This window comes from Acinonyx jubatus, chromosome B1 (assembly GCF_027475565.1).
Source record: "Acinonyx jubatus isolate Ajub_Pintada_27869175 chromosome B1, VMU_Ajub_asm_v1.0, whole genome shotgun sequence".
NCBI lineage: Eukaryota > Metazoa > Chordata > Mammalia > Carnivora > Felidae > Acinonyx > Acinonyx jubatus.
Window position 1 is genome coordinate 29,369,486 of NC_069382.1, and position 288,358 is coordinate 29,657,843.

The 288,358-nt window shown below is 39.2% G+C and overlaps 2 protein-coding genes, 2 long non-coding RNA genes and 1 pseudogene across 20 annotated transcripts in view; 4 read left to right on the forward strand and 1 right to left on the reverse strand.

Annotated features, from left to right (window-relative positions):
* The first annotated feature begins 11,842 nt into the window (after positions 1-11,842).
* LOC106966576 (mitochondrial import inner membrane translocase subunit TIM16-like) lies at positions 11,843-13,256 on the forward strand (annotated as a pseudogene).
* A 1,636-nt stretch (positions 13,257-14,892) lies between these two features.
* On the forward strand, positions 14,893-237,023 carry LOC106966574 (pro-neuregulin-1, membrane-bound isoform). 16 transcript variants are annotated; one of them, XM_053216389.1, is made up of 14 exons: positions 14,893-15,130; positions 62,726-62,903; positions 73,375-73,496; positions 81,716-81,766; positions 84,078-84,128; positions 200,802-200,931; positions 213,830-213,888; positions 220,265-220,288; positions 224,943-225,045; positions 226,775-226,901; positions 229,276-229,406; positions 230,215-230,421; positions 232,681-232,822; positions 233,216-233,355. In XM_053216389.1, exons 1-13 carry the CDS (start codon positions 15,034-15,036, stop codon positions 232,799-232,801), a joined length of 1,401 nt encoding a protein of 466 aa, XP_053072364.1. In that variant the 5' UTR covers positions 14,893-15,033; the 3' UTR covers positions 232,802-232,822; positions 233,216-233,355. The 16 variants fall into 16 exon arrangements, with proteins under 16 accessions (XP_053072364.1, XP_026933139.1, XP_026933145.1 ...); XM_027077338.2 differs by lacking the exon at positions 232,681-232,822 and having other exon boundaries at positions 233,216-237,023; XM_027077344.2 differs by lacking the exons at positions 213,830-213,888; positions 220,265-220,288 and adding an exon at positions 213,157-213,224.
* Positions 108,335-113,332, forward strand: LOC128314365 (uncharacterized). Its single transcript, XM_053216394.1, has one exon. It carries the CDS (start codon positions 113,125-113,127, stop codon positions 113,311-113,313), a length of 189 nt encoding a protein of 62 aa, XP_053072369.1. The 5' UTR covers positions 108,335-113,124; the 3' UTR covers positions 113,314-113,332.
* Positions 237,024-249,870: 12,847 nt separating the features above from the next.
* Positions 249,871-252,488, forward strand: LOC128314217 (uncharacterized). The gene is made up of 3 exons (XR_008295708.1): positions 249,871-250,978; positions 251,613-251,726; positions 252,181-252,488. It is a non-coding gene; the product is annotated as an uncharacterized LOC128314217 (long non-coding RNA).
* A 33,748-nt stretch (positions 252,489-286,236) lies between these two features.
* LOC128314367 (uncharacterized) overlaps positions 286,237-288,358 on the reverse strand; it is a 3,864-nt gene continuing 1,742 nt past the window's right edge. Inside the window, exons 2-3 of one of the 2 annotated variants that reach the window (XR_008295917.1) lie at positions 287,017-287,162; positions 286,237-286,383 (exon numbers count right to left, since the gene is read on the reverse strand). This is a non-coding gene — a long non-coding RNA (uncharacterized LOC128314367). Of the gene's footprint in view, positions 286,910-287,016; positions 287,163-288,358 lie in introns of both variants that reach the window. The other variant, XR_008295916.1, reaches the window with a different exon arrangement.

The following is a 288,358-nucleotide window of genomic DNA, read 5'->3' on the forward strand; positions in this document are numbered from 1 at the left end:
AAGGCCTAAGAGTAATCTTAAAACTCCTAAGTACTTTTGGACTCCAGACCATTTTTGTAAGAAATGTATGCAAACAGAACTGTACTTTTGGCAGTTTGAGTGACTGTGCCTTTGAACAAACAGATGTCATACTCACGAGCACAGCAAGAGGACATTCTCTTTACCAGCCATTTGCCCCTTACCCAGAAACTTGGAGAAGCTTTGCAAACCTATGTGCTCATAACATGGTAAGGTGGGGATGTTCTCTGTGATGACAATGGGAGGCTGGTCTGAATCATTCAGGGTTGGTAATACAAAAACCAAGAAAAATTTAAAGTATTTAAAAATTTTAAAAAACCTATTTGGCCAGATAATAGAGCAAACTCAAACTGGTAAACTTGTCTGCATTTTTACTATATTTCTCAAACCATATTTATATCTCCTCAAATAGGAGTAAATTTTGGAGGATTTAAAAAAAAGTTACTAATCCAAAATTAGTTACAGGCCTTGGATGGGACTCTTGCAAGTGTGGAGCTCTGAAGCTTAAGTTTTATTGGTTTTACCATAATTCCATCTTAGTTCAGATATTTTCAAAACATGGGAAGTGTGATTGAAGACATATGTGTCTAATTAGTATTGGTCCCATCATCACAGAACGGCGACGTTAAAACATTTAGGGATAGCCCATGAGTGGCTTTTATTGATCTGAGGCTCTGCCTTTGGAAATGTGGATGTCTGAATGTATAGACAATTTCACCAACGTACAGTCCAATCCAAATAGTATGGATCTCAATTCCAACATTTCTTTCAGAGTCATGCGCAATTTGTCAAAACTGTCTCGCCCATTCTTTTATTACCCATTTACTTTGCCTATACAGGTCATCTATGGGCTGATTTAAAGCATGTTATATTATTGAGCATGCTCAGATTGTTCTAGGATTTGAAAAGGTTTAGATAATTTTGGTTTCTTGGAATTAGTTAATGCATACCACAACTTTCACAGAAAAACATTTGAGCCAAAATGGCTTTAGGGAAGTGTTGTATGTTTTAATGAGGTTGGGAAAAGGAGATAAATTCATCTAGTCATAGTAACATAGTAAATCTTGCTAAGAGGAATTTCTTCTAAGCAGCAAAGCTATCATTTCATTCCAGATGATTTTGGGAACTTGAAACATTTTACTCTGCTTTCCTGTCTCTGAAAAGAAATTTCCACTTGGGTTATTTGTACATATCAAAAGATAAAAACTTACGGACTAGAGCAAAAACAGCAGAGTTCAACACATTTCTTACCCATGCCAAAAAATTTGCTGCTTCAGGACCATGGACCTTCCTTAGGAACAAGTACACATTTCCCTGATGAATCCTTAGGCTGTGATATATTTTTGAGTTAAATTGTTGTTATTTATAGAAAAGTTCTTTATGTCTGCCATGAACGCACATCGAAGTTTATATAGCATTCATCCCTATGGCAGGTGCTTTATCTTACTGATTATTTTGGCAGAAACATTTACCAAAAATATCCCTGTGAGAAGTAAAAACAAAGCTTCACCCTCTAAAAATAGAAAAAAGCCACAACTCTTTAGGTTCCCCTTGGACCTGTGGATGAGGCTTATAAACCTCCTTGGAGTCCATTTGATGTCTGTGAGTCTGGCTGAAGCTCAGAGGAAGGGTTGGAAACATGAGAGTCTATAAAGACCTAGGACTGCTGAGTCGGTTTCATTCTCTGCTCTCTGTGAACATTTCCAAATTACTTCCCTGCGTGCTTTGTTTTATCCTTTCAAAATCTAAGTTGTATAACCAAAGGAGGTAAAATACAATGTAAGAGGACATTCAGAGCCTGGAAAGCACCTTGCAGGCGTCTTGTCAATCATTCACCTCCTCAGTTTACAGATGAAGGAAGTGAATCAAGACTGGGGGAGTGAAGTGACTCCCTAGATCCATAGAGCTGGGAAGTGACAGAGCTGGGAGAGTCACTGCAGACACCAAACTGTCTTCCTACCTGTCCTCCCTGACCCGTACCTTGCTGTCTGAGACACTATGTACATTAAAATGTCTTTATAACTGCAGGAGCTTTTTATTGCTCTGTAACAAGTAACCCCAATCTTAGCGTCGGAAAACAACACTCGTTTATTAGCTCCCAGTTTTGTTGGCACAACTGGGTCCTCTGCTTGGAGTCTTACAATGCTGAAGTCATGGTATTGACTGGGCTGTGTTCCAACATGGAGCTTAGGTCTTCCTCCAGCCTCAGTCAGGTTGTCGGCAGGATTCAGGTGCTTGTTGTGGTGGTACTGATGTCCCTGTTCTGCTGGCCATCAGCTAAGGATGGCTCTAAGCTCCTACGAGCCACCCTCCATTCTTAGGCAAGTGATCCTCTCGGTGCATGGCAGACACTACTCCAAAGCCTGCAGGGTGATCTTTCTCTTCACAAAAGGCCCAGCCCTTCTTTTAGGGACTCCCCTGATTAGATCAGACCCACCCAGGATAATCTCCCTCTTGATTAGCACTCAAAATCAACTGGTTGGTAACCCAATCATGGAAATGGCATTCCATAATATCAGTAGGTCCCACCCATACTCAAGGGAAGGGCATCGCACAGGATGTATACACCAGTGCCCAGGAATCTTGTAATTAGTATTAGAATTCTGTTTGCCAAAATTGGTAATATTCTACTCATTTAAGAACTAGTTTTCATTTCTGCCTCCTTTCCCCTCTGCTGCCTCCCATTGGGCCACTTCAGAATTACCTTTCCTGTAGAAAATCCAAAAAAGGGATGATGACAGGAGATAAGTTGAGAACAGTGTGGTGAAAACTTCAAATCCATAAAACTATATGTGATTCTTATCGGTTTTATTTATTCTTTGTAGCCTTAAGTGCCAATGGCCCTGGGATAATTCAGAACTGTCTATTCAGTAACTGCCGAAGAGTAAAATAAATTACTCATTCTTTTGGCATAAAGCTCCTTTTAGTAAAGTTGTTTTGGATCCAGAGATGCTTGGGGAAATGGAGGCTGGGTTGGTAGGAGCAGCAGCTGGGAGTCAGGGGACAGTGACAAGTACAGTGCCAACTCGAGGCTAGACACTTGACTCCCATGAGCTCATTTAATCCTTACAACAGTGACCTGTTACAATAGGTATCATAACCCGCATTTTACTGAGAAGCAGACGGCTGTGAAGCAGGATCGGCATTCAGAGGTCTGTCTGAGTCACTGGTGCTTTCTCGAAGACAGGTTTCTCTTTCTCAGGCTTCTGTCCAGGCCCACAGCAGAGACTGTGACCCTCAGAGGCTCTCAGGACATATGGGCAGAGATTGGGGGATAGTAGATGTGGCTGCTGAGTGACAAGCACCTTCTGAGAGGGAGATCAGGCAATCAAAACATACCAACTGTACAAAGGGACTTTTTATTTCTCCCTTCCAGAGTTATAATTAAATTTTCCAGAAATCTCAAAGAACACTATACATAAATAAATTCGTTTTCCTTTAGCAGAGGAATTTACAAATAAGGTATTACTTGATCTTTATAATACCTCATTATGATGGTTAATGAGTAACCAGTGTTGATATTATCACATCAGTTTTTGGGTTTTGTTTTTTTTTTTTTTAATATGGGACATAAGACATTGAGGAGGTAGGCAAGGGACTAAAGTAGATTTAAGTCTATAAAAATGTAGTGATAGAGGCACCTGGGTGTCTCAGTTGGTTAAGCGTCTGACTCTTGATTTCGGCTCAGGTCATGATCTCACAGTTTGTGGGTTCAAGCCCCGCCCTGGGCTCTGTGCTGACAGTGCAGAGTCTGCTTAAGATTCTGTCTCCCTGTCTCTCTGTCCCTCCCCTGCTTTCTCTCTCTCTCTCTCTTCAAATAAATAAAAATAAACGTAAAAAAAAATTTTTAAATATAGTGATAGAAACCAAATAGGCTTGTTCTTGAATCCTGCCAGCTGTAACTTTGGTTGAACAGATCAATTAAGATATAACTAATAGAGAGCTTGGAAAATTTGTGGTTACCTTGTAAAAGGCCAGTTTGCATTTGAGTCAAAAGTTAAATTTGCAAAATTTAAAAAACCCTTCCACTGCTGCTCACTTTGAAGTTGAGTTCAATGTCAATCGTGAAGTCTTTGAGTACATGTATAGTCTACTCATTTTAATATACATATACAAATGTTGAATGTGTACTTTAAAGAGACATAGAGATCATTCCTGAGGCATCATTCCTGCAGATCAGAGACACCTGAAAACAAATCATTATAATAATGTAGGTGCTAAACGGAAGATATTTATGCATAAGGAAGATACAGCCATTGGTTCTATTTGGAGGATCAGGGAAAAATAGACAGAAGAGGTGAGTTTTAACTGGGATCTGGAAAGAAGAGTAGAAGTTTACTAGGCTGAGAAGGACGAGAAACAGAGTTAAAGCCATAGAAATAAGAAAAGGTAAAGCTCACTGTGACCAGAGGCATGGGAGAAGATAGGAGAGAGGTTGAAAATTTATGCAGTACCTCGACTGGGAAGGACCTGGCTGCCCTCTAAAGAGAAGTTTCCACTTCACAGCAGCAAGAATCCAATAAAGATATTACAAAAGGAATGACAAGGTAATAGCTATATTTTAGAGGATTAAGTCTGTTAGCAGGAGGGAGGGTGACTGCGTGTGAGCACAGAAACAGAAGAGGAAGACTTAAGGGGCGCCCGGGTGGCTCCGTTGGTTGAACATCCAACTTCGGCTCAGGTCATGATCTTGAGGTTTGTGAGTTTGAGCTCTGCACAGAGCCTGGAGCCTGCTTTGGATTCTGTGTCTCCCTCTCTCTCCGCTCCTCCCCTGCTTGTGCTCTCTCTTTTAAATAAACCTTAAAAATTTTTAAAAAAAAAACCTAAAATTAAAAAATAGAAAAAAGAAGAGGAAGACTCAGAAAAGTCGAGTGACAGAGTGACAGTGGACCTAGATTCAGGGAGAAGCCAAGGTGGCAGTGATGAGTGTTGAATGCACTGGGGTTGGGTGGAATCAGGGGAGGTAAAGAAGACCGGAGGAGAAAAATGAAGGGCGATGCCTAGTATCTGTTCATAAGCTTCAGCTGTTTTTGTTTTTGTTTTGTTTTTAAGTTGGGGGGAGAGATGGGGGGAGAGAGTTGGGGGGAGAGAGAGATTAATAAATTGTTCAGTTTGAGGTAGTTGGAATACATATACATATACATATACATATACATATACATATACATATATACACACTTTGTGAATTATCAACATTTGAGATGGCCGGCAGTGAATGATGTTTTTATAGGATTAGCATGTATTTAAGAAGAAAATGGTTTTCGATATTGGGCCATGAGCCAGCATTTAAGAGACAGGTAGAAAAAAAGATTTCAGAAAAGACAGAAAGTTCTGCCACTGAGATATTATTCTGAGTCGCAGGAAAAGCTTTCAAGATGACGTGTGCATCAGGATTCCCTAGGCATGAGGGATAAAAAGAGAACACTTCATAGGCCAATTAGGAAGGCTTAGTGAATTTTTGAGCAGTTTCATTAAATTGGTGGTGAGTTGGGGAAGGAGATGGATTCCTTTAGCTGGTAAATGAAAAGGAACTGAGGACGTTTGGTACTAAAAGGAAAGGCCACGTCAAAAGAAAGCCTTCTGTTTTAGTTTCTTTGTTGGAATAGGGAAAGGTAATGTTCATGGAAAAAGAAAACTGGGCAGTTGCGGTGGCCTGGCATTGGAGATGGGCAGGGCAGGTACAGCACTAGGACAAGGGAGGGAAAGAATTGAGAACACTTTAATTAAAGTTTCCTAGGTAAGAGGGAGGAAAGTAAATTAAAAAAAAGTGAGTTGAGAAAGCATGTCCTAAGTTCTTTCCGTTGTGCTTGTGAGAGGGAACTGAGGTTTTAGTATCCACAGTAAACACCCACGGACATAAATCCTACCATATTGCTGGTGCTCAGGGGTCTACTTATTATCATCAAAATAATAGGGAGAGTGGATCTCTACCTCGTTCTATGAGACCATCTTTTAGAAATAGCAACAGAAAAAAAAAAAAAAAAAGATTGTGCAATTCCAAAGCAAGATAAATGTCATCTTTCTCTTCCTACCTACAAAACCAGCACTGGTTTGGGTCAGTCTCAAAGACATGAGTCTCAACTGGACTGACAAAATTTTTTGTGCCACAATATATCTGCTTTATGGGATCTCAGAGATTTCTGTCAACTCGGGGACCAAAAAAAAAAAAAGGGGGGGACTCAAAAATGCTAAACCAAGCATATTCTTAGATTTTCACTTGGATATCTAGGGTTCAGGATACCCCCAGAATTTCTCTGGGCCCCAAAAGAACCCTGCATACTGGATAAGACTGTGGGCAAGATCAGAGTTCCCTGCATCGTTTGAATTAGGTGGTTTCTATCTTGCACCTATGGGAAAGAGTTGGAACATACCCAATCTTTATGATTAAGCAGAAAAGACAACATTTTCCATAAGAATGTAATCTTCTGCATGGTTGGTCACCAGTTATTTTTTGGATGGTCATTTGGTTTCTGTCACATTAGCTAATTGTTTTGCTAAATCATCTTTAAAGATGAGTTGCCTTCTTGAGTTGTTAATACTTGTGAAATTCTTTTCCCAAATGAACGAGAATTGAAAGATATATATACATATATATATTTTTAACACAAACATACACCAAAGTTCCCAAACATATAGTGTGTTGAAAGTGGGTCTGTTGCAAAGTAACTTGAATTCTAGGCCTGGGTCCAGGGGTGGGGAGTACTAAAACATTCCACTGAGAACTTCACTCTTGGCTCTTAACTGAAAACTAGAAATCCCTAGTCAAATCAGATATATGAAGCATCAGGCTCTAACATGAGGAGAAAACGGAAAAAAAAAAAAAAAAGAAGTCTGGGGGGAGATAGGGAGGGAATTCATAAAGATTAATAAGGAGGTTAGAAGAAATTATGTGGGAAAGAAGGAGAAAGAATAATTATGATGTTATTATATTCCTGAGCCAGGTACAGAATTTGTGGGTCATTGTTTCATTTCATACATCCCCCAGTATCATGATGACATTATGAAGTAATCTCCAATATACTATAATCTGTTTTGGAAATGCTTTCCCCCAGGTGTCTCTTATGGGACACACTGAAGGAAGGAGTTGATCTGTTAAATTACTCTTACTGCTCAAATATTTGAAGTACTAATTCATCACTCATGACATTAAATTTATCTTTTAACATCATTGTAAATTTCACAGAGGTGAATCTTTTCACAACAACGAGTAAAGTGTCTCTTGAAAGGAAATTATGTTAACCTTGGAGCGGATCTTACAGGGCAGCTCCTAAAAGACATGATGCATCTGAGTCTCTCTTGGCTGTAGATGAGATGTGCACACAAACTGAATCCCAAGTATGCATGGAGAAATCCCTTTGCATTTGTTGCATGGTTATAGATGCTGGGAAGAGAGCAAAATGTTAGAGGATTAAAACCAGACTCAAAGCTAAGTGTAAGGTAGGTACGGACAGCAACTTGCTGCAAGGACCAAATCGGGTCTTACCATGGGTCTACAAAGTGAAATATAATCTTATGGGGAGAGCAATCTTATATTAGGCCCAGCTAGAAAGGGTTTTTTTTTAACCCTGTTAATAATGCTGTGTGTGCAGGTTTTCATCCATTATCGTTTTGTTAGAACATCCTTGCTAAGATCTAGCTCTTTTATGGGTCTGACACCTCACAAGAATCCAAGCGGGGAAATGGATCCAATAAATGTAATCTACAGGTGAAACTTACAGAGGCAATTTGGGAAAAGAAGCCATCCTTCTTGGGGTTTTACCATTTTACAAAAGTTATCACCTCATCTCCTAAAGTATTGAGATTTTTATTGATTAGTCAAGATTTGTATTTTATGTGTTTGTTCTTGGAAAGGCTTATTTCAATAGAAATTATCCCACAGTGTTATGTCTAGTATCATCATCATCATCATCATATCATTTAAAAATTTGATCAAATAAAGTACACACACACATATATATGTATGTATAGCCTTATCTACATGTGAAAGTAATTCTGTTTATTCTTATTCATCAATTAACAAAATGCATGTAAATTGGCTATGATGAGACAGACATAGAGCTAGAGATATAAAAGAGAACATGAAATTGTCAGTCTTTGCCTTCAAAGAGATTAATATACAGGGAGAACAGATCATTGTTTAAAAAAGTCACAAAAACAATGATATAATAATAGACAAAAAGAAATGTTATGAAGGAGATACAAAAGCGTCTTAGGAGATTAAAACAGTTTTCAAAGGCAGTGGACAGCTTTTCCAAGCAAGTGAAAGCTTTTCCAAGCAAGCTTTTCCAAGGCTGAGAGATAAGTGGGATTAGGCAAAGTGGGTTGGTTGTGGAAAAATTCAGGCATAGGAAACAGCAAGTGCAAAGGCACTGAGGCCAGAAACAATGGCAAGCTTTAGAGGCATGTTGCAAAGAGGTCTCCGTGACTGAAGCAGAGGGAGGGAGGGATGAAGCATAGTGAGAGAGGCTGGAGTCAGGCATGACCTAGCCCTTCAAGGACATTAGATATGATTCTATGAATCTATGGGCTAGATTTGCATTTCCAGAAGACTTCTCTGACTACTGTATTTGACAAAATAAATAGAGGGAGCAAGAGTCCAGGTAGAAAAGCTTTACTATGGTCAAAGCAAAGAAAGGACGAAGGCATGGATTGGGGTGGTACTTACTGAAAAGGGATAAAAAGAGACGGAAGTCAAAAAGACAGCACATGGGAGTGGGTTGGATGCAGAAAGGGCGTCAAAGATGATTGTCAGAGTAGGTGATTAGTAATTGATTGATAGAAAATGGTAATATCAGGACCAGGATATTCATTCTATTCTATGTAAATCCATTCTATGCAAAAGTATTCAGTGCTTACCAGATACAAAACATGGTGCTGGGAATCTAATGGATAGCAATATGAAACAAGTGTACAAAAGGTTATATGATCTCTTTTATATGCTCACATTCAAATACAATGTTTCTCACTAGTGGAAAGAGAAATAAAACTACATACCCACATACATATGTGTACTCACACATGCAGATGTATACACATGGATGTGTGTATATGTGTATGAGTACATATAGGTACATATAAATTTTAGGTACTTGTATCACATGCACACCTGAATTAAGCACTTGTTTCAAGGGGATTGTGGAAGATATACATAAATAATTACTGTGGAGGTAAGGAAGAGAAACCAAAACGTTGCATGAGACTTTGTTCTTAAAAGAAATTAAAATGTTTCAAAAACCATGAAGTCTTCTAGTTCCACCTTATTACAGAAGAGATTTATGACACTGGCCCTATTTACCAAATACAGTCCATAAAAAGAAATTTACGCACTAGTATTCAGCTATATGATCCATTTTAATATATGATGTATTATGGTAATCATGGGCATAATATTATCACTAATAATAATGATAAATAATAACACCAGTAATCATCCATGTATAGTAATTTTAAAAGATCACATAATAAGCAGAACAATGTAAACATAGGTTCTATTTAATGTTGCTTGAAACTTATCTTTTTAGTTTTTATGTTTGTTTTTTCTGGAGGAGATTCTAAACTCACAGTTTTGTTATCAAACTGCTTCTCTTCACAGCAGACAGAATATGATTCATGAGCAATTCTGTCAAGTATTTGCCAAATGTAATGGAGAACACCTTTCCAGTCTCCCCAGGGCATTTTGTGGGTCAGAAGTCCTTTGTTTAACAGACTCAACTTGCATGTTGATTCTAAGAGTCCAACCAAACATACAGGACAATCGCTCATCTGTGAGTTCTTAAGGCTCCTTTCATCTCATTTTCCTCACACGATAGTCTTTGCTTGTTTCAGTTTTGTGTGTATTCCTTTTGATCACTTGTTAATGTCTCCTGTTTATAGGGATTGTACTATCTAATCTCTAAAATAGTATGTAATTGTCATTTAGTGTTACTATAATTGTGCAGAAGGTGGAGTATGTTTGTAATCACTTACTCTTTAAGATTTCTCACGTCCAAGGGTCCTTTACTGTTCTTGTACTTAAATTTATATTTTTAATTTTGTGGGGTTTTTTCCTCTAAAAATAACCCTCAAATTTTATGAGCTTCAGGCCCTGGAAAACTTATCTGGCCTGCTTTTTCATTTGTATTATAATAATTTGCTTTTATGCCTTTCTCATAGTATTTTAACTTCATGAGAGTAGGGGCATTTTTTTTTCTCTACTATCTAACATTTAGTTCAGTAAATGCTTGATGAGTAAATGAATAAGTAATGCACATTTAGTGGTTGTTTTGAAGTTGGCTCTGATGACTGAGATTTTCTTTTGCGTTCATGCATCTTCATTAATGCCAACTTTGTTGCAAAGTGTTTTAAAAAAGTAATTATCTTAAGTTACTTTTAAAAAGTTCAAAGTATTTGCAGAATTCTAAATTAAATTCCCATTACTGTCAGTATCCGTAATATTTTTCAAAAAATGCAATCTATCTTCATATGTTAATGTTCTTTCATTTTATTCATATTTTTTCTTTAAAAAATTTTCTTGGGGTATTTTCCAAATGGGAATTGCTGCGATAAAGGGCATACTTGGCCAGCTTTGTAGATTCTAAGAGTACTTTAAAAGGAAAGCCTTGCCAAAGAAAAATGTTCTGGTACTGGATTGCACTGATTTTAAGCTGTCATTTAATATAAGATCTCCATTTTGTCTTTATTTCTCAAGTTGCTTATTTATAAATTGCCACTCTATTTTTCAGGAGTTGACAAATGTTGACAGATTGACATATGTTACTTGAGAGCTGATATACCCTCTATGATACGTACTCTAAAAGCTAAACAATATATAACAACTTAGGAAAATTATACATACCATGAAGATATGTCACCATTTCTAAATTATATAATTCAGGTTTATATTTTGGTTTTCAAGGAAGCAAAAATACTCTTCTTCCCTTCTCCATCCCTTCTGATCATTTCCAAGGTTTAAAAAAAAGGAGGGGGATGGAAACCTCAAAATCATTGGCCGCTTTCTGACCATAGAGATGAATAATTTAAGGACAATCTCAAACCCTTGAAAAATCTCGTAAGTGTTTTCATTATTAAAGAAATGGACTTTTATTTGGTTATTCTTTTACCTAATCATAAATAATGGAATAAAATAACCCTCGAAAAATTAACATTAAATAATATAAAAGATAAAGACATATTTAAATGATGTATTGGTAGAAAAAAAAATTTGGACTTTGTCATAAATCTTCTGACACTTCAGCTGCATTGACAACTAAAATATGACTCCAGAATCCAAACATAGGCCCAGGAAGCCCTGTCATCCAATTGCCTCTTCATCATCTTTCTTAGATGTTCTTTCAACGTTTATCATTGCAAATTTTGTCCTTTTTTTTCTCTCTCTCTCTCTCTGTCTCTCTAGCACATCAAACCAAAAAAGAACAATGATCGAATGCTCACTTATACCCAACTTCCTGCCTTCACATTCACTCATTCCCCAGGCCTGAGTCTTTCCACAGGAATCATGCTATTACTTGGTGGCCACTATGTTTTATTATAAAGACATGGCAATGTCCTGGTGCCTGGGTGGCTCAGTCCGTTAAGTGTCCGACTTTGGCTCAGGTCACGATCTCATGGTTCGTGGGTTCAAGCCCCGCCTGGGGCTCTGTGCTGACAGCTCAGAACCTGGAGCCTGCTTAGGATTCTGTGTCTCCCTCTCTCTCTCTCTGTGCCTCCCCCGCTGAGCTCTGTCTCTCTCTCTCTCAAAAATAAACAAACAAAAAAAAAGACAATGAAACAAACAAGCAAAAAAAAGACAACAAAATCAGCAATGTCAATGATCTTTTCCGTGGTCCTTCATGCTTAGTTTGGGAAAACTGTCAACTAGTACTATAGATTTGTTTAAATGGAAAATTATCACAAAATTGTAGGTTCTTCCGTTATCCTCACGGAAAAATTACCGTAGTGGGGAATTAATAAGCTGTTTTGAGAAGTAAAACATCTAGATCCAAACCAAATCCATTCCAAAATGAATTCTAGTATTTCTATAGGTATGAGTTGCACTAATGCCTTCCCGTTTTGTTTGGAAAGACCTGAAACTTTTCATCCCAACATACATGTTTGCTTGATATTCCTCAATTCTAAAACAACGATATATTTGATAACATTTATCTATTGTATACCAAGCCTGTAAAGGGTCTCATATCCTGGAGATAAAGTACGCATGCCTAGTGAGGAGTCACGCAGGCGCCCTCGCCCTTGACCTCTGACCTGTCGGCCGCCCTTGAGCCGAGGGCCGCGGGGCCAGGACGCAGCAGTCCACGACCCCGAGGCAGAGCGGCCACCATGGCTAAATACCTGGCCCAGATCATTGTGATGGGGGTGCAGGTAGTGGGCAGGGCCTTTGCCCGAGCCCTGCGGCAGGAGTTTGCAGCCGGGCAGCCGCTGACGCTCGGGGACGTGCTGGACACCAGTCTGCAGCTGCCTCCAACCTGTACGGCCTCAGCCTCCAGGAGGCACAGCAGATTCTCAATGTCTCCAAGCTGAGCACCGAGGAGATCCAGAACTACGAACACGTATTCGAGGTGAACGACAAATCCGTGGGTGGCTGCTTCTACCTGCAGTCCAAGGTGGTCCGAGCCAGGGAGCGCCTGCAGGAGGAGCTCAGAATCCAGGCCCAGGAGGACAGAGAGGAGCGGATGCCCAAAACGTGACCACTCAGCCCGTCCTCCTGCACCCTGCCCACCACCTCTAATTTATAGCTCGGTAATAAATGTCTTTTCGGCAAAAAAAAAAAAAAAAAAAAGGAAAGGGCTCCCCTTTTCTGAATTTTGCTGCTTCCTGCTTGTTGAGCAGTGGCCCCTCCTGGGAAAACAGAGCTATTTCAGGCAACATTCAGATTTCATTTTACATTAGACTCTGTGGAATATTACAGTGCTATTCGGGTGTATTCATAATCTTTTCCCTGATTTTGCTGTTTTTATGGCCTAGTACACTTACATTTGGTGTTTGTTGAAGGGTAATCAGAAGATATTTGGACATCAAAGTTTTTCAAAGTAAATAATGATGGCATTACTGCTAAGGTATCTCTTAACAGTTCTTATTACCCTGCAAATTAAACGAGAATAAAATCATTCTTCTTTTAGGACTATTTAAAATGAATGATTTTGCCCTCCCCTTCCCATATTTCACCTTTATTTAATTGGCAATTACAATATATACCTAAAGGCTGTCTGCAGGTAATGGTTCAGTTAGCACGTGCCCGGGAGAATGGAAAATCAGGAGCAAATCACCTGTAAAGAGGAGGAAGTCCATTTCACACATTGCTGTTCATACTCACCTCTTCCTGACCACAACAGGAGTCTATCCCTGTAAATTAAGTTTCTGAGTTAGCCACGGCTGTCATAGAACTATGAGGACGTGACCTCTACATGGTTCTGGATCATTCCACGGTGTGGATTACCCTGGCCTTTAACTTGTGTCCTTTGCAGCAGGGTGCCCATGTTTTCTGGATTTCACTGCTCTTTAGAATTCTCCACCAGAGGGAGGGCAAGGGAAGAAGGAGTTCATCCGCAGTTCTGAGGAAAGTTTGAATCTGAGAAAGCTAGCGTTAATGTATTAAAGATCTCTAGGACTGTCTTCCCAACTCTACCTCTCCCTACTTGCTGCCCCTCTCAGCAGAACTGAGTGACCCTCAGCTACTATAGTAACTTGTTTGTTGGTCGTCTTTTAACCAGGGTTTGATCAGTTCCTTTGAAAATTAAGTTGGAGTGAGAGATACAGTTTAAGACACCCTCTTTGAAGAGGCTAGATGATTATTATTTATTTTGTGAAAAGCTAAAGACGAGACTTATGACAGGCACGTGGTTACCCACGTGAAGGCGGGGTACACACGCATTCAAGGGGCAGATCCAGGAAGACAGCGCCATCGACCATCTTTAAGGTTCTCGGAGCCCTTCTGTGCACCCGGAACAGCCTCACACTCAGATTCCCTTGCACACAGTTTGTCTTTGCCCTACGCGCGAGTGGGGCTCTCACTGAAGTAAGAAAGGAATGAACTCCACACTCTCATGCGAAAACAACCAAAGTTTCGCTCCTTCCCGATGGCTGCACAGAGCCTTCTTTTGAGGGGCAGGTGTCAGAGTTCCAAACTTTTTTCTCCAACGTCTCTCCGCATTGTTGGGCACGGACCTTCCCTTCGGGGCTGCTTGGCAGCGGAGGAGAGCGAGGAGCCTCTGGGTCCTTTCCTCTGTCTTTGAAGCTCCCGGGGCCACTGGGTTTGGTTCCCGCGAGCGCGGCGGCGCCGGCGCGGGCGACGTCTCCGCGCGGCTTCCAGCGACCCCTGTCGGGGGTTCCAGGCAGCCGCACTGCGCGCCGCCGCCCCCCGCCCGGCCTGGCTCGGGGAGGGAAAAGGGGCTGCGCCCGGGAGCGCCGAGCCCAGGCTCCTCCCGGTGGCGTGTCCGCGCCTCCGGGTGGGGGTGTGGTGGGGAAGAGGGAGGGGGCGAGGCAAGGGGAGGGGGAGAAGGAGGCGCCAGCCTCCAACCTGCGAGCGGGAGGTGGGTGGCTGTGGGGCAATTGAAAAAGAGCCGGCGAGGAGTTTCCCCAAAACTTGTCGGAACTCCGGGCTCGCGCGGAGGTCAGGAGCAGAGCGGCGGCGGCTGCCTGGGCGAAGCGAGCGCGGGGCAGGACGGTGAACGCCTCTCCCTCATCGGGCTGCGAGCGCGCCGGACGGACGCCACCACCGGAGCCGACAGCGGCTGGACCCAGCTCGGCGGGAACCGAGGACTTCCCTGAGCGACACGAACAGCTCCGAGTGCGAGAGCGACCGCCAGCCCCAGGTGGCCCGGACCGCACGCCGCGTCCGCGCCGCTCCCCGCGGGCGACAGGAGACGCCCCCGCGCACCGCGAGTGCCTCAGCCGGGCCACGCGCTCTCCCTCCTCGAGGGACAAACTTTTCCCGAACCCGATCCAAGCCCTCGGACCAAACTTGGGGCGCGTCGCCTTCGCCGGGAGCCGTCCGCGTAGAGCGTGCATTTCTCGGGCGAGATGTCCGAGCGCAAAGAAGGCAGAGGCAAGGGGAAGGGCAAGAAGGACCGAGGCTCCGGCAAGAAGCCCGCGCTCCCAGCGGGCGGCCCGAGCCCAGGTGAGTGCGCAGCACGGCCCGGCTCCGCGATCCTCTTCCTCCTCCTCCTCCGCTGGCGTCGCCTCTCCCTCGCCTGCCCGCGCCCTGCGCTCCTGGCGCCTGGCGCTGCTCCCGCGCGTCCGCGGAACCGGGCGGTTCTCGCCTTCGGTGGGGCCGCCCCTCACCTGGGCGCCCAGCCCCACCCGGACGTCCGCACCCCGCGCGTACGGTTGGGGGCGGCAGCCGCGGCCCGCGCCCTCCGGGGGTCCGGGTCGCGCAGCGCTCCCTGGCACGGCCTTTTCCTAGCGCCCCGCAGCTGAACCCACCCCGGGAGCCGGACCGAAGTGCGGGAACCGAGGCTGGGTGCGCGCTCGTCCGGCGCTAGGAGGGCTTTGCACGGGCCCCGTCTGCCCTCTAGCGAGAAAAGCGGGAACGGGTCTCCACTTGGCGCGCCTGGTTGGGCAGAGCTGGGTGGTCGGGAGAGAGGCCCCGGGAGCTGGAGCGGGTGCGCGGCTGGGTTTGGCCGAGGGGAAGCCCTGTAGGGTCGCGGTGTGTGCGTACGTTCACCCTGATTCAGCCCTGAGATACTGGGACTCAGATCAGTTGAGAGGGATTCCTAGAGGTCAGCGAAGCAGATAAAAATCTAGTCAGTGCCAGGAAGCAGGTCTGCTCCAAATAAGTTCTCAGACTTCCAGCTTACCAGTTCTGGTTTTCAGGACCTCCTTGATAAATATGCTTAATTTATGCTCCCAAGAGGTTCCAAAAAGCAAAAGTTTGTCTAAATGTTTGAACCCAGGTGCCCGCTGGTTATATAATAGGATGAAATGGCAGTCGAGGCTTTCTAGAGACAAATCTTGCTTTTGATCATTAGCACACAGATGTGAATGACAGTTTCACCTTAGATTTCCCAAGGAAGAGCTGATCCTTTAGATATACATTGTCTTGAATAGAGCAAGCATCCCACATAAATACTTGCTTATGAGCGATTGAAGAAGATGCTTAAAAAAGGAGAAGAGAGGGAGACGTATAAGGTCTTTTTTTTTTTTCTGTCTCGTCCATTCCCAATTGTTAATTGATCCAGATTCATTAAGTCACTTAAAGTCACTTAAAGCATCCCCCAGCACTCCTGAAGAATTAATTCAATAGCACTTGGTAATACTGTGGCTGAGAAGATAAGCAGAAATATTTGTTCCTTGTAGGAAGAAAACAAGATTTGCTTAGTCTTCTTATTGGCATCACTGATAGCATTTCAGAACCTGACTTACTGGCAGGGACCTTCGGCAGGTTTTGAGCAAAACAGAAATTGAACAAAGAGTAATTGTTTGGCCACTGACCATTCCTGTGCATGCTTGTATAATAAGATACTGCTGATCAGATTCACCTTAATTACTTCATGAGGGTATATCGAAATTTTGTTTACTTTTACCTTGTGTTTTGGAGACAAGGTCTGAAATGGGGAGCCGAATTAGCAACCTCTATGTGACTTTATCTATTGTCCTTTCAAAAGTCATCATGGTAAATTAAAGAGACCTTAGATGTAGCCAGAACTGTAAAGTTGTAGAGTTATTTGTGGGGGCCTTAGGTCTTTCCCTGTCCTGCCTGTGAACTCTGCCTTCACAAGTTTCTGTGTTCCTCTGTAGGTGGTCTGATGAATTAAACAGGGCATTGGTTTGAAGTGGCATCCCTCTCAGGTAACAGGTTTGCATTTTGTCAAGGGTTTATAGTGGCAGTGCCATAACATAGACATTTCAGATAATCAGGTAGTTCCGTGGGGGGGGGAGATTTAAGAGCAAGCAGGCATTTCTGTGTCCTACAGATCTTATCTACTAGGTAGCAGCTGTGTTGTGACTACTGAAGGTTCTCCCTTGACACAGAGTTCCAGAGCTTCCTCGGTGGCTCTCATTCTGCTTTCCAGTCCACGTTGTGATTCCCTCTAAACCAGATAGATTGGCATCTTTAAGTGACATTCTCCCTATTATCTTCCTGAAAATTGAGGTGAACTTGGCTCGGGTTGGTTTTTAGTATGTTTATCTCCCTTTTCCATCAGGGAGTCGTCATCTTTGGGGAGGAACTTTTTACCTCCTCCAGGGCACCTTGGAGGAGGTAAAAAGTCATATAAATCACATAAACCACTTAAGAATATTGATTCTTCATTCGATTTGAAAAGAATGGTCAACTTGAAACCAGCTCTCTGTAAAAGCACGTGGCATTAATAGTATTGCTTTGAAATCAGCGTTTCTCTCCTTGTCATTTTCCTTACAATGGTGAGTGCCAGTTACATTTCCTTATCTTGGGGGAATAAATAACCTATAGCCGTAATGGTTTGTGGGAGAAACTCACGTGCCTTCCTTAACTTCCTTTGCACTCAAGTTCTCCAGGTGTCCTCAAAAGAACGACTTCTGGTGTCATCACTGTAGTGTTGCCCCTTGACAAGCCAGCCCAGATGAGGACCTACGGACCACACCCATCCGTTAAATAGCTCCTGCATAAGAGTCCGTCAGCCCCACACTTGACCCCTTTCTTAAAGTGGCCACTGCAAGTGCACATGCTACATGACGCACATGAACTGCCCAGCCTCTCTTTGGCTGTTATAACATTACTTCACGACAGTCGGGGGAGATGTAATGCTGAGATAATGGCCTCTCAGCCCCGCTGTGTGCTGTATTATATGCAGAGGCATAAACACATCTGTTGGAGGGAAATTTTCAGGGGAGAAGGGCTTCTTTAACTTTCATATGACATGTGTGACTGATATGTGATACATACATGGCTATGTTTCATAGCATCCACATTTTTATACAATTAACTGAATATTGAATTGCACACTGTTGGGGCTGCAGATGTTCAACAGAATTATCTATTCCATAATAGTGGCTCTAATAGGTCCCAAGCCCTTGGTGTCATTGGTTCCTCTTCTTTGCTCAAAATAAGCAACCTCAGCAAATCCTGGGCTTTGTAACCCAGATCCATGTTGTACCAGGGGCCCTGTAACATCCTGGGCCTCCTAGGTTCTAGACCTCCCATTCCAGCCTCCTCTTATTGATTTAGCCCAACAAACTCTTCCTATTGAAGCACTGGTTACAAACCCAGAGTTTTTGTTTTGCTTTGTTTTGTTTTGCTATCTGGTCTTTGGCTCTGAGCTTCGCTTATGAATCTCCATTGGCTGATATGTTTTTGTTTCATAAAACACCACAATGGATTCTTTTCTCTCTCTCCCTCTCTCTCTCTCTCTCTCTGTCTCTCTCTCTCTGTCTCTCTCTCTCTTTTTCCTTTCAAGTGACCTGAAACAAATCCGTGACCAAGCTAAGCCGAGTTCTAGAACTATTGTGACTCCTCTTAATCTTGGCAGAAGGAAGCATTTGTGAGTACAAGTGGTGGATAAATTGAGAATCTTAGTATACCAAACGGGTAGAAGTGGTCTGTGTGCTCCCTCGATGACATCACCCACGTGTTTCTTGAAGTGGTTCCCCAGGCTGAAGTGCTTGTAAACATTCTTGGATATAAAGTGTGCTGTCACTAACAGGGCACCGTGTGTTTACAGAGCCAGAGGAATGTCCAGCGATGTTTCAACCTGGTTACTTCTGGCCACTTACCTTATGTAATTATTCAAAACACTAAATATCATTGATAAGATGAAATAGGATTTATTTTGAAAAATTATTTTGAAGCAGAAAGAGAGAAACTTGGGATACTATTCTCATATCTGCAAGATGAGAAAGTAATACTGATGAGGAAAAAAATATATATATATAATCAGAAAATATTGAACTAGTATGAGAAAAAGGAATACCTTACTACATGCCAGGCACTGTACTGGATGCTTTTATATTCATTAGAATGTTTTTAATGTTTATTTATTTTTGAGAGACAGAGAGAGACAGAGCACCAGCAGGGGAGGGGCAAAGAGAGAGGGAGACACAAGATCCGAAGCAGGCTCCAGATTCTGAACTGTGAGCACAGAGCCTGACGTGGGGCTTGAACCCACAAACCACGAGATCATGACTTGAGCTGAAGTCGATGCTCAATCGACTGAGCCACCCAGGCACTCTTTATATTATCAATAAGGGAGCTAATATTTATTGAATATCTTAGCATGTTCCAGGCAGTGTAACAGATGCTTTGTGTATTTTGTCACTTGTCCTTTGGGAAGTACAAAAACGCCTCACTGCCAGTCGGCAAAAAGCAGAGTGCCTGGTTCTTAGCTCTTTAGCCAGATTGCCTGGGTCTAAATCCTAGTGTTCCTGCTCCTTAAAGATATCATGAGAAAGTTGCCTAATCTCTCTATGCCTAAGTTTCCTTATTTGTAAAAACTGCATAGTAAAATGTTATTATTATCATGAAGTTATTACGAGGCTTAATGAGATAATTCACGGAGGCATACTGAATATCGCCTAACATGTAGTAAGTGCCCGATACATGATAACTCTGTTCATAAAATTACTTAAGAAGCAAATCGTCCAGGTCTTTACAAAGGTATTTGATATCATTTTCAAAACTTACCTTTTATGGTAAAAAAAAATAATCCCAAACTGGCTTTAGATTAGAATGAGTATAAATATTAGTATCTACTACCTGTATATATAGAGAAAAGTGGATAAATATGTCAAACACCATAGCTGCATATATGTATTATGAAAACGGTCCCGAATTCAGTCTAAATATTGAAAATAGGGTGAGGTGCAACATAATTTTATCTCTGGCAGAAAGACGTTGAGGTTTCAAGCTATGAGAAGATTTTGAAACACGACTCCTTTGCTGGCAACACTTAAGAGATGACTCTCAAACCTCACTTTATTATATAGAATGCATAATCTTCTCTTTGGGGACTAGTACAAATTGCAGCAATTGAAAGGGAAAGAGTGTGTATGAACATTTTCTTTGTTATCTTTTTATCAAATGTAATAGTATATTGCCAGCAAGGAGCCCAGAATTGAGTGCAGGTGTTTCTAAATATAAATAAATGATGAATATAGGAAATCCATACTTCTCACTCTTTGTGCTCTCCCCTCTAGAACCACTAGAATGGTTGTACGTAGTGTTTAAAGTTCTGGGAGTATGACACATACCAAATCTGTATTTTATTAACCTTCTTGGAGTAACAAGCTAAATTTGGCTTTCACAGTCCTGATAGTTTATCGTGTTCTGTTAGGACAGAGGAAAACAAACCGGGTGAGTGATTCTGTTTGCTCAAAGAGACAAATAAATGGACTTCTCATATTTTGGTTAATCCTAGGACTTTCCTCTGCATAAACAGAAAATGCAAAAAAATAAACCAGATAGTTTTGGTTTAAAAACTGATTTATTTTAACCAGAAGACAATAGTGTCTATTGAATATACTATAAGGTACAGAAAATGAAATTTCCCAAAGGCACAAGTGATGTTTTGGATCCACTGTAATGCTTCACATTCTAATTGTGTGGTTGTGTCCTTGTATGAGTTTTAACAGATTCTTTAAAAAGTGAGCTACCAAAATGCCAATAGATGTCAGTGTTTGTTGCTTAAGAAAAGGCAAGGTGTTAGGGGAAAAAACAGAACTTAATTTGCTCTCCATTTTACTAACCTAAGGCTGGCTACTGAGAAGTTTGATAACTATTAGGACCCCCGTATAACCTCGTGTGCTTACCCTTTTTAATGAGAATGCTATATTTTCACATTCCTCTCTTCTAAATATTAAAAGATGCCTCTGCAATAAATTCCTGAAAGAATTCAGAATGTAGGCTGAAAATACACTAATCAGCACATTTTTTTTTCTTTTTTAAAATGAAGACCCAATTGTGTGAGAATGTGGTTACATCTTGTATTTCTTTTGCATTTTCAAATAATAATTATGCATGTGTTGTATATCATCTTGATTAAGATTGAACAAGTACACTTTTGAGTCCAATGCAAGGGAAATCCGTGGACTGCAGATCTGGAAGGCCAGAGATAACCAGAATTTTCTTCTTTGTCCGAGTTACCAGTGTCACTTTCCTGTGGCCTCCAGAGGGTGCTCCAAGAGCATCACACTGCTATTCCCCAAAGAATGACTCCTTTTTAACTTTTCTTAAGTTACTTGCATGTTCTGGGCAATCTATGGGGAAGAGGAGGGTCCTGATTTGATCAGAGTTAGCTGCCTCAACTGGAGTTCATTTCCCAGCTAAACCAAATAGCCTGAATTCACTAAGAATTCTGAATGGGAACATTCTGATACATCATCCTGATGATGACCATGCAGTTGTCACTTGCAAGGGGGTGTCCGTGAAATTAATTTTCACCGGCACTTTTTCCTCAGAGAACCTAATATCTCATAAGCACCTTTTAGTTGCCCTTTAGAGCTATTCCTTTTGAATAAGTTCAGAGCCTTCGAAGAGATTTAGTCACGTTTAAAAGTTGCATTATGTAATTGAACAAAGGATTTTTACTAACACATTTGCTTTCATTTCTTCACACAGTTTCTTCAACCCCTAACTTAAATTGTTTAAGAACCCTACTCTTTTTTTTTTTTTTTTTTTTTGAGTGAGTGAGCAAGCAGGGTAGGGGCAGGGAGAGAGCGCGCGCGCGCGAGAGAGAAAATCCCAAGCAGACTCCAAACTGTCAGTGCAGAGCCCAATGTAGGGCTCAAACTTACGAACCTGTGAGATCATGACGTGAGCCGAAACCAAGAGTCAGACACTTAACCAATTGAGCCACCCAAGCACCCCAAGAACCCTACTTGATAGAGGTACACATTTTTGAAAATGGGTATGAAAGACTCAATCCATTGGACATGGGCTAGTATTGTAATATTGTCACCTCGTCCTTGTCATTTGCTCCTGACTTATTCCACCTGGCATTAGCCATCTTCATTCGTGAGTTGCTCCCATTATATGAGTCCCCTTCTCTTTTTGAAATGCAGTGTAGTTTGCTGTTTCCTAGACAAGAAAGGTATTACTGATGGAAAGTAGCCTTTGCTGCTTCTGTGTCCCAAATCTTTCATGCCACAACTTCATCAGGCAGGCAGCTGGCTCCTTGGGCAGCTGTTGAGTTTTAGTTTCAATGATGTGAGAGTTAGGGAATGCTTTATTGGGTTGAACCACATGAAATAGTCAATTTTGTAGGTCATACATGACTGACTCTAGTCAATGTCCTATGGTTTAATATTTGGAGTCTCTTGAGTACTTTGGCTTTGTGCTTTACATATTATTTTAAATAATATTGTAGGGACAACATCGAGAAAATTCTTATAAGTTTTGGTAATTAAAAGAGGTTAAAAGTAGTATATAAAGGAACCCAGGATAGGATATCATTGAACCAGTGACATTTTCTCCAATAAATGGATCAGGTCATATGATATCCATATAAAACAAATTCAGCATAGAGTGTCAGGGCAAGGAGTATTTCCCCTTGGAGAGAAAAGTGGTGTATTTCTACCACAACATAGAACTTTTATTTTTATTTGACCTTAGAAAACCGTTATCTTGCTTTCTCTTACCCACCATATTTCTGCAGAGATTACAGAGATATGAGAAGGAAATACTGGTGAATGATGAGTAATCCTGGCTTTATTTTATGAGATAATAGGGAAAAAAAATACCTTTGCCCACTTTCACAGTGCTACAGCAACACAAGTTTTCCAGTATGTTAATAACTGTGAAATCTATTGTCAAGTGGAAATGCATCTCATTATGATTGGCCTATATTGCTTTATAAATAAAGTTAAATTTAGATAGAGCTAGGTTTTAAAAAGTGTGTATATTCACGTTTGTGACTGTAAGTCATGTTTGTTATATATAATCTCGTAATTGCAGAGACAAATTGCATTTTTTAAGGTTATGACAGTCTCTTTAGCTATTCCATAGTGAATCTAAAACCAATCTTTAAAAGCAAATGTCTAGATTCCAATTTGGAATGATTTTTTTTCAGAATACATAAATCTTCTAGTGAAATGTTTTAAATACTGAAGGTCTTATATCTAAGGACTCCAGGATTGAAAGCTGAAATTCCTACACATTTTGTGATTTATATTTTATACTTCAAAAATATATTCCAACCTTATGTAAAAAAGTTTTAATATTAATTATGCATAGAAACATGTCTCTATTAATGCCCTAGAGGGTTTTTTTTAAGTTGTTTGTTTATTTTGAGGGAGAGAGCATGAGTGGGGGAGGGACAGAGAGAGAAGGAGAGACATGATCCCAAAAGTAAATTCCCACCATCACCACAGAGCCCAATGAAGGCCTTGGACCCATGAACTGTGAGATCGTGATCTGAGCCAAAGTCGGACACTTAACTGACTGAGCCTCCCAGGTGTCCCTTAATGCCCGAAGATTTTATAACTGAAAGTTTATTTCTTAGCTGTGTAGTATGTCATTTATTTTGGAATTTTTATTCATATATAAAATAATAGGAAATCACACTTACATGTGAGCTGATAAGGAATGCATCCAAAAATCAAAGAAGAAAGAAGTGAGGGACATAGATGTTTAAAAGAAAACAAAATGCTCATGAGAAAGAGAGCTTTCTTTTATGGGGATAAATGTATGTGTTGCTATTTAGTGTTTAGAAATATGTGTTTTGTGAATCAGATGTTCTTTCTGTTCTTTTTTAAAGTTAAAAAAATTTTTAATGTTTTATTTATTTTGGGTGGGGAGAGAGAGAGAGAGGGAGAGAAGGAGAGGGAGGGAGGGAGGGGCAGAGAGAGGGAGACACAGAATCCAAAGAAGGCTCCAGGCTCTGAGCGGTCAGCACAGAGCCCAGTTCGGGACTCAAACCCAGGGACCGTGAGATCGTGACCTGAGCCGAAGTCGGACACTTAACCGTCTGAGCCACCCAAATGCCCCAAATGTTCTTTCTGTTCTTAAGTTTAGCAAGACTTACACAGGTTTCTGATTGTCCCTGAATTTGCCTCTTCTCCCCTGTCTGCATCTTATTCCTTGGACTTTCTGTTGTATTGGAGGACATTTAGAGGAGGAGGAGGGGGTTGGTAACTTGCTCTAATAGTAGTTGATGTAAAGGAGGCTCGAGGATAAGGGAAGTAGGTCATTTTGGACACAGCACGCTGTAGTTTTGTGTCTACAGTGTGAACATTGGTATCATGTTTAACATGGCTTAGTATATGAAAAAGTGTGTATGTGTGTGTACCTTCCCTTCCCCCCCTTCCCTCTCAAACATGGGAAGTGTTCTTTCCAGTTATGAGTTTAAACTATATTAAAGGTTATGGATATTTAAATGAAAGGGTTGTTTTGTGTTCGTTTTGTATATTCACGTAATATGTGAGGATATAGTGAGACTTTTTTGGATGGAGGCGATGCCCTATCCATTTGTAACCTCAGTTAGGGTTGGCCCAGACAAAAACGTGTACCTGTGTAGTCAGCGGTTAAGTGAAGCTCAAGTCAACATTTTAAGTCATCATTTTGATAATTCTGGTATCTTTTCTCCAAACACACTGGAGTGAAGGATGTACAAAGTAGGGACAGCATTTTAGATCTGCACCCGTATATTCCACAGGGGATGAGACGAAACAAAGTCCCCCTAAAAGGGACACTCCTGGGCCCACGCCCTCGTGGACGTGGCCCTACTGCTGCCCCTTCAGCGATCCTCCCTTCCCCGCCCCCCGCACCAGCACTATCCTGACTTGGCCCAGCACTCATGTTGCGTTCTCCAAAAAGTATCTGGCTGTTCGCCTCAAAAGTGAAAATCCTTTTTCTGAGTGTGGCCACTGAGAAGGAAATTGGCTCTGTTTTTTTCCTAATTAGCAGGCCAACTGAGAATTCCTGTATTCTAATACAGTGCGGCTCAGGACACAGCAGCAGGACAATTTGACCGTGAGCAGCACCAAGTGGAAGTTTCTGGGACACCTGAATGTTGGCCTGGCTTAGTGACTGCTGCGTCCCTCCTCCCGTGGCTGAGCGGTGCCGGGTCAGTTCCATCAGAGCCTGGCTGAAAGGGTTGTGTGCTCCGACTGTGCATCTGGGAGCCACGGCCTCCCTGTCACGCATCCCCGGTGGGGACGAAGCTCTTTAGCCTTACTTTGCATGTGTCCCCAGTGTGGAAAATAGTATGTAATTCACGCAGTTGTTCTGAGGAGTAGTGTTGGGTGTTGTGCTCGGTAGAGAGTCAGGACTAAATGATGGGTTTTATAGGGTTTGCATATTAACAAAATCTAGGCATTTTTTTTAGTGTACTTTTCATCTCATGGTATCCTCTTGTTCTGTATGTCCGAATCAATGTCTGAATTTTAAGACCTCAGAAGACAACTTTATAAATACATGCTCTACATCTTTTCCTGGGGTCGTATACACAGAGGTCCCTTGTAAATGATCATGTTGTTGGTAGTACACATCAAGTATTTATTTGGCATAGATTCTGTAGCTTTGGACCATTGGTGAGAGTTAAATGCCAAATGTGCAACACGTTCATAAAAAGATGAGCAGATATTCTTAACCTGAGGTTTAGCTTGAACTTTGACCTACAGACAAACTCATTTTTGGAGAACAGAGTAACACTAGTGATGATATATTTTTAAATTTTTTTATTAAAAAGTTTTGTTTAAATTTTTATTTATTTTTGAGAGAGAGAGAAAGACAGAGTGTGAGTGGGGGAGGAGCAGACAGAGAGGGAGACACAGAATCTGAAGCAGGATCCAGGCTCTGAGCTGTCAGCACGGAGCCTGATGCGGGGCGCGAACCCACAAACCGTGAGATGGTGACCTGAGTTTAGGTTGGACGCCCAACCGACCGAGCCAGCCAGCCGCCCCACTAGTGGTGATATTTTAGTGAATTGGTACAATAATAGGCTATGTGCGCTTGTATTTTAAATATTACACACGCTCTTATTATTTTAAAGTATATAGCAATTAATTCTTTAGAGGTAATGTTCTCATACCTTATCTCCTGTGTCTTCATGGTCAAGGGTAACTTGTATTGCACATAGTGCCTAGTAGAGTACTTTACATATGAATTTATAGAATAAATGAGTGAGAATCATCTTCTGTATACGTTTACTATTTTGTTTCCTGAGCTGAAGGATAGATAATTGTATTTATAAATTGATTTAATTGGAGCACATTGTGTTGTAAGCTATATTAAGTTTATTATCTCACAAAATTTTTCATTTGTCTATTGAGTAGACATTACTTTGTATGTAGGTATCACAACTTGCTTTTATATTCTTTTGGTATTTTCTCTCTTCTCTGCCAACAGAGTGACAGTATTTGTGCCAAGCACACTATTTCACTATTTAAAATGATAGTATTCCCGAATTCTCCACTTTAAGTTATTTTTAAATAAATAAAAACAGGGAGCCTACTGTGAAACCCAAGAAACGGTAGATTTTTATAAACAGTTATAACAGCAGTAATATTGAAAATTATTGTCATCTGTTTCTGAGAAAAATATTGAAGGCTGGTGTACTGTCCCAGAAGGATTGGTTCAAATACAGAAAATAGATTGTGATTATAATTCGTTTTAGTGAGGTCACCTTGCTATATACTTGAAGTCTTCCCTGGGGGTGGGGGGTGGGAGGGAACTGCTCATGCATTATCCATTTTGGGAAAGAGTTATATATACAGGAATTATGGAAATGAGCTGGTGGGTTTGTCAAGAGGAAACCAATTATTTGAATGCTGAGTTGAATGGGAAATGAAATACATAATTTTCCATATATTAAATTGAATAGAAATGGGAGATGTATGTCTTAAGGATTGTGTTTTGTTTTTGTCATTTTTTACATGCCGACTATATTGTATGTTCTCAGTTGCCCTTAACCTGAAAGAAAGGTTACTTTGTAAGGTAAAGATATGTCTCAGTGCTTCCCTCCACTGTATGTTAGGTTTACTCCATCCTACCTCTGGAAATTGTGACAAAAAGGCAGGACACAGCCAACCTCAGTTTTGCCCTGAGTGCACCAGTATGGGAATAACACTCCCGGGAGCCAGAAGGGTAGTAGCGATTGTCCTACAGGGACATGATCTAGACATACCAGTTGGGAGAACTTCTAGGCGCCTGTGCCTCTGACATCATTGGATTCCACGAGAGAGGCAGCCGCAGAAGATCTGAATGCCCTTTTTGTCATTTTAGATACGTGATTTTACAAAGTTACTGCTGACCTTAACACAGATGCCCTTTTGGGATTTGTTTCTGTGAAACTTATCAGCAGCTGGATGGCATAGCTCCTGAATAATGCTGTTGCTCTTGAGCAAGATAAGTTACAACTGCATCAGGAGAACAATTTATTCATCCCCAGTGGTGTTACCATTCTCACATTAACTCACAGAGAAAAATAACTCTTTGGAAGATTCACAGTGTTTTGCTTGTATTGGTGTATCAACTCACTATAAAATGTAAAGAATATCTCCTGCTCAGAACTTATAAGAATCTAGTTTTGGGTTATGAACACAGCAGTTCTTTGTTGAGACCCTGGACAAATTAAGTGAATAATGGACATCCTTAGAATTGTCATGTTTCATGGTACGTTTGTAAGTAGAAGCCTATAATCTTTTTTTTTTAATTTTTTAACATTTATTGACTTTTGAGAGACAGAGAGAGACAGAGCATGAGCCAGGGAGGGGCAGAGAGAGAGGGAGACACAAAATCTGAAATAGGCTCCAGGCTCTGCGCTGTCAGCACAGAGCCTGATGCAGGGCTCAAACCCATGAACTGTGAGATCATCACCTGAGCCGAAGTCAGATGCTTAACCGACTGAGCCACCCAGGTGCCCCAGGCCTCTGATCTTTAAGTAGCGATGATGGTTTCATGGGAAAAAAAATCACTCTATTTCTGGTCACCCAAAGAAATAAGAAATGGGAAATGTACATATGGATATACATACCCAAGGTTCTAAGTACTAAATTTGCACATTGCCTAAATATGTGGCTCTGTGCTTTCTATGGGTACAGACCTTCTTTTCATTTGCTTTCAAAAGGTATGAAGTAATTATACTTGAAATTTTCTAGAACTATCTTTTCAATGATCAGGTAGAGTTGCTTTTTATGAGATTGCTTTTATGATTATTAGTCCCATAAATAATATTTCAGGAGTTAGTATAAGTGCCAAGTGATAAAACTGTAAGGATATCAACATGTGTATGTAAATAAATAGGGAACTTTCCACATTCTATCACCATATTTTTTTTATTATAGAAGTTTTTTGTACGTAATTTCAGTTTATCCTGGGTTTTGGTTTTTGCTTGCAGGACAAAGGTCAAACAATCTCGGTTCTACTTGGCGCATTTTATTTTGTCATTACATATATGTATATGTATATATTAAGTTTATTTATTTATTTTGAGAGAGACAGAGAGTGTGAGCAGGGGAGGGGCAGACAGAGAGGAGAGGAAGAATCCCAAGCAGGCTCCGCACTGTCTGCTCAGAGCCCGACGCAGGGCTCACACCCGCTAAACTGCAAGGTCATGACATGAGCCGAAGTCAAGAGTCAGACACTTAACTGACTGAGTCACCCAGGTGCCCCGTGTCATTAATATATTTTAATTTTTAGAAAATAAACCACTGCTTTCACCCAGGAGGTTTTTAATTGAGTGGTCATAGATGCACATCTTAGCATTTTACATCTTTAGACCTTAAACCCCATAAGGTCACATCTGCCTCATGTATTAGCACATCACCGGGGGCCAGCACAGTGCTAGAAGCATAGCTGTTGCTCTTAATTTATACAGTGATTGAATGAATGAGGCAGTATTGCTAATTTGCTTAAAACAATGAGTTGTGGAGTTTATGGGTAGCAGTTTAGTTATTATGTTTCTATCAGTCAGGAAGAAAGTATGAGCGCAAATCAACGGTACCAGTGCTCCATGGATTTATTCCTAAATTGACCATTCATTATTTTTCTGGGTTCAATTTGCACAATCTATTTTAAGGCTCTCAGTAAGGAACAATCAGTGCTTAAATTATTCAGACTAGTGAATAGAAATTAGAGGTTTATTCAGTCTACAGTTCTTGCTAACGTAAAATGTTTTTGTTACCTTTTTCTCTTAAGTACATACAGGCAGTGAGGAAATTAAGTTAGCTGATGCGGTTTAAGGAGTTACTGTTTGTAAATACTGAGACTATTGCCTGGAACCTATTGCTTGCTATGTTAGAGTTTGCTATATAAATAAATAACCATTATTCTGGGGAAGTAATGAAAACAATCTTCAACAATATTAGTACTGCCTAAACAGTCAAATCTTTTAAAAAAAATTTTTTTTATTAGAAAAATTTTTTTAATGTTTTTATTTATTTTTGAGACAGAGACAGAGCATGAGCAGGGGAGAGGAAGAGAGAGAGGGAGACACAGAATCCGAAGCAGGCTCCAGGCTCTGAGCTGTGAGCACAGAGCCCAATGCGGGGCTCGAACTCACAGACCGTGAGATCATGACCTGAGCCGAAGTTGGACGCTCAACAAACTGAGCCACCCAGGCGCCCCAACAGTCAAATCTTAAATACAACTATATTAGTCCTGGGAAGAATCATTGAATGTTAGAACTGAAGAGGTTATTTTATAGATCATCTGCTTGACTTACGTCTTTTTAGATGAGGAAAACACCAAAGGCCAACAGGAGACTCCTCCTGGCATTAGAACCCAGGCATCTGGACGAGGGTAGGGATTTTCATCACTGAAATGCCTTACTTTTAAGTCTAAAATTGGCCTTGTATGTGAATTCAATGGGACTTTTATAGTGTTTTGGGTGTGATTATGCGTCTGGATGAGAAAGAGATCTTTTTGTGGCATCAGATAGCCATTTGGAGTACATCAGTGGTATGATTTTAATTATTTTGAGGGTTGCAGTAAATTTAAATAAGCCAAACCTTTATATCTATTTGTTCCTTGTTACGGTAACTTGTACCCAAGGGGGTTCAATAAATATTGACTGACAAGATGAACAGTAGAGTAATATGGGAGAGGAGGGTAATGGGTGTGTGTGTGTGTGTGTGTGTGTGTGTGTGTGTGTGTGTGTGTGTGTTATCTGTCTCAGTGCTCTGAAACTTTCCTGGCACTGACGCCTTAATGCAAGAGGTTCTAACAAGAATGATCTGTGTGGGCCTTCTGGACATCTTGGTAGAAATGATGAACGTGCAAAAGAGAATTGTGAACACCTTTGTCTTCGCAGCTGCTCTGAGACCAAGTCACTCACTTGCATCTGTGAGCCACTGACCACTAAGCACTGTGACATTTTATCACTAACAACCTGAATTATCTTTGACCCAGAGACCTAGGGGTCAAAGGTCTCTTAGTCCATCACATTTCCGGAGTGGCAGTTCAGTTTGCGTGAGGAAGTTTATTTATATCTATTTATTTAACTTTTTTATTTTTACTTATTTTTTTTTAAGTTTATTTATTTTTGGAGAGAGAGATAGAGACAGAGCATGAGCAAGGGAGGGGCGGAAAGAGAGGGAGACACAGAATCAGAAGCAGGCTCTTCTGAGCTGTCGGCACAGAGCCCGACATGGGACTTGAACCCACGAACCATGAGATCATGACCTGAGCTGAAGTCAGATGCTTAACCGACTGAACCACCCAGGCACCCCTATTTTTTTTTAAAAGACTTTTCTGTTTCTTTTTTTTTTAAGCTTTATTTTTGAGAGAGAGAGAGAGAGAGACAAACAGAGCATGAACAGGAGAGGGGCAGAGAGAGAGGGAGACACAGAATCTGAAGCAGGCTCCAGGCTCTGAGCTGTCAGCACAGAGCCCCATGCGGGGCTCCAACTCATGAACCGTGAGATCATGACCTGAACCGACATTGGATGCTTAACCGACTGAGCCACCCAGGCGCCCCTTATTGAACTTTTCTGGAGTGGAGGAGGGAAGTAGGAAGAATGAGAGGTGTAGTTGTTATTGTTTCACTCTTATAGGATTAGTTTTAGTCCCTTTATTTGTAGGATTAGGGTGACATCCTAAAAGAAAGGAAGATCCCAAAGATTTAACACATGGTGTTTTTTGTACGGGACTAACATGGAATATCCTAAAAGTTCCTGGGAACTGTCATCAAACCAGACCTTTACAGAAAAATGACACCCTACAGGTTGTAGCAGGGAGGAGCTTTGCCTTGAGGAAAATGCAGATCCTTTGAGGGTGGTAGAAACTCATAGTTTGCTGATTCATATTCGCACATTAATGAGGGACTTAAATAGTGGCTCGAAGGAGACTGAAAAGTTCATTTGGAACCCGTCCAGGGAGCTGGGAGGACAGACATGTGCTGATTCCCAGCCAGTCTCGGGTTGAAAAGCTCTTCCGAGTTATAACCAGGAAGTACCCTCGGGCCAGAGCTAGGAGGGCTGGAGGGGAAAGCCTGGCTTCATTGTGTGTGTGTTTGAGCCTATAAAACTGTATAATAAGCAGTCATCTCCTGCGAGGAGGAGGGAAGAAGGCGCACCAATGTGCTGGTGTGGAAACGGCACTGTTCAGGCAGACAGTTAAGAGGAAGGAGTACTAAATTCACATGGTTTGGGCCATCATTGAAAATGGCTGCGCTTGGGGTGCCTGGGTGGCTCAGTTGGTTGAGCGTCCTACTGTTATGTCTTAGCCCAGGTCATGATCTCATGGCTTGTGGGATTCTCTCTCTCTCTCTCTCTCTCTCTCTCTCTCTCTCTCTCTCTCTCTCTTTCCCTCTCTCTCTGCCCGTCCCCCACTTGGCACTATCTCTGTCTCTTTCAAAATAAATAAGTAAACTTAAAAATATATAAATAAAATGTCTGGGCTTTATATCCTTGTCTAATGATTAAGAAGGTAGATTTAGATTAGGTGAAAAAAATTAGATCTGAAAGAAAACTATGATTCAAAGTCTGTATTTTATTAGGTCGGTGGTCTCCACAAGGCTGTCCTGCAAAACACCGTGTAATACTTTCCTGGTACGTTTTTACTCAGAGGCTTTAGAAGCGAATATCTTTTCAAAAATCCTAAGGTATTTGAAAAAATAATAGCCTTGTAAAGTCTAGGCAGGTAACAATTTTTATTTTTTTGTAGCCAACAATTCATCTTCTATAAAATTTTTGATAGCTAAACTAGGAATGTGGTTAATTTGTCTTGCAAACACCAAGATTTGTTTAGGTATGTGATTATTTAGTGAAACTATAGAACATGATAAATGGATATATTTATAAGTTGCTAATACAGAAGTTTTTTATATGAATTCTGAATAGAAACTGGGTATTGGCTATGAATGTGATGTCTCAGATACTCATAATGCACTGGTTCCTTAAAAGCATAGGATACAGTACAGGATTTAACCAGTACTGAGAACCTGAAGTGTGTGAAGCAGTTAAAAAAGAAAGAGGTGCAAAGTAGACACAGCCTTTGAGGAATTCTTGACATACTTGTTTTAAAATATTATAAAATTATCTAATTTTTTCCTGGGGCTTATGTTGTTTCAAATGTAGTTTTGGTTTTTTGCCACTGTTAACTTTAAAAAAAATTTTGTTTATTTTTGAGAGAGAGAGAGAGTGCAAGCAGGGGAGGGGCAGAGAGAGAGGGAGGGAGATACAGAATCTGAAGCAGGCTTCTGACTCTGAGCCATCAGCACAGAGCCCCATGCGGGGCTTGAACCCACAAACCGTGAGACCATGACCTGAGCCGAAGTCAGACGCTTAACCCACTGAGCCACCCAGGCGCTGCTCCATGGTTAACTTCCTATATAAGAGTGTTCCTTTTATTTTCTGTAGGCTCTGTTTATTTTCTAGAGATGCTATCCTACACTAACGTTCTCAGGAGGACTCTTTTTAAAAAAAAATTTTTTTTAATGTTTTTTCATTTTTGAAAGACAGAGCACAAGCAGGGGTGGGGCGGAGAGAGACCGGGGATTGGGACACAGAATCTGAAGCAGGCTCCAGGCTCTGAGCTGTCAGCACAGAGCCCGACGTGGGGCTCGAACTCAACAAACCGCGAGATCATGACCTGAGCCGAAGTCGCATGCTCAACCGACTAAGCCACCCAGGCACCCCTCAGGAGGGCTCTTTTAACCCTGTTGATCATCCTAACAAAGATCATAATACTAAGTTAATTTATCATACTGTATTTTTTCTGTGTTTAAGTCTGAATTTTCATCAAGTTATTAACTGGAAGGATACGTCTTAAATGTCCCAGGACTAAGATTCCCAAGTGTATCTGTTCTCTTGATGAAGCAAGTATGTACTAGAAAAGCAGCAGACTGCTATTTAAGTGATGTGGTTAAGCTGCCACGATTGTTATTGTGAACCTGTGGTAGGTCATTTTGGTTGCCTTTTCAACATCAAAATCACTGAAGCCCAGGTGCAGAAACAGGAAGCACTTTCTGCCATGTCGCAACTGTCATTAAACATTTATTGACAAATAATGTACAGATAAAAATCCTGAGAAGTGCGTGAAAGAAGAACTTTATTTCTCAAAAACTTAACCCTGAAGAAGAAGAAATAGTGAGCAGGCAGGCACCAGGCACTTCATCAGTGGCTTAGAGAGGTATTTAAGTGTATCACCTAGAGCTTCATTTATTACCAGGAAAGGATCAATTCCACTTATTCTTCTCTTTTTCTGTGGCACGGCTCCAGGAAGGTATTCTAATTGATTGGTGGGAAGATTTTAACACAGACAAAACTTCTAAGCCAAGTGCCATTATTTCCAGTACAGTGGCTTTACCACATTATTGGATAATAAAGCTAAAAGCTGCCAAATGTTTCAGAATTATTTTCAGAAATTTGCATGCTCTTTATTCCCATTACCTTGAGAAGGAGTTCAGAGGAAGGGCTTAGTCAGCATGCAATTATAGTATTAGATAAAATATCCAGTTTGCTCTGCAACCAAGATGCAGCTAGCTGTCTGTACTTTCATCAACGGAGAACCCTTGAGATGTTAGTTGTCAGTGTGAGTGCCACACCTTTGAAGATAATCTGCCTTTCTTCTCTGGATCCTTTTAAGACTTAGTCTCTCTCTCTGTCTCCCTCTCTCTCTGTCTCTTTTTCTCTTTTCCAGTTTCACTATGATGTACTCAGGTATGGATTCCTTTTTATCCTGCGCAGGACTCTGTGTTTCCTGAACCCGTATATTTGCTTTCTTCTGGGACATCCTCACCCATATTTTTTCAAAGATGTCCTCGACCCATTTCCTTCCCTCCTGGAACTTTACTTAAAAGTGTGTTGGGGGATGGGGGGGGGGGTGCCTGGGTGGCTCAGTCAGTTGAGCGTCTGACTCCGGGTCAGCTCATGATCTCATGTCTCGTGGGTTCGAGCCCCGCGTCGGACTCTGTGCCGACAGCTCAGAGCCTGGAGCCTGCTTGGGATTCTGTGTCTCTACCTCTTCTGCCCCTCCACTGTTCGTGCTCTGTTTCTCTCTCTCTCTCTCATATATAAATAAACATTAAAAAATTAAAAAAAGAAAAGTATGTTGGAACTTCTCCCTCTCATGACCCAGTTCTGTTCACCTGTCAGAGTTCCCAATGTTTGCCTCCCTCTGCGGCTGTGTCTCTTCTCACGTATCTTCTGCTTCACTCACTGTCTCTTCTGCTGTGGACAGTCTGCCACAAAGACCGCCCACGCAGCTTTTCATTGTAATTCATGTTTTATTTCTAGCTGTTCGATTTGGTCCCTTTTCAGATCTCCTATGCTGTATTTTGTATTTTCCTGGTCCCTAAAGACATTTCAAGTTTGTTATCTATTTCTTTTAGCAGAGTAAGCACACTCGTTTCCTAATTTGTGTGTGATAATTTCCGTACGTGCTGGTTCTCACTCAGTGCCTTGTTCCTTCCTGTGCTCAGTTGTCTCCGACTCTGCTGTTCTGGCTCGGGAAAAATGATCTGTGGCATTTCTCAAGGCATAGGACAAAAGTGCACGCCTGCCTGCCAGAAAAGTTTGTTCCTGCTGGATACCTGGGACCCTACCAAGTTCGTGGCCTGAGTTCCGAGGCCTGTTGCTCTGTTTCCCTGGGCGTCATGAATCTGTCTTTAGATTCAGCTTCTCCCTATAGCTTCACTCAAGGTCAAGGCACTGTCCCTTAGTTCTTTGGGGTTGGAGGAGGGGTAGGTTTTGTCTTGGTAACTGTAGGTATAGCTTTTTTGGGGGGGAGGGTTCTTTATCAGTTTAGCCCCTTGGATTCCCACCTTAGTCTGAAGAGGGGCTACCATAAGATTCTCCACTTTGGGCAGACCCTGGGGCCTTGATTGCCACTGACTTCCTCAGGATAGACAAATATTCTTAAAGAAGATGTGATTGTATTGCCCGGGTATTTGGCTTATATTATTTCTGGGTTCAAGATTTTCCTCAGCATTTGTCCTGAAAGTTCCCTATTTTGTCAAGCTGTTTGAAGATAATGTTTATTATAATTAACTCACCATTTTTAGATGTTTGCAGCAGAGGGTTACTTTGAAACACTTACCCTCTATTACTGGAAGAGAAGTCATTAATCAAGAAGAAACTAAAAACTTTAGGGCAATAATAATGCCTCAACAAGAGATGTGTTGATGTGAAAAGTAGTCAAGTTAGGGATTTTCAGAAGGTAACATTTTGAGGATGAATTGACTGGTTTTGTTTACCTTTAGGCTCTAAGCAGGCTTATATCTGGTTAATTTTTGAGTTAAGGAAATCTCTAAAGAGATGCCTCAAGTGCAGTTAGGAATGGACTTTACGAACTAAAAGGTTAGTGGGTTGATCCTGAAATTTTGAATGAAAGAAGGGATAATGTGACTCAGCATATAATCAGACAAGGTATAGATCTCACTGAATGTAATTGCTGTGGTCACTACCAAGTTAACAAGAGAAGGGGCAAGACTTTGCCAATGCACAGAATCCGATCTAAACAAAAACAAAAACAAAAACAAAAAACCCAGCTTTCTGATACGGTACCCTTAGTATTTAAGAGAAAAGCGACAGAAAGTAGGTGACTTGACCAAGGTCCTGGAGTAAAGGGCAGCCTGGTAGCCCATCATCTGGATGCCATCACATGTCTCCATAGGTTGGGCCTGAAGCTTCACTTCCTGCCTTGCGTGGGACTTAAAACCTTCAGGTGTCCCTCATCCCCTCTACCCGCTCCCCATGATCCGGTTCTATCGCTGTGGTGCTCTGAAGTTACAGTCGCTGCCTCAGGCCATCACCGACGAAAGTGCCCTATAAAGTTCCCAAGGCATGTGCATTGCAGACCAATAGTCAGCAGAAGTAAACACAGGCACTTTGGCTTTTGAATGCCAAGTGAAGAAATTGTTATTCCACTCGAACTGGCAACGTGTGCTCTCACTGCTGCTATTCAAGTTCTAGGCAGAAAGTAGAGGTGACGTTTATGAAGGGAGGGTGGGGAAGGGGAACAGCTGCAGGACGTGGGGAAGTGACTGGATTCTGGTCATTGTATTTGGCAGGTCAAGGGTGAGATTTAGCCTGACGAGCTTTGGACCATACCCTGGGCTGGCGGAGTAGTGTTAAAATCCACTCCAGGTGTTTCCGTTATTCTTAATGCCTAAGTATTATTCAAGCACACAATAATGTGTTTAAGGATATGAAGGGTAAGGAATTGGTCACCAACTGTTCTAGAATCACCTATTATAATAGGGCCTGTTCTCTCCTCACAGTTGCTCCCACATGGTTAAAATGCATCATAAATTTTCAGTGCTTGTTTCAATAACTTAAGTTTCCTCTAAGTGAGCTGTTAACACTTTGGTCTTCAAGAGAATGCTCACTCAAATGAACCTCTTCGAGCTTTTTATGCTTTAGGCTGCAGAATTTGGACTTTGCATTGGCATATCCCATCAGTTCCTAAGTTAAATTTGAGATGAGGAAATTTTAAACCTCTATGCCTATTTTATAAATCTCAAGGGGCGCCTGGGTGGCTCAATCGGTTGAGCCTCCGACTTCGGCTCAGGTCATGATCTCACACCTTGTGAATTCAAGCCCCGCATCAGGCTCTGTGCTGACGGCTTGGAGCCTGGAGCCTGCTTCTGATTCTGTGTCTCTCTCTCTGTCTCTCTGCCCCTAACCACTTGCAATCTGTCTCTGTCTTTCTCAAAAATAAATAAATTTTTATTTATTTAAATAAATTTAAATATTTAAATAAAAAATTTAATATTTAAATATTTAAATTTAAATAAAAATTTAAATATTTAAATAAATTTTAAATAAATAAAATATTTATTTAAATATTTTTATTTAAATAAAAAAATATTTAAATAAAAAAATAAAAATCTCAAGTATTACCAAATGACAGGTGATAGTACTCTGCCATAGAAATATGTCCAAGTACTAAATATAGAAGTTAAAGCACCAGGAGAATTTCATAATGGATGCTTCTGATGGTTGGAATGATGGCTTGGAATTTGCAACTAGGGGGAAAAAAAGATGAAGGGTAATTGATAATGCCATGCAAAATGGGTGTTTCCTTATAACCTCTGGGCTTCCTTATAACCACTGGGTTTTCTTAACCCAGTGCTGTAGAATTTTCCAGGATTATTATTATTATTTTTAATCTCTAATGTCTGGAAGAGTTGGTTGAAGCTTAGTCTACGTATTAACTTCATGTGTGTAGGAAGAAGCCATTCTTAATCCATATAGGGGTTAGGAAGCATTCTTTACCTTATTATTGGAGGGTCGTGGTATCTTTCTTTGGCATGGAATTGCTACATTGCATGGGGAGGTGGTGCAGTCTGGAAATGCCCGTTACTGTACCATCTACCTCTTTCTCATCCATGTCTTGCTTTTGTTTCTCCTTACCCCTGCCCAAACATAAAATCAAGGGAGGAGATACTATGTTAAACTTTGTAATCATCTCTGGAGAATGCCCTTTGGGGGTAGCTTCCAGTATTTTAGAGAATTTTTTTTTCTGGGAATGTGCTTCTGGGCAAAAGCATGACTATAGGCTACAGTGAAATTTGGCAGAGAGTGTACCTTACACAATTGTGCTTATTTAAACCTGTGCCTTATATATAATTAGAGCTCAGTACATATCAAACACGACGATGGATTGCCTGATTGGATACACTACATGGATAAAGCTAGAGTAGTAAAGGGAAGTGACCTCCAGTTCTTCTTGCCCCCTCCCACCCCACGCCAGCCTGTGGACCAAGTCCTTCCTATGGGACTCCAGAAACACCTTAGAATAAGGAGGACCCCTGCTCTCTGCCCTCACCACCTCTATCTTGGCGCTCGCTTGGCTTATGAAAAATTGGTGAAATTTCTCCAGGATTTCCCTTTTTCCCATCCCCTAGTCTAGTTCATTCTCTGCTGCTGGGACAGTTACTGTCTAAAAGTTGAATTGGACCGTGACAGCCCTTTGCTTTAAAAGCATTCTCAACGCCCTTTCCCTACAGATTTTCACCCATTTAAGGTTGGCACATCATGATTGACACCTAGGCATTTTCAGGCTTTTTCCCTGCCACTCTTTCCCTCTAACCACACAGTTGTGCCTTAGCCACATGGATCGCACTGTGCCTTCCAGCAGCATTGTGGGCTCATCGTTCTGTGCCTGTGATCATGTGGTTGCCTCTGCCTGGAATGTTCTTCTTGTATTCTCTGCCTTTCCAGTTCTTCCTTTTTCTTAACATTCAGCGGATGTCCTTCCTCTTCAGCACTTTTCTAGAATTCTGCACAATTATTTACATCTTCCCTTGTGCTTCCATAGTGCTGTCTCCTCTCTAGCCCCCTCATGATCGCTTTTCCCTGAAGTTTTAAACAATGTATTCCCTCATCCCTCGCCTGATGAGATATTTTAGTATCCAAACACAGTATCAGCAATGCACAAAGCTCCCCATAAAAGTTGAAAGCATAGAAGTATGTAAGTACTGGTTACTTTGTGGAACCCATGGCCAATATCTTCCCCTAGACGTTAACCTTGACGGTTATTCATGTAGTCCACTCTATTGCCATTTATAGCCTATTGTTCATATTACAGTAATAAATTCAAAGTAAGGTCGACATAAAGGTCATCTGAAAAGCCCCTCTTCTTCTGCAGAATGCAAGATTTCTCCTGGTAAGGAAATATATGTCAAATAGAATTCTTGGTTTGTCTGTTTGCATCCAAGTTTTGGTCAAAGGAATAGCCTTCAATCTTTAGGCATTATCCTTACTCTTCTGTAGCTTTAGGAGGTTAAGACTAGTCATTATTCTGTTAGTAATCTGATGTATTTTTAGTATCAGTTATTTTTCACAGGTTCCCATCAGCTCTCTGAAATGTTGTCTTATCTCTCTGGGTGTATAAAACCCAGTGCGGTCTCCAGACCAGCAGCAGCATCACCTGGAGACTTGTTGGCAATGTAGATCTTCTGGCCTCACCCCAGACCTCCTGAATCAGAAAGTCTGAGTTGGGGTCTAGGAATCTGTGTTTTAACAAGCCCTTCAGGTGATTCTGATGCTCACCAAAGCTTAAGGATTGCACTTATGGAAACCCTGTCCGATATAAAAGTCTGCATGACTAAGTCAGAAGGGTTTTTGGAAAATAATATCCACGTCTAGAGACTACTATGATTACATAGTTTCAGCGAGTCCAAACAAATAGTCATGTGCAGGCAATTTAGTGCATGTCTTTTTAGTATGGGGAATTAAATTTAAAAAAAAAGAGATGATGAATATGTACCCGAGTAATCCATCCAAGAACAATGTGACACAGAACCAGAGGTGAAAGTTCTTGACAAAGAAAAAAAAGCCAAGCCTTTTTCAGTACCCTATGGAGGCAATAAAATTATATATAAAGACCAAAATGTGCTTTAAGTGTGTATGTGCATATGCGTGCACGTGTGTGCGTGCCTGTGTGTTTCTCGCAGCCCATTTACTTTAGCAACGCTGTAGTTAAAGGAATAGTGAGTGTATCTAGTCAAGACTGCCTCAGTAGAAAACTATAATCTTATTATTTGTTGTACTTCCTGCTATCCCCTTTACAAAAGAAAACCTTTTACTGAACTCTCACCACATTCAATATCTGTCAGAAAAATTGTGTGAAAACTGTTATTATTTCAGGGGAAGCACTTACCTTTCCTTTTCTCGTCTACTCTTTGATACAGTTTTCAGGTTAATGTTTTTATGACTTTCCTTCCTAATTCTTCAGGAAGACAAGCTTGTGTCCAATCACTGATTTATCATAGGAAGTTTGTGCACTGCTTTGTTCAACAAATAATTAGTAAGCACTTAATATGTCCCTTGCATTCTGCTGCCTGCTGGAAATGAACAATGAAAGGAGTAGACATGATTCTTACCCATGCAGAGTATGGGTAAGATATTCTAATGATGCCATGGAGTGCTTTTTAACAAAATTCTTAGTTATACACATAAACTCCAAGAAGGGCAGGTCTTGCCTTTACCCTTTTTTGTGTTTACCCACTACTTGAACTTTATTCAGCTCATCAGAAAAAAACTTAGAAATGTTTAAATAAGTTTATTTTGTTCTACTCTATTAAGCTTTTTAAGATGAATACATCTCAACCAGAATACTTTCAAATATGACAGCATTGCTCATTAAATTTTTCAGTTAACTTAAGAATTAGCTAGGAAGTCCTGGCTATCAGCCCTTGTTTTGAAAGAAAGCTTTCTTTAAGATCACATACATAACTGAATTATTGATGATTTTGGATGCTCTAGTAATCAATGATAAGGTAGTTAGGCTAATATGAATTATGATTACAAGTATTGGTAATGGACAGGAGTGCATATGATTGATACCAATATGCGTTGAGTTCATCATCCCCGGAAAGTTAATCTTTGAACGAAATCTCTGAGAAGGACTTTTGTTATTGCTTATTGCATATGGGAGATGAGAATAGTTTATGAGTGAATGTATGGGCGGTGCATATATAGATGGACGTGTGATCTGTGCCTGGTGAGGTACTGGAAAAACCTGTGGTAGGAAAGTTGGGTCAAGAGGATTGAAGGTAAGAGGTAGGAGTAAACTTGTCATAGCCTTTCTAAATATTTTTATAGATAATAAAATAAAACAATAAAGACAGTGTTCCTAATTAAAGATAAAACAGGGACATCTATTAGTAACAATGGATGCTGGGCTCTATTATTAATTTCTAATTAGCATCCCTTATTCACTAGAGGTATTTTAGGGTCTCTGTTCCTTTGCGGTGTGAGATGCCTATAAATTCATTTTGCTCTGTTCTAAACAATGTGTGTACAAGGAGATTTTCAGCTTCATCCCTCCCTCACTTAAGGTCTGGCCTTGTATCCAAGTTGTCAGGGCCATCATGATTTGATAGCACAGGTGAGGAGGTGTTAACTCTCAGGTTCTGTCTTCAAGGTTTTGACTGTGTCTTCTTCCTGTTTGGGTCCTGCCTCAGTGTCTCCCCACCTTCTCAGTTCAGCCATCGTATACAAGTCTTAGATTCAGTAGAGTTACTCAGAAGGGTTAGGTAGAAATAAATTCTATACTGATACAACTCACAGTTAATAAATAATTATAGGCAGTAATCATATATATCTTTTTAAAGTCACAAATATACTCAGTTAGTTAAGCGTCCAACTCTTCATATGAGTTTGGGTTGTGATCTCGCGGTCCTGAAATTGAACCCCACACCAGGTTTCATGCTACGCGTGGAGGCTGCTTAGGAATCTCTCTCTCCTTCTCTCTCTCTCTGTGCCTGCCCTTCTCACGTGCACACACATGAGTGCGCTCTCTCTCTTAAAATAAACACGTATTTAGAAAAAAATCACAAAAATACATATGGCAATAAAAATAGATACTGAGTTGGAATTCAGTCCAACTATTTGATTCCAAACCCCATGCAATTTTTATATGCAGTTCATTACTAACCCTTTTTCTTTATGTTCATTTTTATTTCTATCATCGGTATATTATTATGTTGCCTGAATTTTAAAATTTGTCTTCTGACATGTTACTCAAAGTATTTCATTCCAATTGACTTCTATAATTCTCATTTCCCCCTTTCAAAGAAATAATTGCGACACATTGTAGAAATATTTACAACACATGTCGCACTTCCTGAGTCTTTCTAAAATCTGTTTTCCTCAACTTCTCGATTTTTTGGTTTTAACATCACTTACCTTTTCTGTACTAATCCCCATTTAAAAAAAAAAAAAAACCTCAGCATAATTTCGTAGACAGTGTAAATGATCGCAGAGCCCTTCCAGGAACAAATTGGACAAAATGTCCATACAGCATAAAGGTACAGAATCAGTTGTCTCCTAATATTGTTACTGTCCAGCTTTGATTCATTCAGCCAAAAATCCATTCTTTCTAAAATAAGAATCCATTGTAATAGTTACAGCCCTGAAGTAGTTCCTGCTTAATCACAATGCATTATTCCTTCTTACATTTACATTACATCTTATCTCACTCATCTTGACTTAGTTGAAAATCATTGACAGCCCATTAGGGGCCTGTCAGCCATCTACCTCTCCTGCATTTGTGCCCAATGCTAAATAAAAGGATAAAGACTCGGGGTGCCTGGGTGGCTCAGTTGGTTAAGCATCCAACTTCGGCTCAGGTCATGATCTCACGGTTCGTGACTTCAAGCCCCGCGTTGGGCTCTGTGCTGACAGCGCGGAGCCTGGAGCCTGCTTTGGATTCTGTGTCTCCCTCTCTCTCTGCCCCTCCCTCTCCCCCACTCTGTCTCTGTCTCTTTCTCAAAAATAAACATTAAAAATATTTTAAAAAGGATAAAAGACTTTATAAATTACTACTCCAGTAATATCAGAATTTGCTCTGTTGGGTGATGCAGTTGTTCAGATACAAAGTGGGTGAGACATCTCATGATTGCGTTTCTGATTTTACATTCTAGAGGCCTCATTTCTTCTTTCTGGTAACTCCGCTTACCCAAGGGGTTTTTAGCAGTCAGGGTTTCGGTGAATCATCCCTTCTCTTTTTCTATGTAGGAAATCATCACCAAATAGAATTAATATACACCAAATATATATATAAAATAATTCAAGTATTCACAAATTCATAGCAAATTTGTTTTCTTACTTTGGGATTGATTTTCTCACCATCCTTTTCTTATACTTTTTGTAATTTACAAGTACCACTTCTAGGCCTATATATTACTTGCAGTTTTTTTTTTTGCCTGAACTAGGTAATGCCAGCATTTATCATAGGCATGTCATGGCATTCTCGATGGGGAGTTACTTGCCTTTTCATTCACAGATAATATTTTGGACATTCCACTCTGTATACTCAGTTCATTCTTGGACCTCAAAATACAGATTCTACCTAAATTGTTCCCATTCTGCAGTCTATCCATGCAAAGCCAGCCAATTCTAATTGCTAGATGAAATCCTGTAGATACCTTATGAAGACTTATTGGTACTCTGTAACAGGAGTCTGCAAACGTTTCTATAAAGAGTCAGTTCTGAAGTCCAGCATGAAAGCATCCATAGACAAGTCGTTAACAAATGAACGTGACTGTGTTCCAATAAAACTTTATGCACAAAAATAGATGGTGGGCAGGATTTGGCGTGAGGGCCGTATTTTGCCTCCCTCTGCTCTACAATATCCCTTGAAGAGTTATTATTTACAGTTATTATTGCTTTAACACTTCTTATTCTAATTTTCCTTAACTGGAATTGCGTATATTCTCGAGCCAGTTCTTTCTTTTTATGAAGAATCTGGATTCTCAGGCGGTTTTCATCAGGCCTTCAAAAGGCCTTTGAGGAACAGAAATGAGCCTACAGATCTAAAGCTAAACGTAGACTAAAGCTAAATAGCAGGTTACAGATCCTTTTCCCGGATCCCCACCCAGGAATACCGCTCCTTCTAACTCCAGCTTCTGACCCTTCGCCATGTTTTCATACTGGTTGTGCCTGCCTCTGTGGCATGAGCATTTGTAACAGGCATTGTCATCGTTCATGAAGAGCCTTCTTTTCTGGCTACTTCCCCCTTTTCTAGGATGCGTGTTTTAGTTCAGTTGATGTTTAATTGCCCTTGTGGTTTGCCTGCTTCTTCTTTCCCCTCTTCCCTACTTTTGCCATTGCTTTATAGTTGACTAGTTTCTAGTTCATTGGCTCTGGTTATTGCCCAATTTCTACTTCAGAATTTCCCTTCCAGGAAGGCTTGGGGATGAGTTGGGGCGGGGGGTAGGGTGGTAGTAAAATTGGGTGAATTTTTTAGTGGACTTGATATAGGTCATAAGTAGATGAGAAATAGATTTGCTCACCTGAATGGATGTTTGCACCATTTTTCCAGAGAAGCAACACTAAAAAAGCTCTAAAATTTCAAAGGAAAGATTTAAGCTGAAGATACTTATATCCACACAGGTATTAATGCTCATGGTTGCCTAGCAGAGAAGTATAAAGTGGGAAAAGATGTAAAGGTAATGTTCTCGTAAAGATTCAGGGGTGACACTAGGTAAGGCTTGGATGCTCTAATGAAGGTGAAAGTAGTTCTGAGGATGAGCTCTTATACCTTTCCTAGTTTACAAGTACCACTTCTAGATCTGGTCATCGAATCTGGGAGCGGACATATACTCATCTTAGGGAAAGCACAAATTTAAAGTTCTTTCTGTTACATAGCTTCAAGGATTAGGCAAAAAATATCTCTAAGCAAACCTCCATATGAACCCTCCCAGCTAAATCTGTTCCTGATTAATACAATATACTTTAAGTCAGTTCCTTGTATGTTATGAAAGGACTGTGCCCTTGCATAGAGAATGGTCTACCTCTCATAACACATAAAGAGGCATGCAGGTCTCTAGTTCAGGAAAACTTTTTTGGAATATCTGATTCTCTTGCTTTCATATTCTTTCCTCTTTTTTTTTCCAAAAAGATATTTTTTAGACCCAGAACTGCCTCCTAGTTAACTATTATTTTAGGTATCAAGGGTTACAATTCAAACCATGTAGGAAACAAAGCACATGCCACCCATTATAACACTTCTCATAAGAATGTAAAAATTCCCGGAGTGCCTGGCTGGCTCAGTTGGAAGAGCACATGACTCGATCTCAGGGTTGTGGTTCCAGCCCCACATTGGGTGTAGCGATTACATACATACTTGAATCATAAATCAAAAGAATCTGTACATTATTTTTGTTTTAACTTTTTTTAAGTTTATTTATTTATTTACTTAGAGAACACAAACTGGAGAGGGGCAGAGAGGAGAGACAGAATCGCAGGCAGGCTCTGCACCATCAGCTCAGAGCCTGACGCGGGGCTCAAACACAAACTGTGAGATCATGACCTGAGCCAAGATCGAGAGTCAGTTGCATAACCAACTGTGCCACCCAGGTGCCCCTACAAATTCTTAATAATTTACATGTGTCTCTTTCTATGAGATTCCAGAGTTTTCCCAGCACTCTGTAAGCATTCAAAAAGTATCAATTTTGGGGGTGCCTGGGTGGCTCAGTTAGTTAAGCATCCAACTTCGGCTCAGGTCATGATCTCACAGTTCGTGAGTTTAAGCCCCGCATCGGACTCTGTGCTGTCAGCACAGAACCTGCTTCAGATCCTTGGTCTCCCTCTCTCTCTGTCCCTCCCCTGCTTGTACTCTCTCTCTTTCTCTCTCTCAAAAATAAAAAATAACACTTTAAAAAAAGGATCTATTTTTACTGGAAAGGCTTAATGGCATGGGCATTAACTTTTTATAAATTCTGAACAACTTTTGGAGAGAATGGCACCCTGAGAGCATTTGTGATATTTCTGAAAATGTTGTGCCCAGACCACCTGTATCAGAATCATCTGGGATGCTTTTTGGAAGAGCACATTTGTAAGCTTGTCTCTTGCCTCTAGTGATTAAGAGTCTTTTGATGAGGTCTGTGACTATTTCATGTTCATTTGGGATAACTTGCCGTGGTGACTTGTATGCACACAAGCTTTGAGAACCTCTGGCTTGGGGCTAGGAGCCTGCAGGACCATTGACAGATCCCTGTTTTATTTGCACATATTTCTGCTGTAGCTCCATGTTTGTACCCCTGAAAAAAAAAAAAGAAAAAACTTATTTAGCAAAATCACACACTAAAAATAACAGGGCTTCTGGGAAAAGTGGTGCAAGGTGAAGAGGAAAACTTACGGAACTGGAAGTAGAGCATCGACAAGAATAGCGTTGGTCCTGCAGCACCTGGGTGGCTCAGTAGGTTAAGTGTCTGACTTTGGCTCAGGTCATGATCTCACAGCTCGTGGGTTCGAGCTCTGCATCAGGTTCTGTGTTGACAGCTCAGAGCCTGGAGCCTGCTTCGGATTCTGTGTCTCTCCCTCTCTCTACCCCTCCCTGCTCATGCCCTGTCTCTCTCTCTCTCTCTCTCTCTCTCTCTCAAAAATAAATAAACGTTAAAAAAAAAAAGAATCATGTTGCTCCTGATGAGAAACTATAGCGCAATGAAGGCTCCAAGAATACTTCTTCTCAACAACTTAGTTATATCTTTATACCCTTAAATCTGAGACCCATACCTGTTTTGCAGACCTTGGTCTTTGAGCATTCTCTTCTGGCAGAGATCAGTATTAACTTATTCATCAACATTTTTTAAGTTTATTTATTTATTTTGAGAGAGAGCACGAGCATGGGACAGGCAGAGAGAGAGTGAGAGAGAGAATCCCAAGCAGGCTCCGCACCATCAGCCCAGAGCCCCACATGGGGCTTGAACCCATGAACCGTGAGATCGTGACCTGAGCCAAAGCCAGACACTTAACCGATTGATCCACCCAGGCACCCCTATTCATCAAATTTTTTTAAAGACTGGCACATGCCATCATTCTAGCACTTCTTACAAAACCAGGGGAATCTTTTTTGCAGCCTTCTCACCTGTATCATCAGTTTTTCCAGATAGCTTAACCTAGTGGAAAAAGTAGCAGTTCTTGAAGCCAGTAAACCAGCCATGACTTTCAGTGAACATCCGTGTAATATCAGCTTTCTTTTCATAAAATCTCCATGTATTACTAAGGCTGTCTCTTTAATCTTGTCCTTCAGAAGAAAACTTGTCCCTTAGTGCTTCAGATCATTAATGTGCTAATATTGTGTCCTTACTTACTCCTACTCATTACATTAACACATACTGTAGCAGAATACTCTAGAAATTTTGCTTCCTCTTTTTTTTTTTTTTTTTTTTTTTTTTGGACACCATCTTGGTAAAATTCTTAAAGTTTGAGTCCTGGCAGGTACTTTCCAATGATTAAATCAAAGGGGTCCACTGCATTGCTGATGAATTTGGTTTTCAGAAAATGCTGACAATACAGTTATTTAGGAATGGCCTTCATGACCTGTCTACAAGCTTGATCTAGGCTAGGTTCTTAAGTGTCATATTTCTGTAGTTTATAACTTATTTCAGGGTGATCTTTCCCCTTTTATAGATAGATCATTACTCAGCAGACTTGCTGCACTGCTTTTGGTCCCATCCCACAGTTTTCCCTTGTGTTGTGTAAGATATTTGAGGTACACCAAAGCCATGCAAGAAATAGCTTCCTTTAGGAACAGAAATTAGGTCATAGAACTAAGACGTAGGATTCCCAAGTGATGGATTTCATCAGACATCAACCCAGAAGTGAATGTAATGTTAATCCCTAACATCTAATTTTGAGGAGTTTGTTTAAATTTTTATTTATTAAATAATATTCCTAAGTGATTATATTTTCTAAAAATCGAGAAGAAAATTATCGCCACCTAAATAGTAAAGTCATTAGAAAAATAATTTATCTTATTTTATTACCTTAACAGTCAAACTTAAACATATTTCTACTAGTGTTTAGGTTTGGGTTTTTGAAAGCCTTGGAAAGTTCTGTAAAAGTCCTGTCTTTTTTTGGTATACTTTTGCCATTGGGATGCTAGTCTTCGTAAAACATGCTTACATATAAAAATTTGGTCAGTGACTCTGCTCTTAAATTCTTAAAACACAGTGTACAAAAAGGAGGAGAAAAGAGTTCCCTGACTCACTTTGGAGTTTAATAGCACTGAAAGATGATCCAATGTCTTCATTTTATGAACAGGGAACAGGGGCCAGAGAGAGAGAATGGTTGATGGGGCCACAACTGGTTGGGGTCAGTCTCTGGAGTTGAGCCAATCTCCGTGCCTTGGGGTCTGTGATTCCTTTGGTGTGGAGCCTTCTCTTAGACCCTGAATACAAGGATATCAAGGGTGAAATAATGCATAGCTACTGTCTCTACTCACCTTGGTGTATCTATTTAAAAAAAAATTTTTTTTTTAGAAGAGAGAGAGAGAGACAGAGTGTGAGCAGGGGAGGGGCAGAGAGAGAGGGAGACATAGAATCCAAAGCAGGCTCCAGGCTCTGAGCTGTCAGTGCAGAGCCCGATGCAGGGCTCGAACTCACGAGCTGTGAGATCATGACCTGAGCCGAAGTTGGCCACTTAACCGACTGAGCCTCTCAGGCATCCCAATGGTGTATCTATTTTTATAAACTAGGTCCTATGTTCCATGTTATGAGATAAAGCTACACAGTTCTTAATATTGGAAAATCAACACAATTGATTTCTCTTTGGGAACGATAATTGTTTTCTACTGCTGGCCGTAACTAATTACCATGAACTGAGTGGCTTAAAACAACACACATTTAGTATCTTAAGAGTTCCATATGGTAGGATTCCAAGACGGGTCGCACTGGCCTAAGTCACGGTGTCGGGAAGGTTGCATTCCCTTCTAGAGGCTCTCAGAGGGAATCCGTTTCCTTGGCTTTTCCAACTTCCAGAGGCTGCCTACTTTCTTTGAATTGGGGCCCCCTTCCTCGGACTTTAAAGCCAGCAACATCACATCTTTGGCCATTCTTTGACTACACCAGGGAAAGATTATCTGCTTTTAAGAGTGAACATGATTACATGGGGTGCACTGAATACTGTGCCATAATCTCCCCATTTCAAGGTCCTTACCTTAATCCCACCTGCAAAGTCTCTTTGGCTATGGAAAGACAGCATAGTCACAGGTTTGAGGGATTAGGATTTAGACCTATTTGTAGGTCATTATTTTGCCCATAACAGAAATGAACATGCTTTCGTTGTTGTCAGCTCTAGGTGGGCAGTAATTTTAAAAACTTTATATTAATTTAGAAAGCTTAATAAACTGCTAAAACTCAACAAGTCATGATATAATAAGAATACCACCTGTATCGTTGCACAGTTGTGTGACACCCAGGGATTAAGTACATTAATTGTCTCCTCTTGTTTTGTTCACCTTGAAGCGCCATGAACCGGGTTCTTTTTAATCTCACTTTACACTTTAGGAGACTGAGGCCTAGAGAATTTTGATAATTTACTAAAGGTTGCACAACCAGCATGTGGCAGAATAGGATTTGAATTCTGGTCTGACTCAGGCTTTTATTTATTTTTTATTTTTTAAGTTTGTTTATTTTAAGAAAGAGAAAACGTGAGTGAGGGAGAGGCAGGGAGAGAGGGAGAGATAGAATCCCAAGCAGCCTCCGTCTGACAGCACAAAGCCCGAGCTGAAATCAAGGGTCAGATGCTTAACTGACTGAGCTACCCGGGCGCCCCTGACTCAGGTCTTTAACAAGTATAGTTCATCATTTATATTTAGTACTAATGTGGTAAAAGTATAACATAATATAATGAAGTATTGAGAATATAATTTATGCAGAGAAAGCCTACCTAATAAATTAATTGCTCTGATAAGAAAAATAATCTGTTACCATGAATGTAACTTTCAAAATGCCGTTTTATCCATTGAGCAAGGGTTGGCTTATTAACATCAGTTGGTTGTATATGGGTTTGGCGATCAATTCTCAAAGTCACAATTTAAATAGAAAAGGCCACAAAGATCACAAAGTTAGAGAATTTATTTCACAAATCATGCTGCTGTCATATTGGTTAATAGGTTCCTCTCTTCCTGCCCCCACCACAGGCTGTAAGCTCCAGGGGGATAGTGATGTTGTTTTTCTTGGTTAGGTCTGTGTCTTGAGTACTTAAAACAGTGGTATGCATTTAACAGACACATTAATATTTGTTGCAAGAATAGAAATCAAGAGAATATTTATTCTCTAAGAGAATAAAGCCAGTTACCTGTAAGAATGAGCCAGGATCTGGATACTATTTGTATTCTGGAAGGTCTTCAGTATATTCTAATGTGTTTGGCTAAAAGGAGACCATACAATTGGTTAATATAATAGGAATAAGAAAACTGATGATGACCCTGATAAAGCCAGTATATTTTTAAACAAACCTTGAGCATCAGAGAAGCTTGTGCATTAAAGAGAAACTCATTTGGTATGGAGTACTTGACTCAAGATTGACTTTATTTTTTAATTAGTTTATCTATTCAGCAAATACTACCAAGTGGGATTCTGGTTACTAGGGTAAAATATGAATTACAAGAAAAAAACCCCTGACTTAAAGGAGTCTTCTGTCTCCTTGGTGAAATAAGCACCTATAAAGATAAAAGTACAGTGTTTTAAAGGGAATCATAATGGTTTTATGGGAGCACAGTAGAAGAGGGACACTTAACTTATTATTCAAAAATAAATAAATTGGGGAAACCATCCTGAGTGTACTTGGGGGGGTGGACATAATTTAGATTTATAGAGGAATTGCAAAGATAGGACAGGGTTCCCATATACCCCTCATCCCGTTTCCCATTCTCTTGGGATATTGGTCAAAACTAAAAATTAATATTGGTATAGTATACTACCAGTATCTAGCTACAGATCTTATACACAGTACACCTTTTTACGCTGAGGTGAGATCATGTATGAAAGTGCTTTGTGAACAGTAGGCCAAGCGCTAGTAGTTCAAAAAATGCTGTCAGACTCTGCCCAGCGTAGGCCACTGATGGTGAAAGTTGCATTCCCTGAAGGCAGCTTTAATAACCTTGCCATGAGCTCTCTTTCTTTTATTTTTATTTTATTTTTAAATTTTTTAAATGTTTACTTATTTTTGAGAGAGAGAGACAGAGCACAAGTAAGGGAGGGGCAGAGAGACAGGGAGACACAGAATCTGAAGCAGGCTCCAGGCTCCAAGCTGTCAGCACAGAGCCCGATGTGGGGCTTGAACTCATGAACCAGGAGATCATGACCTGAGCTCAAGTTGGACACTTAACCGACTGAGCCACCTGGACACCCCAATTTTATTTTAATGCTTATTTATTTTGAGAGAGACAGAACATGCTCTGGTGGGCGAGGGAGAGAGAGAGAGAATCTGATGCAGGCTCCATATCCAATGTGGAGCCCCAGCTGGGGCTCGATCTCATGACCTGAGTCGAAATCAAAAGTCTGATGCTCAGCCTACTGAGCCACCCAGGTGCCCTGAGCTCTCTCTGTTTTAGTTCCATCCATGAACTCTCTCCCTCCATCCTGTGTGAGGCAAAACCCACCTTGCACATGAGGGGCTGAGGCTCACATAGGGCCAAGGAAATGAGTCAGGTTGGAGCCGGAAGCTGGGCTGCCTGCCTCCAAAGCCCACCTTTTCATCCTGTATGCTGCTTCCTGAGTCACTTTCCTGTACAACAGCCCAGAATAAGCATTTTCCAAATCATACTTCTTACTGTGCAAAACTTCATTCCTTTTTTAATTCTAAGGCTACTTGCTTCATGCTTCAAGGGTTTGCCACTCACTGTAGTATTCTGTGACTTTAAAATTTTGATGACTTTAAGGACCCATTGCTTTCCTCCCTTGGCCTTCCTGTAGGAAGTCTTTAGGATTCTATAATGTTGAATCTATTCCTTTGCACTGGCAGCCCTTACCTTTGAACATTATAGTGACCCCTCTTGATAGCTACCAGCTGCCTTTTTTTTTTTTTTTTTTTTGGTCTTAAGGAATGACCAAAGCTATATGCAGTTTGTCAGAGGTTAATTATGTAATTTTGTGCCATCTGCATGCATAGGATCTAATATTTTCTAACTTTTCAGGTGATTTCCAGATAATGGCAATCAAATCAGCACTAATAATGGTGACTTTTTTTTTTTAAGATACAAAGCGTTTTCACTACCATTTTTTTCCACAACCATTTTTAATTAGATTTTCCCAACTGTGTGAAATAGATAAGGCAGATGCTACTCTCTCCCCACGCACCCCCAACTTTCTATGCACAAGATTATTGAAGTTCAGAGTAATCATGTGGTTCCCTAATCCCATAGACCAAATAAGCGCTGGCCCCCGGGTTTGCTGACTCCCCATTCTTATCCTTAATAGAGATTCTCAAACGCTAGAGGGAGAAGTGCAGGATGTTTTGCGTGGAGTTGGGGATTTAAATTCGTAGACTAGAAACTATTAGCAAAGAATCTGATTAGACTTCTTTGTAAATAACAGCAAACGAAAGGCATTTCTAGTGGTTTATCAGTCGTTATGGAGGAAATGAAAGCTATGTGTTGACATGTTAGGTAAAGCTTCATTTAAGTTCCTTTTGTGTAGTGTTTGTGAATCTTTGTGCTGAGAAAACGTGACTGCAATTTAGGAACCAAGGGATTATCTCAGAATGGGTGGGAAGCAGCTCACTTTTATTTTCAAAAGATGGTTTAATGAATTTGTTTTTTATATAAAATAAGGGAAGCTGTGAATCATGTCTTCATGTGTGTGTGCGCACGTGTGTATGTTGTCAGAAACCAGACTACTTTGGCTCTAATCTTACAGTTTGATTTGTGAGGACTGTACAGGAAAGCATCCCAGCCTTGGAGCTCTGCAAGATAGGTGACAAAATGAGATTGCTTTAGATGATCGGTGGTGATGTAACACAGTACAGATTTTCTCACTCCGAACAGTCTGTTTAATTTGACTGTGGTCACTTTCCACCTCTTCAACAAATTCATGACCCTGGGAACCTGAAGATAAGAAAATTGTCTTCCCTGGTCTTTCCTGTGGGGTAGAAGTAAAATGATAAGGATTCAATTGTTAGGTTGTCTGTGGACCTGCTTAAAAATGCAAAGAGCTACTCAAGCTTTAAAGATCCTCGGAAAGTCAAACGTGGGCCCTACGTAAGAATGGATGCAAGACTGGTTATATAAAAACTGTAGTAAACAGAGCAGAGAGAAAATTAACTTTGATCTGGTGGGCCTCAGCGAGTCAGGAAGGTTCCATTCAATCCTGGCATGGACCTTTCAGGGTCATTCAGTTTAATAAGTTTTCTGTGAATAAAAAGGAAAAATTAGAAACCTGTGGTTGCCGGGAAAGTTGACCTGCCTACATAGAAAGAAATAGATTTTCAACATCCTGGAAGGATGCATTTATTTTATGATTAGGGCTGCTAAATTTTTTTCTTCTTCACAGAAGGAATAAATTTGAAATGGCTATGTGAAAAATAGGTCATGGGGAACTAACACTGGTAGATCAGTAAAGGGCTTTGCTCATAAGCGATGCTTTAGGTTTTATGCCCGTATTTTATGCCATACTGGAAAGTTTTCACATAGTTGTCACTGTTTGAAATTAATTCTAATCAAGTGCTAACTCATTTTACCTGGGAATTTTCTCTAGTTTAGAACGTCTATCTACATAAATTCCTTCTTTCAAATGAAAAAGAGAAGTTTAGTGATAACAATTAAATGATTGTAATTTAATTTGAACAAAGAAATAAGGGTTATGAAGATAAATGTTAACACATCAAGGTCATGCTAATGTGCTAAATTTACTTTAGCACGGGAAGAGAGAAACCTCATTCCAGTAAGAAAATAAATAAATACAATATCAGATTTTCAGTAACTAGATATTTCTCCATTTCTCTGTTTTTAAGTGACATGTTGGGGCAGAGTAGGGCAGATACGTATAACAAATGAAGGAAAAAGCCTTGCTTTTTGACAACAGAAAAGATCAAATTTACAAACTGATGTCAAATGAAATTTGCTGCCCATCAGTTAGGTCAAACTGTAATGGATCCATTTTAACCCTGTGTATTGATGGCCTTAGATGAAGCTTGTGGGACCTCTTCTATTATGTCCATTGAGTGAGGTTCTCCTCTAATTGCGGGCAGCATTGGGAACAGCTTTAATTAGGCAGGCCTGGTGAACACTTACCGTAAGCTGCCCGCAACTGTGCTGTGATTTACTCCAGCATCCGTTGTCACGATGTGTTGCCTTGACACCTTGAAAGAACAGCACTAATCTGTTACGAACCTCTTATTGCTGTGTTCTCACACAAGGGCTATTGAGTTTCAGGGAACCTGGGAGTGACACGGAGCACGGTTTACTTTCATGGCATTTGACAGATGACAGTCACACAGTTCAAAAAAAATTGTTCTGGTATGCCAATTTCAAGTGTTCTGTCTGGTTGTATTTCCCCAGAAACCGTCATAGTTGCTTAGAAAATTCAGTACTTTCCGTGTCTACTTTCTGTCGCAGACGCTTTTTGTACTTGGAATATGTGTAGAAATGATTTGTCACGTGCTGCCCTCCCAGATTTAATCAGGAAACTATGGTCACTATTAATATATCCATAAATTAAATTTGACACTTGAACTATGAACATCAACAACATAGCAAATAATTGTCTATCGCCTAGTAATTAAGGGCAGAAACACTGGAGTCAGACTTCTGGGGTCCAGATATGGGTGCTGCAATGCACCAGCTGTGTGACTATGGGAAGTTACTTTACCTCTCTGTTTCTGTTTCCTCGCCTGTAAATTGGGAATAATGATAGTAAAACGTACCTATCTCCTGGAGTTGTTATAAAACTTAGAAGAGTGGACATAAAGTTCTTAGAGCAGAGCCTGGCACATAGTAGGTACTCAACAAGTGTTAGCAGTTATTACTCTAAAGGAGTTTATTGTTGAAAGTACTAAGAAGGCCTTCTTCTTTATTTTAACGTTTATTTATTTATTTTGAGAGAGAGAGAGAGAGAGAGTGGGGGGAGAGTCAGAGAGAGAGAGCAAGAGAGAGCATCCCAAGTAGGCTCCGCACTGTCAGCACAGAGACTGATCTAGGCCTCGGACTCACAAGCTGCAAGATCGTGACCTGAGCTGAAATCAAGAGTTGGATACTCAACAGACTGAACCACCCAGATGCCCCAAAGAGGGCCAGATTCTAAATTCATCTCATAGGCTTTTGGAACATTCTTATGGTAGTTTTATAATTTTATTTTTGGCCCTCAAGTTATGAAATACTGGGCAAAGAACTCACAGAACTGTATAAAGGAGGAAGATTGCTAATTTCAACAAGCATAATATCAATTTTCAGCCTGAAAAATTCTCTTACCTAATAAATCTGCACTTATTTTCCCCTGTAGAATTTTGCAATGTTGTAAATCTCTCACAGACACACGTGGAGAGGTGATCTGGTTTATATAGGTTATTATGAGAAACAGAAAATTACCATAGTAGCTATGATGGAATGGAATAATCAATCCATTTTTAGTCTACTCTCCTCTTCCCCTTTCCTGCCTCCACCTCAAGCTGTGTCGAAGCACCCTGTTGGACAGAAAAGTCCCAGGTCTAAATCCTGGTGTACGTCTTGTTAGCCTTGTGACATCGGGCAATGTCAAGTTCCAGTATAACTCCCTATATCCACACTTGCAAAATGAAACAGTTACCCTCCTTATATGAAATACATACTAGAACTGTTGCAGAGAAATGATAAATGTGGGGATATGTGTTGGCCATCAATGAAAAAGCACACTTAATAGTTAAGGGAGAAAGCTTAGACCTTGTAGATTGGGGTCAATCAGTGAAGACAATCAACTTTGATTGGAAGGTGGAGGAGATAATATTTAAATGTGTGTGCCTTTCTTGCTGAAGTGGATAAACACCTGGCCTCTGGGGAGACTCCTGTATAGGACACTGAGTGTCACAGGAAGGGACATGGTTACAATGACCAGGATCCTCGCTGAGGCAGAGTTCAAGCAGAGAACGCTCAAACAGTGATGATCAGATAAGAGAAATATAGGAGAAAGTGAACATTTCAAAGTAGAGACTACTACTTACTTGATAGTTTTCCAGTTAGATGTAACATTTCCTTTTCCTTGGCATCACATGGCAGAGAACAGAAGAGTCCTAACCCAGTGGAATGCATTCACACAAAAAATAATGTCACGGGGCCCTTCCATTCCAGACAATAAAAAGTCTTTTGAGAAGGTAGATGAGGCCTCTGGAATAACTTTTGGACCTGGGTCTCTACTTTCTCAGCATCTTCTAGATCCTTCATCCTCCTTACCCCTTAGCAAGCACTTGAGGTCCTGCTTGGTGTTAGGCCCCTAAGATCTTGTGTATCTTCTGTCTAATAAATTTAGACATTTGGATGTTTGATTGCAGTGCCAATCCAAATGGACACACACACACGCGTGCACGTGCGCGCACACCTCGATAGCCTAATCCTTTGACTAGGGACTGTGGCCCCCTACTAATAACTACTCTTACCTGTCCTTTCATTTGGTAGGGATAAATTCCTTAGATGGCCCTCTTTCTGTACATGTGCTTTTTTTCAGTGCAGCCTGATGCGTGTGGTACTCAGATGGACAATGTAATTATCACTTTCTGTGATCTTAGCATAAGCAAACATTTTGACGGGGCTGATTGGGGCTCATGCCCTCAAATGGAGCATTTAAAAGAATCATACCATTATCCATCACTTGTGACAGTTAACTGTGAGAGGTGATACTTTGAGCACATCCATGTGGAAAAGTCCCCACCAACGAAACTGATATGCTTGGGAGATCACAGTGAACACTAGTGAGAAGCCAAGTTTGGGGGTGCAGATACCACCATTGTGAATATTAGAAGCAAGATGTTGAAATATGGCCCCCAATTGTATTGTTTCATGCTGTGTAATGACACGCCCCACGCATTTGTGTTGAGGATTATTCAGTGTGCTCAATGGTATTATTTGTAGTGCACGTGCACACCCTTGCACATTTAAGGAGTTGGACACGGACCCTGCTGCAATGGTATTTCTGGAGTCCAGTTATCTTAATTGTAGTTTGAAGCAAAATCCCCAGGTGTTTACTGGGTAGGTTCGGTTTGTGCCAATGATATGGAGTCAGCTTGAGAATGATTTGTAATAAAACCCTGAGTTTTATGGTGACTTCTCACATGAAAGCACCCACGTGTTCTGTCTCATCCTCCAGATATCTTTGCTGAATACACAGGGACAAATAGCAGGCCCATTTTAGCTCCCAGGGGACTCTAGTTAACCAGAGTCAGGAACAGTCTTTCTGAAGGTTGATTCAGCTGGAGCATGGGCCAGTGCGAGCGCGGAGTCCCCATATGCGGCGGCAAATGGTGACCTTCTTGGGTGGTTCTTCCCCTAAGATCACTCAGTGCATCAGTAACAGTGGTTGTAATCCTAGGAGTCATTGCCACCAGAACTTGCTGCCTTTTACACAGCTATATTTACAAATTTTAACCTGATAAGACACACTTTCCCTTCTAAGCTTAAATCTGTGAGCCCAGCTCAGAAGACCAGATGGCAAAGCATAAACTTTATCCACTCTGTGCCTGACCGTAATCTTCTCTGTAAGGTAGTTCAACGAGTGAGAAATATGATCGGGAAAGGAATGTTGGAGGCTTTTGCAGTAAGTTATTCACCTCTAACATGACTACAAAAAAGGGACATCCTTCTACTTCGAGGACTGATTGATGATCCTCGCGTGGCTTTCATTAACTAACAACCAATTTTCACTGTGCGATCTGCACGTGCGTGATGTCAGGCTTTTAAAAGGTGGTGTGTAGGGAAGATTTCTCTGGGATCGCAGCTGAAAGCTCACTGTTATTTGATGATATTTTGCAGGTTTCCTGTTTAATTTGTTCAGTGTGTTGAAGCTGTTCAGATGAACTGCCCGGTTAAACGTGGAGAGGAGTGATAGAAGTTAACTCTGCATTGGCAGCTCCATCCAAAAACAGAAACAGCGGCTTATCTAGTGTCACATTCCCTCAGCGTATCTTGGTTCCGTACATGTGCTAAAATTTGTTTCCCGTTCTAACAATACAGTGCAATATTTGATATAACGGCACTGAACGCATTTTAAAAATACGTGCGCAGTAGATCGAAACAAGAGGATCATTTAGATGAACGGTTCTTTTTACCTATTTCACCTTTAGCATAGATATTCATTCACACGTTAAATTGTTGGAATAAATGAATATATTGCCCTAAATTGTTGTGTGGTCACGATGTAAGATGAAGATTTGGGGATTACCACCACAATTCTTTTCTACGTTGCATGACATATCAAATAAGAAACACAAGTGCAAAAACAGACGGCTTGCATTGAGTTAGAGTCAGAAGAGTGTGTTTGTGATCTTTTAAAAGCCTGTAAAACCCTGAAAGCCAGTAAAAAGAAATGCCTGTAAAGTGTGTGGCATTGCTCTGAGGGTTTTTGAGTTTCTGTTTTTAAAGGCTGTTCTCTTTTGCACTTTACTGTCTGTCTCTGTTGATACATTTCTAAGGGTGTAGATGCATTCATATTAATGTCAAGCAAGTTTGAAATAGATGTTGGCAAAGACTGTCTAGAACTTGCTCTATCATTAGATTGTTTCAGGGTGTGGAACTCCTGCCTGTCCAGAAACACACTGAGAGTGAAATTTTGAACTGTGGCAGACCAAATACAATTAAATCATGTCAGAGATTCTCAGAACACTTACTACATCCAAAGCATTAACTTAGCATTGTTTTGCCTTCAAGCAATTTTTAGTTAACGGACCATTTACTCCTAGCCAGGGACTGAGAGGCAAATAACATGTTTTTTGCCAGTTTTAAAATCCAAGTACATCGTTAAAAAATTGCTCTCCCAGTTTAGAAGTGACCCCTGGCCTTATAAAGTTACATCTGAGTACTAGAAAGTACTTGGTGGAGTAGATTTTTGTTAATGAAATAAACAAGATTATTTCATGTGAGTAAACCATTGACTGGGAAGCATACAGAGTAAAATGTATTCCATTAAAATATAGTTATTATTTTATAATCTAATAAAAGAAAATGTCTTGAAAACTATTTCATTAGGGATAGATGGGAAAAACTGCACAAACCATATGTGCTCAGTATTCGCTTGCATTTTTGTTAGGAGTCTGTGAAATATCCAGGGCTGTTCCATTAGTGTGGTTATGTAAGAAGACAGAGAAGAGTTTATGTTGTTGCCAAGCCTTCAGGACCCTTGAATTTGGGCTCCACCAAGAAATGAGTGAGGAAGTTTGTATGGCACTTATGGGGAAGGTACCCCTGACAAGAGAACACCCATGGACCAAGGATGTGGTTGTGTAGGTGTGTTGATGCTGTACAGGTGTGTTTCTCCATTTATGCTCTGGGGGATTTTGAGTTAACTCCTTGAAAGAGCTCTTCCCTGAAAGGCAAATGTCCTCATGTCCTAGGTTGTTACCCGTGAAGGATACAGAAGGCGCCATTACTGCAAGTAAACTTTGAAGGTTGCAAAGTTAGAATAGCTGGGAACTTCTGCACTTCTGACGTACTTGAAACTGTGTGCAAGAGGGAGGAACTCAGGCTAGTCGATAGAGGTATACCAGAAACCCAAATCATTAAGAAATGTTTATACACAGAGTCAGCTAAAGGAGTGGATATTTCAGCTAAGAAAGACCTTCTAATCTGAAGGTCTCTGCAGCACTACATCACAGATCATCTCTTTTTAAAAAAAAATTTTTTAACGTTTATTTATTTTTGAGACAGAGAGAGACAGAGCATGAATGGGGGAGGGTCAGAGAGAGAGGGAGACACACAATCTGAAACAGGTTCCAGGCTCTGAGCTGTCAGCACAGAGCCCGACGCGGAGCTCCAACTCACGGACTGCGAGATCATGACATGAGTCGAAGTCGGACACTCAACCGACTGAGCCACACAGGCGCCCCACATCACAGATTATCTCTTAAAGACAACAGATGTGTACATCTTTGCACATGAAACCCCAAAAGAAAGGATAAATGTTGACATTCCAGATGAGTGATTGTTTTCCTTGCACCGAAGGACCTAGCAAAATTGGAGCCCCGAAGTCATGGATATGAGGTTGAGCCATCTGAGGATTTCAGGGCTGTCTCACTCACAGAATTTGAATGGAGGATATCATTTTAGGAGATAGACTTGTACATTAAAACTCAAATCTTCCCAAGAATCTCCTTCATGACGGCAAACTTAGCCAAGGCATTGAAACGTAATGAAATCCTGAGCCTTTCACTGAACTGAAGAAAGACCAGGTGAATGAGGCAGGAAAACAAAGAGAAACCAAGATTCCTTTTTTTTTCTTTCTTTGTGAGTGTGTTTATGTGCACATGCAAGTGTGTATTTCCTTACTTGCTGAATCGGTTGAGATTTAGTTGTAGGCATCGTGACATTTCACCCCCAGTTCTTCAGCAGATACCACCTAAGAACAAGGACCTTCTGTGTAACCACAATGCGTGATCACAGAAATTTCATGTTGATACGATATCAGATTTGAATTTCCCAGGTAGTCCCATTACTATCTTTCAGAGTGTTTTCCACGACACGGGATTCAGTGACAGCTCCACATTGCATTTACTTGTCATGTTTTTGAATTTGCATCGGTTCTCATGGTCAGTCTTCTTTTGTCATTCATGATACTGACACTTCTGAAGCCTAGACCACCTGTTTTGCAGAATATCCCTCCATTTTGAATTTGTCTGATTTGTTCTCTCACATTTGAAACCAAGAGATTGATTGATAGACGAACAGGAGGGGAAGAAGAGGTGGGAGAGAGAAAGGGAATGAGAGAAAAGGAAAAAGATGCACATGATTTTATGAAAAATTGTTTAGTCAAACTCAAGAGCATAAAGTCTAGTACATTTCTCTTCCGGCTGTATTGATAAGCAATTGTCTAGAGCTGTGGGGTGAGGGGACCTGGTGCTTATTGGGAGTTAAGGATATCTGGAATATTTCAGTGAAGACATTTTTCTTAAAGGCAAGGGACTAAACCTTGAGAGTCTGGGTGGCATGCCAAGTTAAATGTAAAACTCAGTGAAAACCAAAAAATGTCAAGCCAGTTATTTTAGTTTATACATAAAATAGTGAGACGATTTATTTTTCTTAATACGTGTAAACCAGTTTCTTTGGTGCCATTTAGCTACAGCAGATTTGTTTTTTTTTAACACCCTTCGCTGGGCTTAACAAAAATTGAAGATGCCTTAAAGAGTTAATAAGAACATACAGACACTATTCCAGAGAGATGAGAATTTAGTCTGTCTTTAAAAACCTCCAAAACAGAGATGCATGAACCCCAGCTTAAAAAGGAAGAGTCCTGTAAAACCTGTTTAGAGTAAATCTTATTCTCAAGCTGTCAGAAAATAAGAACCAGACAAAATAATCAGGTATCAAAAGCTAAGAACAGCTGACATGAGTTTTCTACCTTGCCGCTGTGTCTCCACATTAAGTGCCAACTTCTCCACAACATCTCCTAGGCTCCAAATAAATAAAAAGGGGACGTGATTTTTAGGAGCACTGCTAAGAAATCACAGCATTCAAATGGTTTTTGCTATAATTTGTAGGAGCCTTCCTATGCTTATTCCTGACGTTTGATTTACTCGGTTAAGGGCAGAAATGTAGAAAAACAATCAAACCCTGAGTAAGAAGGGAACTTGGTTTCCTGGTTATGTCTAATATGGCTCTGATGGCTGTCCTTGGTGTCCTGGTCACCACACCCAGTGAATCATTATGCCCTGAATCAGGAAGACCAGTCTTATTTGCTGGGGTTTTAAGTTAATACCTGACCTAGAGCAGAAGTGGGCTTCGTAATTGGCTTCTCTGAGACTCAGCGGAAACAGTGTTGAGAGCTCAAATTCTGTGATGTTGATTATTAAGTGAAGCGTGTGCAGAGGAAGGTCCACTCATTATGCTTTTATTTAAAAAAAAACCCCACTTTTATTATGAAAAAAACAGGCCTACTATATTGAATTGTTGCTTGACTTCTACAATGATGGACCAACTTCTTGGGAAATTTGTTTCATTTTTATGCCGATCCATTCCCTGCCACCATTTTATTTTGAAGCAAATCTCAGATAGTATAACATTTTATCCATAAATATTTCTGTAGAGAACAGATACTCTTTTTAGCTGTCTTGCTTAAAATAAGACTGGTATATAGGTGCTTAAGGTATTCTACCAGGTAGTGCACAGCTTAAGTACTTCCAGTCTCTGTTGAGAAGATTTAGAAGAGCTAAAGCCAATCAAACTGACAATTTGATCTGAGTACGGTTGTCATCTGGAATGGTCATTCATTGCGTGGAGGACACCAGCCTGAGGCCCAATAAAAAAAGTGATGTCGCTAAAGAATTTCTTTCTTGAAGAAAGGAACGTCGTTAAGAGATATGAGTTCTCTTTGTTGTTTGGTCACCTCTGATGATAGCATCGTCTAACTCTGACTCTCCAGAAACATTGTAACCGTGGACAAGTCAGTCACTAACCCGTCTCTGAAATTAAACTTCCCCATTTAAAAAAATGGGTATGATGCCTGCTGTACGTATTTACAGAGCCATGATGAAGATTATTTGTGATCTGAGATGTGAACGTACTTTCAAAATAATGGCCTGTATATAGTACACATGAAACTAATATAACACTGTATGTTAACTATACTGGAATTTAAAATAATAATAATATTAGTCATAATGGCCTAGCTGCGTATTCTCCTTTAGCATAGTTTTTTGTCTTTTTGAAATAACCACTGTTCAGGATTTTTAATGGCATCAGAAAAATGTAAAGATTGAGGAATTGACCATTTAGACTATTTTATAGTCTAGGTTCCCCTTGCTCTCCCCTGCCCCAAGTATGTTTTATATTTGGGCATTTTATTTTTCTCCAAGCTGAGATCCATTTTGGTTGACTCATTTTTTCCCCCCTTCTGTCTTTCTCTCTCAGATAGTAAAACATTTGGGAATGGTGTCTTGATCCAGCTCACCTAAAATTAATATGTTTCTCTTTAGAAGATGATCAAAATTTTTTTCCTTCTCTTTTGTTTTTTAGCTTTGCCTCCCCGATTGAAAGAGATGAGAAGCCAGGAGTCTGTTGCAGGCTCTAAACTAGTGCTTCGGTGTGAGACCAGTTCCGAATACTCCTCTCTCAAGTTCAAGTGGTTCAAGAATGGGAACGAATTAAACCGAAAGAACAAACCACAGAACATCAAGATACAAAAAAAGCCAGGGTAAGTATCATGCATATAATAGCAGAGGCAGTGTCTAGCAATTGAATGCTATAAAATATAATAAAAATTATTCTCAGCCCCAAATAAATAAATTTACTATCAAAAAGCATGATCTATAGTAAATGAAAAAGGCTTTTTCATTCTATGGTGGCCAGAAATTGTGTTACTATATAGAAAGGAATTTGAAACTTTGATTCTTGCAGCTTCTGGATGAGGAAAGAAAACGAGTGGGGAGAGAACTGTAGGGCGTGGAGGGGGATGGGAGGGAGAAGGAAGGAAGTAGCTTTAGTGGTAGTGGTAGCTGCTGTAATTGGAATATGTTAGATCTTAAAATTTGACTTCTTAAAAATAAGACGAATGCTGTTGACAGTACAGTGCCTTCTACAATCAATATCCCAACTTTGTGATAAAGCTCAATAAATACCTAGATTTATGGAAAGAGAATGCGGTCACTCGAATTTGAACTATTTTCAAGTTAAGAGGTTAATACATACAGCTATACCTAATAAGTTTTTTTTAAGTTTATTTATTATTTTTGAGAGAGAGAGAGAGTGAGCACGCGTGGGAGAAGGGCAGAGAGAGAGGGAATCCCAAGCAGGCTCCATGCTGTCGGCACAGAGCCCGACTCGGGGCCTGAACCCATGGACCATGAGATTATGACCTGAGCCGAAACCAAGCGTTGGATGCTCAACTGATGAGCCACCCAGGCACCTCCCCCCAATAAGTTTTTTTAACTGACAATTCTGTGAAACTACATCACCCACTGTAGCAGATTAAAACATCAGAGCATCTTAGCAAGAATCTTAAATCATCCCACCTTCCTTGTGGAGGTCCACATTTGGAAAGGCTTCTTGTGATTCCTATAACCTCTTGGAGGGGGGTTTATACCTACTCTAAAACGATGCTCCTTTATTATTCCTATTCTCCTCATTTTTATTTACCTCCTTAGTTAAGAGATTCTCTTCTAACATCAAACTACATTTTGAAATTAAGGAAGAGATAAGTATGTGAGAGTTTTGCTTGCAAATAGTCCTTTAATCAGTGTGATCTGTGTGATAGGACTTCCAAACTCAAAGATCACATTTTCTTTTTTTAATCTTTAAAAAAAAATTTTTTTTGAATGTTTATTTTTGAGAGAGAGAGAGAGAGAGAGACAGATTGCAAGTGGGGAAGGGGCAGAGAGAGAGGGAGAGACAGAACCTGAAGCAGGCTCCAGGCTCTGAGCTGTCAGCACAGAGCCCAATGCGGGGCTTGAACCCACGAATCGTGAGATCGTGACCTGAGCCAAAGTTGGACGCTTAACTGACCGAGCCACCCAGGCGCCCCAAAGATCACATTTTCTTTACTCATGCTTCCGCAGATTCCAGTGACATCCCAGATGTGATACTGGCAGCAACAACAAAAGAGTCTCCTCCTGTACTTTGATTTTCTAGAACACCTACCAAAAAATTGTCACACAGTCATGAAGCAGGAGAAAACAAAGTGATTATAATGGAAATTTAATTTAATCTTCCCAAAGTGTTTAATTGCTCTAATAACCATAATCAGTGAATTTTCCCCCTAGTTTCCATGGCTTTATTAACTACATTGCTTATTCTCCTTATTTAGTGTGTCAGCAGGATCTCTTGACTTGGACAAAAGAGTAGGGATTGCTTTTGCAACAGATGCTTCTCCAAAGATATAAAAACTAACTCTGTAAAGTGACATGGTGTGGTTTTTTTGTTTTTTGGGTTTTTTTTTTTTTTACATAATATTACTTATTGCAACATTCCCATAGGTAGTAGGGGAAGTTGAACTGTACATGGTGACTAATTTTGCATATTAAGAAATTTAGATGGAAAACAAAAATGTTCTGCCTGGCTTTGAGTCATATGAGTAAGAAACTACGCCGGAACACAGATCTGTTCCTTGGGTCCCTTTAATGCCTTACTTCTTCTTTTAAAAATGGAAAGCATACAGGTGTAATAACCTGTGTGCATGTGGGGAGGGGAGGAGGAAGAGCAAGTGAACTGAAAAAAAATAACTATGATGCTTTGACAAGCGTAACAAGAAAAAAAAAACTTTTAGATACTGGATTTTGGAGTCTGCTTTGTTTTTCATCAATTAGACACATTCGTAAGAAACTAAGTTATCTTCACATGCAGGAGAATGTCTCATTTCTTTCCACATGGCTGTCAAATGATATCAGTAATATTTAGGTGCCCACAGAAGGCTTTATGCTGGGAATGGGAGGAAATGGGAGCAGCATGGGGTGTTATCTCTGCACTCAGGGGGGTCACAGATCATATAGGGATTCTGGAGTTCAGCCTTATCTGAAAGCATGGTGGTTTCCGAGGTCATATGCTAAAGCACTCTTAGGGCTGGGGAACTTCAGGATTTTCAAGCAGCCCATCCGTTTGCAAATAGTGACCTTTTAGAAAATTATTATTTATATTAAGGTAAATTCTACTCTAAGTCAAGATTTAATTACGGAAAATACTCCTGATGAATGATCTGGCCCATCATACATACAGTAAAGCCTGGTGCCAAATTGTAGGTTCCTGATACTGAGCTTGGGAAGAGGGAGAGACCCCGAGAGCTATAGGAGTAGCCAGGAAGAGGTGGATTTGTCTGCTGAAGGGAGAGAATCCCCTCTGGCTGGGTGGGTAAGGGTGGGATGGGAAGTTATAGAGAAGGAGCAGAACAGTAGTCAGTAGCAAGTTCTGGGTTTTTGTTTGTTTTGTTTTTAATTTTTTTTAATGTTTATTTATTTTTGAGAGAGACAGAGAGTGTGTGCAGGGGAGGGGCAGAAAGTGGGGGAGAGGCAGACAGCAAAGAGGATCCAAAGTGGACTCTGATGCAGGGCTCAAACTCACGAACCATGAGATCATGACCTGAGCCAAAGTCAGATATTTAACCAACTCAGCCACCCAGGCGTCCCGCAAGTTCTGTTTATAGGACAGTAGAGAGGCCAGTGGGCGAGTCGATGGGAATTCAGTCCTTTATGAGACAAGATGCTGTGTGTCAGACCCTGGGCTAGATGCCAGGTACCCAGACATGGAGGACATGCTCCCTGTTCTTAAGAGGCAGGTGGTCTAGAGGGGAGAGAGTTGCTGAACAGTTAAAATATTCCATCTTAACTTCTACAGTAGCGATAGTCATTGGGTGTCATAGCAAGAAGTGCAAGGGGACCCAGTCAGGGACAGGGGAGGCTTCCAAGAAAGAAGGAGAGGAGGAGGGGAGGGAGAAGAGGTTGAGCGAATAGAACAAAGCATCTTCAGACTGCGAGTATTTAGCCTAAGGATGCCTGGGGAGAAGCAAATGAAGATGAGTAGATAAGGTGAACGTGGTTTTGAAAACAGTATGTATACGTTTAAAGAGGTAATTTGTTGCATGGCTTGGATGACATATAAAAGAGTCATCAGTATTCAGAAAAGCATTTTCATGTTGGCTTCATAGGTCCAGACAGCTAAGAGTACTGTCTACATTTTAATAAAATCCCATTATGCCAGAAAGGCCAATATTCAGAAATTACTTCTTTTAAACAACAGCCTTGCTGGAAAGAATTAAATGGAAGAAAAGGCGTTTTATTCAGGTTGTGTGACTGTAAATTACTCTTGGCAAAACATTTTAACATATTTGATCTTCCAAAAATAAAACACTTTGTGTAAAGTGGGCCATTAGTGTTGTCAACTTTTTTTTAAGGCTAAAGAACCAAACTCAATCTAAATTTAATTAACATTTGCAAGGTGCCCTATTATTTCAACTTGTCCTATATGTATAAGAGAATGGATACAATTTTCAAAAAATGTTTACTTATTTATTGGGGGGAGGGGCAGAGAGAGAGGGAGAGAGAGAATCCCAAACAGGCTCCGTGTTGTCAGCGCAGAGCCCCATGGGGGGCTGGATCCCACAAACTGTCAGATCATGACCTGAACTGAAATCAAGAGTTGGATGCTTAACAGGCTGAGCCACCTAAGCGCCTGAGAATGGATACTATTATTGTTATACCCATTTAAAAAAAAAATGAATGTCCTAAGATGAGGGAAGTTTAGTTTCTTGCTGTATATCCAATGTTAATGAATGCTCAAGCTTGGATTTGAAATAGGTCTGACTCTATGCCTGCTGTCTTTTCAGTTACTGGTGATTTTTCTACATATAGTGAAGCCACAACACAGGGCTGGAGACATGCTTAGGCATTGGGTGATGGTCTTTAATAAAAAAACACTCTAATTTTTCAGTTTCACCTACATATTCAAATTGTTAACGTTTTGCCTTGGTTACTTGGTTACTCAAACTTTATCTTCGGCTTTGATCAACCAAGCAGAGGTGAATTGTAGTGTGAGATTTAGGATTTCATTGGGATTGTCTTTATTTTAAGAAAAATGTTGACTCTTTTCCAATCCTTAGTCTAGGTTTTCTTTTTCACAGAATCTAGATGGTACATTGCAGCCAGAATTTCCCTTTAATCCCTTAGCGTTAGGAAAAGACATCACAGCAATAAGCAATCTCCATTATTTTGTAAAGTCTTATCGCCCTTCTGTCCTGCTCCTACTAATGACATACATTCTTACATGTTCTTTCTACGATTTCGAATTTACATTTGAGGCTGTTTATTTTATTTGGCGAAGCAACGGGTGGAACCAATTTTTAAAAAATGGAAAATGCCCTAGTGTTATGTGTCTGCTTATCCTTTTGTTCTGTTTCCTCTGCCGGGTGGATAGTTTTGGCCAAGAAGACTGGTTAAAGAGCTTGGAGTGTGACAGATTCATATTTGAGGCTGTCAGACCGGCCTCATTGAAATATCTGTTCTACGTTAGCCTCGTGAAAGGCCGACTTCCTGTCATGTGTGTGTGGCACGCTCCTTTGGATGCCCATAGTGTTTCCTCAGCTCTTCTTTTCCACTCTCACGTATTTTACTTTTGTTTAAAATTGGATCTAATTGGTTTGGTCAGATTTCTGCAAAAGTTTTAAAGGAATGCTTTCTTCTGTTGACAATTGTTGCGGGTCTTTGACTGTATAATAGAAAACGTTCACATGCATCCCTTTCTTTTATCAGCTGAACAGTTCTTGCAGATCATTTTAATTTTATATTATAAGGAAATCTCAAATTCCTTGGGTGTAAATGGGAATAGTCAGTGCCCATTTCATAGGGTTTATGTGAGGCATTTGGTGCAGTCCCTAGTACTGTATATGATAGCTGCTTCTCCCTGCTCTGTATCCTTCTCTTTATTGACAGGTCGACAGTGTCTGAAGCTGTGTTGAACACACACACACACACACACACACACACACACACACACAAGCACACTCACGTACTCGCATACACACACACTCACAGAGTTCATATAGGATTCCCTAGAGATCAGAGGAATGGAATTCTATCAACTGATGAGATATTCCCATATGCATTAAAGTTGCCTTGGCCTATAAACTATGGTGGAAGAATCAAGCCAGCTAAGAAAAAGGAGATAGTAGTTATTGGAACCTTGGGTCCATTTTGTCAGTAAGTACTTATTGAGAGAACAGAGTTTGCATTTTGATATTAAAAAAAGATAAATTAATATTTAGAACTTTTGTCTTTAAATCAGTCTGTATTACTTTATTTTTACATAGTATTGTTTTTCTTAATCCAAAAGTAATGTATGCTCATAAGAAGTCTAAATATTGCAGGAATATAGAATGTGACTGTAATAAGAGTTAACACTTATTGGGAGTGCATTTAAACACTTTACATGAGTTAATTCTTTTAATACTTTTAGAAAGTGAAAATCCACTAAAACATCAACCCCTCCCAGATTTCTGGATAACTCGTTGATTAAAGAGCAAAAGGTTCATTTTATGATTGGAAGGGAAGTCACCCTTTTTCCAAGTTAACTTCCTTCCTATGGAGAGCATATGGTAGCCTATTAAAGAGAGTAAAACAAAACTGTTGTAACCATACTTATCAAATCCCCAAATCGTTGCAATATATAATTTTCAAGAAAGGATTATATATTTCTACTGTCTTCCTGCTTCCTGTTCCTTACTCTAGGACCTAAGGATTGAAGACTCTCATAGTTCAATGTATCATTGGAATTCAAAAGGATCTTAATGATCATCTGGATAAATGTTTTTCCCATCATGTCCCTGAAGAATCTTCAGATTGAAAATGGGCTGCCAGCCACTTTGACCTGAACATCTTTGTCTCTTCATGATAGCTTTGAATATAAGGCTCTGTTTTAAGCTTTCACTTTAAAACAGGATTTTTTTTTTCCAAATACTTGAAACCACTGATCTAATTTAATCTTTTCTCTGCATAGAGATATTCTTGACAGGTGGTTATCCAGACTTGAATCTTTCCAAAGAGAAAGACACCCTCCCCATTTTTGAATGTTCAAAAATTCTTCCTTACACTCAAAATATGCCTTCTTTTTCCTGTAAGACATAATTCCACAAGAGCCTCCCCAGATAGTTTTCTTTTCCAGGTGACCATGAAATATATTTAAAAAGCTATCCATATCATGTTCATAGGTGCCTGCCAGTAGGACCTCTGTTTCTTTAACAGAATCTTCTCTAGTGATAAGATTTGTAAGCTGTATTCAACGCTGATCAACCTCTTCTAAAGTCCTCTAGTTATTGATATTTTTCATCAAATGCCACTTCAAAACATAATTAAATATTCTAGATGTGATCCCGCCTGTGAGCAGTGTATTGAGACTTTCATCCAGTTTGATTTATGCTGTTTTAATATTAATATGGCCCAACAGTGTATGTTTCTTTTTTTTTATTTCTTTTTTTAGTGGTTGTTTAAAATGGAATAATGTTAAATTCATGGCTAATTGAAAGCCTTTTTTCTGTATATATTATTGTCAAGGCACATCTCTCCAAGCCTGTATTTTGCTACTGATTTTTGAACTGGAATGTATTTGTTATGTTTGTCTTGATTAAACTGAACCTTGTTCTGGGCCGATTGATGTTCAGTCCTAGAAATCCCAGCGGGTTCTCTATGGAAAGGATACCTTAGCCACATGTCACCCTTGCCTTGGAAATTCATAGCACATATTTGCATAAAAACCACTAAGAGGTACTGTTGTAAAGAAATCTATTTAACTTTGTTCAATGCAGTATTTATTTGAGCATAGAAAATTTTTCTTTTTCTTTTTTTCTTATTCTTTCTCTTTTTCAAGCATAAAATTTATTACATTACTTGGAATAATATTCCAGGAAACACTGTGTAGGTCTATTAGGAAGATTTTTAAGAACTAACCCTTTAAGACAATTTAATTGTGAATTTGATTACCATGTTTCTTATAGTTTGATCCAGTTTGTTAGTAAAAATGTTAATGGCACAGGGCTGAGAAAGAACTCCTCACATATCATTAAGGACTCCTCCTTAACTTACGTAAATAGGAAAGAAGGGGTGTTCTTGGAATCATTGTATCTCAGAGTGTTGTATATTCTTGGGATGTTATTGTGATAATTTAGAATTTAGGGGCTTAACAAGAAAAGTTACCATTTTCTTATTTTATGTTTTAATTTTTTTATTTTAGAGAGAAAGAGATAGGGCACGAGTGGGGAGGAGGGGCAGAGGGAGAGAGAGAGAGACAGAGACAGAGACAGAGAATCTTAAGCACGCTCCATGCTCAGTGCAGAGCTCCACACAGGGCTCCGTCCCATGACACTGGGATCATGACCAGACCTAAAATCAAGAATCGGATGCTAAACCAACTGAGCCATCTAGGCTGTCAGCACAGAGCCCGATGAGGGGCTCAAACCCACAAACCATGAGATCAAGACCTGAGCTGAAGTGGGATGGTTAACCAAATGAGCAACCCAGGTGCCGGGGAATCCACTCTTTCTTCTGTGTTGAAAACCAGGATATTATTCCTCAACCTGACCTTCTTCATGATTTATCTATCAGTTATTGTTAGTGGTTCCATAGTCGTACATGAAAATTCTTTCAGCTAGTTATGTTACTTTGGGCTGAACAAGCTTATTATAGTGTTTATTACATTGTTTCTCACTCTTCTTCATTGGTGTCTGTCATAAAGAAAACTTGGTGTTTATGGACAAAGTTGTATAAATAGCTGATAACTCATTAGCAAAAACACTAGATTTGAATACTCCAAAACCAGGCTTAAAAGTTAGCAGAACTTGATGGGGATAATGTCCTAATATTGTTGTATTTTCATAATTTTACAAGTTGTGATAGTATATTACTAGATCTTAATATCGATTTGCCAAGATACATGCCCTCAGATTGTTCTGTTTTGGTTTACAGGGATATATTTCAGGGAAACTTTTCTGTGGAGAACCTGTGTGATTAATATGTGAATATTGCTGTATAAATGGCCCTTGGTGGTCCTCCCCACTACATGGGTAAACAACGGTGTTATTATATTAGGTCCCCTTCTTATCAACTTTGTTCTGTGACCATTGTATTCAGGAAATGGGAACAGATACGCCATGTGGATGACAAGGATTCCATCTTCAAAAAAGTTTGAGAGTCACTAAATATATTCCCCTCTTGGAGAGTCAGAGTATATTAGCATATTAAAGAGTTGGAGAGTTCCTGTAGGATTAACAAGACAAAAAAGCGCCTGTTTTTGTTTAACTAATGCCATGTTTTCCAAATTTATTTGAATACAGTACACTTTGTTTTGTTTTGTTTTCTCAAGTTTACTTGTTGACATTGTACCAAGTCACAACTAATGTAGCAATTTTTCAGTCCACATGTTGGTTTGACCATTGCTGCCTTGGTCTGGACCTCCTCCCACTGCTGCGCCCTCTTAATATTGCAGCCTCCTTTCCTGCAGCCAACATTAGGAACATTAGGTCTTGGAGAGAGCTTAAGTGGGAGCATCCAAATATTTTCTTCATTTGTTCACACATTCATCCAGTAATGTTTGAGGATACACCAAGGACAAAACAGTGGCATATCGTCATAGAACTTTGAGGATACCCGGAAGTTTAAATTATGGACTCCCCCTCCAAAGCATATGTCCTAGCTTGAAAAATAAGATATACTGAAAGAACTGTGAGGACCAGGAGGTACTCAAGGCCATCAGAATTTAGACGATGAAGAGAGCAGCACCAGCTACGTGATCATGAAAGCTTTGATGAAAGAATTGGCACTTGAGGTGGTCCCTAAAGGTCAGCTTATATCTTGATGGGTACAAATATGGGACCCCCTTTCTAGGAAGAAGAAATGGCACAAGGGAAACACCATGATGGAAGGCCGTAAGGCTTACATATGGGACTGGGTGGGTGGTTCAGTTCAACAGACTGGAGGAGAATCATAGGAATTCAGTTTTCATTAATTAGGACAATTGATCAAATTTGAGTAATAATATTATCTGCCAAGAGAACTAGAAACTTCACTATAAAACTAGGAAGTTGTAACTTATGCGAGCTTTGCATATAATTTTGAGTTGCTGTCTTCTCTCCCTGTTATCATCCCAAGAGCCCAAGCAGTCAGTCTGAGGTGTGACTTTAAAAAGCCTTTAGTGGGGGCACCTGGGTGGCTCAGTCGGTTAAGCCTCCAACTTTGGCTCAGGTCATGATCTTGTGGGCCGTGTGTTCAAGCCCCACGTTGGGCTCTATGCTGACAGCTCAGACCTTGGAGCCCACTTCAGATTCTGTGTCTCCATCTCTCTCTGTCCTTCTCCCACTCACATTCCATCTGTCTCCCTCAAAAATAAATAAAACATTTAAAAAATTAAAAATAAATAAATAAAAAGTCTTTAGTAAACTCAACCAACCCCAGTGGTTCTGAGTTTTTAAATCATGGAGACTGCTTAAATTATTGGCTATATGCAACAGTAAAACACAGACAGATGCAAATTACAATGCTGCCCAGGCTGAAAGAGTGCTGAATATTGATTTATATGCAGTTTTATAAATGTGTGTGCTGTTGTTGTATATTTATTTCAATATTAAAAGTGATTTGTGTCCTTCTATGCTCCTAGCAATGAAAATCTTAAATTCCCTTTCTTTTGTAAGTACTAAATCCTCTTCATTCAAAATTAACATAATTCCTAATGATACTACTGAGAAAAGTGCAGAGGATTTTAATCTATTCTAGCCTTCCTTAAGTGTCTGTCCTTACCAGATTTGCAAATGATTTTACGCTTTTTTAATCTTCCTAGTGGCGGATGACATTTAGATATAGAAAGGAAGAAAATTTACCAATTGGTTTGAAAAAAATATCTGGGGCATGATGTGTTTAGTGGTGGCAGTAGAGGAATAAAAAGAAAAATTAGAGAAGACTTACTTTAAATTACTAATCTGGGTGATAAAATTAAGGTCATGTTCATGGTATAACTTAAATGTGATAATATCTCATTTTTACTCTTGGTCACATCATACATGTATGTATTAGTAAGTTGTGTTGTAACATGGTCCCTGTAGAGGGGGAGTTTGAGAACCCCGAAACTACAGAGAAATAGATTTTGATGGTCACTGTACTTCTGTGAAATATACTTACACCACTTTTGTCCTGATCTTACAGGAAGTCAGAACTTCGCATTAACAAAGCATCACTGGCTGATTCTGGAGAATATATGTGCAGAGTGACCAGCAAATTAGGAAATGATAGTGCCTCTGCCAATATCACCATCGTGGATTCAAATGGTAAGAGATACCTACTACATCCTGTTTCTCAGTCTGTAAGAGGAATAATCGAGATGTGTGGTAAGAGTTGTAATATAAATTTGTATGTTAAATCTTCCTGTGAACAAATAAAAAACATGGAAGGAAAACCATATACTCCAAGTATCTTGTGTGTCTTCCATGAAATTCTTCATTCCCCAATTTCATATAAACCTGAAATACACATAGATTTTATTTTTTTACTTCAATAAGGTCATGCACGGCAGAAACAGAAAGAGGTTATACCTCTTTTTAAATTTGTCAGGGACGGCTGTCAAGTCTTTGGCTCTATCCATAACAGAATATGTACGTGTATATATATGTGTGTGAGTATTTATATACAGAATACATATGTATATGCAGGATATGTATATTACATGCATATGTATGTACATATGAATATTCCAAATGAATATATGTACAGTGTATGTGTGTGTGTGTGTGTGTGTGTGTGTGTGTGTGTGTGTGTGTGCATAGAAGAATACAATCCTGACTCAGTCCTGGATATTTTAATGTTCTCCTGCGTGTTTTTAATACAGCTGGCTCTAGGTAGTAGGAAGTTAGGCCTATCAATTTTTTTTAGGCCTGTTACTTCTGAAAACAGGAGAGACTTAGTGGCAAAGCATTTGCTACCATGTTTAGTCGACTTCTGCTTTGCTGAGAACAGTGCCAGGGAGATTTGTTAAGCAAATGGAGGCCTTGGAGGTAGAAGGTACTGCTTCCCCTCCAGCAGCTTCTCTGAGTGATCTGAAGACGTAAAAGCATCACAGCTGGTGGCTGTCTGCTCATGATACCCCAATACTCCGCAATTTGATGGAGTCACCTCTAGAAGCTGATGAGTTAGCAGGGAGCGTCTCAATCTCTTGAAATAATAAAATGTGACTTCAAAAACCCTTTGGTGCTTCTTTTTCTTTTTGCATTATGGCACTTAACTACTGCCCACACGAGCCCTGTCATCTGTCATAAAGCCAAGCCTAATTACACTGCTCTGCTCTAGGCAGGAGATGAGAGAGAGTGTCCGCTGTGAAGGCCTCGTCTCTTAAAGTGGTAAGGTAAGAATGTGAGGGACGAGTAAAAATAACTCGAGGGTCACCTCCACAGGAGACTGATGTAGTTTGTGTCCGTTGACTTAGTAGGATAGCGAGAGGGAGTAAGATAAAAATATGGGACGGAGTTGGGAAAGTTAATTCCCAGCCTTCTCTGGATTCCCCACTGAACTGCTCTGTCGCAGGGTAATCAGAGTTCATTACTTTAATCTTAAATACCTGCCTCCACAGAGAGTAAAGGACAACAGTGAAAAGTAGTTTCCATTACTATTTTTAGGAGCTGCGTTTATAGTTTAAAATGTAAAAGCCATTTAAAATTTATATGGGTAAATATAGCATCACTTTACTTTTTAATCAGCACAGGTTAAGCAGTAAGCATGCCACTGGCATTATTTTACCCCACATGGAATTTTATAGGATGCTACTTGAAACACAAATTTAAAAACCTATTTCAGTGGCTTATTCTTGTTTTTTTTTTCTTATTGTGCCACGTTTAGTAGCTTGTTCTCAGCTTGTCATTGGCTTGGTTGAACGTGTCTCCTTGTGGTAAATGCTATTGAATTATGATTTTGACACTTGGATTAGATTTGTAGAGCAATGTAGACTATAAATTCCCAGGAAAATACAATTAGAATAAGTGTCACGGTCTCACAGAGTGCTTACAGTACGATTCTATTATTCTGTGTTTTCTGATTTACAGGAGTAAGCAGTGAATTATTTACTGCTATATCATTCCTGGCAAAAGTCCATAGGGATTAGTTTCTTATTAATTTTGGGGTGCCGAATGATAATACAGCTTTTTACATTTCTCTCATAGGAGAGACATCCGACTCATTTTTCCGTATTAATTCCTCCAAGAATTGGCTGCCAATTTGAATATTTAGTATTAACCAATTATAATGTAGAGAAATGAAAGTTGGGATGTTTTTGATAATCAGTTTTTTTTACGTGACAAGAGGAAAGAGAAGTTCACAGAATATTGTAAGGAAGTGATTCTTAAACAGCCAACTAAAATTCATTATAGAATGGGGTCTTACTGGCTTACATAGAGCATCTGAAGGAGAATAAAGAATCTCAATTACAATGCAGGGTGGTCTGTTTTGTTTTCTTTTTTTTTTTTTCTTAGAAGCCTAGAAATAGTTCATCCTTATCCAACCTTCTCATTACATTTTAAAAGGTATGTAGACTTAGCATGTGTCTGAAAACAGATACATTCAGGATCACGAGATATTTGGTAGCAAAGAAGGACACCAAACCAGATTTCTTATATTCCTGGTCTAATATGGCTCACTCTGTACCTGTGTGTTTGTGAATGTTTAAGTAGATTCTTTGGTGTGTGAAGGACAAAAACTGATGGAAGGGTGTGACACATAAAGAACAAGGAGTTCTGTGGGGAAGAACTGGAACTTCATTGTTACTGGGGTTCAAGAAGAAAAGTGAACCCAGGGCATATCTAAAAATTTAAGTGACAAGGGTTTCTGGATCTTCTCTCTAGTATTTCTGCCTTTGATGTGCCTCAGATACTTTCTTGATTCTTCTACTTCTTTTATCTTCTCACCTCTCTTGCTTTCAACTATGCCACTTTATATTCTGAACTCTAACCTGATTGTGATCCCACTTGGTCATTTCTTCATGACTCTTTTTAAGGCATTCTTTCCATTTTAATTCCTATTTTATGATTGCTTTCTTAGTTCCGAAGCAGATTCCCCATTGCAAGTGTCTGATTTGCAGAACTTACTGTGCCAGACCATATGGAAAGACCTAGAGAGCTTACCAATTATCTACCTTCTGGTCAAGTGTCTGCTCTGGGCTCACCACTGGAGAGTGAAATGAAACATGGCTTCCTAGAAACGCCCCTCTCCTCAGAGGCTGTGGACCTGTGTGCTGTTCATCAGAGCCTCTGGGCCAGCAGCCACCATGATAGACGAGACCAATGTGTTCGGCAATATCAGGAGACTCTCTTTTCCTTCTCCCCCTCAGTGGCTTAGTGGCAGCACAACCAAAAAGAAAATAAGTGATCATTCTGATCCTTCAGCCTCTTCTACTGCTCTGCTCTCTGAATTTGCTATATTCAGACCAATTCTGGTTATCAAAGAAGTCTCAGCTCAGGTTGGGAGCTCCCTGGGACTCAGATACGTAACCTTTATGTTGTCACATCCCCGTGTCCTTTGAAATCTGGGCAAACATTGCACATAAACACTCTTTCAGAGAGAAAAAGAGCACTCTACTATGGTTATAAACTGCCACTTGGCTAAACCATCTCTTCCTAAATGTATTTATGTTGACTTGGGCTGAGAGAGTGGAATTCTCAAGAATTTCATTTTCCTTTGGGGCCCTAGAAAAAAAGTTTAAAAAATAAGAGCATGTTGTCAAAATATCATATTATATTGAACTCCCCTTGAGATTTTAATTTATGTTTTCTATAAAATACTAGTAATTTTGTTGATTTTGTGTTGTCTCACTCATCTCTCCCGTATTTAAGTACTTCAGTACATAACTATGGTCTGATAATTTCTACACAGGTTGTCTTGCTGAAAGATCCTGGTTTGCTGCTGTGAACTAATTATCCTAATCTCATCCTATGCAACAGATTCCTTGTGATTTACTGAAATTCCCACATGGGTACCTTCTTGACACTGAGATGTTCAGAATGTATTTTGGCATGAGATTCTAGAGGAGATGGCAGAGGTTTGGGGGAGATCTGCCTGAGACATTGTTTTCTTTTCTCCCCAGAAAAAAAAAGTGAAAAATGTAGCAGGATGACCTTGATATCTGATACTACTTTTAATTCCATTAACACAGCTATATAACTATCAGGAAAAAAAATTGGCTTAGACCATAAAAGTCTTCCATCCAATATTATGAACTTTCTGCAGTGAAAGTCATTGTTTAGATTTGCTTAGATTAGCAACTATGAAATGACAACAAAAACCCAAGAAATTATCCTTGAATTGTTATAAGCTTGAGTGAAATAATGACCATATTTTCACTATTTTCAAGCATTTAGAAAAGAATATATATGTAGCCAATCATTTTGTTAAGCTACGTTTTAGAAATTTATGTTGTCTGCCTTTTCCATTGTCTTTTCAGTCCTATCTTATTTGGAAAAAAGAATTTGCCATACTGTAGACAGACACACACCTGTGCAATCTGCTCATTAATTTTTGGATTTTGTGAGTGTAATAAGTCCATTGAGCTTTCTTGTAAAAAAGAATGTCACAGGGCGCCTGGGTGGCTCAGTCATTTGAGAGTCTGACTCTTGATTTCGGCTCCAGTTGTGGTCTCACAGTTGTGGAATCCAGCCCCACATCTGGCTCCATGCTGAGCGTGGAGCTTGCTTAAGATTCTCTCTCTCTGTCTCTCTCTCACTGCCCCTCTCGCTTGCTCATTTGCGTGTGCTCTCTCTTTCTCTCAAAAAAAAAAAAAAAAAAAAGGACGCCATAGGCAGCCATCATTACATGATGCGTTAGGGTAGATTCCTTTCATTAATTCAAATATGGCAGCTTACAAGGCCACATATACTATGGCTATACAGATTATACACTGCATGTTCATTTTTATTTGTATTTCATTTTGCTTGGTCTTTATGTAGGAAACCTTAATTTCACAATTAATTCTTAGCTGAGGAGCTCCATGAAAACTCCTGGGCATCAGATTAGGGAAGAGAGTAATAGACCTAACTCGTTTTCAAATTAATTAAGTACTGCAGTCTTTAAAAGGTTAATACAAGAGAATATACATACTAATCAATCATATCCTCTACTAGATTTTCTTTTTTTAATCAGGAGAAAAATTATTTGAGTGAGATTCAAGATCCCATAGCAACATTGGGCTCATAGCAATAAATTTGCTGTTTCCTCTGAGATGAACAAAAAATATTATGTCCACAAAATTTGACTAGTACATCAATGGATCCTTTAAAAAATTGGCTCGTGTGGGTAATAGGCTTAGCTTCCCCCTCTCCCAAATTGATGGTGGTGTTGAAAATGTTGTGATATTGGTAAACGAGCTGTAGTTACACTGACAATAATATAAAATGTTTTGTAATTTGTAAAGCAGTCCCCATGTATGTTGTATTATATTGTATTCCCATGAAGGCTAATAAGGAAGAACATCATGGGTGGAATGGAGATATCTTTCCAATGCATAGTATCCATTGTGTCTCTCCAGCATTTATCCCTCTTAAGAGGAAGCTCTCATTACGAGCAGGAATGCAGACACTTGAGGATGTTCCTGAAGTCATCTTCACTAGTGCCAATAAGTGGGCCCATTGTCAATCTGTAAAAAGATGACTTCATCATATTTTTTGTGCACACAATAAGAACCTGTAGTTTTAGAATAACAAAGAGTCACAGCAATGGATATTTAAATACATACAGGCACATCATACATATGTTTGTATATATGTACATGTGTATTTTGCTAAATAGTTATATGCAGTATATTGTGCTCATGGTGAAATCTCAAACAAGTCATGAATACGTAATAATTAGAAAAACTACTTTCCAGAAGGTGTCATTTTTCAAATGCTGCAACGTTTTCTTGAGACCAGATCTGATTTATTCAAAAAGCATTCAAACATTACAAATACACTAATGTTCCTTATGTTTACTTGCCTACACAGCCTAAGTTGCTCAGCTGTGTTCAGTTCCTGATAATTCTAAATCCTCATTAATTTGCACTAATGAAGGGGATGTCCTTTATAAATTAACAAACTTAATATACCAAATTACTGTAGGAAAAATATTTTGCTTAAGTAAATATCAGGAAGATTGCAGGTCTTAAAGTTTTTAAAATTTGTAACTGTAACAATTATTTTCAATCACTTATAACAAAAGATTGTTTTGTAAATCTATTAATTCTACCCGAAACATGCATAAAAATGCTTGCTGAGTGGTTTTAATTAAAAAGATTAATTTTTCTTATTAGCAAGACTCTTTTAGTGTGGAAGTATACAACTTCCTAACTTGCTTTTCCCCCAAGATAATTCAGAAGGTTTTTATTTGGAACCATAATCATTAAAGATATTTTTAAGGTCTCCAGGGTAAATATCTAATTTTAGGAAGGGAGATTATTATTGTTATTATTATTTTTAGAAAGTGAGGTTATTTTAAGTTGTCTCTGTGTAGATAGATTATTGTGGTAACCTCCTGTTCAGGTATTTTTATGTAACATTCAATTAAAAAAGGAAATGTTATGGTTAACCTTTCCTCTAATCTCAGATCTTTCATGCTGGAACTAGAAAAGTACTTCTTTTTTTTCTTGGAAGGTCATAGTGGACAACTACTTGGTTTATCAAAAATAAATTTGAAGAGTCTTGATATTCATGCTGGGTTTGGGATTTCTGCCCAATTCTTGTGACCCTGAGCTTACTACTTTAATCTGGTTGTTGTGTCATTGATGGGTCCCAAAGGACAGAATAAGGAAACATCTCTCCTAACATGGGCACTTGCTTGGAAACATGGATCTTATTCTATGTATTTGTAGAGAAAGATAAATGTTGTGAATCTTTGATTAAAATGTTCCTCTCAGATTCAATTTTCCCCAAAGAAGAATAATTTCATTTTCTGCAGCCTACATCAAGAAAGTTAGTTGTGGCCATATTATATACAGATATGGCCATATTACCAACACGGAATATCCTCTTTAATTCCTGCTGCTTGAAAAAGTCCAAAGGATATCATACACCCTCACATTCTGATTCCTTTCTCTTGATCCCATTTTTCGTGGGCAGAAGAGGCAACGTAGGCTACTTTGGCAGCTTGATAATAATCTCACACCTTGAATGGTCTGTCCTAATGTTTGATTAGAGAGGACCATCCAAACTTATTTTCATGAGAAAGACACTTTTGGTCTCATCAGAGCCACATTTCTGATCTTTATATGTTCATATTTCACCCAGTGCTTATTCTTAAACATCCCTGCTGAATCTCACATGAAATTTCTTTCCCTTCTCATTCCACAAAAACGTTTTATCACTATAGAAGCCTCTGAAGTTGAAGAAATATTGCCACTTAAAATTAATTCCTCTTGCCTCCTGGACTAGTCCCACCATGGAAATTCTAAATGGCCATATTTATATTTAAAGATGATCGCATTGATCAGGAACATTTCTAACTCCATGATTAATAGATTCGAATGTAAAATGATAACATATATGACTTTAGGATTTTAGTAGCTACTAGTAACTTTTGTAATGTATATATATCGCAACAGATTCAACTTGCCTGTTTGTCCTGGTTAGTAAATAGTAAATAGTGAAAGGTCATTAAGTCATTTAACAAGAATTATACAAACAGTGAAGGTTGAACGGTACTCATTATTGCATCACTACATCTCTCCATGCCTTACTGAATATACTAGATCTTGACAACTAAAACCCTTTTCAGAAGGACAGAAAGAGGACAGAATTGGTTAGACAATGTAATCGTCCTTTGTTCCATTATAAAGGCAGTCAACTGAAAGCATGTCAAAGTTTGAACACTCTCATGATTCCCATGATAATGGTGTGTCCAGAAGGATACAGTTTCTTCTTCATTCCCTTGGGCTGAGAGCTGCCTACTTCCTCTGTGCCCTGCCCAGAGTAGCTCAAAGTCTGTCCGATAAGGCGCCCCTCTTGATTACCATTGGGCGCCCCTCTCGATTACCACTGGCAATTTTCTGTAGAGTTTGATACCGGAACTTGATGACTTTCACCAACCCCAGCTAGAAATATCACTTGCTTTTGTTTTTGAACAAAAATGTAATTCTCCAAAGATTCATAACTTAAAAATTCTGACCACAGCTTTGATTCTACATCTTGTTTGTTTGTTTGTTTTTTACTTCTGCTATCTGTCTTCCTTTCTGAGAAGGAGGCTCCTTGCCTTATAGTCTCTATCACAGACCGGTGGGGGCAGAGAATTCTTACATACTCTAGCACGGCTCATCTCGTGCTCTTTGCCCAAGAAAGAAGAACTACTTCTCTGAACAGTCTTTTTTTTTTTTTTCTTTTTTTTTTGCATTTCTCACTTTCAGGGCGGATAGAGCCTGGGTTTTCATCACCCTCTTGCAATACTTTCTTCCTTTACACTCTTTTGGTTTGAAGGCAGGCTGTGGAAGTGGCTCCCGGCCTCCTGATTATACATCATAATATCCTATCACCTTTTCTTTTTGCAGAGATCATCACTGGCATGCCAGCCTCAACTGAAAGAGCATATGTGTCTTCAGGTAAGGAAAATAAGCTCCCCAAATTTTACTAACCAGAACGACAGACATAACTACTGGCTGTGTCTTCTACTAATCAGAACCCTGTCTGCATCCAAATTGCAACTGTTCTTGCTTTCTGCTCCAGTATTTTCTCCAGTTCGTTTTGCCTCTTTGGATTTTACTAAAGGAGGACAGTTTTTGCTGTATTCCTGAAGTTGGGCCTGAAAGGCATGCATGGGAAAAAGAAATGTTTAGATACAACTTAGTGATGTTAGAGCACTAAAGAAGGCATCTGGGTTATACATTCAGTTTATATAATCTTTATAGGTGCTTCTCTTAGCTGCCTCTGTTCTCTTTCATCCATCACAGTTCAATCCTGAAGAATGTGTCCGTGTCTAATCTCTGACCTCTGGGCTCCTAATGATCAGTTGTGGGTCACTGAACTTACAGAAAACACTGTTATAAGCCTGAGTTTTTCAGATGTTTTGCTTTTTTTTTTTTTTGGTTTGTTTTTGTTTGTTTCTTACTTGCCTGTAATATTTGCTGGTAGCAGTTAGAGTCTGAGCAGACATTAGTTACTTATAACCCAATTCTACTACTGTACTAATGCATGTATACTCATAATTCATTGATTTTTCCACTAGCTGTGAATTTAATCTGCTGTGAATTTAATTTTTTTTTCCGTTTTTATTTTCCTTATCCCGCATTATTCTATAGTTAACAGGACCTTGGAGCATTTAAAAATTCACATTTAAGTAGAAGCAAGTTTTTAGAGACCTAGATTCAAAACTCACTTCAGAGGTATAACGATAACATGTTTTGGCATGATACCTCACAGGTTACAAAGATTTTTGCATCTCATTTGGTAATCACAACAGATGTGTGAAACAAGACATTATTTTTCTTCTTTGTACAGTTGAGAAAATTGAAGCATTCGAAATGTTAAGTCCTATATCTCTGTAAGTAGGAGAGCAGACCCTTTCAGCTCAGTATTCGTTCTCATTACCCCATGTTTAATGTTTTGGCATCATTGATTCCCTGCATTATGGCCTGTACCGTGTTGAAACTCTAGGAGGCCATATCATCGAACACAGCCTTTTTTTTTTTTCTAACTTACCTTCACCAGTTCCTCCTCTCCCCTTCAAGCCATTGTTCAGGATCATTAGAGCTAAATTTCTCTCTCTCCTAGACTGCTTTGGCCATGTTTAGGGCATATTTATGTGTTGTTCATAAAGATGTACGTATGTGTGTTGTAGGGTGGGATGATCCTGGAGTCTAAGAAGGTTGTACTTTTCTGAGTAATAGAAAGAAAGAGAGAGAAAGTGAGAGGGAGGAAGGCATGGAGAGAGAGAGGAGGAAACAGAGAGGTAAAAAGAGCAACAAAAAGAGAAAAGTTGTTAAGTTATCTGAATTTTCTTCTCCATCCATTCAGGCATTTCTTTGCTGGAAGGGACTTTGCTATCTGACTCCGGTAGATGCCGTTAGGAAGCTGGGCTTTTCAGTTTATGTGGTGCTTGTCTTGGGAATTTGCAGTGACTGTAACTCTTATTTTCTGATATATGACTTAAATCTTTATGACTTTCTGGCTGCTGAATTTCAATCCCTCTTTGATACTAAGTTGTTCTTCTTTCTGACTAATAAAAACCCTTAGGTCCCATGCTTTTTTCCTGCATGAGTTGTGTTTTATGCTCTATCTGTATTTAAATACCAGTTTTCCTTCCCTTATGCTTGGTACCTAAGAGACTCTTGCTACCATACATCTCCAATGATTGTATATTATGAATTTCTTCAGCATGTGTTGTTTAATCCTAACGTAATTGCTCTAGTGGATCTTGCATGGACTTTATTTAGCACCGTATTTGGTCAGGATGTTTATGCAGACCATGTTGCCTGAGAATACTTTCCCTTTTTTCCCCTCTGCATGAAACTTGACTTTCATTCTTTCTGAATATGGGAATTGTTCTCTTTGATTTCATATTTCTTAAAATCAGAGCCACACTTGAGACAAGGAATTATCCATCTCACTTGTACCAGGGATCTGTTCAGAGTGATGTTTCTAGGAAGTTCATACACCAGTTGGTATGTGGGGTATCCTCACAGGGGGATTGACTCCCATTTTCATCCCTTTCAAAAGAGTCTTTGGACTCTGTGGTCCTCGTTGGTCTTTGAATGTTGTATATATCTTCCTCTGGCTTTGAAACGCTTCAGCTTCTCTGTTGCACTGTTTTCTAGTCCTCTTTTTCTAGACGATCTTTAAGCCTGGCAAAGTTCTGATTTAAGAGTGCAAGCGGCATGACTCAATAAAGCCTCATTTCACTTCTTTGTTTTATAGAGTCTCCCATTAGAATATCAGTATCAACAGAAGGAGCAAATACTTCTTCATGTAAGTATATTTAAATATTCCATTCATTAGTTTTTAACCCAAGACAGTACCTGCTTCTGAAGATCGTGTTCCTGTGTATCCTCTGCCCTTACTGAGGAACAGTCCATCAAGTTCGGGAGCAGGATGGTATTTGCTGTTTGGAAGGGAATGGCCCCTTGCTATGCTTAGGGTGGACTAGATATCTCCTCCCCCTAAGGCACATATGGATATGAGAAGACACAACATATGTGGTAGTTTTATAATGCAGTCTCTTTGAATGTTGAAAAATGACTACAGAGCCTTTGAGGCCTGGTTCTAGGTGAGCAACAGAGAACATCGTTGGTGGTTTTTAATGTGTCTTGATGCCTTGAGCAATTGCCTGAGGTCTGATACCCAGCTGTTTGGGACCTATTCTAAAGCTCCCCAGTTCTCATATAAAGTCTGCTGTGACAGAGTAAGGAAATTATATATAGATGCCCTTAATTCAAATTTGATAGTAAGTGACTAATTATGAGAATGCTTGGAAGCAAGTCCCCAGGCAAGATCTCAGATTGGTTTTCATCTGTTTAATGTGAAATGTGCTTTGTGCTTATGGAGTTCTACAACGGTTAGATTGATTGGTGCTTTGTGCCATGTCAGGGGAACTTAAGAAATTAGCAAGGACTAGTAAAAATAGTTTTGATACTTACGAATTGTGAATGGCATAGAATTAAGTTTTGATATCCAACGGGGGAATTTATCAGACCTTGAAAATAAAGCCTATAATTACAGTCTTTCTCTCCCATATTTTAGCTCTTTATTTAAAGCTATTTCTCAGGTTGATAAGCTCTTCAATAAATAGACGTCCCCAATCATTCCATTCCAGCCCAGGGGGTGTGTTTAAGGAGCAATTTCCTTTGGCTGTCAGCATGGTAGGGACCACTTGCAAGTAGGTCTGTACATTTGGCAACTTTAGTTGTTTTCTCAGGCTGTTGAAATAAATCCAGTTTGAACCTAAAGCCTTTCCCTTTGGGCTGATGGTACCAGAACTGTAATGATATGATGTAAACGTATCTTTTATTGCAAGAAGTATGATGTTTTGACTATATTTTAGCTAGATAAAGCATCATTTAACTAGATTGATAGCAGCAATCTAGGGAGATCAAACAGGAAATAAAATGTTAGAGAGGACTTAAATTGGCTTCTTCTGTATTCTAACAATACTCATTACATAGTCTGAAATGATAATCCCTTCTGGGGAATTTGGGATATTTGTTATTTAATTCTACTTATAAAAAGATTAGTATAATTATATAGATTTTAGCTGACTAGCATTAAGGCATCATGTGGAGCTTTGTTTTAGATTTTTGAGTGCTTATTATACAAGGGCAAATACTGGATTTTTCCTTTTGGCATTTTGTCTGGGAACAGTTTCTCCCTTGCATGATTCATTGAATAAAGTTATTGAAACTCTTGTAATTGGAACCCTCATGCTATCATTAACAGGGCGATGGATGCTATCCTTAAGCATATCCGAGCAGTCTTGGAATAGAAGAAATACTTCTTTGGATTTTCCAGAGCTTTAGGGAACTGAAATGAATCTCTCAGTTCATATTGTATTCATTGCAATACTGTTGAGAGAGAAATAATTTTGAAATCTGACTCTGATCTCCAACTCTCAGCAGAGTTAGTTCCTGTTGTTTGGTAAAGGATTTTGACGAAGAAAGAAGGCTTTGTGTTTTGATATGATGTTAAAATATATCAGTGTGCCATTTTCATGCATCCCTCCTTCCCCGTTCATGCTAGACTCTCAGTAAATGCTGTGGGATTGATTAATGCCCACATTTTTGTTAATCTCATGAGAATATGCTCCATAATTTGAAAATACAACCAATAGTGGCAGGATCCTAAGTCTATTCTTGGTTAGAACGATGAGAGCAGTGTGAGGCATCATCAACTCACCTATGGGCAGCACCCATAGAACCCTGCATTGCAGAAGGCTGTGACGTCAGCATAGCTCCATCTAGTAAAGGCTGAAGGGGAAACTTGAGGAAGCAGTAACGGCAATAAGCGGGACTTAAACATTCAAACGATATCTGTGAGTCGAAGTCCTTGGGAAAGTTCACATGGGTCAGGAATAATCAGTCCTGAAGAATAGGTTTCTTTTCACTTCGTTTCACCCAGAAAGGAGACACCAGTAAATCCCCGGACGTGAAAACTGAACTACGCAATTGGGATGTAATCATGTCTTTGTGGGGCTATGTTCTTTGAACTATTGGCACTTGTGTTTTCTATGTACACTTTAAAAAGCCTTTCTGAAGAGGATGGATTCAGCAAACCTATTATGTGTTACGATGACCTGGTGTGCTTTTGGGGTCAGGCAGCCCTGTTTCTTGTTCATTCTTCAGGTACAAATGTGCACACCTCTGTGGGGAAACATCCCCTTACTGCCAGTCCTGTTGATGAGAGCGTGTCACTGCTGAGTAAATCTTGTGACGGTTCAGCAGTGTCAGTTTACATCCTTGGCCCTGCTCAGCACTCTCCGTCCTTTCTGCTGACTTCTTGCTTTTCTCCAAAGCCTTCCCTGACCATGCCTGCCCTCAAAGTTCTGCTTTTGACGTCTCAAACTCCTATTGGAATAGAAAAAACAAGAAGAAGAAAATAAGAATTGCCCACTTACCTATCTGAAATACTATTGCTAATATTTTAATATATATATTCCTCTAATCAGTGTTTTTCATTCTGACTTTCTATTTATCCACCCTTCCTCTATCTACTTAATGTATAATAAGCGTTTTTTCTCATGCTAGTTATTAAATACCGATCAGAAATATTTTCACATATTTTTTTAAATCTTAAATTTTTAAATATTTTTTGAGCATCGTAACAATAAAGCAGTTGTTCTTGACTGGAGGTTTAAAAGAATTTATTTTTCATTTACAAACACCTTATCATTTATTCCCCCTGTGTATTTATTATTCCTAGCAATTCATAATTACTGGTGAAATATCAAAGTTACAAAGCCTACCCTTTGTAAGGAAAATTTAACTATTTCTTTTTTGAAATTGGGATTGAAATTTGCATTGTGTATTCACTATTTTTAGAGTTACTAATTTATAAAGTTTTCAAGAAGTGTCTTATAATGATCTCCTGGTAAAGATTAACATTATTTTCCTTTACTTTATTTACTTTTTTTTGGTAAATGAGGCATCTGTGACTTGAAACATATTATTTGCTAAACAAGCGTCCTATTACATACACTTACGTGATATTGTGTAAGGAGAAGAATGTGAACAAAATAGTTAGTAGGATGCTCTTGTTCCTCCTTTACGTAGGATCAGCACGAAAGTAAAAGGACTGCTTAGAACAAACCTGAATTATTTTTCTCTGAAGTGCCAGCTGCCCGTGACCCTATGTTGCCTACAATTTTATTGAATGCTATAAAAAAAAAAGTGCAATTGTTATACCAATCACTTTACTGAATTAAGAACCATCCATTCCAATTTAATATATAAATGAGGGAAACAAAAATGAGAAGTCTGATGAATAGTAATTAGAAAAAAATAAAGATAAGTTTCTGGAAAACAGTCTTAAATAGTAGTAAGTGTTTCAAGTAATAATAATAGCATAAATCTATTGAAGACTTTCTGTATACCAGGCACTGTCCTGGGTGATTTGTATGGATGGTAACTCATGATTCTCACAAAACCTTAATCCAGTTTTCAGATGATGATACTGATCTATCTTGTCTGAAGTCCTACAAGCAGAATTCAAACCCAGGCAATACACTAGTCTGCTATGATACATGAGATTTTGTTGCCTCAAAGAAAAAGCCTTTAATATTAAAAGGAATGCAATTCTATGAATGGACTGCAAAGTTATCTTTGACACGAAGTGGATTGGGAGTATGGGTGGTAGCCTAATAAGGTAAATGTATGGCCTGGGACCAGCTGAGCCCCTACGATCTGTATGTCACCCATCAAAGCATGGCAGGCAGTGAGGCGAAATGGAAAGAACACACATCTTGGGTGGACACGTGCTTGTAAGTCTAAATATGAGTGCTGCAATTACGGGGTAATCTTAGGCGAGTTGTTAACCTCCCCGAGACTCAGTTTCAAGGTCTGTATAATCTTGTTTGTCTCAAATCTATATTGGAAGCCTGATGTGGGAAAATTAAGGTGAATCATTTAGCACATCTTTGCTTTTAGGTGGTCTCCCCTCTCTGTGGGAGAGAGCTATACCTGGAAAAGCGATGTGGCTCTAAAAAGAGAATGGTAATTAGACGCAGCCTTACATCTTATTTGAACAATGTAGGATAATATCTTTATTTTTGGAGGAGGAAAGGAGCTAATTATTTGCATTCTAAATGATGATGCTGGAAGTTCTATGCTCGGAAATCACTGTGTCTTTTCAAAATATGATATATTCTCAGCTAAGCCTGCATTTCAAAGGAACTTATCCAGGAAGTCCTCTTTGAAATCTCTGAATGAAATGAAGAATTCAGTCCTTAATTTGGCACCTAAAAGAGCTCACTGAAGGGGAAAATCTCTTTTGTCCGCAGGACATTTTTGTTATAATGAGATACAGCATTTTCACTTGGGGGCAGTGATATGTATTGATCAGATTGGGCCAAGTCCATGGTCCATTGGTGAGATTTACATTCCATCCTCAGCTGGAACTGACTTACCTGCTTTAATGGTGGAGGAAACTGCCTGAACCTTTGCTAAATGATTCTCAGCTGGAAAAATGGCATTTCAATTTCAGATCTTTATTGGTGGCAAATATGAAATCTGTCCTGTCACCGTTGGAGAGCTACTTCCAAGTGAATGCAAATTGTGTTTCCAGGTTTCTAGAAACATGACATTTTCAAGGGTGTGGTGGCTCTGTTGTGGAGAATGACAAACAAATTCCCATGCACCATATAGCAATAAGAGAATAATTTAAAAAGAAAATTGCCCCACTGGTATTACTTCCATCTTTCTAATTGCCTAGGCACTTACAGATTTTTGGGGCAGTGCAGTGTCTTGGCCAAGAGCACCGGCATGTATATATCACAGCCATTCCTATGCTCGGGCAAGTTACTGCCTTCGTGTTCAGTTCATTCATTTTGTAAGTGAATGTGTCTTACTGTTTTTCTTAACGTACCGCCTACAACTGTCCTATCATTCTTCAGTCCTGCCTTTGACCTTTCTAAAGTCATTCATTGTCTCTCACTACATTCCACTACTGGGTGAGATCATCTCAAAACTTTTGATCAAGCTTACAACGAAAATTATAATTAACCTTGTGTATTCAGTTGAAATTAAACTTTTACAGAATTTTCTTTGGAACTATGGAATAAACCATATATGTGTATGTGCTGTGTATATATAAGTAACTGATATTTGCATCATGCTGTATATTTTATAAGGCATATTTTTATATGTTGAGTCATTTATTCACACAAGAACTCTGTGACCTAGATTTCGTCCCATTTGTCAGTTGAGGGGTTGAGGCTCAGACGTTCTGTCTGACATGTCCAAATTCAAAAACTAAGTAGGTGGTATAGCAGAAATTTAAAACTGAATCTTCTGATTGCAAATCCTATGGTCTTTTTTTTTAAAGTTTATTTATTTAAGAGAGAGCATGCACAGCAGGGGGCTGGGGGGGTTAGGGGCAGAGAGAGAGAATCCCAAGCAGGCTCTGTACTGTCAGTTCAGAGCCCAATGCAAGGCTCGAACTCACGAACTGCGAGATCATGACCTGAGCCTGAGTTCAAGAGTAGGATGCTTAACCAGTTGGTTAAGTTACCAGGCACCCCAACAAACCTTATGGTCTTTTAATACAAAGTTTTATGGGATCTATACAGCCAGCTTGAGGGAGGGCCTTCTTAAAAAAAAAAAAAAAAAAAGGCATCAAGATGTAGTTTTTCTGAAGATTCCCGGGATATAATCAACATTTGTTTCAGTTATCCCAAAGCCAGCTTTTATTGAATTAATACACTTCCCACAAACTACAAGGTAATAAAATGGACAGGCGAGCCCTTAGTTAATGGCAATACAATTCAAGGGCTTAATACTATAAAAGGAGGCAAGACTGTTGGTCCACAATTATTACAGTGACTTGCTGTTCAGCTTTGTTACTTTGAGAATGATGTGGTGTATTTCCAAACATGCTATTTTACAGAGATGGGAATAATCTTAGAGCCATTGTGCTAATGGGAGTGTGATCTTCATCAAACAGGCATATCTCCCTCAGCAGCAGTTTTTTTCAGATAGTTGCATTGCCTTATCCCAGGCTAACTACTATTTAATTTATTATGTGATATCTTAAATCCTGAAAATTATTTGTATGGTACCGAAATTCATTAGTAGAAAATTATCAGACTTGTTTCTTTGTATTTTATTCTTTTGGGAGATTTTTACTAAAATAGTCTCATTAACATTAAGAAAATTAGTCAGTCTTTTTGTACATCAGCTGGAAAAGGGAAGGACATCTTTTTCCCCCTGTTTTCAGAGTAGTAAAACTATAGTTAAGTGTTTTTAATCATTAGGGATGGAGCAGTGACATGGATTATACACAAACCAGTTTTAATTTTTTAAATGGCGAAGTAGAGGGAAGAGATTGGAGACAGAGAAGTTTCTAGAAGAAAGCATCTAGAGCAAAGTTAGCAATGTTTAAATAAATTTGGTGTTTTTTTTAATTCTTTATTTTTTTTCAAGTTACCTAGGGATCTGAGAAATAGGAAGATGGGAATAGAAGCCTTTAAATTAGCCCCTGGGTGTTCTAGGAGACAGCTCTCTCCCTGGGGTAGGGGGAGGAATAAGATAGAGGAAGGGATGAGGAACAACATGATAAAGCAGCAGCAAAATACGAAATATGGATCATGATTTAAGAGTGTATTGATTACAAGCTATAGAAATTTAACCCCAGAGGGCTTAATATAAAGAGGGTATGTTGGAGTACATGACTGGTGCATTTTGATCCAGAGCTCCACTGCCATTAATAGAATCTTCTCTCAGCCTTTATGCCTTGCTTCTCTACAAATGGTAGCTTCATTCTCAGTAGGTTTTGTCTGCCTGACAAGGAGAGAACTGCTGGTGTCTCTAAGCCTGTAACCCCTTAGCGCATAATCTAAAAAGAAGAGAAAGTCCACTCCTCATCCACACAGCAAAATTTAAGGAAGAATGTGATTGGCTCTACTTGTGTCATGTGCCTGCTCCTAAAATGGTTACTGTATCCAGGGAGATTAATGACTCAGCCCGGCAGGGGCCAGGTCAGATGTCCACTGCTGTGTGTGTTTGGGTTCCCGAGGCAGATGGGCTCAGCCCCATGGGAACTGCATGGTGTAGGTTCATTACGGGCAGGAGGGTTGTGTACCTAAGGAAGGGCAGGGTGGGCTAGACAGGCGAAACCAGTGCAGTCCTCTATGGCTGATAAGCAGACAACTTTAGAAGAGTCAGGAGATACACATCTCAGAATTTTAAAGGAAAACTAAAAATAAATGTTACTGAACATTGTTTAATTGGGCAGACCAGATTTTTAAAGAAAATTAGAAAACTGAAGACAATTGAAGTATCTTGAAAGACTCTTTAGTAGAACCTGTGAGCTGACTATATGATCATTCTTAAAAATGCCTTCTTTTTTTAAGTCCAGAAACGTATGCTTTTCTGAAGAAGGTAGAAAAGAGTAAAAAAAAAATGAGCTACGGTTTTCACATTAGAATGCATAGGAAGCATTTTTGAAATCTATAAAATGTTCTGACTTTGGAGTGAGAAGCCAAAGTCTATTTGATCCAGATTCTTTTATTAAGAAATCTCTGATTAAGTAGTTTTTGAAAAATTACTAGTTTCTTTCACCAGAGTAATTGCATATTGATTAGTTTCTTTCTTTTTTAACAGTGAGAAAAGGAAAAGAAACATGCTTAGCCTGTTCCATTTAATATTGTACAGAAAACTCAGCAGGTCTTGTTGAAGTGTGACATCACATTTGCTGAAGCTTTATCAGCCTCCTAGACATCACCACTGAAACCTGGAGGAAATAGTGTCTCCGCTAGTTCATCTGTAGGCAAATCCCACTTTTCCCTGCCCTACTCTTATTATAATGCATCTACCATATAAGGTGCTTGAGGATTTAATTCAATTTTTAATAACTTTGTATTCATAGTTCAACTAATTGTCAAAGACTGCTGGAATGGCACTTTTCATTTCATCTCTCAGTCTACCAGAAGTCAGCAAAATCTTAAAAACCAGTTATATGGCCAATGTGGGTTAGAATCTACAGCTGCGCTCATCTCCATTCAAGTCCATGACTATCTCTTACTTAAGAGATTTGGTGTTTAGGTTGAACTTATTCATCACATCTAAGCTATTGTTTTGTTCATTGCTCAGATATTCCATGGTCTCTTCTTCAGCGAATATCAAGCTTTTTAAAAAATGTGATGAGGAGAGATGGCGAGAGGGTGGGAGGGAGACACACACACACACACACACACACACACACACACACACACACACAGATAGGCCGTGTTAAATATTGCAGGACTTTTTTTTTTTGCCATGATAAGAAATTTCCTCCGTATTCCTTTTAATTTTTAAAAGGAATTTTGGGCTATTAATTTCTTCATTTCAATAGTAAAAATTGTAAAATATAGATTGGGATAGGCCAAGTGACAACTAAGGTCAAATAGCAAGTGAGTGGTAAATGTGAAATTAAAATTTGATGGCCCTGTTTTTGCTATTTGAGTCTTAGATCACTGAGGGTTTCTCTCTCTTTGATTAAAATAAGTGAATGGTTAGTAATCTATTTCCCATAGGGCTCCAGCATGGTGCTAGGAACTGTGAAGTGTATTTCTTGAAAGGGGAGAAAGTTGGGGGAGGTGAAGTCAAGATTAGTCCTTGGGCTGAAGTAGTTTGCAGTAAAATGGAAAGGTTAATTGTGGTTAATTGTGCTAATTATGTGTAATGACACATATTCATGATACAAAGCAGAATATGGGAAATAGATTTTTAAATTAAGTTGCTTTTTACATAATATTGCTTAAGATAGAATACACTTACCCATTCTATGGCATGTGACTTAAAAGGAAATATTATTTAGATAATGATTTTTTTTTTACTGTTGTCTCTTTTTTAAGTAGCCAATTATTTCTGCTTCATGTTTAGAGCTCAATAATTTTAACAAGAATCAGAATTCTGAAATTTATCTATTTAAAAAGACAGTATGATTTACCATTAAAAGTAAAAGGCCAAATAAGATTAAGAGGAATCAGAAATTACTTTGCACTAAGTAGTTTTGAAAGCAGTTTGGGAACTTTTAAAGGATTTAGAAACTTAACTGGAAATTTTAGATGAGCATAATCATAGTATGGTAAATTGAATTACTGTTGATTTTCAGAAACTTGCCCATCATACATAGATGGACTTAAAAGATATTCAAAGAGATATTTTTGACTAGGTTACCTGGAAATATATATGGAAAGGTTGAAGTTTCTTGAACAATATTGTTTTCATTAGTTGTCTTTTTTTTTAATTTTTATTTTTTAACATTTATTGAATTGACCTAAAGGTGAAAGAAGTAGTAAGCTAGAAAATGTATGTCTAATTATATTGTAACTGAGTGATAGGTATAGTAAATTAAAATAATAAATTAATTAAAATGATTAAGTATTGAAAACAAAATATTCCTTTATAATGATTCCTCTATTTCTTAAAGTTCATTTATTGAAAGCAGTGATTAATTGACAAGAAGCTTCTGTGTCATCTGATTGAGTTTTCAACTGTAGATTCCCCATGTAGGAATTAATATATATTCAAAAACATAATCTGTAAAAGGAAATATATTAAATCTATTTTATAATATTTTATATAAATGTCATGAATTTTAACTTAGAGATCTAGCTATTTAATCAACCTATAAAAATTCACATCATTCACAAATAATGTAACTTTGAAAACAGATCATTGTTATTTTAATTCTTAGTCTACAAAGATATAATAAAGAAGTTGCAACAACTACTTTTAAAAAGTTGCAAAATCTAACAATCCACCACTGAAGAACTGTTCCCGGCAGAATTTGACACACAGGACATTTTTATGATAAGATGTGATGTGAGGGAATATGAAGAGAAATAGCGTCACACATATCTGAGGGAAAATTATTTAAGTGGCTGTAATAGGTTTGTTTTTGTTTTTTACAAATTTTGTACATTTCCCTTTAGTTGATCCAGATAGAGGTTTTTCCCCTCTGCTATCCTCATTGCAGGTTCTTATTTTCACATCCCTAATACTCCAAAGCAGAAATGCATCTTGTTCAGGCTTGATCCTCAAGTTATCTGCAGAAAAATAAACCATACAAAGAATCCTTGGGTATGTTTTAGAATGAATAGATTATGGGGGCAGCAGAATTGCCGTGTATGTGCAAATGAGACTGTGTGTGAAAGCAAGATAAGCTTTAGGAAGGAAATAGGTGACTCAAGGGCACATAAGGGATTTGTTGGAACCTTTAAAAACATTTTTACAATGCAGGTGAAGGGGACTGAGATTTAAAACTGTTCAGCTTTGTGAAAAAATAAAAATGAAACCTAACATCATTACATGCATACATACAGAAACAAGTATGACTAAAACTTTCTGCTTGTTTTTTTTTTTTAAGTTTCTAGAACATTGGCTGTGACCTTTTATGTACAAAGTGCATGAAGAGTGAGTCTAATAGAAGCTGCTAGTGGAGAGGGTCTTCATGAAGAATAGGACCAGCTCTGCTCTCTCAATAATTGTCAAAACGTCTTAACTCACCTCCCTCCTTTTGTAGCAGTAGTGCAGACTTGGGTATATTTTATTTAAATTGTATCTGAAATTGTAAATATATATATATATTCATATATATTTATATATATGAATATATTTATATATGAATATATGTTTATATATATTCATTCATTTAAATTGTATCTGAAATTGTAAAATATATATATATTCATACATATTTATATATATATGAATATATATATTCATTCATTTAAATTGTATCTGAAATTGTAAATATATATATATATATATACATATATATATATATATATATATATATTTATATTAATTCCTTGTCCAGTCAAGGGAGAAAGCATACTCTTTATTAGTTTATTGATACACAAAGATGTTAGATTGTCTTCCCACCCCCAGGGGTACTCTTCTGATGGTCTCATAGCTCTTGCTTCAAGCAACAAGATTGCTACTAGTTATTGGCACGAAGTGCACATCGGTTCCCAAACTGAAATGTAAGGTCTGGAAGGAAGGGATTTGGGGTTATTTGTGTTTCCATTCCCATAACGTATCACTGTACTGTTTCCCAGAGGTGATTTTTTTAGTTAGATTATTATACTTTTTAAAAGTTGTATGCATATGTAATTATAGGAAGACACCTAAAAAATCATGAAACATATTTAAATATTTAAAAGAATTTTCTTAATGTTTATTTTTGAGAGAGAGAGAAAGAGAGAGAGAGAGAGAGAGAGAGAGAGAGAGAGAGAATGAGCGGGGGAGGGGCAGAGAGAGAGGGAGACACAGAATCTGGAGCAGGCTCCAGGCTCTGAGCTGTCAGCACAGAGCCTGACGCGGGGCTTGAACTCACAAACTGCAAGACCATGACCTGAGCCGAAGTCAGACGCTTAACTGACTGAGCCACCCAGGCACCCCAGATATTTAAATATTTTAAAATCGATGTTTTAAAAAAATAACATTGGCTGAAATAATATTAGAAAATTTTTAACATTTTGAGAAGTATTTAACATTTTGTATGCTTCTATTTCAATTTTTCTGACTTCTGTATCCAGGAAGTTTCTTCATTTTATGACAAGTATTCATTTACGTGGTGGTTTCTAAGAATCTGTTTCCCCTTAGATGGAATTATTATAAATTATCTGAAAATCTACATATTAACTGGTTGGTCGCTGTTCCTCTCTGTGGTGCTGAAGAGTCTTTGGGAATAAGGCATGCCACCATTGCATTAATAAGGTTGATTTTTCTTTTATTATCATTAAAAGTAATGATACTAAAGTAGTAATAATATCTTCTAGTGAGCACCTATCACACATCAGATTCTTTCATTTGAGATCAAATATTTATTAGTCAAGTTATACAATGAAAAACCTAAGAGGCTCAAACAAGTCAGTATTTGTCAAGGTTAGATAAAAAGTAATGGCAGAAGCAAAGTTGCTTTCCAGCCTCTCTGACTCCACATCCTGAGCTCTTTTCACTCACTGACTGTAGTGACTATAGAGGATGAAAGAAAAACCCTCAGAGGGCTCCTCTTGTGAGGGCATGTGATCATTGCAGCTACTTTTGAAAATAGTTGTTTTCCTCTAACCCAGTTACTTGGACCAAATCAGTTCTATGAATCAAGGTTCCTGAGCAAAGTACAGAAATATACGTACACATTTACTATGATAAAAAGCATTCAGACCAGAAAGTTTTAGATAAGAAATCATATTTGTTTGGTACTTGGATAATTTAGAAGGAAATCATAAACCTCGCACACATATTGGGTTGGAGAGACAATGATGAGTACTTTATGGTCGATAAAAAGGGGTGTCCATTAAATATCTGAAACTTAGCATTATAAGAAACAAATAAATAAACACATAGGTGATACATATCCTCAACTACCTCAGCCTTCATTTTGATGGTAATTTTCAGATCAATTTTGAGATGCAGAATAAAAATCATAGCTTTTTGTATAAATTTCAAATTGATATGGAAGGTTATTTGACTTTAACAGTCTTTATAGTAGGTTTTCTTTTTTGTGTTTAGATTGACTTATTTTGTCAGTTTTTAGGGTTTTTTTCCAAGCAAGATGGCATTTTCATCTCCTGCTGCTATTAACATTTAGAGCATGCGGCCTTTTGTTGCAATGTGGTGTAAATTCCAAGTGACTGAGGATGATTAAACAGAAAATGAAACTTGAATGGCAATATCTCAAAATCTACTTAAAGCCATGACAGGTGTCTGTCTGTGGCAATATATCAGTTTTGAACACATGAAAAGTAAGAAATGGTGGCTTTTTCATGGTTGGATTTCTTTTTCTTTGAAATCAAAGAGAGAAAATACCAATTTGTCCTGGATCACTAAAACAGTGAGCTGGATTTCTAAACAACGTGGATAGTACACACAATGAATTACCCCTGAGTCTGCAGTCTGATAGGCATGTGCCATACCTATTTTATACCAGTTGCAATTTTCTCATTTGTACACAGATGCTGAGTAACATTAAAAAAATGTATAACTGTAATTAAAAAGCAAGCACTCAAGAAAGATAAGACACAAAGAATTAATTGCAATTACAACTCTTCTTTCCGCATTGACTGCAAAAGCTTGGTGATCTGAATTGTGCTTCAGCCATAAGCTCAGGACTCCCTCCAACCCCCAAGGCTCTTCTTTAACATTTGTTATTACTTAGCTATTTTATTTGGCAGAGATCCCTCTGTCTCATCTTCTAATGCACTGGCAGGGTTCCTATTGCCAATAGCTTCGAGCCTACTACTGCTAGGATAAGCGGCATAGCCGAACTTTTTAGCCTCTGCATCCTTATAAATAATGCATCCGGTTTCCTGTAACTACATGAACCCTTAGACTTTGATAGGCATGTCTTTGTTAGTCAGGGTAAAAGAGTGGGGAGATGAACAGTAGGGGAAATAGTTGTAGGCAGTTATTATCACTGATTAGAACCTGACGCCATCATAATATGCATTACTCACTAGGTTAATGTTAATGGAATGCTTATGATATTTATAGCAGACATAAACATGATATATAAAAATAATATCTTTGCTGACTAAACTGCATGCTTAATTCAACATGGAAAGTGCTGGTAATGTTCACCTAGGACCTTTTAAAACTCTATTGCCCATAATTAGATCTAATTTACTTATTTTTAAAACCTCTTTTACTTTGCACAGGATCCATTGACTTTTTGGGTGTGTGCACACTTGCTCTTAAGAGCAAGAATGAGATATTGGTTAAAGATAATACATAATCCTTCAGGTAGCTTGACAGTATAACATGTCACTGGATTTAGGATGAAGGAGGAAAAATGCTATGATGATGACTTAATTGCAAAGTAAGTAATATATATCATACTTTGAACTTCAAAGTGTTTATAAACTTATGTTCTCAAAAATTAATGTTTTACTTTGAGCAACAGAGATATTAGTATTTAAAAAAGAGAAATTGTTAGTTTTTCAGTTTTTAAAAGCAAAACTTGTTTAGCGATGTCCTTTAAAATGCACCCTCAGACAATGTTAATGTAGAATAACAAAGTTCCACCCCCATACGTATCCTTTTCCTTGTTGGACATGCTATCATTGAACATTCACCGAGTGATGAATGACTGTTCAGCATTAAAATTATGTCGTATGGATGAAAAAATTCAAGTTGATTTAGATATCGAATGAGAATCAGGTTGCTCTAGAGCCTTGTATATTCTCATGAGAATTAATTGAAACCAGGAAAAATGTTTCTAAGTAGATAAAGGATGTTAATCTTCATTTTATTGTTGGTTTCTTTAATTACCATCAGTTTAAGTCTGAACGGCTCATGTATTTATGAATATGATGACTTATAACTAATAGTGACAATTACTTTGGTCATCTTTAGCTTTTGCCATGTCAGTGATTTTGCAGAGCCTAGGGAGATATCAGAACTAATGTTAGTCAAAATGTTTAGTATTTATTTCTTTGAATCATGTTAAACTTCCTTATTGATTAAACTAGTTTCTACAACCAACCAAGTTTTAAACTAAATCGTCAGATCTTTATCTGTATGTATGTAATATAATTTTTTCTCTTTGGTTTTGAGTATAATTTTTTTCTATTTTGAAATGTCAGGATTTCTGGGTAATTAGAACATTTCCTTACTAGTTCAGAAAATTTGGCCCACCCTATTTTAAAACTGTGCATTGGCATGACTGGTAAATAAGTCTTCAATTCCCCAAAAAGATAATAATAAAATATATTAATATTTTATTCAATGTATGTGTTTTAAAAACACTAAAAACAATCAAGCCAATAACTTTTTAAAAACTCAACCCATCATCAAATAACTACTATAGCCCAGTATGTTTTGATGGGTGTTTTGTTTTGGTAGATACTGAGGGTAGAAATAGATGGATTAAGTTTTTCTGTCTCTAATTGTCCAATAATCCAAAGGCTTCTTGCTTAGGCATGGTGATTTCTGGAATGGATCTCTGGATTCTTCTTTTATCATTAGTCAAAACACTATGGGAAAGAAATACTTTCATAACTCGATCCTGAGTGAAAACAACCTCAGATACTTAGACATGCACGTACAATAAACAGTGTTTCCACAACATGTCTACTGTACATATAGAATCCATGAGAAGGCGTGGACTCTCTCTTCTGAAATATTTGCATTTGTGCCAGACTGAGGTTAGGAAAACTAAGTCCTCCCCTAGAATGTGACACTGTGAAAGCAGGAACCATTGCAATCTCTTTCCTTTATTCTCGTAGTCTTAGGTAGGGCTGGCACATATTAGGCGCTTACCAAATAATTACTGAATGAATGAGTGAATGAATGAAGCTACCAAAGGCAGCAAGGACAAGATGAAGCTAGGATGTATATGGAAAAACTGACAAAAGGCACATTTTTGGACGTTGGGAAAAAAATTGTAAAGCTTGTAGCAGAAGAGGCATTAACTGGAGACCAAATCTTCCCTTTTCACATTAATATGAATAATTTTTACTTGCTGTAATTGCACAATGTTTTCAAATGCTATCTTAATTCTTTAAAAAAGCAATTGAAATAGAGAAATTAAATTTTCCTGCTAAAAGTCCAGGTTTAGGGTGCATCTTCTTCCCTCAGTGATCATGTTTGTATCAGCAGAAATATGCAACAGAGGGGCATCACACTGTTAAGTAGGTTAAAGCTTTTTGATTCATGTACTTATCAGTAACATCATTTAAGTGGGTTGGTCTTACCATGGCCAGAGTTAAGCCACACAGCATGATTAAGTGGACCATCTAATGTTGCAAATTAAATTCTGCTGTTGGAAAAAGATGCCCTGAGCTGAGAAGTAAATACTTGTTGTGTTCTTGTTCTCTTCTCTTCCTCTTTCCTCCCCGAATTTCAGTTTTGCTTGGGTCCAAGGATGGTAGGGCTCAGCAGAGAAGTTATTTCTTCTGTTATTGATGACTTTTTTTAAGTCTTCTTTCATTGGTGCACTTTCCAAATATAATTCTCAAGAGGAGAAAGAAGGATCCTGATAGTAAGGATGATAAATAAGGAAGGACTGGTGTAGATCTACTACTTGCCATGATGTCTGCCTTGCCTTTGTTTCTCATAGTCAGCTTTCTCTGCTATTTTCCATGGAGACTCGGACATTACCACTCTCAAAATTTGAATCATGGCTTCACTCTCGTCAGACAACCCCACTTTCTACTTCAGAGAAGGGTGGAGTGTCTTTTCCCTTCCTGCTTCCACATCTGTAAACTCCAGCACGATGTCTGGGACATAGCCAGCCACTTAGTGAACAGTTTTTGGATGGATGGGCAGATAGATGGCAAGATCAATTAACGTATATCTTTGGTCTTTAGAAATGGTAGCCATTTTGACCATATATGATACAGTGACCTCAAAATCTGAAATCTACTGCTTTTGAAAAGCAGGTCATCCAGAGCTTTTCCATTTTTACATTCCAGACTGTGAAAAGAAGTTGGTTTAAATGCTGATCAGCAAATCTTCTCATCAGTTGCTATATGTTGGCTGAATTACAGTAATATCAGTTCATTTCCAGTTGGACAACTCAAGCATTTAGCTCTGAGTTTTTGACAGCATACAAGTCACTGAACTAATTATTTTTGTACCCATTCGACACAACTTTTTCCCTTGCCAGAGGTTATTTTCAAACCTCTTGTCTCCGGGAGTACAGCTAGCTCTGAGCCAGCAGATGCCGAAAAATGTCTTACCTTCTCATTGTACTTTTTTTTTTAATTTCAGCAATTTCTCTCTGCTATTCATTTGCATCACTACAACCTTAAGTAACTTGGAAAACTGCTTAAATAGTAGCATTTCTCTCAGTAGATTCTTTGGTTTTAAGACTGTGAATGATTATGAATAATTTAACTTTTGATATACTCATGCAGAACTTTTTCACTGGAGTCTTTTTGGGTGAAAGGGAAGAATGGGAGTGGAAATCCAGTTGTACATGGATACCTTTTGGATGCCTTTGGTATAGTCACTGGTAGACTATAGTAGTAAACATTTGGAAGGACATGACAGAGGTAAATATTGGGTCATATCCAGGTATTTTAGCTTGGGGCCAAGGAGATTCAACCAAAGGATAGGTTATTTGTCTCACCTCTAGTGACAGAGTCGTGGCAAAGCCACAGGGAAGAATTTTTGAGAAACACTTCAGAAGATTTATGTTTCATTCGAGAAACCTCTTTAAAAGCCTTTTCTTTCTTATGGGAGGTATGTGGGGGTAGAAACAGCATATGGTTGAAACCCTCTGCACGGCAGTGATATGTAAAAGAAGTACTTTCCTGCTAGGTTAAATTACTCTTGCATGCCTCTTGCTGTCAGTGACATGATTTAGTTAAATACAGATGCTTTTAGAGGGGTTTTGTACTGCATCATAAATATTTAACAGTTTTATAAAATACTGTATGCATAACTGGGTGGAAAATACAGCAGTGGAGAAGCCCAACGTGCACATCAGAGCCCTTGGCCTTATAGTGTCCCCTGACCAGTTGACCGTTGAAAATGATATGCTCAAGATGCAAGTGTCATCAGCAATTAAAGGATTCTGTTTCTATTTTTCCAATAAAATGAAGCTACTGTCTAACCTTTCTGATTGTCAGTAAAGTGAACTTTGTAATTTCCCTCTTCACATTATTCATAGATGTTCCAGTTCCCTAGTGACTGAAGTATGGCATTAGGAAAAATTCCTTCTCAATAAAGAAATGGTGTGGGGGAGGGGTCAAGAAAAGCTCTTAGATTTTCTACAGCAACTAATGGTTTATTTATATAGAGATGCTTCATTGCCATTATCTAATAGTTAAAGTCATATGAATCTTGTATTTCTGATATAATTTTGAAATTCATGGTTTTTTTTAATATATAGTTTTAAGTTCATTTATTTATTTATTCTGAGATAGAGAGAGAGGGTGGACGGGGCAGAGGGAGAGGGAGAGAATCCCAAGCAGGCTCTGCACTGTCAGTCTAAGAGCCCGATGTGGGGCTCAAATTTACCAACTGCGAGACCATGACTTGAGCCAAAACCGAGAGTTAGATGCCCAACCGACTGAGCCACCCAGGCACCCCTGAAATTCATTTTAAAAGTCAGTTCCTTAAAGTGAGAGTGGTAGGGGAACATGGGTGGGAAGGGTGCATGCAGTGGAAGAAGTGAACAAATACAGGTTAATGAATGTGGAATTGGTTGATTCTTTTGTTTTTTGGCATAGACTACAGAGTTTTTGTAATAAAACTTATTACAGGAAATTAAGATGGGTTCTCTGTCATATGTTGTGGCCAGAAATAGTTATGAAAAAAAATCTTTGAAGATATTTTTTCCAGCATTTTATTACAGAATTTCCAAACATACAGAAAAGTTTAATGTATTGTGAACAACTTATGCCCAGTGTCTAGATTTTACAGTTAACATTTGCTGTATTTCCTTTATCAAATGCCCATTTGACCTCTCTACCCACTCTTATTTTTGATGCCTTTTCAAGTAAGTTGCATACCTGCCTGTATTTTATTCTCACATATCCCAGTATTCCTGACATATATGTTTTATTACAGTCTTTAAAAGAATATGTAAGTGATGGATTATGCCAACAATTTATTTTTTCTGTAAATATTTTATTTTATTTTTTAAAACAAACTTAAATTGTATCTATTTATTTATTTATTTATTAAAATAAACTTAAATTTTATTTATTTATTATTTACTTATTTAGTATAATTTATTGTCAAGTTGGCTAACATACAGTGTATACAGTGTGCTCTTGGTTTTGGGGGTAGATTCCCATGATTCATCACTTACATACAGCACCCAGTGCTCATCCCAACAAGTGCCCTCCTCAATGCCCATCACCCATTTTCCCCCTCCCCCACACTCCCCACCCCAAATCAACACTCAGTTTGTTCTCTGTATTTAAGAGTCTCTTATGGTTTGCCTCCCTCCCTCTCTGTTTGTAACTATTGCCAACAAACAGAATTTAGGTTTCTCTGGAATGAGTCATCATATTTGGAGCTGGGATTTTCTAGGTATCATGTTTCAGGATTTAACTCCATTATCAACAGCCTTCTTTTCTCCTCTTCCTGACAGTCATTCCTTCCCTGTCCCAGCCTTCTGATTCTCCAAATTAAAAGAGGACATAACCCTGCCTCGCCGGTTCTCAAATATTGGTAATCTTGGTATCACATATTTTTGAACCATTGCAATAATAGTAGGCTGATCCCTATTTTGACATGACAGTCTCCTTACCTCAAGATAAGCTCCCTTCCACCTGCTGGCTTGTCTCTTCTGTACCTTTCCACGTAAGCATAAAGCTCGGTGTAATGTTTCCATTGTTAAACTAATTTCTTATCTCCAGCCTATCCTCAATGAAAGCTGTTGGGCTCCACAGCACAAAGTCTGTGTGTCCTCTTAGTGTGATAAAATGAGGTTGAGTAAATGAGTCGGAATATAAATATTGGTCTCTGAGATAACTTTCAGAAAGAGAGCCTGAATATTCAGCAGAGTTGTGACCAAAAGTGGTCATGGGAGCATTCAAGAAAAGTAACTTTTTTTTTTAATTTTTGTTAACGTTTATTTATTTTTGAGACAAGAGAGAGACAGAGCATGAACGGGGGAGGGTCAAAGAGAGAGGGAGACACAGAATCTGAAACAGGCTCCAGGCTCTGAGCGGTCAGCACAGACCCGACGCGGGGCTCGAACTCACGGACCGCGAGATCGTGACCTGAGCCGAAGTCGGACGCTTAACCAACTGAGCCACCCAGGCGCCCCAAGAAAAGTAACTTTTAAGTAGAAGCAGTCACAGTGAAGGCTCAAAGTGAGATATTCCTGTAGAGATAATCCATGGCAGTAGTGACAGAACGTCCATTCTACTCTTTCTTTGTATCGTCTTTGACAGTACTTCACTAGAGAGCTTTCCTTTGTAGAAATGAGTTGAAAGGGGAGGAGCATTAGTCCTGAATTTAGTCTTGACTCTGAAATTAATTTTGGTGTGACTCCAGGAAGATGACGATGATGATGATGATGATGATGATTTTTAACTTCCTTGGACCTTTTTTCTTCTGGTAGAAAACAAAATTCATGGGTAAATCCTATTCCGGCTCCAACAATCAGTAAAAGTAAAATTTAGATCTAATTATTCTTGGAATTACAGTTCATCTTGTAGGAAGCCTAAATCCTTTCACTTCATGTAGTTTCTGAAATAGGAAGAAGAAACAAGTCATTCTTAAACAGATCTCGACCTAGCAACATATTGTGTGATTTATGATAGCTGAGTTTGAATTGGAGGTCAAATGACAAGATATTTTTATCTTATGACTGTTAAATTCATATTTTTAAAGTAATAAGAACTATAACAATGCAGAAAAAATGTCCACCCCTTGGACAGAGAAGCAGCAGAAAAATACGAGGCTGGCATTTGATTTTAAATAGGATACTTCTACTCCTATGAGCGTTATAAGGCTTATGACCTTACAACTGTATTGCCAGTTAGGTGGTTCACTCAGAATGCCAAATCAGTTCTGGAAACTACGTATATTTTTATTCCTCCCTTTTTTTCCTTTGGTGCAGCTTTGTATTTTCATTTTGATCAGCAACAAGGAGATAGAACTATGTAGACTCCAAAGAAAATGTATATTCTAAAATGTTTCCTCTGGATGAACTCTTCTCAGATTTTCAAATTTAGACTATATTTAAAAGTAGGACACTTCAGGTAATTCCCTTCCCCCAGGCTTCCTTGATTCCAGGTGTGTTTTGAGGGTTTATTTTGTATAAGGCTTTAAAGATGTTTCCGAGTCTCTTGAGTAGATGGTACTCTCTTATAAGTAATTCATAACTTCCTTCATTTGTGGACCATCTCATGCCCAATGGGTTCTGTCTGAAGCAGAAGATTGAAAAATCAAAGTAACAAATTCCAGAGCATTTGTAGAAATGTTTTGTTGTGCTATACACTGAATTTCTGGATTGATTTGGGGATTATAGAGTCAGCTGACAAGAAACTGAAAAAATAGCTAGTGACTAAGTATGAATCAAGTTTAATTACTTCCATTTTTGAAACTTTACTTTGTATTAAACTAGCATTGATTATCAGAGATGTTTCTTCCTTATGTTTAATTTCTCTTACTGCAATGAAGTATAGCCTTTATTATTTTCTTTAAATAAATTATACATGTCCATACTCATAAAATGCAGATTATCTCTTGTATTTTTGTTACATTTGTCATAAGACTTGTGGATACAACAAACAAAAATTATCTCTTAGCTGTGGTGCTCTGTGATGTGATCTTAACTTATAGGTAGTGAATATTAATGAAACAAAGATATTTGTTCAAGGTAACTAATCCAACATATATAGCTTTAGTAAATATTATGAATGACTGTCCACATAATATCAGAGTAGTCACTATAATTTTCCTTCTTTTTATTACACACACACACACACACACACACACACGAGTACTTTAACATTATTTGCATTTATTCACACAAGTGCGACTCTTATCTGGAGTACCCATGCCTCTAAGATGTTTTCCCACACTTTGTTCATCTCTCTTTAGTAGAGTTTCCATATTGCTGCGTTTATTCAACAACACTTAATGCCTTCTGTGTGCCAGGCATGCTCTAGGAAGTAAGAATATAGTGATAAAAACAGACACAAATACTTGCCCTTGTGGAATTTATATTCAAGTGGTGAGTTCATCACACGTTTCCTAACAAAGCACACTGCATAGAAAATACAGATGATTCAGAATAACTGCCACTTTCCCCACCCCAACCTTTGCTCATATTTCTAGTATATTCTAAAAAGTGGGATGGGATGGAGTTGAACAATGAGAAATAATATTTTAGGTATATAAAATGAGATAGAGTTAGAAGCCCTTGCTCATTTTCTCCTAAAACGTCTTTTGAATTGTAAAGCTCAATGACACGTCAATTTATTATAGCTTTCTTCATGCTTCTGAGTTCCTTGGGATTGCATCATTGACATAAATTCAGAGTTCATAGTTAATTAATAACTGTCAAAGATTTAATGCCATGTGATCTACTGAGATTTTGTAGAAGAAAGGGCAACCTAAACGTACCAAAGTCTCATTATTTTAGTGTAGTCCACTAGTAACACTGGTCAGATAGAACATCATTTCCTTTTAAAATTAAATGTTGGAAAAGTTGAAACCATGATGAGTGTCCAGAGTCTTTTTATTTTTATCTTTTTTACTGAGTTGGAATTCACATAACATAAAACTGACTATTTTAATGTGAGCAATTCATTAGTATTTATCTCAACGTTGTGCAACCATCTCCTCTACTTCCAGAACATGTCCAGTGTAATTTTACAAGAACGGTGACTTGTAAAACTAAAAATAAAATAAACTGTGTTTGTATATGACTAATGATTTTACTTACAGGGAGTGAGAAATTCATAGTCCCTCTCAAAGTAAAGAAAACTTATTATAAGTATCATATTTAATAAAGATAACCTTTCTATATAAAATTTTCACATCCTCATCTTTGAGGCATGTACTATATCTTGAGCTAGGGAGGATCTAAACTCATAAAGAACAAAATATGCCAGAATGATATGATCATCTCATTACAAAACAAGAACGCAGAGGGGTGTCTGTGTGGCTCAGTTGATTAAGCATCTGACTTCAGCTCAGGTCATGATCTCTCAATTCACGGGTTTGAGCCCTGCGTCGGGCTCTGTGCTGACAACTCAAAGTCTACAGCCTGCTTCAAATTCTGTGTGTGTCTCTCTCTGTCCCTCTTCCACTCAAGCTCTCTGTCTCTCTCTCAAAATAAATAAATAAACATTTAAAAAAATGAAAACACAGACCCACAGTCCATATCAAATGTTTGATACAGCATCTCACAAAATAATTCTTAAAATTAAGTTGTCTTCTCTGAGAAAATTTTCACTGGGTGAGAGTAAAGTATAATGAGTCTGCACTCACCTACAAAGTGGGGAGATAATACCTGCCCAGGAAGGTAGAATGAGTTTCATATTTAGCATTTATGAATAAGGTAGAAGAACATCTACATTATATATGTTTGTGTATGTGTATATATATATACATATGTATATATAATACAATAATGTAAAAGAACATCAGATAGTACATGGATTTGGTTTGCCCTCAGAGAACGTTTCTGTTGAGTTGAAGAGAAAAGAATTACAGGAAAAACAGTTAAAATTTAGTTTATTCCCAGCTTTCCATCCACTGAAAGGATCTGTGGTGGTGAAGAGTTAAGTATAGTTGTGGTAATGGAGTTTCCCTAGAATAAGATAAATTCACAAGAGGCATTTTTAGGAACAATCAGAAAAATTTGATAAGGATGTGCCTGTTCTGGACACTCAAAGATCTGAAAAAATGTACAAGAGTTTAGAGGGTAGAATGAAAAAGCTTGCTAGTTTATTAGAGGTGCCATTATCTGTATAATTCAATTTCAATTAAAAATAAAACCAAACAAAATTATGTACTGAATGGAAGCCAGATAGTGAGAGACCTGGTCTTCAAAGAAATTGAATTCTTTAGTCCTATATACATGACATAGTTAAATAATAGAACAGACTGTGAAGATGTGCCCCAGTAGGTGGTACAGATAAGGAAGTGCTGGGTCCATGACGTGGAAGCATGGAAGGCTCTGTGGAGTAGCTGCAGCCACTTGGCGAGTGACTTTGAAATGAGTGGGAAGAGGCTGACAGATGCATTTGAGTGCTTTGTCCTCTCATGGAAAGAAGTGAGTTTTAAAGGTCACCTTTGGAACATGAAGCTTTCTTATGAAAACTGTGATTTCAGGGGTACCTGAATAGCTCAGTCAGTTAGGTATCCAACTTCAGCTCAGGTCACGATCTTGCGGTTCCTGAGTTCAAGCCCCGTGTCAGGCTCTGTGCTGACAGCTGGGAGCCTGGAGCCTGCTTCAGATTTCTGTGTGTCTCCCTCTCTCTCTGCCCCTCCTCCACTCATGTGCCTGCACTCACTCTCTCTCTCTCTCTCTCTCTCTCTCTCTCTCAAAAATAAACATTTAAAAATTTTTTTTAAAATGTGATTTCATAATTCATTAGCAAATACATAAATCATTATGTTTTATCTGTAGTCCTCTCCGGTGACTGTAATTTGGAGATACCACAAAGTAAACTCTACTTTTTTAGCCCTAAAATTTAGGAGCAAGAATAAGCTTTTTCAGAGATAGAAAGAGTCAAAATACAGGGGAAAAAAAAAACTGTAAAAGAGAGAATAAGTTTGGGTTATATGGTCAAAAACGAACTGGCATTTGCCATCCTCTTTCATCTGCTGGAGCTGAGCTAAATACTTCTGATAATAAAATAACTAAAATAAATGCTGCACCCAATAACCTAGCTTGAATTGAAGTAGCAGAGGAATTTGAATACATTTGATGATATAATAGGATTTTTTTTCTTCATTGAAGCAAGCTTAGACAGAAGCTGGAATAGTGTGAAAATGGATCAGAAATACAAGTGTATTTTGATATTGTTCTGCCAAATCCCGTTCTGTATTACTGTCCCCTCCTGACCCAGGTCGACTTACTAACATTTACTTCCTTATCTTCTGCGGTGGATTAATAATGGCTGCAAGTTCTTTGTCACTGTCCCCAGTCAAGACCTATTTCCCCAGTTCTTGAATGTCAGCTGGTGCTGTGACGGCTTAACCAGTAGGATGCAATGGAAATGACCCATGCAGCCTCCACATTCAAGGCTCAGGAGGGCTGGCGGCTTGGGCTTCTTCCCTCTTGGGATGCTTCTGCTCAGAACCCAGCCATGCTGTGAGAAGCCCAAGCTTCACAGAGAGGCCACATGTTGGTGCACCCTTCCACAGTCCCTGCCGAGCTCCCAGCTGACACCTGGCATCGACTCCCCGTCACGTGAGTGCCATCCTCAGTGTTTCAGCTCAGTTGTATCCTAGCTGATTGCAGCCCCGGCTGACATCAAATGCAGCAGAAGAACCACTCAGCCGAACCCAGTCAACCCGCAGACTAGGGAGACAGAATACAGCAGTGATTGCTTTAAGCTATTTCAGGGCAATTTGTTTCACAGAAGCATATAATTGAAAAGCTTTCCAGAGAAAATTCCGGAACTGAGACTGTGGAAGATCTCCTTCAATTGAAATTATAAATAGGTAGCATTTAATTAGCCTATGCTTTTTGTTTGTTTGTTTTGTTTATTTTGAGACAGAAATTGAAAGAGTGCAGGAGGGAAGGAGAGAGAGAATCCCAAGCAGGCTCGCAGTGACAGCACAGAGCCTGATGCAGGGCTCAAACTCACAAACCACAAGATCATGCATGACCTGAGCTGAAACCGAGAGTTGGCTGTTTCACCGAGTAAGCCACCCAGGCACCCCTAAATAGCCTATGCTTAATCCTTACAAGTTCTGGATATCACTAGGCAAAATTTCGGAAAGCTCTTATGTTGGAAACTAGGCACCTGTAAGTTTGTTTACAAACCACATTAAGGTACTGAGCCTTTTTCATTATTACACTTTCTGGTCCGTTTATTCTCCCATTGAAGTGATGGGTAAGCAATACATATTGAGATGCATTATTGTGATTAAAAAGAAAAGTGGTATTTTTCAGCAGAAACAGCATGAGTCAGACTTTTGTTCAAATCTTGGCCCTATCACTTAATAGCTTTACGTCCGTGGCTAAGTTACCTAAGCTGCCTGAGTAGTTCTCTATTTCGAAGATGATACGTACTGTACGGGATTAGTGAAGACAAGAAATAATATATGTTAAGAACCTAGCTCAGTGCCTGGCACAAAGGCAGAGCTCCTTAAATGTAGCTGTTGTTGTGATGAAGGAGGTGGTAATGTGGTTTTTGAAAGGTAGCAAAAATCTGCTCTTTTTCATTTTTTTAAGGGGATGCAGAGATGTGGGTGTTCCTGGGCTTTATTGGGGTAGAGTCTAGAGGGTTAACGCGACATATCCTTGCAATTCTTCCTACAGACAGGCATGTTTCATCCAAAGGAAATTTCGATCCCTTACCCATCCATAGCACCCTTTCTCACTTCTTTATTTCCATAGGGGATTTGGTTAAGGGATAAGGGCAACTTTTGGTTCCTACTCTCAAGGGGAGAACTCATGAAGAATTCTCTCTCTCTTTTTTTTTTTTCTTTATGTCCTCAACCCCCTTTCCTCAATTACATTCACCTTCTGATTTGGTGGGAAAGAACTCTACAGGATGCTGGCGTTGTGCAAGCTGATCTTAGCTTTGAGGTGCCACAGGGCTCATGGAATACATCTCCAGGGAGGACACGTACACATCCACAGATTTGAATAGCCCCGGGGAAAAGGCAGCTGTGGCAGCCCACAGGATTTTGTTTCTGCTGTTTTGTTCTAGCCTTTGTGTGATACGTTGTTTTCCTTTCTAAGGGTCTTTAAGATGACAATTAGAGCAGCGCCCAGTAATTTCTTTGTCGGCGGAATATGTTTGTTCTCGGTGATTAAGGTGAAGTGGGTAGTTGTTATTGGTGTAAGCTGAGGACCACTTTTCTTCACTCTGGGTTACCATTCTTGGCATCTTCTCTTACCTGCCTGGCTTGGGCTGCTGGAACCCCATTTTTAATTTTGAAACTGAGATGATAATTGTGAATGAAGTGCCAATGTATTATATTGGAGTGTGGTATTGGTTTGGGGCAAAAGTGAGGAGTTAGGTACCGTGTATTTAAACGGGGTAATCTCTAAAGTAATTACAAATTACCCTAATTTAGTGTAAACACTTACTTGCTTATATCGGTTCTGAACATTCACGTGAATGTTGACAATCAAAATGTGAATACCTCTCAGTGTGAATACTGTAAAGGCTTCCCCATAGATTTTCCATGATATGAAATATCATGTCCGTTGCTAAAATCTTTCAGAAAACTCTCACTGCTTTAAAATCAAATGGCCAAAGCCAGAAAGTTAGGCACAGGATCTTACTTTAACTATTCTTGTTTTAAAATATTGGTTACTGGTATATAAGTGCAGGTTATGTGGAGGATAAGTCATTTTGCCCATCAGCTTGTCACAGTCATAATCGCAGTTAGGCCAATTGGTTCAGGCTTTTGTCGTTGTTGTTAGTTATAGTACTGCAAACACGTTTTGAGAGTTAATATCCTTTAAATCACTTATAATTATGGACCGATTTTATTTTGATGTGATAATAGTCTTCTCGCTTGCCCACTTAAAGCTTAAAACTATTTCAAAGCGGTGGAGATTGTGTTATACAAAATTTAATGTGCTTAAAGCAGAATTTCTCAGGACTTGAGCTCTAAATTTATTGCTGCTGGGACTCATATGATGGCTATGTAGTATAGATTTAGAGAGAGCTTTTAAGACGCCCATTGACATAGGTGAGCAGAATGGTTCCTTGGAAACCATTTGGGTGTCCAGTCATGGTAAAGCATGGACTAAGGGCTCAGATGCATACAGTGCAAGAACAGGAGGGAGGTTCAGGGAACCCCGTGCTGTCTGTTAAAGACGGCATTTCTTCCAGTCTTTTAACGGCTGCTGTTTTAAAAGGGGGGCAAAAGCAGCATTGAAACTATCTGTAAGGTAAAGCTACTGAGACCTAACCCAAAGGCATGCTCTTATGGAAAACTCTTCTTAATACTTGCAGTGTGGTTCTAGCGGAGGACATGTGGTATATATTACGGCTCCTGGGGAATTCAGACCTCTGCAGTGTGGAGTCACCGTGAAGGCTAATTTCAAAACAAAGTGGTAGCCTTTTGCTCCCTTCATAGCGCTATTTACCAGTGTTTCTTATTAGCTTGACATTAGTCTAGGACTGCTGTGGGTGGAAAGAGGAAACGGAAATTCAAATGGGACCGGAGTGGGGATCCATGAACTCCTCTCCCCTTCCCTCCCACCCCTCCTTCAGCATAGGCTCAGCACTTTACCCTGGGCATTGCAGTCTTACACAATCTTCGCCAAAAGGGCTGAAGGCAGAGCTGTCCAAGGTTCGAAAAAAACACGTTCTGACTGTTGGTTGAAAATCAGGTAATAACAGTCCTCTTGGTGAACAAAACTTATTAGAGGGCAGGGGAAGGAATGCTATCTCTCAGCGGCAGGCAAGGAGAAATTGCTGTTGAAAAGCTTACCTCTCTAGGGAGGAATCAGATATCAGACTTTGCCAAGCCTCAGGTCCAACCCATAAGGTCCCACCTACATCCCCCGCCCCATCCCAGCTTTGTTAGATTGCTAGCATCGATCGCTGGCTTTTTCTGACCCCACAGTGGGTGAAGGAAAGAGAGCCGGCAAGACCAGAAGCAAGCAAGGTGGGGGTGGAAAACTGGGGCTGCTTTTGTGGAGAGAAAAAGAGAAAGGGAAGAAAAGGGGTGGGGGCCATGGGGACTGAGCTTAACTGGTGCCTGCCTGCTTCTCTTTGATTTGATGGCCTTTATTCCTTCTAATTGGATAAAATAGGAAGTCACTGGCAGTCCTGCGTCGCTGGGTATACTGATTTTACTCAGACCAGCCAGCAGCTCTGGAGTGCGGACAGAGGGAGGAGGGAGGAAAAAGAGAGAGACAGAGAGACAGAACGTCTTTGGATGAGGAGGGGAAAGGAAGAGAAAGAGACTATGAAGCCGGGCAGAGCTGCGGGGGAAGAAAGTGAATGAGCGCTCAAGAAGGACAAAGAGGAGTGGTTGGGGGGGTGGGGGCGGAGGCAGAGCGGGGAGGGGAGTCACCGCCCCTCCGGGCCGCACTCTTCTCTTCGGATCCCTGTGTGATGATACTGTTTGCAGTGATGCTCCCGGGGCAGGCACCTGCTGCTGTGTAATGATTCAGCCTCTTTCAGCCTTCGCGTTAACACAACAGGATGCTGTTGCTACTCTCACTGCTGCCTCTCCTGCCGCCGCCGCTGCTGCCGCCTCCGCCGCCACCTCTGGTCCTGCTTTTGCTTTTACTTCTCCTGCATGACAGTTGTTTTCTCCATCTAAGCAGACACCAGCTTCAGATGCTCGAGGTGAGAAACATGCCTTTCAGTTTGGGCTACTGGTTTACTTAACTGACCAACGATCAGCTCGGTTTCTATTTTGCCTCCCCCCCCCCCCGGCCCCCCCGACCCTCTTGACCAGCCGGGATGGTTTGGAGAAGCATTTGAAAGAACTGCAAAAGTAACCCGGAAACAGCAGTAAAGAATTACAGTATACTTTCATTTGGTAGTTGCTAGAGGCTTTTTTTTCCTTCCTCCCTCCTGAACTCCTCTTGCTTTTGATAATGGCCTTGGACTTGGAAGACTTATCGATTTCCCCCTGTAAGATGCTGTCTCATTTGGTTGGGGGGAGCTCTGCATGGTAATGGACCGTGAGAGAGGCCAGGCCTTCTGGAGGTGAGCCGATGGAGATTTATTCCCCAGACATGTCCGAGGGAGCAGCCGAGAGGTCCTCCACTCAGCTGAGTGCAGACCCATCTCTTGACGGGCTTCCGGCAGCAGAAGACATGCCAGAGACCCAGACTGAAGATGGGCGAACCTCCGGACTCATGGGCCTGGCAGCTCCCTGCTGTGTCTGCCTGGAAGCTGAGCGCCTGAGAGGTTGCCTCAACTCGGAGAAAATCTGCATTGTCCCCATTCTGGCTTGCCTAGTCAGCCTCTGCCTCTGCATTGCTGGCCTCAAGTGGGTATTTGTGGACAAGATATTTGAGTATGACTCTCCTACTCACCTTGACCCTGGGGGGTTAGGCCAGGACCCTATTATTTCTCTGGATCCAACCGCTGCCTCAGCTGTGTGGGTAGCATCTGAGGCATACACTTCACCTGTCTCTAGGGCTCAATCTGAAACTGAGGTTCAAGTTACAGTGCAAGTTGACAATGCCGTTGTGTCCTCTGAACCTTCAGCGGTCCCGACCCCGAAGAATCGTATTTTTGCTTTTTCTTTCCTGCCGTCCACTGCAGCATCCTTCCCTTTCCCCACTCGGAACCCTGAGGTGAGAACACCCAAGTCAGCAACTCAGCCACAAACAACAGAAACTAATCTCCAAACTGCTCCTAAACTTTGTAAGTAGAGAGAGAGAGAGATGATGATGAATCATGGAAAGGGGTGGGCTTGAGGCGCTAAAAGGCGTTCTCTTGAGCATGGAGCTGTTTCCTTGTCTTCTTCTATTTTAATTGCATGGTTTTGTTTAAGCACATCATGTGACTGGAGCGCTTGGGGTGGCGTTGAAGAGATGAGTAAAACGATCTTGCAAACTGCTGGTATGAAACAGTGTTCCCTCCAGCCAGCCTATTCGGTCTGGGGTGGGGGACCCAAAACTTCAGCATCTGGGAGTCATGCTTGAATTTAATTGCAATTCAGTTGATTTCTAACACTTTTAAAAATGAACACATCAGACAGAGCATCCTTTTTAAAACAAAACAAAACAAAACTATAAATGTGACTTCCATAGAGCAGCGAGTGTGGTTCTGTGTCTGTCTTTCTCCCGTGTGGATTTCCATCACCTCTCCTCACCTTTCGGGTGCCCTCTGCCACGCAGTGGTCCCACACTGCCTGTTATCTGCCTCCATGCCTTCTTCCTGCTCCCTTAACTGCTCTCTGCTCTCACCACGTTTCTGTCTTAATTGGTTCTTGCTGATAGCGCATTTACAGTGCTCACCCCTCACCAGTGGCAGGCGATTGCCGTCCTGCCCAGATTGTAGTTTCGGCTACCGAGCACTTACGAGGGACAGCTTTATTTTATTCAGGGCGCAGTACGATGCCGCATGAAAGGATTTCCCCAAATTAGTTTTGTCTTCTGTAATCAAATGTTTAAATAGCTTCCTTGGCAGTCATTAAAAAGTACAAGATCCATTAGTAAGGTACATCGTTTTTTTTTTTCAGACGTGTCTTTTTTTGCCCGTCAGACCGGAGCAGTGCAGTTTAATAACCTGTGAGTGAAGAGAGCCCACGCTCTTAAAACGATGCAGAACAATGTGCTGCTGTTCGTACTAGGTCACTGCAATGCTTTACAATGGAAAGTTGACAAGGCAGAAACCATGACTAGTCAGGTTGCTCCCCACATCAGTAGAGAAGGGAGGAGTGGCCTCTGGCTTCTTTTTATAAATGTTTCTGATTTATTTTTTTTTTCTCTGCCTTCTGCCACTTTTTACCACAGACTGAATATGTCCTTCGTGGAATAAAGTAAAAGACAAGAGAATCCAGTCCTTAATAACGTGTGTAAAATCTCTTAAGAGTTGAGGTCAAGGGTTCTGCGATGAAATCCTCACCCCTTCGGTTCCCCTCTGGGTGGTAAGGAAGAATAAAGAATGTCTTTTCCGGACATGATGTTCTGTGTGGGGTAGAGCCGTGTGGTATAGAAACACAGAAAACTTGATCTGCTTGTGATTCAAGATCATTTCATTTCACACACAGCAGAAACTGCTGGCAAAGATTTAAAAAAAGAAGAAGAAGAGAGAGAGAGGCTTGTTTTTCAGGTGTAATTAGTAAAGAACCTCCTTTCTGCAGACACTGCTCTGTGTCTTTATCAAATCCCTGAAGCATCATTAAAGGTCTGACAGACATCACTGCATTCACCGCCTCTTCCCACCTGGCAAAGTGACCAGGAAATAATACCCAGATGAAATGACAGGCTATAAAAAGCAAGTACAGATCCTGCAAAGAGAAGCAACAGTCCCCATGAAGACAAGGTTACTTCTTTGTCTTTATCGTTTGAAACTTGGCTTTAATTAAAATGTGCCTGGACAGGTTTAGTTTTCCAGAAAAAGAAAGAGGACCCTATGAAGAAAAAACAAACAAACAAAAAACTGCTTTGGTAAACTCCATAATTTTGTCATCTTTTTGGGGGGCGGGGGGCAGGAAGCAGAGAACCATGTAGTCCCTTTTTCTGGTTTAGGACCATGTCACAAAGTATGTAGTGACTTTTTGAGAAATTATTTTTTCAGGTAAATTCTTCTACTAAGTGTTTTAAGAGGGTACAGATTCCATATAGTTTCTCTTCTCTCGGTTTTCAAGCCAGGGCATTGATTTTCTGGCATTTGCATTGAGTGGCAAAGATTTACTGCTGCCTAAAAGCATCACGGTGGCCAGTTCTGGCCAGAGACACAGCTGCAGCACTCTGAAATGCATCGGAGATAAGCCAGGAAAAGCAGTATGGGAAGTAGTTTTCTCCTGAAAAGTTAGGGGTAGACGGTGCTTAACACTTTGCCACCTATAAGGCTTTCTGTATGGGAAACTCGGTGTTAATGTTTTAGCCTAGTGCCTGAAAACAACAGCAAAAGCATGAGTATCCTAAAAATTTATGAGTCTGGTTTTTGCACAGGGGGACTGGGGGGCGGGGGGTGGTCCAGGAAGCTTTGTTTTCAGACACTCGTAAGTGGTTGCTTTTGTTGTTTTAAAAAGCTTGTAACCATTGACTAAAAAAACCCAAAAAACCACACACACACAAAAGAGCTTGGAATTAGACTGTCATTTGTGACCTCATTCACTTTTTTTCTCTTCAACTAAGAAAGTACTGCTTCGTCACAGGAAGAACCAGACCTATCCTTCTGTCATGCATGTTTTTGACATGAACTCAGCTGTGATGGTATAATCTTAACATGACGTTATCGTATCTGAAACATGCTCTTTGGTGGTTTCAGGACGTAACTCTCCCCGTTCTATCTGCCTCAGCATATTCAGCATATTATGCACAGAGCTGTAGCCTTCAAGGTCATAGTCTGTTGAGGGCTAATTGATTCTTCTTTATCCTGGAGCCTGAGAGAGTGGAAGAGAGACAATCCTAGTAATTGTGTCTGCTCTGTAATTCCCCAACCAATCTACCCTCTAGTATTAGGGTTATTCTATACAAAGGGGAATTACTCCCCTTTCCACGAACTTTTTTTAAAATTAAAACATTCTTTATTGTAATAAAAGGCAATACAGAGCATTCTTAATTGTCCAAAGGAATAGTAGCTGCATCAGGTTTTCTCAAATGGGTATTTCTTGCATAAGGTAATATAATTTCATGTTTTCACAATACTAATCCATGCATCCATCTAGATCTTTAAGAAACCTAATACAGGATTGGAAAATACATATGCATTGTGTTTTTTTAATCCTGAAGTTTTTCTGTGTGTGATTGGTGGTTTTCCACTACCACAATCTTTATTTGCCATGATAATAGTTACGTTTTTATTTCTCACTGGGGCCCCTACTTGAACTATTAATTTTGTTCCTTTGCCTGGGCTTTAAAATTTTTCTTACCTTCTATTTATATGGAAAAAACTGACTCTGAGAGGTTGCAAACTCAGACTACTATAAAAAGAGGTGATTAATTAAATTGTAGCTGGGAAACTATAGTGCCATCTTGGAAGCAAATGTATTTCTGGATGGGAGAGCCTGCTTGACAACAGACTCTGTAGTATAAGAACGTATTAGTATTTTCAACTCAGGCCAAATTTGCTTTGCTTTGTCTTAAATCTCTTTGTGTTGGGTTGCATGGCAAACCATTGTTACCACAATGAGGATAGGAATCACTACCATTTGCAAAAGCTCAGCGTGATTAACTGAATATACCAAAAGATTTCTTTCCTTCGATTTAAAAATGGCATTTATTTTAAGCCCAATAGATTCATCCGGTTCCTTGCAACCTACAATTCCTTGTCGGTGATTTCAGAGTGGTGATTTCAAAGAACTTTTCTCCACTTTAACCAAAACTTGCTTAACGCCTAAGACATTAAAAACTGGGAGAAATGGAAAGATCCTCGACTGAAACCAAATAATTTTATTAATTTGCTGATGAGGGGGAAACCCAGGTTCTGAAAGATTTAGTGACATTCTTTTACTAAAAGTCGCAAAATGCTGAAAGGTTGAGTGAAATCCTAAATAGGAGAAAGCAGAGACATGTCTTGTCCCCCTGAATTTAAATCCACACATGGCTCTTTTCTCCTGTCAGCTTTTCCCTGTTTCAGAGAGTGTGAACTGGACAGCAACTCTGATAGTTTAAGTGGCACCCAATTAACAGGGACGTATGTCAAGTGGGACCACTGGTCAAGCATGTATAGTTCATAGTATCCAGTTTTCTTCCACCTTCTTGTTTTGCTTTTATTAAATTCTCAGTAGTGGTAGTCTTTTTCCTGTTTATTTGCTCATCCATACAGTGTTCAGCTTGCTGTCGAAAACAGCTTGGGTTTTCGAGGGTGGGCTCTTTGCTGACATGTAGCAGATGGCCCTGTGGCTCACCTCTTCCCTGCCCATTCTGTGTCTCCTTGTTCCTTTATACCTAAATCGGTTATCTTCCTTCCTCTCCCTCCCCACCTACCCAATTATCTCTTGAATCTTCCTTATTTTTCTAAGTATGCCACTTTGGCTTCATTTATCAATATTTCATTGCATTCTAAAATATTAAACATTCACTGATCTTTTCTTTCACATACAATTGTATTGCACTTTAACTGAGTGGTACTTACACATGTTACAAACACACATACAAAAATACGTCTCTAGGACAATACCCTGGTTTCTGACTGGCACAATTCATTCAAAATTTTGTCCCTCTTCTTTATTGCCCCCTCTTCTTTTCCTTAGTATGATTCATATCGGTCTCTCTCTGACTTTTACATGTGTGTACAAATCAGCAGTTCTGCATTCCCAGAAAGTCGTTGTGTCCCAAACCATGTATCTTTGTTCTTCCTTCTTCCCTTTTCCTTTTACTGTCACCTCATAGGATCCTTTTAAAGTGTAAAGAGAGAGAGAGATTGTGTAGATTGAGAAACTGAGGCATAAAAAAGTTATGACTTGTCTAAGGTTAAGCTAGAAGCTTCACTGAGGCACAAGAATAAAACTGAGAACTAGAATATAACTTCTCGGCTGCATCTGTTTGAGCTTTCTTTTAAGCCGTAAACCATACCATGTCTACTTTTTTGGTCATGTTTCCCTTTTTATTATTTTTGTATGTCAGTGATTTTCTTCTGTTATTTCTTTTTCTTAATTCAGCAAATACATATTAAACACCTCCTGTGCACCAGGCACTGTTCTAGATTGGCATTATGGCAATGAAAAACAGTAAAATTTCTTGTCCTCATAGAACTTACCTTCTAATGAATTTTAAGAATCTAGTTAGACAATTTGAATCAACCTGAGATATTTCTTTACTTAACACTGCATATACTCTCTGAATTCAGCATTTCTTCTTGTCACCTTCCTTTTTTTGTAATTTTTTTTAACGTTTATTTATTTTTGAGACAGAGAGAGACAGAGCATGAATGGGGGAGGGTCAGAGAGAGAGGGAGACACAGAATCCGAAAAGGCTCCAGGCTCTGAGCTGTCAGCACAGAGCCCAACGCGGGGCTCGAACCCACAAACTGCGAGATCATGACCTGAGCCGAAGTCGGACACTTAACCGACTGAGAGCCCCTATACTTAATTCTAACATGTAAATATGATAAAATTACTTTTAGATTCTAGAAAGCTGACAGCTATAAATGTTTTTGTTTTATTTCTTGGTCATATTTTCTGTTTATTGTTTTAGCTTATAGAAAAAGAATATTAAAACACTCCCAAGGATTTTTAGTTTCAATATCCAGAGAAAGGCTAACGTCTGCCATTAAGGTTTGGTTCCCAAACTGAATGAAAACTTGGGTTCGTGTACCATTCACATGAAAAGTGATTGAGGAGCCGGGAATAGAGTTCATCTTCATCACCTCAGACCACACTGCCATGTTTGCTGAGGTGAATTTTATCTACTAGTGTGTGTGTGTGTGTGTGTGTGTGTGTGTGTGTGTGTTTGTAAGCACTCAAGGGTTGTTTCCAAATAATATAATTGATATTCTATAATCATAGAATTTTATATGTCGAACATATGTAAAAATTATCTGAGTCACTCCCGAAGTGAGGAATTCAGATCTGCAAAAGTGAAGTGACCAAGGTCACTCCAGCTAATTATATGAGTGCTGAGAGGAAACTGGAATCCTCCCGGTTTTCACTACACCTTCCTTTTCTTTTCCAAACTGCCTTCGGCATTTATATGCAAACAGTACATGTATTATCTTCCTCTCAATGACTTTGCTTTTCCTGTTTATCATGTAAGTCCTAATGAGTAATTTCTCTCACTCCATTGCAGACTTCCTCTTTAGAAAAGACCATTCTACATGTACAATTTTGATCAGTGTAGGACACCCCTCTTGAGCAGAGGTTGGATGGGCATACCTTTCCCAACAATGTGGTGTACAGGAGAACTTTTTTATAATCAAAGTTATTCCAAATAAAATATGTATTTGGAAAGAAAGTTTCTTCTTCATGGAAATATTTAAACAGTGACACATTTGAGGGAGATTCATGTTCCAAGCAGATTATTAGATATATTTATCTCTCAGGCCTCTTACATCTTGGATTGTCTCAAGTCTCTTGTCCCGGGGCATTAGCTTACCAGTTGGGCAGACCTGAATTTTAATCATACCTGTCTTTCTTATGGCCTGGAGCAAGGTAGATCATCCCTCTGAATCTGTTTCCTCATTTGTATTTGAGGATAGCACTATGCATCCCTTGGACCTGTTTAGGGGATTAAATGAGATGTTGGGTAACACCCAAGTCCTAGGACTAAACCATACCAAATATGAAACCAGTACCAATTTTTTCCCCCTCATTCTACTTTTGATTCTTTGTTCTTTTCTTCCTTTGGTCTTGACAAAGTGGTTTTGTAACACTTTGGAGAATGAGTTTAGGAGTTTGGGGAAGCTCATGAAAAACTTAGAACTAAGAGAGGAAGAGGCATCATGGTGAAGTGGAAATTGTACTGGAAACTTGACATCAAGTCCCAGCTGTACCACTTAGAAGCCATATGACCTTGAGCAAATCACTTCATGACTTGAGATTTAGAATTTACATCTAAACAAATGGGGATATTAATACAACTCTTATGAGATTGTGTGAAGGACAAGATAAGTTACTGTATGTAAGGAAAATACCTCATAGGAGTACAAAGCTTAAGAATTATTAACTTCTTTCTTCTTCTTCCTCTCTGTCAGGGTTCATATACACATATACTCATGAGTGTTAACATTCTTAGGAATAAATTATAGGTAGTCTTAAAAGGTAAATTAATTTGGTTTCTATTAGACTGATAATAGAACTTTACAATTTCTTGAATCCTAGTACCATAAAAAGAGTGATTTTCCCCCCAAATTGGCTGGAATATATAATTATTCTTAGGGTAATGTCCAAAATTTAGGATGTAATGGGCTTTCTCCTGGGTACAATGATAAGGAGTTACTTGGAAGAGGGGGGAAAGGTGACTAAAACTGTGTTTGTCAAAGAAGCACATTCTGTGGGAAGATTGAGATAATGAAAAGGAATCTATATGGTTTAGCTGTAGTGCATGGGATGAATCCTTGATCTAAATGAAAATTACATTCACCTAACTCTTCATTGTTGCCAACTGGGATTTCTAGACCCCAAAAGATAGGAATTAAGCCATTTTCACCATTTCACAAAGCCCATGGAAATAACAATTTACATACAATCTTTGAGTGAAATCAAATGCAGAAGTTCTTTTAATTTGGTTAAAGATACTATATCTACAATATAAATACTATATGTGGTATGAATTTTATATATATATATACATATATATATACACATAATATATATATACACATAATATTCCAAATAAAAGGGAAGATGGTTTGATGATTACTTAATAAAATTGGATAAATAAAAACCTTTAAAGTGTAGAGGAAAAAGTTATCAATGTTTGAAAAAAAAACAATTCTAGTTCCACATTTAATTGCTAGAGGCTTGTAAAAAGTAAAAAAGAAAAAAATATTGTTATAGAAGTAGAGAGTAATTGTACCTTAAAAATATGCTGGAGATTCTGTCACAGTGATTTTCAAATGAACTTTTATAAGCTGGATTACTGGTCACAATTCTAAAAAAAAAGAAAATTAGTGCTGCTCTGGGTACATGCACTTAAGGCACTTTGATTTTTTGTTATAATTTATGAGAGCCTTACATTTACAAAATGTATAGTGATTAGCAAAATATATGTATTTTCATTTATTCTTTACGTAGAATTAGAATTATGTGAAAACTTTAATGCTTGGTCATCTTGATTGTTATTAACTCAAGTATATTGGATTAACTGCACAAGTGGAACTCTGAATCAATATCAGAGCAATGAGGCAGCCACTTTTAAGGAGGAAATATTTGATAACAATCTTGGGCAGAGTTTACCCAGGTATAGGTTGTTCTGACTGAGCAGTGCAAATAAGCTGACTGACCCAAGAAAATGTGATGAAATATAGTGGAAAATATCCCAAGGTAAAAACATCTTCTATTTGTCATCAAGAACATGCATGATGTGACAAGAGTTGATTTACGGCACAAATCTTCAGTGATAAGCACTTGAGTGTTTGAAGCATCTTTCTTGAGGTGCCGTTTATCCTCACCAAAGGGGAAATTTATGAACTTTGTTTTAAGTAAAAGTTAGTATAGAATTTTATATTCAAGAAATTTTCTAATAAAAAAATAAATCACCTCTCCTCCATAACTTATCTTATTATAAAAACTCATAATTCAAAAGTAAGCCAGATGTCCAAATATTCATTCAGATCTACTTGGAAGGAACATAAGAACAACATGGAAGACAAGGAGAGTTGCCACAAGAAATAAAACTTAATTAGTAAGGAAACACGTGTCACTAGGATCCTCAAGTCTTAACTTAGGTACCTATGTCCATGTCAAATGTTGATATGATTTTATTTCTCTAGTTCTTCTCCCTTTTCTCTCCCTGTATTTCTTTCTTACTTGCTATCCCATGGTTACTTTTCTCTTTACTCTGCTGTTCAAACCCCGCCATTACTTTTCCACTAATCTCACTGCATGGTCGTCCCCATTCTCCCACCCTATTCTGAAGGTGGTGTCCCGCCCAGAGCATCAGAGGTTATGGAGCGGATGGCCCAGACCTGTGGTTTCTCACTGGATGAGTTGGGGGAGAGAGTGAAGTGAGACCTTAACCGCAGACTCGACCATGATTAGCCTGACGACTTTCAATGTTGCCTCTTCCTTTGCTAAGTAACAGGAAGTATTTGTTTTATGAAATATGTTGGTGTCATGCAATAAAAGCTCCATAAATAAATGGAATGGTCTAAGGACAGTGGAACTGAACTCTTGTTAGCATTTGTTTGTAATCCCTTGGTGAAGCTTCCTGGGTCATAATTGCTTGCTCTTCTGGGAGCAAAAGGAATCAGTAACCATTGATTGTTACATGATGCTAAGTCTCGCCTACAAAGCAAATCTTAAGAATGATTAGTGGCAACATTCAGTGTTACAACTCTGATCTTTTCACACTATGATCCTTAAAGCAAGCTGCATTTTTAGAGTTTTTCCCATCACACAACTCTTGTGATTTTTCAAAGAGAACAGAAAATACATTATATAAAATAATTGCTTTACTCATTTTATCTTTCTACTTCAATGACCATAGGGAGATATCAAAATTAACCCCTGCCCAGGTCAAGGACCTATATAACACCCACCTATTTAGTGAACTATACATAAAAACATTGCGATCAGTACATTAAGTCTTTGGCTTATGAAAAATCTTTGGGAAATTGGTTGTTCTGGATTGCTGAGTTTTCTAAATAGCTAATGATTTATCACCATGAAAAATTGATTTTCTCCATTTTGGATTGAAATATTTTAATAATCTCAACTACTTATTAAATAGGATTTATCAATGTTGGGTACTGTTATGTCTTGAGGATATAGTGGGTTATATTACAACTTTCTTGAATAATGTTATCTTATTAGATCATGTTGAGTTATATTAGAAACTCTAACCTTAGAGTGGTATATATTTTGAATGTGTCTTAGCTTATTGCAGAATCACAATTAGGTTTCATAGAGACAGTAGAAACCAAATCTTTTAGCACAGAGAAACAGGCTCAACAATGTTCAACTTCTTGCCAGTGATCACACACAACCAAAAAATGTTGGTGTTTTTATGTATTGTATGCTTTCTGCTATCAGGCTGGTTTGCAATCGGTATATATTAATGAAATAGTTTTCCACACTTCTTTTAATTCACAGTTCTGATCTCTCGTGGGGTTTGTAACTCAAGTTTCCAGCAGATTAAACATTTGCATAAAAGGTAAAATGTCGCTGAGAAAGGTTCTCTCCTTGAGAAATACATAAGCTTTGGTGACATATATGTTGCTTCTCAAACCTGACTCTTCCTGTGTTCTGTATCAGCAGAGTTCGGGATGACAGGTGAATGACAGATGGAGAGGAAGAGTAACTGCTTGGGTCTTTGGGAGCTTAGATTTAGAGGGCCCGAGTTTAATTCTGATTTCTTATGTGGTCACTTGTCACTCCTCTCATAATATGTAGAATGGAGTTAGTAATCTTTAGACATTGGTTATAATACCTAATAGGAAATTACTTTTTGAACATATGAACTCTATAAAGCTGTAGCGTCAATGTGTTGCAAAATAGATTTGAGAAATCTTATGATTTATAAAAGAGAAATGACTTTCACTTCATTTTCATTTCTTGAGTTCACCATAGCCAATATTTAGAAAACACTTATATTATCCCATAAATTCTTCTCTGGTATCCAAGGTCCTCTCATAGCAGGATGTCAGGCTTCCTACGGATCCAACTCCAGCTGCCCCTTCCCCGCCACAAACCGTATGGACCATGTCCTAGCCAATTGGGATTCTACCTGGAATATTATTTTATTTCTATCCTCTAGTCTGCACATTCTATTGCCTCTACCAAAAATGTTCCATTCCCACAGTCTCTACCTTCCCTAGTTCTGCTCAGGCCTCAGGACTCACCTTCCAGATCAGATGTAGACCCTCCCTCCTCTAGAGCCCCATAGCACGTTGTTTGTGCCTCATCAAGGTATTTACCCCATTCACACTCATGATGTTCTTATTTGGATGCTTGCTTATCACTTATATTGGAAGGTTTCTGAGTTATAGCTGGTTCATTTTTGTGGTCTTTACAATGTCTAGAAAAAAAATATTTCATGTGAAGCTGGTGTCCCATTTGCATATGTCAGGAATAAAAATTGAGGCACCCCAAGAGTGACTTGCTTACGGCAACACAGGAAGAAAGAAAATGATTTGAAACCACACCTTACTTTCTGAAATCTTAACTTGGAGGAATTTAATATAGACTGCAGTCGTTACAGAGTTTATGGAAACATGATTCTGGGCATCTTACTGTATGATTTGCAAAGCTTGTATATGTAGCACATATATAGCAACATATACATTCTCCTGAAAAGTTCACATCATGGGGAGTAAGAGACTTCAGGCTACAAGGAATTTTATTTCGTGATAGTGTAGTGATTAAGAACACACACTGGATCCCGATTGTGTGAGTTTGAATCCAAGCTCTGTGTGTGGCTGTGTGACAGTACAAGTTATATAGACTGTCTGTGTCCCGGTTGCCTTGTATGTGAAATGGTGGCAATAATTGTACCTAGCTCGTGGGTTTTTGTGAGGATCAAATCAGTTAATGCACGTAAAGCATTTGGAATAGTACCAGGCACATAAGCACTGTGTAAGCACGAGCCACCATTACTATGTAATTCTTTAAATTACATTTCCTTGAATTCCAAATTTGATAGCTTGCTATTGCTATAACAGGCTTGACGAAAGGGACAGGAATTTCCAGGGACATCTTGACAAAGATGTGGGTACACTACCATTTTGGTTTGGTTTGTTCATGTCGTTTTTCCTTTGTGTATTTTGTGCTATTGTCATCTCTGCATTGTCTTCAGCAATTAGAAGGAGAGCTGAGAGGGATAATCATCTGTCTACTTGTCAGCCAGAAATAGAACTACATGGTTTTAGATGGTTTCAGAGAGAAAACCCTCCTCACCAGCAAGATGGCCTCGATTGATAATACTATGGATAGTCATACGCATGCATAATTAAATGTGTCGCTGTGTCTTCTTATTGGGTGCAGGTCCACAAGGAGACAAAGAACTCCCCTTAGTTGTTGGTGAACAATTGCAGAAGCTTTGAATTCCATAATGCTATCATTTTAGCAAGGCAGAATTTTACTGATCATCCAGAAGTAGTCAATGAATTAATGTGCTGATTGGTGCTGTCCATTATGAGATAATAATGATTTGGAAGTATCTGAATTTTATTAAACAGAATCAAATCAGAATCATTTATATTTTAAAGATGTAAGAGCTATTATAGATAAGCTGGTCAAGATATTTTACTTTACTCCTGAGGAAACCAACATCCAAAAGAATTAAATGATTGGGCTTTACATATTTTCATAGTTAATAAGAAACAGAAAGAAAGAGACTGGTCTAAAAAAATGGAGATGTCACCTCATTGTGCTTTTTTCTAATCTCTTGCCACTTTTAATAAATTAGATCATTTTTTAGAGCTGGAAGAACTTCATTTTTTTTCCTGTCTTCATATTATTTATTGAATGCTTCCAGTTTAACTGCTAAAGGGAGAAAATAATAAAGAATAATAAATACATAAAATAATAAAATGGAATAATAAAAAGAATAATAAATAAGGAAATCCTGTGCTATTTTATTTTTTTAATTTTTTATAAGTTTATTTATTTATTTTGAGAGAGACAGAGACAGTCTGAGTGGGGGAGGGGCAGAGAGAGAGAGAGAGAAAGAGAGAGAGAGAGAGAGAGAAACCCCCAGCAGGCTCTGTGCTGCCAGCGGCCGATGCAGGGCTTAAACTCAAGAAACCACCAGATCATGACCTGAGCTGAAACCAAGAGTCAGATGCTTAACTGACTGAGCCATTCAGATGCTTAACTGACTGAGCCCAATCCTGTACTATTTTAAAAGGAGGTAAATTGTATGGAAAATAGCCAGTGTAAAGTGATCAAAGTGCGAAGGGTGAAGCCTGGTGATTTTAAATACAATGATCAGTGTAGGCTGCATCAAGAAGGTAATAGTTAATGAAAGACTGAAAAAAGTAAGAGTGTCATGTGGATATAAGGGGGTGGGGGGGTAGAATATTCCAGGCAGAGGAAGAAGCCAGTGCAAAAGCCTGGCATCCTGAGGCAGGGAGGAGAAACAGAAGACCGGTGTGGCTTGAGCATAGTGATTGAGAGAGTAAAAGCTGATTTCAGGGAAGTGGTGAGACTTGGTGTGCCAGCTGAAGGTAGGGTGGCTCTCCCACCAGCTGGGGATGGGGAATCATTGCCGACTTTTGAGCAGCAATGGGACTCAATATGCCTTAGGATTTTTTTTTTAATGTTTATTTACTTATTTTGAGAGAGAGCGTGTGCACTCGCACAAGCATGAGCCGGGGAGGGGTAGAGAGAGAAGGAGAGAGAGAATCCCAAGCAGACCCACATTGTCAGCACAGAGCCTAGTCCAGGGCTTGAACTCATAGACTGTGAGATCATGACCTGAGCCTAAATCAAGAGCCAGACGCTTAACCACCTGAGCCACCCAGGTGCCCCTGCCTTAGGTTTTAAAGAGATCACTGAGGAAATCTTAAACTTCATGGTGGAAGCAGGTAAACCAATGTGGAGACTGTTGCTGTAATCCAGACTTGGTTATAGGGGTTCTAGCAGTGGGGTTTAAGGACTTTATTGGATTATTGGATTCTGAATGTCTTTCCAAGACAGAAATATTTAATCATGGGTTGGATAAAGGATGTGTGAGGAGTCAAGGATGATTTCAGACTAAGCAGTTGAAAGGATGAGGTTATCATCAGCTGAGAGGAGGAAGTCTGGTGGGAAAGAACTGAAGACCATTTTGCTTAGTCTCCCCATTTTTATCCACGTCAAGTAAGTCAAGGTGCTTGCCAGAATGAGAATTGTGGACTTTATCTCCTGGTAACAATAGAAGAAGACATGCCTGAGAGTCTCCTATAAAATCAGTACAATCATGTGCTATCAGAGGTCCTTATAAATGCAGAGGAAAAGTTACGGTGGAATCTGTGACATCTGGCTAGAATGCTCTGTAACCCCATCCAGAACCCATTACATGTGATGGAATTAAGCCCTGAGGCATGTTGGATAGGCTTCTAACCAACCAATTGATAATTCCTCTTTTTATGATTTCCTTTTAACTGACCTTGTTGTTCTGTGTTCACATTCTGTTCAAGTTATTCCCTTTTCCTGGGAGCACATTAGCCTATCCCTCTTACAGCTCACTCTTGGTGATCTTTTAAACTTTATTTCGGGAGCCCACTCGTCTTAGAAATGTTTCCTTCATCTCTAGACTGAGCTAACTGAACCCTCCTCTGGGCTTTTACAGCATTGTCTACCCATTTCCCACATGCTTTGTTTACATGCCTCTACTCCTCAAGGTCAAGGATTTCTTTTGTTATTGTCTATAGGTGCTGCACACAGCGCTAAACATATAATAAGTGCTATATAATTATTCAATTGAAATGCTTGTGTGTTCCTGGTATACTCTTTTTTTCTTTTTTTGCTTTTCCGTTAAACTCTTAATTTTCTGTGTTTATTATGAAAAGATACAACACAAATAATAAAAAAAACTTATTTTACTTCTCAATTTTCTCTTTATGCTACCAAGTTATCAACTGGTTCTTGTTTCACTTAACACTTGCTCTGTACTTCACTTTTTGGAGAAGAGAAATGGACAAAAGGCAATTTTCAAGAGAGAAGTAACAGCAAAAGTCCTAGACGATCCACTTTATTTTTCTTATTTTTCATCACTCCAGATAGTGTGAAACCCCCTTCACTGGTCAAGGTGGTGGTCACACATTTCTCAAATATGTAGTACTCTGCCAGTCTGTGCCTGTGGTCTCCTTTCATTCCTGTCCTCCTTTACACCCAAATTTTACCCAAATAAGACTCTGCAAGGTCTTATTAAGAAGTTTGAGGTGGAAGGCAGCTAATGGCCGAAAAAGAATGGAATCAGATGGATCTTCATGTAGGATGGATGTTAGGGGTGAGCACTGAAAGATACATACAGATGTGATGAGCACAGGTATTTCAGGTAAAAGGAAAGGCGTTGAAGCAAAAGACCCACGAGCAAAACGGGTATGATGGGCACATAGTGAGTAGACCAGTTTGGTATGAAGGGATTGGTCTATAGCATTTATGAAGCTTGAGTTGTGTACTCAGTGTTTTGCATGTATCATCCAATCTTTACCCACCCCCCCCCCCAAAAAAAAAACCCACAAGCCGGGTACTGTTGCTGTCTTTTAGAAGAAACTGATGGAGCAGAAGAAACTGATGGTCCTGACATTAAATGAATGAGTAGAACAATGATGATAATCTCAATGGCGAGAGTGTGTAGGAAGGAAAGCATAGGTGTAAGAGACACTATGGAGAAAGAATTCCACAGGACTAAATCGGTATGAGGAAGGAAGGAAATGATTCTGCACACATTAGTGACTTAGTGGTTGTTAAATTCAGGAATTTCTGGATGACAAGATCATGCATTGATTCAGTGAATATTTATTGTGTCCTGTTGAGTCTTTACTAATGCACAGAATCCATAGATTTATGATAGGAAGTGACTTATGCTCCAATTTCCAGGAAGCATTTACTGTTTCTTCCTGGCGGAGCCACTCAATGAAATAATATTAATTGTTCTTTTTTAGTATTGTGTAAAAAAATAAAATTGATAGAATACAGAACTTAAAGGCACTTTCATTTTACTTTTTACTGACATTATTCATGGTTGCTGATAAATTCAATCCTTTGGGAATATATGTCCTCTTTAATAAGTGCCAGTAATTTATGTATTGAGATTTCTTTTGATATGGAAATTACCTACTGAATTACATACTGAATTTGTAGTTACCCAATCTCGTATACAGTTTCTGCACAGTATATTCATAGCATATTGCTTGCACAACAAATTCTTTTATGTTAGTGATGCTGTGGTTGAATTTTCAGCATAGAATTAGACAATTATTACAAAAAGCCCATAGAAAATAATACTCAACCATTGTTAGTTTTTTTTCTGTTTCCATGGAATATTCAAGCAAAGGTGTATAGTCATTAAATTTCAGAAGTTCGTTCAATTTGTTCAAAATATGAACTGTGAGGCACTGCAGTTGTTAGAAGATTTTGGCAGACTATTAATAGTGACATTCTCAATTTGTAGCTCTTTCATCCATGTAATTTTAGTGATGTATATTCTGTGTTCTAGGGAAAGAAGTATTTCAAGATTAAAGAGGCAATCAATGTGTTGGTGCCTTTATTCAGTTTTTCAAAGCTGCTGAATGGAAAGAGGCAATATAGTTTTCTACTAGCACTGTTCACTATTTTTTTTTAATTTTTTTAACCTTTATTTTTGAGAGAGAGAGAAAGAGATTGGGGGAGGGACAGAGAGAGAGGGAGACACAGAATCCAAAGCAGGCTGTAGGCTCTGAGCTGTCAGCATAGAGCCCGATGCTGGGCTCGAACTCACAAGCCAGGAGATCATGACCTGAGCCGAAGTCGGATGCTTAACTGACTGAGCCATCCAAGCGCCCCTCCACTAGCACTGTTCAAAAACAAACCATTGATACTGGAGGTGTATCAAACATGACATGACTACAGATGTAAGTAGTTAGTGTTGGACATACTTCCTTATTTAGCTGTGTATTTAAAGCAGTGATTCCTAATTTAGTATTAAGAAGTTACTGTTTTTTTAGAATCAGAGTAAATAAATTACAATGACAATACTTGTAGTAATTGAAACAACGTATAAAAAGAAAATAACAAGCAATAAGTTGAACATACTATTTTAATGTGATTAGAATATGCAATATTTTTGGACACCTGGGTGGCTCAGTTGGTTAAGCATCCTACTCTTGATTTTGGCTCAGGTCATGATCTCAGGATTGTGAGAGTGAGCTCCGTGTCGGGCTCCGTGCTGGGTATGGAGCCTGCTTGATTCTCTGTCTCCTCCTCTCCCTCTGCCCCTCTCTCCCCCTCAAAAAAAAAAAAAAAAAAAAAAAAGTAATAGTTTCTATTCAAAGATGCATTCCCATTTGAATTTAAAATTCAGTGATTTTAAAAATTCCAATTTCTATTCCTTTTTGCCTCCTGTCTGATCTTGTTCTTAGAGTTCTTGAAAGAGAACTTCTTTTGTAAGCAGTTCTTTTACTTCTGTACCAAAATTCCATAGTGTCCAATGCAGTAGTTTAAAGAGAAAGTTGAGGGGCTCCTGGGTGGCTCAGTCAGTTACGTGTCCAACTTCAGTTCAGGTCATGATCTCACAGTTCATGGGTTTGAGCCCTGTGTCGGGCCCTGTGCTGACAGCTCAGAACCTGGAGCCTGCTTCAGATTCTGCGTCTCCCTCTCTCTCTGCCGCTCGCACTCTGTCTCTCTGTCTCTCAAAAATAAATAAACATTCCAAAAAAAAAAAAAAAGAGAGAAAGCTGAATTTCTCTATTTTGCTTAGAAATTAGGATTAGTTCTTCTTACTTCCCTGTAATGCATGTTAAACATGTACAGTTTGTGAAGTCACAAGCCCTCCACTGAAGACTTTAAAATCACATGTTCAGGTGAACATGGGACAGAGATCCAAGACAGACTGTTCCTTAGCATTTTCAAGTCTGCCCTCTTGTGCCCCGCTTCCAGAAGAAATGTGTATCACCAGTAACTCCAAGTGAAAAGTCCTTTTTTTTTTTTTAATCTAAAATGTATTGTCAAATTGGCTTGCATACAACACCCAGTGCTCATCCCAACAGGTGCCCTCCTCAATGCCCATCACCCACCCTCCCTTCCCTCCCACCCCCCATCAACCCTCAGTTTATTCTCAGTTTTTAAGAGTCTCTTCTGGTTTGCCTCCCTCCCTGTCTAACTTTTTTTCCCCCTTCCCCTCCCCCATGGTCTTCTGTTAAGTTTCTCAGGATCCACATAAGAGTGAAAACATATGGTATCTGTCTTTCTCTGTATGACTTATTTCACTTAGCATCACATTCTCCATTTCCATCCCCGTTGCTACAAAAGGCCAGATTTCATTCTTTCTCATTGCCAAGTAGTATTCTGTGTATATAAACCACAATTTCTTTATCCATTCATCAGTTGATGGGCATTTAGGCTCTTTACATAATTTGGCTATTGTTGAAAATGCTGCTATAAACATTGGGGTACAAGTGCCCCTATGCATCAGCACTCCTGTATCCCTTGGGTCAATTCCTAGCAGTGCTATTGCTGGGTCATAGGGTAGGTCTATTTTTTGAGGAACCTCCACACTGTTTTCCACAGTGGCTGCACCAGTTTGCATTCCCACCAACAGTGCAAGAGGGTTCCCGTTTCGCCACATCCTCTCCAGCATCTATAGTCTCCTGATTTGTTCATTTTGGCCACTCTGACTGGCGTGAGGTGATATCTGAGTGTGGTTTTGATTTGTATTTCCCTGATGAGGAGCGACGTTGAGCATCTTTTCGTGTGCCTGTTGGCCATCTGGATGTCTTCTCTAGAGAAGTGTCTATTAGGAATAGTACAGGGAAGGATTCAGTTCTGGTCCGTTGACTTTTGCCTTTGGTTTCAAACCTGCAAAGGGAAGCAACCTTTTCATATTTTTCAAGGGAAAAAAAATGAGAGCATGGTTCCCTATCCCTATGATATCACTTCCAGTTTGCCTTGAACTGACTTAAAGCAGAAGAAGCTGTGGAAACACCACCCAAACTCTAGGTGGTTATTACTTAGTCTATTTTTGTCCATGAAGAGTGTGAAAATCACAATAGCAGTATGTTTTTTTATGAATGTAGTCAAATTTGTGAAAAGGAGAATTTCCCAGGGAAACATACTGATAAATGTAATTTTCCTCATCACATATTAAAACCGTCCCTGCTTCTCATAGCTCTGTGCCTTTGTGAAGAAGCAGCAAGTGCTAGCTGGACAGATACTTTGAACTAAAGACCTGGAATGCACTTGGGTCTTGTTTCCCTACTCTGTTTGATCATTTTGAAGATCTTCTCTCATCCTTAATTGTTAAAATTGGATGACTGATGTTGATGACTCACACGTTAGACTATTTCAAACAGGTTATCAGTTCCAAAATGCATTGTCACTTTGAATCTTATTTTTTTTTGTTTCTTCTTTTTGAATTTTCTATAAAAAGGATCTCATGACATTTTCCCATAGATGATGATGATGGTAAAAGGAATTAGGGAGGGGGCGCCTGGGTGGTTCAGTCGGTTAACACTCCAACTTCGGCTCGGGTCATGACCTCACATCACAGGTGGTGGGTTCAAGCCTTGCACTGGGCTCTGCACTGATGGCTTAGAGTCTGGAGCCTGCTTCAGATCCTGTATCTCCCTCTCTCTCTTCCCCTCCCCCATGTGTGTTCTCTCTCTCTCTCTCTCACTCTCTCTCAAAAATAAATAAACTTTTTTTTTATTTAAAAAAATATGGGGCACCTGGGTGACTCAGTTGGTTAAGCATCAGACTTTGGCTCAGGTCAGGATCCAATAGTTCGTGAGTTCGAGCCCCGCATTGGGCTGACCACTCAGAGCCTGAAGCTTGCTTCGGATTCTGTGTCTCCCTCTCTGCCTGTCCCTCCCCCGCTCACACTCTGTCTCTGTCTCTCTCTCAAAAAATAAATAAACATTAATTTTTTTTTTTTTACATGTGAGGTCTTGGTTTAAGGTCCACATTCCCCTTTCTCAACGATTTAATCCCTGGGAAGAGTTCCAGCCAGGATTTCCTGGTAAGATTTCTTGGGCTTTGAATTGTCAGCAGAGTGTATTCTCCAGTGGAGCTCAGGGAAGTAATCCAGTTTAGATCACGAATAGGTCTCAGTTGGAAAAACATGAGTGTAGGTGGTAGGAGTATCAGGGTTGGGTTGGCCTCCTTGGCTGTGTGCCAGCTGGGACTGACTCGTAGAAGGAGTATTCTCATTCGCGGGACTCCTAGGTTACCAGCTGCACCACACCGCTGTCTCACCTGCTGTATTGGAATTGTTTCTCGCTTTATGCATGCCAGGGACACAGATCATATATTGGCATAATTAAGTATACTGAGCGTTATTCTCATAGCTTGTTTATTTTATTTTAGTTTTTTTAGTTTCCAGAACAAAACGATCCGTTTTCTGTTTAATTTTTATACTATAAGATACAAGGAAATACGAGGTACCTGCTTGTTGTTTTTGAGGAAATACAAGGTACCTGCTTCTCTGCAGACATTGCAGATTCTGACAAACTCCCACTTCAGTTTAGAAACGGAAAAAGAAAAAGGCCTGTTGGTTTCAGTAGCCTTTATTGCTATAATCAGTGTGGTTCCAACTTCTGTTAACAACAATGAAGTCCTCTTTTTTTCCCCTTTCATTTAAGTAACAGTTTTTGAGGGGTTGTGTAGAATAGAATTCTTCCTTAATATTATTTTTTTAAGTTTATTTATTTTGAGAGAGAGCGAGAGAGAGCGTGCATGCACTTGCACACATGAGCGAGGGAGGGGCAGAGAGAGAGAGAGAGAGAGAATCCCAAGCAGGCTCTGCACTGTCAGCACAGATCTTGACCAGGGGCTTGAACTCAAGAACCCTGAGATTGTGACCTGAGCCGAAATCAAGAGTTGGTCACTTAACCGACTGAGCCACTCAGGTGCCCCACTGTTCTTTGATAAAGTCTATTACATACAGATATTTATAAGGAAATAAAGTATGCAAGGCCTACAAAGCAGAGTGTAACAATGATGTATACAAAAACTCAAGGGATATTTTGACAACAGAATCGTTTCTGGGAATTACTTGCTGAAGCCTCAAAATATCCCGGTTCTCATACTGTCTATTTTATATTGTTCTAGGGGTTCATTATCCATTTCTCATTCGTGATGAATGCCAACAAGAAGATTTTAGGGGAACAAGGCAGGAAGCAAAAGATAGAACAAGGCGTGTGTACCTTGTCTGACGTATTTTTGTCAGTTGAATTGATTTGGACTTGTTGGTGATGCCTCAATGTGTTAAAGATTTGACAATCATCTTTTGGTGTTTTCTTCTTGCTGAGGTTCACTCTGACCCTCCCACCAGGCCCCAAAGGAAGTAACAAGAGAGTTCTATGGATTCATAAATCCCACATTCTGTAAATAGAGACACTTTTCATGTGGACACCAGAAAAAGAAACTAACCAAGAATGCTAAAAGCTGCATTTATTTTGAATTGTCCAGGATGTTTCAAATCCAGTGGCTGACTCTAGAAAGAGGTAGGTCAGATCAGCAAAGTCAGATTGGAGTCTAACATTTAGAGTCAAGCAGTCTTTCTCTGCCGCGTACTGACATTTGAGTTAATAGAGTGGTTTCTAATAGATTTCTTTAAAATATTACAAGTCATTTGACATTTGGTTAAAAAATATTTCATTACTTACTTTGGAGAAGTGACTGAAGTTGGTCTTAACCAGGTCAGGGCTTTCAAAATCCATAGTTTTGCCTCATGGCATGTGCTAAAACAGTGAAGTGTGATTTTCCTAGCTAGCCGTAAGCCTGCCATTTAGAAAGATCATTATTTTGTTTTGGCTATTCTTACGTTTATTGAGTGGGTTGGAAAAGTGAAAAGTGCCAAAGAAAGAAAATGATACATGATACTTTCTGGTGTCTGTCTCTCATTCCTATCCCATGGAGTTCTGGGTATTTGTCAAAATGATATCTAGCTGTATATTTGATATTCTATCTTCCTTTTAAAAATTAAATATTATGTTATAAGCATATTTATGTCATTAGATTTCCAAACATTTGAGCTTTTCTGTTTGATTTATTATGGCATCAAGTATTCCTGTTGGTTTTGAAGGATTTTCTTGTTTAATTAGAACATTTTTGAAGCTCCTTCCTCACTGTACTAATTATAGCACAGGACCCCAGCACAGACTTGAGCTGCCTCGGCAATGTGATCAAGCACAGGTATAGCTAAGTGTGAGGTAAGGGGATTTGGAGGTTGGACTGCATTCCAGCTTTAGGCAAGAAGAGAAGTAGGATTAGAACCTGTAAATTCATTCCATTTTGAGCCAGCAGAAAGTGCTTTCATGTGACATTTTTCTTTCTCTAATTTTGCTTAACATAATACTCTCTAGCTCCATCCATGTCATTGCAAATGGCAAAATTTCATTTTTTATGGCTTAGCAATATTCAATTATATATATAATACATTATATATATTATGGTGTATATCATTTTTTATGGATTAGCAATATTCCATTATATATATATAATATTTATAATATACATGGCACTTCTTATTTGTGGAATAAGAAACAAAACAAATGAGCAAAGGGGGGAAAAAGAGAGACACAAACCAAGAAACGGACTCTTAACTATAGAGGACAAACTGGTGGTTACCAGAAGGGAGGTGGGGGGGGGGGGGATGGGTTAAATAGATGATGGGGATTAAGGGGGCACTTGTAATGAGCCCCGGGTGTTGTATGGCAGTGTTGAATCACTGTATTGTATGCCTGAAACTTACCTTACACCATATATTAACTAACTGGAATTTAAATAAAACCTTAAAAACAAAATGCTTCCAAACAAAACCTACAGCTTCTCCTTACTCTTCTTCAGCTAGTTCTTCAGGCCTCTCCTTCCCTCTACATGCTCCTAAGAAAGTAGCTGTAAGGGTTTTTAGTGGTATTTTTAGAATTATTCCACTCTTATCTGCCAACCCCTCCCCACCTCTACCCTTCCATTCCCATCAAAACATGACATCTCTGAAGCTAGGAAAACATATCTAGGTTTTAGAAATTGTAAATGTTCTGCAGAAAGAGTGAGTGAACAATCAGTGAGTTTATCAAAGTTAAAATCATAGGGGTGACATCTTGGGGGTGCCTGGGTGGCTCAGTCGGTTGAGCGGCCGACTTGGGCTCAGGTCATGATCTCAGGGTCTGTGAGTTCGAGCCCTGCATCAGGCCCTGTGCTGACAGCTCAGAACCTGGAGCCTGGTTCAGATTCTATCTTCCCTCTCTCTCTGCCCCTCCCTCACTCACACTCTGTCTCTGTCTCTCAAACAAACAAACAAAAAGGACATTGAAAAAATATTTTAATTACATGGGTAACATCTTAAAAATATTGAAGTACTCTGACATCTGTTACCTTTGTAACATATAAAGAGGGCCCGGGGAACATTTGCAGAGGAAGTGAACCCTGGCCAAAGCTGTTTCAGCCATGAGAGGGTGGGGCCCACAGAGGTTCCATGGTTGGCATCAGATCATACAGGGCACAAGAGAAGAGCAGCCAAGCTAGGCTTTCTGTGTTAGCCCCAGAAACTGGGGCAGCTGGGGAGACTACCAGTGACAACGCACTCAGAGTTGTCTTCCCAGAGATGTCTTGTTATTTAATTATTGCTCCTTCTCTCATGACCACTCTGTGCGTTGGGCTTTGTTTCTAGGCTGCATTCTTCTTAAGTAAATTAAAAAGAAAAATCAGCTTGGAATGGCTCGAGGTTAGCTGTTTTGACTAGTGGATTTTGGAAGAGAGCTCAGTGACCAGGGACTACTGGGCTTTCCCGTTCCTGTTCCTCTGTTCATCCTCATCATGTTACAAAGAACTCTGTTTTGGGATTCTTTCTACTTCTTAGCAAGATTGATGCATGGGGCCTTATCCAGAAATGCAAAGGCTGATTTGATTAGGGACTTCTTTGTTCCAGGTACCTTGCATCAGAGAGCCTTCATAACAAATGAGGGCTTTCCTGGGGATAATTTTTAATCTACACTATAAGGAAAATCTTGGCTTAATTCATTAAAGTTCAAATGGCATCTATGGAATATAGTCGTTTTCATAATCAAGATGATTTTCATCTTAAAATGCTTAGAAATGTTAAGTAGCATACACACATAACCAGTTTCTGAATATCTTTTTCTGTTTTGATTAAATATAAAAAATTTCTGAAAGCAGACACTAATACTTTCAACATTTTATAGATTCCTAAAGAATGAGTGTTTTAAGATGGACTTTCTAAAATCTCTCAATAAAAAAAGTGCTTTCAATTAAGCAACAATTTGGTTAGTTAATGCAATAAAAAGCAAACTAGTATGACTTAAGCATGTTTATATGATTAGAAAGTCATCATATACACTTGAAGCGAAAGAAAAGATTGGCTACCATGTTACTTTTCCAAATGCCCTTTTGGTACCAAATTGTCCTTCATGGAGATGTCTTGACATTTTCCTTCTGAACCAGCCCCCACTCTGCTTGCCTTGAAACCAGAATCATTCTTTCTGACCCTCTTCCAATATCCAATATGTGATTTTCATCTTCTACTTTTTTTCATCATCAAACATTTTTTATTCACTACTTAAAACACCCTTTCTTAATATTGATCTCATCACTCTGCTATTCTCTGTGTCTTCCTTCACTGTGAGAATATCTCACATGAAAGATACTGGCAACCCCAGAACCCCCAAATTCTGCTTCAAACCAACTAGTCCACATTTATGTTACTGTTTATAACAGCAGCACTCCGTCAATAAATCCAAATGTTCACCACTTATTGGTTAAATAAGTTGCACTGTATTATAGAATGGATATTTATGTAGCCAAAAGATTAATTTACATATGCATAGTGCATTTTTTATTAAAAACATGTATACTTCACTTACATATTGTCTTTCATCTGAACATCAAAAAGCATCTTGCAATATTGACCTTCACAGCACCACTTTTCTGTTATTCTCATTCAAATAATAACGATAATAACAGCCATTAATATGATTATTGTAATTACGATTATTATGCTCTCTGAGGTAGTTAGCCCAGAGAAGCTAGAGAAGAGATCTGGCAAAGCACCCAAGTATTCCTGATGCCCATGTCACCCCCTCTTTATAAGCTGTGGATTGAAAGAGCTCTTTTTTCCGCCTTTTTTAATTAGCCTCAAATGATAAAGTAATTATTTGCTTTATATAACAAGAATGTGCAAATTCTTCTCGCTGAACTGAAATGTCAGAATTGAGTTATGTTTATGAATAGGCACCCAATATGACCATAGTATTTACACGTATAATTAAAACAAATAACAAACCCCAAACATATCTTTTATTTAAATGGCTTAGTGTCAGACCACAAAGCAGATTATTTTAAAGCAGCCAAATGATTTCAGCAAACTGAGCAGATACCCCCCATCTAGTCTATGTGGTTTGATCATGACTCTTACTCTGTTAAGTAAAATCCCTTTCAAAGCTTCATAAAGTTTTCAATTAAATTAATTATTATAATATAGATGTGGCACTGTTGTTAAGAGGGGATAGATAGAGTTTGTCGGTTTATCAGGTAAGACCTCTTTAAGTAGAGTTATAATAGAATCTGATGTTCTAAAGTCTTCTAGTTTATCAACAGTTGAATAGATTAAATGATACTTGTATGATGAACGAGGGCACATAACAAATAATTAAAAAATGGTTGTGTTTTACAAATCACTGTCTACTGTGTTTACAAGTCCTGTATTTTCTTTTGACGGGTTAGAAGAATAAATAGCAAGTTGTAAGCTTAAATTATGGCTGTTTGACGGTGGAAAATGGATTTTTAAAAAGCTATTCAGTCCTGTATTTTCTCTCATGTGGTCCGGTCCATCCCTTTCGAAAGACGGTAAGTCAGATACCTCCAGGAGAAGCACTTTCTGTCAGCTGACTGCAGCAGTGGATTTGTGACTGCACTATGAAAACCCTTTGCATTTCTCTGCATCATTTGTAAGGACCCATGAATCAGGCAGTGAACTGGAAGTATCCTGTTTCAAAATTGAGGTTATTTGACACTGCACCAGAATGACACTTGAGCTGAATGTTCTTTGTCCACTGCCATAAGGGTGCAAATGAAACTTTTCACTTACAAATGTAAGGTTCTTTATATGGATGGAAAAAATGTAATAGCAAGCCTTTTATGATGCTGAAATTCAGTGTATCATGATGAAAATTGAATAAAGCAATTTTAAGTCCTTTTAATGTATTGTACCCATGTCTGACTCCAACTTTACAGGAATATACTAGACCAAAACTATTTCTATGGAAGCTTCTATTATTTGTCCCTATTTTTAACCCTGTATGTACAAGTATCTTAGAAGAACTAAATATAATTTTGTATGCATGTTTGTTTTATGAATGCAGTTTAGTTTTATTTGTTTGTTTGTTTGTTTATTTTTGAGAGAGGGCTCAAGTGAGCAAGGGGCAGAGAGAGAGAGAGAGAGGAGGAGAGAGAGAGAAGCAGGGCTCGAGTTCACCCGATGTGGGACTCGAAATCACAAACCATGAGATCATGACCTGAGCCGAAGTCAGATGCTTAAGCACTGAGCCACCCGGGGGCCCAGTTTTATATTTTTTTAACTGAGAAATTATGGTTTTGACATGCAAGGGGTTACCAGTGCTATCAAATGTGATTTCATTAAACAAACTGGTAATCATTCAAAGTCCAAGACATGTGCAGAAAGTAAAAAGTGATGTTTAATAAATCCAAGGAAGCATAAGTGAAATTCATTACTCATGCTAGGAAGCTCATGAAAATCTTCACCCGCATCTCTCCTCGCCATGAGCATTGACTCCCTTTCGGTCAGTGTGCAATTTTAGAGAACTTTCAAGGAAATTGATAGACAAGGAATGACAGCAGTGATTATTAACGTGCTGTTTTAAAGCTTCTCCATTACATTGGCACTTGGCAACTGAAAAAGGTTTGGGACGCTTTCACTCAGACCATAGCAACCTGCCTGATGGTCCTCTTAGAGCCACTGATACAACAGCCAAGCATTAAATGCCAGAAAGACCCAGGCAAGGCCAAGTGTCTGAATGTGGTACTGGACCCTTCTTGTTTCATTCACAACAAATATAGTTTTTGAAGTGGTGACGATTTTACTTCCATTTTTTAGAACTACAGGAGTTACAAATGGTGTCTCACACTTTAAACTGTTCTCTGCCCCTCCCCCCTGGTGTTTTGAAGGTAATGAAACTAAGACTGAGATGTTGAGTGGCTTGCCCTTGGCCTCACTAGGAGACGGTGACTTACCCTGCTTGAGCCCAAGTCTGTTTCCCAATCTAATGCTGCATCTGCTCCACTGAGGTACTTGTCAATCATAATCTGTGGACCAAACAGATATAGATGATAGTAATAGAGCAGTCAGATTGGGTATTCTATGAGATGTCAACAGCAAAAAAGTGAGAGTGACAGTGCACAAAAAATGCAACGAGGAAATAATGGCTTTTGCAATACTGAGTTGGACACTCTGTAGCAGCATGGTACCATTTCTGTCACTGTCCCTAAAAAGAGCAAGGCCATGTCCACTTATGTTCTGGTGGAAAATTACTCTCTAGTGTTCATCAGTCACCCACCAACCAAGCTGTATTTTTTCTTGAGAGTTTTGAATTCACAGTATTTCATGGTGGGTTTTGTTTATTTTTTATTTTTCTGGTTTTTGGGGGTTTTTTGTTTGTTTTGTTTTGGGGTTTTTTTGTTTTGTTTTGTTTTGTTTGTTTTTGTTCTTCTATGGAAGAAGAACACTTCTTCCATAGTATATTACATCTAGTTTTTTGCGCAAGATTTTTTTAAATCAGAAGTGAATTTTAATTAACACCCTTTACACATTAATTGAGAGAATGACTTTTATGGATGTACTCAAGCCTTTGACAGTCGGATCTTTCATACAACTCCTTTTTTGTCTGAGAAATACTTATTGCTCAGATTTGAATGAGGGTAGTTTACCTGTCGAGAGATAGAGATATCCTGGTTGTAGTCAGGGGATTCTTAAGTGAGATATGTAATTCAAATTTGGACTGTCTGAATTTTTCATCTCTGTTTAGCTATAATATATTTATTTGACCTTTTATTGACCATCAGCCATATTCCAAAACTATTTTAAGTGCTTGAGAAGAGAGAATAGAGAGGAGGGATTGCCTGCTTTGTGTGGGTATATGGGGGAAGTTGTTGGGGAGAGAAAGAGAAATGTTACAGTAAAGGCAATTACAGCAAAGGCAATTACAGCTTTTAATGAGGGCAAATATATGATGCATAAAATACGGTAGCTTATTAATTATTTCATTAAATTAAATAAGAACTCTCTTGTTTGTCAAATACTCAAGAGTTTATCATGTTAATCTGGACTTCGTTGAACTTACCAAATATAAAGGGACTTCTAGTCATTCTCTTTTCAATTGACTACACACCGAGAGAATCAGGAATATTTGCATACTTTGCCAACTCTTTTCACTCACTCGTTTGGGTTATATACCTGGAGGCATGACAGTAGTAATAGTTAATAAAGTTAATAATAATAATAGCAATTATTGTTATCATTTTAACAGTCATAATAGATGAGTGGGGCTGTGAAGGTCAGTATTGCAATAGTCAAACCCATCTGTCTCATTCTGGTGTTTTAATGACCACTTAGTTGATATCATCTGATGGTGATATAAAAGTTGGTGGCTCCGGTTCTTTCTATCGGATGACCTCATTGGTTTGGGAAAAGTCCAAGAGAAAGACACCTGGGAACTTGTTTCTGATAAGTCAGCCATCATGAACCACAACATGGACACAACATGGCCATATGTTGACCCTAATGAGGCTTTGTTTACTTCACTAGGTGGGGTTGTAGAACATTTTGCTCTCCACTGGCTCCTCTCTGTGGCAAACCTACAGTCATTTGAGTTGCCTTTCTCACAGTTAAGCTCTAAATTGCTCAATATGATAGAAGCTTACAAATCTGTTTTAGTCTCAACTCTCCCATTTACTGGCCCTGCGTCCTTTGGCAATCACTCATCTACTTAAATTTTGCCATTTTCATTTTTTTCTCTCACTGATGAAATTGATATAGTTCTCTTGTAAGGGTGAAGTGAGGTGATATATGTGCCTGAGATTTTGTCAACTTTAACAATGGCTGACATTTAATCAATATTAGCTATGGTTTTATCAAATATGCATATATTGGCTTATACCACCACCCTGTTCTCGACTTTTCTGTGTGCCTGAGGAATGTCTAGTATGAGCAGTCAGTATCATAATTTGTTACTCTCATGTGGTTCTGGCAGGAAGAACAGCAGCAGTGTGAACAGTTGACTTTGCTCCAGTTTATCCCTAATGTCTTCCATTTACAGCAACTGAAGGGAAACAAAATATAAGTATGGGATTTGGGCCCTTGTTGATGTCAGTCTATCCAACTGGGCATGGTCAAGTCACTTTATATTACTTAAATTAATTATTTTAATTACTAATATTGTCTCCTTGACTCTAGACACTTGATCTTCCTTATCTCCTCATCATCTGTAGGCTTTGTAAGTGCTAGATTCTCAAGAAATGTTTGTTTTTTTTTAATTGAGTAGTGTTTAATTTATTAAGCACTTATTTACAGGAGGAATGTTCTAGACTTTGGGGCTGTGATCAGCGATGAACCAAATCTACAATCTACTTTATAACAATAAAGAAAAATGTTTGGTATTTTCAGAGATGAACATGGAGAAGTAAGAGTGAGTCTAATGCAGTCTAATGGAGTTTTGGCTCAGAATGTCTGTTCCAGTTTTCTCCTAGTGTGACTTCCTTTTCCTGTGGAGAGTAGAAAGCTAAAACAATTTCTTCGAGCCCATTATAGCTGGTGATCCAAGTGTGATTCAGGTTCCACATCAGATGCAATTGCAGTGAGACTTGAAAATGGAACTCAGATAAATGCGATATTGGGCATGTATTTTATCATTGTGGATTATAGCAAATATGTTACGGTTCTGGAGCCAACCTGTATTTCCGAGACGTGCTGCCAACCTGTATTTCCGAGACGTGCTGATTTAGCAGAAATGCCTTCCTGATAGTAGAAAAGGTGGGATCCTGGAGCTGTAGTGGCAGCTTTCTGATTTTGCACATGGGTTTTCCTGATTGGAGCACGGTGATGCTGTTCTGGAACCAGTAACTGTGAATATAGCAGCTCCGACTGAGGTGGTTCTATATTTATAGATGTAAAATAGATGTATGTTCTGATTTGATGAGCAGCTTCCTGATCATGGCAGGATTAAGCAGCACCTTTGACAGCCTGGTTCTGCAGTATAGACTTGAGAGTAGGTTCTAGAATCCCATCCTCCAGACTTTTGTTTATTTTTGCTTTTGTTGCTTTTGTTTTTGGTGTCAGAGTCAGAAAACCACTGCCAAGACCAATGTCAAGGAGTTTACTGCCTATGTTTCTTGTGGGAGTTTTAAGGTTTCAGGTGTTACCTTTAAGTCTTTAATACATTTTGAGTTAATTTTTGTGTATGGTCTAAGACAGTGTGAGACAGTTTCATTCTTTTGGATGTGGCTGCCCAGTTTTTCTAGTGCCATTATTGAAGAGACTGTCCTTTTCCTTTGGTTCCTTTGTCATAAGTTTATTGACCATAGATGCATGGGTTTATTTCTGACCTGTCCACTCTGTTCCATTACTCTGTGTGTGTGTGTGTGTGTGTGTGTGTGTGTGTGTGTGTGTGTGTTTATGCTAACACTATATTGTTTTGATTTCTATAGCTTTGTAATGTAGCTTGAAATCAGAGAGCATGATGCCCCCAGTTTTTTTTCTTCTTCCTCAGGATTGCTTTGGCTGTCTTTGGTGGTTCCATACAAATGTTAGGGTTATTCTGTTTCTATGGAAAATGCCATTGGAATTTTGATAGCAATTGCATTGAATCTATATATTCCTTTGGGTAGTATGGACCTCTTAACAATATTAATTTTTCCAATCCATGAGCATGGATTATCATTCTAATTATTTGTGTCCTCTTTTATCTTTTATTAATGTCTTGTAGTTTTCAATGTACAAGTCTTAGGTCGTAACTCTACTTCAAGTTCTGTAAAAAGCAGCGACTTAGTCTTATCTTTTCGTCATCCATAGTGCTTTGCAAGTACTAGATTCTCAAGAAATGATTTTTTTTAATGAATGGCTGTTTACTTGAATAATATGGAGAGAAACTGAATTATATTTGAAATATTGCCGAATCTTTAACGTTTGCTGTTCATTGATCATACTCTCTTCCAAAGGTGAGTAATTTTGAAAAATGTTAGTAAATACTTAATCTTACTCTTTCCAAAATTGCCTAGCTTCTCTTTTTGGTCATACTTTAACAACACGGGGTTTGGGGTACTGACCCCATGCAGTCTAAAATCCACATACTATTTTTGACTCCCCAAAAGCTTAACTGCTAATAGCCTACTGTTGGCTGGAAGCCTTAAAATAACATAAACAGTTGATTGACACATATTTTGTATGTTATATGTATTATATACTGTATTCTTGCAACCAAATAAGCTAGAAAAAAGAGAATGTTAAAAAAATCATAAGGAAAATACATTTGCAATACTGTACTGTATTTATCAAAAAAAAATTTTTGTGTTAGTGGACTCATGCAGTTAAAATCCATGTTGTTCAAGGGTCACCCATATAATTAAATTAGATAGTTTGAGGAATATGTTCAACCTCACCATTTCTCTGCAGCATGAAGATTTCAGATGATCATTAAAATATTTAATTCCTTCACAATCTTCATTCAATCATTTATATTCTCTGGAATTTCTCCCAGAGAGAAAATATGCATATTCCCTTGCCTCAAGCATATTCAAGTATATTCCACTTGCCTCATAGACCATTGAGACCATGTAACTGAAAGCAGAATGTATCAGCTTCTCCCCCAAATTCACTGCAAACCCTGTAATTACTCTTAGGAAGTTAAAATAGGCACATTTTTAACACTGACCAAAACTTTTTTCCCCCTAATGAAAAAATCTTTTCCTCTTTGACTCTACCTAGTCACACCTGTCAGTAAGAAAGGCAGATTTTGTCTTTTGCTGTCACCTTATCTTTTCAACGTAGATTCTGTTTACAAATACCTTCTAAATTCTTGATCTTTTCTGCATTGATCACATTATATTATAGATAAATATAAACAAATACTACTTTATCTCCTATGTTGGTAAATCATGTATATTGTTTATTGAGATGTTGGTCATAAAAAAAAACTATAGATTAAATTATGTTTAAATTGTTTTCAAGTCAAGTGGAGTATAAATTTACATTTCACAACAGTACATCTTGAAAATCTCATGGGATTTTTTTCAGCTAATGTTCTAAGTCACTGATCTCAAAGAGACTACTTAAAAAGGGTGAGGTGGGGGGAGAGCAGAGAATGTGCTTAGGGCTTAGGAAGCAGAAACAATAATAACGTAAATGTCACCTGTGGTCTAAGATTGCTATCAGCAGTAACTATTTTTGCTATTAGTCTTACAGCCTACATTCAGCAGATTTTTTTTTCTCTTGGCATTGTTTTAAACGACTGGTGTAGACTTTCTTACTCTGTTTGAGTCCAATTAATAGTTCTTTAAAGTACTCATCCCTGGCTTTATATGATGGTCAGCTTTAATGAGCTCAGAAATACTCTCATTATATACAAGGCTTTTGAAATAAGCTCCTGTCGAAATCAATTGTATCACTGTCTTCAAAGCAATTAACATAAGAATAAAGGAGGTTAAATTAGACTTCCAGGCTTTGGTGAAATTAATTAATATTACTTTACCGGTGGGGATAAGAAGTAGATAACCATTTTCATTACTTTATTTGGAAGTGATTGTCACATGCAGCAAATGGACTAGTGCAAAGTTACATGCTGAATCTCTGGTATCTTTTAAATCTCGGTATTGCAAGAGATTTTTGCATAATTTTAATAGTACAGGTTTAAAAAGTGTAAATTGATTGGTGAATTAAGCTGGGTAAAAGTTGGCCATTATACACCAACAACTGCTTGAGTAGGATGAAAATTGAAAAATATAAAGAAGAAAATGGCATAGAAAAGTAAAAAACAAATATCTTTATTAGATTATAAGCTATCTGTTATAAAAGAAGACTAATTTGTTTTTTCATACTTATTTTTGTACATAAAAGATGAAATGTTCTGCACCCATCATAGTTTCTAGAATTCCAGAACTATAAATGCCAATAATTTAAATGTATTGATTAAGGGTTTAGTTAACTCTTAACAATATATAGTACCTGTTTATTCTCTAGATTGTAGTTTTAATGTTATAAATGAAATACAACTTTTCAAAATTGGAAAGAGGTCCATACCATTCTTTTACTGCTCAGTAATCCTCTGAGCATGATAAATTTGGTTGTCTTTCTCAGAAGAATTAAGTATTTAGCTCCCTCAAAAAAGCCACTTTAATTTTTTATCCTAATATGGGGACAGATCGAATGTAGTCCTCTCCCCTTCCTGCCATTGTAGTATAATATAAAGTTGCTCTACATTATAAGATACCACACTACTATTCAGAATTCATTTGACTGGTCATTTGTTACCAGAATGATCGGATATTTATTTTTTAAGAAGCTGAGGGGTCAAGGCAGTTAACATGGCTTTAATTCAACATGTAGTGAGCCGTGGCTAAATTGTAACCCCAAGCTATTTCTCTGGTCTCATATATTCACTTCCTTGAGAGCAAAATCAGAAGTTCAGAGTGTTCCTGAATGGAGACACGCTCATTTTGATGAGAATGAAGGGGATTTTTGCTAATGAATTTGTAAGTATGTTTACTCCTGTCAGCTAACTATCCTTATTACCTTACTCCTTTCTCATTGGTTAGAAATAAAGAAAATTTGATTGCCTTCAAAATAATAAAATATTATATTATTTTGGACATTGAGGATCTCTGTCATGTTGTAAATGAAACTGACATTTCACCTTTTTGTTAATCCTTCAGTTTTACCTTTGGTTACATTTAAATATGAAGGTAAAGAGTTGAATTTGGTATAGGGTCTAACATCATACCACATCCTTAGTAACAGGTTATTATGAATGTATCTGATGGTTGGTTGACTAGAAATGATCTCCAGTTCCACATTTCAACATGAATGCACTGTGGGTGGAATGATAAATCCACTCATTTAAGCCATATTAACCATTACCATAGATCTAGAGTGATGAGTTGTTCCTGTTTGCCTAGGACTCAGGGAGTTTCCAGCACAGGGATTTTCTATTTTAAAATTGGGACTGAGGGGTTGCTGGAGATGCTGGACTTTTAGTGGTAAAACCATGAAAGTCCCAGACAGGTGGCACGAGTGGATCACCCTACACAGCTTTTACTGCACAAAGTAATTCAAATGAATCCAGTTTGCAAGACATCATTTAATTTGCCCCTTTGAGAACATGATTTCTATGAACATGTAGATTTAGCCATTAATGACTGAGATCAAGGATTTTGCTTAATGGAGACAGATGTCATGTTAACATGACAACAGTGGTAACCCTTTATTGATCACAGGACTGAATCTTTGTGAAGATAGCTAAAGATAACTTTCTCTGAAATCTTTCTTGATATTTGCCCCCCAGGAAGAATTTGCCATTACTTTCTTTTTACTGCCAATGTGCCTTGTAACAAAATTTATTATAGTGTTGATAAACCTCACTATTATCAGCACTACAGTGCTGATAAACCTGTACTAGACTACAAGCTTCTATAGGAGGATAGAATCTGCCTTTTATATATCTTCGTATGCCTAGCATCTAGTGTTTTTAATAAATAAATCAATTACCTATGTATTTTCTACTTTTCAAAATAGTACAGTAAAAGATACGGCATTTCTTATCCTTATTCTAGTGATGGGAAACTCAAAGATCCGAGATGTTACATAACAAGTATGAGAACACAATGTTAATAAATGATGAAGCCAAAGATGGAAAATCAGATCTAATTGCAAAGCCCATTCTTTCCATTACTCTGTATTAAATAATTCTGACCAACACAGCTACTTGGAAGATCCCCTCCTTTGAAGGAGGAGAGTAGGAATCAGCAGTACAAACTAAGACCATGTTAGTCTTGTCATGGATATTGATGAGGGTTTTCTAGTAATCTGCACAGTAGATTTTATACAAAATTGCTTTGGGAAGGAAGTGATCAAATTAAAATTCAGTCAGTGCCGGGACGCCTGGGTGGCTCAGTTGGTTAAGTGTCTGACTTTCGATTTTGGCTCAGATCATGATCTCATGGTTCATGAGTTCAAACTGCATTGGGCTCTGCACTGACAGTATGGAGCCTGCTTGAGATTCTCTCTCTCTTTCTCTCTCTCTCAATCTCTCTCAAAATAAATAATTAAACATTTTTTAAAAATACAACCAGTGCTGGTATGTTTAGATAAGGAAATCAGAATACATGCTGCAGTTAGGCAGAAGGCTCTGTTATCTGTTCCCTTGGGTCACCATTAAACTTTTTTATTTTTAAAGGCACAGTGACATGGCTGTCCCTTAAGAAATCCTATAGTGCCCCTAATTCATTGTGTCCACTCCTTCTCTTCCATCTTTTCCTACGTGTTGCATCACATTGTTTTACGTATTAACTGGGAACTGAAGACAATAAAATGCTAATATTATATATAAAGTACAGTAAAGTAGCATAGACCTATATGAAGAATATATTTATGCTACCACCTTTTAATCTATACAGGGATGCATTAATTATTAAGCAAAACAAAACAAAAAAGACTTTCCCAGCTTCTTAAAATATTTGTATACAAAGTTTCATAATAATTAGCTCTTGGTGTATTGTTGTCATATGAATGCTGTGATTCATGCAGATGCAGGATATTTATAAAAACTAACCACCTGAGAGTAAGTGTACATAATAACTGCAGTTTATATGACACGAAAACAGTGACCCATTTATTAAAGTCCGTTATGCAGATATGGAGGGGACTTTAAAGACATCCCAAAATATTTGTCAGGAAATAAATGTTTAATATATCGAATCCTCAGTGTAAAAAGAGATAAACAGTATAAACATGTGTGCAGAGTAGATACGAATTTGATATCTATATAGGGAGGACCTACTATTGGGAGGTACTGTATTTCAGGAGTGTTTATATTAATGAAAATTGTGATCAGATGAAATAAAATTTGTCATATTTTACATTTTGGGAAAAAATTGATTATAGATAAAATGTGTTGTGAGTGACAAGTAATAGAAAGCTTTGCCTTTAAAATAAGCAAAATTAGGGGCACCTGGGTGGCTCAGTCGGTTAAGCATCTGACTTTAGCTCAGGTCATGATCTCATGGTTCATGGGTTTGAGCCCTGAGTTGGGCTCTGTGCTGACAGCTAAAAGCCTGGATGGAGCCTGCTTTAGATTCTGCGTCTCCCTCTCTCTCTCTGCCTCTCTCTTTCATTCAACAATAACTAAACATCAAAAAAAATTAATAAAAGTAAAATAAGCAACACTAATGTAATTCTTTTTTACAAGAATTACACTAAATAGTAGGTGATGTGGAATCTTAGGAAATTATGCTCTTTTTATCTACAAAGAAGCCCATTCATGTGCCTTAAGCAATACTGATAAATATTTAGTTTCAAAACTGTAACTTAAAAATCTAATTTTCAGGGGCTCCTGGGTGGCTCAGTCGGTTAAACATCGACTTCGGCTCAGGCCACAATCTCACGGTTCCTGAGTTCGAGCCCCGCGTCGGGCCCTGTGCCGTCAGCTTGGAGCCTGGAGCCTGCTTCAGATTCTGTGCCTCTCTCTCTGCCCTTCCCCTGCTCATACTCTCTCTCTCTCTCTCTTTCTCAAAAATAAATAAAAAACACTAATTAAAAATAATTTTTTTAAATCTAATTTTCAGTACTTTACTTATCTGTGTCTTAGTTATTTACATATTAGGGAAAAAACACGTTTTTTATATTCATCTATCTTCACATTATCATCAGGAATACAAGCACTGAGAACACTGATGAGTATAATCTGTTTTCCTTAGTCAAATTGTATAACAAGCCTGGAAGAAATCCAGGCTAGCATCCTGTTTGGCCCCTCGTGGTGGGCCAGTAAATACAAATGAGTGGTACTCTATATTCATATAAAGAGGGATCTAAAAGCTGAACCTAGGCAAGTCAAACAGTAGACTTCTATCTCAAAGAAGGAGACATCTGAAAACCACCATTGCGCCTCACTATTTAAAGCTATATTCTATAATACACTTCCATAACTTTTATGCATTTGTTTTAGTTGTGCCCTTTTTCTTCCAAATTGAACATACTGTTAGCTTGCTTAAGTGCAGTACATTCATCATTTAGTATATACGTATTAAGTTTGCCATTGCAACACAAGTACACATGTGAGCATAAAGTGCTCAAATAGTCAGGGATTACCTGAACCTAAACCATGTATAACAAGTGAGCTTTTGACACTTAAATTATTTTGAGGTAGTTTTTCAGTTTAATAAATCTCGCCTGCTTGTTTATTTATGTATCAGCCCAATCCCAAAGGTTCTCATCCGATCGGATCCTCATAACCACCCAAGGACTTAGGTTCTATTACTAACCTGTTACTGTTTTAGTTGAGGAGAGAGATTTACCCAAACTAGTAAGTAGTAGATTCCAAGCAGTCCCCTTCCAGAGCCCCTCTGCTCTATAACATTAGGCTGTTCCAGAAAAATCCAAGGAGAGCTAATAAAATTTTGCCTTCATGTGCTGAAAGAGATGTAGACACTTCAGATGACTTAAGAGAACGCAGAGGACTTAGCAGTTAGTTCTTTGTAGTTCTCTATGCAATGCAGTGTAGTTCAGTAGTTCACAACTTTACAGTTCAGTTTGGGAAGAGAGAGAGAGAGAGAAATGAATGTTCTGCACAGAGTATCATATCTGGTGAGACAAATCAAGGGAGACCTTGAGTGCACAGTATGGTTTTGAAAAGGAAAAAGCAGTGAGGAGGAGGAAAAGCATTCAAGTTTCAGAGGTAGAAACGTCTGCCGTCAGCTTTCCATGTGGCAGGATCATAGGTCATTTCAAGCAAAGAACACATGTAGGGAGAGAGAGGCAGGTAAGACTGCAGTCATAGTTTGGGTCTCATTGGAAAGGACTTGAAATGCTAGGTTGAAGAATCTGAACTTGACTGGGTAAGCATCAGAGGCACTGTGATGTTATATTTAGCAGGAGAGATTGGTGCATTCACCCTATTAGGATTAACTGGACAGGCTGTATAAGAATTATATACTTAGAGAGTATAAATATAAATATATCTTCTCCAAAGGAGAATGTTGAACTTCGAACTTGCATACTGTACTCCATTCTACTAGGTAGAAGAACTTTATGTTTTAGTTCTTTCTCATTTAAATGGACAGTTTACTGTTTTTCATATGCTTGCTCTTAGTCGTTCTCCACTTACTGTCTCTTTTCAGGAAAAAAAAATTCAGTGGATTAATATCCATAAGAACTTATTTTAAATGATTTGTTTGTAACCATCTCTAGGTTCTTTCCAGTCATGCTAAATAAAGAACTAAGACCATAGTACATTCAACTGAACTGAATTCCTGAAGCCCCAGTTAGTAACTGGAAGCATTTGATGATGTGCCAAAATGTCTCGACTTCTTCTGCCTTCCATTTACTACCTTTTGACCTGTGGCATTGACATCGTAGACAGAATTCAGAGTAGGGAGAGCCATGGTCAGATGGCTGTCCTGAAGTAGTCTGTTGTCGGCAGATGGCCACGTTATTGAGTGTCCTGCTCTCTCTCTCTCTCTTTATGTATCTCTCTCTCTCATTTTTTTTTACGAATTCACAATGTGTTTTTTAAAAAGTTTTAAATATAAAGAACATCATAATTACCTATCATGCCAACATAACAAAAAGATATACTTCCTCCAGGCGTTGACAGGTCATACTGTATTTATGTCCAGAGATTAATAGCAGATACACTGCTATTATTTTCAGTAATAGCAGCAATACCTAATTTAAGCACACTCTAGCAGCAGATATGTTTTTATCTCTCTATCACATTAATATCTGAACCATTGTTTTACTTGTCTCCACTTTTTTTTTAAATTTAAATTCAAGTTAATTAACATACAGTGTAGTCTTGGCTTCAGGAGTAGAACCCAGTGATTCATTTCTTACATATGACACCCAGTGCTCATCCCAGAAAGTGCCCTCCTTAATGCCCATCATCCGCTTTTTTTTTAATCTTCCGAAAAGTAACCTTTTTTGGTTTTTCAGTTCATTTTCAACTCGTTTTAACAGGTCATATCCATTGATTTGTTGGACACTGAGTCCTCTGAATTCATAATAGCCTTTGCCGGTTTAATTTCTATCTAGAATCATACACACAGATCCTGATCTCAGTGAGTCAAATGAATGAAAGTCACACAGATTTATAGCAATTAACTTTTCTCCTTTTTCTTTTATTACTTATCAGCTAGTTATCCTCTTACTGTGTAACTGACTAGTGATACTATGCTCTGAGTAACTATTTTTCCTTATTACATATGATTGTGTGTTCAATCCAAGCACCTAGACTTGAAATATTCTTGTGTATGTAAGAAAAGAATTGATTTGTAATGTGAAAAAAAAAATGCCACTTTTTTTTTTATAACACTTGTGTGACACTGTTGACCATTATGCTTCTCAGGAAAAAAAAATGTATAAACACGTATGATTCATATTGTTGAGAATTATAAAGTAATCTTGCTGTGAAAATAGATAAGAAACCTAGGTTTTCACCAGGCGCCAGTCAAGACACTACCTGTAGAAATGATTTATTCTGAAACTGAATTATGCTTTATTGCCTTCGAACATCCTGTTGGTGACACTTCTATACTGGCAGAGAAATCTAGGTAATATGGAAAAGCTACCGGTCTATACCTACTGATTAAGTCACTGCCAGGCATTGACTGGATAAATAAATACCTCCTTGGGAACATCTATATGCTCTTTGCTATTACAAGAATTACATGGGAAAGAGCCGCAGAGATTTTTAGCCTAACTGCCTTGTAGTAAATGAGAAAACTGCTGTCTGTAGAGACTAAAAGCCTTCCCGGGAGCCACAGAGCCTGTTAGTGGAAGAAAGGACCTCGCCCTCAGCTGTTCTGCGCCCTCAAGTCCACTGTTGTTTTCATTCTGGTTCTCATGTTCTGTAGCCAACCTTGAGTCCTGAATTTGGGCAAGTAGTAAATATTTAACGCAGCACATGAATTTGAGGAATCAAATGAAAAATTACAACCAAATGCGGAATATCCTCATTAGTTAGTAGCAATTTTGTGATCTAAAGATTTCAAAAAATGAATTCAGTGCCATTCAGTGGATGTTACTACAGAAAATGAGTGAAGGGCAGGAGTGGGGGTGGTGAGGGGGGTGTCTTGTCATGGGCAGAGTTAGGTGGTTGTTTTACATTCCTGAAGATTCACAAAGCACTTTAGCATATACAAGAGTGAGGAGTCCTGAATTACAATAACCTACTTTTAAATCCACAGTTTCTCTAGAAGCTTGCCAGTGGTGTGGGTTGTTTTTGTTTTTGTTTCTCTCCCTGAATACCTACTTACTTTGGACATAGAGTTCTTATGGAAATATTAGACTAACTACTAATGAATAAACCAAAAGAAAAATACCCAAAATCGGAGTCTTGTAAGCTTTGTTTTGCTTCCATATTTCTAGTATTATAATGGGAGCAAATACCTGTTATACCTTGTGTTAAAAATTATGGTAATTGGGTGTTCATTTTATTTCAGTTCCTCTCAGAATAAGGTGGGTTTTTTTTTTTTCCCTTAAGTTTGGGTAAAGTAAGAGTTGTAGTCACTGTATTGGAATTTTGTTTTTCAAGGTATAGTTTTATGACACATAGTTTTCAATACGACAGGACTAAAAAGAGATTTTATGATGCCTAAAAGATATAGTAAGTTTATTCAAACTTAGTCGTGAGGAAAATATTCCTGTAGCATACCGTTAGTGTTGTAATACATGCTTCTCCCTGCCTTTACTTTTCAGGATATATTTTCTGAAAAGTTCTTTTTTAGAAGTAAAATCTCACATGCTACAGAACTATAGGGAAATCCCCTTGGCCACTTGGAGTATCTCTGACACGTCATGGAGAAGGCAGCACGTAGTGTTTCCCGGGTGTATTCTGTTTTTATTTTTCTATGTACAAAATATTAGAATAATAAATGGTTAATGGTAAGGCTTGTGGACATGAAAACTGTTGTCTGTAATTTATATGAAATTTATGTAGCAAAACATAACTGTTCTTCTTTAAGAAACTCTCCTTTGTCAATTTTACAGTCAATTTCCAAGTAAGTCAGTAACTGAGTTTAGAATAAAAACTTAAACCTTAGAATAAACACCTTATCTAAACTGATTTAGAAAGCACGTATCTTGACAAATATCGAGGGAAATTCATAAACTCTGGAACGAAAAGAAAAAATGGCAATGTCAGCTATACTTTTAGTGTAATTTATATTTAACCTTTTATCTTTATAATAATAAATATTATCACAGCCAGTTCAAGCAGGCAACTTTAATTTACATCTGTTGGTTAAAGGCTTTAGCTTTTGTTTATGCATGCAAGAATTCTGACTTTTTAAGATTAGCTTCAAATTTTTGGATCCGTTCCACGAAGAAACATATTGTTGTTAAGTGCAGGCAAACTTGAGAACCTCACCATTTCTGCGTTTATGACCAGGAGCCAGCAGAGTCGTTTTCATGTTTATTTACTCTTGTTTTAGTGTGTCATATCAGTTGACAGTATTCAGGGCTTATGTTGATCCAAGTTGCCATAAAGCAAGGGAATGCAGGGCTATAGAACTGTCATGGGGTCTCTGCACCACAGACCAGCGCAATTTAAGAAAAGCCTTTGCAGAAGGATTCAGTGTCAGTTTTGGAAATTGACTGTAAAAATGCAAATTGGCCTTCACTTTGCAGTCTCTGGAACAAAAGAGGTGGAAAGTGAGGAACCGTCAAACAAGCTGAACGTACTTTTAGGCAGAGTTGATTTCATGAAGACAAAAATAGGGTCCCATTTGCTCATTCACAATAGGTATTCAGACTGGATATTCCGCAGTCTGTGTTTTATTGGAGCCTGCAATGCCCCCAAGAGAAGGGTCACCTGATTCTAATTCATCCTAATATTTCCCCTCCTTCCTACACAGGGAAGTCTTCCAATGCTCCTCACTCTGCAGGGTTAGGAGGAAAGTGTTCCTCTGACCAGTCTCTTCTGTCACCTTTGTACTTTACGCTGGTGAAATGCTACTACGTTTTGATATTATATTTGAGTGCCTTCTCAAATATTTTGATATTTGAGTGTCTTCTGTGGACTTACCGTGTGCTGTAGCCAGGAACTTGGTCTGCATTCCTTTTTCAAATCCTGGGGCTCTTCTAATTTACTTCATGAGTGAAAATGAATTCTAGAATCCCCAGGTCAGGGGGACAAAAGGAACACACCAGAAGATGCATAACATTTTTTTTTAATTTTTCTCATGCCTATACTTAGCTCTCCTTAAATGTTACTCACAATCAGTTGTTTTATTTCAGAGAATATTTGGTGTCTGCAGTTTGTGCCTTTAATCTGTCTCATCAAAATAACATGATTTTCTTTTTGCTTTCTCAAGAGGTATTCCACTTTTAAACAGAGTCTTGAGGGAGGTATTTTAGGAGAGCTAACCTTTTCATTTGTACTGGTAAGTTACTTGTATGGATAAATGACTTACATTTTAATGGAACTGAGGTATCTTCATCTTGCTTTTTTTTATTCTGCTTGCTTTCTTTATATATTTTTCTATTATTAAGAAAGGAATGAGAGGCATTTTTTGAGGAAATGATCCTAAAACACCACTTTTTGATAATTAACACTTTCTTCAAATATGTTTGGGGAGAACCTTCTTGATAGTCTCAGATTTGAGCAGGTTGCATTATTCTCAACATTGATTCTCAACATTGATTTTTCTTTTGACTACTCTCATCAATTTGAACATTTTATTGTGAAATATCCAGTCAATTATGAGAGCAGAGAGCTAACTAGGTAGGTGGTATAAATTTGGGGCAGTTTTGACACTACTGACCTTTTCAGAAAAAAACAGACACAGACTCTAGTCTGAGTTGAATCCAGTTGCTAAGTAACTACAGTTTTTATTGAAGTTAAGTTTTGTTTTGAGATACTTGTGGATCTACATACAGTTGTAAGAAATAATACAGAAAGATCCCATTTATTCCTTGCCATGTTCCCCATGCAGGATATTGATGTTGATTTCGTCAAGTGTAGAACATTTCCATCACCGCAAGGAATAGAACTATAAAGCAGGAATTACATAGATTTTGAGCGATTTCCCGATTCCAAATTCTTCAGTACTAAAAATTTTGACACCTGGACACACTAACAGCAGGGTTTTAGAGAAAAAAATCATTTGGCTAGGTCAGTAAGCCTGCATTCGTATCTCAGCTCTGCCACTAAGACTGGTTTAAACACTTTATGGGAGTCACTGCCTTGTCGTGCTAGAATTTATTCTTTTGTAGGGACCTGGTCTAAGTCAGTGATTCTCAACCAGAGAGGAAGAGAGCGATGTCTTTTTCTGCTGTGAAGTCTTGTCAGGATCTTGGGTTGGGGGGGCTTTTCAGACCCAGCGAAACACCTTTCTGTCCACGTCTCTACCTGCACCTCCACCTTCGCCGCATGCAGATTCTGCTTTTGGCTCCCAGACGTCTAAGATTTCGACTCCCTCATCCTCCATGGAGAACTGCGTCTGAAAACAATTAAACATGTTACGCGTGGGCTGTAGATACCGTTTGCCAATGACTGGTCTCCAGCATCTCCACGCTACTTTTCAGCTTGAAAATAATAAGAGAAAAATTTCTACAAAGAACATTGACATCTTTCTGCATCATAGCACCCCCAGTTGATGACTCATAGGACTGGAGAAAAATGTGCTGAATTTCGGAACCAGTTTTAGAACGGTGTAGGAGGAAGGTCTCCTCCAAAAGGGATGTGATAGAAATGACATTTGAGGAAATATAGGGATACTCCTACAGAAATCAAATTTGGTAAATCAACAAACTGAAAAAAAATGAGCCACTCACTCAGCATAAGGATTTGACCCTGTCTGATGTCTAATTTTTTTTAAGTTTATGTATTTATTTTGAGAGAGAGCAAGTGGGGGAGGGGCAGAGAGATAGGAAAGAGAATCCCAAGCAGGCTCTGCACTGACAGTGCAGGGCTCGAACTCACGAACCACGAGATCATGACCCCAGCCGAAGTCAGACACTTAACCGACTGAGCCACCCAGGCACCCCTGAGGCCTAATTTATAGGTTTAAATTTTAAATTTTAGAAATCGGTAACTTTCTCTGTAACCTTGATGTCTTCTCTCCAAAAAAGATTTATTATAAAATCATAGCATAAAAAAGAAGGATATAGTGTTTTTTATCATTATAATTGCTGTCTTAAATATTTTTTTCCAGGATTCAGACTAGCCTGTTAAACCTCCCTGGTTTTATACTTCTGGATAGTGCTATCTCCCTGACTGTGACAGGTCCGAGTTACCGATATGACTCCTTTCTGTTTCTTTCCTTAAGGAGTGAAAACATATGGGGTGGGGGTGGGGGGACGACCTAGGATTACAAATGATATACCTAACTTATTATATTAGAATGTTGAAAGCAATGAGTCTGAACTTAGAAACAAACCAAGAGGCAAGGAAAAAAAAAGGAAATGATTTTTTTTTCTATATTACATTAGGGATGACACATGAAAGAAAAAATTGAGGAAATCCAGAAACAAGAATCTATTTTCCAAAATGACAGCTAAATGAGATTTTGGGGCCCACACTAAAATGAGCTGAGTCAGACAGAGCAACAAGCTATGGCCAAAGGAAGTGATGGTATATACGAAAATGTGCAGGTTTAGAGTGACTCAGAAGATGTAAGAAACCCTTACTCAGACACAGGATTGCCTGTGGCACACTCGCCTGGCAACGGTTAAAAGACAGAAAGGGCTGAGGGAAGGCGATATAAACCTGGATACCTGCTTTCCACTAAGATCCTCTGATTCTCTAAGGTGAGTAACACAGCTGCCCTGAGAGATGCGTGGCCAGCTCTCTGGTAACGCACTGAGGAAGGTCTAAATGAGAGAGCCCCAGAGACTGTGAGGCCAGACCAGCTCTGTGCTTGGGAGCGGCCAACGATGACTCATAGGAGGTGGAGGACAGTGTGCTCCATTTACGGGCTAGGTTCAGAGTGGTGCATGAGACAGAGTGTTTGGTATTAATCATATAGTGATACCACAGGGGACGGGGAGTATATAGCCAGTTACCACTGAAGTTAGGAACAGAGCTGTATTAACCCAGTGTCTGAATCTAGATGCAAAGGACCCGTGTGGTGCCAGCTGCTAAATTCTTCATGATTTTACCCTTGAATGAACACTGGACTCAGGCGTCTTTGGGACTATTGATATTTCTTTTAAAAATCCTGATCTATACGTCAACAACACACAACCATCTTCAGCATACCAGTCTTTATTAATAAAATAGAAAAGATGATATGGATCATCAGCCTCAGAAAGGAGATAAGAGACACTACAAAGAATCGGTAATATCTACAATACATCATTGTTCGCAACATCTCAATGAGGAGTGAAACAAGATTATTCTGGCATCATCTGTGAGAATTTCAGACAAGCTATTTTAAGAGGAAAGTGGGCAGATAGATGATGGATGGAGGGATGAATAGATGCAGGGGTGGACAGAGGCAGAAGTGGGTATGCACATTGAAAGGTGTAATAGAGCACTATCGTCTGAAGTCAGTTGAAGTTATTCTGAAAGGAAAAAGAACAAAGGAAAAACCGGAAGCCACATACGGGACTAGCAAAGCTGAGCATGAGCCTCAACACACTGTGAGGAGGAAGAGCTATTAAGGAGGTTGTCAAACTAGACAGATGATCCATTACTAGTGGAAGCCAAGAGGCTCAGAACCATTAGCAGCGATTGTAATCTTCTGAGTGCCTGGAGAGACCATCGCAATTCATCTAAGAATGGTTATTGCTTCTTACGTGACAGTCATGAGGACCTCACTAGGTCCGAACCACAAACTTTTCTGATGAAAGATGGAGCAAATTGCTAAATTTGAAATCATCCTTGCAATAGGCAGCCTGCAGCTCGGGGTACTCAGGAATACAAATTAGCCTTTTGTACAATGGCAGTAATTGCGCTGGACTTTCACGATCAAAACGTGTGAATGAAAGACCTTATTTTGAAAAGAATTCATTCCAAGTATTTTGGGGAGGAGGAGAGCTGGCATTGCTTTCAGAAATTGTATTTTTACATGATTTATGCTACCATTCTCCCTGATTCGTCTTGATCAGACATAGCGTAGTGAAGTATTTAAGGGCACAGGCTGAACACAAACTGCCTTGGTTTGGTATGTGTCTCTACTTCTTTGTTGGCTATGTGGCCCCAGACAGTTGTAATGTTTGGAGGCCTCAGTTTCCTCATCTGTAAGATGGGGACAAAAATAGCACTTAAATCATAGAGTGGTAAAGTTTAGATGAGTTATTACATGTAAAGCACTTTGACAGTATCTGGCACATAGCAAGCACCGCCCCCCAAAACAGAATCTTTCTCTATCTCCATCGCTTCCTTCTATTATTCTCTGAGCTACGTGTGAGCATGCGCTCGCTGTAGCATAGCTCGGGCCTGTGGGCAAAGATCCATAGGGAAATGTCATAGCTGCAGCAGGAGAAGAGGAGTGGGCGTCCCTAACATCCTGGCTAGATCTTACCAAGAAAATAGGAATTAGCTTTGATGGTATGTAGAAGAGAAAACCATGAGACACAAAAACAAGGCATCAGGCTACTGATATTTTTAATGAAAGAAAAAGAAAAGAAAGGATTGTCATTAAAATACATCGAAAATTTACATCTCATGGGGCGCCTGGATGGCTCAGTTGGTTAAGTGTCTGACTTTGGCTCAGGTCATGATCTCACGGTTCAGTCCAGGCCCCGCATCGACCTCTCAGCTGTCAGTACAGAGCCTGCTTCAGATCCTCTGTCTCCCTCTCTCTCTCTCTCTACCCCTCCCCAACTTGTGCACGTGCGCTCTCTCTCTCTCTCTCTCTCTCTCAAAAAATAAAAAATTAAAAAAACAGACATTTTTTTAAAAAAAGAAAATTTACAACTATGGGCTAAGATATGTGGCCCTTCAGTATTCATTATAATTTCCAAGTATGTTGTGGCTTTTCTCACCTACAGCACTCACCCCATCTAGAAGGCTTTGCCCTACAACCAGTTTCCAATAATTAACATTATACCCATATTTCAAAGCATGGGATAAAACTGCCTTTATTCCCAGCTACAAGGATTTGCTAAAAGCTGCTTTTATAAAGATCTTAGTTTTTAATTTGCCTTACTTTTCTTATCAGACAATAAACTCTCTTAAGACATAAATCCTGTTATCGTTACCACTTATTATTTTTAATCATCACCTGTGTGCCTCCCCCTGCCCAATCCTGACCCCGTGTGCAGTGAATGCACAAAAAAATGTTTGTTTTTGAACTATGGAATGAATCTCAAATCTATATAGGCAAGGAATTTCACTCCCTGGTAAAGCTCCCAGAAAACCTTTTTCCAAGCCCCAGAAGACCCCGTGTAATGAAGAGTGACAGCTTTTCAACAATGATTTCACTTACCTATGAAGTTATTAAAACAGTTGCTGCTTTAGATTGCTAATTAATAAAGATAAATAAATATTCTTTCCACTGTTGGGCCAGTTGAGTTCTCTGTGCATTCTTGTTCCTGTTTTTATTCTACTCCTGACCACAGTTTGTTGCTGGTTCATCTATTAGGCATTTGAAATGTTGAATTACTCGGCATCACATTTGTTCTTGTATTGTCTAGGCTCTAGTCAGCCTCCTGGGGTCGTCACACCATAATCTTAAACACAACATGTGCCTTGTGGCCCAGATGTTTTCCAAGAGCGAGTGCTGCAGCCAAGAAAAGCAAGATAGTATCTTGAATACCCAAAGGGATTGATGGGACTGAAAAAGCAACCGTCCAGCCAACTGTAGAGCTGTCCAAGAAAAAGTGAGCCTATTATTTGTATAGTTTGGAGTTTTTGTGATCAAACAGAATTTGAAACAATTTTTCGGATAAGATCTTGTGCTTCACAGGTTCTCATAATATCTGCTTCTCTAGCGTGGACTTGGGCACTTGGCAGTTTGTAGATAAAACTAGGATTATAGGGACGTCAAGAAAACCAAAAACAGCAAAGAAGGGAGGAGTTCATGTATTGTTTCTCTATGTATTGTTTCTCCATAAATGTGACATGATAAAAATTACCTTTCTTTGCAAATATTTGCAAGTAGCACAAAAACAAACAAACAAACAAACAAAACAACAACAAAGATTGCTTCTAGAAGGACACTTAGAAAATGGTAGCGGTGACTAATCTGTGCTTGTGGCTGTTTCTGTTTTTCCCCTCATGAAGTTTGCCTTTTATAGTTTTGCAGTGAGCAGTGAGTGTTTTGTTTTGTTTTAAATAGCTACGTTATATCTTTTTGTAGTGAAGGCACCTTTTGGTTTATGTACCTATTAACAAAGAAATGATGTGGTAAATGTTACATCATATTTTCATTTCATTATCTTCTTGACTGATTCGCATCTCTTCTCATAACTTTTAATACAGCTCATGGTCATGAGTATCAAACTTCAGGGAGTGTGTAATTTCACATACACATCATGATAATAGCCAATTTAGACTTAGTCCTACCTCTTGCCCCTGGAAATGTTTTGGCTTCTGTTCTCATCTTAATAACTTGAATTATATCATTATGTGGCCTCACCTCGGAGAGAAGAACCAATAGGAAGCTGATTTGGTTCTGGGGTCTACCTAGGACTTAAGGTCTGTCTGAGGAAAAGTGGTCTGAGATATCAGTGCCCTTGCTGAGCCAAACTTTGATACACCCTCAACTTTGAGATCCTGGAAGGAGTCCGACTCTAGTAGAGTTAGGTACTCACTGCCGACTTAGATCCAAGGGCTTTTCAAAATTCTTAAAGCATCTGTGTCCCTGTTTTCTCCAAGTGAAATCCTATTGTTTTGTTTTAAAACAATAAAGTCTGATTTCCTCTTGTTGAAGTAACTTTGGGACCATACGACCCCATAATTCCATTGGCCCCACGTTCCACTCACATTCTGCAGCAGCCTGTCACCCACACAACACCATGTGAAAACGTCTGCTCCACGCCAGCCAGACGGGCTTTTAACGTGGGACCGCATCACCTGGCCATAGGTGCAGTGAAGACAATAGAGACCCAGACATCACTTTTGCCAAGTGCCCTTGCTGCATTCCCAGGAACATATGTGGCATTACTGTGGGACACTTAAGCCAATATTTTAGGCCCTGTTAGATTGTCATTAGACTCTAAAGTTCTGTGTGTAATAGTAATAGTGTGTAAAGACCCAGGGCTCCATAGGATTAAGAAATCAGCACCTGTAGATCTTGGGAAATGAACTCTGTGGGCATGTCAGGAAAGCAGAGGAGGACAGACAATGACTTTTTTTTTTTTAAATGTCAATAGTAACCTTGAACAGACTGACCCTTTATCAGAGATCTTGATATTTAGGCTGAGGTGGCCATCCCCAAAGAACGAGTAATCTGAGGTGATTTTATTTTATCTTCTATTCCTAGAAGGAATAGGAGGAGTATCTAACCACTATTGGAGGGGGATATCCTTACGAAAGTTACATAGAAATATAGGGATTTTGGTGTTCTGTATCTCAACCTCTGTCTCTCTGTGGGTTAGCCATTCATTGAGCGTAAACCCCTCTATCCCGCAAGAAAAGGCCATCTGTAACCTTCATTTTCATGTAAGTTAAAAGGTGAAATGCACATTCACTCCATCATAACATGCAGCCTTGTGCTCCATGCCATTTCCTCTACTGATAACAGCCCCCAAAACATACCTGTTTGCCCAGGACAGGATTGCTCCAACTTGCACCAGACACGCTGTCTAAGAACAGAACCTGAAGATGACCTGAAGAAAAGAGAATCCCAGGTGCAACCACCATTTTCTTTATATCCTAGTGAATGAAGATATTAGTATGACATGTGGAGCAGCTCTTAAAGGGTGTTTATGTACTTTTGTTTCAACTGATCAAAACTTTGGAAAAGGGTAGCTTTTTAAGTAGCAAGATTCTGCAAAAGTTAAATATAGGAAGAAGAGCAAAGAAGTTGTGGGAATTGTTGGTGTGACTCATTTATAAATTTGTGTTTTCTTCCTACTAATTAGGGAGTTGCATTCAACTCTGGTGTAAAGAGATACTTTAGTGGTACCCTTCTTTGAGCTTTTTACATTAATGGTTGAGCTGCTTTCTGCCTTCATAATTAAAAGCAATATATATATATATATATACATATATATATATACCCTCTTCGCCCTGAAGAAAAAAATGATACTGATTCTATCACATCGCCATCTTCATAGCTAGCAGCGACTGCCTTTATTGAACACCCACTGTATACATAGCACTGTTCTAATCAAAGACAGGCAAATAAATAAACCTTTGAGGCCTCTTCTTCCTTCTTTATTTCCATAACTTAATTTGCTTCCAAAACCCACTCTAATATGCACAATGACTGTAAGTATATTCCAAATCTAATCAGGTAATTTTTTTTTTTAAGTGTTCTCGGGACGAGGTCGGCACTACCTCTTACATACACACACACTATGAGAATTTAGCACAGTTGGCTGCCGGCAACAGACAGTAAGATTTATTCTGTGTAGCTATTTTCTAGCTTGCTGGATGCCAGCCAGTTGCCTAATGGATCATGAGTGAGTCAGTTTCATTCAGCCTCTTAGCAAAGTCAATTTGTCCAGCAGCACACGATTTTCTGTTGTGTAGGGTCTTTGCCTGGCACTACTGTGACAAGTTCAGTCTGTGTCTGCATCCCTAGATTCCAGCTGGGCTTTGGCACCAGAAGGCTGGTCTAGAGAATGAAAGTCCTCTTCTAAGGAGGAAAAATGGTGTAATGAAACTTCCTGGAGAAATTAGTCAGGCCTACCCGTATTCAAAAGCGGATCACAAAAATATCCATATGTGAGGATATGTGCTTAAGATTTGCACGTGCAGTGAACCAACATCATTTGCCTTTTGATGACTTTAGGCCCAATCCCTCTATTTCAAGTTGCAGAAAAATAATGAAAACAGGGTCCACCTGGAAGGGACTGAATGCCATTTGCTAATAAACCTGAGTCATAGCCCCGTGTTGAAGTCAGTGTGGCCCCTTTTTATTTTTTTTTTAATTTTTTTTAATGTGTATTTATTTTTGAGAGAGAAAGAGAGGCAGAGTGTGAGCGGGGGAGGGGCAGAGAGAGGGAGACACAGAATCCGAAGCAGGCTCCAGGCTCCGAGCTGTCAGCACAGAGCCTGACGCGGGGCTCAAACTCACAAGCTGTGAGATCATGACCTGAGCCGATGTCGGACGCTTAACCAACTGAGCCACCCAGGTGCCCCAGTGTGGCCCATTTTAAGGAACTCTACCTGGTGAATGGGACAAGAGACTGATCCCAGGCAGGAGTTAAGATAAGTGCATCTTCCCTACTCCCACGGCCCCCAAATCACCATGTATGAAATTTCTCTCTCGTGGGCCATTTCACCAACATGTCTGAGTCCAGTTGCATACCTGGAAGGAAGACATCACCACACATGTCAGGGTTTTAAAATACGAGTAAATTACCTCTTTGTGGAAGAGAGCCCTATCACCACATGCTTCTAGGGGTAGCTGTCTTGATTTGTTTTGAATGCCCAAGATGTCATGTTTTTTTCTTAAGGAAGATATTGGGGTGCCTCTGCTGTTTGCAGGAACATATAATCCTAGAAGAGATAACAAATCTACATTATGCAAAAAGGTTGTTGCTCGAGCTAATGGCTCCAAGGACGGCCTAACTTGTCTTCTCCATGGGGCAGACATTTTAAAGTGAATACTTTAGTTTTCAAAGAATTCCCATTCCTAAAGTGGCATAGTCAGCCCTGGCATTGCAAATAGAAGAAGAAAAAAATAGCATGCATGGCATGCTTTTCCATTCTAGCCAGCAGCGTCTAGGTCAGAAATCGTTAGATGCAAGGTGCTAGGTGTAAAATGACTGCAAAATTCGGATTCCCCTTGGAGAAAATGCGGTGTAATGTACACAGTACTTCGTTCGTTCTGTTCTATTCGATGCTATAACAGCAAAATCTAGAGAGCCATCGTGAAATGAGGAGAGATGCTCTCCTGGACAAGATAGGCTTTGGTTTCCATTATGCATCCCTTATATTTGTTAAAAGTATGTAGAAGAAAGCTTAGCTGCATTGACTCTCTAATTTTGAAGAATTAGAGCAGACCACTCTCCTCTTTGATTCATTTTTCAAAAATTGTACGTAATGATGCATACCTCATGCTTGTCTCTTTTCCCCTTGTCTTTTGTTTCTTCCCGTCTGGCCTGAGGAGCCAGCTTTTGGCTTCATCTGTGTTCTCTTAGCGGTTACGCATCAATGTGTTATGCAGCACATTCTACCAGGTAGAGCCTTTCAGTAAGGTTCTGAGGGTTGTAACTTAATCTTCCATTCTGCCTTTCGCCCCCAGAATCTATGCAGTCAAAACTCACATTTTCAAGCTATATATCCCTATTATATCCAACACTTGCTCGTATCAATTATTATCATAATTTGAGATTCTAGATTGCAGATGTTCATCCTAAGACTTTGCCAATATTCTCAGGTCTGTTGGGTTGGGGTTTTTTTCTGGTTTTTGTTTTGTTATTTTTTTTCCTTTCCCACAGATGAGTGTTCCAATTGAAGTGTGTTTTCTTTTCAAGACTCTTCGATATGTAACTGTTCTGACATTTCCGAGATTGTAGTATTCCTAATATTTAGTCTCATGAGGTGCTTCATTTTTAAAAGTACTCTTTTTATTGTGTTTCTTTCCTGCTGACCCATCGTTGCACTAGATCAGTTCCTTATTTTTCTTTTGAGCATGACTAATAATAATAAAGTCTGAGCTCCGGTCTCAGATTCCAGATTTTAATTGTATAAAGCAACTATGAAGACCCACACTGACAAGATGCTGAGCCTAAATGAAATTAGGTCATGTCTCCGAGAAATCATCCTGCGAATCAAGCGGAATGTGTGGGTGTGTGCACATGTGGGAGAGAGAGAGAATGTACTCGCACGTAGCCCACAGCCCGCGACGCTAATAATATTTCCTCAGACTGCAACCACTCAGTGCCCGTGTGGCGAAATGAAAAGAGCTTTGGGGTGTATCTAGTATTTACGTGACAGACGGGGACCCGAGAGCCTAGACGGAATACGTGATTTGCCTGAGATCCCACAGCACAGTCAACCCAGGTCTCTCAGTATGCTGCAGGCCCAGCTCTCTGTGCTTTAAGCCATCTCTGAATGGGGCCTGGAGGGCTGCCTGACAGTCAGGTGCTTCACAACTACTGGTGGTACAACAGGGGAGGGCAGGTGATGTTTCAGCCTGTCGATCTCAAGATTCTAAAATTTACCAGCAAGGTTGTGAACTCAAGGATTGCTAAACAAACCTGGAGAACATCCGTGTATCATCATCGCAGTTTTACGGGAAAGCACAGAAATGAATAAAAAGCAAAGTAATGGCACCTTCTGTACCAGGGAAATAGAAACATCACAGAGCAGTCGGGAAAGAGTTAATTATAGGCAAAATGTTCCCTGTGGGACTGAAAAACAGGATTGTGAAAATTTGAAGCTGGGCGATGAGATGTTCAACTGTGATGTTAGGTGATAGCCCTATGGGCATGGCCCACGTGGGTCTCTAGATTCAGTAACGTGATCAAAAGCACCACTCCTTTTTGCTAATATGATTAAGTGCCATCTATTAAAAATCAGATGCTTGCATATGGGAGCATCTAAATAACTGGAGGAAGCAACATATTGTGTAGCCATCGTTATCAAAGAATAATATCCAAATAAGGATATGATCAAACAACTCGCAACAGTCCCAAGAGCGAAGCAAAGGAATGTCCACAGTATTTTAAGCCAGCGTCTGGATGCTAAAAATCAGTCCGACTAGTCGAAAGTGACCGCAAAATTAGATGATTTTGACCCAAAAGAATGCCTTAGCCTCCTTTCCAAGACTGTTTGCCAGCTTTCCATTTCTGTGTTTCCCCTCTGCACCCTGGCCTCAGGTGGAAATGAAGATGTTTTTCCATTTGTTTTGTTTTGAAGACAGAACTTTATGTCACTGAACTGTGATGTGAAGGAAGGAAACTCTTGCCTTCAATATCAGCAATCTCGGGGAGACGGGGAAAATGAAAAGACTATTCATGTCTTAGAAAAGCTTTCCCAAGAGTTGGATCATATTAGATAATGTCATGATCCTCTTCACTTTCAAAGTTCCTTAATTACCTTAGAGAGGGAGAAATCTACATTTCTTTTTCTTTTTCCTTAGTGGAAAACAAGAGCACAGTGCTCTCGAGTTGAAAGCCCTCCTCAATTTCTCAAGTTGCCTTTCATTGACACTGTAGTTCCTCCATCGACAGTAACCTCTGGCTGCTCCACACGTTGAAGACCACGAGATCCTTGAAAATTATCAGCATGTCAGAAGTATCGATTCTATTAAGCAGCCTCAAAATGCTTCCTGCTTTTACCCATATTTGGTTTTAAAATTTTTTTACACAAATTCATTGAAGATGGGAGGTAGTAAAGGCTCGTGCGTCTTTCCCAAGAACCTTAACGTGCAATGTAATTAATCTTTAAAGATTGTTTCATGTGTCTGAGTTGCATACTTGATGTAGGTTAATAGAGTGGAAGTTCTATACGTTGTCGGATAGGGTGAATGTTGTCTGCAATTCCATCTGTAGAACCGACTTCATTGCTCCATTGACCATTAGTGCGGGAAGAACAAGTTCTTCATAGAGGTGGATTGAGAAAAATTGAAGTAGGCTAAGCTTGAGACAGTCTGTTCTGCTGAAGAATTACTAGGGACACCAGAGGAGATGGTCCTGGACTGGTCAACCCTCTGAGCTTTGCCCTGCCTGTAATTTTCATCATGGATAATTCAGAGAACTCTCAATTTAATTAAATGTTTCCTTCATCATATCCAAAGTTCACTGTTTATTTTTGGCTTGAGCAAATCAGGAGATTGCTTTGTGCCTAGTACTTACCTCTATGTAAGAACCTGAAAAATTTATTTTTCTTATTGGCTGGTATGATGATATTGAACTACCTTCAAGTGTCAAAACTCTTTCCTGGGGCTGATGTGGTTCTCTGGGATAAATGCACACTGCAGTAGAATTTCAACTCAGTTACATGACTCCCCAAGAAAGAGGGGTGGGAGGATTAAATTTGGAGCTGAAAAGATACCTATCTCCAACCTATGTCTGTACGAGCTGGAACCAGTTAGTATATAGCACTAGGAGACCAATCAAAAGACATGGCAATCAGAGTAAAACTGCATTACAAAAATAAATTTCAAAGGCTTATATGATTTTCATAAATCAGAGAAGTATGGCTCTCTTAACTTTTTATAGCATCTGAATTATGGCCTATGCTTATGAAGAATCAGAAAAACAAATTTCAGTGCTATCAATGATTCCTCAGTATAATATGGAACAATCCATTAGACATCAATGTGCTGAAGAGGTAACAGCCATTTTCAATGAGTAAACATAAGTAAAGCACATAGAGTAAAATTGCTTTTTTTATATAGCATTCAGGGAACAGCTGGAAAATGGAAGATGCATAGAAGGAGTGCAACATCAAGAAATACATATCGGTGATTCAACGGTAGGAAAAGTTCATTACAGGAGAGTTATGAGGGCAGACAGGATTTTCTAGCTGTCGGGGAGCTGCATGGCAATGTGCCCACATGCCAGCAAGGGCATTATAAGCCATAAGCACATCCCAAAGGTGGTAAAGTGGCAGCCATATCTGTCTCTGATTGCACTGGAGGGAAAACCCAGATGGTAGAAAGTCTTCAGAAATAAGAGCCCATAAAAGACCCCTGAGCACATAACAAGTGATAATGACAAAATAAAGGCCTCGGAAAGGTCAGCTGGAAACCTGGGTAAGGAAGCAAAGGCCCCTGCCTCAGCTGAGCTCAGGATGGCCTTTGCGAGAAGACTGGTTTGCATCGTCTGTGGCTTACTGCACTTTACCAAAGCTCGTCTCAGAGTTTCTAGTCTGTCTTTTTTGGACATGGAGGTGAGGTGATTGAAAAACAACAACAACAGCTCATATAACTGATACGTGGGTCTGACTTTTCACATAATATTAAAATCTTAGGGCCAGGAGTCATTTCCAAAGGGCATTGAGCCTAATCACGGCCTTCAGACAGGACTTCATTAAACCAAGGAAATATAGTATCTGCCTCATCTCTTCACAAATAAGGCACTAGCCTTCCTGGAAAATAATTCTACATTTGCCATTATAAATGCTTCCAGTGATAAAGACCCTAAAGCTAACCCACAGTTATTTTGCCAAGTATATTTCGGTGTCTTAAATAAATGATACATGTTCTCTCTATTCCATTTGGATTTGGATTTGGATTTGGACTACCACTTTATACGAGTGCATTTATCCTATGATTAATTGGTTTGAAACTATATGAGTGATTTTGCATGGATAAAACTGCCACGCAAATGTAACTTTGCCTTTAATTAAGAAATCATTAAAAATGGAAGTTGTCTACTTCCTCCCGTTCTGTAGTTGACAGTGATTGAGGGGCTTGGTGTGCCCGTGGTGGCACAAAAATGGAATCTGTAAATTGGAGCAGTTGTCAGACCCAGATTCTGATTAGTTAAACAGCCTTCCTGGGTCAGTGATTAATGCAGTTGTAAGGGATGAAATCTGCTTTCCTAGAGAAGTCAGAAGAGAACCTTTAATGGATTAGAGTTATGTGATAGTTGTCCAGTTATATGGATCATCTTTGCACTTAGATTTAGATGTAATTTAATATTGAGACTTGAAAAAATAATGGGAAGATGACTTTGTAAAAGAACAAAATTTTCTGGTTTTTGTTTTTGTTTTTATGTCACTGTCTAAATGTGATTAGTGCGGGTTTTGAGATTATTCTTTTAGCATTTCTTGTCTTTTGTTGTCTGGAGCTGTCATTTCTCTGGAGATGTGCGAATATTAATAATGGCTCAACTTTTGCTCTCATGTCAATATGTAAGTCTTTGCTCAGTAATATAGGGGTTTGGGTTATCAACAGGACAAAGAAGTATTTAAGACAATATTCAAACGCATAAGCCTCTTCTAAGGATTTAGTAATTCAAGCGATTGAAAAAAACTTTTTTTCCAACAATTTTATTGTGATACAAGTCACATTGCCATAAAAATCACCTCTTTACAATTCATTATTTTTAGTATCATTTCACAAAGTTGTGCAACCCATCACCACTGTCTAATCCCAGAATATTTCATCACCCCAAGACAAATCTCCTAGCCGTCAGCAGCCCCTCCTCATTTCCTCTTCCCCACACCCCCAGCCACGCAAGTCATTTTCGAAGCAGGTGTTCTGATTAAAATGCTACATCTGTCTTTTGTGTTTGTAGCTGTTAAAAATGTTAGGAATTGCAAACAATTGATCTCACATATATACGTATGGGTAAATTATTAGAATTTTTTTCATTTTTAATGAAATGAAGTAATAAACAATGAAATATTTCAATATGTACAATTGGTGAAATCATTTTGGCAATACTTTGAATGAAATGAAAGAACTAACATGAATACTTTTATCTAACTCAAAATGGACACGAATAGAAAGTCAGATTTTCTAGGTGGGTGAAGGATAAATTCTGTTAAAGAAATAAATTAATTGCCTTCTCACTAGTATATAAACCTCTTGTATAAACTGTATATAATCACATTAATAGAACTTAGATCAGAATTACCTTTTAAAAAATCTGCAGCCCTTTTTAATTTTTTAACAACGGCTTCCTTCTTACCATAACTACAATGAAGCTTTATTCTGTTAATTGGTACCTTGAGTTAATCCTGCATATCAGCTAAAAGAATTGCGTTAAAGTGTAGGTCTGTGAACAGAGGGTGTGATAAGTTACTTGATAAGGGACCTAAGAGTACAAAGGGAACATGCAGTTCATGTAAGTAAATATACTACACACATTTTATGTTTTTCCAGTTTTTATTTAAGTTCCAGTTAGCTAACATGGGGAGTAATATTAGTTTCTGCTGTACAATGCACCGATTCAACATTTCCCTACAACACCCCGTGCTCATCACCACAAGACTACACACATTTTAAATAATAAACACCATGCTCATGCGGGACTCTGCATGTTCTTATCCTGTCTCCTCCTCCAGCCCATGCTGGAGACCCTTGCCACACTGCCTGTTTTCACTTAGAGAAGGCCGTGCCCCTTCTTGCCTTTGGATCTTCAAATAAGTCCTCTGCTCTGAAAATCTAAAACCCATCCTCCCACCTCCCACCTCCCACCCCACCCCTGGCCCTTTGCTTACCTACTTAGCTTCTCCTTCAAATCCCACCTCCATGGGAAACCTTTTCAGTTTTGCACGTGAAATCAGGTCCCCATTCGTGTTCTCAGAGCACCCCGATTTTTGTAACGTTTGTGATCCTATACTAATCTTCTCTATTTTCCAAGATGGAAGAAAGACTAAGAGGCACTGGTTTAATTTTTTTTTAATATTTTATTTTATTTCTGAGAGAGAGACAGAGTGCGAGCGGGAGAGGGACAGAGAGACAGACAGACAGACAGACAGACAGAATCCAAGGCAGGTTCCAGGCTCCGAGCTGCCAACACAGAGCCCAACGTGGGGCTCAAACCCAGGGACCACAAGATCATGACCTGACCCGAAGTTGGATGCCCAACCGACTGAGCCACCCAGGCACCCCAGGAGGCACTGGTTTAATTGTGCAACACAACATGCATACACATACTCACTGTGTGTGTATACTGATGATCCAATATCTTTTTTTAATTTAATCTAATCTTTTAAAGTAAGCTCTATACCCAATGTGAACAACCCCAAGATTCAGGATTGCGGGCTCTACCAACTAAGCCCACCAGGCACCCCTACTCATGATCCAATATCTTTTTAGAAAATCTAAACTTTGGACTTTCCACTAAGTCAGACCTCACTTCCTTTTAAGAATTCAGAATTATTTTTTTTCCCACACATCAGTGTTGTGAGATTCATTCCCTGTGTTTAGAACAAGATGCAAGAATGCCAGGAATGATATCTTGTCATAATTAGCCAGCTTTCACTATTAAAATCTCCAGCATCTGTCTCTCAGAAAAATGACAGTTCAGTGATAGAGTGGCACCAACGTGATTTAAAAATACTAATTTTTTTGGTCTTCTAGTTGAGTAATTGTGAATTTTTCAGAGGGTTTTACATCTCACTAAATTCCTGATTTCTCACTTAATTAAAACTGTCAACTAAAGAGCATGTGCTTAACTAAAAGATGATTCCCTTCGCTAACATGAACAAAAAATTTGACAAAAATTATAGGTATTTCGGGGCCCCTGGGTGGCTCAGTCTGTTGGGCATCCGACTTCGGCTCAGGTCATGATCTCGCGGTCCATGAGTTCGAATCCCGCATCAGGCTCTGGACTGACAACTCAGAGCCTGGAGCCTGTTTTGGATTCTGTGTCTCCCTCTCTCTCTGACCCTCCCCTGCTCATGCTCTGTCTCTCTCTGTCTCAAAAATAAATAAATGTTAAAAAAAAATTATAAGTAATTTATCAGTTAACTGTTTTCTGGCTCATTTCTATATTTTTGCCCTGCTACCTTCTGTGAAGGACTTAAGGTATCCTAATTCGTCTACATTTGTTTGCTCGAACAAAAAGAAAATATGAATGCTGTGCCTTGATAGAGGAGGGACCCGCTTGAGTTGAAACTCTCCCACGTGAATTTTAAAAGTCCATAAACTGACATGGGATCCCGAGATCATGAGATCACATAAGTGACATTTCCTTGAGATTTCATCACAAGATAAATCAAAGTGCTAGGAATTGTATTTTCTCTTTGCCCAGAAATCAAGTATGTTCCTAGGCTGACTCATTGGTAAGAGTGATTTCTTATCTTTGAGACAACTTGCACACCTAATATCAAAAATAGAAAACCTGTGAATTACTTTTCCTGTGGTAGGAATAAAAGTAACTTATAACAACAAAAAAATCAATAAGAAATGGATGTTTAAGGAAAATATGTCCCGAGTGCTGTTTTTAAGGCATTGATCAGATACTGCCTGCATCTAAAAAACAACTCTAGTTCATCACCATCACTTATTTCTCTCAGGAAGCTTATGAGAAAACATGTGGACTTCTGAAAAGCATGTCATTCTAAGTTCACATGTGCCTACCGATCACACCTGTATTCGTACATGGATGAAAATCAAGTGATCCTGTTCAAACAAACAGCAACTTGTATCTGGGCATTTGTGTTGGTAGAGATAAGCTTTCAAAGGAGAATGGATTCGTGGATGTTATGAATTACTGTGAATTTTCACTTGCAAAATTATCAGCCAGCTCTTGGAACTTGAGGAAAGGAGGAATCAAGAAAAGGAGGTGGACTCAAAAGTGCAATTTGGCAGGTGCCTGAGTGGCTCAGTCAGTTAATCGTACGACTCTTGATTTTGGCTCAGGTCATGATCTCACTATTCTTGAGTTTGAGCCCCGTGTCTGCTCTGTGCTGAAGAGCCTGCTTGGGATTCTCTCTCTCCCACTCTCTCTGTCCCTCCCCTATTTGCACACGAGCTCTCTCTCTCTCTCTCTCTCAAAATAAATAAACATTTAAGAAAAAAGTAAAGAAAAGTACAATTTTGCTTGATTTTGATGATGATTACCTTAAAGAAATCAATAACTGGATAGTATCTAATTATATTTTCTATTTGTTTACAGAAATATTTTTATGTTTTAATTTCCTAAGTAATGGTATGTATCTCTAAGGATGGGAGGGAGTTTGGAGATAATGTTTTGAGACATTCCCCACCTCGTTAGCCTTCTTGTCTGGCCCAGAAGCCCTTGGAGGGCTCTGAGCCAGTTGGAGCCTGAACAGGACCGTATGGAGCAGGGAGGGGATTGCTCTGACCCCTTTGGGAGTCTTCAGGTTTTCTCATCTCAGTTTTAGAGCGGGGCTGAACATTATAATAAATGCTATTAGTTTTGAAACATCCTTTCATCTGTTTGACTTCTCAAGTGATCTGCCACTTTGATCTCTTTGGTCTCATGATATGTAGAACTGTCCCGTTTCAGATTTTTAAAATTTTTATTATTTTCACAAATATTTGGTGTGGGATGCAATGCTTTATTTGTAACTTATGTGCAAAGTTATATAGAATTATTATGATTCCTAGACTTTTCTAGTGGGATCTGAGACATCAGATCGGAAGTTTGAAAATCAGTAACAGGGGCGCCTGGGTGGCTCAGTCGGTTGAGCATCCGACTTCGGCTCAGGTCACGATCTCGCGGTCTGTGAGTTCGAGCCCCGCGTCGGGCTCTGTGCTGACGGCTCAGAGCCTGGAGCCTGTTTCACATTCTGTGTCTCCCTCTGTCTCTGTCCCTTCCCCGTTCATGCTCTGTCTCTCTCTGTCTCAAAAATAAATAAACGTTAAAAAAAAATTTAAAAAAAAATGAAAATCAGTAACAGGATCAAATAAAATTAGTCTGTTTCCTCCCCAGTAACCATAAGTCATAAAAAAAAAAAAAACAGTTCTGCTTATAAAGGCACATGCAAGGTCAACTTCTTGGTTTAGTATTCTTCATTGTATGTCTGATACCAGTCTCAAAAAAAAAAAAAAAAATGGGAAGGGACATGAAGTGGAAGAAAACTCTGAATTTTTCATCAGCTGAATATCAGTTGTTTATCTATAAAATAGCAATAATTTTCTTGGAATAAGAAAAAGAATTTTTCCTACCACATGAACACATAGAAGCAAATCTTATGACTTAGACAAAAATGACTATATTGTACTACTTTCTCTTCTACCTATTTTTCTTCTAAAATAGTTTCTTCCAGGACTTTGGAGACGGATAGGGACTCAAGTCAGAACCAGTTTTGAATGCATTTTTTTTTCTTTTGGTAAATTGATGGGTAAAGAAATATAATTTATTTTCTTCTGGTCAGTGTGTTCACCAGGAGGAAAATATAGAAATGAAAATCTGTTCTTATACATAAAACATGGCTTTTGAAAAAATAGTAATAAGTCAAGCTGTTTTAAAAATTTGGAACCAAAACAGGAAAATTTTGCTAAATATTTGGAATAAAGGTATTTACACAATTTAGTTTATGCTCTGTTCTTTCATTTGAGGGTCTTTAAAGACCCTTAATGGCTCAACACCCATTATTTTCATTGAGGTAGTGTTATAACACATTCAGCACATTTCAAGAAGTGACGCCTTCTCTAAGGACATGCTAGACCCTCACAGTAGTGACTTCTGGTAAGGATGGTTTTATTGTCCTCACCCCTGTGACTCCTTTGCACGTGCTGATTGTGGTACCCTGGTTAATTTCAGATACCATCAGCGAAAATGGAATATGCTGAACAAGCACTTACAAACTAATGGCTCTTTATAGAACAGAGCTTTGGCCCTTCAGTAACAAAGAATGATTCAGAGGAAATGAGTTAATTTAACAAATTGCCAATTGCCCACCAGCACTCCTTGCAGAAGGATGATCTATGCAAGGTGCACTAAAAAGAATGTTTTCCTCATCTTTTTTTCTCCCCATTCTCCATCTCCCATTACCCTCTGGGGAGACAGTAAAGGTGGAGGGTGGAGAGCATAGTAAATAGAAAGTGTGACTGGTGAATGTTTATAGTGATTTTTTAAAGCTGGATTAAATCAATTTAGAGGTAAATCTTCAAAATGATCATTTCTTTTTTTCAAGGGTCTATTTATAATCTCGGTATCTTCGTTTGAGGAGCAGTGATACTGTCAGGCTTGCCTTCTAAAGGTTTACTAAGTTGTATAAGTAGCTTTGCAGGAAATGCAATGAAAGAATTTTTGTGTAATGGACTAGAAGATTCATCTATATGTCACATTTACAACATTAGAAACAAGTAGTCTCATATTTTATGATGAGACAGCCGCAGAGCAGCCCCACAAAGGGGTGGTTCAACATCTGTATTAGAAGGCAAGGTTTTATTTCCCCAGGCCCAAAGCAGTTTAGATTTGAGAGCAATGTTGCCTGCATTTCTGCACAATAAATCTGATTATTCCCCGCTCTATTTTGCCACTACTGTTACAAAATTAGTGGAATATGTTCAAGTATTTCTGCTTGAAAAACATCACTGAAATACAGTGCTCTTGTCAAGTCATGGTACAAACAAGCTCATGTTTATCATTTACAGGCAGGTTTTATTGGTCCTGGAGCATTTAGTCACTCCAACCCCTGTTCATCTACTGATGGCCAATAAAAGCTATAGGAAGTCTCATCAATGAAATTAGTAATCTGTGGGGACAGAGATGCATTAATGCCTGTCATTCTAGATTTGTGATCTTTGGGATATGCTTTTTATGACCATTGAAAATATTGGCTTGCCTTAATAAAATGTAATGTTGTTTCTGTTGTTAAATATATCTTAAAATGTGAACACAAAAATACTCTTTGATAGCCAAATGAAGTTTTTTAATTTAATAAAGTATAGCTTTTGGGAATAGCAATCAGTGTGTGATAAGTGACCACATATTTCAACTAGTTTCTGCTACACTTGCCAAAAACTGCTAAAATAGCAAATTTTTTGCTTTAGAGATTTATGGAAGTGAAAACATGCAAAGAACTTTAGGTATTTTTCCACTTTGTAATGGGATCTCCTTCTTGATCTCTCTTTATTGCCTGTCTCAATGTGCACCTGTTACAAATTGAAGAATTAGAACCAGGATGTCTGAGATTAAGATTAATATGTATCATTTTGTAGGCTGTAAAATCTTGTCAGATCTTGCTCAAATGTGAAAATTGTTGAGTTTAACCCAAACCACCAGCATCACCAATATATTGTTTAATTCTCTCCTTCGTATCATAGCACCTCAAGTTGGAAGAAATCTTGAATGGTTCCAACGCCAGCCCTACCCACCTTGCAACGAGTCCCAACTGTCAACTGGTCTGTGCTTTCTTCAGACCCGAGAAAATGTCCAACCTACCAAAGCTTACCCATTTTATCATTATTTAGCTCCACCAATTTTTTTCGTATATTCAGCTGAAAATTGCTGTTCCTATTGCAGCCAGTCTCTGCCCCCTTAAATATGTAAACATTCCATACATGCACCTTTGATATATTTGAAGACATACCCTTTCTCTGGATCCTTCTGCAACAAACACCAATGTCATCTACCTTTTCAGTATGGTAAAATTTGGGTCTCTTCACCAAGCAGATTTCTGGACACTGAGCAAGTTCCATTTTTCCAACATTCTTTCTACTCTGTTCGGGCAAGATGATTTCTTACTATGACTGAGTCAGCGGCATGCATGGTGGCTAAGTGAAATAGGGATGTTCTACGTCTTCTGGGCCTCCACTTCAGGGAGCCTGCTAGGAGTATTGGTAGCATATAGTTTGAAAGTTGCCCATGCATCTCTTCACCTTCTCCCCTTTAATTAACCCGCAGTACTCAGGAACTGTCGTCTACCTGTGGCGTTCGCGCTGGGAACAGAGCAGTTCTGTTGCAAATTCAGCCTACTTTGGGGACACCGGATGTGCTTTCACCTCCACAGTGTAGTGAGACCTGTACACGCGGAATATCGTTGAAAACCTGAATCTAAGGTTTTGTGCAGTACCTATCCCTGGACTGCGATGAGCTCAGAAACAAACCTTTCTGTTGGCAATTTTATTAACTCCTAAGGTATTATTGCCTTTGGACTTGAATCTTGAGACTATTGGTGCAGAGGAAGGAAGCAAGGGAGTGTGGGAGAGGAGTGGGGGTCGATTTTGTTAGCTTGAAGGAAGTTTTAATTTGAAAGTTTCCTCTACCCTCTTTGGTTCTATCACAGCAGAAATGGAGTGGAAATCCCTAAGGTACAGCAACAATATAGTGGTGTAGTTGTCATCTTTTTGCCAATTGGATAAAACCAGTTTTAGGACTGAATGAAAAAATTACAGCCCTGTGGTTTGTTTTTATGACTCTGTGTGTGTGTGTGTGTGTGTGTGTGTGTGTGTGTGTGTGTGATTGTACATCCTCTCCGTTAAAAAAAAAAAGCTTAAAATGTCATATATTGTTAGAGTTGCCTGATAAATTACAGGATGCCCAATTAAATTTTAACTTCTGATAAACAATGCATAATTTGTTAAAGTAGGTCCCAAGCAGTGCATCAGGCATACTTACACTAAAAATGAGTCATTATAGGAAATACAAATTTATTTGGGTATCCTATATTTTTGTTCACTAAATCCAACACTCTTCTTTCAGGTGAGGCAGGACAGCTAGTGAATCTTGATCTAGTAACTGAACTGTATTCCTCCTCCTAGAGAAGGAAACTGATGCCTGCCTTTGAGGATTATCTTTTAACTTTTAAGAAGTGAGGGCTTTTGATTCTTAAATGGCAGGAATCCCATCCCTTCTTGTTTAACCCACCCTGATGGGAGCCTGGGGCAAACAGAGAGGCCAGCATCTAGGATTCTCTTTGCCTAGGGGCTGTGGCTAGGTCAGAGAGAGGGTTTTACAAAGTGGTCAGAGTGGAAGGAACCTGAGGGTCAAGGAAAATAAGTAGGAGTGTGGTCCAAGCCAGGAATATTACATTTATCATTTAAGACAAAGGTTTAGTCATAGACTATAAAGTAGAGAATAGGAACCTGAACATGTACAGGATGGGAAGTATGACAGAAGAACGGCCTGATTTTAAGGCACAGGGGTGGAGTAGACAACCATGGATGTAAAGGATATAAATCAAGTTAAGAGGAATTTTCTTGCAGAGAGATGATTTAGCAAAATGAGGTAAATTGTACTGATAAAAGTGATCCAGACCAAGATTTGGAAACCTATACCAGCTTCACCAATAATAAATCTGTGTCTCTAATGAGTCTAAACTGATACCAGGGTAGTAAGACCAAAGGTTTGTGACTGTCAAGAAGAAGCTCATCTTAGATGAAAACTTTGCCAAAGATTCTTAGATGTGAACTGTGTTTATAAATAGATCCATATGTAGACATACATGTATTTGAATATTTTATCTTTCCGCCACTAGATAAATGAAATTGGTAAGGATATGAGTAGACAAACAGGAAAAAAACATAGAACCATCTTATTTTATCTGAGACACTGGTGATATGCTACTGAGCAAATCAAATGGAATCATTTTGGCACAGTGTCTGGGAAGAGACTTCTATGCGATGGCCAATTTGCTTTCTTTTTTAGTTAAACTTGAAAATTAATTATCTTTAAGTGTGTATGTATAGATGTGGCTGTGAATGTCATTTTCCAAGATTATAAAATTACAAGGTAACAATTTATTTTATGGAAAATTTGACCAACATTTTCACTTGGGAATGTTAGCCTTCAGTTATGACAAACACTGGAGGTCCTCAAAAAGATTCAAAAAATTCCTTTGGGGTAGTCCATGAAACCTGGAGATTGAAATTGTAAGGAACGATTGGTGGTTTTCTTTTAGAATTTTCTCAAATAACATTTCAGCAAATGTTAGTCTTATATAATTTGATTTAGTTGGTCATTAAAACTCATAGTCAAAATTAATCCTGTAGAACAGAATTTCAACAGAAGAAAGCTTTAGAAATGAATCTTTTTTGTTTCTTTGCAGATGAATGTTATTTAATTATTATCAAAATTAACATAATTTCAATTATTTGCTAGGTTTACAAAGTCCTATTGTGAAAACAGTTTCTTTCTTTTATTCTAATGATACTTGAAAATTCTAAAAAAAATAAAAAGCAATGCAATTTAAAGGAAAAGGTTTTTTTGGATAATTGGATGCAATGCTTATTCATCACTTGATAAATGGTATTTTTAATTCAGTTAATGAGAGTAATTTATAACCAATTATTACATACAGCAGACTTGTCATTCCATTTCTATAAAATAAACATATGCATTGATATATTTGTATTGGTAAGTAGTAGTAGTAATGAAATATTACCTAAAATAAGTAATAATAACATCCTAGGCTAAGAAAATTGTAGAAACTTTAGAGCCATGTCCTCTTTCTGTTTGTTTTTTTTTTAATTTTTTAAGTTTATGTATTTATTTTTGAAAGAGGGACAGAATGAGGGGGGGGTGGGCAGAGAAAGAAGGAGAGAGAGAATCCCAAGCAGGCTCCACACTGCCAGCATGGAGCTCAACATGGGGCTTGAACCCACAAACCACAAGATCATGACCTGAGCCGAAACCAAGAGTTGGACCCTTAACCGACTGAGCTACTCAGACGCCCTGAACCAGGGTCTGTTTCTAATCTTTTTTCATAATCTTAAGAGAAGGATGGGAGAAACAAAAGTCATTATATATAGCAAAGTGCTTCCTCAAAATTGTTTTCACAGCAATTCAGAAGAGAATGAAAAAAATTAATCAGAGATCGTTTCAATCAAATTTATTGTGAAATAAAGTGTTACCTTTGTGCAGGCAATAATGCACATTTTATATTTCATGGCCAACAGTATTTAGAATGATGTCACTGGATTTCTGTGCTAAATATTAAAATAATTCAGCTTTGAATTTTTCGTTAAAAATTACATTATAAAAACGATTTAGGTACAACCCCCTGGTATTTTGAAGCTATGTACTTCAAAACAAACAAACACATTAATTAAAAATAAGTCTGCAAGGTGCATGGTATTTGTGTTGTGTTTCTTTTAGAAGGAATGTGATTTTTGTTAAAATAAGTTGTTGCTGCAGCTGCCTTTCAGAAAATGAGGATTCTATATTAAATAATGCTTAACAGCAAGAGTATCTAAGACTATTAATATTTTTTTCTCTCAGTAAAAAGGAAAATGCTGGAGATTCTCTTCCTCTCTGCCCCTCTTCCCACCACTAACTTCTAAAATTATAGGTACAAAGTATGTTTTTAAGCTGGAGGGGGCACCATTTTTAAGTTTTTTTAAGTTTTTTAAAAAATTTCGTTGTACTTAACATACAGTGTTATGTTAGTTTCAAGCATACAATATAGTGACTCAGCAGTTTTATATATATCTCAGTGCTCATCATGGTAAGTGTACTCTTAGGGATCCCCTTCACCTGTCTCATCCATCCTCCCATCCCTCTCCCCTCTGGTAGGGGGAGTTTGTTTGTTCTCTGCAATTAAGAGTCTCTCTTTTGGTTAGTCTCTTTTTGTTTGTTTGTTTGTTTGTTTTGTTTCTTAAATTCCACATATGAGTGAAATCATATGGTATTTGTCTTTTTCAGACTGACTTCTCTCCCTTAGCAGTGTAGTCTCCAGATCCATTTATGCTGTTGCAAATGGCAAGGTTTCATTCTTTTGTATGGCTAAGTAATATTTCATTGTGTATATTCCACATTTTCTTTATCCATTATCTATCATTGGACACTGGGGCTGCTTCCATAATTTGGCTATTGTAAATAATTCTGCAATAAAGATAGGGATCCATTTATCTTTTCGAATTCGTGTGTTTCTATCCTTTCGGTTAATACCCAGCAGTGGAATTACTGGGTCATAGAGTAGTTCTATTTTTAATTTTTTGAGGAACCTCCATACCGTTTTTCACAGTGGCTGCACCAGTTTGCATTCTCACCAACAGTGCACAAGGGTTCCTTTTTCTCCACATCCTAACCAACATTTGTTGATTCTTATGTTTTTGATTTTAGCCATTCTGACGGGTGTGAGGTGATACTTCATTGTGGTTTTGATTCGCATTTCCCTGAATATAAATGATGTTGAGCATCTTTTCATGCATCTCTTGGCTGTCTCTATGTCTTCTTTGGAGAAATGTCTGTTCATGTCTTCTCTGTGGGAGCACCTTTTAAATTAAATATTCTTTCATTATCATAGGTAATCTGTACAACATAGTGACGTTATTTGTAATAAACTCCAAAAGGTTAAATCATCTGTGTTATACCGAAAAAAACCCCTCCTAAATAAGATTTCATTTCTTAATTTATATTATTTTATCATATTGTGATCTGCTATAATTTTGAAGGTATTTTAAATGTTCTCATATTTGTTTCTAATATGGTTAACACAGATTATTGAGAAAGGCCTTTGAAACAAAGTAAGTAAAAATAATGAATAGAAGGAAATTCCATCTCTAATGGAATCATGATATTGAGTATTCTAAATTATAGAAGTTAAAGATCTTGCAGAGTCAGACCTCATATCAGAAATTATTTTTTTTGTAATGTTTATTTATTTATTTTGAGAGGGAGAAAGAGCGCGCACCTACATGCTAGAGGGGGAGGGGCAGAGAGAAGGGAGAGAGAGACAGAGAGAGAGAGAGAGAGAGAGAGAGAGAGAATGAATCTTAAGCAGGCTCCACGCTCAGTGCAGAGCCAGATGCAGGACTCGATCTCACAACCCTCAGATCATGACCTGAGCCAAAATCAAGAGTAGGATGCCTAACTGAGCCACCCACATGCCCCAATATCAAGAATTCTTAAATGGAGATCTATGGGATAACTATGAATTGGCTTCAGAGGAGGGGTCTATGAAACCCCAGAATTGTATGCCAATTTTTTTTATCTTCAACATGTAAACAAAAATCCATAGCAGTCCCCAGATTCTGAAAGGAGTCTATGGCCCTCAAAATAATAAGAGCCACCATCTAAAACATTCAAAATACTTTAAAATAAATAAATAAAATACTCAAAGTACATGAATGGTGTGTTGGAGACACAGGGACTTGAGATCTGAGTTTGAATCTTAACTACAGTTTTTTATCTGTGGGACCTTGGCAAACTCCTTACTCTCCTGTGACTTTACTTTCTAAATAGGAGAATCCAGAATTTACAGGTTCTTCTGAGAGCTTTATGAGGTCATGTGTAGTTTTTCCCTGGCATGTTAAAGTCACTCAGTAATTGTTATTTCCTTTCCCTCCATGTCTGTCCTCCGAGATGATAGAAATAGTGAGCGGAAGCCACTAAGTGTTAACATGAAGCTTTAATCTCTGTTGCCTGTTATCACACATGGGTATATCCAACCTTGCATATAGGAGTCACTTCTTTACAGCAGCTTTCAGTTGTGCATTTTTATAATGGAAAGCAACCACATTAACTGCAGTATGGTCCAGGGTGACATTTGACACCTACATGTTTTTTTTTTTTTAATAAAGTAATTTAATTTAATTGCTTTTTCTTTTTATTGTGGAGGAAAACATAGGAATGTTAAGTATTCACTCTGCCGAAGCTTCCCTTTCTGCCCTCAAGAGCTTTTTTCAAGGATGCCAAACACTCTTCCTAATTACTTTTTATTGATTTCTTGACATTTCTGCTCAACATTGACTGCTTATTTTTAGGAAACAAAGGATGCTAAGCTAAAAATGTTGATGGCGCATTTGAAAGTACAAAGTTCAATATCTGAGTCATGTCTCTTACACGCTTTTGAAAAACTGTATACCGGCTTTGTTATGTGCCTCAGTTGTCTTATCGCACTGCTGAGAGAAATAGAAAATTCTGTGATTCTCGGAAGTCTTCCAAAGCTTGAATTTATTTTGAACAAATCTGTGACTTAACCTCCAATATTTCAGGTTAAAAATAAGTAAGTAAAGGCAGTCAACTGAATAAAAACTAGTAAAAAGAAAAAAATCTACTGAAATACTAAACAGAGAAGAGGCTAACGAAAATTAAGCATCTCAACTCTATGTTATACATTCTGATTCCGATTTTGCAGTCATATGCCATTAATTAGATTAACCTTTAATTATGTCTGCTACTGTCTAATTTGTAGCATTAGTTTTGTTAGGGACGGGTATGTTAAACAAGTCTGAGTAGATCTTTATATGTAACCTAACCAAAAGGAAGCTGTCCTACATTAGCTTATTAGAATAGTCCATTTCTGTATGAGCTGCTCATTTAAAATATTTGATTGTCACGACTTTCGACTGGGCGTGCTACCACAGGACCCATTTTTAAAACCTTCTTGTAGGTGATTTATATGTTATGTGAAAATGAGGTTAAAGAAAAATTAGCAGTCAACAAAATAAGCCTAATTTCAAATGTCATTGGAGATTATTTTTCATTATATATAACTTATCTGCATCTCTTCTAGATACACCTTTTTTTTTTCTTTCCTCCCTATGTGCTGAGTACAATCAGCTTTTAAATGATCTAGTGGTATTAATATTGCATCGAGATCAATCACAGATCCTATGCAAATATTAAATATTGTACAGGCATTATAACTAAATTTAGCATTTCATTTGGAATAGTTCCTGCTGCCATAACTCCCCAATGATGTGTATAACTCAGCATATTTATATTTGTATGTGCATTTCTAATATGTATGTGCGTAATTTCTCTTACTTTAGCTTCATAAACAAATAAATGAGGTAGTTTTTTCTAACTTTGAAATTATTATTAAATGAAAAGTAAATCATTTTCCTAAAAATAATTTTGAGGGGGCACCTGGATGGCTCAGTTGGGAGAGCATCTGACTCTTGATCTCAGGGTCATAAGTTTGAGCCCCATGTTGGGTATAGAGATTACTTAAATAAAACTTTAAAAATAATAATAATAATTTTGAAAAGGAAGACAAGGATAAATTGAATGGAGGTTAAATAGAATCCATTACAGCACTGCAGTATTGTGGCACAAAATTGAATTTCTTTTTTTTTTTTTAAGATTTTATTTTAAAGTAATCTCTGTACCCAACATGGGGCTCGAACTTACAATCAATCCCAAGATCAAGAGTCGTATGTTCTACTAACTGAGGCAGCCAAACACCCCACAAAACTGAATTTCTGATAACCTTCCAAATTTACATTAAACTGTTTTAAAAAAATTTTTTAAACATTTATTTATTGTTGAGAGACAGAGTATGAGCAGGGGAGGGCAGAGAGAGGGAGACACAGAATCTGAAACAGGCTCCAGGCTCTGAGCTGTCAGCACAGAGCCTGACATGGGACTCAAACCCACGAAACATGAGGTCATGACCTGAGCCGAAGTCGGACGCTTAACCTACTGAGCCACCCAGGCACCCCTACCCTAAACTGTTTAAGATCGATTTAGTTTTCTAGTTCTTAGGAAAGCTTAGCTGAAAAGATAACCATTTTATTCTGAAACAGACAGCAGAATACTAGATGATGTGGACTGAGCGTTTTTCCCTGAGTTTAAGACTAAAGACACATTGATTTGAATGCCATTGGCCTCCAGTCTTCTGCTAAGAGTGCATGATCTAAAAGTAATTATTTTAAATCTCTTTCCCTGACATTCAGTTTACAAACACAGGGAAATACTCAGAAAGTAATGCTTTCTGAAAGGTGGAAGAACTGGCCTTCTCTAAAAGCCTGTGGAAAAGATGTTGGTTTTTGTTGTCTGTTTACTTTTAACTACAAGGTCAGATACGCAGCCGTCGAATGAAAGACCCACGAGATCGGATGCTTCACGGGGCCTCGCAGTCAGCCTGCCTTGGGATCTCTCTCACATTATGTGTTACACTGAGCACACAGGCATGCAGCTCCCCCTCTTAGAGCCTCCTTTTCTCCACCTGTGAAAGGGTAAAAAGTTACCTATTTCTTAGGGTTGTTGTTACCACTACAAGGCTAGAATATCTCCCACTGTAGATATTTAATGACTCTCAGTCTTCTTGTGCTTTGCTAGGAGTTGTATTGCGTTTACCATACAGATAGCTGTTGAGGTTCTTCAGCATTTATTTCTCCTCCAAAAGAAGGAAGGAAGCAAGGGAGGCAGGGAGGGAGGGAGGGAGGGAGGGAGGAAGGAAGGAAGGAAGGAAGGAAAAGAAAGAAAAGAAGTGAAAGACACACCTTTACAACCTACAGCAAACATTATCAATGCCAAATACCAAAAAATATAATATGCCTAGAATTCTTCCATGCCTACAGTCATAAAATGTCTTCTCTGCTTCTCATTTCTTCTGTGCTTTTCCTTTACCTGTCTTGAAGATTACCTTAAGTCCAAGACATTGGGTAAACAGCATGCCCAGTAGAAATGGTAGCTGTGAGCCTACTTAATATACTTTTTTGGTGTTTAGCTCTTAGCTTCATTGGGATATAACATATGATGTGTCGTATTGTAGACTGTTAAGAATGGGGAGACGCGTATCTTCTGTATTAAGAAAGACAGCAGAAGCGTTGTTAAATTCCTAGGATGGCGCTACTTTTTAAGATTTCACATTAAGTTGGATATTGGACAAGAGAATTCACCTAAGTCATAAGTAAGCCAGACATGGTCTATTTCCTTATGAGCCAGTCAGGATTCTGATGGCTAAGTCTCCTGCATTTTGTAGAAATCATATCCCATGCAGGATTTCCGTAGACCTCAGCTGCAGCATGGGAAAGACTGAAGACAGTATTTCTAACTTTCATGATCCTAGGACAGAACAGTGCAGTCTGTCACAGGGAAAGATGACAATCCAATTTAATTTGTTGCAACCTTTTCCATTTTTCAATTTAATTCCCCTTTTTGGATAATATCTTTAGTGGCAGTTGCCTGTAAAGAGTTAGTAGCCTCATACCGGATGAGAACCAGGTCTTTTTGTTATTATTGTTATTATTTTTTGACAAAGGGATTGGAGGTAGGGAATGAGAGAAGCATGACAGGGAATTTAACATTCTTTGCCTGGTTAGCAGCGACAGCACACATTCTTCAACTTTTGAATACTTTTTAAAGCACTCGCCTCTCATTTTAAAGGATGCCTAGGGAATTGGGAGTGCTACGCATTGCAAGTTCTATATTTGGAATCAGTACAGATCCATGTCAACCTCTTAAAATGATGACTTCTCATCTAACTTTGAACATGTCATTTTACCTTATTAAGTCATCAGATTTAGCCGAGCCTGGAGGGTACGTTCTCGTTGTTATTTTGATTATAAAAGGCTCCTGACCATTTTAGGATAGTTAGAGCTAAGACTTCAGTGCCACCCCTGGTCTTTCTTGTAATCTCTTATGATAGTGATAGATTCCATCTGTCTGGACCTCTGCCCCTACGGCTCTCTGATCTAAGAGCAGTTGGAACTTTGTTCTGACCTCTTGCTATGCCTAGTCACAGTATCCTCTAAAACAGCGCAATAATTTTAATAAATCAGATATAATCATTATCTCTAGAATTACATCCTCCATGTCTTCTTTCGCAGAGTTGCTGAAATGGGCATCAGTGTCATCTAGAGCATGGAGAACTGGCCCCAGAAAACATGACTCAGTTCCTAGCTCATTCACCTTTTCTCTTTTTACCTTCACCTATATACTTGCTTTGGCTGTCTCCAGAATGTGATTCTCCATTTAACAGATCATCTTGCCCATGTCATTGGACGTTTTCCATTTCTTTAAGTTTCCTTATTGCGATGTTGATAGGAATATAGTTCTACATGGGAAACTCCAGTTTCATGTCAGGATCTGAAGCTAGACTTGACCATAAATTGCAGTTTGCCACCCTGTGAGCCCAAGGAATTTGGGACATTCAATGGGAAGAAAAAGAAACTGAGGAATGTAACCACCTTGAGCATCAAAAGTTCTCCAGTTGCAAAAAACCCTCCTGCGACCGCCTAAGGCTAATTTCTGAGGGATATTGCAGTCTTATTTACATCACAAAACTGGAATCTCAGACCTTCCTAGTTGATTGACCATTTAAGTCCCAAGAAGTTCCAAGATTTTACAGACCAACATCCTTCCTGTTCTCTCCTTCACCCCCATACATCCACCAGTTGACTACTTTCTGTTTACTTTGTGACATACGTGGGTAAGCTTTTTTTTTTTTTTAAATGTGTGTGGCCAGCATTTTTTGTGGATCTTACCATGGGCTTGCCAATGCCTAGTTCTGACTTCAGAAGAAATATTTTGATGCTATGTTTTCATTTATAATTTCCATCTGTTCATCCATGTGGGCTGCTTGTTCACCTTTGAACAGCTAAAATTCATCATTTGCAACTAAAATAATCCACAGATAAAATGGTCTTTGAATCCTGAAAACAAACAAACATACAGATAAGGCAAGGAAAGCAGGCAAACAAAACAACCAACCTGATATTTGGAAGCTTAAATTTGGCAAAGGATAAAATTAAGCTCAAAAAGTTTTCAAGAATAATCATATATTCTAGTAGTTTTATAAGTAATGAATTAACTGCTAATATTAATTGATTGGACTTAAAACAAAGGCCTAGGAAACAAAAATGGGGGAATATCATGAGATACCTTAATGAAGGATCGCGAAATACAACAGCTGTCTGCTGATTAAGATCCATTTATATTATCAACATTTAATTGTAGGTACTTGTGCTATTTCTGTAGAACAATGACTCACTTCCCTGAGTTCTTCAGACTTTGAGAAAAATTTAAGTATTAGAGATTTTTAATATAACATTAGGCATTAAGATACAAGGAAAAGATGGGGTGCGTGGGTGCGTCAGTGGGTTAAGCGTCCAACTTCAGGTCAGGTCATGATCTCACGGCTCGAGAGTTCGACCCCCACGTCTGGCTCTGCTGATAGCTCAGAGCCTGGAACCTGCTTCAGGTTCTGTGTCTCCTCTCTCTCCCCCTCCCCCACTCATGCTCTGTCTTTCTCTCTCTCTCTCTCTCTCTCTCAAAAACAATAAACATTAAAAAAAACTTTTTTGAAAGATATGAAGAGAAGGGAGCCTTTCAACAGAAAAGTGCTCTACCTGTGACTGATCTCTGTTAAGAGATAATTACATCCTAGGGATTGATCACCCAGCACAGCAAAAAGGTGTATAATGAAGACAAATCCCTGACTGTATTAATGAAAGTGTTTTACATTTCAAAATTCTTCAGAAGTAAGGATTTCTTAAGGAGAAAGACATGAGTAAAACAGAACTTTATAACAGAACAAGGTCAGAGGTGTGGTTTCTTCTCATTTACAAGATCTCTTTTGCCTGTTAGGGTGTCGTTTTGTGCTTAGAAATATAACCAGAAGCCTGTCATCTGTTAGCTCTCCCTTGGTGGGGTTCGGAAGCATAACTAACCCTGCACATGTCTCCTCATTATGGTAGTCCCTGGATTCTGTCGTTACTGAACTGGAAAATTCGATACTCCCTAGGTATTAGCAATGCCTGTTTGAGCAGAACTAGCAATGCAGATTCCCGCTAGACATATTGTTTGGCATTGCTAAGCGTTGGACTTCTTGAAAGCTTTTGGGTAAGTGACAAATCTCACTGAAGACATTTGACTCCTTTCCAGGAATTGTGTGCGGATGTGAGGGATTAAATTGGCAAAGTGGACCTGCTTTAGGATCTGGGTTTGCCCGCGTGGAGTTTTAGGCGGTTTTGTAGAGCTGTGGTTCCCTTACAGCTGGTACACGGAACAGCCATGATTCCCTGCTTTAAGCTGTTTTCCTAAGCAGTGTTGGGGTATGAAGCACCTTAGTAACGGATGGAAAGAACAACGATCTATATTAGTCACATACCTGCAGCATCTAGAAAAATGGTTTATGATTTAAAAGGGGGAAGACCTAAGCCATTCTGAATTATTATAGCTGCAAGATATGGAGGTGTTTTATTAGGCCATATATACAGATATCACCACCAAGAAAAACTAATAAATTATAACTAAGATGCTATGGATGGACCTTCTTAAAATTCTGTTTCTGGCAGTACAGGGAAATAGCCAAGCAGCTCTAGATAGGACTCTGACCTCTTACTCTACCTTTTTTTAATGATGTGCTTCAACAATGCCCTTGTCGGTTTCACTATAGGCAGGATGAGTTCCACTGAGTTTTTCCAAATGGTGTATACATACGCACATATAACGTATACACACACATACATACATACATATATATATGTATGTATATCTAAAGTCATATGTGTGTGTATGTGAATACAACAGGTAGACAAGATGATGATAGTAAGACACTAAACACATTGCTCTGGTTTTTAGAGATATCATGTACCTTGGAAAAAGAGTTCAATGTGTGCACCTATTTCCTTTCCATTGAACAACAACAATCAATGCCCGCAGTAGAAAAACAGGTACCTGTTACATTGGAGGGTAGAGGCCCAGAAATTAAAAACAAAACAAAAAACTTCCGAGGCTTTCAGGAAAGCCTCTTTAGTTCACAATGGAGTATAAAGGCATAGAATTTGCCTGTAATATTAGCTCTTTCACTGCTCCCATCTGTAACCTAAAAAATATATGCTCTTTAGAAAAACAAGACCTGCTATGAACTGTTATGGGACCAGCCAGTCCTTTTGGACTCAGGACAGAAAGGTTTCTTGAGGTGAAGCATTTCAAGTTATGTGTTTTTGGAAACATTTTATTCCTCTTCAGATTGGTCATGTATGAATGACAATAACACTATTGAAAATTGTTAAGATTTCCGTATGTTATTTGGTTATGTAGAAATTTGTGCTGGGAACCTAAACACTGCAGCTACACAGTTGAACACATCATGTTACAGAGAGGGGTGTTTTGCTAATCTGATCACCAACCTGGGAACAAGGTGCCCCTGGGAATTCTGGGAGAATATATCCACTGAAATTAGCCAGGTGTTACAGAGCAAGATTCATATATTCAAACATGCATTCACTGCTTAATTCTTTTATGTGCAGCACCCTTTTAACCCCGGTGAGGAAACTGTGGTGCTTATAGAAACAGAATCTGGCAATTTGTGTTTACAGTCATGACGCAAGTGCAGAATGGCTGTGATTTGGCTAAATGGTATGTAGCAATGTGCAGTCGGGGGTTTAAGGCTGCACAGGTGCCACCTAAGGGATTATCCAGGCTTCTTGTGTTCCAGAGCCACTCATTGCAAGGGCCTGGCTCAAACCTGAAACACTCAGAAGGTTATGTCTGCATGGCCCAGACCCCATCTTCTTTTTATACTCTTGTGGACGCTCCTTTAACTGAAAGTTTAGATTACTTAAAACTTTTGTCAGGAATCCGTTCCCATCGTGAAGGTGCTTCCATAACTTTGAGGAACCTTACTGCCTTGTCATCTGTGTAACATACAATTTTTTTTTAATTTTTTAATGTTTATTTAACTTTGAGAGAGAGAGAGAGAGAGAGAGCTGGGGAGAGGCAGAAAGAGAGGGAGACAGACTCTGAAGCAGGCTTCAGGCTCCAAGCTGTCAGCGCAGAGCCCAATGCGGGGCTTGAACTCATGAACCAGGAGATCACGACCTGAGCCAAAGTCAGACCTTAACCGACTGAGCCACCCAGGCGCCCCTGTGTAACATAATTTTAGGCCAGCTGTTATACTCTCTATTCTTAATGGGTTCTTTCATATTAACAGACATATGGTATGGTCATATTAGAAAAGCATCAGTCCTATATTCTTGGCTACAACTTTTTTTTACTTTACCAATGACTATCGAATAATGATTATTTCACTTTCTCATGTCCTCCAGTTATACTACAATTTTTTTTTATTCCTGGCTTATTGCATTGGTTAGAACTTTCAGAGCAATGTTAAATTACAGCATTGGTAGTCAACAAACTTAGCTTGTACTTTACATTAATGGAAAGCTTTCCTAGAGTCTCAGCATTTAGTATGATTTAAGTTGTTTGCAAAAAGTAGACACTTGTCGGGGTGCCTGGATCAATTAAGTGTCCAACTCTTAATATCGGCTCAGGTCATGATCTTGCAGTTCATGAGTTTGAGCCCAGCTTCAGGCTCTGAGCTGGCAGTGCAGAGCCTGCTTGGGATTCTCTCTCTCCCCCATCTCTCTCTACCCCTCCCTCCCCTGCTCATGTGCACACACTCTCTCTCCAAATATATAATAAACTTAAAAAAAAAAGTAGATATTTGGAGACGATATAGAGTACCATACCAATTTTGCTTTATGAAGACATATATCGAAAAGACTGAAATTGATATTTTTTTTACATTTTTAATTTTAAACATATATATGTATCTTTAAACATATACATGTAAACATATGCTAAACATGAAAATACAAGGAATAGTGTAATGAATCTCCATGTAGCCATCATCTGCTTCATCAGTTATCAGGTTTGTTTCATTTTGCTCCCAGTCACTTTTCTTCCTGTTATCATTTCAAAGCAAATTCCAGACATGTTATCATTTAATATATAAATATTTCAGTATGCATCTGTAAGAGAGAAGGACTGTTTTTAAACATAACCACAGTATATTTGACACATACCAATTAATGATAACCCTGGAGAAATATTAATTATCTAATCAGTGATCAGATTTCCTGATTCGATATCAGACATTTATAACTGTTTGAATCAGGATCCACTTAAGTGTCACGCATGGTGAGTGGTTTATACGTCTCTTAACTCTCTTTTAAATGTGTCTGTATTTTAGATTTTTCTTTTCTTTCACCTTATTGGTCTGCCTCTAATTCTAGCTGTCTTTGTCTCTTTTTGCTCCTTTAGTTTAGCTTGGAAGAAACTGGGTTATTTGCCCTGTGGAGTTCTCCATGGTCTGGGTTTTGCTAATTGCATGCCATGGTATCTTTTAATGTGTTCCTCTGACCTGTGTACTTCCTGCAAATTAGTAACTGTATGTGGATGACTGATTAAATTCAGGTTTGATTTGGGGAATAAGAATATTTGATAGTTCTATAGAAATTGATTGTTAATCTCATCAAATGTTGATTCAGTATCTATTGCAATGACCATATGGGTTTTATTTTCTGATATGCCATGATTTTTTTAATTGTTGAATACGATAATGAACTTGCCTCCTACTTTCTATCTTCTGACCTTTCATCTACTTTCATTTCTAAATGTATTTTAGTTGATGAATAAATTAACCTATGTCATTAAATGTCACATGGTAATTTCAGCAGCTTACTGAATAACCGAATCCTTGATCAGTCCTCTTTGTTCTGATTTGTTTTGTTGGTGCTCAAAACTTTGATTAATTTTAAAATTGACAGGTTAACATTTTCTATATTGACATGACCTTCTCCCAACCAAGTTGATACTAGTAGAAAATGCAGAGTACAGTTAAGAATGTGTGCCTTCTGCATTTAGCCTGAGGAGATCTATAGATGTATCAAATTAAGCCAGTCAGATGGACTGCTAATATTTGCTTTGCAGGCTACAAGGATTTTACTCCTTTAGAATAGGTATTGATGGAAAAACGTTCAAGGGACAGTTCAAAGCTTTGTCAACTCCCAGCTATGGAAATCTTCTATAAAACCATAAGTGATTAGTAGAAAATATATTTCTGGAGTTGACTTGTTAGCTAAGGAGAGATTATTGTTGGCTTTGTAAGGAAGAAAATGTAGCTCCCTTGTAACTCCAACCAGCCAATGATCCACTGTGGGAAGAGACTCACCCTCCCTCTTCTTTAGAAAAATCTATGACATCCTATAAAGTATTTGTCATTGAGATGTTGCTCTAAGAAGTAGTAGCCTGTGATTACATTGTATCATGAGTGAAAGGCACTGTCAGAAAAAAGGAAAAAAAGATAGCAACTTGTATGTTTGAAAATAACCTTTCTTGACAATTTTATTTTTCTAAGGATAACACTATCTCATGACACCAAATCATTTGCTCAGCAACTGCTGGGAACGTAGAATCTGCTTTCTGTTTAGCTACAAATGAGATCAGTGTTACAACAAAAATTATAATTTTGTTTTATGAAGAGAAACACCCAAAGGTCACTTTTCATTCTGCTGAAGAAGGAAGAAATAATATTAGGGTCTGTTCAGAGAGCTTGTAAGACAGAGAGGAATTAAAGGCAATCTTATTAACCTACTTAGGCCTCAGTATGCATTTAACAAAACAGAAAGGAAGCATTTCCTAATTCACTTGTGTGACCTTGGGTAGCCTTCCCCCGTCCACCTCTGAACTCTTTGTTATAGGTATTTTATTCAAGACCACAGAACCATTCTTTTGATTTGATTTGTACCCTCTTTTTAAATATGGGATAAATTATATAAGATATGGTAAAGTTCTTTCTTGTCCACCATTCTGTGTGTGTTTAAATGATACCAGAGCCCAAGTTCATCATTTATAACAATTAATCTCCATTGTCCCTTGGCATCAACTTGTTCCTTGGACAAACTCTTAACCTTATGGGTAGTCTGTGAACCTCTAAGTACTTCTAGCTTATCAGCTAAGTTCCCAGGTCCATAAAGTGAGATGCCCTACTTCTACTGTAGAAAGTTCTGGGTTCATTTATGGTCTCATGATGCTCCTTCTCTGGCTGCCATTTTTGTTTCTTTAGCAGATTTCAGTAGAGGAGAGGCCAAGGACGTGGTTCCCTACTTTAAATCACTGTATTGGCTCTGGGAACCTCCAAGCCAGTACAGGGTGGGTTTTTTTGGTTTTTTTTTTTTTTTATCTCCTCTTGTCATTTTTTCCTTTTCAAGAATTTATTTGCCATTCAGCAAAAGATTGAATTACTACCCAGAAAAACATGCCAACCCAGAATGACGGTGCTTCAGTAGTTCTGAGTCTGGCTCTCCTCTTTTCCTTTGGAAAACCAGTGACTCTCCCTTCATTCCCTTGTCATCTGCAGAAGCTGTATTAGGTAGCACAGCTTTTCCTGCTCCACTTCTGTTCCAGAACTTCATTTTCAGGAGCTCCACATAAGCTTTTTTCCCCTAGTGGGACTTTGAAGTGCTTCTAGCACTTAATTGCAAGGAGCTGTATTCCGAGCAAGAATAATAATAATTTTCAGGATTTTTTTTTAAAAACTGGGAGTTCAAAGAGCACAAAAAGCATGCAGATTTCTAAATTCAGAGCCATTGAAGATATCACAGGTAAGGTTTTCTTTAAAAAAAAAGAAGAAGAAGAAAAGAAAAACAAACCTGTAATGTAGTGATTGACAGTTTCATATTAGAATATGAAAATTGTTAAAATTTGTGTATTTCATTGAGGAAACTGCATAGAATTATTTAGTTTAATTTTCTGCAAGTAAAGTTTTTAGGACAATTCAGAATTGTCCTAAAATCTGCTAATAAGGATTCATTCACTCAGGGAAGACAGGGTCTAAATGATTGCTCCTTGGGGTAAACCCTACATCTCCCTAATCCCTGCTAATTGTCAAAGAAGAATAGAGTGGCTTCTTATCAGCAATTTGCATTTGTGTAATGGCCCTGGTCTGTTGGTGCTGTCTACTTCACTGATAAGGAAAACACCACATAAAACAAGCAAGAAAGTAAGCCATCCTTTCCAGCATTATTTTCTTTTCAGCCTGCCTTGAGCAAAAAGAGCCTGACGTTCTACAGGAAATACTGTGTGATTCTGTGGGAAAATATTTAGTGATGAACAGAGAATACTTAATTAGTCCTCAGATTTTTATTGTGTATTTATAAAAATGTGCAATAATGTGTGATTTCCAAAATGTGAAGTTGTAAACAGTTTATATCATGTCCTTCATACTATGATCATCACACTATTTCTTTTATATTTTATAACTTTAAACTGTTATAATAACAATATCATAAGTACATTTAATTCAGTAACTTAGAAGTTGGGTCAGAAATATTAAAGAATTTTAAGAGTCTTAAAAGTTGAAAATAATCATACATTTAAGATGGTTTTCTTTTAGCTCAAATTGTTCTTCAACTTAATTTATGGGCAAATTTGGTGGTTATAAGTCATTAATAAGCAGTTATGATACAGTTACAGTAGATTATTGATATTTACTTAATGCCTTACAATTATGCAGTGGTTGCCTCTGCAAATTAGACAATCTCTCTTCATATTTTGTACAAGAATAATTTACTAAGAACATTTGAGGCTTGATTATATATCCTGAGTCTGGACTTTTTGTTTTTCCACATAGATATTAACAGTATCATATATTTGCATGCAGCGTTGCAGCTGACAAAGTACTTTATCACACTTCCCAACAGTCCTGTGATAGCACATTTTACAGCTGAGTTTACTGAGGCAGGTTAGCTAGACAAGAGTCACAGCTAGTAACTGGTAAAATTGAGCCTGGGATCTGATTCTTCTCAGCTAATGCCAGTGTTCGTTTCGTTTCATTTTCTCTATAAAGGTATCCTTTTAGGGAGAATTGTTCACAATCTTACAGTTTTTAACCCCAGTAACTCTAGTTGTTATCTCTATGTCTTGTGCATAATAGACAATCATTAAAGAATTGTAGAAGGGATGAAGGAAGAAAGGTAGGAAGGAGAGAGGAAGGAAGGAAGGAAGGAAGGAAGGAAGGAAGGAAGGAAGGAAGGAAGGGAAGGAGGGGGAAGGAAGGAAGAAAGAGAGAGAGGGGAAAGGAAGTGAGGAAAGAAGGGAAGAAGGAAGGCAGGCTAGAAAAAAGGGAGCCCTATTATGAGGGGCAGGATTTGAGGAGTCTGTAAATGGTGATCTTAGTCCGCAAATCCTTGGCTAAGTCTGAGAACTGTCCAGCCTCCCTGGGGATGGTCATTAGTCCTGACCTATAGGCCAGGGGAGACCAGGTCAAGAGTGAAACACTCCAAAGTACATTCTCTGGTAACAAGTTACTGCTTTATTTATACTTTCTTCCTTATAGTATTGCAGTTGCTAACATCCCAAGCAAAGTGTGTTTGGGGTAAAGTGTTCATATAAACGGCAAGCATAAAAGTAGTAGATGCATATTTTGCAGTGTTCCTAATTGCAGTTCATTGTGATAAACTCCCAGTTACAACAAACTAGTCACAAAGTGGTGAGAGGCAGGATTTTTTTTCTTTTTTTTCCCAACTTTTTATTTAAATTCTTGTTAGTTAACATACAGTGCAATATTGGTTTCAGAAGTAGAATTCAGTGACTCATCACTCGCATAGAACACCCAGGGCTCATAGTAACAAGTAGAGGCAGGCTTTATTAAGTACCGAATAGGTGAGATGTACCTTCATTTACTTCCAGGAGGAACTATGAGGGTCTTCTTTTTCATACCAAAACACATTCTATCTGCCAAACTTTTAGCTTAACCTCTGATACAGTCCTCCCAGCTCCCCCAGAAAGAAGGTCGTTGCCATAGCTAGGTTTAAGAACCTCCTTTGTTGCATTAATTTCTGGCAGAATTACTAAATGGAAACTGACTTAGCAATACAGCGTATGTGAGCCAAGGAGAAAGGATATCGCTGCAGAATTTATAGATCTGCTTAAGACTGGCTGCGCACTGTATTGAACTAAGAAGAATGGAAGGAAACCTGGCAAAAATGTGAAGGGTTCATATATCACCATCTCCATCCCAGAATCTTCTGACAATTACATCTTATTCCTGTGTTTGGCTGTTGGTTCAGAACAGCTGTACCCAGTCGGCTGACACTTAGCATCACCCAGGAGTTAATTACTGCTTTACAATTCCACGATCATTTTTGTTCCTGCTTCGGCTAAAGGATAGAAGTGCTAAACATAATAATCCATGATCATATAAGCTAGTTGCTACTTCATTTTCTCCCAGAATTATTTAACCATCAAATATCCCAGCTTCAAGTAATGACCTAAGAATTGTTCAAATGAATGTGTCATAACTTGGTGCTGCGGGATAATCGTTTCACGGGGGAAATATTTTTGAAAAAACAAAAGGGGTGTTATTTCTGATTTTAACATACATTTATTAATCTTATTTGTCTTAAAGTCCAAGGAATATGTACGAGGTATCTGTCTCTTGCTTATGTCACTGCTCATCATTATTGTTAGTTTTCTAATTAATATGGAGTGTCTACTCTTGGGGGGCTATGATGGGTTAGTTGTTGTTAATAAAAGCCTCAAGAGCCTGGTGCTTGGGTGAGGGGTAATCCTTAGCAACCTGTCAGGGACCACGCAGATCAGCTGGAGGCTCAGAATTTCTCGGTAGGAATGACTGGTGACAGCAGACTGCAGGTGGTCCATTGAGTACTGTCACCTGGGGCAGCAAGGAAACCAGGCCCAATTTGTCATCCCACAGGATCCTGTCAGCAGTTGAAAGTCTTAAGCACAAAACCTTTAGCATTTAAGGCAAATTTTCTCCTTGTATCTTTTAAAAGTAATTGCCGCGGATGGAAATATTAATACATCACATGCAAGCAAACAGTTGTTCACTTGAAGATATAGTATTAGATTAAAATTATGTTATGTGATGTATAGAAATGTTGTCTACTCTATGACTTTACTAGACGAAATGATGCCAGTTACATCCCCCTCTACCTGACAAAGATGTGAGAGTATAGCTGATAATACAGGGTAAAATCATTCTCCTTGGTTCCTTTTGTTTGGTGAAGGATACCTTGAAATGCATTTTGAAAGGCCTTTTTGTTGGAGTAATTAAAAAATTGACGCAGTTCTTAATTATTCATAATAATGATCCAAGAGTACCATGGATGTTTGAAATCCCCAGATTTCCACTGGTGAGATGCTCATCTGATTGATAAACACCTTCCCTACTTACCCAGTAATAATACCTGCTGTTACTCACTGTGTGCCCGTGCTATGCCAATTCCTCTACCTAGGTTATTTATGATCCCTATGACAATCCTGTAAGAGTGCCATTACCATTGTTTTCAAAATGGGAAAATTGCATTCTGGGTGGCTAAGTGACTTGCTCAAGGACACAAAACTAGTACGAGATGGGATTTGAACCAGATCTGTCTCCAAAGGGCAAATCTGACTGTTCTTTGCTGTTTACTCCTAAAAACCATGCTGACAGTAGAGAAATGGTCCAAAAACATGCCCTAGATGGGAGGATGCAAGGGAACAAAGGCCTTGCATGATTTGGAAACTGAATAATCAGACGTTGAGTATTTCTATCAGATAGAGTAAAAATCAGAATTGGAGAAGTCAAAACCAAAACGAAGCAAAATGGGGACTTACAACGGAAATGAAGAAGAAAAATCAAAGAAAGTGGAAAACTAATACATGAGAAGTGAAATAAAAGCAAATAAGGGCATCTGAGTTTCACATGCAAATGATAAAATGGAAAGTGATAAGGAAGTCAAAGAATCACTGAGAATGAGTCAGTAGACAAGGAAAAAATTTTGTCTAAAGATACATATATATTTTTTCTTTTTCCTGAAAGAGTCAATAGGATCTTTGTTGGCTTACCATAATGCTTCTGCTTGTCACCCTGATAATGTCAGTCATGAACATTACGTAAATTAGACTGTTTGGGGTTGAGACTGAGCACTGCATGTAGTGTTCCTGATGGTGTGAGTGGGGAGAAGTTCTGGTACTAAATGCTCTTGAATCTGAGGACCAAGAGCTTGGGCTTCATTTAATCCATATGCTGAATGGTGGTGGCATCATTTTCACATCGCTTTCACATAACTGAAGTTTGACAGGTGGATATCAAGCTTACCACAGCTGTAAACCAAAATTAAGACTACGGTGTCTACTCCTGATTCAAAATGGATAAATTTTGTAGTGCTATTATTGTCCTTTGCAGTAATACTAGACTGTCTTTCCATTTCCTTAAAAGTATGGCAGCAGACATTCAACAGTCTTCTTCTGAGTGGAACGGAAACTTTGAATAGAATGGCCCCTAATCTGTATGTTAATATACATACAACTAATAACATATAATTTTTTTTATTAGAAACAAATAAGCCACCTTGTATTCTTCTTTGATACATATATCTAAAAACTATAAGGTCAATATGCATATAAAATGTAATTTCCAAATTAAATAAGTAGATGCCATTCAAAAATGATATTGAACATCAGTTGCCCTGACATGACTTTATATCATTACCTTTGAGCCTTCCTGGAAAATATATTTTATTTGTGATAGGTCTTTTCTCTTCCAACTTCCTTAGAAGATAAAATATTGGTTATAAAAAATGTTAAGCATTTTTTCTATTTCATTCTAATTAAATTAATTAACTGCAGTTACCCTTTGATAATTCTATTCCATTTAATTACACCCAGAAAGTACCTTTCTTTTTTGCTGTCGTTTGTTAAACCTGAAAGTGACGTCCGTCACACTTTCTGCGAACTCTTCCTTTTAAGAGAATTTAAGAGTAAAGGCTGTTTAGAAGAGGGAAAGACACATGTAAACGTTCCCCTTCTTTATCTTCTATCCAGCTACATCTACGTCAACAACTGGAACAAGCCATCTTGTAAAGTGTGCAGAGAAGGAGAAAACTTTCTGTGTGAATGGAGGCGAGTGCTTCATGGTGAAAGACCTTTCAAACCCCTCAAGATACTTGTGCAAGTAAGAACGAGAAATCCTCTGTGTGGCTTATGTCCGTAATGACTGCTTTCAGACAACTCCATGTCTCATGTCTTGTTGTTTCTTTTCCCAATTTTGTTGCGTTTTGTTGAATAATGCTGTTTTATTTGTAGAGCATTTTTGAAAAGTTCACACCATTTGTCATCTCCTGTGTTACATCCAGAATTGTTGTTTGCTTTTTTTCAATTTTCTTTGTGCCTTTATATTTATAAAGTTGCTTTCCTCGTGGTTCTCCTCACTGTTACCTAGAAGAGATGTGCAAATATCATAGAGGCCAATAACTTTTGAAACCACCTTCTCCATCCAGTGTATGAATTAAGCTGTAAGACCATGTTCCTTTTGACCCCAGTGATCACCTGCAAAATGAATAGGACAGCTAAAAGAAGAAGGGCAAAAGATTCACTACTTACACATCTGTTACACTTGGCATTAGCTTGTTGTTTTATAACTACTTTAAAAATGGAATTTAGCTTGATCTCACTAATGGGAAAAAAAATTACATGTGTTTGGAAATGCATTTAGTGTGTGTAGCATCACTGTGTGTAGAAGGCAGAGTTCTTTCATGCTGCCCTTGTGTGTAGATAAATTTAGAATGGTGCTCCTTCCAATGACCTGAAGAATGTGATGCACCATTAAGAAGAATGACAGTTATTCTCTCTCAACAGGCAGAGTGAAACAATGATATTAGCAGTACATTAAATATTTAAACCCTATAGCTAAAATTAGTAGGTCTCCTTAAAACCCATGTTTACTGTGCAGTACATTTTAAGTCTACTCTTTTTTTTTTTTAATGTTTTTATTTTCTTAGAGAGAGAGAGAGAGAGAGAGAGAGAGAGACAAAGCATGAGCTGAGGAGGGGCAGAGAGAGGGAGACAGAATCGGAAACAGGCTCCAGGCTCTGAGCTGTCGGCACAGAGCCTGACACAGGGCTCAAACTCACTGATGGTAAGATCATGACCTGAGCCTAAGTCAGACGCTTAACCGACTGAGTCACCCAGGCACCCCAAGTCTACTCTTGATATTTAGGCTGTATGTGGGACGTGGACTCATATAGTTTGATGTGGGAAAAAATGTGTCATGTCCCATTGAAATGATGAGAGATGCATATTTATTTTGCATAAAAATGATCTCGTGTATCAGCATATGAGCTTGTGACTTGAATGTTGACGAAGAAGAACAAGTTTGTCAGAGAGACAGCTGAGCTAATAGAAGGAGCAATTAGCAAAATTAAAAAAGAGGCACAAGAAATAATTAAGAAGGCCATGTCCCCTTTATGTCATATAAATAGCATACAAATATTTATGTGATGATGGTTCTAAGAAAACCTTTAATTTTTATAAGTAACAAAGCACATCTTAAAAGACACACCTTTTAGGGGTGCCTGGGTGGCTCAGTCGGTTGAGTGACCAACTTCGGCTCAGGTCACGATCTCACAGTTTTTGGGTTCGAGCCCCACGTCGGGCTCTCTGCTGACAGCTCAGAGCCTGGAGCCTGCTTCAGAGTCTGTGTCTCCTTGTCTCTCTGCCTCTCCCCTGCTCACACTCTGTCTCTCTCTCTCTCTCTCTCTCTCAAAAATAAATAAAACATTAAAAAAAAGACACACCTTTTAAAATCATAACATCAAACAAAGATGCCATTTTGTGGGAAATGTTTTGCTGCTCCCTGTGCTGTTCTAGACATGGGCTGTACATGTAGGGTGTCTCATGGGACCTGAAGTACTAAGTTCAAGTAGACAAATATCTCCTAGAACTGTGTTCCTGCCCTCAAAGCTCTTGTGTTTTTTGTTTTTTGGTTTTTAAGTTCTTGTAAAAGAGAAGAAGTGGTTCCAAGAGAAAACAAGTTTGGGTAGTTGTATAGCTGATTTTACCAGTGAGGACAGACAACTTATAAAATTAAATATAGGCTTTTAGAGTGAATAAAAGACTAAGAATCACAAAAATGGGATTCTGATCTCAATTGCTAAACATCTCTTTTATAGAGATAGGTAATAGCCATTAGCCAAGACACAACTAACAGGTAAAAAAAACCTTTTCAAAATTTTAAAGCCAGGTAAGAATGAAAGAGTATGTAGAAAACTATTTTGTCCGGGTCCAGATTGCTTCATATGACTATCAATGTTTGTTGTTTTAAAAATAATTTTAGAGATTCACTTTTTGATCACCAGTATATTCAAACCTACATACCTGTAGCAAAGAATAAAAGTTGGTTAATTGTGATCCTTGGTTTGCTGACCTGCTGTGAAACAGCACAAATATGGCACCCCCACAGTTACCGTACTGAATTGGGATGCATAATTCTTATAATTTCCTACAAGGTTTTCTGTGATCGACAAAAACCCCAAACTGATGCTGAGAATTATAATCTGTAAAATAAGAGGTTCATTTATTATATGGGGAAACTTTGTTATTCCATCCTAAGTGCAAACAACCTAATTATGTTTTAATAAATCTCCTTGAAAAATAGCATAAAATTATAGTTCCTTAAATTCTCCTCCTTTTTAAACAACTATACTCATATTATCTATGTCTCAGACAATTACTTCTTAAGAAAAGCATCTGAGACCACTGTGTTTTAATTATAATAATGAAACATGATCACTTTTCATCATAGCCTTAGCAAAGATTTACAAGCTGAGTGAGTGCATATGATAGTTTCTGAATACCTCCAAGGAACCAGTGCAGTTATTTTCCACATATTAATTTCAGCTATTCTGCAGCCCTCCCACGTCCTACACAAAACATGCAATCACATAAGTGCTGTTCATTTGTTCCATTTTGGTATTGTGCCAACAACTGTAATTTTTTTCACCCACCAGTTTTTCATTAAATGTTAAGCCCAATCCAGGAAAAAAAAAAAAAAATTACTGTATATTTTTTAAATCTTGAAGTGAAATGTGTGTTATTCCTCTAATAATTATTAAAGCAGCAAGCCATGAATGAAAACTCTCTATCCTCCAGGCTAATTGTCTAGTGAGTTATGCGTGTCTTCCACTTCTCAGCAAATTGGTATCATAATTTTATTGGGGTTTTTTTTTTTTTGGTGGGGGGGAGTAATTATAATCTTTCAAAAAAGTCTTAAAAAGCTTATCACTGGATCTTGTTGGAAAGAAGATCTTTGACATCGATGATTTTCTTAACTGTTTACCCCTTTTTGGACCGTGTCTTTACTGATGCATCAAAAGCAAGCTGGTACCTTGAGGGAAGAATTGGAGTATATTTAACATCCAAAATATTTCAGGCCTTTTTCATTAAATGAAAGGTTTGTTGTTGTTTTTTCTTTTTTTTTTTTTTTTGATCCTTGTATTGAAAACGTCTTTAACATAAAAAGTAAGCGCTACTCAGAACTGAAACGACGACACATAATATACTGTGTCTTTCGATAGTATAGTGTTCACTAGGCCACTTGAATAGAGACAGAAAATATAAAAATGCTTCATTGGCTCATCATGGTCCTGTGTACGAAGCTAGTTCATAGTTTCCATATGGTCCATCTGTTTAAAGCAAAACATTGCTGAAGTATGAGCCACATCATTCAAAATCAGCTTTATCTCATGATTCAGAAACAACCACAGGCATGGAAGTTTCCAAGTAGTCTCTCTGGTCACCTAATCCATGGTTGTTTTCTTGGGAGTTGAAGTAGAAAACTGGACAGCGGATCTCTTTTGTGTCTCCATTTTGAATAAGGTGTTCCAAAGGGATTAACCGTGTAACAGTTAAACACTTCTCTGAGGAGAGGTTTGCTGGTTACTTGGACATCCCCGTAAGGACCACATGGGAATTTCTGCAGTGGCTCTCATCTTTTATATTGCCCTTCTCTCCATAGTAATTTAAAAATTTATCCCAGGGAAAAAATAGTTACTATTCCAGACCTCATAAAGACAAGAAAGAAACGAATCATTCCATCTTTCACCATCTGATGCCCTATGTAATCACATGGTTCAAAGAAATAGGACAATTTGAAATGACATCCAGATTTGCCTCTTTGTTTGTCTCCTTGTTCTTATATATCAGTTCTTCTGAACAGTTTTAGTAAAGAACAATTTTGGAAGATGTTGATGTGATTTTTTTTTTTAATCTAAAAATGATTTTATACCAGATCGTATTTATAAACCCATTATGTTGTCCCACGGACAGATGTGGCTTTCTCATGAGGGGATTAGAGTCTTAACCACCAATTTTAGTGAACAGTCTTGATCCCTTTCCCTTCAACTCTCTGGACGATATCTTTATGTGTAATATGGAATTAATATGTTCTCCAAATTTCTTTCCAGGGAGTCCATGAAATTAAATGAATTCATTTCTGCTAAAGTATTTCTAACTCTGGGGAAGCAAGATTTTTTTCCCCTTATAATACAAAGTAAATGGTAGTATTACATTTTCTCTGTAGACATTAGAAAAATATATACACCTGTCTTAATAGACTACATGCTAGGATGTTTGAAAAACCCCATTTCTTCATTTTATTTAACATTAGCAGTTTTACTTGGTTTGGTGGGGCTCCCGGCTAGCTTTATAACTTTGCATTTGACAGATCAATTAATATCGCTGACCATTATCTTCCTTATCCACAAAAACAAAAAACAAAAACAAGGAAACAAAACAAAACAAGGAAGATGCGAGTTGCCTTCAAACATGAACTTATGATTTTGTGTCATTTTTATGAAACTGTGAAGTATATATAAGGGCCTATAAAAATATGTAACTGTAGGAGATAAAGACACAGCAAATATGTTATAATAAATTATACTCAAAAATGAAATATTAAACATTTGTTTGTAGAACAGCTTTCTATTTATCTATACCAGGCGTTTTTGAAAACACAGAGAAAATGGAAGGCACGGTCTCTGGTCCCTGGAAACTTAGTCTGTTTAGGAAAATGAAGTAGCTAAAATAGTAAATCAATTAGAGTCAGTATATCCCAAGTGGTGCAATGCTGATTATCATGTAATGAAAATCGAAAGAAAGAAAAAGAAAAGACCGGAATGACTTGGAGAAGGCTTTATAAAAATTGCCATCATTTATGGAGTCTTTTCCATATACCAGGCATTGAGGCTGCAGTAATAGTTTCTGTGAGACACAGTGACATGAATATCTAGACCAGCAGCTCCATTGTGGGAAGCAAAACAGACCAAACAAAACTTAGACGTTAGGGCCAGTTCAAGAGCTCTGAAGGCCAGGTAGGTGACCTTGGACATTTTGATACCTAATAGGGAGTATTAGTAACGTCTGGAGCAGGAGAGTGATACAGTAAACATAGCAGATATTTAGGGAAGACAGACTTAGACACAGGCTAGAGAAATTTGGGGACTAGGTTAGATTGGGAGAGAAAGCCAGAGACACTAGCTGAGGTTAAAGTTTTATAAAATCCTGGCATAAAATGATGATGATTATGCGTCTGACACTTTCTGGTAGCTGGGTTAACATAATTAAATAAGGGAATGATGGCTCAGATTCATGGTTGTGTCCTGTGGCTTCATTATCATGGCTGTAGAAGGAGAAATTTGGAATAGAAAAAAAGGAATATGTATTGGGTTAGAGCCTCCAGTCCATAAGAATAGACTGCTAACTGCACTCTTTCTAGCCCTGGAAGAGTTCATTCTTCAGAGTGGGTGTGACCCTTGCCTATAGCACATCTGTTCTTAAGAGATGACAGGCTTAACAGATGGAAAAGCATTTATGAGACAGTGAGTGCAACTCTTGTGGCTCAGATCCGTGATCAGCTCTTCAGATGACCATGTCTTCTATTTCTTCTATGTTTGCCATGCATTGAGAATCCGGCTTAACTAGGGGTTTATTAACTCATTTTTGGCTTTCACCCTCTAAGGTAGATGGAAGGAAGTCCTTTTGTCCTCATAGACAACAATTGAGGTGTAGTTTTACCTAAAATCAGGGGCAATGACAATGTCTTCTTAATAGTTTGCGTGCTTTTTTCTCCTGAAATCAGGTAGGCAGCCCTAAAGATTTATTGATCTCCTTTTATGAGACAGGCTCTGTGCTCATTCTCAGTAGAAAGTACTGAACAAAACCATGCTGGTTTCTGCATGGAGTCTATTAGGCTGTCGAGAGTAGCAAACATATTTCAAGTAATTAATTTAATTATAAATTGTAGGTGTGCCAAGTGCTGTGATGGATATTTAGGTAGCTAATGAAATGTCTAATGGGGGACCCCAACTTGTCAAAGGCAGAGAGTCTGGGAAAAAAATATGCAGCAAACGGTCTATTTAAAGCAAAACACAATTTTGAAACATTTTTATTGAATTATTTAAGTAAAAAGTGGATATTTAGCTGTTTCATTATAAAATGAGGCTCGCAGTGTAGATAGAACTGTAAAGTTCTGAATCTCCAGGCTCTTTGACAAGACAGGGGAAGACATCCTCCAGAGAGGAAGACCAAACCACAAAGTAGCACTCAGTATGTCATCGTGTGACAGGGACATGGAGATGCATGGGATGTAGATTGATCCCATATCCGATTAAATTGTTTGACCCCAAACTTACAAAGATACATCATGTAGAGTAAACAGTGGTGAGAATTTTAGTCTACAGATGAGCATTTCAGAACAAGCTGTGCAAACAGAGCTTTGGGAAGGGCACGAAGGTTCAAACAGGGACAGGTTAATTCATAAACACTGCCACCCTCATTATTGGGATTGTATGTCTTAGACATTGAAAAACATCATTGGAGACCCAGGACAACTTCGATTTTTGGTTTCCTCAGTATTTACCCATGAATCCAATGTGGCCACTATATGTATCCAATTATCTCCTGGATTGAGAACAAGTCCACAGATCATAATAATAAATAAAAAAAAAAAAGGAAAAGGGGTGATTCAGACTAGCTGCACAGTATTGGGGAGGCATATAGGGTTGGATCTGAAGGAAATGTTGTGGGAACCTTTTATATTTAATGTTTTCTTTAATGACGTTGAAGAAGGCATTCCCCTGAGAAAATACACATCTTTTGCAGATGATGCTGTAAAAAGGGTGAAACACAAATGAGAAAAGCATATACAAATCTCAAGAAATCTCTCTCAAAGGTAGATAACAGAATGAGGTTCATCTCGGGAAAATACACACCAACAGTAACAACACATTTGGGAAAGAATAATCCACAACACAGATACTCCAGCAGTGAGTGGGCGAGTTCTAGCCAGAATGCCGAGCAGGGGAAGGGTTGGAAAAGTCAGCACTTGCAACGTGACACTCTAGAAAAACAGACAAGCACTATTTGAGCTAGTGTATACACCACTAACTCTAGCTTACATGGAATGAGAGCAAAAGGCCTTAATATCTAACACTTAAACTCACTGATATTCCTTAAGACGTTATTTGTGGGCATTTCCACTACTTGATATTTGTAAACATTAAACACCAAAGAAATTATTCCAGAGGTTATACAATATGAAGGAAATACCACAACTAGCATTGAGGTAGAGCAAAAAGACAGTAGGGACTCCTCTTTTTGAGGCAAGGTATTTTAAAATTGTCCAAATATATCATTGTGATGACTAGGAATGAAGAAATATCAGGTGTAGACCTTGTTTCCCTTTTGCTGCCGGATTAAGGAGGACCTGATGAAAATTAATGAAACCAAGGAATAAATGATGTCTAAGGATGGTTTAAAATTTGACCATCAATTCATAAAACCATAAAACCATTTATAATGGTTTATTAAATTAGCAAATGCTAAATAACCAGAAGTTTCTTGGGGGCATGTAATATCTTTGAATATGCCTAGTGCCTCCACCAAAAAAAAAAAAAAAGGAAATATCCAATTAGAATATAAAAACTACACCAAGCACTAAATTGATTCTCAAAATACATTAATGTATTATTGATTACATAGTAAGCATATCAGGATAGTCACCAAGTACTAAGGTTATTACTAGAAAAGAACTAAGGTTATTACCAATGCTATGTGCAAGTCTTGGTCACTAGATTGTACTACTTTATTCAATCCAAGTAAACTGGTATTTCAGCAACAGTATTTAAATTTGACATAATAACTCATTATTAAAGAGTTACAGAGCCCTTTCCAATTCCAAACACAATGTTAAAGGTTTCTATTTAGGGAAGCGAGCCCGTGAGGGCAGCACTGGGAGCTCCTATTAAGAAGAAATTATGTAGGAGTTTACAGAGGAGAGTCTGTCATAAACTATACAAATAAAAGCCAGAAATTCAATATTGACCTATACCTGACAAATCAATTGACTATATGAAAGTCTCTTTGATACAGTTCATTATTGGACGCTGCCGTCCAATACTATCTTGGGCTCAGTTTAACAAACATTTTATGAGAGCTTTTTACAAGGCAGACACTGTGTTAAAATTAGAGATACAGTGGGGCGCCTGGGTGGCTCAGTCGGTTGAGCGTCCGACTTCAGCTCAGGTCAGGATCTCGCAGTCCATGAGTTCAAGCCCCACTTCAGACTCTGTGCTGACAGCTCAGAGCCTGGAGCCTGCTTCGGATTCTGTGTCTCCCTCTCTCTCTGCCCATCCCCTGCTCGTGCTCTGTCTCTCTGTCTGTCTCTCAAAAATGAATAAATGTTTAAAAAAAATTTTTTTTAATTAGAGATTCAGAACGATCAAAATATGGTCACTATCCTCACCACAGAGAATTCCAACCCAGACAGGTGGGGGCTGTGAAAGAGATCAGGACAGGGTGCAGTGTGAGAGGCAAAGACAGACTCCTCAGCCAGGGCAGGGAAGTGGGAGATGGAGAGGTGGAGGTCAGGGAAGGGTCAGTTGGGAGAGGGGATACCTAAGTTCGGACAAAACGATCTGCGAATTTTCATCGCATTAAGAACAAATGTAAAACAAAGATCATTGGTCATGTTAAGAGCACATACTAAAACAATATATATAGAAGCTACAATAGAGGCTCGATTATTATTCAAATAGATTGTCCTAAGAGACAAAATTCTTGGAATTTGCCCAGACTCGTGCCAAAGCATATTGTTCAAAATGAGATTAAATTTACCATACTCTTATCTCCAAAGAAAGTGATAGATTGGATGCTTAATGTACAGTGCTAATTTAGAAACATGTCAGAAGCCAGACAGTCTCCCTATTCTTTTAGAAGTAATTCCATAGAATTTAATCAGAGCTTATCGATCAGATGAGCTTCCATTTGCATATGCCTTCTCTCCACAGTCAATGCGGTCTGCAGTGTTGCACAGGCAAAATCTGTTTCTGCTTCTTTCAATTTGATTTGGCAACAACTCTAGAGGTCCCCAAAAGTTCCATAATAACAGTTGTTGCTGAACACTTAAATTGCTTAGGAATAGGTATTTGCAGTTTGTTTTACCTCCATGATTGTCTTAAAAATCCATTGTATCAAAAATGTTTTTTAAAAGTCCTTGAGTCCTCCTCCATGACTGGTAACACATTCAGAAGAAATGCTGTCAGTTTCCACACAGTGGTTCCATGTGTCAGGATGAGCACTGATTTCCAGAACCTTTGTGGTGAAAGGAACCGTTGAGAACCACTTAGTCAAATCCCTTCATCTTATCCCTGTGGCCCCATGAAGTCAAATGGGCTGCCCACATCGAGGCAGCAAGATACTGTGGTGCCAGGATAGACGGGCTTAGTCTCCGTTTTCCAAGGTCAGGGTCTCTGACATCTTGAACGTTAGTGTACATGCAGATCTCTTGGGGATCTTGTTAAAAACGCAGATTCTTAGTTAGCAGTTATAAACTGGGGGCCTGGAATTCTGCATTTCTACTAACGAGATCCCAGGAGATGCTGGTGCCATTTGTCCATGAGCCACACTTTGAATAATAATGTTTCACCCTAAGAAAATGTATCTGAGGATAAACATTACCACAAGAATAGTCCTGGTGCAGATACAGCTGATAGTTCCAAAAAAGATTGGCATATTTTAAGCATATCTAGTGTTAGTGTACCAAGTATCCATGTCATTTTATGATAGAGATAAACCACCATGCCATAGGCCAATTCCCTAGGAAACATCACCTTAGAAGTTCGTACTAATTAGAAAATTGATTGGATAAGATTTTTGATCTGCATCGCCTCCTTGTCCTGTGCCTTCTCATCCCCAAACTGGCATCCAAGATGCATAAGTGACAATTTTCTATAAATGCATTCCTTTTCTTAAGCAACTCATGATTCTTCAACTATATGTTCATTTTATGATCCTTACTTAAATCAATGCACTGCTTACCTCAAATGGTTCTCCCCCTTCTGCACTTCTACCCCCCAATACACACACACACACACACACACACACACACACACATGCATACAGTGTTCACATGTCTTATTCCATGTTCATTGTATGAAACAAGTGGATTACTGTGTGATCAATAAGAGAATTATAATTGTTATCAATAATGCAAACAGGTAAGAGAAAATGGTCATTGCAGAATATGCCCTTAATTCTGGAGTACCTGCTTAATCGTAGGCTATGTCCATGTGAATTTTAGTCCTTGTTCAGAAACAAATACACAAACAAAAATCCTGTATATTTCAGAAGTCATTATGTTAAATACATTATATGAAAAATAGGTTTCCATGTATTTTCCTTATATATCTGTGAAGACATTCTTATTGAAGCATGTGACATCTTTATGAAAAAATGACCCAGCTTCACAGGCTATCATTCTTATTTCTGTATTTCTCTAGGTAGATCGTCCTCTATTCACTGCTGCAAAAATATTCTAACCAAAGAAACCAATTCAATTATATAGATAGATAGAATTTGTTCAAATTTTATATATCTATCTATCTATCTATCTATGTGTGTGTGTGTATGTGTGTGTGTGTGTGTATAAAGTGTTTTGAAGAGTTAAAAGGGCTGTATCAATATAAGATATTCATTGTTAAGTTTATTGATAATACCAGTGATCATAATTATATTTAAGTTACACAAGAACTCATAGTAATAAAAATCCAGAACTTTAGTATTTTATCTTGCAGGCCATTCTTCATGAAATAGAATTAGATATACCAAATCACTTGATAACACTTTTTTGGCATGGAATTTGGTTTTAAGGGGAATGAGAAAAATATCCTTGGTTTTATTCACATTGCTTTGATGCCAAAAAGATAATATTTATTCTTATTTACTATGGAGAAGAAAGGGCCGGTCATGTGTAAATCATGAGGTATGTGCTGTCACAACTACATTTTATTAGGGGCTTTGCATGATGGTTATGGTATAGATGAACTATGGATAGTAACCATGACTGTGGGTGTTGAGCATCTATAAGCTAATTTGCTTCCTAGAACCTTTTGATGGCCCTCTTGACTAGAGCATGTTACTGGGTAAAATGGATCCAATATGAAATGCTTTCATTACTGGTATAATAGCAACAAAAACAGCCCCTAGAAAGGACTTCCATATTTAGGCACATCCCTACTGCATGACCTTACAAATGATATTTATTATATCAAGATTCTAGAATTTGGATAGGTGAATGTATGTGAGTAAAACGAAAATTTGATGCAGTTTAAAAATAGTTTCACCTTAAATGCGAAATGACACCTATTAAGTACTACAGTAGAACCACCCTTTGAATTTTAAAAATGTATTTGTCTTTGGGGATCACTGGATGAAGTGAAGTTTGTGCTAATAAATGTCTGCTTCTTTCTGTCTTTCAGTATTAAAAAGGAGACCTAATTTGTCATACCTTTAAAAAAAATAGGGCATATAGTTTTTCTGGTCAGTAATCACTGGAGTGTGTAAGCGCTTGACTTCTATTGTAGTTTGATGATTGAACTTACAACATAAAAGTACCTATGAAAGCACAAAATTGAGTGTCTATAAAGGGAAAAGCTCAGGATCCTTTAAATAATAAAAGATTATGGATGGAACCATGCAAGACCTTATCAAAACCAGTGTTTTAACAAGATAGGAGTCCTTGCTCAGTGGCAGATAAGGAAATGCCAGAGGGAAAGTGACTTAGCTACACAGGCCTTGCCAGCCCTATGTAACTTGTCAACCTCCCTGGGAGTTAAATTTCATTTATCATTAAATGCCTTATGAAGACTGAAGCAAACAACAACAAAAATATGTACCCCGCAGTTTCCATGGAACATGGTTTTCTAAATGTGTTCTTTTCCTTTTCTTTATGTTGTTCAGCCACCAGGTCATTGTAGGAATCTCCATATTCCATAGGAGGAAAATTGCCAGTCTGAAAATTCAGTGTCTTTAGCGTTCTATTGCTTATCACATTTTTGCCCTCTAGGTGCCAACCTGGATTCACTGGAGCAAGATGTACTGAGAATGTGCCCATGAAAGTCCAAAACCAAGAAAGTATGTTAAAATAATCTGAAATTTGCTTTCTTCCCCAAACTACAGCAACAATTACTACCACTTGGTGCTTTTACAGTTCAGTTGTAACTGATTCCTTTTGTCCTAACGATGGTTTAGCCACTCGGGGCATCAACTCATTCAGTGTGAGTTTGTTTCACTGTCTCTCAGCTTGGGCCCCAAAGATCATAGGGGTGAATTAGAATGACCAGTCCGGATGGCCAGGGATTCTGGTGACCATGGCAGGCAGGCCAACCAAAAACCATTTCTTTCCGGCACTTTTGACCAAAGATGTCCCGTGGAAAACGGAGATAAAGAAACCATCAGATGCGATTTTCAGTGAGTCCCTCTGAAAGAAAGCAGTCACTTCCAATGCTGCCATCTTCCTTTCTGTCATACAAACCCTAGGACCCCATTTTGTGCAGATTTTTAATCCTTTGAGGGAAATGCCAGAGTCTGAAAACCATGGTTAGGACAAAGATTCAGTTCCTGAGGGTGAACTCGCCAAGTTCAGTCAAATGACACTGAAGGAGCTTCTTTCTAGCATATATTCACCTCTTCTCTTTTTCTCTGTTTTTTCTACCATTGTTTTTTGTTTCTTCTCTCAGGTGCCCAAATGAGTTTACTGGTGATCGCTGCCAAAACTACGTAATGGCCAGCTTCTACAGTACGTCCACTCCCTTTCTGTCTCTGCCTGAGTAGGAGCATGCTCAGTCGCTGCCGCTTTCTTGTTGCATCTCCCCTCAGATTTCACCTAGACATAGATGTGTTTTACCAGGTCTAACATTGACTGCCTCTGCCTGTCGCATGAGAACATTAACACAAGCGATTGTATTACTTCCTCTGTTCGTGACTAGTGGGCTCTGAGATACTAATAGGTGTGTGAGGCTCCGGATGCTTCTGAAATGGATACTGAATAATGTGATACAAAATGATAGCCAATATCACACAGTGCAATTATAATAAAAGCATTTAAAAGTCTCACTGTTATTGATAAAATAAAATCATTCTGCTAAACAGTCCATCTTCTTTATAAAATGGCAGCGTCCTGCAAAGGATGTTGCTAAATTGTAATCAGTATGCACTTGAAATGATGGTAAGTTAATTTCGGCTCAGAATGTGTTATTTATAACAAATAAACATGCTAAAAAGAGTTCAGATGTTTCTCTTCATTAACAGTTTGCATTTAGGTGTAAAAAGAGTACTGAGTAGGAAAATGACAAACATTTCACAGCAAATGAGATATCCTGGCTTCTCCTTATGTTGCTTAGGAAACAGGTGATTCAGGATTAGTTTAAACAATCATTTCTTTATATTTGCATTTCTTTATGCTAGTTTCAATGACAATTTTAGGGACAAGTAGGGGTTTTTTGATATTCGTTACTTACTTTGAAATATAATAGTTTACATCCAGATATATATTTTTAATGCAGAACTGGGAAATTTTGTTGGATTTCTATGGCTTCGTGAAGGGTTGAACATCATCCTTAAAAGACCCAATCCACATGTATATAATTTGCACGGGTAACTAGATCATGTAATTTGTCCTTCTGCTGTGAACTGGGCTATCGCTTCTAATTCTGGAGCTTTCAAAGCATTGTGTTTAAGATGGATTCCATATAGTTATTCATTGAGATGAAAGGGTGACAATTTTTTTTTTCCCTGTGAAAGATCAGATAGTAAATACTTCAGGGTTTGCAGGTGATAACCGTCACCTGCACAACCACGAACTCTGCACAAAGCAGCCATAGCCAATGCATAAACTGATAGGCATGGCCGTGTGCTACTAAAACTTTATTCACAAAAGCAGGCAGTGGGCTGGATTTATCAATCCCTGATTCAGATTGTCAGTTGCTCACCCTGAGACATAGCTGATCAGTGTAAACTCACGTAACACAATGAATAGTGATACGAGCCGGTCATTTGGGGGCCCTAAAAGAATCAGAGATTTACCCTTACTTGTATGCATGCAAAGAATAAGATCCTGTTCCTCCTGTTAACAGTCGTGGAAGAATAAATTTCATGGAAAAGTTAATTGTATATGCATTAAGGGGAGGCCATTTCCATAATATTCAATCATTTATTTAGTGAGGTGGTGCTTATGGCATATTTACACAGGCTACATATCAAAGATTATGTCATTAATCTTTTTAAATGTAGATAAGATGGAGAATAAAAAATAGAAGAGGAATAGTAGAATTTTACTGAATATTTTAAAGCCATTCCTTTCAGAAATCAGTTTGTATTCAAATAACATAGATTTAGCAAATCATGTGACTGTATAAATATGATAACATATCGTAGAATTGAGTGAAAATTCTGAACATTTGTATCACACTTAAATGTTTGGTGTTATACCGAGTTTCATTGTGCACTGAAGGCAATGTTAGGGCACTATATAGAGAATCGCATTTTTAAAATGAAGCTATTTCCCCAAATAATGATGCAGTTAGATCTGACAGCAGTAGGCAAAGAAGATGTTTTCAACTTCTATTTTAGACCACTTTCTTTTTCAGAAGATATTCTTTCAAAATAGCCACTATGTATTTAATCAGAGTGTGATTCCTTAAATAAAATCTTTAGTAAGCTTTCGATCGCACTTTTGGAAGACATTCAAGAAAGCAGCCTTCATATTTACCCTGATGTAACAAAGATTGATAGGAAGTGAATTTATGAGCAGTCTGTGATGACTGTGCATCAGGGCTCCCTCGGATCTGGAAAAGCAAGAGCTTCCCTTCAGAAACTGCTTTCCAAAGTTGTCTTGCCCAGCGTTAATTTTCTGACCTCTATAGCTTAAATTTTCAATTTTCATTTCTGCAGACTCTCATATAGAAGGCAGGAAAATACACTTTGCTGTTTTAAGAACTTTATGTTCAAGTATCAGTGTAGTCTGCACAAAGGATAAAAAATGTTGCCACAGTGGTAATGATTAAACTTTAATTGTTTGTGTTCATAAAGTCTGAAACACATAACATAAATTTTGAAGGAAAAGATATTCCCCAGGTTCAAAGAGAAACATTTTTTCGACTTACTAAACCACATTTTGAATAGAAGAATGACATTATAAAAGAATGTACAGCTTTTAAAATGCTTATTAACACATAACATATTATTAGGATTTGATGCAGTTTTTCTGGTCAGAGTATTCTATGGGGACATTTATTGATTTATAAAAATGGATTTAAAGTATGAAAGAAAAGAATAAATGTATATTTTATATGGCCTTCTTGAAGGCAGCCATTTGCCTTGAAATAAAACATATTTATAATACTTTCTAGGAAAATATTGTCAAGGTTAGTCAGCTTCAAATTTGACCTACCTTGACAGAGTTCCTACTTTCAAGGATTGTATTGATCATTGTTGGGGGTCGGGGGGAGAGAATGTGCATGTATAGGCAATTCATAATTGATATATAGACTTCCTGGGCAGAAAAAAAAAAACACAGCTTCAATAGTTAGAGGCGTATACAGCAAGTATATCATATATAAACTAATATATAATAATAAGTTATTATAGAATAGCCCAAATCATAGAATATTTTTACAGAGTACAATTTTAGAACTTTTAGGCATATTGTCAGCATGAGTAATCCCAATAGATCTCCTTAAATGTAATTTTGAATCAGAGGTTACTAGTGCATAAATTACTTGTGTTGATTCTAAATGCTTTAAAAACCATTGAAATTACTAATTTATCCAACGTGTATCTGGATGACAGTAGAATAAAGACACAATCTATGACATAAATTATCATAAATTCTAACTGAGTGTTAGACTTTCTTGTGTGTGTGTTGGTGAATGTGCTTCTGTGCACATGGAAACTTGGGAGTGCGGAGAAAGCCTCCTATTACATTCCAAAAGGCTCAATGGCAATATGGATTTGTATATGTGAAAATAAAAAGTATCTGCATTTGTAAAGGTAAGTCAAAAATGAAAAGTCAGACACTAAATACGTCCCACTTAGCACTGGCATTGACAGAGCTCCTTTAGAAATCTCAGAGGTGCAGAAAGGACTATACATATGTCTTTGATATTGTTTGCATAAGGAGGCCCAAAGTATTAAAGAGTAAAATCTTGAATGTCTTCAGATTTTATCAGAAGCCGTAAATGCATGGATGGATAATTTTGGCAAAAGAAAGTTGTTTAATTGTTCTTTTCTCTGATGCAATTGAAAAATTTAAATTAACCTACAGGTTAATCAGTTCTCTTCAAACAATTATAAAATCCTCAAGCAAAGGAATAGTGAGTCAATATTTAATAGTTTCTGAAGACTCTTAGATTTAAATTAATTTTTTATATTGCTTACTGCACAGCAGGAAATCACATGTAGAAAAGGAAACTAAATTGTTTACAGCAACCTTTGTGTTTTTGAATTATTAATTTAATTTGAAAAATGTAGTGGCGAGACAGAAGTTCAATAGGAAGCATATGATACATAATGAGCCTAAGCCAACATTGGGTTAAATAGAACAGATAGAAAGTAGTAACTTCTTCATCAAATGAAAAGTGTTTGCGTATTCTGCTTTTCTTGACTCACAATGAAAGAAATGTAGCCACCAATAGTAAAAATAAATGAGAGCAGCATTTGCTCCAGGTCGAGAATGATGCATGTTTCCTCTGCTTGTTTCCTTGTTAGGGCTTATGGCCAGAAGAGATTCCAATTTTAAGTACCAATTTCCCTTTGAATTATTTGAAATTGGAGCTGCCTGATATGAATGACTTCCCATGAAATGAAATTATAGTTAGGCTCACAGACTTACCTATAAAACTGTAAATGCAGTAATATGTATGCATGGGCATGCTACTAATTTTATTGAAGACTTAACCAAGCTTTCTACGCAACTAATATAGATCATTAGCAGTGTTCATGTAGGCATGGAATAATGATTCTCTGAAAAGAGTTTCTGTAGATATCTCGGCTTTAACCCTTAAATTATTACTGACTGGTAGGAGGAAAAGGCATATGATGGAAGGGGTTCTAGGGAGAAAAACTGAGTCACATCTTCAAGGAAATGTGTAAGGAAATTTATTATCACTTCCTTGGAAAATGAATTCTTATCCTTGATGTTCCAAAGTTTATATAAAGGAAGCAAATGAGGGGGAAATATTTTGTCAAATTGAGTGTTGCACAGAGACAAGAGAAGTTCATTTGGATTTGAATAAATTGTTAACTTTTGCTGTGGACATTGTGCAACCAAATTAATCCTGAATCCTGTGGCTTTTAATTTATGAAAAGTTTAGGCTATTCACCTGAGTACCCCGGGCCAACCAAGGCAGACTGATCTATTGTCCACACTACCTCTCGTTATTACTGTTACTCAATGTCCTCTCTGATTTTTTTTTTAATCTGGAAGCTCCGTTTCCTCAAGAGGTAGAAAGTTTTTAAAGTCTCACTTCTTGGGTATATCCCAGCAGCTTTCAGAGTTTTCCTGGCCATGAATTAGGTAAAAGGAAACCTACATGTAATAAGGGGCCCAAGGTAGATCTCCAGATAAGTCCACTCTCCAAGCTCTTAAACCCTTCTGCTGTTGGCCGACATATTTCCTGGCTCCTTTATTCCACAGGGTCTCCCTGTGGCGCATGTGTTAGTATCATAAGCATTTTGTCCATGAGAAATTAACGTCCAAAGTCACTGAACAGGCAAATGGCAGAGGCAGGACCTGAAAACAGGAGGACTTAAGCACACGACCCTCCTTATTTTCTCCTCTCTACTTGAGGATGCTTTGTCCATGCCCAGACTGATGTTTTTGTGAGAGGAGTACCCCTCAACCACATGTTTTCAAAGTTAAGAGATCGATGCCTTGTCATGTTTCTTGGACCACTGTGGTATCTCTCGAGTCAGTGATGAAGGGAAGAAATGGAGGCCTCTGAATCTCCATGTGCCTTCTGCCCTTCCTTCCCATGTGCCTCTCCACCATCCACGCACAAATAAGCAATCCTAAGGGGTCCCCCGCCACCACCACCACCACCCCCGATAAAATTTGATTAACAATTTTTGCTTCAGCCTGGAAAGCATCTTTTCTGGAAGGTTTTTGTTTCTATTTTTAATTTGCCCATGTCCCCCATTTCCTTGCTTGAACCTGTGCAGTTTCTGCTAGTCCTTTAGTCTTGAGTCTCTGCACTCACATCTGCCAAGACTGTGGACTGTGAGCTCACACCTTGGGGTTCCCTCCCGGAGCGCTGGGCTCTCATCTGGCCGTCGGAGCTCAGCACCGTGGAGTGATCATCTGATTGGCTCTCTGTTATTTGAGGAAGTAATCCATTGAACTAAGGACCCCAGGAATTGGATCCTTCTCCCACACAACCCCCTTTTCTTTTTACAATTTGAAAAAGCGAGGCATCGAGAGTTATCCTATGCCAGGCAGGAGTTCTTCGAAAAAACTAGATGCAGGCTCTGTTCCCCAATTCCCTCTCTGGCTTTTTGGGCAGAAGCATTTGTTGCTTTCTGTGAATGGAACATGTAAGTGGTGGAGAGCGGAGAAGGTTAGGAACAGAGGAGATATATATATTTTTTAATAACCAAAACAACGAGAAATATCAGAGCATAACTAGCCACAAACTACAAAAACTGTAAATCCAGCGTGACAAAATTTTCAGACCTGAGTGCTGTCCTCTTGGCTTCCACCCCTGGCTCTGCCAACCATGTGCCTTTGGGCAAAAAAAAATCACCTCCCTGGAACTGCACTTCTGCCTTTTAAAGAGAGGAATGAAATCATACTGAATGCCTTTCTTTATTATCATAAATACAATATTTCTATTCCCAAATGAGGACAACCTCTCCCTCAGTAAGGTCTTTTAAGGGTTAATAAAGACACGGTGTGCTGGTATTTGCACACCTCTTTAACAAGACGAGTTCCGTACGCGGACTCACGGAGGCGTACCTGAGCACTGCTTGTGTTAACCACCCACCATTCGTCCTGTTCCGTGTGCACGCACAGAGAGCCGTAATAGTCATGTGTAATGTGTTTTGGAGCGCAGTGTATTGCTCTTTTCTGAAACTTGTTTCCTTTCTTTCTTTTTTTTGTCAACTTTCTGCATTGGCAGAGCATCTTGGGATTGAATTTATGGGTATGGACCAATCATCATTCCTTTTAGCCTGCAGAATTTAGAACCTCTGAGCTGAAATCTTTTCCTTTTCTGCTCTTACCTTTCAATTCCTAACTAATTTCCTTTTCCTTCAGAAGGGATCATACAGCTATAACAATGATTTTTCCGCGTCCCATCTATGATTAGTTTACCAAAATGTCACTGAGTGCAGCAGTTTCTAGATTTCCAAACTTCACTTAGAGTTTAAAATCACCTCACCTGCTGCAAATTCACACATGTCCCACGTACCTTGACCCTCTGGATCTGACCATGCTGTTATTTCAGAGCTGGGGTAAGTTGGAGAGGTGTGGAAGGCTATGGGAAGAACCAAACCAGGCCTGAGAACAAAAGAAGCTCTAAATGCATCGACTTAAAAGCACACCACGTCTTAGGCTGATGGGAACTTGACATACAGTGTAAAAATCACCCATTTAATATAGTAACATAGAAAGCCCTGACATTGCAACACAATATTGTAGGCACAGACTGATTTTCTGGGAATGTTCAAGCGCTGCTGTAGTCAACTTCATTATCTTATGAGCAAGGAAATAGAAAACAGAAAGAAAAAAGCCTTGTGCTATTTTCAGTGGAAATTCTAGCACTAATGGAATTAACCTTGAGTCACTAAGATCATCCAGACAAGTAATCAAATAGACATGTTCACACTGTAAACACAAAATATCTCTTAGCAGCATATGAATTTGGGGCATAGTCCCTTTGAAATCCTTTGTCCTAAATTATTGGAAGCAAGGGCCAGTCCTGGGAGGAGAGGGAAACCATTCTGTCATCCCAGAGGCTCCACAGCGCAGGTACCCGGGCTTTCTGGACAGTACCAGCAGCCCTGGAATGTGGCCATGGGTCAACAAAGCAATGTCCTGATTAACAGAATATCTGATCTCCATGCAGCTGGTGTCAGTGACATCATGCAGTGAGGGCACCCTGTAGCATAACTGCTGCTCTCGTTTGGATGATAACGTCACCATCTATACCTAATATACTTTCCATAATTCGTGGAGAATAAGACTTTTCCAAGTTCTGCCAGTTACAGGTTTAGAAACTCAATTGGTTGACCATTCCTCCTGTAAAAACTCCCAAGAGAAAACGGTTCCTGTGGTGAGAAAACCCCCACTTATATGGGAGTGGCCCTTTGCAGATCAGAGAATCTCTCCCAAGCGTGAGAATCTCAAGAGGTCCCATGATCAGCATTGGGTGGCAGATTATCTACGTAGAGAGAGACGGATCTATTCAAGTAACCTCCCTCTGGATAAAAATAGTTCCACTACTAAAAAGGCTTACAGGCCTTTCCTACAGGGAGAAAACAAATCCATTATCGCCTGCTCCTTTTCCCTAACGGCATCTTTCTCCCACTTTATCACTTCAGGGTCTAACTAGAATTTAATACTTCTATTCCCAATGAGGTAGGGCAATGGATAGTTCAGATATACGACTTCTCCCTCAGTAAGACCTGAAGGAGCAGTAGAGACACCATATGCTGGTATCTGCACACCTCTTACAGGCAAACGGTCTAAAACTCCAAAGTCTCAGGACAGCCAGTGTACTGAGCCAGAATGTTCCATCCTTAAGGGAAATCAGACCTTAAAGATCAATTGCAATTGAGAAAGACAAGGCTTCTGTCTCTTAGCCTGGCCAGATCAGACAGAAAAACATGCTCGATCTGATTCACTGCAAAGCATTCAGCCAAACCATAGAGTAAAGACTGGGAAGCGTTTCCATTCATTAAGGCACATCCGCCAACTGGACTGACGGATTCTCTTTTTCAGCGCTGCCTCTAATTTGCTTTTGCCCTATTGACCCTGTCACGCTAGGAAAAAAAATAATAATAAGGAAAAAGGGGGGTCAAAAGAACCCATTGTTTTCATTATTGTTCATCAAGTATTTCCCTTTTAACACATTCATAATGTGGGGGTTCCCTGCTCTAGTAAATCATTGGAAAATGGAATAGAAACTGAACTGGGAAACATTTAATGTATTCGGGAAATGCCGTTGTGAATACAGAATCTTAATCCTCCTTCTGTATTCCATGGGCCTTGTCTTTAGTTGGTTCATCTTAGCACTTTGCTTTCTTTACCCTTTGGCCTTTACTGAGCTGCTTTTTCATTTCCATGACCAATTTCGCTGGAAAATGCGTGTCTTCCCGTATCACGTAGGGCAGAGTGGTGAATCATCATACCACATTTGCTGACAAACTGAGGTCAGTCTATCCTTTCCTAACGAACAACCGCCGAAAAACTTCTCAACGGAATCCCTGGGAGTAGTGGGATGCCTTTTCCCCCTTGGGTCCCTGTATACATCCCATTTTCACGGTTTGCAGATGTAATCTCCCAGCTTTTTCTAAAAATAGAACGTCAAGATGCCAGTGCCACCAAGCCCTCCTCCTTTCAAAAGAAGAAAAAAAGAGAATGAGCGAAAGAGGGCAGGGTAAAGCAGGGTCAAGGACACGTCTACACTCCTGTTTCCGAACCAACTTACCACACCGGCAGGAACCCTGCCTCCTGTCCCGGGCCCCACCTCTCCTTCTTAGACATAGTGCTAAAAACTGATCCAGATGCCAGGTCAAGGAGGAAGCTCCCGTGGCACCAGCTCACAGATTAACACCTCATAAAATTTAATTCCCTGTCCTGTGGCTGTGGGGGAGGGGAGGCAGCAGACACAGCAATTAACAAAGAAGCATTCACCTTCCACCTCATCATCTGACTTTTGCGGCCAAAGTATGTGCCACCACTCTGTCTCCTGGTTCATTGTTTCCTTGCAATGCACCAGCTGCTTTGCTTTCTAATTGTGGCTGCCACGTGACCGCCAGCCTAGGGTAGGAGTTATGCTGTATGGGTTCACCCTTCCAACTTTACATCCACCTTCTCTTCCCGCCCAGCATTTCCTCCCTCTGGTTTTCTTTTGTTTATTTATTTTTCTTCCCTTAGTATCGGGCATGCTGTGCCAGGGACTTCAGATGGCTCCTTCACTTTCAACCTTGTTTTCCTTCGTACCCGACTTCCTCCCTCTCTCCGTCATTCTGTCAGTCTGTCTGTCCTCTTGGTTTGTTTTTTCCTTCCCACTTCCCACCCTTTTGGTTTGTTTTTGTAGAATTTCTGTAGCATTCTAGTCTTTTACCCACTGACTTCTATTCTCCTTCTCCTCCTGTTAATAATCAGTGCTCTATTAATTTGATTTGACAATGTTCCTGATCTGTTAACTGGAATTTGATTACCATGGGCTTGGCTTGTAGGAAATGTTTTTTTGTTTAATGGTAAGGTCTACTGTATCACAGAAAATAAAACGCACTTTTTCATTTCGAGAAGACCTTTCTGCGACTTGCCCTCTCTCAGCAGAGAAGAAGGTGTGGTGGCTAAGACTGAGAATGTAAACCAAAAATGTTCCCTAAGGCCCCATGTCGACGTCCAGATAAGAGACCGTCATTTGCACAACATCCTCCAGTTTTTGACCAGCTTATTAATCAATTTGGCAAGTTCCACTTACATTGCTTATTCTACACTGGTTGAGTTCTCTTTCTCAGTGAATATCTTCCAATAAATATAATTAGACTAGTTGGAAACTCAGTTCCTAAGGGATCAGGTTCACCACGAAATCTGCCAATCTCATTAAAAGCCTGACCCACCAACGTATAATCAAATGATCCCTCCCAAAAACCGATTTGCAAATAGAAAGACTTCCATGAAGAAGATACTGGTCACATTGGGGGTACAGTGCTGCTCTTAACCCAAAGTTCTAAGCATCGGACTCCCTTAGTGTAACCTACCTTAGCTAATTTGCCAAGCTGGTCAACACAGCAATGCATTACAATCTATTCCAAGTCGCATATCATGGATGCTAGTGGTTTCTTTACACAGATACATTAGGTGTCTAAGTACAACTGGTGGGGTAATAATAATTGTCTTTCAAAGGACAAATCTCCATCTTGGCCCAGGACTATCTTACCCACCATATTGGGTTTTCTCTGATACAGTACACTGCTACCCCCACCGTGTGGCTTATGTTTACATTTTACAGTTTAATCGTAGGGATCCTGCCTCAGTTTTGTTGCTAACTACAAGTCAAGCTCATGTTTGCAAATGTCTTTGAGTTTATTTTTTTAAATTTAGAAATGGCTCCTTGTAAAGACCACCGGAATATAACATAGATGGGAAATAAAAAGAGGCTTGGGAGGGCGGGGGGGGATGGAGAAGAGGGAGGAGGGGAGGATGGCCCCAGTGATTCCAACCCCAACTCGTTTTATTGGCATTGATTCCTGTTGTCTTTGCAAGATATGTTTTTTTTTTAATTTAATTAAAAACTACAGTTTTGACTAAATAATTATTTTATAATTAATGTTGATGATTTGCCAGTTTAATACATATATACCTGCAGCTTATACGTAAAGTAACTTAATAGTGTAATTTTTTTTTTAATCGCACATGGCCCCAGCTGGCTTTGCTGTTTATGCTCAAAGTACAATGCAGAGTATGCTGTACCTTAAGTATGTCTGCAAAAGTAATGAATTGTCTCGTATTTACTTTCTTGTGAACATGGACAATGCCAACGCAGCATGCCAACTGTTCAGTTGTTAAGTCCCGGCACGTGTAAGGGGGCCTTGGTGACGTCTGCTCTCATCCCTTTCCAGAAGCGGAGGAGCTCTACCAGAAGAGAGTGCTGACCATCACCGGCATCTGCATCGCCCTGCTTGTGGTCGGCATCATGTGTGTGGTGGCATACTGCAAAACCAAGTAAAGCTTCCTCCTCCGTGCCTCTCTCCCCTTCACGCAGAGACGGCCTAGCCGGCGGGGCTTTGCGCAAAACAGATTCAATGGCCTGGTCTTGAGAAGGGGGAGTGGGGAGGCAGGGGGATGTTTCTTCTCATGTTTCTCCCCAGAATAATCTCTCTGGAGGACCTTTTCTAATCACATAACTAGAAAGCTCTGCCTGTTTGTGCGAAAATGTTCAGAAGATTTCTGGTCATTGACCACGGCCCGTGATCAAAAGGGGTAGAGGGACGGGCCTGTGGGGCACATGCGTGTGCGTGTGGACGTGCACCACATCCTGAGAGGACAGCAGTCAGTGACCAAGGCGCACTTGTCCTATCCCTGCCGAGGACGTGTTCTGCTTTGCGCTCAGACTTAGGAGATAAAGGAAACACTTGGTGGTGTTGGGAATGCAGGTTTTTAAAAACATCATTGGGATTGATTTTCTGTTCCATCTAATGAGCTTACTGGTTCAAATGCTCTCAAAGCGTGAGATGTACAAAAGGAATCTCATGGGAGGAAAATCAAGCAAATCTTGCTTTGAAAGAATTAGAGAAAACACTAAAGCAGATGTGTGTTCACTGTGTCTGGCCCTTGAAGCTGGGTCCCTATGAACAAACACAATTACCGTGTGGCATGAAGTCCCTTCACTTTTCTCTCTTACGTAGAAGATCCACTTAAAGTAGGAAATAACGTTAACAGTTTTGTTTTGTTTTGGTGCTTCATCACATAAACTCTCTTGCCAAAACTAGTCATGGGGATATTATCATGGCCTGAACGTTGCATTGAAGAACAAAGACAATATGCTTTTATACCATAAAATTAAGGGCATGAATGGCATTTTCTGAATACCCCAGGGTTTTGTTTAAAAATTTTGTAATGTTTATTTATTTTTGAGACAGAGCACGAGCAGGGGAGGGACAGAGAGAGAGAGATACAGAATCCGAAGCAGGCTCCAGGCGCTGAGCTATTAGAACAGAGACCAACGTGGGGCTCAAACTCACGAACTATGAGAGCCACCCAGGCGCCCCAGTACCCCAGGATTTAATGTGTTGACAGAATTGAGTGATAGAGATAAGCCTTACTAGAATCTACCTTATGAGTCCTACTAGATTCAACTTCAATATTTCAATACTCATTGCCTAGTTACACAAAAAAAACGTTACCGGAGTGAGATCATGTTATAACTGCGCTAAATCTACTGGCAAAATATGTACCTGTGTGCGCTCATATACGATGCTATACATGCTCACACACTGTGTATGAGGCACAGATTCCAAATTAACTGCATTTCCTTAAGAGACCCACAGACAAAATCATACATGAAATCAGAATCAGCCTCGTCCATTGCACGGCACAGATTGTTACCTAAGACAAATGACCATGTGTAAGACTTAGGCAAAGATGGATTGATGACCAAAGTTGGGGTTTGAGCCAAATATCAACTTGATGTATCTTCTCCTTTTTTTTTTTTTTCTTATCTCTCAGCAGTCCGGTTCAATTTCTGTAAGAATCCCACCCAACTTCTTAAATCTATTCACTAAGAATGTGGGATTCCACTTCTGTCCATAGGCAGACTCTGAGATGGAGTGGGACACCCTCTCCTGTCACCACCACTAATCTCCTACCTGAGTTACATGGTGGTAGGATAAAAATTGACTGTACCAAATAACAGAAAAAATAATAATAAATGCTCCCTCTTTTTCATATCCAGGAAACAACGGAAAAAGCTGCATGACCGGCTTCGGCAGAGTCTTCGGTCTGAGCGAAACAACATGGTGAACATAGCAAACGGGCCTCACCACCCCAACCCACCCCCCGAGAACGTCCAGCTGGTGAATGTATGTTGACTCTGGCCAGTGGAAAAGCTGAGCGTCTCTCCTCTGTTCAGGCACCTTGAAGTTTATTTTCTAAAGCTCTTAGGCTCTTCGCTACTGCCATTAATCACCACAGCTTCCAGGAATCCAGGGTTTCTCCAGGAGAAAAGAATGGGAACATTTTTTAAAGTGAATTTGGTTCCTGTAACACCAGCACATTTCCTCTTACAAAGTGTTCATTAAGGGGTTGGCATAATAATATTGGGTTTGTTCTGCAGGGAGACGAGGACCGGAAGAAAGGAAAGAAAAACAGAAAGAAAAATAATGAAATGAATGATACAAGAATCGGGGGGAAATATTTTATTTTATTTTATTTTATTTTTATGATTTGGAAATGAAGGCTATTCCAGTCTATAACTGATTAGTGCTAATAACTGAGCTAAGGGCTTTAGACTCATTTTTATTAGAGGCATTTCCCAGCGCCCAATGATTTACTGATTCTGACTTACCAAGGGAAAAATTAGGGCGTGGAAGGGCCAAGTGACTTATCAAACTCACTTCTCAGTGGCAAAACTGAAAGAACGATGCCTCCTCTTCCCGGACTCTTTCTATAGGATGTCAAACCCTCCAGAGGAAATAGATCCTCAATCACTCAAACATTCTGTTTAAAATTTACCAAGCACTAGGCTTTTAGATAGAAATAGGTCATACATTCTGAAGAGTCTTTAGATACAATATTTCCAGCCTCCTAGAGCCGGACTCAGCTTTCCTGCCTTTTGGAGTGTTTCTCCATATTTTTTGCACCATAATTTTTTCCTGTTCACTTCATTTCCCTCTGATGCGTGGCTTTTTGTAGGCAAAGCTTGAAGACTACATTCAGTACCACTCTCTATCCTATAGGAAAATGTGTCTTTTGTTTGGAGCAAATCTATCCTAGAATCCTGTTCAGCCTTGGTGGTTACTACCAGCAAGACCTGTAGCGAAGACCTTCCAGGGACAGAGTATATTTTGCTGCTTTCCTCCCCCGACCAGTGTTCACTGGAATGTTCTACACAGTTGATAAATGCATTCACTACATACAGGCACACCTCCAATCTGTCACTGTGTCTAAGTGGCTGCGTGATTCCAATTATGTCTTGGGCTGTGTTGCTTTAGGCTTTAATCTGTCTAAACCCTGTTTCCTCATGATGACAACAGGCCTAAAAATAATACCTACTTCAGAAAGTTCTGTGAGCATTAAATAAGACAATCCATATAAAACACTTAGCCCAGTGACATTCAGTGAGTGTTCAATAATTGTTAAGTATCATTTTCATTAGATTCACTAAGGTTACATTGCCTTTCAAGGACCAAGAGTGAAATGGTACACAGACTAGGAAGAGCTCATTATTTATGACATCACCATCTTTGCCCTAAAACAAGCTAACTTTACGTCCCAGAAAGAGCCACATGGAATAACAGCCTTTCCGCTAAAAGAACCAGCCAGAGTTTCAAACATCACTCGAGCTGTGTATTTTGGGGGTTTCCGTAAACACATCAGGTTCTTTTAAAGCCCACAGCCCATTGCTTATAAAGTGCCCATTTCAACTGAGAATATTCCTTTACATGCCTTTTTCTGCTATTTTACTCAATGTGGTGTCTTTAAAAGACAACTTCAAAGTGTGCTTCTTTCATTGACTGCAGTGGATATTGAATCTAGTGAAGTAATAGCTAGTGTGATTTGGTGATGAAAATAAAGTAGAATCTATCTGCACCATGGATACGCCCCCTATACGTTATGTGCTTTGTCAAGATGTGTGATCTCGACAGCTTCTGTACGTCCTTCAGATCGCTTGGTGGCTGTGTTAGTCTTACCACCGATAAGTTAAAAATTTCAGTGATATCATTAGGGCAACATGGGTGCTGGGAAACTGAAAAAGAAAGGTAGATCCCAAATGCAGATATTGTAAAAAAAACAAAAAAAAAAACCAAAAAACTTCCTCCACTGACTTGAAATTTGAAATAAGACAAACCATCTCTACGTTTTTGTTTCAGTCAACTATCTGTTAATCTTCTTTCACTTATAACAACGATGACAAAAATGGATATCAGGCAGAGATTTGTATTGAATTCCAGTCACATTTTCAGTTGGAAATAAGATAGAAGGAATAGGTCTGTTTCTGATAATATGCAGTTAAGACTATAGAATCTATGCCACGTGCACATCCAAAGGATAATTTATTAATTTCATTTATTGAATTTAAAGGCCATGTAGCCAGGGTATGACCTGCCATCTGACCATTGGAGAAATGGAATTTATTAGGAAGCATATGTACTTAGAATAGATATGTGTGTGTGATGCTGATGTTACTGTTTTGATTAATATGAATCTTCAAGTTGTGTCTCTTTGTTTATCCAGCAATACGTCTCTAAAAACGTCATCTCTAGTGAGCATATTGTTGAGAGAGAAGCGGAGACATCTTTCTCGACCAGTCACTATACCTCTACAGCTCACCACTCCACCACTGTCACTCAGACTCCTAGTCACAGGTATGAGAAGGAAAAATAAAATTATAAGGCACTCCTCCAAGAGTAAATTTGTATATATTGCCTTTTGCTGTCACTGCCTAAGAAAGGAACAGAAGATACTCACTTATGAGGCAGGGACACACGGTTAAATGTATGGTTTAGGACAAAAACAGACTTTGGACATCAACTGGCTCTGCCATTTAATTGCTGTTTAAATTTGAGCCTCAAGTTTTTCATTACTGAAAATGAAAAGAATGCCTACCCACAGGATCTTCATTCCCCATTTTAGAGATTGTCTTTACTCAGGCCCGACCCCTCACTGAATTGCTATAGTGGAAAAAGTCTGGCTTAGATGCTCTATAATGCTTAAAAGTTGGCTTCTTCCAATGATTGGGTTGCCTTTGGAAATGCATGTGCGAACTGGTTTAATAACTGAACTCTAAATTCTCAGATGTCTTGCTGATCCAGTTCATGCTACCAAGGGCAACACTGGACTGCAAAATGCAGCTCACAGGCCAAGTATTTCCTTAACGTAAGCCGCTCAAGAACAGAGAGATTGTACGAATACATAGTACATAGCGACATTTGGAAAATATGTGTCAAATGGGTGAGCAAATACATAAGCTGTATCCTTACAAAGCCATTCTAAATCCTTTCTAGAGCGAGTATCTTTCTGACAATTCTATTCTGAGACAAGTAATGTTGTAGTGAACTGCCGATACACCGATAATTTGAAATAGTTACCAGATCACGTCCTTTCATTTCCATTTTGGCATGTAATTAAGAAATGCATAAGTATATCTCTTCGCCTCTCATGTTTCCCCTCTAGCTGGAGTAATGGGCACACTGAAAGCATCATTTCGGAAAGCCACTCTGTAATCATGATGTCATCAGTAGAGAACAGTAGGCACAGCAGCCCCTCTGGGGGCCCAAGAGGACGACTTAATGGCGTGGGAGGCCCTCGCGAGTGTAACAGCTTCCTCAGGCATGCCAGAGAAACCCCTGACTCCTACCGAGACTCTCCTCATAGTGAAAGGTAAACCCCAAGGGCACAGCTACCGCAGAGGAGAAAGAGACGCAGTAGGGGAATCCCCGTGAGCACCTGCGGTCTCACCTACGGAAATCTACTCTCATGAGAATAAGAGGCAGCAGTTGCCTGTGCTAGGAGGTTCCTAGCTGAGGAAGTCATCTTTTTGTCTGAGCTCACTTCTCCTGAGCTTCTCGCGTCATCCCAGCGGCTGACAGGCAGCAGACCCTTAAAGAGCGGGAACGATTTGATGTGGAAGGTGCGGCAAACCTGGAGTTCCTAGCTCTGGCCTTAGGCTCAGACCCACCCGGGATCTCAGTTTTCTCGGCTGTAACTTTAGAGAGATGGCACCAATGGTTGATAAGGACCCTTTCTGTAATTCTAATTTGCCAGTTACCCAAACTCTGGTCGAGCTGCTGTCGTGTTCTCGTGTGCTAACTCTTTCTTACCTTCCAGCCTCGGTTAAATCAAATCAAGGGCTGTGTCACTGCTGACTGTCGTGGGGAATGACCGCTTGTGTTCCACCACATAGTATCCCTTTTATGAAATTCGAAGAAGGGATGAATAAATAAATGTTTTGCCTGCTGTGTCTGGCAGTCTTCACAGCTGGTTTCCAAACCAATATTGCTTTTGACATGGTCCTTTATTCCAGAATGTTTTGGCTTTCTTCTGGGGAATCTCGGATTGGGCTGGGGGAGTTACAGACAAGGTAAAATGAAGAGTAGAAGAAAGCAAACTAAGAGATGCTTACTAGGGATACTGAATTCATAGGTTCTCTTTATTCATTTTCAGTTAAATTGGGAGAGTTATATCCAACCAGCATTGGCAGCATATCAGTACGCTATTGCTTGTTTGTTTGCAAACCCAAAATGGTGTCATTTGTTTGTTTATATATCACCATCTCAGTGTGATCTTTGACCACTTGCTGAAAGGTTTACGTGATGTTGCCTTGGTACGTGTCCATACCTATTTGATAGTTACATGGGCGGAGATAACTCTGATAGACTCTGTCCACTCATGGACTGACTGGGCAGTCCTTAAAACAAAAGATGACTAGTTTGGGGCCACCAGGTCATGTAGAGCTTGCTGACCACTCCTCAAGGGTCTTTGCCCCAAAATGGTATTTCAGAATTCTATGGAATTAAAGGCTGCTCTGTCATTCATCTGTGAAAAAGTAGGCATGGTCCCAAACTGGTTTAAAACATGAGTCTTAAATTCATATAATTGCATCTTTATGTATTAAGACATTCTATCTGTCTTAATTCATTATTTTTTGAGACCTGAAAAAGACCTCAGGGACAAATTCTTTCTTCATCACTACATGTGATATTTCTCTTTAAAGGCTGACATTTCCCTGCTGTGGTGGGCTTCCACGCATACCACAGATATTATCTAGGACTGCAAAATATACCGGGACCTACAGAGCATGGAGAGAAAAGATCCATTGCCTGTACGCATTGGTTGAATTTGGATTAGCGTTTCTCAGAGAGCTTAATTTAAGTATCCCCAGAACGAAAGTTGAAGCCTCGAGCCCCAAGTATTTCAATCTCTAAGACGCCTTCCCAGTTTAGACACAGCTAGACCTCACATCCATGTGACTCTGAATCATGGCTGAAAAGCAGGAAAGTTAATAGGCTTCCTGTTCCTGTTAACTAGAGTTCAGAAAATGGTGTCCTGTGTCATCACAAGTTAATGTCAAATTAGACTCTGTGAATGCCAATGTGAAGAAAAGAGTCCTTGGTGCTGTGCATTGGCAACATTTTTATAGAAGTTGAGAAATGTGACTCTGAATAAGCCCCTTCTTCCTCAGTAGTAAGTCAGGTCTCTTGTTCTGGTGGAGAAAAACGTGATATGGAAAAAAAAAACGAAAGAAAGAAAGAAAGAAAGAAAGAAAGAAAGAAAGAAAGAAAGAAAGAAAACAATAAAGAATGCACTCAGTGTAGTCACAGTGAGATTTACCGAGCACCATTGGACATAACAGGACCTAAGGTAACATGGTACAGCCACCCCTTGAGCAGTCACCAAATATAAGCCAAAGATTGATACAGCCTTGGGTTTTTGAAAAGAGGTGGACTGGAGATTGGACATAGCCAGGGAGCCAACATAAGGTTCTCCCAGGCTTATTTCTGAACGTCTTGGTCAGTGAGATGGATAGTTGCAAATTGAATGTGAAGAGGTAGCATTTCATGGAAAAACTAAAAGCACACAAATGTGTTACACTGTTATCAGGAATAAATCTAAGTTACTATGCTCTTTTTTTTTCATAAGACATAACCTTATAGCTGAGCTAAGGAGAAACAAGGCACACAGATCCAAATGCATTCAGATCCAGCTATCAGCAACTCATCTTAGATCTTCTTCCATTCCCCATTTGGGCTTCATTCTCTAAGACCCCTTGGCCTTTAGGAAGGTATAGTATTTAAGTAATACTTGTTTCCCTTCCAAATCCCCGCGCCTTGGTCCTCGTAAACTGAAAGGCTTCCGGGACCTAGTGCCCTCTTATCCTGACTCACAGGCTTTTATTTAAAACCCCATGATGATGGGGTTGAAAATCCCCAAAGTTTCCATGAGTTAGGCCACTTAGCTGATCTTTGCATGCACTCCTGTGAGGAAACTCTTGGCTACATAATGTTAGACTCCAAGGGTGCTGAATGTCCTTAGCGTTAAAAATCCAGATGGATCCAACGAATCGACCGTCTTTGTTTTCTGATTCTGTAATATCGCGAATTCTGTCCCCGTCCCCTCCCGGCTTGGATGCCTCTTATTCCACCACACTCACGCGGGGTATTCTGTGCTCACACAGGTATGTGTCAGCAATGACCACCCCGGCTCGTATGTCACCTGTAGATTTCCACACGCCAAGCTCCCCCAAATCGCCCCCTTCGGAAATGTCTCCACCTGTGTCCGGCACGACGGCATCCATGCCCTCCATGGCAGTCAGCCCCTTCGTGGAAGAAGAAAGACCTCTGCTTCTCGTGACACCACCGAGGCTGCGGGAGAAGTGTGACCGCCACCCCCCGCAGTTCACCTCCTACCACCATAACCCCGCGCATGAGAGCAACAGCCTGCCCCCTAGCCCCTTGAGGATAGTGGAGGACGAGGAGTATGAAACCACCCAGGAGTACGAGCCAGCTCAAGAGCCTGTTAAGAAACTCACCAGTAGCCGGCGGCCCAAAAGAACCAAGCCCAATGGCCACATTGCCAACAGGTTGGAAATGGACAGCAACGCAAGTGCAGAAGGCACTCACTCAGAGAGCGAGACAGAAGATGAGAGAGTAGGGGAAGATACCCCCTTCCTGGGCATTCAGAACCCCCTGGCCGCCAGTCTTGAGGCAGCACCTGCCTTCCGCCTGGCGGACAGCAGGACTAACCCAGCAGGCCGCTTCTCTCCGCAGGAAGAATTGCAGGCCAGGCTGACGAGTGTAATCGCTAACCAAGACCCTATCGCTGTATAAAACCTAAATAAACACATAGATTCACCTGTAAAACTTTATTTTATATAATAAAGTATTCCACCTTAAATTAAACAATTTATTTTATTTTAGCAGTTCTGCGAATAGAAAACAGGAAAAAAACTTTTATAAATTAAATATATGTATGTAAAAATGTGTTATGTGCCATATGTAGCAATTTTTTACAGTATTTCAAAACGAGAAAGATATCAATGGTGCCTTTATGTTCTGTTACGTTGAGAGCAAGTTTTGTACAGTTACTGTGATTGCTTTTCCACAGTATTTCAGCAAAACCTCCCATATATTCAGTTCTCGCTGGCTTCTTGTGCATTGCGTTATGATGTTGACAGGATGTATGATTTGTGAGACTTGCAACTTCCCCTCCGTTTGCTTCTAGTAGCGCCCGATCAGTACGTCTTGTAATGGCACATCCATCCAAATACTCTTCTCTTTTGTACGAAGTTTTCTTTTGCTTTCGGTATACGAAATGAGTTGTGTCTACTCCGCCAGCCAAAGGTTCGCTTCACTGGGCTCTGAGATAATAGTAGATCCAACAGCATGCTACTATTAATTACAGCAGGAAACTGCATTAAGTAATGTTAAATATTAGGAAGAAAGTAATCTTGTGATTTTTTTTTTTAAACTATATTCTTCATCAGAAGACAGCTGGCTCTCACTAGAAAAGAGCAGCCATTTGCTTTCTTTTGGTTTCTTTTTCTTGACAAAGAGCAACAGTTTGGGGGAGAGCATAGAACTCGGGCTCTGGCTTGCTATCAGGGTACATCCATCACTTTATAAGAGGACTCGCCTCGCCTTCTGGGGGAATGACACAACAGGTCATCTAGCTGAAGAGCAAATGGTGGCTGAAAAAGGTGCAATCGTTCCTGACTTGGGTTGTCCACTGATTTTGGAGCCAGGGATTGGTTGTGTCCTAACAGCTGGAGAATAGACGTGTCATGGCACAAGCCAACCAGCTGAAACAGCACACTCAGCAGTTGGTCTGCAATGCTTCTGCAGTGAAATGTGCCTGCTGTATGTGGTGGTGATTAGTCACCATAGGCAATATTTCTGTTGTAGTGTGTCTAGAAACAGTGAATGTATAGAAGGCGCAGGTGGAGAACAGCTGTGTGACATGATTGCAGTTTTAAACAGTTTTGTTGACCGCTCCCTCCTCCTCATGATTTTTCTCTTGTTTTTCGATGTTGCCTTGATTAGGTCACAACTATGCATGAACATTTTTGTCAGGAATGGCCAATGTGCATGTGATTTGTGATTAGCGAGAACCTTCCACGAGCGATGATTCATCAGGAAATGTTGGTAGTGTTGAAAAGATTGCACCTTTCCTTGCAGAAGTGACCCCCACCTGTGTACTGACCTCTCCATCTGCAGCCCTTATCATCCATCCCTGCCCCACTTCTTACTTTCTGCTTTACTGTCACAAAACAGGATGAAGACGGGTCTGAACTTTGCATGTTCTCTGTGATTGTAAGTCCAAAGAAGGCCTAGAGGTGTTACCATTTGAGATAACTGCTGATTCAGGAAAACAAGGCAATTAAAAAACAAAAACAACGCAGACCCCATTTCATGCCCTGCCAGGTATCTGTCAAAGCTGGCTAGAGCTCTACTTAGATTCCCAGTGACCTCCTAGGATCCATGCGACAAAATGGGAAGCAGGTTGACAGGGGGTTCAGAATACCAGGTGTGAAGTCAGCGAAAGCAACGGCTCCTTGTTTGCAGGTGAACTGAATTTAGTTCCTCATCAAATTTCTATATGAACATTAACGAGGAGACGTGACAGGCAAGGAGGTCTTGGGGAAACGTGGGCTGGGCATGGGTCATGTCATTAAGCTCCTTACATGTTTCTGCAACCCACAGAGGTGTCTGTCTGCAGGTCCTGGCAGTTGCTTTTAGTATTTGGTATCCTAACCTGTCCTTCCTTATTCACAAGCTGCTTTCTCTGTTCTCAGCAGTGTCCTCACTGCTCCTGTCAGGCTGCACAAGTCGCTCTGATTGCCCAGTTCTGTAGAAACGAGTAAGCTCATGGCAGGGGAAGAAGACAGTCGACCCAAAGAGCTTCTCTAACTTATGCCAATATTGCCTTGGAAGGCCTTGGCTCATCCAGAGGCTATGTCAATAAAGAAATTTCTACCGTGAATTCAAAGTCCAAAATCTCTGTTTCAGAAATCCTCAGGCATTGGAGTACCCAAAGGCCCCACGGTGGAGAATTCCAGGAATAAATCAAATCTCCTATTGAGAGCAATGAACATATTCCCCAGTGTGAAGATAGCTCTAAATGTTTCAGGTCACAAATACATATGAACAGTTAGGACAAGAGGAAATTTTATTTCCGACTTGATGCTGGTCACTCAGAGAGGTGGCATGTTAGCTGGGACAGCCTTTCCATCTATAGGACCAGAGCTCCCCCTGAGAAGAAAGGACGGCTGGTTCCTCAGGGCTGTGCGTTGCAACCATGAGCTTTGTGTTCGCAAGGACTCCTCTGTGGTAGTTACCACATCGCTCTCAACCAGCTCTGTTCATAAACTCAGACAGTGCAGTGGCAATGCAAAGAAGGAGCGTGAACCGATATTCCCAGCATGTGGCAAGTTTTCGTGGCTTTTGTCAGGTGGGGGAGGCCACCTGGGAGTTTGACAGCAGCTTTGTCTCCCCGGGTCTGACGTCATATCCCATGAGGGGTAGCGCAGCGGACGCAAAACTTCTTTCCGTCACTCAAGATTCCTTTCCCAGCCTACTCTCCCTTCTTGGCTGGTATGACCTTTTTATTTTCCCCCCAAGATTGCCTGGACGGCCTCATGCTGTCTACAAAATGGCACTCTGCCTGAGCATATGTGAATGTGTCCCAGACACCGACATACCATATCTTCCGTGTTTTGGTGCGACTGTCGTGATGTAGATGGAGTTTATCCAGGGTAACTAGCTCATAACTATTTTTTTTTTTTTTTTTTTTTTTTGGCCTGGGTAAAAAGGTGCATGGCTCACATTAGTGGAAATAAGGAAGGCCTTGTTTTATCTTTTAGCACTGGCTCCATTTCACCACCCACAGAGATTTCTATCTGCAAGGACCCAGGAAACACTGCAGAGAAATGCAGGCAAAGGGAAATGGCCACATATCACGAGTTCTATTATATATTCTTTTGTAAATACACATTGTACGTTACTTGGATGTTTTCCTAAATCATTTACTGTCTTTATGAGTTAATGTCAGTTTTTTTTACTCTCTCAACTTACTGTGTAACATTGTAAATAACATAATGTCCTTTATTATTTATATTTAAGCATCTAACATAGAGTTGTTTTCATATAAGTTTAAGACAAATGTCAAAAATATATGTTTTTTTGTTTTTCTTTGCTTTAAAATTATGTATCTTTTCCTTTTACTTTTTTTTTTTAAAGAATAATTTATTGTTCAGGAGAAAGAATGTATATGTAATTGAAACTATTTGAAGAATGCACATTTGAAGGCCCTGAGGTACTGATAAACTAAAGAATTTATTATCCAAAATACTAAGCAATAAGTAATTGTGATTTATTTAAAATTTTGTTCATTTTCCATGAAGGACATACTGCAATAAAAATGCTACTCTGTGGAGGCGTGGGAGTGTTGCTCAGCAGACTAATGTTTGAGTCTGTTAGACCAGCACCTTCCATCTGACTGCGACAGTTGTATTAATTTAGGAATGTGTCTGATGGACCCCATGATCATCTCGTCTGTCTGTTGCTTTTGCCTGTTCTTTCATCACCTTCTGCCTGTTGGTTCTGCTTACGACTGTATTCCTTGTCAAAAGGGCCATAAGCAAGCAATACAATATCTTCTTCCCCTTCTCACACAACCCCCTGCCTCCCCCCGTCCACCCCCCCCCAACCCCGGCCCCATACACAGTAACATAGCAGAGAGGACGTCTTAGGGCATGATTGCCTGGGTGCTGGTTGTTAACATGTTCTGTAGTGACTGCAAGAAACTTCTCCGGGCTAATGGAAATGTCAATGTGACAATACCTGCAGTTGTGAAAGGAAAACCTGTTATCGGGGTTCAGGTAATCTGATGGCCAGCAGGGCCCAAAAGGCAGCCAGTCAGAACCTGACCATGCTAAGCTTTCTTATAGCTTCAGTAAATTTATTTTCCATCAGGCCCATGATTTATTGATTCAGTTTTAAGAGAAGATAAGGCTAAGTTGGATTCTTTCCCCTCATTCTATCAATAAATCAAACTAGATGCCCATCTTACTGCTCAGGGAAGGGCCGATGCATGAGAAATTTCCCACATTCTAAAAGAGTCATAGAAATGAGGCTATTACTTTTCTTATTGAGATTAGCCTAAACAAAAGCCATATTTTAACAAATAGGTATTTGCATGGGTGATACTTTTTATATAATTCAAGCATTTTACTCATTATTCTAGATAAGATTAGGGCTTCTGAAGTATATGAGATAGAGTTCAGCAATCCTTTGAGGGTACACAGGGGCCTCTGTTGGAGTTTGCCTCGATGCCTGCCATCAACGTCCACCTCCATATACGTACGTGACACCTTGTCGTTAGTCGTAGCTCCTCTGGCATCATTTCCAAAACAGTCTGGATGTCTAAGAGATTCAAATAGTGGCCTTTGACTGTATCAGTCTTTATTATTTATATCGTGAACTTTTTAAAACAATTCAGATTCCTCATATTTGTGATTTATGTTCCCCCCCACACACACACACACTCCTAACACACACGATCCTGAAGCCACCGCATTGGCTTACTTGTCCATTGCAGCCAACCAGCCATTCAGCAAATCAAGAAGTGCATGGAATATTTTAAAAATTACAGACGGAGACACTTCCCTGTGTCTTCAGGTTTCAGCTGAGGCTTTGTCCACCTGACAAACTGAAAACTACAAGCAGTTGTCTTAGTAATTTAGGTTACGATCAGATACCTGACATACACGGATTATGGGAGCAGAAGCCTATATGGTAGAGCATGGTCCAGGGAGAATGTAGAGTATCTGACTATCTAGACGGTTATTACAATTCTCCATTCACTTCAACAGTGTAGACTCTGGAATGTCAAACCCAGGTTAACAACGTCTTTCCAACTACTGTCTGGGGAAGACATCATTAGATTTCCCTGCTCTCTGCCCTGACAATGAATGAAAAAAGCACCTGGTGTTAGGGATTTGGGGTTCAGTGAGGCAGTTCTGAAATCAAGAGATTTGGGATGCTGAAAGGAGTGGACAATTTTGATGACCTCATATGAATTGCTTTCTTCTCTATCTTGGGCTTGCCCTTTCTGAAACAGAATAAAATAAATTTATGGAAACTATTACTTCAAAAGATTGGCCTGGTAGGCAATAGAAATGCTTTCAGTTTATGTAAGACAGGACTATCCTGCTGCAATATTACTCACCTTTGAGACTGTTGTTGGACAGAGAAGTCAGGCCCAGTCCTGCAAGTTCCTGTTGGTTCCTGTTGACATCCTGAGACTGTCATTGTTGGACCACTCTGGTGGGCCATTGTGTTGGATGCTCAATAAGCTTCAAGAAATCACTCAGCAGGGTGGATTTTGTTACCTGGAGGAAACTCATCATAATCTACCTGATCTATTTAAAAGCAGACGAGGAGCGGGAGACCAGTAATTCATAAGAGGAGACAGAGAATGGGGTAGCAGTTCTATCCAGTTCAAATGTACTTACAGGGACAGCATTTGATGGAGGAAGCGACTCTTCCCGCCCCATGACTTTCCAAAGAGGCCAGAGGCTTACCTTCATAGACACAAAAATCTTTAATAGCTTATGTGCAGGTTTGCTCATATGCAAAAACTATTAAACAGAAATGACATTTTAGGGCTTAAAACATCCCTTATTTTTAATCCTCTTCAGCTCATGAGATGTTGATGTGATAAATGACAAACAAATTTTAGGTTCGGGAAAGTTAAAAATGTTACACCTCTAGTGAGTTGCAGAGATAATACTACAACTCCTATTTCTACCCATTTCACTCCTCCCCTCCCTGTTCCAGACTCAAATAACCTTGCCATTTTCAGCCTGTCATTACATCAGTGCAAGTTATATCCAAAACCAATTCTTTCTATTTGAAAGAATATAAGCTCCTTTGGCTTTGGTTTAGAGTTACTGTAGAACCCAGCTTGCTTGACTTAGTGACTCTGTGCACTTTTTTCTCAACATACCTTTCTAAATGAACTGTAACCACGGGAATGAAGTCACAATTTCAAGGTGCAGGTAGCATCCTGCAGTGAAAAGAGGAGGGGGCTTTGCAGTCAGAACACTGTCTCCACCACTTAGTAGCTTGGCCAATTTGGTCAATTTCCTCCTCCAAGCTTATTTCCTGATCACTAATATGGGAATCCAAGTGACTTTAGAAGGCTCTGGTGGTAATGAGCATTACACTAGAACATATGTAAGGAAGCCATAAACATCTAGTACATAGCGAATATCCAAGCGCTACCTTCTTTTTGGTCCTTCCTCTTGGAGCCCCCGTTCCTCAGTTCCAAATGACACACTCCACATTGCACAAACTCATCACATTTCATCATTTCTCCAATCTCATGCCAATGAGAAAATTCCTTTTTAATTTTTTTTTACATTTTTATTTTCGAGAGACAGGGAGAGACAGAGCACAAGTCGGGGAGGGGCAGAGAGAGAATGAGACCCAGAATCCGAAGCAGGGTCCAGGCTCTGAGCTGTCAGCACAGAGCCTGATGTGGGGCTCAAACTCCCAAACCGTGAGATCACGATCTGAGCCGAAGTCAGACGCTTAACTGACTGAGCCACTCAGGTGCCCCGAGAAAATTCTTTTTTAATAACTGTACTTTAAGCAACATAATCACCGAATAAGTTCTTTATTTTATGTTTGCTTCTTATGTAGCCACACTGTTTCACATAAAGCCTGTAATTTTTAAGGGATTATTACATTAGTGTTTCATTACAACTTCACAGAAATTTACTGAGACATAACTCTTTGTAGAGTTTTCACAATACCATTTTCAAACTTCTTTGCAAACATGTACCACGACAAGCAAAACATGCTCCTAAATTGATAAGATATCTGTACACACCCATTTTCTTTCGTTGGTATCCAGGATGTCCTGACACGTTTCATTGAAATATATGTGTGTGTATATATATACATATTTTATATATATACATATTATATATATACATATATATATTTTATATATATATATAAAATCTAGGTAAAGTTCTGCAGCGTGACAAAGGTAGAGGAATCAGGTCTCAGATTGACTCTTAAATGTTAGAAACCACCTTGCTTATGGATGTTTCTCACTCCCTCCCATTATCTATCCAATAAGTAATTTTTCCAGTTCTACTCACTCTTTATGCATAAAATAGGATTCTTTTATGAATAATTTTTAGATTTCAGCTTTTTGGATTCAATACTTTAAAATTTCATCCTACGTTTAGGATGGTGGGTGACTTAGTCTCATGATATTCATCTTCGGGCTTGTGGTGTAGTTAATATAGTTCTACTGTTAATGGCAAGAGAGTCTAATATAATTGCCCACACATTACCCTCATTTAAACAAAAGTGTTATTTTATTGGAAATAATCCTAACTCTAGCTCCCTATAAAAATAATAAATAAGGAAACTTTCTTGTTTTTTTAAATAAGCTAGATGTAAACATTGTATCATATTAATTATTATTTATCATCATAGTTAAGCAAACACCTGTCTTCCATTCTGTGACTTTCACCCAGTGGTTCCTCCTTGCTGCCCTTGAACCTTTCTCTTGAAGAGGGTTGGGGGCCTCAGGCTGGGCAGGTTTTCTAGAACCCTTCTGATTTCTCACAGTGAGGCTAAAGTACACGTTCCTTCTTCTTTAGATGAAGGGTCTTCATTGGTGTGCCCTTTAGCAGGTAATAAGATAGCAAAACAATTTCCCCTTACATTTTAGACCCTGTCCAGCATGAAAAGGGGGGACAGAAAATGCTGTGTGTAAGACCCCCTCATTCCGAGCTCCTTGATTCCTGGTACTCAGCTTCCTTCCAATTATGAGATCATTCTGCCCTCATGCAAAAATGTCTCTGTGAAGATCCCATCCTTCCTTCAGAATAGCCTTATTTTTGCAAAATAGAGACCTCCCTTAGCAACTTCTGAGTTTAGAGCCCTTCTCTTCCCTGCGCTGATACCTGTGATTTTGAAAGATCTGAAATCATAGGACAATAGAACTTCACATTTGATACAGAAATTAGTCAGAAATTATGGGGTTTAGAATTTAGAGTGTTTTTTTTTTAAAAAACTAAGAATTCTTTCTTGATTTGTAGTAGACCCTTTTAGAAAATTTTAGGGTGGAGTCGGAGAGCATTATATCTTTTCCAGTATTTGCTTGACCAAAAGCTCTTTCACAACATGAAAAGATGCTAATTCCCCACAGATTCCGAGTTCTGCCCGACTTACCTGAGGAGTTAGATCTCTAGCCATGAGTGTGAGGGGAAGGACCGTGGGCCCTTCCTATGAAGCTGTTGATGCAGAGTTAATGGGATTTAGGGTTCCTCTCGGGGTCAAACTCATATCGATTATGAAGCAAAGGGAGAACTAAGGGGAAACATCCCCTCACCTGATTAGAAGAGTCACATGGCACCCACTAAGCAAGCCAGAACCTGAGCAATAGTCTACATTTCCTTCTCCATATCTAACTGACAGTGGTGTTCGTACCACTGATCTGCCAAACAAATCCGTCCCCTCTTTCCCAGCCCCATCGCTTCTACCATTGGTCCCCTCTTCCTCTCCCACTAGACTCCATTAGCCTCCTTACTGATCTGTTTCCTTCAGCTCCTCTGGGACATCCTTTGCATTTTGCTGAAAGTTTCTCTAACTCAAAAACCTTGCTGTGCATGCTCCTTGTTTTAACCCTTCTGTGACTCCTCATGAAGCTAAGCTCCTCAGCAGCCAAACTCTTGAAGCGTCTCCCACTTCACCCTCCACTCCGTCTCATGATTTTCTATTTTCCAAGTATGCCATACCAGTGTTTGTCAAAGTCTCCCCATCGGCGTTCCAACTTCACGACTCTTACCATATTCACGTACCACCTGTTATTTTTTGCATATTGTTTTTTTCAATTGATTGCATTTTTAACTGAAATAAAGTCCTTTCAAATGAAACTTGTATCAATGCTGTGAGTGGAAGCCTGCAACCAGTTGTCATAATGAAAATGAACCTTATAAGTAAATATAACAAAAAAGGAAACAATGTAATGACATCCTAACATGACAGTGTTGCCTGCTAAAGTATCCGAGCTGAATCCCGTTCTCTGACAAAACGGGAGATCAGCAAGTGTTCGAGAAATTGGAAATGTATTCAGAAACATAGAAAGATTCATTCCTTGACTTAACCAGGATTGAGAGAGAGTTGACAGGAAGTTACTTTTACTGTTTCGTTCAGTGTTATTTAATTCTAGATCCTGGTGTCATTTTGGATGCGCCATTCAGTCACCCACAGATCTTACATAGCCACACAACACTGGGCTTGTTATATCCCCCTGCCCTTGCACAACCTGTTTCCTTTTGCAGGAACGACGTCTCCATTTATGCTTCTAACAAACTTCTTTTACACTTTCTCTGGATGGGAAGAGTGTCTTTGCCTAGGAATCCTTCCGTGACAAGTATCTGCCTTTGGCAGGTGGGAAGTGCTTCTCTCCTTTGCTTTCTCATGGTATCTATGCCATGCAACCGTTTATGTAGCATTTTCCGTCCAGCTCACAGCTTCTACTGAACTGAAATTCCTCTCTGAGGGCAGAGATGCTGTCCTCTATGTGGTTATCCAGGTCCTTGCACGGTGCTTGGAACACGATCGATGCCTAGAGAATAAATCACTGGCAACTGGAGACAGGATATTTACATAGGTTGGCAATGCAGGTGAGGAATCTAGGTGATCGTAGGCATTTTGAAAAGTCAAAATCAAGAAAAGAGTAACCTGACTGACTTATTTCAGTTAGCATCTGTGTTGTTGCAAATGGCAAGTTTTCATTCTTGTAATATTCCATTTTATACATTTATATATATACATATATATACACATATATATCACATCTACATATACAATATCCAAATATATCCCATTATATAGAATATATTTACGTATAAATCTATAGATAGATAGATAAATAGACCTCGCATCTTCTTTATCCATTTTTCTGTGGAGAGACACCTGGGTTGCTTCCGTATAATAACAAAAAAAAGTTAAGAAAAAAGAAAAAGTAAAGAGTAATCTGTAAGTAGCTAGGACAAAATCAGAAGCATACAGAGGGGGAACCAAATTTGCTGAATTATGATTAACAAAAACAAAAACAAAAACGAAAAACAACCAGAGGTCAGAGTCTAAGGGACAGAAGATCCACGGCTCAGATGAGATTTGACTACCTTTGCATTTGGTTTTAGCTCCTTGTCCACTCAACACCTCTGGATTAAAATGAACTTTTCATGTCTCTTCTCCCTTCATCCCTCCCGCTGCTTAGCAAGGTCCTGAAAATAAAGCCTTTTAATTGAATATTGTTCAATGAGATCATTCTTAGAAAGAAGGCTTCCATACTGACCATTGCATGTAAAACCAACATAAGTCTCCAATCCTTTGAAAAGGTACAAAGGGAGCCTTGCACCTAACAAGCTTTCCAAAGGTTTTTTGGGGGTTTTTTGCTTTTTGTTTTAATGCACAAGTGGAGTAAAACATAAAATCAGCATGCTATAGAAGTCAATGGAATACATAATTTTCCATTCTGGATAGAACGATGATTTGCAAGACTGAGCATTCAGTGATATTTTCTAGATATTTATATGTCATAGTTATGTATAGTATAACAATTGTGAGGGAGAGGAAGGACATACCTTTTACCACTCAAGACTTCCTTCCCCAAGAGTTTATCTAGTCTAGAAGTACAGTTTTCTTTACTGATTAAAAGAAAGATCTGTTGGGGTGCCTGGGTGGCTCAGTTGGTTAAGTGACCAACCCTTGATTTTGGCTCAGATCATGATCTCAGGGTTGTAAGATCGAGCCCTGTGTCAGACTCCACACTGAATGTGGAGCATGCTTAAGATTCTTTTTGCCTCTCTCTCTCTCTGCCCCTCCCCCCTCAAAGAAAAGATCTCTCAAATTGTCTATTTAAAGTCTACGTATTTGTTTTGAGACACAGAGAGAGAGTGTGTGTGAGTGGGGGGAGAGCTTAACCGACTGAGTCACCCAGCTCCTCAAATTGTCTATTTAAAAGTAAAGCTTTTTTGTGTGTTTAGTCTGGTGAGTGTAAAGCCGACTGCACATTTCGTTATTCAGAGATTAAAAGAATATAATCGTGTAGTTATTTGAACCTCACGGCTGGTATACTAGCCCAATAATGTCTACCTGCTGGTCCATGGAATTGTATGCGATGTTAAACTTCGGAGGAAAAACAATTGAATTGGAAACGCCCACCAAGAGTTCTGGAAATTTCAGCGCAATGGGGTGACACTGCCGTTGGGCTGATCGTAACCGCCGCCCCTGCCAAACCCCACGCTTGTCAGACCCAGAACTAGCCTCCTCTGCTGCCCGTTCAGTGATCCCGAGGGCACCAGCCCTGTGTGCCGCCCACAGGCTAGCACCTACCACATCGCCCCCGATACTGTAATTGTCCACCTACAATGTATCAGCTTGACAAGCAAATATTTAAATATGAATAACTCAGGAGCTTGTACCTGATTGAATCTGTGAGGCCAAAATATCCTTGCTCCAAGACAAGGTTAGTGTTTTTGTTGTTGGTGGTGGTTTTTTCCACATAAAAGCAAGGTCCAAGAGATTGCCAGTAAGCCTCTTTGATGACTATAACTCCTCCCTTGGAATTCACAACTTGAGTACTGAGGGAGCTTGTCCGCAATCACCCAGCCAGTAAGATGAAAGCCTGAAAAGAAGAACCGATCAATCTCCAAGCTGTCATTAGGCCATGCTGCTACTCCGACTTTGAAGACTTTGAAGAAAATTTGAAGTTTAGAAAGCTTCTGCTCTCTCTCACCCATATTCATTTATGCATATTCCGCTTTAGAAACTGAGAAATACTAGGTAGCATTTTCTAGAATCTGCCTACATTATGGTACAAGAATAACACAGTGTAAAGAACATGAACTCAGAACCGATGAGATCAGGGTCTGAGTTCTTCCTCTCTCGGGCAATCTGAGCAAGTTAACATCCCTGAGCTTCAGATTGATTATGTGGATTACATGAAATAAGTATTATGCACAAGCTTAAACAAGCTGCTTCACCATGAAGCAGGTGCTCAGTAAATATCGTATCTTTGGTTGCAGATTTCTTGTGCAGGAAAGCAAGTTTGTCTGACAGTGAGAAGTGGACAGTGTTCCCAAGCTTAGCAAACTAGCGAGCTCTGGTTGTCCTGCCCTGCCTGTGAACAATTGGCCCGGGGGAAGCTAGCTGAGGATGTGTGTCATCAGAAAGCTGGATTCCAGGCCCTGCCCCCAGGATGGAGTCCCCTTTTGCTCACCCAGGTACAACAAACCACAGGAAGACAGACTTGCTCAGAACTGAGTCCGGCCTGAAGAGCAGATATCTCCTTTTCCCTGAGAAGAAAACAACTTTACAAATTCAGAAATGGAAATGATAGTTCGCTCCATCCAATTAGCAAGAAATAATTGAGATTTCAAGGTCATTGTGTATGGTGTACTCCTTCACATGCCTAGTGCTTTGGTGCCTCTCTCTCTCTCTCTCTCTCTGGTTTTGTGGCTCAGCATCCCTGCACATATTGTAAAAAACTGCAGTTTCCATTTTAGGATTTTGTCTCTTGGTGATGTTCTGCAGTTCTCATTTTTAGGAAATTGATGCTTGGCAAAAGATTAAAGGTTTCACAGATTATGAAGGTTATGGCAGAGTTTTCTCCTGCCTTATGGCTTAATTTAATTAGACATCCTATAATAGCTCAGCAGCAAGACCGTGCTGCAGAATGGGCTCCAGTTTGCCCACGGGCAACCTCAAGAGCACAGCAAATATGAAATATGCTGGATGATTCATCAGCTGATGGAAAATGCAGTGAAACTTTCTCTCTTTCAACAGGATCAGGCAAGGTGACTGAGAAAGCTTCCCTGGGAATACACACCTGGTAATTCTGCGTCTCCAAGTTCATTTTAAAATATGCTTGCAGTGAAGTCATCAACAAAACCACTGTCTGACCTTGAAATTATTCTGTGGCCATTAGACCTTGAAGACACTGATGAAGGCAGTTAAATCCAGTCATCTGGGACTTTGATCAACTATGTCCCCCACAGAGCAGCCAGGACCTCAGTTAGCAGAGAGTTTCTCTAAGTCATGAGGGCTAAGCAGAGAAGTGAGGAGACCAAGAGGCTCTTTCTTATCCCTACAGATGCCAAATTACCTCAGGCTTTTGCGAGATTTCAGATGTGCACAATTTCTGATATCGATTACCTTTGTTGGGGACACTGAGTTTCACCGAGTTTGTTTTTCGAACATGAAACAAACCGAGGCCCTGAAGTCGCGGGATGTCTTGGCAGCTATGTTCATTCAGGCTGGATAGAAAGGCATCCCTCTGGGGGCATAGCTTTTCTCTGGTTCCATTTCACTTGCTATCTTCAGAAGGTGAAGATGGAGAGATAACTTGGGTAGGAGACATATGATAGGGATCTTCCTGTTAAGGTGGAGACGTGGAAAGCTTTAGACAAGTGACAAATGACTTCCCCGGAGACTACCTGCAACTAGTCATCCAACTATGAACAGGGCTGCAGCCTAAGACACAGTGCCAGAGGTGGCCCAGAATACAAGGCTTACTGATGTGGTCAATTGGTGTACCCACTTCCCCCTTACAGGGTTGGAAAGGAAGTCACTCTCTGTTCCTCATCCCAGCCATGGCCACACTGCCTACCCATTAGATGTTTGAGAATCCGTCTCCAATACGGTCCTGCAACCCTTTCAGAGCCCATCCTCAAGGAAGATGGATTCAAATCTCATCCATGTACACAGAGCTCAGTCTTTCATTCACCAAATGAGTATATGCAATATGAATGATGCCAGGCTAAGAGCTGGTGATGCAAAATATAAAATACATCTCATTTGAACACATCTAATCTTAGCAATTCCACATCTCATTTGAACACATCTAATCTAAGAAAGCACATCGTAGTTCTGGAGACTGACGCGTAGGCAGCTGCAATGTGATGGGATGAGGAGGTTGTGTTTTAGTGACAGGAACGTAGGACTTGGGATCTTGCATTATAAGTTTCTTGCCAACTCTGCCCCTTAGGGGCTGTGTGAATTTTGGTATAACCTCTTAGAGCTTAGCTTATTTACCAAGGAGAGTTGAATAATCTTAAAAGGATATTAGAATATCATTAGGGAAGATTATATCTATATCTATATCATCTATATATATCTATCATCTATCTATCTATCATCTATCTGTATCTCCAAATTATTATCTAGCACAGAGAAACTGCTCAGTAATAGTTTTAATGGGAATTTTAAGGTGCTGTAATAATGATATCACCAAGTACTATGAGATCACAGAAAAGAGAACTACTCTCTGGGGGTTATAATTTATCTGTGTTTTAGAAGAGGTGTAGCTCACCCAGCAGAGAATTAGGTAAAGATTATTACAATTTAATTCTCATGAGAAAAGGCCCAGAGAAGTAAAAAACAAAAAAACAAAAACAAACAAACAAACAAATGCAGGGTCTTTTCAAGTTCGTATGGAGGATGCAAATGTTAGGTGGAGGTGAATGGAAGTGGATTCCAATGTAAGGCTGGTGTGGCTAATGGACACAACATTTTGGGATCAAACAACTCCATAAGCACTGGAGGCAATTAAGAAGGAGGTTGACAAGTTCAGAAATGGGGTTTATAACTTAATCCTGGAGACCAGCGCAAGGGAGTAGAGAAAGAGAATTTAGGAGGGGACGGTAATGTGGTAGTTGAGTGAAGACGATCAGGACCCAATCTGGATTAGTGACTGAGAAGATGGCGGCTAGGAGATGGATTCAGAGGGAATTTCTGAGGTGGAGGAAAATGGACTTAATGGCTAAATGAATGTGGGAGGTGAAGTGGGAAAGAATCCAAGGATGTCATTGAGCTTGGGCTTTGGAACAGTTGCTAACATCTGTTCTAAGAAGTTTGGTGAAACACTCTTCACTCACAGAAGTCCAAGAGGCAAAGGCTGAGATACGGCCAGCACCTTTCCTCAGCGTGGTCAGACCGTGACTGGAGCTGGGGGCTCCATGTGCTGTGTTGTGCTGCCATCTGCATGGCTATCCTCGTTTCATCCTCCCAGCAATGCTATGAGGCAGGTGTTGTCATTCTCATGCTACAGGTGGGAAAACCAAGGTGCCTCTCTGTGAAGAATCTTGCCTAATGTCAGATAGCCAGAGAATATATTGGAGCTGGAAATCAACCAAGATTTGCCTGATGCCAAAGCTCCAGTTCTTACCCAATTCTATCTGCTCCCCCTATAGAGATGCCTACCTCATAGGATTATACTGGAAAACCACTTAAGAAGATCACCCCCTTTAAAGGAAGAGGGTGTCTCTCCACAGCAATAGATTATTTTCTGGGCTTATCATGTGAGAGGAGATTCCAACTGAAGCCAGCCTGTCTCCATTTTCAACCTATTTATTATAAAAGCAACATTTCACTAAGCCAGACGTGGGACTCACGCCATCCCCTATATCTGTATCCATTCACTCACTCACTTACGGTTCATCCCCCCGCCACCTATTGGTAACATTCTTCCGCTGTTTTCTACCATCCTATGCTGTGGCCAACACCGCGTCACTTGTTTGAAGATGTCTAGGATGCTTTTGGAAACCTCTCCTGTTGTTCTTCTTCCTCTTACCATCCTCCATGGAAAAGCAGCACCCCTTTGGCATTCGGACAGTTCATAGAGGAATAAACGTGTCTGTCTCACTTCTGGAATTGCTAAAAATGCTACAGACCATTTTTAACCTGATATTTAAGGAACTAGGTTGGGATCCGCCCCATTGGTCTTCCAGGAAATAAACTATTTTAATTATCTAACTTAACGCAGTCTTCACAAATAGTAGTAAACCTTCTACGTCAGGGAGAACTAGGCTGGCCGACCAGTGGGTTGGAATGCCTCAAATGTGAGTTTCATCTGTGGAAAATTGGGGCTTGCAAAATTAGTGCTGTTGGATGATTCTGGTCACCCAGGTATTCATGTTTATTTTGAAAATTAAGGGATCTGGTCTCAGTGTGAACAGAGCAACAGAAAGCAGTTTGTATGGTTATCAAAATATTGTCAGTACTACAGACAATAGGGTAAGCCTGGCCACCATGAAGGAGAATTCCAAGCCTCAAGGTAGAAGACAAGAGGGAGAGCTTGATTTTTGAGTCTCTATAAATCGGTGCAACTTCTAGAAAGACTGAATCACTGGTTTTCAGGTTATCAACAGCAGCATGTACCACATCATTTTGGACATAAGGTTTGTGGCTGACAAACCAATTAGTTGTGAGCTCCTAGGTGTTAGGGATTGTGCTAGACTCACTTTCAGCCCTAGCGTTTAGCACAGCACCTGAAACATAGAAAGTCCTTAATAAATACTGTTCAGAGCTACTGCTTGAGGCACAACTGTCAACAGGGACAATCATAAAGCTCTACAGAAGCAAGTAATTTAGTTCACTCAAGATTCTTCTCCCTACCGGTCTTACCCAAGATGAATAGCAAAGGAGTATTTTGATTGGGGGAGGGTGAAAGTGTGGATGGTTTTATAAATGAAGACAGATCAATAATATTATAGCGATGGTCATTTCTTATGTATCTAATATTTCATAAAGGAAAAAAATTCAGAAGAAGAAAGAGTAGAAAGAGGAATCTGTGATCTTTTCAATTAATGTAATGGAGATCTCAATTTAGCTCGAACAGCCCAACATGCCTGGGCCTGTCTATTGAATTGGTGGGAGCAGCTGCCAGAGGCCTGTTTGCTTATGGATTGAGGGTCCTCTTGGGAGAGTTCTCATTCTGAAGGAAGAAGTTGCCTGGCAACAAGTCTGACCCCTGGAGACTGACTTACCCAACGGAGGAGCAAGGAAGCCTGAGTACAGTGTGGTATCTGTCATCCAGATCCATCTCCCAGCTGGATAAGTTGAATGTATGTCTAAGTGCCACCTAGACTGGGGAGTCTAAATGTACAAAGTAGAGAAAAATAAACTTCCTTATTAATATCCTTTTAAAATACGGGAGTACAATACAGTGCTTCAGGATCCATCTGATAGACTAAAACCTAAATACGGGTATGGATATGTCACCAAAGCGTTCGTTACAATACATGGCAAAGAAGCGATAGAACCAGGGAGAAGACTTTGAAGTCCAGTGAAGCATTCAGAATCAGTACCTGTATGATGTGATAATGTCAGCATAAAACTCATGGGAATATGTCTGCACCTGCTCTATAGCAGCAGTGACAAAGTGGCACTCAGCAGAGGGCTGATGGGAAATGGTTGCAACTAATAGACCTTTAATTTCTTTTTAAGTTTATTTATTTTGAGAGAGAGAGAGAGAGAGATGAGTAGGGAAGGGCGGTGGGGGAGAGAGAGGGAGAGAGAGAATCCCAAGCAGACTCAGCACTGTGAGTGTGGAGCTCCACATGGGACTCTAACCCATGAACCGTGAGATCATGACCTGAGCAGAAATCAAGAGTTAGATGCTCAACTGACTGAACCACCCAGGCACCCTGACCCTTTAATTTTTTAATGGGATCACTATGCTCTTCCATGTTTCCCCAGGGAAATCCTCAATCCCCTACACAAATTACAGGGTGAAAATAGATGCTTGCAGAGGTGAGGACAAGGATGCGGCCCATTTCCATCTCCAGCCCCACCATGGATCCAAAAGGAAATGTATGTGTTAAGTAAAAAAGTAATCCCTATCCTTTTACATAAGGCCCATAGTAAAAATAATATTTACAATTAATTTAGTCTATTTTTATACTTCTCAAAATTTATATAATGAGAGACATTTATTTTATTTTTTAAAAAGAAAACCTGTTCTAATTATAAGATGAATGCGTTCTGGGGATTTAATATACAGCAAGGTGATTATAGTTAATGCGCTATTGTATACTTGAAAGCTGCTAAGAGAGTGGATCTTAAGTGTTCTTATCATGCACAAAAGATGCTGTGTGGTGATGGAGGTGTGAACTAACCTTACAGTGGTGTAATCACTTTGAGATATATCTAGATAGATAGATAGAGATATCTAGGTACATATTTTATATATATTTTTACACATAGAAAATCATGTTGTACACTTGACACTTATACAATGTTTTATGTCAATTATATCTCAATAAAGCTGAAGAAAGAAAAAAGAAAAATGGACCATCAGACCATGGCTTCCACCTTTTGCTTACAAAATATGTTCATAATACATATGTGACTTACCTAGCATTTTCCCTGTGATACCAAGTGGAGGTAGGGGAAAGGAAAGAATATGCACTCCCAGGCAAAGCTTTGGCAGATGAAAATTTAACTTGAAGACCTCACCATCCCTTTTCTGCTACCTTTTCCCAACCATGATGTGTCCCTCTCCCTGAGAGCTCCTGTCCCTTATGACTCCATGCCTCTTGAGGCTCTGCTCCAGAAAGCCTTTAACAAGTTTACTTACAGGGTTAGTTGTGTGTGTTTCCTTTTCTCCCCACCCCCCCCCCGCCCTTTTTGTATCTATCAAAATAATTTAGCAGCAAATTCAAATGAAAAGAAAATTTGTGGGTCCTACAAGAGAGCCCTACAGACGGCCCCTTTGGTCACTTCATATTGTAGTTGTTCACCTTATTTACCTTTAAAGAAAGGCAGGAGAAAAGTAAATCTGACCCAGATGTCTTCGTGTTAGCAGAGGAATTCAATAGTACTGTCACAAGGATTGCTTCAGAGGAGGACTTCTCAGGACTCATTTAGCCGTGAACGACTCTGTAACCCACAGTGACTCCTAGGCCTTTGAGTGTGTCCATTGCATCGTGCCCCGGTGGCTCATGGGAGTGCATTAAGGGCAATCTGGAAAGCTGGAGTGACTAGGTGAGAGGAGTCTTCACCGTATCTTTCTTGCCCACAGGAGAATCCTCTCATGGGCCTTCCTTCTCTCCTGGGACATGAAGTGTTTTGCCTCATCAGCTCCCGAACCTTTCTAATACACATCAGGATCTGAGGAAACAGAGAGGCCAGCAGAAGGCAAACAGTGACCGACTGTAGGAAGAGAAAAGGCATGAAGAGAGGAAAAGGGTGAGAGACAGGAGAGCCTTCCAGGTCTGAGTTTGTAAAACAAGGTCTTTTTGGAGTCGGGGATGAAAGAGAATTTGGGATCCCAGCCATAGGTACAAAGAAGGAGAGAGCAAAATGGAAAAAAAAGAGAGAGAGAATGCAAGATTTTTGTGTGCATACATTATTAGCTAGAATTGTTCTTCAGCATAACTAAAAAAAAAAAGATGTAATTTACTTTTCTATTACTTTCTAGTCCCAAAATGGTGCTTCTTTGAACACAACTGTGATGGTACTGAGGGGTGGCTCAAGTTTATGCGGTTTGTACTTGGAAACTGTAAAAGCGTGTGATTCCTTGGTAAGGTACCTCCCAACTTTAAGAAATGTTGAAAGGACACCATTGCCGCATTAAAGTAAAAGTAACTCCCGTATGGGACTCTGTGGCAGTGACCCCCTGACCCCAGTTGTTAGGCCCAAATGCTAGGAAACAGTTGTGTTACTCATTAATGAAACCGCGGGCTCTCTTCTCAGGACGTGCTTAATCTCCCTGAGGTTGGAGAAGTCTTCTGCTGAGATATTTTAAGGTCGTTAGTGGGACAGCTTTTAGAAAGATGTCCTGCAATCCAGCACATGAATCATAGGCATATATCAACTCTGAGTCACCAGATAATGAGAGAAATCTCCAGGAAATTAGAAGAGGGTTGGGGTTCCCATCAGTTAGGTAGGTATCTGGTCCTGTAGAAGGAGCATACTCGTGGAGGAAGCACAGACTGATTAGGAGTGAACTTCCTCTATCAGCAGAGAACAGGACAGCAGACAGCAGCAGTTTCTGATTTAGAATGTGTAATAGACACCCTTGATTTTTGTCCAAATTCCCTCCCAACTCTTTGTCCAGCTCTGTGCTCTCATGTCCCAGCCTCTGCTGGTAATGGCTGGTGGCCAATGGTCTCCTACTGGCAACCTCCAGAGAACCATTCTGTGCCCGAGAGTTTACATCCAGCCCCGATTCCCACCTTGTGTTGGTCCATAGCCAATGACTGAGTGACATGGGAGTGTGAAATCCCAGTTTCTCCACCTCATGGTGGAACAGCAGTCTCCAACGCCCTACCTATCCCAGCATTCTCTGTGAGAGCAGGTTGAGGCTGGAACTTCATCAAGATCAGACCTTGCTTGTTTCTTCTTTTCTTATTCGACTTGTCTTGCCTCCTTACTGATTTCTTCTGGGAGCTCTTCCTTAATAAATTTCTGAACCTAAATCTTTGGCTCAATGTATGCTTCTGGGAGAGCATAACAATAACGAATGGTAAATGACCTGGAGATATTGAAAAAAGGCAAAAAACATTACCTGTTCACTGCTCTCCCTGTATTGGTATCTCATGGACAGTGCTGGGCCATCCAAAAGGGTGGCTCTTCAAAGTTTCCATGGAGACTCTGTTCAAGAGAAATATCAAATGGCCCACAATGAACCTGGCTCTGCCATGTAAGCTTGGCCTTTCTGTAACATAAGGATGTCTACCGTTTCAATTTCTAAAAGCATAGATTATGCAACATGTGATTTCAGAGGAAAGAGACTGAACTAAAATGACATAATCTATTATATTCTAGAATTACAAAGCCAGAAAATATAAAAATCCATTAAAGATGTGATGTCTAAGATTTAGCAGATTCTAGGTGTTACTCTATTATTTGGGGGGAAGCATGTGATCTCTCTGTGCTGCACTTCCTGTATCTAAAAAAAATGCAGATTTTTCTACTTCTCTACCTGCCCTAGACAGTCGTCATTAGAATAAGATAATGTGTAGAAAAGTCCTTTATAAATGATGGAATGAAAATAAAAGTTGGAAAAAGGCCCTTTAATGATGATTTATCTTTGTATTAGGATTAAATAATATTGAGATTCACAAAGCTCTTTTTGTGGGTACACGTAAATTCAAGGAATAATGATTAGAAATATATTACTGTTAGCAGGGTAATCCAGGAAAGTAGTTTTAACACTAGAACCCTTTGTCGAAATGTAAGTTCTCTAGAAGTATTTTTATATCTGGTTAAAGTAAGAGAAATATTGAGAGAATCTCCAGGCCAAAAAATTATTTCTACCAATAATTCTAAATGCTCTTAACTGTTTTCTGAAAAGCAAATGCAGATTTTCTTGTTTTATTCAATCTAGTGAATTGTTACCACCTCCCTGAGTGTGTTTTCTGATTCATCTTTGACTACAAATCAATGAAGAGACAAGTCCTGCTTGAAAAATTTACGGGTTCATCATACATATGGGAAAATATAGGCAGGGAACCTAAGGATGCTTAGTTTAATTTTGAGAGCCTAACTGCCTATCAGGTGATGAACTGAAAAAAGATTCAGTTCAGTTAAAATACAGTTACTTTTGGGACACCTGGATGGCTGTGTTGTTTGAGCTTCAGATTCTTGATTTCGGTTCAGGTCATGATCCCAGGGTCATGGGATCATAAAATTTTTTAAAAATCTATTTATTTATTTATTTATTTATTTATTTATTTATTTCCAAGTTAGGTAGCATATTGTGCAATAATGATTTCAGGAGTAGAATCCAGTGATTCATCCCCTCCATACAATACCCAGTGCTCATCCCAACAAGTGTCCTCCTTAATGCCCGTGGCCATTTAGCCCATCCCCCTACCTACAACCCCTCCAGCAACCCCCGGTTTGTTCTCTATATTTAAGAGTCTCTTATGGTTTCTCTCCCTCCCTGTTTTTACATTCTTTTTGCTTCCCTTCCCTTCTGTTCATCTGTTTTGTATCTTAAAGTCCTCATCTGAGTGAAGTCATGATATTTGTCTTTCTCTGACTAATTTTGCTTAGCATCATGCACTCTAGTTCCATCCACATTGTTGCAAATGGCAAGCTTTAATAAATAAAAATTAAAAAAATAAAAAATAGATCTAAATTTTTTTTAATTTTAAAAAATTAATTAATACAATTTTCTTGGCAGATGTGTAGGTTTATGACTTTATGACATTTCTTAGTATCATTCTTCAGTTGCCTAACATATAGGAAATATTTTTACAAGAGTAATTGTATTTTATTTATTATTATTTTTTAACAATTTTTTTAAAGATTGGGAGCATATTTATTTATTTATTATTTGAGAGAGAGAGAGAGTGGGTGAGGGGTAGAGGGAGAGGGAGAGAGAGAGCAACATAGAGAGAGAATCCCAAGTAGGCTCCATGCTCAGTGTGGAGACTGATACAGTGTTTGATCCCATGACCCTGGGATCATGACCTGAGCTGAAATCAAGAGTCAGATGCTCAACCGACTGAGCCACCCTGGCACCCCAAGAAGTTTAATGTTCAAAATATATTAAGATTTTAATATCAGATGCTTTAATATCAAAAAATGTCTATATGATATACTTCCCAATCTTATATGTGTTTTTTTCTATATGCATAGAAAAATATGGTAATAATACTTGAGAGCAAACATAACAGGTATTCCTGGATAGCAGAATTATAGATGATATTTATTTTCTTCCTTATGCTTTTGTGTATGTTTCAAAGTTTCCATAATGAATAGACACTCTTAAAATTATAAAAGTAGTCATTTTCATTGAAACACCCAGGCCTGTCAGAACACTTTGAGACTGGTTTGAAGCTTGAGTAGAACCGGGGCAAGACTACTTATTTTTCTCTCCCATTTTGTAATGGTATCTCCTCTGTTGGGATCTAAGATCCAACGGTGCAGGGACTTCTGGTCTTTTCTCGTTCATCGCCGCGTGGCTAATGGTGTAGCACAGAGACCTGCACACAGCAGGCAGTTGATAGATAAGCAGTCGATGAAGGAATGCACACAAGGGCAGGCTCCCAAGCCAAAGAAGCAACATGAACAGACAAATGAGAAAGGCACCGCTCAGCACGACGTGAACGAGAGCGGGTAATTCAGCAAGGCGGAGCTACCAGGGGCTGAAGGGCAGTGATGGGAGCTAGAAACAGCTCTAGCATGTGCTGCACTTCACTGTGTGACAGTCCCTGTCTGAGCTTCTACAGGTGCAGCGTCCCATTACCCTTATGGTGTCCTGCAAGGCATATTATTGTTTCCCATTCATAGATGAGAACCCTGAAGCTCCCTAAGCTTCCGTGAGTTGATCAAAGCGGCAGTACTACAAGGGAGGTTGCGATTTGAAGCCAGTGCTATCCTGCCCCCACAGAGCCTTCTCGATCTTTGCACCACCTCAGAGGCAGCAGCCTTAAAGACCTGTCTCAGCAGATGGACAGACTCTCAAAGGCCACAGAACACCATGAAGTTTGAGAAGCTGCAGTAAGAGGCAGATCAGTCCTCTTATCCGTCCCTGCATCTCTCTTATGGAGCATCTTCTCTGGAGCCCCACTATGTGCCAGGCATTGCCTGGGCACTTGATATGCATCATGAAAAAGACAGATACTGTCTCTGTCTTGTTAGAATTGTACCTCAGGAAACAGACAGGCTCGTTTTTATTGCAGGTGGGAGAAGGTAGACCAAAAGGTTGAAAATGGAAAGTCACGCAAAGCAGAGTGCTTATGGTGAAGAAAGCAGGATGGGAGCCAAGGCATTTAGGAGATATCACGGGGTGACATGACAGTAGGGAGGAACACAGACGGTCAGCGTGCAGGTCCCAGTTTTCACAGTGAGATGGCTTCCCATCCCTAGAGCAGGACCACAACATCATATTTCCTTTCCGGTACCTGCAGTCTAGGAAAGGGATTATCACGGTAAAACTTCAGCATAAATCTCACTTGCCTGAGAAAAATGAGCTTTGAATCATTAACAAGGCAATTGCTGCTACATACTAATGATACCATTTCCCGCTCCTGGTCTTTTTAGCATTAATGTGCCCTGTGGTGTGGACTGAATGATATAAAAATGATTATACGCTTTGGAGATATTTCTGGGTTTGATTGTTTTATGTCATGCACCACTTGTTTAGATTATGAATTAACTAATAAATCTACGTTACTCCCTAAGTTTTAGAATTGAAAGTCCTTACTCCTTTTTCCAATACCAAGTTAATGTAACCATCTCTGGTGAAAGCAAATGAAGACTAAGCCATGGCTATTAGTGTGATTTACTTCCCACCCACCTGGTCCCCTAAACGACCACTCATCTTTCCTAGTGATTGAGAGATTATGTCTCTAGTATTATGAATAATTTATCCTCAGTGAAATTCCATTTATCTCAGCTCATACCACCCTGCTTTGTGCACACTAGACCCGATAAATATGTATTTCAACCTAACCAATGATTCATATACGTTGACCCATATTTAAAAAAAATTGTGTTTATTTATTTTTGAGAGATTGAGTGCAAATGGGGGAGGGGTAAAGAGTGGGGGATCCAAAGCAGGCTCTGTGCTGAGCCCGATGTAGGGCTCGAACTCATGAACCGTGAGATTATTACCTGAGCTGAAGTTGGATGCTTAACTGACTGAACCACCTGGGCATCCCTATTTTGACCCATATTTAGGACTCTATCCTAACAAAATAATTCTAAATATAACAAAAAACCAAAAATATGCCAAAGAATGTTCACCATAGCATTGTATGTTATAAAAAAATCGGAAAAATCTAAATATACTAATGTAGGAAATTATGCAAACAAGTAATACACAGCCATGCAATTTTTTTGTAGTAACAGGGAAAGATTCTTCTGCCAAAATATTATGTGAAAAACTCAGGCAAATTGTATAAACAATATTATTACAATTATGTAAAACACATATAGAAAAAAATCCAGAAAAATATTCTAAAATGAAAATAGTGGTTTGTTCAAGGTGATGATACTGTTAGCGCTATTATCCTTTCTTTAGTTGGCATATGCAGAAAATTTTTAACTGCAGAAAATTTTTTTTGAAAAAATTCAAAAATTTCTTCAAAACTCAACCATACTTTTTTGGGAAGAATTATACAAATTCCTCTGAAAGTCTGTTATTGTTCCTATAAAAGCCCAACCACCTGATGGAATCCCTGGGGAAGTGGCAAATTACTGCTAATCCCTCTTCCTAGCTAGAAAATGTCTAAACCACAGGTCATTCTGGTTGAAGCAGCAAGGATAGATTTTACTCAGTAATACACTATTGCAATAGGGAAGGGTCCAGCATGAATTGAACTGAATTTCAATTTGTACACAGGTGACTGGGTATTTTGAAGGGAGAGTGAAGTATCCAGAAGAGAGAGAATGAAAGCTCACATGACTTCATACATATGTTAATTCATGGAGCACAGTTACAAAGAATATATGTGTAAAATGCAGGGATTATAGTCCTTTCTCTTTTTTTTTTTTTTTACTGTTGTACCTACATTACCCAAGTTTCAATAAATATTTTGGTGAAAGAAAAAATAAATAAATAAAGGGAGAATGAAGGAATAAGGAAGAGAGGGGAACAAAGTTTCTGTAGAATCCATTTGGTCAAGTCTAAGCTAATAATAGAAAGGCCACCCAATAAAAAGTGAGCAAAAGACTTGAACAGACATCCCATCAAAGAAGACATACAAATTACTAATAAACTTATGAAAAGGTGCTCAACATCATTTGTTAGTAGGGAAATGTATTTTAAAACCACAATGAAATACCAGTTTACATATACAAAAATGACGCTAATCAAAAAGACAGCCAAAAGCAAGTGTTGGCAAAGATGTAAAAAAACTGGTATGAATGTAAAATTCCCACTTTGGAAAAGTTTGGCAATTTCTTGAGAAGTTTACACATAAACTTACCATATGATCCAGCAATTCTGTTATTAAGAATATAGATAAAGATCATGAAGACAGGTGTCCACACGAGACGTATGCATGACTGTTCACAGCAGGGTTATTCAGAAGCGTAAAAACCGAAAGCAATCCAAATGTCCATAAATTAGTGAGCTGGTAAATGAAAGGGTGTACCCTTACAACAGAATATTCTTTGGTTATTAAATGGGCTTAAATACTGAAATATACTACAACATGGATGAAACTCAAAACCATTGTGATAGGCATAATATATATCCCATGCTTCTATTTAAAGAAATATTCAGAAAAGGGGGCACCTGGGTGGCTCAGTTGGTTGAACATCAGGTCATGATCCCAGGATCTTGGAATAGATCCCCCCCCCTTGCTCAGGCCCCACACTGAGTTTGGAGGCTGCTTAAGATTCTCTGTCTCTCCCTCTCCTCTCCTCCCCCACTCGCTCAAGCAGAGGTGCGTGTGCACATGTGCTCTCTCTAAAAAACAATAAAAACGAAAACAAAAAGAAATATTCAGAAAAGGCAAATTTATAAAGATAGCAGGTGGATCAGTGGTTGCCCAGGGTTGGGAGTGGGAACAGAGACTGACTACCCATATGCTCCAGGGAACTTTGGGGGGTAATGGAAATGTTCTAAACTTGGGTCGTGGTGATGGCTATATAACTCCGTAACTTCACGAAAAATTATTGAATTGTGAAATTACAATGCGTGGATTATATGGTGTTAATATTATACCCCCCCCCAAATAAAAGGTAATGTGAACTTGGAAAAAAGAAAAAGAGAAAGAAGATGAAAAGAGACAAGTGGTTCTGAGCCCTGGTGTGTCCTTCTAGGATGTTAATGAGAAAAACTGATTAGTCACATCGCCTGGGATGAAAAGTTTGTAGCCTGTCAATTTGGGCTAGCCCAGGGAGATTGCTCTACTTTGAAAAGTCTGTTGTTTTTGTTCTGGAAGCTGTTATAATGGCCTTGGCTTTTGTCTTTACTCCTGGGCTCAAAGCTCATCATTGTGGGGTCTAGACTGCAAGATAGATCAAACCAGATGAGACTTCTCCCCTTCTGGACCACAATATAACACTGATCATGCAAAAAAGGTCCCCTGGAGGAATTTAGCCCTCCCTGGGACCAACAACAGAAATATACTCAGTAGCTACTCTGATTTTCATGGGTGGAAGTACAGAATATTCCAGAAAATTTCTAGAACGTCAGAAAAATACCGCAACTGTGGAAGATTGGTGGCTTACTTTTTTATATTGCCATGTATATTGCCCAGAAGAGTTGAAAATATATAAATAAAGCAAAAAGTAGTTCAATAAATAGCAAAATAACTGATATTGGTACTATCATAAGGGACACGACAGAAGTTTTCAACAGAATATGACAATATCCAACAGAAGCGAGGGAGGCTTCTTTCTAGGCCTTGCATCTTAAGAATATGAACATACAATTGCCATAATTTCAACTGTGATACGGTACTAGGTCCTAAATTCTCCAGGCCTTGGTAAATAACCAACTGGAAAATATTGAAGCTTACAATTTACACTTTTGCTTTCAGACAATTACAGATTTCCTGGAAAAAAATTTGAAACATTACTCTTGAAATTCTTCTGTCATTATTTTCAAAATTGTATACTTACAAATAAATAATCCTTATAAATGTAACCATATAAGGTTATAACATAGCACCATTGGCTATGTTGTCTTGGAAACAAAAAATATATTCAGTTCATCATTTCCCTGATTAAACGCTACTTTTTATTGGAAGGATTAGTCTTCATTGTATCATAGATGATATGGTGTCAATAATTAAATAATAGTATGTGTATTTACAGCATCAATAGGAGGAGTTATTTTCCTAAAGAAAAAAAATGTTTTGCAATTTATTGCAATTGAACAACAGTTCTATGATAAATAACAATTATTTTTAAAAGACAACCAAGTGACTCTTGTGCCAACAAATATGGGAAAGCTCATTTGTCCCTGAAGGAGGCCTGCACGAGCTTGGATTTTTTTGACATCTGAATCCTGGAGAGGAGCAAGGCACTGACAAGCACACCAGTGGGGCGGGAACATCACTGTCAAGGGCAGGGGTGCGGCTAGCCGAGCGTGCTGTGGAGCCGAAATGAAAAGGATGACATGTGACAGGTAAAGAAGATAGTAGGGGTGGAAAGGAGAGGCCCGGCAGGTGGCTTGCATCACCACATTTAGGAAGTTCCCAAGAAGCAGGGAGTGTTTTCCTTCCACAAGGCTGCTCTACCCTATAAAATATCACTGCTGGCTTCCAGGACCGCTTGGGATACATTCCAGGTCACAGTTGCCATTGCCACCTTCCACGTAAACAGCTGAGGGTCATGAGTGCATGCGCACAGATGTCGGTTTACACTCTTGCTGTAGAGAAGAAACATTCATGAGGAAATTCATCTGAAAGGTCCAGAGATGGGGGGAATTGCGAGTCTTTTCCAGCACACAACTCTACCGAGATAGTCCTTTAACCACCTCAGGCTCAGGATCACCCAATCTCTGCTAGGATAAAGAGTATCATTAGAATGCAGGTAATAAATGTTCGTTTGGGAAAATTTGGAAATATAACAAGGTAAAAGAGGAAATTTACGTGTAATCTTACCACTCAAAGTAGCCATTAACACTTTTATGCAGTCTTATTTTTTTGTTCGTGCAGTTACTCTGTGTATGTTACATACACAGTTTTTATGTACTCCTCTCTTCATTTCTTCAGAGGCATTTTCTATGGAATTGTTAATGCTTGGTAAGCAGCATTTTTCATAGTTGCCTGATGAAAATCACTTTGTTCACAGTGGTTTTTTTTGGGGGGGGGGAAGAATATCATAAATGCTATTGTAATGAACATTTTTGTGCATAAATGTTTTTCTACATTATTCCAGAATATTTACTTAGGGTGGATGTCCAGAAGCAGAATTACTGAGTTAAAGTAGGAAAACATTAATTTTTAAGGCTTGTGATTTGTATTTTTTTATTTTTTTCCCTAAAGAGTTACATGCCCACCAACAATGCTAGTGTCCTTTTCACCAGACATTCCGCTGGCTCTGTGTATTAACACTTAAGAGGTCATCTGCCATGGGGCACCTGTGTGGCTCAGTTGGTTAAGTGTCTGACTCTTCGTTTCGGCTCAGGTCATGGTCTCACAGTTTCATGAGTTTGAGCCCCTCATCGGGCTCTCTGCTGACAGTGCAGCACCTGCTTGGGATTCTCTGTCTCCCTCAATCTCTGCTTCTCCCCTGCTCGCTTTCTATCTCTCTCTCTCTCAAAATAAATAAACATTAAAAAAAAGAAGTTATTCGCTAAAAAAAAAAAAAAAGAAGTTATTGGCTAATTTCATATCCTCTAATTTAAAGATATTAAAGATAAAACAACAATGAAGCAAAAAACACCACAAAATTAATAAAATAGTAAAACCTAATCTTCTTGGCTTTCTTACTGTGGACTAAATGCTTTCTGTTCACTCGATTCCTCTCGCCTCTGGCAGGTGGGCACTGTGTGATGCCTGGTTAACAAATGAATAAATGGAGGGGCACAGAGGTTAAGTAGCCCAAGTTTAAACGGCTGGAAAACAGACTTGTTTACTAGCCTACAATCTTATTCATCTTGTTGAAAATTAAGCTGTTTTTACTTTCTCCACTGACTTTAGCCGGCTCCAGGTTTGTCTGTTTTCCTTGTATCTTTCCTGTATCTATCTACTCTTTGTTCTGCAAGGGTGGTTGCCTGTTATTTATAGTCCTTTAGAGTTGCAACATCTATTCTCTGTGAGGCTTTCCCCGAGGCATCATCTTTCTTAACTAATTCTTTCACCCTGCTGGCTCGAGAGGTTCTTGTTCAGGTAATGCAACTGCTTGGGTGGTGGGGTACGTCTTTCCCACTAAAGTCTGGGCTTCGCTAGAACAGAGAAAACGCGCTATCTATTCTCTGATTTAAGCTCATTCTAATTTTTGTCTAATGTTCTGAAGCTGCCCTTACCTCTTTTTTCCGCTACTGGGGAGTCTATTATAAGGTCTGGTTGCTACCCGCATCACCCGGATGGCTGTGCTCCAGCTCAGGAATGTTTGCGCTAGCCGTGGCTAAGTTTAGGCCACTCCGTCTCTCCCAGGCCTGCCTATCAACACGGACTACTGCTGCTGCTCTTTCTGCTACTCACATGCTTGTCTCCGACAGTCTATCCACCCAAATCAGAAATACTGGAGCAGGAATAATTTTTAAAGTTTCTCCAGGTTGTTTTAATGCAGCAAGAGAGAGGATCCCTCTTTGGATCTATCGGTCTGGCAGCTTAGTCAAAAAAATGGATGCTTTTGAGTCACTGGCTGACATGCTGTTGCGCTTTACAGAGAAAGCATTCTGATCGGTTTGATCAAAGGCCTGTCATTCCATCTCTCTGCAAGTACATACCCGGAAAAGGGAAAAGAAAATTAACACATTTAAAAAGTATTAGAGGGGCGTCTGGGTAGCTCAGGCTCTGAGCATCGGCTCTGTGCTGATAGCTCAGAGCCTGGAACCTGCTTCGGATTCTGTGTCTCCCTCTCTTTCTGCCCCTCCCCCGATGCTCGCTCGCTCTCTCTCTCTCTCTCTCTCAAAAACAAATAAGCATTAAAATAAATTTAAAAAGTATTCGAAATGAACCAAGCAGGATGATAATACTGATAATAATAAATTAGCAATAATTTAATAATAAATAATAATACTGATAATAATACTGATAAATAATAAATTAGCAATACCAAAATACCAATAATAATACCAATATTAATAATAATAAAACTAACGTTTATGAACCATATTGTATGCCAGATACTGTGCTCGTTGCTGAAAGTATTTCCATCACATCTTTTCATCTAAAGCTGTTCTTATGATATAGGGGATTATTATTTTCATTTCACAAATGGAGATCTTAATAGACACATTAATTTGACCAAGGTGACACAGCTGGTAAGTATGAAACCAGGATTTTAAACAGGCAGCCTGACTCCTTAATCCGCATAATTAACCATGACAGAATGTAGGGTGGGAAATTTATGGGGAGAACTTAGCCTAAACCTAAAGCGTTAATGTTTAAATAGCAAAATATAAACAAGAAGCAGAGGATTGGTATAACTTAATTAATAAACTTTGTTTCCCTATATCCACGTCTGAAGAAAGAACTCATCTTCTTTTCAAACAACCGTGAAACATTCAGAGAATGGATTCCGTTCTGACCCCAGAATTGAAAAAGAGAAATTATGCAAGCCATATTTACTGGTGAAAATAAAGTTAAAAATTCACAGATTTTAATAATATAAACAAGTATACAATTCTTCCCCAACCCAGTCTCTTACCAAAAAGTACATAATCCCAAATAAATCCCAAATAAGAGAGGAAATCATAAGTAGAATTATGATTCTATGTAATATAAGAACAGTGGAAGTTATACATTTAAAAAATACTTTGATATGCAGTCAGATAAGTACTTCTTATCTCAAGATGGGCAAAACCCCATCTTAACAGTCTTCTGTTTTAACAAGAAAGAATTATAAAAAAGTCACACTTCTTCTAAGAAGGTGAAAATAAAGAAAACAAAGCTGCCTTTGGATACATTAGGTGTTTGTGTGTGACCTTCATCCATATCCTTCTAATGGAATGGAATAGAAAGGAAATATTGTGTAGACTGATACCTAAAATCTAATTATCACACCATAAGATTATATATTTTCTTTTGTTTCCTCCTTATTGACGTGACAGGCTATTTCCTTATAAAAGTCACTTAAGTGGGCCTGACTCTTAGAAACCCAGGATTACCTGCCATGTGGTATTCTGTGTTGTTTGAAGTGATTGTAAATTGTACTGGTAAATTCCACGTTTCACAGGTAAAAACATCTAATCTATAAGTAGTAAGATCCCTCAACAATTCCATTTCTAACATTGTCCTAAGTGGCTATTCACTTATATTATTTTAAATATATTAATTTGTGTGTATGTATTTGAATGTGTATATACACAAAAAACGCTATATCCATATTTCATCCATTCTTGGACTGATTCTCTTTTATCTTCCATAAAATTCTCTTAACTTATCATGTTTCTAATCACATTTACAATTATCTTAAGGACTCTAATGTAAAGAGTGTCAGGCACTGATAATTTCATTAATTTCTGCCAATGTGCAGAAATCATTAATTTAACATTCATGTACTCGAGTAATTGAAATAACCTCTTTTTCTACGCTCTCCAATGGTTTTCCTCCTGCTTGAATTTTTTTTCTGTCTTATCATTGCTTGCAACATTCTTTTCCTTTTCTCATCTGTAATGACCTTTTGTTAAAAGTTAATTTTTTTTTCTGCATTTTCAGGATATTGCATTAATACCTTTCGGCATTCTGGTTTTCATTTCAGTGGGGGAGCATCATTTTCCTTGTTTTTGTCTAGTGTTTTAAATTACTGATTACTTTTTTTCTGAAAATTCCTATTTTCTACCTTGTGTTACAGTCATGTGTGTGTACATGTGTATGAGTATGGAGGTGAGTGCTTAATCTCCACTCCTAAAGTGTGCGCTCCTCAGAGAAGATTCCATGTTTGCCTTATTTGGGTGTTCTCCTGGGCATACAAAATATATATGTATATATACATATAGTACAGGATTTTGCACATATTAGTTGCTAAATAAGCATGTTAAATGAGATACAAATGATGCTTTTGATCTTTTTATGTTTAAAGCTTATTGATTTTGAGAGACAGAGAGAGAGAGAGAGAGAGAGAGAGCGAGCTGGGGGCAGGGCCGAGAGAGAGGGAGAGAGAGAATCCCAACTCGGCACTCAATCACACAACCCTGGGATCACGACTTGAGCCGAAGTCAAGTCCAACCCTCAATCAACTGAGCCACCCAGGTGCCCCGATGCCTTTTATCTTCTGCAACTTCCTCATTCTCATTTTGCTTTCCTTGACTTCTCTGCATATAGCATGCCTAATTCAGACACCTTTGTGGAAGATGTGTTCTCCACAGGGACTGACCACTCAGTACCAGAAGGATTACAAATATTATTCCTTGATGAAAGCTAAGTTGTTGTTGTTGTTGTTTAATTAAAGCTGGGACTTTGTAAAATCAATGGAGGAATTTGCAAATAATCATACCTAGTTCCCTGAACAATGAACTTAAACTTCTCTCCCTAGCCCACCTGCCACTTCAGTTTAGGTTTTACAAATGTTTTATATAGTTCAATGCTAATCAGTGATTTTCTAGAAAGACTTAGCCAGATGTGTGATTTCTTTAGCTTTATGATGTCTTGCTTGACTTGAAAGTACCTTTTCATCCATGGAAGTGGCTGTAAGCTGGACTCGGAAATGTCGAGGGAAAAGTTGTCTTAAAAAAACACAATGGACCAACCCACAAAGTACGTAAAATCTGATTTTGTAACATGATGGTAGCATCCATATATCCACAGGGGCTGAGCGTTTGGTTTTTAGATGCACTGATGTGATGCTATAATCTGTAATGCCAAAGAATATGACTCTTATGGCTATGTAGTCATGTTTGGGCAAGGCCCGTCCAAGTTTCCATCCTCTGAAGAGGTGGAAAAATAAACTTGTTTTATCTCTTTACACTCTGCTTTGTTCTAAGGCTCTTGGAGATTTACCACAAGCCTTGCCTGATTAATGTATGGTTTTAACCAAGTTGACATACTGATGTTAACCTCAGTACTTGCTTGCTCAGAAATATTGTGACAACTTTATACAGAAAGACAGACTATTCAGAGACAGCCATATACCTTCCCTAACCATGGGATTAATCTTTTTGTAACTTCATGAGTTCTTTCTGCAGAATATTTCTGCTCTAATTCTTCTGGGCACATCCAACCTTGGGGTCTCAAATAAACCTAGTCTAGTTCCCTGGGAATTACCTACTTTTTCATTAAGGCAGCACAGGTAGAGAAGGAATTACAGATTACCTTATTGAATTTATTTGAATTTGTGTGAAATTCATCTGTATCCTTCTGTCTCTTGCCTTTTTTTATTGGTAATTTGAACTGATTCCCAATTCTCTGTTGAACTGTACATTATTCAGCTCTCTGTACAAAGCAGAATTTATGTACTCCTATGTACTTCCCCTTTATGTTTATTCAGTGGGTAAGTATCACTTATTCTTGTGCTTATAAATTAATTTACACGAAGAACATGTAACTGCTCACTGGGGTCTTCTAATATTAGGAAAGATTACTTACACTGGGCCCCTTTGGAGAAGGAAAAATTCTCTAAAACATATCTCATTCTTTGTAGAGTCTATTATTGTTTAGCCAATATTTTCTCCCCCTCCTCCTGCCATAGAAGGAGTATAATATTAATTCTGGACTTGGACACATCACTTGGCTAATGAAATGTGGGCAGTTATGATGGTATCTATATTTCCACTAGTCCTCTTGTATTCCTGCCCACCATGATGAAACACTGTGTCCCAGATGATAGCTGCTCTTCTACGCTGGGCTTTGACTAAGAAGATGGGAGACAGTTCTGACCCTGATTTGCTCCCTGAAAAGAGTTGACATAGCTGACCTGCAGACCACTGTGTGAGAAAGATGTTGGTGGTTATAAGCGGCTGAGATCTGAGATTGTTTCTTATGAAGCATGTTCACAAGGGACATGTGCCCAGAGGGAATTCAGAATTGTTACGGACCAGCGACTGCCCTGTGCCTCCCTTTTTCCACTTTTCCCAATGAGATTATTTATTCCTTTCATCCTGGTCTTGTTTTATCTTTATATTGATGTGGGGTGTGTGTGTGTGTGTGTGTGTGCGCGCGCACACGCTCAAAAGAAGATACAAATAACTTTTCTTTTAGCTCGGGGGCATGTGGTTCAAGAGAAATCATATCTGGACTTTCTGTAGAGGCTAGTACAAGATCCTGGACTTCAAGTCTGATGTCTTCAGGAGTGTTCTCCTCAAGGAAGGTATGAGTTTATTTTAAAAGCAGAGGGTAGGTGTATCAATATTTGAAATAAAAAAGGATGGATTGCGGTAGATTACATTATTAATCAGCAAATATTTATTCTTTTCTCCCCACCATGGGACATAACTACCATTGACTCCCATCCGTGTTTGGTTTGACCATTTGGCCACATGACTTACTATGAACAGTGGGACATGGCGGGGAGTGAGTACTGTGCCGGTTCCAAAGGAAGGCTGTAAGAGGCATTGAAAGTTTCAACCAGCCTTCTTGCACTCCTCATAAGAATAGTGCACACTGGATAGAAGCCACTTCGACCTTAGTGCTGTGGGTCAGAAAGCACAAGAAGCAGACCTAAACCAGCCGAGAGGCCATAGCCAACTCTCAAAACTGTGAGTGAGGGGAAAAAAAAGTGTTGTTGCAATCAACTGAGATTGAGATCTTTTTCAAAGAGGTACTATTGCAGCAAACGGTTGCCTACGTAAACTTTTGCTTAGAGAAGGGCTAATGCTCACAGGTAGTTAGCATTTGAACTAACCACATATCTGTCCAGACAGTTACATGTAGAATATATCAAATTCAAAGAAGGATTATTCTGGAAAGCATTAAGTAAATTAAGAACTAAGAAGCTAGTTCCAAACACATTCTGCTATTCACCAGGCACGGGGGATGCTTGCCAGAAGTCTGACTCAGGTCCATTGGTAATTTTTCCATGTGTATAACATGCAGTGGAATGCAGGGTGCACCTACCTCACAGGGCAATGGGCGCCGGTCCAGGTAGGGGTAACCTGCGCTTCCAGCATATTTCTGGAAGTAGATCCAAAGCATTAATAACTCATGACCTTGTAAACATAATATGGTTGGGATAGGCACCACATTGTTTTGTGAAAAATGACCACAAACTTCTTTTCTAGGATATTTATCTCCAGCCTCAACCTCATCCTTCACTCTGTAATCATTTATAACTCAATATATAAAATCTAAGTGTGTGTCTAATGGATATAATTCACTACAAACTAAATATGTATAAAAAGCTCATTGTTTGCCCTAAATTTCACATTATTATCTTTGGTACTGTTATTGAATTAAACTGTCAACACTTAAAAATGTTTAAAAGTAGCAAGAGTTTAAGAATGCAGGAGGTCTGTAAATGTGAGCGTGCTCTGGCTACAGTATCTGTCACTGATTGATTGCCAAGGTTGATCTGGCTGGCTAAGAGGTTGCCCTCTTCTGCCCTCATCACTTCATGTGCATCGCTCCTGAAACTGTGCTCTCAGTGGAAGAGGGTCATCTCCCCCATGGGGAAGGACCTTTCTTCCACTAAGGGTTTATGAGTAGCTGTGGTCCCCTGTTAGAGCCTACAAATAAGCTCTCAAGGATGCATGTGGTCTAAATGATTATTTTATAATGTACATACAATAATATAATATAATATAATATAATATAATATAATATAATATAATATAATACATAGTCCCCAGAGGTGCCTGGGTGGCTCATTCAGTTAAGTGTCTGACTCTTGGTTGTGGCTCAGGTCATGATCTCACAGTTCATGAGATAGAGCCCCGAGTCAGGCTTTGTGTTAAGCATGGAGTCTGCTTGGGATTCTCTGTCTCTCCCTGTCTCTATGCCCCTTACCTGCTCTCTTTCTCTCAAAAATAAAAAAAATAAACGTTAAAAAAATATATACAGGTCCCAACTCACAGTCCTTCGACTTTTGATGGTGTGAAAACAATGCCCATTTAGTAGAAACTACTTGGAATTTTGAACGTAGACCTTTTCCTGGGCTGGCAATATGCAGGATGTCTCTCTCTCTCTCATGATGCTAGGCACTGGCCACCGTAGTGCCCCATTAGCCCTGTGATCACAAGGGTGAACAACGAATACATATGCAACCATTCTGTACCCATACAGTTATTCTGTTTCTCATGTTCAGTACGTGCCCAATAAATTACATGAGATATTCAACACTTTATTATAAACTAGGCTTTGTGTTAGATGATTTTGCCCAACTGTAAGCTAATATAAGCATTCTAAGTACGTTTAGAGTAAGCTAGGCTAAAATATGATGTTCAACAGGTTAGGTGTATTGAATGCATTTTCAGCTTATGATCTTTTCCACTTATTATGGGTTTTTTTTACATTTTTTAAATGTTTATTTATTTTTGAGAGAGAGAGAGGGCAAAGTGTGAGTGGAGGAGGGGCAGAGAGAGAGAGAGACACAGAGCTGAAGCAGCCTCCAGGCTCCAAGCTGTCAGCACAGACACAGAGCCCGACACAGGGCTTGAACTCACAGACCATGAGATCATGACCTGATCTCTAAAGTCGGACGCTTAACTGACTGAGCCACCCAGACGCCCTGCATTTATTATGCATTTATTGGGGTGTAACCCCATGGTAAGTCCAGGAAGATTTGTGTGTGTGTGTGTGTGTGTGTGTGTGTGTATGTAACTGTTTCTCAAACGAGAATAAGAACATACAAATTTCAATAGTAACAGAAGCCTGAGTCTAATCTCATAACAGAGGTGGAAAATATTGAAAAGGAATTGAGGCAGGAGTAAAAAGAAACAAAGTTCCTTATCTCATATAAGCAAGGAATCAAGTATCATATTGTTGTCCAATTTGATAACAGAGGCTCAAGTACGTGTGGTGAGGTTCTCTGTATTTTCCAACCCCATCTCGACCCCATGCACAAAAAATATACTTAATGATCAATCAATGGTCAGAGTTGAGTATTGAACTGTGTGAATTACTTTTTCTACACTTGCAGAATCCCAAGGCTTGAGCCTACCCCAATCACATTATAGAGGAGAGAGGAAATAGGTAGCATATGCAACCTGAAGAGGTTCGAGAAAGAAAACAGGGAGAAAGGATGATCATGACTGGGCAAGTGCAGGTGGTTTCAAAGACAGAAGTCCTATGGAAAGAAAAAGTCATTCAAGTAGGATTTTCTAAAATCTTGGTTGTTATAGTTGTAACGTAGTATTTTCTTTCACCTTACCGAAACACTTCGGTAAAATCCACAGTCCTTATCAAAATCCTTCTGGATCTAAAGCCATACTTTTGAGAAGATATTCAGGTGGGTGGAAGTGGGACAAGAAAAATACACCCAGAAACATGTATGTTGCTTGTTTTTTAACTTAAAGAAAATTACTAATAAAATTAAGAGCAAGACATTAGGAAAAATAAAATTAAATAATATGTGGTCTGTATGAGGCAGAAAACAAGTCAAATGTCAAGGAAGGATAAAAAGCAAGATGACAGAAGTAAGTCCCAATGTATCACTTATGACAACAACTAATAACCAGGTTAAAATACAAAGAAACTTAAAGTGACTTATGAAAACAAACAAAATAACCTACAAAGGGACATAAAAAGGATGAACAAAGGGGCACCTGGGTGGCTTAGTCGGTTAAGTGTCATGATGGACAGGATCGTCATGATCGGCTCAGGTCATGAAGGGCTCAGGTCATGATCTCGTAATTCATGAGTTCAAGCCCTGTGTTAGGCTCTGTGCTGACAGCTAGAGCCTGGAGGCTGCTACAGATTCTGTGTCTCCTTCTCTCTCTGCCCCTCCCTCACTCACGCTCTGTCTCTCTGTCTCTCAAAAAAAATAAAGATTAAAAAAAAATTTTTTTAAAGGATGAACAAATGTGACAGACACAACATATCAAACAGAAATAAATGGGAGTTAAAAATAATTGCATCCAAAGCACAGAACATAAAATGGACGTAAAATTTCGTAAGGCTATTATGCCCAGTCTATAAATAATCACACACTGTATAACATATAATCAAAGTGTGTAAATAAAAGTATTGGAAATGAAGGGAACATGAGAATAATACCAATAATAAAATTAATGTCTATTGAGCATATCATGTCCCACTGTCCCAATTGCTGTATCACCATTACCTCTTAGCCTGATGAAGCTGGAGATTATTTTTGTTTTGTAAATGGAAACACTAAACTTTAGAGACATAGACTAACTGGACGGAAGTGACAGAACTGGTATATAGATAGATAAATAGAGGGTAGGTAGATAGAAAAATATAGACACAGGTCTGCATACATATTATAGATATATGTGTGAACATATATGCAAAAATACTAAAATATACTAACAAGTTTAAGTATGACGGAGGTGCATGAAGCCTTGGTTGGCCCTGGAATGAATGTCCCGCCTCACCTTTCAGCAGTTTAGCAAGAAGCCGCGTAGCAAGTGCGAGTTGTTTCAATGAAAGATCAGGGGGCCTCTGGCTCATTCCCAAGGCTGGGCTCCAAAGCTCTCCTTTTTCTTACAGAGCTTCTTACGCTCGCCTTCAAGGTCTCTTTGTTGCACAAGCCATTGGGCATTTTCTGTCCCTACTAACGCCCCGTAAAGAGGTAGAGCAGCCAGTGTTGGAGCCCCTCTCCTAGGGGGTCCAGCCACATCACACGCAGGCCCTTCTCTCAGCAGGCTCAGAGAGTCGAGGAGATGGTGAATGTTCTGCTGCTTCTCTGATTCTCAGAGTCCATTCAGCACCAGTGGTGCCAGTCCACAGCCCTTTGGGTGACAAAGAATTATTCTGTTGTCCACCATAACCAAGGAGAGTTGATCGTAGAAGTGCTAAGATGCTTTTAGAAAATACGTTTTACAAATCATTGTATTGCACTGATGGAGAAAAATAATGTCAGGGGGTGCCCGAATATAGCTAAGGCCTATTGTTCGAGATAAATCAGAAGCCAGTGAATATTTTCTCAATATAACAAAGAAATCATTTAAGGGCCATCAGCGAGCATCATATAGTGGAAGGTGGATGCCTTCCATTTAAAATAAGAAACAAGGCAAAGATTTTCATTGTTGTTTTTTTTTTTAAAGATGCTCATTGTTATTTACATTATTTTGCTCATTGTTATTTACATTATTTAAGCTTGTTTGGGAAATTCTAGCCAACCTATATGAAGCAGAATAAAATAAAATGTGAAACAGAATTTAATTATGACCATTTGTCAATAACATGATTTTGTGGAAAAACTAGATTTCAAGTTCTTTAATTCATCCTTGTGTAAAATTAAAGGAAAAATCAGAGGCCACACAATTTTTGATAGTTGAATCTTTCAGAGATTAATACATTTTGACCTACAGATCCCGGTGTTTCAGATTCTACAGCGCTGAGCCCGCTAGTCCATTTCATAATATAGACAAGAAGTGCTAGGAAAGATTTCGACACGGTTACCTTGAATCTGCACCATATAGACATGAAGGATGTTGGGGTGAAGGCCCTTTCTATCAGGTTTTTATTTATTCTGTATCTTGTCATCAGAATATTAAAGCATGGCCAGTTTGTTTGCAAGAAGCTGTCCTGTGTGAATCTACTTGAAATGCAATGAATAATTATCATAGAACCGTTAACCTTGAAACTGTAATTCTTGTTTACTTGCTTGCTATAGAAAACTCTTGTCTTTTCTTTTGTATTATATACGTGTCACATGAAGTCAAACTTTTGATGGTTAACGTACACTTTAGCTTCAATGTTCTTGTTACAACAGTTAGTTAATTTAACTAATTCATTAATTCAACTAGTAGAAGACTTGCATCAATTACAGGACAAGAAAACAAAATGGTGATTATAGGAGAAAAATTTTTAAAATGCAAAGTAGAACCTTAAAAGATTCCTTAAAATCCTTAGCATTGATAAGATTCCTAAAGGTCTAAGAGTTAAGTACAATTTTTAAATTTAAATTCAAGTTAATTAACATACAGTGTAGTGTCGGTTTCACGAGTAGAACCCAGTGATTCATCTCTTACATAAGACACCCAGTGCTCATCCCAGAAAGTGCCCATTCATTCAAGTACATTTTTAAAATATTTTCTAGAGACCAGATGTATCCATTAATAATTTATTTTAAAATTCTTAATTCTTACAATAGTTGCCAAAATTATTAAATAACTAGAATCAACTTTAAAAATATGTATGCAAGAACTAACAGCAAAATCTTTAAAGTTTTATTGATGGAATTAAAAGGAGAATTGAGTAAATGGAAAGGTAAAACATGTCCTTGCATTGGTAAGTTGAAATAATTTAAGTTTTTTCAGATTAATTTTTCCATGGAAATCCCAAAGTTTGTTTTTTTCTCCTGAAATTTGACAATGTAGAGTAATAAGGTGACATAAATACCCAAGAAAGTTTTGAAGACGAAGAACAATATAAGACATGGATGTACATTATAAAACTATAATAACTAATATGATGCTTTTCTAGAACAAAAATCATCAGATGGATCAATGCAGTAGAATAAAAGGCACAGAAACTGCTTCTATATATACAAGTTCATTGTCTGATAAAGAAATCATTTCAGACTACTGGACATTAGAGAAATAAATGCTGCTGGGAGAAAAAAACTGAAAACTCCATTATGTTAAGAAAAATTTGTAGGTAGATTAAAATGTTACACGTGAAAAGAAAATAAGAATCTATAAAAGCAAAGACCATTTATGTATGTTATTTTAGAACAAGGATTTTCTGAGCACAAGGCAATGGATAAGATTTGGCCACATGAAGACAAAAATGGACATGTCAAAAACTGAAAAATATAATGTAAAGAGTATAGGCAACAAGTATGGCATTTAATATGCTATCATAATGAGGTTGTTCAAATAAAAAAGGAAACACCCCAAAAACGTAGGAAGGAGGTTTCACATATCTCAAGTTGCTAATAAACATAATAAAAATATTCAGCTTCAATATGAAGCCAAAAATATAAACTAAAACAAAAATTAGATACTATCTAGTATCTAATAGATACTATCAAGTTTTTTTTCAGATTTGGAAATGCTTTCTATTGCAATGGTGCCTTGGAAAAGGCGCTTGCTCACATGCTGCTTCTGACAGTGAAATTGGTATGGACTTTCAAGAAATACATTGCTAAACCTAACAAGAGATTAAAATAAATTCATGTCTTTTCATTCGGTGGTTTCAGCTTGAAGAATTGAAGGTAAATATTGCCAAATATGTGGAAAAGATCTACATATCAAGTCACTGCAGCATTGTTTATAATAGTAAGGGTAAATAAACTAGTGGTCACCAGTAATAAAATGGCCAAATAAATCATGGTCTCTCCAGATTATTGGCTGTCATTAAACTATTAACAATTATTTTTAAAAACGTGATCTAGTTCTACAATCATCATATGTGAAAGTCAAGATACAGAACAGTATAGAGAGCTTAGCTACATATATACGATATCTACTTATCATCAATCTATCTGTCATCTAAACAAAATATTGATAATGTTTATCACTGGAGGTAGAAATATTATACTTCTATTTACTCTTCTATGATTTCTAAGTCCACTAGTGAAGTACCTGGTAGTGAGTGGGCAGACGTTTTCACCACTGCTTAGATGGGGAAAAATCAAGTGAAACAAATTTTATTTTCATTCAGTCACTCATACATTTCTTTTATTATTTCTTTATTAGTACATCTTCTTACTTACAAGCTCTCCTTCCTACTGGGTAGTTGAGGAACTTAACTTTGTCAGTGGACAATATCTCAGTGTCTTCTTTTTTAAAGGATTTTCTTTCAGTTCAAGTTTTTAGAGTTGAACCTACATCACTCTCCTTCCAGGAGGAGTCTTGGTGTATGGGGAAGGGTCTTGTGCCCTCAGGAGGATGGAGAAGGGTTCTGTTGCTTCAGACTAGTGTCGTACTCTCTATGAAGTGATGATTAGGTGAGTCTCTGTCAATAATAGTCTCTGGAAGATGGCGCAGGTGGGCATCTCAGCTGACATCTGTTGTTACTGTCTGTCGCTGGTAAACACGTGGTCTGTTTTCTCCTCATTGATTGGAGGGCTGTTCTGAGTTATATAAACCTTAAAATCAGCTCAGATTTACCATTTGTCACCTATTCCTTAGCTACAGCATCTCTCCTGGGTCCTTAGTCCTGGGAGGCACACCCCACTTCTAAGACAACCAGTATCATCAGCTACTTTCCACATCCCTTTACAAAGCGAACAGGATTTTCCAGATGATTTCCAGGCTATGCAGGAGCCCAGCAAGTCTCTGAGCAGATCTGCTCTGGCCCTCTCTTTGCTGAACTTTGTCATAGCATTTATTTTCCTATTTGTTAGGTAGGTATGGGGTCCACCTGGAGAAATGGTCTAATCCCCAAATCCCAAGTGGGCAGGTGGAATTCAGAAAAACAGAGAACACTCTGAGAACATAAATTGCATAGCATTTCATAAATATAGTAATACTCATTATACTTTAATGTGGGGTGCTGTCACTTTTATTCATGTTTAAACTACACTATGAGTTAATCTCCTTATAGACCGTCATCTAAACAGTCTGTATATTGGAGTAGCTAAACTCAAAGTTTCTGTCCAGGTACCAAATTCTATGAGAAACACGCATATTTCAGTGACAGTGATCAACTTGTCCTGGTTTTGACTGGGACTTTACCATTTTTAACTCTGAAAAGTTCAGAACCAGGCAGCCTGGGATGGTTGTCACGTCTGCCTATATTTAAATATCCATTCAGTAATCTCATAAAGTAATTTCATGTTCTAAGTTTCAAGCTGGGAATCTAGAATATTAACGCATTCTCATCAGCACCTTCTCCAAAGTTTCATGATGAATTCATCTGTCCTTTCCATGGACAGTAAGAAGTAACAAAAGACCCCTGACTTTTGATGGGCAAGATCTAAGGTTGCATGACAAAACATCATTTCGAGATATCTCAGAGTCTTCAGGACGTGAGGATCATCGTCTGAAACTGATATGTGAGGGTTATAAATATGTAATAGACTTAGCTTTTATAAAGCTTTATTTTCAACTTTCTTTTCCAATTGTATTGGGGGTACCGCTGACAAATAAAATTGCAATATAGCTAAAGTCTATAACATGGTGATTCAACATAGCTATAACTAAGCAGAATATTTTCATAAAAATTTTAAACACATGCTTCTTTTTTACCTTGTTTCAAAAGGACAGGTAGGAAAGAACTCTGTTTAGTTGCTGGGAGGCAATGTGGTGTAGGGGAAGACGTATCAGCTTTAGATTAAATATTCCTAGTTCTAATCCCACCTGTGGTATTTTCTGTGAACATTTAAGAAGCCACAATCTCTTAGAACATAAATTTATTTCATCTATAAGGTGTCCTTTATAGCTTGCTATGAATAATTGCTAGAAAACTGGAAATAATATATGTAAACTGCCTAGCTCAGTGCCCGGCAAATACCATGTACTTAATAAAAGTGGGGACATTTATTTGTAATGCTGAATTCTTGTTTAGGTTTTGGTAGTTCTCCCCTTCCAGACTTTACTCAAGGTAAGGTCTGTATCTTCAATATACTCTGGAAGGAAACTCCACACCTGTTCAAGTGCTGGGTAGTCAGTAAATGTGATGTTTCACACGTCGACCACAGTGTTGGCTTCCTTTTCAGAACTATTTCTATTACGCAAGTGGTTACGGAGAATTAACAAGGGCAAGTTTTTCAAAAGGAAGAGTAGCGTACTCTTCAAAGATCGGTATTATTAGTTCACCACCGTAGTTGGTGCGAGCCAACCTGCTGGACAGAAATCTCCTTTAGACTCAATGTTTTGGTAAAAAAACAGAGTAAGTATGTAAGTAAGTAGTGGCACATCAAGGAAGCCTTTTCGTTGTTGCTATGGGAGGGACTCCTGAGTGCTGATTGAAGCTGTTAGGAAGCTCACATGTGGGCTAAAAGGTATAGATGCCCATAAATCCATAGATCCAGGTTGCTCACCTGCAGGTAATGAGGTAAGTAGTGTGCCTTGGGGACGTGCTAAGGGAGGAAGTATTGGGCACCTGTGTTCCCTCACCTGTGTCCTTGACCTTGCGTATATCCTTTGCCTCCTTATTGTTTTTTGCTTGTTGCTTGCTTGCTTTGGGGTTTTTTGTTTGTTTGTTTTTGTTTTTGTATTAGAACAAAGATGAAGCCAGGGACTTTCTCCACTCTTAAAATCTGGGCCAAACTATGGGATCTAGTTCAACCACATATTAAGACTGTTAGCCACCTGTTAAGAAAAAAACTGTCAATGTATCATTAATATCTACCAAAAAGAGTACTAATAAATGAAAAACCAAAAAACAAGTTAGTATCATTAGCTCTTAAGATAATAAATTATTTTAATAATTCACTTGCTAGGCGATCACATATGTCTAGAATATCTTAATTGCAGGGCCATCATAATATTTTCAGAAATGTAGAAGGAACTCTGAGGGAGGAGGGCATTTTTCTGAACTTCTTACTACTCAGAATGTAAAAATATTCAGAACTAAAAGGAATGATTCTTGAAATCTGAGCTTGAGACTTTATTTTATTACATAATTTAGGAGAGTGACATGGTTGACTCAGTCTGGGAAAGCTTTCAGAATTCTGGTATGAAGATCCTCTCAAATCCCCCTCCCCCCCCCCCCAAGACCTAGTGTCTGTGCATTCATATTGGGGCACTTGGCAAAAGAGGATGATCTAGAAGCAATCAAGGAAAGTGGCTATTAAGAGCTCACAGGCTTACTAGAGGGAGAAAAATGACTTTTGCTAAAAGCTAAATCTGTAAATATCCCCGAAGCTATTTCCCTCTTGGCCTATACATGTGGCCCTACGTATGCATATTCATACTTTACCCCTGATGTGTGTGTGTGCGTGTGTGTTTTGTAACAATCTTTACACACATTTAAATTTAGCACTTGATGAGCACTCGAATGGCTGAGTTAACAAGAAGTCACTGGAGCAATTTTGGCTCCTTGCCATTCTTTGGGATTTCATCCGTCGGGGAATAATGTGCAGGACAGAAGCCAACCCCTAATTGTTTTGTTTAATTAGACCACTTAGATGGCTAAGCCAGCCTGGAGACCCCGTTTCTCTGCTCCCCCTCCTCCAGGTAGGATGGCTTTTGTCGGAGCCTCTTTCTCCAGAACCTTTATAATTTTGGACCCTAGAATTGAGATGAGGGTAAAGTTAGGGCTTTTGCACCATTTAGCTTTGATTTCAGCATTTTGGGGAGCATTTCTCAAGCTGCTCCTCATTTTCCCTTTTGTTCTGTTCCATGGTATGTGAAAAACTGATCTTCTTTTCCCTTCTGCTGTCAAGCAGAAGGTTAGCAGTCACAATGAGTCTGTAAAAAGTTTGCTGCCTTTCAGTGGTGGTGCCTTTGTAGATATTTTCTGAGAGCCTAATATTGATGGATTCTCCTCTCCGCCACCTGTTAGATGAGGAAGTGTATGACTGTCAGATTACCATAAACTTGAGATGACAATGGAAAACAGAATTTTGTGGCACGTTAAAATTACACATGGAATTGCTCGGATAGACTGAATATTCTGGAAGTCATTGGGTAATAACTGCCCTGCATATTCAGGGACCACAGTGTTTGCCTTCCTCTCACGCCAGGGATCACATTACAGGGGTGATGCGAGCCCATGCCTGCTCTGAGCTCCAATAAGAGGTGCAAATGAACAGTTGGAATACTTGCAACTTGGCTTGGTCAAATGCGATGAGTTCTTTTTGTCACCATTTTAAAATAGCTCCTCAATATTCAACCAAATGTAACCTAAATGCGTTTGAATATTGGAAAGGGAGCAATGGGTGACTCAGGCCAAATCCTCAGGCAGGTTGCTAATGGGATTAGGGAGTCCAAGATCCCTTATAAATTGTACTGGCTTCTCTGTGGTGGAAACACAGATTTGGATCTCAGGCCAGGAAAGGCTGGGGAGTTGTTTGAGGGGAGTTCTCCAACAAGCCTGCCCCACCGTGTCCATAGAAACTGAGGTTTTACCTTCTAACTTGAGTGCATGCTCCCTGCGTACACAATCTTCGTAAGATGCCAGATTCAGAAGGTACCTTTCCCACCATGTGGCTCAACTCCTGCATCTTGGAGAGGTCACAAGATTTGCCCAAGTGCATATGATAGAGAAAGTTCATGGCAGGGTTGGCACTCTGTTTTCACCCACCCCACTGATGCAGTATCACGTTGATTTTTTTAAATGTTTATTTAGTTTTGAGAGAAAGGGAGACAGAGAGCGAGTGGGGTAGGGGCAGAGAGAGAGAGGGAGGCCCAGAATCCGAAGCAGGCTTCAGGCTTTGAGCTGTCAGCACAGAGCCTGATGTGGGGCTCGAACTCACAACCCGTGAGATCATGATCTGAGCCGAAGTCATACGCTTAACTGACGGAGCCACCCAGGTGCCCCATGTTGACTTTGTTTTGTGTGTCCTTTTCCCATCCCCACTGTGATGCCAAATTAACTGCCAGTTACCTCTGTGATTTTGCACAAGCCAGGAAGGACCTGTGGGTAAAAGGTCCGTGCGTGTTTGGGTCCTGATCCGTGCATTTATTCGCACAGATCCTTCAAGCAGTGACTGCAACAGCCACAGTGTTCTCCAGAGTGCGCCAGCTTCATGACTGTTTTATTACCCAACCTTATTACTGTCACATGAGGAGCTGACATTCCTTAGCTCGTAAATTAAATTCCTTATAAATCTGGGTGTTTTACTACTATGGGGGTGGCACAAAACTGATTTCCCCAGAGGGCAGGCAGTAGACAGAGAGTAACTCCTCCTTCATCAGGAAAGATATATGAAGCTTTTTTTTTTAATTTGAAAATTTTATTTTATTTTTCAGAGTAATCTCTACACCCTATGTGGGGCTTGAACTCACAATCCCGATATAAAGAGTTGCACGTTCTACTGACTGAGCCAGCCAGGTGTCCTTAAGAAGCTTTTAACTATCTCCGAGGATGGGGAAATGAGACCATGGTCCAGTCAATCACAATTCCAGTTTCTCTCCTGCTGGAGGACAGGACCACAGTGGAGTCGGTACAGGGCTCTATATATACCCTTAGATACATAACAGATTGATAATAACTTGTGTTTGTTGAGCCTTTAAGAAGCCAAGTATTGTGCTAACCATTTAAAATATATTATCATATTTTAAAATCTTCACCATAGCCCAAGAGACGAGTATTATTATAATCACCATTTTGCAGGTGAGAAAACAAGGCTCAAAAAAGTTGGTTCTCCTGTTAAAGGTCTTTCAGAAACAGAGGAGCTGGCATTCAACACAGGCTGTGTGACCTCAAATCCTACATTTGTGACCATCACGAACTCTTCCTTGAGAAACTACTGATCTGGGCTCCAGTTTCACAACTCGAGACACAGAAATCCAGAAAGACAGCATAGTTAAAGCAAACTGGTACCACGCTGTGGGGAGGGTGTCCTGCCTTCCTGTTCGGGGTTACCCCACACTGGTTCTCATCAGTCTTGGGCAAATCATCTGTGCCCTGTGGCCTTGGCATCTCACCTATAGAACTGAATCGTTAGATCATTTGATTTTTCTAGGATCCCTTCCAATTCTAACTTTCTGGAGTTAATTTGTAACTGAGCCAAGGGCAGAAGGCAGATCACTAGGCTGACTGCTTATACGGAGTCTTAGCAGTCTTAGAATGTGGGTCTTAGAATAGATGGTGAGAAAATGCTTTTAAAGAGCATGTAATTAAATCTCATATTACTCTTTCTTGTTATATGATACTTATTGAGTAAAAAGATACTAAAAATTTTAAAAACACAGGTCACCTATAATTCTACACAATTCAAATATACCACACATAATAGTTTGGTGAATATATTTCCAGGAAGAATATCTCCTCCCCTCTTTTGGTATTCACATATATGCAGAATTTTTTAATGTTTGAAACAAATATGGGATATTATATAACCTGTTTTCAATTCCCAATATACAGTACAGTTTTCCTATTAATACCCTAAAAGATAAAAAATACAGTCGCAATTGCTGTAGAGTATTCCACTGCATGAATGCAGAATCATTGATGTAACCTCTGTTTGCTTCCATCAAAAAAAATTATCTGGGGCACCTGGGTGGCTCAGTCGGTTAAGTGTCTGACTCCCGCTCAGGTCATGATCTCATGGTTCATGGGTTTGACCCCTGCGTTGGGCTCTGTGTTGACAGCTCCGAGCCTGGAGCCTGTTTTGGATTCTGTGTCTCCCTCTCTCTGCCTCTCCCCACTCACACTCTGTCTCTCTCTCTCTCTCTCTCTCTCTCTCAGGAATAAACATTGAAAAAAAAATTTTTTTAATATATTTTTATTAGGAGTAACTTGATAGATATTCTTAGAACTAAATATTTCTACAAACACTGTTTTCCCTGGGATAAAAGAACATGAAAGACATGTTACATAAAAGATTATGTACTTCAAAGAAGATTTTAGATGCAAACTGTTAAAACGTCGCAGAAAGATATATTGTTTCCATTTTCATCAGTGGCTTAGGGGAGTACCTGTGTTCCCAAACCCTCCTCAACGCTGGGTAGCCCTTGAACACGGACTAACGAACCACCGTTGACGCCTCAGTGTGTCTTCAAGCCATGAGAGCACTGCCTCCCTACCTGCACAGACCCGGACTCTGCCACTTGCCACTTTGTGACCTTTCGCAACTAACTTAACCTCTCTGGGTCAGTAAAATGGAGCCCATAACAGGACCTAACCCTAAGATTCCAATCTTTAGCCCATTTTTGTAGTCAAATATTCTTCTTTTTCTTTACCTACTTTTCGAGAATTTTTTCCATGTTAGGAATATTACTCCTTTGCCTCTCACGTACTGCAAATAATTACCGTATTTTCAAAGGAGAACATGGAGGCTCCAAGAAACACCTTGTCTTCTAAGCTCTCAACTGTGTCTCGTTTTCATTCCTTCATCCTAACAAAGCTTTTTTCCTCTCTCCTTCCCCTTCTTCTTCTACTGCTTTTTCATTCTTGCTGAGTCGTCCATTTCATGCCTCTTTTCTCTTTGTGCTCAGTGCACGACTGACTTAAATAAAATCATAGCTTGTGAACACAAGCCTCTGGTGAGAAAAATAATTTCAAAAAAATTATTAAAACACTCGCCTCAGGTATTTACCTCTATCTTTTAAAAAAAATATATTTATTTATTTTTGAGAGAGAGAGAGAGAGAGGACAGGGGAGGAGCAGAGAGAGAAGGAAACAGAGAATCCCAAGCCTAAATACAGGGCTCAAACTATGAAAGGTGAGATCATTACCTAAATGAAAATCAAGAGTCAGATGCTCACCTGGTCAACCCACTCAACCTCAACCAACTGAGCCACCCAGGCACCCCACCTTAATTGTCTTTTATGATTCAATTCATACTTTCTGAAACCTGTTGGAATTCTACCCCTCTGCTCTCCCCTTGAGGGAGGCAGCATTCTAGGTTAGGTCCCAGGATTTTTGTCCCAATGTATCAGACCTTTTCCTTGAGTGTGGGTGGGGCCTCTGACAATGATGGGATTTCACTCCTGTGATCAGGTCACGTCGTGTCCCAAATGTGAAGGGATTTGGTAGATGAAACTGAGGTCCCAAATCACCTGATTTGGGATTAATCAAAAGGGAGATTATCCCGGATGGGCCTGAGTTAATCAGTAAAAGCTCTTTAGAAGAGGGACTGGGCCTGTTATGCCCAGAATTCGTGATCCCCAAAGACCACCAGGGAGCCGAGTCCCATGCAAAAGCAAAGAGGCTTTATTCGAGCTAGCTCGAGCTCGATCCCCTACCTGCACCGATGCAGCGGTGAGATACCGGAGAGAGAAAGAGCGAGTTTCAAAAGCACACAGGTTTTATAGGGATCACGGCCTTAGCCGATTGGCTGGGGAAGGGTCGTGGACTCAGCCGATTGGCTGCCAAAGTGTGGTCCCAGATCGGCAATTATCAGCGTCACCGAGACATTGTTAAAAATGCAAATGTTGGGCCTGGTGGTCACAGACCTACCGAATCAGAAACTCCGGGGGTGGGGCTCAGCAATCTGTTTGAACAAGTCTTGCAGGAGATTCTGATGCACCTGAAGTTTAAGAACCACTGTGTCTGAGGATCTCTAACATGTTTGGCCTCGGTGTATACAGAACGTTTCTCACTGGTCACCTATGAACCATTGGCTGTCAGCCTTGCTGTGCTATATAAATACCTAGCACCAAACACCATCCCCAGAGACTCTGATTAATTGGTTTGGGGAGGGGTAAAATGCTCCCAGGTCATTCTAAGCCTGGACAGGGTTGAGGGCCCCCACCTGAGAGAAGCCCTCCCTCTTCTACTCACACTTTCCACGCCTCTCACACTCCCCTTCCTCCCACCCCAGACTTCGGAAGAATGCATCAATCGGTAGCCTGCTTTCTTAGAAAACGTAAGTTACTCAAGGGGAGGAGGCGTGTTCTGAGGTTTGAGCAGGAACTTCTTTCCGCGGCCATGTCGGGGACATAGTCACTAGTCAGCCCGCCTAGGTCTGCTCTCTCAGGCCTTCCTGAAGAGAATGATTCTCCTGCTGACTCTGAGAAAGTAAGCTGCCATGTTGTAGAAGGGACACATGGCAAGGAGCTGGGGGGGGGCTTCAGGAAGTGAGACCAGCCCTCACTGACAGCCAGCCAGAAAGCTGTACTTCAGTCTTACCACCAGGAGGAAATGGATTCTGCCAGCCACCCCATGAGCTTGGAAGATAGCACTGAGCTTCAGAGAAGACTGAAGCTTGACCAACACCTTGACTGAATCCATGTGAGGCCCTCAACTTGAGGACCCGTCTGAGACATGAAGGAGTTTCTGACCCACGGGAATAGTAAATGTGTGTTTCTAGGCCACTACGTTGGAGATAATTTGTTACATAGCAATAGAAACACCACCGTGCACCCCACCGTGCAGTCTCCTTTACATGGAGTGCTTGTTTTCTCCATGCTTTTACCCAAGGTGAGTACTTTGATAACGCGCTTACCTTGTTTCGTTGAAATTGTCTGACTGCATGTTGGTCTCCCTTAGAAAACTGTGGGTTCTACGACTGTAGAGGCCACATTTCCTTCACTTTCTGCCCTCACAGTCCAACAGGCATTTGGAAAATGCGGAACCAGATCCGCGCTGTCCTGATGAAAGTAGCAGAACTGCATATCCGTAAGCTGGTCAAGGGTCTTCGGCCAGCAGCAGCTTTCATAGAGTTAAGAACACTTTCAAGCATTCACATAACTCTAAACTTAGCAGTGCTAAAGTAGAGGTGTTTTTGTTTTTATTCGTATCATTTTCATTGCGTAAGCCTATAGAAAGAGCACCTGACTTCCAGTGCCCTCTCCCAATTCACTGTGTGATCTCGGGTACGTCACCTGACCTCTCTGGGCCCTACTTTCCTCATCTGTAAATGAAATATTTGGACTCACTGGGTGATCGCTAAAGCCACTTAATTTCCAGCATGTTATCCTTCCATGAGGCTTCAAACTAGAGAACACATATATTTGAAAGAGAAGAGGAAAAAGTACCAGGGAAAGGAGTTAAACACCACTCAGTAGACTTAACAATCTATACTCGGGGGAGTTTCTTCCTCGATGAAGAAGAGAAAAACAACACCAACAAAATAATTATGAGGCAACATCAAAATAGCCTTCATCCAATAGGACAGCGTGTATGATAAGAACATCTCAAGCCTTTTACTAAGTGGGTCACAACATTCGTTACTCTAGCTTTGCAGATACAGCAAACGCTGTAGAAGAACTCTGAGTTTTAAAGCAAAGGATAAGAAATCAACAGAGTGCAGCTTACAGTTACGAAGGCCAGGCCTCTGTTGTGTTCTTCTGGAGCCAGAGTCCTTCCCATTTAGCTCATTTCTGTATGGAAATGAAAGTAATCAGCCTCAGTGCATGAAACCATTAGCTCCTGCTTCAAAGCGCTGCATTTCAGAAAGGTCACAGAGGGCCGCCCCAGAGGCAACAGGAATTTCGCAAGTGATGTGTGTCACATTTGCATATGATAATTCGTTTCTCTATAAATACAATTTGTTCTGCAGATTAACGTTTTGTGTCCTCATTAGATAGCAAACATTTCCATATTAAACCCACAAAGCTGCAGAGCTGGCTCCGCCTGTGTTGCATGATAGCATTTATACCTCTGTTTATGCTGATGCCAATTAGCAGTGTTAAGTCTTGGAAGAATAAAGGACATCACTAATGCCATTGATGTAAATAGTAATAATAATGCTGAAAAGCTTCTGCAAACCTTGTTAACTTCAAAGATCATTAGCAATAAAGTACCTCCGGGTTGTAAATGACCGTGTTCTTAGGCATGTAAAGTCCCAGCTTGTCTACAACACTTTGCTCTGGAGTCTGCTCCTGGCTCAGGTCATGAGTCTGTGGGCTGTTGCAAGGAACGTGCAATTAAAAGGCTGTTTCCTTTTACTAAATGCTTTAGTCCAATAAGGAAGTCAGATATGCTCTAGCCAGAAGAAATAACAATCTGCTTACCTTGTTTTCAGCTCCGTGCAATTCAGTTTGCTCTCATTCCTGAAGCCAACTTCTTAAAGGTGGTGAGGTGAGGTATTTTATGGTCCCATAAAAGGTTTTTAAAAGCAGGATGCCCCAGACTTACTCATGGCAGGATTTCGTTTTCCCTGGGCCAGAAAGAAAATTTCTCTGGTGAGGAGAACATCCAGGGACACACAAGATGGTGATGGACACAGGGGACGTGGGACAGTGTTTCTCATCTACTTCATCAGTATTGACTTGATGCTGGACGGAGGAGGCTGCTTCAGAGCAATAGCCACTGAGGAAGTGTTAGTTCTGTAGCTGATAGGGCTGCACTGACGTGGGGACTGATGGTCACTTACTCTCGCTCGGTGACATGGAATAGATGATCCTGTTGTCACCGTTGATAAGAACAGTTCCTTGCAAGGGTGCCTGGGTGGCTCAGTCAGCTCTTGGTTTTGGCTGAGATCATGATCTCAGGGTTTGTGGGTTCAAGTCCTGCATCAGAGTCTGCCTTGACAGTGGGGAGCATGCTTGGGATTCTCTCTCTCTCTCTCTCTCTCTCTCTCTCTCTCTCTCCCCCCTTCCCTGCTTGTGCTCCCCCCACAAAAAATAAATAAGTAACTTTAAAAAAAAAAAGAGTTCCTGCAGGAATCAAGTAACTTCACTTCTTTGCATAAGTTTTTTTCCTTTTTTTTTTCTTTGTATGATGTGCTATATATACTTAGGTTCGGCATTTTTTTTTTTAAAGCATTGGTTAAGGCACCAAACATATTCAACTCAAATGTAAATACTTTACGACTAAAGTCTGGGCTGCAATACAAGGAAATTATACTAAAATGCATAATTTTATATCATTTGAGAAGCCAAGCTTGAAGTTAGAAAGAAATAGCTCTATTTCACAGCCCTGCCGTTTACTAGCAGTGTGACTCTAGATATGATAGGTCCACTAAATGTTAATTTTCTCATCTGTAAAAGGAGAATAAGAACTGTACCGGCCTCAAAGGGTTATTTTGAGGACTGAATGGGTTGCCCCAGTGTTAACGCAGCGCCGGGCCCGTAGACCCGGAAGAGAGAAGCTAGTGTGATCATTAGGACTTATAATCATGTTTCCTGATGCTGGGGAATAACAGTTACAAAAAAGCCTCTCTCTCTTAGCGGGTTCAGAGAACTGCAGTCCTCCCCAAATGCTACCCAGAATCTCAGGCGTGCTGGATGCACACCCTCTCCCTTTTGGCCGGCTGTCCCTCCCGGGCACAGTTTCTCCCTCCCACTGTAGCTGCTCCTTAAACAAACCCTGCACCCTGCTGCTGCTCTCTCCACCAGGTCCCTGGTTTCACGT

Excerpts from the sequence above, each read along its gene's own strand:
- LOC128314365 (XM_053216394.1), top strand. The coding sequence starts at position 113,125 with ATGCTGTTGCTACTCTCACTGCTGCCTCTCCTGCCGCCGCCGCTGCTG.
- LOC106966574 (XM_027077334.2), top strand. The coding sequence starts at position 113,646 with ATGGAGATTTATTCCCCAGACATGTCCGAGGGAGCAGCCGAGAGGTCC. Across the intron at positions 200,932-213,829 it reads CCCTCAAGATACTTGTGCAA|GTGCCCAAATGAGTTTACTG; the intron begins GTAAGAACGAGA and ends TTCTTCTCTCAG. Across the intron at positions 226,902-229,275 it reads AGAACGTCCAGCTGGTGAAT|CAATACGTCTCTAAAAACGT; the intron begins GTATGTTGACTC and ends TTGTTTATCCAG.